This window comes from Cervus elaphus, chromosome 33 (assembly GCF_910594005.1).
Source record: "Cervus elaphus chromosome 33, mCerEla1.1, whole genome shotgun sequence".
In the NCBI taxonomy this organism is placed as follows: domain Eukaryota; kingdom Metazoa; phylum Chordata; class Mammalia; order Artiodactyla; family Cervidae; genus Cervus; species Cervus elaphus.
In genome coordinates this window covers 10309727-10598084 of record NC_057847.1, presented here as the reverse complement: position 1 = coordinate 10598084, position 288358 = coordinate 10309727, and the positions used below count along the sequence as shown (strand labels likewise).

The 288358-nt window shown below is 39.6% G+C and overlaps 5 protein-coding genes, 1 non-coding gene and 1 pseudogene across 11 annotated transcripts; 5 read left to right on the top strand and 2 right to left on the bottom strand.

Moving 5' to 3' along the window:
* Nucleotides 1-16966: 16966 nt before the first annotated feature.
* MSTN (myostatin) lies at nt 16967-23574 on the bottom strand. The gene is made up of 3 exons (XM_043894881.1): nt 23072-23574; nt 20861-21234; nt 16967-18850 (listed from the first exon to the last, which is right to left on the bottom strand). Exons 1-3 carry the CDS (start codon nt 23442-23444, stop codon nt 18470-18472), a joined length of 1128 nt encoding a protein of 375 aa, XP_043750816.1. The 5' UTR covers nt 23445-23574; the 3' UTR covers nt 16967-18469.
* An 11563-nt stretch (nt 23575-35137) lies between these two features.
* LOC122688627 lies at nt 35138-35571 on the top strand (annotated as a pseudogene).
* A 90311-nt stretch (nt 35572-125882) lies between these two features.
* On the top strand, nt 125883-126334 carry LOC122688472 (cytochrome c oxidase subunit 7A2, mitochondrial-like). The gene has a single exon (XM_043894482.1). It carries the CDS (start codon nt 125933-125935, stop codon nt 126182-126184), a length of 252 nt encoding a protein of 83 aa, XP_043750417.1. The 5' UTR covers nt 125883-125932; the 3' UTR covers nt 126185-126334.
* A 90-nt stretch (nt 126335-126424) lies between these two features.
* Nucleotides 126425-126531, top strand: LOC122688817. The gene has a single exon (XR_006339565.1). It is a non-coding gene; the product is annotated as a U6 spliceosomal RNA (small nuclear RNA).
* An 11869-nt stretch (nt 126532-138400) lies between these two features.
* On the top strand, nt 138401-175482 carry C33H2orf88 (chromosome 33 C2orf88 homolog). 4 transcript variants are annotated; one of them, XM_043894618.1, is made up of 2 exons: nt 138401-138720; nt 171701-175482. In XM_043894618.1, the coding sequence occupies exon 2, from the start codon at nt 171871-171873 to the stop codon at nt 172156-172158; it is 288 nt and encodes a 95-aa protein (XP_043750553.1). In that variant the 5' UTR covers nt 138401-138720; nt 171701-171870; the 3' UTR covers nt 172159-175482. The 4 variants fall into 4 exon arrangements, with proteins under 4 accessions (XP_043750553.1, XP_043750554.1, XP_043750555.1 ...); XM_043894619.1 differs by lacking the exon at nt 138401-138720 and adding an exon at nt 138731-138991; XM_043894620.1 differs by lacking the exon at nt 138401-138720 and adding an exon at nt 139032-139151.
* LOC122688566 (ATP synthase subunit g, mitochondrial-like) lies at nt 148413-148836 on the top strand. The gene has a single exon (XM_043894616.1). The coding sequence runs from the start codon at nt 148413-148415 to the stop codon at nt 148722-148724; it is 312 nt and encodes a 103-aa protein (XP_043750551.1). The 3' UTR covers nt 148725-148836.
* A 2436-nt stretch (nt 175483-177918) lies between the features above and the next one.
* HIBCH (3-hydroxyisobutyryl-CoA hydrolase) lies at nt 177919-285830 on the bottom strand. Of its 3 annotated transcripts, none has more exons than XM_043894389.1 (14): nt 285662-285830; nt 275189-275231; nt 260612-260752; nt 258752-258836; nt 253531-253611; nt 242302-242354; nt 213360-213438; nt 204033-204178; nt 200668-200754; nt 196195-196253; nt 195409-195490; nt 185465-185584; nt 181055-181084; nt 177919-178259 (listed from the first exon to the last, which is right to left on the bottom strand). In XM_043894389.1, the coding sequence occupies exons 1-14, from the start codon at nt 285694-285696 to the stop codon at nt 178254-178256; spliced, it is 1047 nt and encodes a 348-aa protein (XP_043750324.1). In that variant the 5' UTR covers nt 285697-285830; the 3' UTR covers nt 177919-178253. The 3 variants fall into 3 exon arrangements, with proteins under 3 accessions (XP_043750324.1, XP_043750322.1, XP_043750323.1); XM_043894387.1 differs by having other exon boundaries at nt 181055-181088; nt 285662-285826; XM_043894388.1 differs by lacking the exon at nt 275189-275231 and having other exon boundaries at nt 181055-181088; nt 285662-285807.
* Nucleotides 285831-288358: the final 2528 nt, after the last annotated feature.

Genomic DNA, 288358 nt, shown 5'->3' with positions numbered 1-288358 from the left:
GGAGCCTTTTGTGTCTGACTTCTTCCATTTAACAGAAGGCTTTTGAGGTTCCTCCATATGGCTACATGTATCAGTAATTGTTGTATTATTTCCTTTATTATATATATGTTTATATATATTATATGTTTATATATATTATATATATATATGTTTATATATTATTCCTTCAGCACAGCATCACATATTGCGTTGCATGCATGGTCAGTCATGTCTGACTCTTTGTGACCCCATGAACTGTAGCCCTCCAGGATCCTCTGTCCATGGGATTCTCCAGGCAAGAATACTGGAGTGGGTTGCCATTTCCTTCTCCAGGGGATCTTCCAACCCAGGGATGGAACCCACAGCCCTGGCACGTCTTCTGCATTGGTAGGCAGACTCTTTCCCACTAGTGCCCTCGGGAAGCCCCATTTTATGGACATACCTAGGTTATCAGCAGGTGATAGACCTTGAGGTTGTGTCCCGTTTTTGGCTATTATGAGCAAAACAATTTTGAACATTCGCATTTGGGCTTTTCCATAGATATATATATTTATTTCTCTTGGGTAAATACCTAAGCATGGAATTTCTAGGTCATAAGATGACTGTGTTAACTTTTATAAGAAATAGCCAAACTGTTTTCCAAAGTGGGCACACCATTGCAGTGAAAAGTTCAGTGTATTTTGGCACAAAATTTTAAGTGAAGAAAACGATACAACTTTTTTTTGAAGTTCTAAATTTCTGTTACTAATAAATCTTTGATCTAAAGTGCTTGGTTATTTTTATTACTCCAAGCAGTAAGACTCACTGAAGCAACTATCAGGATTGCTTGATATTGCTGCTTGCTGCTGGCAAGATCCTGGCTGGAGTTGTCTTGGACAGAGCATGGTGCAGCCTAGCCAACTATGCGCTCCCCAAATCGCAGTGTGGCCACGGGCCATGGTGCAGTGCAGCTGACCTGATCTTTGTAACGTGTTTGGATTTAGGAAAGTCGGGGCTTAAATCAGCCTGTATCTTACAAGACTGCAGAGGAGAAGACTCATTTTCCTGGTTAAATGAAGCTGCCACTGAAGAAATAAGCCTTATTGGTAGAGTTAAAATAGCTTCTTTTTATGTTAAGTATCATTTCCATTGGGTATTTTGCAAATAAAGTATAAATAGTGGCATCCTAGTATTAATGCATTATGCTTTGCCCTGGTGAAATAATTTGGTTGTCAGGCATTCCAGATTCTTGACAGAATTGCTTTTTTGTCATCAGGGTTTTGAAAGGTCTTGGATTTAAGACTATGATCTATTTTCAATTTTATTAGAAAATTAAAAGTGCTTTATTAGTTATTGCTTTAGCATGGTATGGAATAGGTTCAGATATATTATTATTGTCAACATTTTATTTTTAACTACCATTAACTGAGTACTACCAATAATAAGGCATTATGCTAGATCTATATCTAATATACCTTCTAAACATACCAGATAAAATTAAAACTGCTAGAACCACAAAGTGCAAGCATTATTTAATCTGCAATATCAATGCACAGGAGTTATTCTATGTTATTAAATAAATTTGGGCAATTTATAAAAGAAGCATTTATATGTTTATCTATCTTTGAAATCCATATCTATCTTTGAAATCTGCACAACACAGCAGATGAACTGTCAACCAAGAAGGTATGAGGTCTCATCTTATTTTCAGAGAAGGCCAAATAGCTTCTTGATAATGATATTGTTGATGATTCCTTGAACTGGGAGAAAGTTCCAGTGAGACCTGAAATAACTCAGCCCCCAGGGATCAGACAGCCGTTTTGAAGTCTAGCCGCAGAATGATCAGACTTGATTTCTCTGGGCTTTCTAAGACTTGATCTGATGCTTTGCCATAGCTACCCAGACTGGAAGATGGACAGGGTCCCACAATAATATTTATTTGCACCAAGTGCTATAGTCATTCAGAACTTGTCTAGGATGCCCAAGGTTTTAGACGCAGCCTACACCTGCAACATAGAATGATTGTAAATCCTAGAGATCCAAGTCAGCCTGAGGCCAGAGCCAGAAACCTGAAGGGGAAAATGCGGAGCTTGGACCTTTGCTTGGACTTTGAATTTTCAAAGTATTGAGATTTTTGGGGGGAGGGTTGGGGTAGTGGGCAGAGACAACTAAAGTCTTAAATGCTGGAGAATGAACTCCAAAGCCAGGGCAGAAGGAACACCTCCAGCTAGTATTGTGGGAGTTAACAGTTTAAAAGGACTAAGAAAACCCTAGCAGAGCTACGTTAGCTTCACAAGAGGCATCTAGCTCCAGAGTCTGATGAATCACTTTTCTTTCTTAGGGCCTGTGATGTGACCCCACATCTGGTGGACTGGAGTTGTAATGGTCACAAACTGGGGCTGAAGAGATCTAGTTTTCTTTAACTGCTTTCACCTTGTTTTTAAACCTCCTCTCCTTCTAATGATGGAAAATGCTTGATTGAGTTTGCCAATCAACGTTTCCAGGGAAATTTTTAGGCTTTTTCAAGGTAAGTACTGTATGATCCCACTTATATTCTGCTTATATAAAGTACTCAAACTCATAGAAGCAGAAAATAGTGTTGACCAAAGGCTGCAGGAGGGAGTGGTGAGGAGGGGGATCTGTTGCGTAACATGTGAATATAGTTAACCTTAGCAAAATTCACATTTAAAAATGCTAAGATGGTAAATTTTATGTGCAGGTTTCTTTTCCCACAATTTAAAAAATACAATTAAATTAAATATCAAAAAAATTTAGGGTTTTTTTAGTGGGGGGCGTTTTTTCAATATTTCTCACTGTAGGAAGGCTCTCCCCCTCCTCCTATTCTGCTTTTCTAAGTGAATCTGAACAGAAAGGCTCACCCAGCTTCCTATCTCTGCAGAAGGGTTTTCTAGTCCTCCCTCCCAGCCTTCTTCTTGACATGGTTTGTATTGCCTGGGCTTAGGGCCTATCATCCCCTCTTGATGGATCTGCAAAGCTCCCTGCTGACTGTGTGTAAGGCCACTGATGTGCTGCTGATTTCGCCTGGGTTTTGGAGCAGTGCGCTGACAAGTGCTGCTAATGGCAATGGTACTGCCTTCAGTTAAGAGATCCTTGTCTTCCTCGTCTATACCCAGCAGCCAACCCAGCAACACATTCGACTAACTGTCCTCTTTTGGAGACTGGGTGGCTCTTAGATACTTTCTCAGAAGCAATCAGAGAGTTCAGATCCACTGTGGATGCTCTTAGCTTAGGTACCTTCTTAGTCACTGCAGTTCAACTCCTGTAACATCACATCAGATACAGGACCATATCAAGCAGAGCAATTCTCTTAAAGCTTTCTGACCTTCCATGCTACATAGGAGTCCGGGCACCAGCACCAATATTCTCGGATTCACTCAGATTTGTCTGAATTTTTCTACTTTCTTAGCTCTTTCAGCTGTGTTTGGACTCCCAAAGTGGAGAAAGATTTTTTGGATGTGATTTCTCCTTTTTCACTGCCTTTCTCTCTCCAGAAAAAAATTATATTATATCTCAATTTCCTAGTTAGTATTTTCCTTACTTTTCTGGGGGCAATAATTCTCACCCTCGTGATTTACCCTTACTGACTAAATGAGGGCAGGGGGGAACGAATTACCAAGAAGGACAAAACAGTGGGTGGCAAGTATTTTTACATTATCCCCCCTTGACCTGCACTTCCCTGTAGATGCCCCTCTCTCCTGCTTCTCCATGTTCTGTTCACCCTGTTTCCCACATGCTTCTAATACATTTTTTACCACTGTTTCTACTGTCCCAGTAGTGGATAAGAGTGAAGTTCTGGAGTCAGACTAACCCAATTCAAAACCTAGTTCTGCTACTCACCAGTTATGCGAACTGAATAAAGTTCCTTAACTCTCTGTGCTTCAGTCTCTTCGCTTGTAAAAATATAGGTTAATAATGGCCCTAACTCTGCAGATGAGATACCATATAAAGCACTTTGAACAGTACCCGGAATATAGTAATTGCTCAATTTTATTAGTATATAAGCTATTACTACTCATACCATCATCACTTCTCCTCTAGACTAATAAAACAGATTTCTAATTGAATTCATTGTCCCTATTTCCACCTTTAATTAATACTATTGTGTAGAATTCAGATCTGAGAATTGGATTGAAAAAAATATGTTTATTTTTTGCTCACAAAATTAAAATTGGCATTTCTTTCCATTTTGAATATAGGCGTGAAGGCACAAAACTATTCATAATATCTGTTACCGTGTCACCAACAAAAATCACAAATGTTTCATATCAAGTTGTAGCTGTTGCAATTATCTCATATATGCTCATGACTACTTTTGTTTATTTAATTTATTTTTGTTGAACTATAGCTGATTAATAATATATTAGTTTTAGGTACAGCATAGTGGTTCAGCATTTTTATAGATTATACTCTATTTATTATAAAATATTGGCTATATTCCCTGTCTGTGTAATATATCCTTGTAACATTTCTTTTATACGTAGTAGTCCGTACCTCTTTTATACGTAGTGGTTTGTACCTCTTAATCCCCTACTTCTGTCTTTCCTGTCCACCCCACTAACCACTAGTTTGTTCTCTATATCTGTGAGTCTATTTCTATTTTGTTACATTCGTTTGCTTGTTTTATTTTTTTTAGATTCCACATTGTTGTTATTCAGTCATTAAGTTGTGTCCAAGTCTTTGAGACACCACGCACTATAGCATGCCATACTCCTCTGTCCTTCACTATCTCCCAGAGTTTGCTCAAATTCGTGTCCATTGAGTTGGTGATGCCATCCAACCATCTCATTCTCTGCCTCCTCCTTCTCCTTTTGCCTTCCATCTTTCCCAGCATCAGGGTCTTTTCCAATGAGTCAGCTCATTGCATCAGGTGGGTGAAGTATTAGAGCTTCAGCTTCAGCATCACTCTTTCCAATGAATATTCAGGCTTGATTTTCTTTAGGATCGACTGGCTTGATCGGCTTGCAGTCCTTGAGACTCTCTCAAGATTCTTCTCCATCATCACACTTTGAAAGCATCAATTCTTTGGTGCTCAGACTTCTTTATGGTACAACTCTCAAATATATACACAACTACTGGAAAAACCACAGCTTTGACTATACGGACTTTAGGTGGCAAAGTGATATCTCTGCTTTTTAATACACTGTCTAGGTTTGTCGTTGGAGAAGGAAATGGCAACCCACTCCAGTATTCCTGACTGGAAAATTCCATGGACAGAGGAAAGTGGCAGGCCATGGTCCATGGGGTCGCAGAGAGTTGGCCACAACTGAGCACATCAGTACTTGGTTTGTCATAGCTTTTCTTCCAAGGAGTAATCGTCTTTTTATTTCATGACTGCAGTCACCATCCGCAGTGATTTTGGAGCCCAAGGAAATAAACTCTGTCACCATTATCGCTTTTTTGCCATCTATTTCCACAAAGTGATGGAACCAGATGCCATGATCTTAGTTTTTTGAATGTTGAGTTTTAAGCCAGCTTTTTCACTCTCCTCTTTCACCCTCATCAGGGGGCTGTTTAGTTTCTCTTCTCTTTCTGCCATCATTTGCATATCTGGAGTTGTTGATATTTCTGCCAGCAATCTTAATTCCCAGCTTGTGATTCATCCAGACCTGCATTTTTGCATGATGTACTTTGCATGTAAGTTAAATAACGAGGGTGACAATATCCAGCCTTGTCGTACTCTTCTCCCAGTTTTGAACCAGTCGATCCATGTCCAGTTCTAACTGTTGCTTCTTAACCTGCTTATAGGTTTCTGGAGACATGTAAGGTGGTCCGGTATTCCCATCTCTTTAAGAATTTTCCACACTTTGTTCTGATCCACACAGTCAAAGGCTTTAGCCTTTAATAGTCAATGAAGCAGAAGTAGATATTTTTTCCAAAATTCCCTTGCTTTCTCTATGATCCAGTTAATGTTGGCAATTTGATCTCTGGTTCCTCTGCATACAAGTGATAACATACAGTATTTGTCTTTCTCTGTCTAACTTATTTCACTAAGCACAGTGCCCTCCAGATCCACTCGTGCTGTTGCAAATAGCAAAATTTTATTTTTTAAATAATTGAGCAATATTCCATTGTATATATTCCATCATCTTTACCCATTTATCGATTAGTGGACACTTAGGTTTCTTCCATATCTTAGCAACTGTGAATAATACTGCTATGAATTTTGGGGTTCATGTATCTTCAAATTAGTGTTTTTATTTTCTCCAGATACATACCCAGGAGTGGAATTGCTGTGTCATTTGATAGATCTATTTTTAAGTTCATAAGGAACCTCCATATTGTTTTCCATAGTGACTGAACCACTGTGAACTCTCAAGTGTGGAAGGGTTCCCTTTTCTCCACATCCTCATCAGTGTCTGTTGCTCATGGTCTTTTTGATGACAATCATTCTGACAGATGTGAGGTGATATCTCATTGTGGTTTTGATGTGCATTTCTCTGCTGATTAGTGATATTGAGCATCTTTTCCTGTACCTGTTCATCATCTGAGTATCTTCTTCACAAAATGTCTATTCAGGTCTTCTGCCCATTTTTAAAAATCAAGTTGTTTGTTTTTTTGATAATGAAATATATGATCTGTTTATATATTTTGGATATCAGCTCCTTTTGGTCATGTCACTACTTGTAAATTATGATGGATGTTCTACTACATCTAGTTCTACTACTAGATGTTACTCATTTTAATAAGTTTCTGTGCTATTAGATTTTATTATATGACACATTTAAATATTTTATAATTATGTATTATATTTTAAACCGTTTATTTAAACAAAAAAATAATTTATATCACTATTCTGAGAAGGGATAAAGAGGCTTGATCAGACATTGAAAGGGAGGTACTTGGCACAATAAAATGTTAAGTACTTTGTTTAAAATGTTTTTTCTTTTCTCTTGCTACTGTTTTCCATGTTCTCAGAGTCCGTGGGTAGACAGACAAAGCTTCATAATTTTGGAGCAGATATGGGTCAAAAAATCATGGCATAGAGTGTGCTGAGTCTAGACAAATGTTATTTATACACACATCCAAATTTGAAGAAAAAATGTATTTCTTTAGGTTTCGAAGACTGTAATAGATTGTAAAGCAAAAATAAAAACCTGTTGGAAAGTTAAAAAAAAAAAATTTTTTTTTTAACTTACCTCTAACCATGTTGCTCCCTCCTTAAAATGTCTCACTAGCCTTCATCACTGACAGTATCAAGTACAAACTCCAGAGAAAGACATACAAAGCATGTCCTGGTTCAGGCTTTTCGATTTACCCCTAGAGCCTCATGGCTCGTCACTGTCCAAGACCCCACCCCTCCAACCATTCTGAAATACTCGCAGGACCAGGCAGTCATCATGTTCTTTCATGCCTGCATTCATGTGTATATGTGTTGTGGGAGGGGACTTTGTTCTGGAATGCCCTTCCTTCTTTTTTCTCTCATTTGTCTTTTTCTCCTTACTCATGCATCAAACTTTTATTCATTATTAAAGACATCTGACATCAACTTCTCCTTTTAAGTCTGCAGAGAACTCCCAGTGTGGTGAGATGACTTTCCTCTTCTCTCCCACAGCACCCTGTGTAAGCCGTTTGTCACGTTTTATTAAAGTTGACTGTGTGCTTTTCTGCTTTCACTCGCCTGTGCACTCCTTGAGAAAGAACCATGATTTACTCCTCTCCTCTCCTCCCTCTCCAGCTCCTGCAGTGGTATCTAGGATTCAGTGGATGGGTAAAATCTGATAGGATATCACACAGATATGAACAGAATTAATGTTATTTCAGAGAAAAAATACCAGAGACATTCTGGATCATTTTCTTGCCCTCCTCTTCTGATGACACTGGAGGGACAATGTTGCTATTTCAGGAGGCTGAATGATTGAGAATATTTTTTGTGACTGAGGGAGGAGGGGAGTGCCATTTTTTCCTCTGGAGTTGTGGGAGAAAGGGATTTTGGCTTCAGTAGAGGTAAGGGACTTTGTCCTGGATGGACTTGGTTGTTACGGACTAGGTATGCCATACCCAAGGCAAAGCAGGAATTAAAATATGACAATAGTAGACTTAAATTTTTGGCAGAATAAATGAAGTAATATGAATATGCATAAATATATCTGGTCATTTCTGATTGGACAGAAACCGTGTAATCATCAATCATTCTGCTGTTTTCATATTCATCTGTACTTGTTTGTAGTTTGATTTCAAGAAGGTGACTGATTTGACACTAGAATCATGTATTATTGCTAAATTCTCTAAAGATGACTTTTTGGATCTAAGGATCCATGTGGTCAGAACAAGTGTCCACCAAGCACCATTTCACATTCCAAATCACTAGGGGAAAGATACTATTATAAATGGCAACAAATGGATAGTCATCTAAAGAAAAATAAATTGGATTCCTACCTCACACTATGATGAAACAGAGTTGAGCTGGATTAAAGATTTCAAAGTAATTAACAAGCCATAAATGTGTTAGAAGAAATTATAACTTTAAAAAATATAAACATATACTGTAGAAGTCTCTAAGTATGACCAAGAGTTGGAAACCAGGGAATTCCCTGACAGTCTAGTGGTTAAGACTCAGTACTTTCATTGCCATGGCCCGAGTTCAAACCCTGGTCAGGGAACTAACATCCTGTTAGTTGCATAGAATAACCAAAAAGAAAACAAATGGAACTCATAAAAAAATACTAAAATATGTAGCATCATGCAAATATTTTGAATTCTATATATAAAAAAAGTGGAACCACAAGTCAAAAGGCAAATAACAATCTGGGAATAAATCCACAAGTCAAAAGACAAATGACAATCTGGGAATAAATAGTTATAGCTAACTTTTTTGACTGTACCCCATGGTCTTAACTACTGGACCACCAGGTAATTCCCCAGTTGTAACTAATTTCTTAAATATGCAGGTTTTGTTTTAATACTTACAACCTAATAGAAAAAATAAGCAAAGGATAAAAGCAAATAATTAATAGAAAAACAAGTACAAATAATCCTTAAATATAAAAAGATTATTAACCAAACTCAAAATAAGAAAAAAATGCGATTAAAACCATGATCAGATACCTTTTTTTACCTCTCATACCAGAAATAAGAATGATGAGGGTGCAGGAAAATAGTAACATCATGCATTATTAATGGAAATATAAATTGGTTCAATCTCTACAGAGTGCAAATTGGCAACATCTATTAAAATTAAAGATAATCATATGTACCTTGTATGTACACACATGTTATATATCCATATTTATTTATTTGGAATACTTTCAGCTGTAAATAACAGAAACCCCAATTCAAATATGACTTTAACAGTAGAAAATCAATTACATAAGTCCAGATGTAAGGCAGCTCTAGGTACAGTGAGATCAGTATCTCAATAATATCAGTGAAGACTTAGATTCTTTCTGCATCTCATTTTCATCCTCATGGTATTTGCTGTGTCCCCAGGCTGTCTTTAAATTTTAATACGCTATTGTTATGGGCTTTCCAAGTGGTGCTAGTGTTAAAGAACCTGTCTGCCAATCCAGGAGACATAAGAGATGCAGGTTCAATTCCTGAGTCAGTAAGATCCACTCCAGTATTCTTGCCAGGAGAATCCTGGCAAGGAGCCTGAGGGGCTACAGTCCATGGGCTTGCAAAGAGCTGGACATGACTGAAATGACTTATCATGCATACATGCTATTGTTATCTATCATAATCAGTGTAACCATTTCTTATTGTTGGAGATATAACTTCCAATTTTAAAAATAGTAAATAGCACTGTGATTTCATGTAAATATTTTTATCTTTGTTTTCTTTGGATAAAATTTTACCAACTGAACCACTGGGGAAGCCCTGGATAAAATCTTAGAATTAAAATTATTCCATAGAAACTTTAAGGACTTTATTATATATTGGAAGGCAACTGGTCAGGGTCAGGTTAAATTTTTATAGAAGATAATTTTCAGATCAGAATCAAGAAAAAAAAGTATTTAGAAAAATTTTAAGTTCAAGGGTCTAGGGTTCAGGTATGAAATATAAAGTTTTAGTAAATAGATTCAGATAGCTAGATCCTATTCCTATATCCTCTCACATAAAGATCTCATGAGCTTATGATGGAAATGAATTTGATGGAAAGAGAGAAGTTTTAGACAGTGATCTTTTTTGACACCCTGCTTCATAGGCTGAATAAAGAGAAACATGTTACAGTCATCCTCTAAATTTGGAGACTTGAGAATAGGGGGATATTGTTCGCCATTTTCTGGGTGAGGTCTGTGGAGGTGAGAAGCATTACTAGAGCAGGTTCCATTGATATCACAGTGCCTCTATAGAGCAGAAATGGTGATATAGCACAGGAAGCTTGAGATAAAAGCTGATGTCAGTTTCATAATTAGGGAATTATATTTTTTCACATCTGAACTAATAGCTTTACTTCTGAACTAATAGTTTCACATCTGAACTAATAGCTTTTCTTCTACATTTGCGAAGTTTTGGCTGTTTTGCCTTTTTAACTGAAGTATAGTTGAATTACAAAGTTGTGTTAGTTCCAGGCGTATGGCACAGTGATTCAGTTTATATATATGTGTGTCTGTGTGTGTGCTCTTTTATAAATATATATAGCCAGAACCTATTCCTATATCCTCTCCTGTAAAGATCTCATGAACTTATGATGGAAATGAGTATTCTTGCCTGGAGAAGAATGGCAGAGGAGCCTAGCAGGCTACAGTCCATGAGGTCACAAAGAGTCGGATGTGACTGAGCAACTGAGCGCACATATTCCTTTTCAGATTCTTTTCCTTTATCGATTATTGCAAGATATTGAGTATAGTTCCCTGTGCTATTTATTATGTCTCTTTTTACATTTATTTATTTATTTGCATAATAAGGAGAGTAAGTCCTTTTTTTCAGTAGGTCCCTTTGTAATTTTTTATTTTTTTCTTTAAGTATAGTTGATTTACAGTGTTGTATTAGTTCTGTACTTGTATTTCTCTCATCATGTTTGCACCTGTCTTAGCCACTTGGTCACAAACATCTCTAAACCTCAACCTCCTCATTTTCAAAGTGGAGATACTAATATCTATGTAATGTACTTCTCCCTTGTAAATAAATGTTCATGCTTCCTGTCCAAGATTCCATCGGTCATTGCCAATCTGAACAGGATATATGAGGCCCAGGAATACTAACCAGGTAACGTACCCGGTTACCAGATATATTGTGTCAACACAATACATGTTGTATCAACAGATATAAAGCCGTATTCCAGCCTTCGGCACAAGTTCTGCCCTGAAATAACACTGCTCTCTTTGACCAGTACCAGGATTGCTTGTTCAAACATCTGGTAAAAGCGAGGTGGGGCTCACTATTCACAGTCTACCCTCCCCTGCCAGCAAAGGAAAGAGTTCTGCTGCCGCTGCGGTGTAGGGTCTTCCCCTGGGAGAATCCCAGTTGGTGCAAGTTATTTCAGTCATAGAGATGCATTCTGACCTGTGGGTAGATGGGAGCCCAGCTAGCTTCCCATCAGTCCCATGCAACTTCCTTGGACTTTTGTATGACTCTGAAACTATAAGGAACTATAATTCACTATTTCATAAGTTATAGGTCCTGATAAATTCTAGACTTGGGGACAATTTTACTGGCTGCCAGGGGACATCTACAAGTAGGAACCAGTGCTCTCGTTTTCTCTCTTTTGCTCTATCCCAGAGCACCTGGCCTGGTTCAGAGCCCAAGATGGCCTCAGCAGATCCTTTACTCAGGGTGCAGGCAGCTTCATAACTCGGGCCATTTCTTGAGTTGCTGAGAAGTATGCAGCTTTTCAGGAAGATATTCTTGGAGCTCAAGCCAAGCAGTTGCCTCAATGACTGCCCGATTGTTTCCGTTTAACAGTTTGGGTTTTCTCCCACAGTCGCTGCAGTGTGCCCAGTAAATTGGTGTTTTATGCTTGATTTTCACTTTCAGAATCCTATCTCAGCATTTTGAAGATCTGATGTCATGATGTAGGCGAACGTTCCTGTATTGACATGTTTTGTTTTTGGCTAGTGGAGAGGTAATGCCAAAATTCTGAGTTCCATGGGAATAGAGCCAAGAGACGTTTGGCTTCTTAGAGTTAGTGTCCGTGGGAGCGGATATGGGAAAGTCCTGTGGAGGATCCATGGCCAAAACCGCATAATCAGATTTTGTTCTGAATAGGGTCCTTCATAAGATGTTAGGGGAAATAAAAGAACATAACATTATAGGAAAACATTTTCTTAGTAGAATGGTCTTGAATGGTTAGGAAAACAAATTAAAGATGAGAGTTAGTAGGTTAATCTCTTTATTTTTTTGGTTTACCTAAAGCTTACCTTTAAGATTAATTGAATCAAATTTATCTGTTGGCCCTTCTTGGAAGTACGCTCCACAGATCTCCTTAAGATAAGAATCTGTAAATATGTTTTAGCTAAGTTAATTCCAGTGAATAGTGTTTTATCTATGGTGCATATGCAGAACTAATAAAAGAAAATATTAAAGTCAGTTTTTCAAGAAAGTCAATATATGTGTGTTTAATAAATAATTACCTTTATTATAGAGCCTAAATAATAGCATTGTACTATTTTTAAAACTTTTCTATCTTGAAGTAATTCAAAATTGGAATCAGTGAAAAGACTAAGCATGTATTTTCTTTTTTTTTTTTTTTGCTTCATTGACAAAACTATGTATTTCTGTATCAGGAACATTTAGTGTAATGTTAAACAGTAGCTGAAGTGAACTGTTCAACCATTGTAACAGATTATTAGAGAGTTGTCTCTCATTATCACATGTATATTTTATGCCTGTCAGATAAATTAGACAGCTTCATATATAAAGTCTTACATTCAAGAGCATTCTGTGTTGTTGACAGGATGTGACATTCATTGAGGTCTTTTGACAGGTAATCTAGTAAAGTATTGGTAAACAATCTATCTAGTGTTTTAAATGGTAGCAAAGATAATCTTGCTGTAAATGAATGCTCTCTAATGAAAATGTATTAATTTTTTAAAGACTGCAAAATTCCATCTGGGCATGAATGAACTAAATTTAGTACCACTTTGCATTGCTTGACATTGTACTCAAGAGATGACCAAAATTAGTATTGTTTACTTTGATATGTTTTGCAATGTGTAAACTGGAACTGAATGGCCATGCAAATGAAATTTCAACACTATATGTCATGTGCCAGGCAAGTCATGACTTGCATATCATATTTTAGCCTAAGGCTTAATTTCTTAGTTATATTACCGGGTAGTATTCACGTGTCTTGTTTTTTAAAGTGATCATGTGATATTTTAAGTGGAATTTTGTTTGCTTGCTTTTTTAAAATTTATTTATTTTTAATTGAAGGATAATTACTTTACAATATTGATTTCATTTCTGCCATACATCAACATGAATTAGCCCTAGGTATACATATATCCCCACCCTTTTGAGCCTCCCTCCCACCTCCCACCCTTTCCCACCCCTCTAGGTTGTTACAGAGCCCAGGTTTGAGTTCCTTGAGTCATCCAGCAAACTTCCTTAAATGAAATTTTTTATCATGCTACATTTTTAATAAGTACTATTGGAACGAATTATCAAACAAGTTTAACATTTGACTTAGATTTCTGTTTCTTATATAATTAATATACAAATATAAATGCCATATTTCCTTGGGTGGTTTGATTAATTTATTTTAACCTCAGTTCCCTCTATGAAATGGGCATATTAATAATACTTTAAGCATTATGAAGATCAAATTACATCATTAATGTGATGGTACTTTGAAAAATATTGTTCATTTGTATTACTATGCAGGGTAAAGTAATGGTTTTAATGGCATACTGCCATAGATTTCCCTTTGGAGTCTATTTGTCCAAGAAAATCTCCAGTTGATAAGAGATGTATTTAGATACATGTAAGCTGTTTTTGTCTTACGAATATTTAGTTAGTGCCCAGCATGGACATTCCTCAGCCACCAAGTGAAGACTCAGAGCTGATTTTTGTTTATAGCTCTCCTGCACTTTGCCTCTTGGAGTACTTCTTCTCACTCTGACTCACAATCCACTCTCCTCCAGCACTGCAGAACTCTTGTTTCAGTTTGTGAACCAGTTCAGTGTATGACTTTGGGCAGCCCTCTCTTTAGACCTCAGTTCTGTCATTTAATGAGATGGTCTCTAAGGTCCTCGCAGCTCTCACACCCTCTGACACTGGTCCACTCCTATCTCCGTATCTTATGTTTCTCGGCTTTGCTAGCCACCTGCTCTTCTACCTTCTCATAATACTTCTTATTAAAATACAGCCACACAACATTTGCAGAAACCGATGCTGAATATAGATAAGGATATGTTACAAATTATAAACATCAAAAAACATAGCTTCACTTTTTCATTAGGATTTGGTGAAGAATTGCTATAACTAGAGCAATGACTCATTATGTCAAATTTCTCTGAGTTCAAATCCAGACCAGCCACTGCTTCCAGGTGTCCCACTTCCTCAGAGCTCTCTTCTGTGAAGTGAGGAAGGTAACGTCTCCTACACTGACCATGTGAGGAAGGTTCTGAGCACAGATCTGGTGCTCAGCAAATACTGTCCTCCCACACCTGCCTAATTCTGATACTCAGACATCAGAACCCTGATGATTTATTGATTGTGTTTTTGACACAAAAAAATAATGTGGGTTCATAATTTGAAGTGCATTTTATTCAGCTGTCTAGTTAAATCTGCCACAGACTTGCCAATTGATGACTGGATGATCTTCAAGAAACATAGAATGTTTTATAATTAGCAAGGGTTTTAGTCAGGTTATAAAACATTCTATGTTTCTTAAAGATCATCCAATCATTAATTGGCAATTAGAAAGCGTTTTAGTCACGTCAAGGCTTCCCTAATAGCTCGGTTGGTAAAGAATCCACCTGCAATGCAAGAGACCCCAGTTCGATTCTTGGGTCAGGAAGATCCGCTGGAGAAGGGATAGGCTACCCACTCCAGTATTCTTGGGCTTCCCTTGTGGCTCAGCTGGTAAAGAATCCACCCACAATGCAGGAGACCTGTGTTTGATCCCTGGATTGGGATGATCCCCTGGAGAAGGGGAAGGCTACCCACTCAAGTATTCTGGCCTGGAGAATTCCAAGGACTGTATAGTCCATGGGGTCGCAAAGAGTCGGACACGACTGAGCAACTTTCACTTAGTCATGTTAAGACATCTAGGATGATTTGATATTCATTTTCCTTTTCAAACATTCAAATTAGTTAAGAATTAAAACTAATTAATGGGGAACCAGGTCCTTATAAATATATTTTAATACTTCATAAACAATTTTTTACCTTAAGAAGGAAAATTTGATATCCCTCCTAAGGGTTTGTAAATTAGATTCTGTGAATAAACTCTAGGAAGACCCTAAACTCCCTGATATTATACGTAAAATTGTGAGTTTCCTTTTCCTGGTGAGGGTGTCCCTAGTTTTCAACAGACCCAACAGGGTCATAGATATTCTTCAAAGAGTATATGGTAGCTTAAAGTGAAGTAGATCTGTTTTTGTTTGGGGAAATAGGATAATTGAATTATAATTTATCTGCTGTCAGTGTCAACATATTGCTTTTTTAGTTTAAGAAATTAAAGTTCTATACAGAAGTGCAAAAATAAATTTAAATACAAAAAGAACCATAGAGTTTGTAAGGGTTTTCTGTTTGTTTTTCATTTGTATTGTGCTTTAAAACTAATATAGATTCGTAGGAAACATGAGAAGTATTACAAAACATTCAGAATATTAAAACAGATATACTACATTGAACTTTACATGATGTTTTCTGAAGACTTCAAGGATTAGTGTCACATGTCACAGGTGGATGTTCTTGGGGTGCTGAAAATGAAAGTGGTTTGCCCACAGACAAGACTAGCAGAGCACCTTTGCCATTCCTGTGACTTCGGCAAAATAGGGGGGAAAAAACTGCCTAGGTCTTGTCACAAAAGAAGTTGGTCCTGATGCTTTCTTTGATGGTCTTATGGGTTTTGAAAAGGACTACCAAATGGAGAGATTGGTGATGTGATCCTGGGGGTCCATGGGTAAGGCTGAGTATGAAGACTGAGGAGTCCTGTGACTGGGCCCTTGGAAACTGAGAGGGATATTTCCTCACATGTCTCACTGTAGGGGTCAAGGGCCCCAGTTATCTGTACTCCAGAGCCTAAGGTGTCTGAATGCACCTGCTGACCCAGACTTTTAGGTCATGTGTATTCATGGCCCGGGAAAAAGTAGCTTCTGATACGTGCAACCGAAAAGGGGCCTTAGCCCGTCACCACAGTTGGCTCCTTCCTGCACCCCCATCCCCCCGGGAGCAACTCACATATAGCTCCAGCCTTGTCAGTGTGAAATATTATCACAATTAGAAGAAGTAGTACATTTTGTTTGTATGAGTGTAAATTTCTGTAATATAGTTTAAAATTGTATTTATCATACTTATAAATTATTTATTTAAGAACCAGAACACCAGAGAGAATTAGTCACTGCTAATGAAACATAGTCACTTCCTTAGAGCTAAGTTATTAAACTGGCCGGGAGTGGAGAAGAGAGCTCACTTCAAAAACATGTATAAATAGTGTTGCACTTAAGGATTCTAGGCACTTCATAATTATTTTTCAACTCAATTTGAAAATATATTCCCCCAAACTCAGATAAACGTGTCAGTCTCATTAAGTGCTAGGAAAAAGATGCAGCTTCCCCATGTCCCCGTGGCTTCAGTAGAACTTGTAACTCTAGGACCATATACCCTTGCCAACTGCAATGCATTTGGAAATTGAACCTAAGAAAACATATAAATAGTTTTCAGGTCAAGATAAAGAGAAATGAAACAGATGTAACTAGTCCTTGCTTTTGTATGTTTAAAGCAACTTGACCAGGACCAATTTAACAGGAATTTCACTCATAAGAAACTAGAGTAGCAGGCCTAAAATTTCTAAACCAAACTTTTGTGCTCAGTCATTAAACTTTTGTAATAAAATGGAAACCAGAAATCTAGAGTTAATCATTATAACATGAAACTGTTGTCTTTCAAAAAGGGTGAAAACACTTTAATATAACTTACATTGTTTCTACACATTAGATGTAAGAAATAATTTCACTTAATCATAAGTACAATTTATTTGATTAACAAAATCCTAATTTACAAAATAGTAGTAAATATATGCAGAAATATATTCATTATCAAATTATAAAATAAAATTAACAATTTGTAAGATATCATCAGTTTATTATTCTGATTTCAGATAATAGAGTTAAATCATTTTGGTATGCTTAATATTTATAAGTATTAAAATAATGGAACGTTGAGATTTGAATACAATGACAGTAAACCATTGAAATTTCACATTCACATTATACAGCCATCATGAATCCATAAGTGAATGCTAATAATGTAAAAAAATATAAAATGATTGTAATATAACCATCTAACCATTAGCATGTGGAGTTTTAAGACCACTATTTAATCAACTAATTTGCTCCGAAATATAAGCATTTGCTTTTATGTCCTACATGACATGTCTTTGTGCCTTAATACTCAATTTGAATGTCCTTACTGTAAAAATATACCAAAGTAAATAAAAAAGGAGACATTTATTTACAAAACAATATTGTATACATATTATATAAATGCAACTGTTTCAAAGTCTTTTTATACAATATTGATAGAATCAGTCATTTCCATTATTTATCCTAAAAGCTGCAGTATTGCAAAGGCAAGCTATAATTTTGAGATTTTGACAAAAATCAATACTTTTTGACTGCCTTTTAAATGCAGCTTCTCCAAGTATGCTACAGAATTGAATGTAGACCTCTAGAAAAATGATTTTTCTTTTTTATAGAAAATCCATTGCCCATAGGGAGGAGTATGAAAATGCACCTGAAGAAAGGAGAAACTTATCACTTTACTGAATGTTTTTTACTTGATAAACCTGATAACATCACCCATTCAGCCTATTGTATTAGCACCATTGGCATAAACTGTTAATGTACTGTATCAATCAGAATAGGAGTGGTCACTTGCATATGGTGTACCATCCCTATTTTGTGGAATCTCATCTTACCAAGTATGCTATCATACAATATAAATTCAAGTGTTTAAGGATGTTTCAAATAACGGTATATAACAATACTGCATTTTACCAATACTACATATAGATTTTTCTGTAAATATCAAGTGAAACTGTAAAGAAATAGATTTTAAAGCGTACTCCTTTAATTTACCGGAAGACAAGGAGAATTGCTTTCATTCACCGGCATATGTTGCAATATATTTGAACATAAATGGAATTTGATCTCCTGGTTCAAAAACTCTGGAAATCATAAAACTTCTTATTATACGATTTGTTTTGATGGTTAAATGCCAACCATTGCGTATATTCTCTCTTTTAGTTCATATACTGTAGCTTGTGCTTAAGTGACTGTAGCATACTCTAGGCTTATAGCCTGTGGTACATAATTTCACAGTTTCAAAATTGTTGAGGGGAAGACCTTCCGTGTTTTAGGAAGCTATGAACCAAATATAAATCTCATGAGCACCCACAGCGATCTACTACCATAGCTGGAATCTTCCCATATATTATTTGTTCTTTGTCATTAAAATATAGCATATTAATTGGAGACATCTTTGTAGGAGTACAGCAGGGGCCGGCTGAACCTCTGGGGTTCGCTTGGTGCACAAGATGGGTATGAGGATACTTTTGCAAAAATACAAATTCACATTCTCCAGAGCAGTAATTGGCCTTATATCTTTTAGGTGCAATAATCCAATCCCATCCAAAAGCTTCAAAATCCACAGTTAGAGGGTAACGACAGCATCGAGATTCTGTGGAGTGCTCATCACAATCGAGCCCAAAATCTCTCCTAGATCTTTTTGGTGTGTCTGTTACCTTGACTTCTAAAAAAGGATTCTGTATGGAAAGGAAAGAAGAGTTAGTAATAGATCCCAAAACACTCTCCTACCTCAAGGACTCATTATTAAAGAAAGAAACTAATCATTTTGCTTACATCACATTTCTTTTTAAAAGGCACAGCATGAAGGAATTTTCATTTACACTAGGCTTGATTCTGCCTTTATGGCTCAAAAGTCTACAGTAGCCATAGGGATTCCCCTGCGGTCAGATCTTTGTCTTGTTTATTCTTGTTTTCCTCAGTTTGAGTATCTGAATGCCTGATGTAATAGAGGCTCTGGAAATACTGATGGATGACAGTAAAGGGGGAGGAGGAAAGGAAGAGAGGAGCAGGGAGGAGAGAAGAGGGGTCAGGCTAACTTATGTCTTCCTGCTTGTTGATTAAATATGGTGGCTGAATGTGTCTGATGACTCCTGGAGGGAGGGCATGCTCATTCGTCCTCCATTCACTTGGTCTTATTCAGGGACACTTGGATATTAACACCAAAACAAAATAGTTGCCACCGAGCACTGCACAGATGCAATGGGAAGAAGGAAGGTAGAGTGATGAAGATGGTGGTAAGCATATAGGGTTGGAAAGACCAACTCCAAGAGAGAGGCACAGATTCAGAAGAAGATACAATGATGTTCCCTTTATTCTTTCACTGAAAAATGCTTCCATTCAGATATTTAAACAACAATTTGCTAATCCTTCCCCTGTACCAATCTTTTCATGAATTTGAGACATTTTCCCTTCTATATGGAAAAGTTTGAGGAATACATCTTATTAGTCGTCTGTTTAATAATAATTAAAATCTCTGTCACATCACCAACTTTGATTATTAAAATGCTACCTAGAAAAAGAACACATTCTTTTTTATCCTATATTAAAATCAAAATAGACCTGGTAATTATTGGTATTTAAGATTATACAAAATAACATCATTTGGGGAGTCAATAACATTTTATGTAGTATATTTAAAGAAAAATTGATCACTTGGAAAATTTTATAATATCTTAAAGAATTTTTTTTCATTCAGATATGATTTACTTTACATTTAGATATGATATTCTTTACAAATAAGACCATTTAAAAACTAAAAAGCTTGTAAGTATAATCTTCTGTTGTAAATTATATCAATAAATGGAAATAAAAAGTATGGTCACATTAAAGAAGTTTTTGAAAACAGAAGTAAATACAAGCATAGATAAGCCAGAAGAGTGAGTAGCTCTAAGCTTATACTAGGTTTTAAAATGTTTTTCTATTAATTTTTATGATATATAAGGCATTATTTTCTGTTTGACTTTATATTAAATTAGTTGACATTACCTAAGTTAACTCCTACTAAAGAACAGTAAGACTGTTCAGAAAATAGCTGGGTAGTACAAGTTAACTAGCCTGAAATTTTTCATTTTATCAGGGGTAATTCACAAAGTAATCCACATATACATCAGTGCATCAATAGTCTATAAAACAAGAAACCTATTTATCATGAGAGATCTTAAATATAGTATATTTAATAATATATAAACCTAAACATATATCTGGTTAATTTCTATAACTAAAAGTATATTTTAATTATAACTTTTAGAGTTTATTTTTCTGCTTTATTAAGCAAAAGAATTTTAACAAATTTGTCACTCTTCTGGGGAAAAAATGTGTTGTTAGGTGTGTACTAGAATCCGCTGTGAAGACTTCATGTTTTTATTTATATAATCATGTAGCACATCAATGGAAAGCATTTTATATTTCATTCTCAATTCAAAAGAATTCCCTAAAAAATTAAGGACCATGGTATACCTTTTTTTCTTTTAAATCCTCACACAAAGTAAAAAGTATCAACAGAGTGTTTCATAGGATGTGAAACTGGACACCTACTTTTATTGGGTACAGGGCTACCACTGGGGTAAGGCACCTTTGTCTGGCTTATAAGCACAGGAAACTGGTAGTTATTTTTCACTACTGTTCATTCACATTATGAATAAATACATAACAAGGCTTTTAGCATGTTATTTTCAGTAATCACTTACCAGTCCATCTTCTCCTGGTTCTGGGAAGGTTACAGCAAGATCATGGCCATTCTCATCTAAAGCTTTGATCTCAATGCCTAAGTTGGATTCAGGTTGTTTGAGCCAGTTTTGCAACACTGTCTTCACGTCAATGCTCTGCCAAATACCAGTGCCTGGGTTCATGTCAAGTTTCAGAGATCGGATTCCAGTATACCTTGTACCGTCTTTCATGGGTTTGATGAGTCTCAGGATTTGCACAAACACCGTCGTAGGAGTCTTGACAGGTCTCAGATATATCCACAGTTGGGCCTTTACGACTTTATTGTATTGTATCTTAGAGCTAAACTGAAAGAAGCAACATTTGGGTTTTCCTTCCACTTGCGTTAGAAGATCAGCTATAAATGAATAAGAAAAAAAGTTAGGAAGATCATTTTTATGGAAAATGAACAAACACCTCCATGTCAATCTATGAGCATTTTTTTAGTGGAAGAATGTGTGCATATTTAGTCTTTTAAAATGGAAAAATATGTAGCATTTCATTCATGACAGCAAAATATCAAGTATAACAATTATTATAGCTTTTCAGAATCTTTTAGGTACATGTTTTTTCAGCTGTTTATGAGCAGCCTACTTCCTTTCCAGAGAACTGTGGACTAAGGAAAATTCTATTAAGGAATGAAAAGTGGATGAAATTTTAAAATGATGATGATTAGAGAGAACAAGAGACACTGCGGAAGAACATCCACTTAGAATTCTTTGGGAATCTGAGAGTTACACTTACGGAGCAGCTGTACCAATCAGTCTGGAGAAAGGAACCCCTCCCCCAGGCCTGAATTACCTGGGGGCAAGACACGCTGAGCAACGGGCTGAGCTCGGGAATTAGTAGAAAATACAGTGCATCTGCTATGCTAGGGCGCTGGGACAGCCTTTCAAAGCGGGGGGAGGTGGAAACTAGCAGGTAATTAGCACCAAAATTTAGATGTTGTATTCAAGCTATTTCAAAACTTAGAAAACATTGTCTTTAGGGCCAGGCTGTCATTGTAAGCAGAAGCACCTAGCAATTTCTTGCCTTTTTGTTTTCTCAAGATGGTTTACAAATAAGGCAAATCTATCCCAGGATTATCCGATAGCACAGTCCAAAGGAAATCTATTTGTTGCCTTATAACCTAGTTACTTAGTAAGAAAAACCAGTATTTTGAAACTGTTTTGAGTCCAGTTTAAAGTGGGTAGAGCACTGTATAAAGCAAGATCAGAGACACATGGCACAAAAATCTTTCTTGTCATGCCTTCTCTGTTAGGGTGCCCGTCTCCCTTTCCTTGAGTATAGGTTTTAACTGCCTGCAACAGAAATGGTATGAAACATATTATCTTTCAGAAACAACATAGATACTACATACAGGTAATAGTTCTCCCTCCTATAAGGAATAAAATAATATTTTAGAAGGTTATTAAGCATGTGCCTCCTAGATATGTGCAGACCAGGTACTCTCAACAATAGTACCATGGTCAGGGTATAAGTGGAACTTTGTAAGCCATAACCTACTCAATTAAAGTGTTTATTTCTTAGCATTTTCTGCTAATTAGCTCATGATTTATCATTATGCAGTGTTTACTTCCTTATTGCTCTTACTAATACATTAAGTTTATTAAGAATATTTCTTATCCTTTCCACTGTAATAGCTTTCAAAATTAGATACTCTGTAAAGATCATAAAAATCCTATGAGAAATAGTTTTGAATAGCAGAAGTCATTCTAAGTGTTCAGCAAATGTCCAAATAGGCTTCAACATCTACAGATTTCTTCCTTTCTCTTTTATTAGTGAAAAAAAAAAAAAAACCCTGTTATTATAAATGCATATTTCAGGCAACCAAATGCAATTAGGAAATTTCATGTAAACTTTTCACATTGCTGTTACTGTCTCCCAATCCTTCACCTTGGTAGCATTAAGCTGGGAAAACATAAACATGTTATAGCTGTGTAAACTATATAACATGAATGCTATGCAAGCATTTCATTTTTTATTTTTAGCTTTTGAGCTCTCTAAGGAGACAATGTAGCAGCTTTCAGTCTCATTAGTATATTTCTCAGGAAATCTTGAAAGAAGCTCTTTTTCCCTCCTGCTTACATACAAGCCAGCAGCTTGTTAAAAGAGCCTGAAAATAGATCGGTTTCTCATAAACACTAGAACAACAGTCAGCAGAATCGTCGCTCTGCGCTAGCAGGACTACTCACACTCCGTGGGCATGGTAATGACCGTTTCCGTCGTAGCGTGGTAGTCATCATCTTCCAAGGAGCCGTCACTGCTGTCATCTCTCTGGACATCGTACTGATCAATCAGTTCCCGGAGTGGAGGAGCTTTGGGCAGAAGTTGTCTTATAGCATCTTTGCTGATGTTAGGAGCTGTTTCCAGGCGAAGTTTACTGAGGATTTGGATTTTTATGGCTTCTAGCCTTAAGGATTTAGTGTTTTGTCTCCACAAACATGCATTACACAGCCCCTCTTTTTCCACATTTTCCTTCTGCTCGCTGTTCTCATTCAGATCCACTGGGCCAGCAACAATCAGCATAAATAGGTAAATATAAACACAGATTTGCAGTTTTTGCATGGTTTTAAAATCAAGACAATCTTTTCCCTTGTTCTTCCTTCTTCCGTTTACTTTTCTTTTGCTTTTGAGTAACGCCAAGCCAAACGTTAATGCCTGCCCAGGCTGAGAGACAACTTGCCACACCAGTGAATCTTTTATACTGTATTCCAAGTGGCTTTTTATATTCCAACTTTGATGAGACAAGTGTCGTCGGGATCTGTGATTGGCTCTTGCTCCACAATGAATCTCGCTGTCAGAGGTTAAAACCCTGTCTGTCACAAGTCACCAAACAGTATTTTGTTACAGTCAAGGGTGAGCTGATTCATTTGACTACTTCTTAAAAGGAATAAATCTATGAATAATAAAGGCTGTATGTGACATTCGAAAAATTAAAAACCATATTAACAATAGCATATACACTTAGATCTTATTCATCTTTATATGTGAAATTTTAAAATTATAATTTAAGTGAATAAATCTTAATTTACACTTCATGCTTAAAAAGTTGATATGTTCTTCCCTCAGAAAATAAAATGATTTTATATTATTTAAGTAAGCATTTGAAGTAAAAAGAATTTTATTTGTTATATTAAATTATTTTTAGTCTTGTATAATTAGAAAATACAGATTTATTTAGGAAGACTTAAATGAAAAGATTGTTATACTAGTAAAAGATTTTCTGCTATAATTTGAGAAACTTGTTTCCCTGAATAAATTCTTAGCACATAATGAAAAACCCTACTTTAATATTAAATTGCTCATGGAATTACTTTTAAATAATACCTTTTATTCATATGAAAGTTGTATTTCAGTTTCGATTGACTACTATTAAGGTACTTCCTATCCTAAAGTTGCAGATTAATATTGCTCAGAGGATGTGTTTTTTCATTGTTTATTACAAAGGGGATATTGTCAGCTATGTGAACTTAGAATAACTTAGAATGACATAGAATAAGAAGATAGTGAATTTTATGATGGGTAACGAAGTTTTCCTCTGCTTTCCAGTGGTAAAAGAAAAAAATGTTGTTACCTACTCTCTGTAGATTATATCCGAACATTGTGAACGCAGAGAAGGAAAGGAACACCGTAACAAAGGGTGCCCATTTTTCTACTCTCAGTACTGTGCTAGTACATTTTTATACTTCCTAGTACTGGGGTACTTCCTAGTGCTTCCTTTGTCAGTTTCTCATTGACCGGAGGACAGACACCTGGCAGGGATTTGGGGTAAGGTTTGGGAGCAGAGAATGGGGCTTTTTCTTCTCTAAATGTAAGTGGCCCCTGTAGGGATCAAACTCTCAACCTTAGCTTTGGGAGCCACAAGGTCTAATCAAATGCACTATTAAAAAGCTAAACAAATATAGCTAGCAAGAAACAGAAGCTGTTTCCAGGCCACAGGAGATTTATTTTTCCTACTACTTTTGGGGAAGCTAAGGACTCCTAAGAGAGTTAATCCATTACTTTTTTTCCCAAGAGAGTGCAGTGGTTCATATCAAATATTTATTTTTTAGGTCACTACTTTCGCACATTGTACACTAATTTACTGCCTCAGTGCACTAAAATGCAACTCAGTAGCCTGAAAAGTTAATGCATTTTCATCAAATTCTTAAGAGGTATCTACATCTCTTGAGAAAAAATGGCCTTACATAATGCATTAGATTTGCCCATCATTAAAGATTAAGGAAAACCAGACACAAACCAGATGCCCTGAAGGATTTCAGATAGTCTTTGTTGTGGAGCAGTATTAGATCAGGCTTATAAAGTTTTATTTGTTTGGTAAATTTATTTTTCAACATATAAATCTTTGTAATGCTATAATTGTAACATATGTCCCTATGCACTTCTGAGCAAATCAAATCTTTTTTTTTTTCCTTTTAACTTGATTAAAATTGTGTAGCAATTGAGATCTCAGGTCCTGGAGTTTGATAGACCTGAGTTCAGATCTCAATTTGCCACTGTGTAATAATGAATGAGATACTTCTCTAACGTTCAGTTTCCTCATAGAGTGTTGGGGGCAAGTAATTCAATAATACATGTAAATTGTTGAGTACAGTGCCTGTCATATAGTAAGTGATTGATAACTGGTACTTGAGTACTTAGTCTTTGTTTCACACAGAGGGGTTTGAGATTATAGTTAAATTTATCCTCCACATGAACTAGAACTGCTTCAGTTAGTTGCCAGTTACCAACATAGGCTAGCTCTCTAGTAAAATGTTGTAAGGCAGCCCGGTGAGCGCCTTCTCCTTACTGCCTGGAATAAAGGAAACAAAGATTATCATTTCCATATAGTCAGTGCTCGTTATTCATGGATCCCATGTTTGCACATTTATCTCTTGCTGAGATTTATCTTAACTCCATAATCAATACTCACAGCGCTTTTATAAGCATTTGTGCACATGCACAGAACAATGAAAAATTTGAGGCTTGCAACACACAGGATCCCAGTTGAGGTCAACCAAGTCAATTCTCTGCCTTGTTTCAGCCCTCATACTTAGTAAGTCCCCTTTTTGCGATCGATATACCACCATGCTTTTTATATTTTTGTGTGCATTTGGTGGGGGTGGGGGGTGATCCTGTTGCTTACAGTGCCCCCCAAGCATAGTGTTGAAGCGCTGTGCTCCTAGGCACAGGATGACTGTCATGGAAAGAAGAATGGTGTTGCCAGGGGGCTGGAGGAAGGGTGCGGTGTGATGGGGGAAAGCTACTGTTCAACAGGTTCAGAGTTTTCAATTTGGGAAGATCAAAAAGTTCTGGAGATGGATGTTCATCATAGTTGCACAGCAAGGTAAGTGTACTTAATGCCACTGAAATGTACAGTTAAAAATGGTTAAATAGTCAGTTTCATGTTATGTATATTTTGCCCACAATTTTTATTTTTTTTTATTTTTTTTCATTTACTTTATTAGTTGGAGGCTAATTACTTTATAATATTGCAGTGGGTTTTGTCATACACTGACATGAATCAGCCATGGAGTTACATGTATTCCCCATCCCGATCCCCCCTCCCACCTCCCTCTCTACCCGCTCCCTCTGGGTCTTCCCAGTGCACCAGGCCCGAGCACTTGTCTCATGCATCCAACCTGGGCTGATGATCTGTTTCACTATAGATAATATACATGTTTCGATGCTGTTCTCTCGAAACATCCCACCCTCGCCTTCTCCCACAGAGTCCAAAAGTCTGTTCTTTACATCTGTGTCTCTTTTTCTGTTTTGCATATAGGGTTATCATTACCATCTTTCTAAATTCCATATATATGTGTTAGTATGCTGTAATGTTCTTTATCTTTCTGGCTTACTTCACTCTGTATAATGGGCTCCCGTATCATCTATCTCATTAGGACTGATTCAAATGAATTCTTTTTAATGGCTGAGTAATATTCCATAGTGTATATGTACCACAGCTTCCTTATCCATTCATCTGCTGATGGACATCTCGGTTGCTTCCATGTCCTGGCTATTATAAACAGTGCTGCGATGAACATTGGGGTACACGTGTCTCTTTCAGATCTGGTTTCCTCGGTGTGTATGCCCAGAAGTGGTATTGCTGGGTCATATTTGCGCACAATTTTTAAACAAGAAGGCTGTGATGGGACTGAAGGAAAAATTTTTCCTCATAGAAAAAACAATGTGTGTTATGTAAGCTTCATTCAGGTTTCAGTTATAGGACTTCTGGCTGTGAATCCAATGTTGAAGAATCAGCAGTATGTATTAAATAAGATATTTTAAAACAGAAATGCACACAAAACAAGGTTATTTAGTGATTGGCTAACAAAAACATGACCAGAGGCTGACGGGAATCTAACCTTGTAGTTCCCCTAGGGGCAGTGGTTCAGTGATCACTTACTCATGTTGGCAGTGATTGGGTAGAACATAACTACTGTGAATGATGAGAGTCAGCCCTATCCAATCAGGATCTCCAGAGGTCAGTATTGAATGAATTAAGAGGTACACAAGAAGTTTCAAAAACATATTTTCCTTCTCCAGTGTCGGTGATTGCAACCTTCCTGTGACTTCAGAGCAGCAAGCTTCACCAGCAGTAGGAAGCTTCACTGCCGTCTGGCAGCCGGGGGCCTAACTTTGGACAGGACTTTGTTGCTGCAATGAGTGCGTAGAAAATTCCTTCTAGTTGACTGGGAGGGCGTGCCAGCCACCTTGCTGGCTTTGTCTTAGCCAAAGCAATTTCTGCTCACAGGAGTCCAGCGCTCCTCTGCACAAGACCTGGGCTTTTCCTGCCCCTGTTCTTCTTTGTACTCGTGGGCCTTACATCTATGTAACCATAAGCAAGGTAGCAAGCAAACTCCTCTCATCTCTTACGAACACCATGTGGCGGAGGGGAGGGGTGTGCGTTTCAAAACAACTTTGAGAGTATAAAGCGTATTTCCCAAAAAAACATTAATGGTTTTACTTCCAGAATGTTGGCATTCTGGAAGCTCCCAACTGTTATTAACGTCAAAGTTTGCCAGAGGTTTAATGATGCGGCCAAAGAAAGGAGGACACTCAGAGTAAAGATGAATCATGAAAAATTCAACTCTGTTGTGGGAAAAGAGAGAAAGATGCATTTTATCTGATCACTCTTGCCATTTCCTTGTGATGATAGCCCTTTGGTGTAACACTGTTCTGATTACACTTGAAGCCAGAAAAAGACTGTATAGTGCTCAGTTCACATAACAGGATGAGAAGGTGCCATCCTACCGTGGCAATATCTGATTATCCATGCTCTCAATAGATTACAGAACAAAAAGGAATGAAAACAAAAGTACCCTTGACTCAGAGAGTAACAGTATAGGAATAGAGCTCTGGAATATAGTTCTGGGTTTCTTGCTGACATTTTATGTGACCTTGAATAAGTCAGATGGCAAAGCTTTCATTTAGAATGCGTGTGTGTGTGTGTACTGTGGACCCTGGGACCACACAGGTTGGACCTGCATGGGTCCACTTATATGCACATTTTTCACTAAATATGCACTGCAGTACTGCACTATCTGAGGTTGGTTGAATCCTCAGATGCCGAACCTTGGATATGCATGTATCCAAGGCTGACTGTAAAATTACATGTGGATTTTCAACTTGGACAAGAGTTGGCACTTCTAACCCCTATGCTGTTTGAGTGTCCACTGTATTAATTCACTTATTGTTTTATGAAATATTCTAATGCCTATTATGTGTCTTATAGAGGATGAGATAGTTGGATGGTATCAGTGACTCAATGGACATGAGTTGGAGCAAATCCAGGATAGTGAAGGACAGAGAAACCTGGCATGCTGCGGTTTATGGGGTCGCAAAAAGTCAGAGATGACTTAGCAGCTGAACAACAACAAATTATGTGCCTGGCATCGTGCTAGATTCTGGGGAGAAAACAGACGGAAACAGTCACTGTCTTCATAAAACCTACAATCTTCATTTGTAGGTTCAGTCTTCTAGATTCTTCAGTATAGAATGGAAATTTGATGAGGTGTGCTCTTTCACTTGAGGTGTATCCCCTAAAACAGTAATTCTCAAACCTTTTGGTCTCAAGATTACTCTGAAAAGTTATTTAGGATCCTCAAAAGCTTTCATTTGTGTGGGTCATATCTATCAATATTTAATGTATTATAAATTAAAAATGAGAAATGTTAGAATATAGACATATGCAAACATATATTCTATTTGCTGACAGAGTAATGATGATATCACATAGCTTGGAACCTCTGGAAAACTCGACGATACATGTAAGAGAAAATGAGAGTAGCAAGGAAATCTTAGCTTTGTCATGAAAACAGTTCTTACTCCACAGATCGTCTAAAAGGGTCTTCACTTCAGGGATCTGCAGACCACACTTTGCCCCACAGTGATGCATTTTATACTGCTTCAATTGAATATCTTCCCATCTAATTTTAAGTCCCATCATCTTAATATTTGTAACTTTGTTTTAATGAGACATCAAATATGGTGATTTTTAGACAATGTATACTTTTTAACTGATACACAATTATTGCCAAGAGCAGAAATATACACTTTATTGTTTTATACTTACCAACTGCTAACTTACAGTTTCTCTAGAGGACATTTGGCCAATGTTTGTCGGTTCAAGGGGGTAGACTGAAATCTGGTCTTGAGAGTTCTCTTTATTTTGGTTTTCAGGTCAGTCTTGAAATGATAACATTCATATTATGGCAACATGTCATAATAATATCCCAGTTAACAAAACTTCTGCATTTCACTGTCCTTTAGAAATAGTATTAATTCAGGAAAGCTGCAAAATGTGATTTCTCTTCTTCCTTTCTGAAATGGAAACTCCAGCTTATTAGTTACACGTTTGTAATACAAAGAATAAGAATTAAGTTATAATTTGGTTTCCTCTTCTTTTCCATTGAAAAAAGAGACAGTGTGTAGACTCAAAGACCTGGTGTTAAAATTATATGTGTGTATTAGATTTTTACGGTTCCCGAATGTGTTTACTGATGACTGAACCGATAAATGAATGACTGTCCCCTTGAATACAAAAAAGTTCAACTTTCTGATTTTTCAGCAGGTATATTTTTACTTTCATATTCATAATGTGTCTTTATGTTTATATTTACAGACTTTCTGAGTGGCTCTGGTTGTGTTTTTGTTTGCTCTGTGGCTCTCGGCATTTCTATTGGGTTCCCTTTTGCTCACCCTGGTGCAGTCCCAGGACTGGTGGGTCCTGTGTCTTTGCCTCCTCTCGCAGTTCTGTGAGAGCGTGCATGGGTCTCAGACATTCCACGGGAGTTTTGCACTCAATGGTCTATGACCACACAGACAGACTCTGTAGCTAGTGATAAGGCCTTGCTAGAGAGTGAGCGTGCTTGCTCTGACACTACTGAAGACTGCCAAAGCCCTTACCCAACACGGGTCCTGTCTCGGTCACACTGAGTCAAAAGTAGCCAAAGAGGAGGAAAGAAATCTCAAAAGGGGTGTGTGTGTGTGTGTCTGTGTGTGTTTAGGCAAGGCAGGGTGTGTGTGTGTGTGTGTCTCTGTGTGTGTGTGTGTGTATGACTGTATGTGTGTGTCTGTGTGTGACTGTGTGGGTGTCTGTGTGTGTGTGACTGCGTGTGTGTGGTGTCTGTGTGTGTGTGTGACTCTGTGTGTGTGTGTCTGTGTGTTTGTGTGTGTGTGACTGTGTGTGTGTCTGTGTGTGTGTCTGTGTGTGTGTGTCTGTGTGTGTGTGTGACTGTGTATGTGACTGTGTGTGTGACTGTGTGTGTGTCTGTGTGTGTTTAGGCAAGGCAAGGGGTGTGTGTGTCTGTGTGTGTGTGTCTGTGTGTATGTCTGTGTGTGTGTGTGACTGTGTGTGTGACTGTGTGTGTGACTGTGTGTGTGTGACTATGTGTGTGTGTCTGTGTGTGTGTGTGACTGTGTGTGTGTCTGTGTGTGTGTGACTGTGTGTGTGTGTCTGTGTGTGTGTATGACTGTGTGTGTGTCTGTGTGTGTATCTGTGTGTGTGACTGTGTATGTGTATCTGTGTGTGTGTGACTGTGTGTGTGTGTCTGTATGTGTATCTGTGTGTGTATCTGTGTGTGTGTGACTGTGTGTGTGTGTCTGTGTATGACTGTGTGTGTGTGACTGTGTGTGTGTCTGTGTGTGTATCTGTGTGTGTGTGACTGTGTGTGTGTGTGACTGTGTGTGTATGTATGACTGTGTGTGTGTGACTGTGTATGTGTGTCTGTGTGTGTTTAGGCAAGGCAAGGGGTGTGTGTGTGTCTGTGTGTGTGTCTCTGTGTTTAGGCAAGGCAAGGGGTGTAAATCAGTTTATACATATACATATATCCACTCTTTTTGGATTCTATTCCCATATATGTCATTACAGAATATTGAATAGGGTTCTGTGTGCTATACAGTGGGTTCTTATTAGTTACCTATTGTATATATAGTAGTGTGTATGTGTCAATTCATATCTCCCAGTTTACTCTCCTCCCATCCCCCTAGGTAACCATGAATATGTTTTCTACATCTCTGACTCTATTTCCATTTTGTAAGTAAGTTCATTTGTACCATTTTAAAAACTTAGTTTTTGACGCATATTTCATATTCTGGATCATCCAGGTAACCACTTTACATCTTCAGTGTCTTCATTTTATACAGTATATAAAAATATAGCATCTACAGTGTTATAAAAAAATGTTTACAGCTGAGTTATTTTACTATAATCAAATTGGCTTCAACTGACATCTAAAATGATAGATTTTACTTTTATCTATGAGTTCTCAAAAAAATTGTTTTTCCTTGGAAAGGAATCCTATTATTCAAGCATTGAGAACCAGGCTCAAAAATTTCTTTAATCTACTAATAGCAAATAAGCATAGCTACTTAAGTCCTTTGCCCAAATCATTGACTGTTGTTTGGCAAAAGTCAGTGATTCACTAATTTAGCCCTTTTTACTGGACTTGATGTTGAAGCTGGAACTCCAATACTTTGGCCACCTGATGTGAAGAGCTGACTCATTTGAAAAGACCCTGATGCTGGGAAAGATTGAGGGCAGGAGGAGAAGGGGACGACAGAGGATGAGATGGTTGGATGGCATCACTGACTCAATGGACATGGGTTTGGGTAAACTCTGGGACTTGGTGATGGACAGGGAGGCCTGGCGTGCTGCGGTTCATGGGGTTGCAATGAGTCGGACACGACTGAGCAACTGAACTGAACTGAACTGAACTTGACTTGAACTTTCTTCTTGTTTGTGTTGAATGCACATACAGTGAGATAGCCTGTAGGGAGTTTCAGAGTCTCTGATATAAGTTATAGCAGTCTCTAGTTGGGCTGTCATATTTCCTGCACCCACATCCTTACTTCTGGTCTAAACCCACACCATTACCCACCTCTCTGGATTAAGAAGGCACAAAATTCCTGCCTGCAGCTACACATTGGTCCCCAGACTTAATGAAGTTAAATTTTTTTAATTTACAAATAAGAAAAAACTGAGTGTAAGAGGTTCATTTTTATTATTTTTGATGGCTGATTTTCTTCATGATAGTTTAGTTTACTTTAGAACAAGCTCAGGGTTTCCAGAGCAGATGACAGTATGGATTGAACTGATAAAAACAGATCTTTAGTTTTGAAGTCTTTACTCTCCCTTATTATTGAGTTAATAAGCCTTCCAGTAAACAAACACTTCCCAAGAGAAAATCTTGCAATTCTTGGGGTTTTGTTTTGGGGGGATCTTTGGTAACCATAGACTCAATACAGAATATGTTTCTGCATATAAAAAAATTTCTTAAATTTTGTTTTAGATTTCAATTTTAAATTTAATGTTTTAAACCCTTAAAAAAAAATAACTCCCTCTTTACTCAGGTAGTGTTTTGGATGTGGTGATAGCCATAGAAGAATTCAGTTTTTTTCAAGAGTATTCAGAAAATGTTTTCTCATTTCCTTGAAACTGCCTAAAGCGTTGTTTTTTATAATTCACGGAAGATTGGCTTTCAGAGGCATTCTGTTTCCAAATTCTTCTGTAAATTCCTAGAGAGGAACTCTCTAAAATTATTTATTAATTTATTTGTTCATTTAACATTTCCTGAGCACCTGGTTTGTGCTAGAGACCATGCCAAGAACTAGAGACAGAAAAAAAATGATGCCTTTTGTCTAAGAGAAAAAATTGAATTTTAGGAACATCAGAACTTTAAGATTATAATATCTGATCTACTCATGAACAGATGGAGAAACTGAGGCCCTGAGAGAGGTTACATGACTTAAATTAGAATTAAATTTTAAAAGTTCATTTGATTTGCAAAGACAATTTGAATTGAAATACTTTTGAAGCACCAGTACTTTTTTATATTGAGTTAAGAATTTTTTTTAATATTCTAAAATTAACAAATAAGGTCAGTGCTCCATTTCCTGGGTCAATGCCAGAATGGTGCCCTTTGTTCTTGGACCCGGTCCATGGTCTGGCTTGGCAACCAAAAGACCCAGTGACCTGAGTTTGGCAATTAGTGTAGGGGTTTTAGTGTCTACTGACTAAAACTACTTAGGCTTCCCATTTGCTCAATATTGGGGTTAGTTAGCCTTTTGTTACAGAACATTACTACTTCTGTCAAACTCATTTTTTTGATATTTTGAATTTATATTTACATTCTTAAAATTTTAAATGAATAAGTCAGAAGTTTCTAGTAATTTTAACTATAAAAAGTTCTATTTGACTTTCTTATTGGTTTTAAAATAGATACAATCTTGAATTACAGTAAAAACATTGTCATTTAACATGAATGTTCATTAATATGAACATTCTGGCCCCTGCTGGGAACTCTAAGAACTACATCACCTGTACTATTAATTTTTCTAAGGTCATAGGGACTTCAGGTTAAACTTTGAACTCAGTTTTATGTATCTACTCTCTTTTTTGTAACATACAGAAATGTATTGAATAAAACCCATAAATAAGGCATTACTATTAAGACTCAAAATCTGTGTTAAATAATGGACATTTTGACATGTCCATTATTGAGACAAAGAATGTAAATCCACTGTAATACAATAAAATATTCTACCTTAATTTAAAATTAATAAATCATAAATAAATGAATAAATCTAATAACATTTTTCATCTTCACTCAGACTCAGAGGACAAATCCGATGAGAGAACAGGTGAAATTTAAATACTTGATGAAATGTGGTAAAGACCCTACTTAGAATTTCATCTCAACAAATTTATTTAACACTCACTGGTTGTGGCTGGCATTGAGTATACTTATGTACATCATTGCCCTACACCTAAAGAGAAGTGGGTTATAGTTATAAAACAGTACTTGAGCAAGTGCGAGGTTGTGGAATGGAGCATGGACCATGGGACAGATCAGCAGCTTCTTGGTGGAATGGTAGGTACCTGGGACACTTACAGTGCTGAGCAGAGTGTCAGCAGGTGACTAGAAATAAGATTACAAAGCCTCCCCTCTCCAAAACCTGTGAATAAAGGAACGCATTTGCCAGTTAGCACCGATGAGCTCTCAGACTTTGGGGAAATTAGGAAACCTTCGTTTCCTCATCTGCAAAATGGAAATGTTAGTCAAGTTGTGAGGACTACATGAGATAATAATGTAAGTACCAAGAACAGTGCCTGTTGTCAAGTAAGTGCTTGATAAATGTTAAAGTCACTATCACTGTCTAATAAAAATACCAGTAGTACCTAACAGTATGCCTATTGCTAATACTAATTTGTGCTAGAAATCTTTTTAAAATTGAAAATGTATAAATTTAACTTTTGTAAAGTGAGGGATGGGTATACATGATATACACAGAGGAAGATCTAAAGCAAAATGACTAGAAAACTAGAGAGAAAAAAATGGGAAAAGATCTGCCAGGCAAATGCTAGCAAAAAAGAAAGTTAGGGTCATGATATTAGTCAGACAGGATGACATTTAAGGCAGAAAGTACAATACAAGATGAAGGGGGAAATTTTATGATGGTAAAGGATCTACAGAAAGGATATACCTTTCATAAATCTTAACAGGATAAATAATAGTAAAAGTACATAAAGAAAAACTGCAGAACTACAAAGAAACATAATCAGAAACAAAATAGCGTAGTCTGCTTTAATTCACTTCCTGGATCAAGACATCAGTAGTTAGTAATTTTGAACAGTGAAGTCAATGAGGTTGATGAAGTAGATTTGGTTGACAAAATAATAGATGCAACGGATATCCTGTTAACTGAAAATCAATCTTATTTTTAAAAGCTCATGACTCTTCCCTTCTGTGGCCATCGCTGAAGCTCCAGCGGCCAAAATGAAGTTCAATCCCTTTGTGACTTCTGACCGAAGCAAGAATTGAAAAAGGCATTTCAATGCGCCTTCCCGCATTCGCAGGAAAATTATGTCTTGACCTCTTTCTAAAGAGCTAACACAGAAGTACAGCATTCGATCCACGCCCATCCGAAAGGATGATGAAGTTCGGGTTGTACGAGGGCACAAAGGGCAGCAAATTGGCAAAGTGGTCCAGATTTACAGGAAGAAATACTCATCTACACTGAAGCAGTGCAGCGCGAGAAGGCTGATGGCACAGCTGTCCAGGCGGGCATTCACCCCAGCACGGTGGTTATCACCAGGCTAAAACTGGACAAAGACCGCAAAAAGACCCTCCAACGTACAGCCAAATCTCGCCAAGTAGGAAAGGAAAAGGGCACATATAAGGAAGAAACAATTGAGAAGATGCAGGAATAAAGTCATCTTGTCTACAGCTTTCATTAAAAACTGCTAAAATGAAGAAAAATAAATAAATAAAAGCTCATGAAACATTTACAAAATTGACTCTATGTTGGCCTGCACACGTGTGCATGCACACACGCACATACACACACACACAGATCTCTCTCTCACACACACACACACACACACACACCTCTCATCTTGTCTACAGCTTTCATTAAAAACTGCTAAAATGAAGAAAAATAAATAAATAAAAGCTCATGAAACATTTACAAAATTGACTCTATGTTGGCCTGCACGTGTGTGCACACACACACACAGATCTCTCTCTCTCTCACACACACACACACACACACAGATCTCTCAGTTAATTCCAAAAATTAGAAGTAATCCAGACCACATTCTCTGAAAACCATGCAATTCAACAAAAAAATGAATGATCAAAATAAAAATGAACATCTCCACTACTTGGAAATATGAAAACTATTTAATGCAACCTTGGTAAAAAAAAAAAAAAGAAGAAGAAGAAAGAAAGAAAGAAAACTGATACTCCAGAATGCATACAAAACATTAATTAAAACATTATACACCCAAAGCTGTAGAATACAACTTCTGTGTTCAGTAGATAGTCATGGTTTCAAACACAAACACAAGAAAATAACATACTATTTAAGTTAAAAAAAAATAGAAAATGAACTATAAAATAGACTACAAATTAAACCCTAAAAAGCAGAAAAGAAATAAAAAGGTAAAATGAGAAACAGTAAGGCAGTAGAATTGATAATATAAATCTATAGCCTGTTTCCTTAAGGAGAAAAATAAATGAATATACTAGGCTGAGTCAGTCAATATTAGAAATTCCAAAGAAGGCACTAATATTCTAAATCAGAAAGGACATCGAGAAGTGACTTACAGACTCTGTGAAAGAGTTAAAGAATTAGAGCATACTGCAAAATTATTATGCAAATAAATTTTAAGACCTATGTGACATTAAGAATATATAGATTGTCTAGAAAAAAAAAAAAAACACAAGCAAGGAAGAAAATGGAATAATTACCAGAGAGCTACTTTCTGAAAAAAAAAAAAAAACACCAGTTTATAGATGGTTCTTCCAAATCCTTAAATAACATAGAGTATTTTTCAAAATAGTGTTTTTAGATGAGCATTTCTTTATGCTGAAATAGAATAGTATAAAGTCAAACTCATGGGACAAGTATTATTATTTGAAACTTTTGTTACAATGCATGTATTTATGTCAAGTCCCCTTTTCAAGTTATATTTCTTACTCTGGGTCACAATCGAAATACTCTGAAAGCCACTGTTCTAGAATTTTTGGAAAGTAAAGAATAAAAATATACAGAAAGCTTACCAAAAAATTTAAGCTACCACAATACTGCTAACACCTGTCAGTGAAAGGAAGAAAAAAAAATTAACCCAAATTTTTAAATCAACTATTAGCAAATAGATTTATGCAGTACACAGAAAAGAACAATATACTGTAACGAAGCCAAGTCTTTCCAGCAGCACAAACATGGTTCAACATCTGAAATCTATTCATATTTTTCAACATATTATTAGGTAGAAAGAGGGAGAAAAGCTATGATCATCTTAATTTATTCCTGTGAAACACTTGATAGAATTTAAATAGGAACCCTTTAGTTAGGACAATTCCTTATTTCAAAAAAACCCTTAAGATGGATATTTTCTTGAAGTGATAAACCAGCATTATGCTTAATGGTGAAACACTACACATAGTCTCATTAAAATCAGAAACATGTCAAAGATACCATAACTATTACTTGTTACTTTTCTGAAATTATTAGCCAACACAAATAGACAAGGTAGTGGAATAAGACAAGTATAGGACAAGGCAGAGTTGTCATTATTTTTGTAGGTAGTATAATTTAATGCCTATAAAATATAATTGAAATATGTATATTAAGCAAATTCAATAAGGTGGCAAGTTACAAAATTAATACATTCTGAAATCCTGAATTTTCTTTATGCAGAAAGTAATCAATTAGAAAACATAATGAACAGAACAGACACCATTCAAAATAACAGCCCAAACTAAGCCAAAACAAGTAAAAACACCTAAGGAGAAGTCAACAAGCATGCAGGCCGGCTTTGCTAGTTCTTAACCCTGACTAGGGTTAGGCTCTTAATACACAACTCCTGTGCTTGACACCAAAACCAGCCAAGCCTTTGGTGTTGGGACCTAAACATCCGTATTTTTTAAACTGTCTAAAGTCCCTTGGACTGCAAGGAGATCAAACCAGCCCATTCTAAAGGAGATCAGTCCTGGGTGTTCATTGGAAGGACTGATGCTGAAGCTGAAACTCCAATACCTTGGCCACCTGATGTGAAGAGTTGACTCATTGGAAAAGACTCTGATGCTGGGAGGGACTGGGGGCAAGAGGAGAAGGGGGTGACAGAGGATGAGATGGCTGGATGGCTTCACCGACTCGATGGACATGAGTTTGAGTAAACTCTGGGAGTTGGTGATGGACAGGGAGGCCTGGAGTGCTGTGATTCATGGGGTCGCAAAGAATCGGACATGACTGAGCGACTGAACTGAACTGAAAGTGATTATGGCTTCCCTTATCGCTCAGTTGGTAAAGAACCCGTCCACAATGCAGGAGACCCCTGTTAGATTCCTGGGTTGGGAAGATCCTCTGGAGAAGGCATAGACTGCCTACACCAGTATTCTTGGGCCTCCCTTGTGGCTCAACTGGTAAGGAATCCGACTATAATACAGGAGACCTGGGTTCGATCCCTGAGTTGGGAAGATCCCCTGGAGAAGGGGAAGGCTACCCACTCCAGTATCCTGGCCTGGAGAATTCCATGGACTGTATAGTCCATGGGGTCCCAAAGAGTGGGACACGACTGAATGACTTTCATTTTCACTTTCAAAGTGATTGTAGTGTACAACCAGGGTAAAAAGACACTGCTTCATATGAAGAAAATATTAAAACTCAAATGGAAAGACATACCCTGTTCTTGAATAGGAAGACTAAGTGATTTTTAAATGTCATTCTTTTTAGTCTATAAATACAAAGTAGTTCCATTTAAAACATAAATCAATTGTATAAATGTAACAAATATTTCTGAATAGGTAGGTAAATTTTGGTAAGGAAGAGGAATGAGAGGGGACTAGCATTAATGGATATGAAAACATTTTAAGGACCGGTAGTTTAACATAGCATGGTATTTATGGGAAAATAAAAAGAGATGTGAAACAGAAAAAAAAAAGAATGAAAAATAGACAGAAGCATGTAAGAAAAATAATGTACATTATTACATTTAATGCATGCATGCTCAGTCATGTCTGATTCTTTATGACCCCATGGACGGTAGCCCACCAGGCACCACTCTCCATGGAATTTTCCAGGCAAGAATACTGGAATGGGTTGCCATTTCCTACTCCAGGGGATCTTCCCAACCCAGGGATGGAACTCATATCTCCTGCGTCTCCTGCACTGCAGGCAGATTCTTTACTACTGTGCCACCTGGCAAGCCCCAAGAAAACTACATAAGAGATAAAAAGTGTCATTTGAAGTTAGGCCGTTAAATAGCTGGATTATGTATTGGCACTGGGACAGATATAGCCAGGTAGAGATCTGGCTACTAGACTATAACCTCCATGAAGACAGGCACAGTTTCATATTCATCAGAAATTTAAATCTCAAAAATGAAACAGTATGAGAGTAAAATGTGAGTGGTTTTTAAATACCATGATGTAAATTTTGGATTGGGTATCATAAAGACGAACCATGTATACATTCATGAATTAGTTTGAGGTTTTCTTTGCCATGATGAAATTTAAAATTAACTTGGCCCATTTATCAATCTTTTCTATTGCAGCTTGATAAATGTGCCCAGATTAAAAAATTTAAATTTCAGCATGGTAAAGAAAACAAAGTCCTGCACAATACAAAATATTTTCTAATTCTTCTTATGATTATTTCTTTGATCTTTTAATTATTTACAAGTACGTTGTTTAGTTTCCAAATATTTGAAGATTTTCTAGATATATTTTTGTTACTGATTTCTAGCTTAATTTCAGTCCTTTTACATTCACTGCAGCTGGTTTTATGGCCCAGCAGATGGTCTATCTGTGTGAATGTTTCAGGAACACTTGAAAAGAAGGTGTATCCTGTTGTTGAGTGTATGATTCAAGGTGTCAATTAGTCGGGTAGGGTTGTTTAAGTTATATATAGCCTTACCTATTTTCTATCTATTTAGTTTATCAGTTACTAAGACAGGAATGTTGAAGTTCTGTCAGTTTTTGCTTCAAGTGTTTTGAAGCTCTGGGCTTCCCAGATGGGTTAACAGTAAAGAATCCACCTGCCTATCCAGGAGATTCAGGTTCGATCCCTAGGTTGGGAAGATACCCTGGAGAAGGGAATGCAACTCCAGTCTTCTTGCCCTTAAAATTCCATAAACAGTGCAACCTGGTGGGCTACAAGTCCATGCGGTGGCAAAGAGTCAGACACAACTGAGCGACTAAGTGCACACACACACAGTTGGATGTATACATGCCTACAATTGTTATGTTTTTGTGATGAATTGGTAATTTTTGTGGTTATGAAATGTCCCTCTGTATATCTGGTAATATTTCCTGTCCTTTAAATCGTCTTTGTCTGGTATTAATATAACACATCAGGTTTCTTAGCCACTGGACTGCCAGGGAATTCCTAACTTCAGGTTCCTTAGGATTATTAGTGTTTGCATGGTATATCTTTTCCCATCCATTTACTTCCAACCTGTCTGGGTCTTTATTTTTCAAGTGGGCTTCTTGGGAGATCCCTGATTGTCTAGTGGTTAGGATTTGGTACTTTGACTCCCATGGTCTGAGTTCAATTACTGGGCAGGGAATTGAAATCCTATAAGCCACACAGTGTGGCAAAAAAAAATAAGAAGAAGAAGAAAAACATTTGAAAAATAAAATAAAGTGGGTTTCTTGTAGACCAGATATACTTTGGTCTTACTTTTTTAATCTTGCAACCTCAGCCTTCTGTTGGGAATGTTTAGATATTTACATTTAATGCATGCGTGCTCAGTCATGTCCAGCTCTTTGTGACCATCAGGCACCACTCTCCATGGAATTTTCCAGGCAAGAATACTGGAGTCTGTGTTTCCTACTCCAGGGGATCTTCCAACCCAAGGATCGAACGTGAGTCTTCTGTGTCTCCTGCGTTGCAGAGAGATTCTTTACCACTGCACCACCAGGGAAGCCCTTACATTTACTGCAGCTCTCAGTATGACTTGGTTTTAGTCTAGCATGTTTTACTTGTTTTCTATTTGTCCCACTTGTTATTTTTTTCCCATTTTTCTTCTTCTTCCATCTTCTTTCAAACTGAGTATTTTTTTAGTGCTTTATTCACTGCATCTGACTGTTTCATTTATGTAGTGGTTGCTCTAGAGTTTTACTATGCATCTCTAACTTATCACAGTCTACTTTCCAGTAATATTTTACTGCTTTTATTTATAATCTAAGAACTTCCTAATAATATGCTTCCATTTTTTCTGTCCCATCCATTGTGCAGCTGCTGTCACACAATTTATCTCTCCCTGGGTTATAAATTTCCTAATGCATTGTTATTATTTTTGCCTTAAACAATTAAGTCCCTATGCGTATATTTATTAATTCCAATGCTCCTCATTCTCTTGTATAGATCAGGATTTCTCACACTCCGCACAACTGAAGCTTCAAGCTGGATAACTGCTGTAGGATGTTGTCCTATACACTGTGGGATGTTTAGCAGCATCCCTGGCTCTCTTTATTAGATGCCAGTAACAACTTTGCCCCCAAGTCATGCTAACCAAAAATGTCTCCAGACACTGCCAGATGTTTCCCCAGGGGACAGAACTATCAACAGTCGAGAACCACTGGTAGAGCTCAAAGTTTCTATGTGAAATCATCTTCCTTCAGCCTAAAAGCGATTCTTGAGCATGTAGTTTACTTGAGGATGGTTGGTGAAACTGTCTCTCAGGTTTTGTCTGTCTAAAAAAAGGCATTTTTCACTTTTATTTCTGAGGGATATTTTCACTGGGTGTAAAATTCTCTGTCCCCATTATTTTCCTGTATTCTAAAGATGCCATTTCATTGTCCTCTACATTGCATTGCTTCTGAGAGACATCGGTGGTAATACGCATCACTGTTCTTGTATTAGCATGCCTTTTTCTTTGACTGCTTTTAAGACTGTTGCTAGTTCTCAGCAGTTTTAATATAATGTGCCTTGATGTGGTTTTCTTTCTGTTAATTCTTCTTGTGCTTGTGGTTCATTTGCTTTTCTGAATTTGGGGCTTTGGCGCTTTCATCAGTTTTGAAAAAGTTTAACCATTATTATTCAAATGTTTTTTCTTCCTTATTCCTTTCTGGGACTGAAATTGCACGTGTATTAATTAGACAATTTGATGTTGTCCCACAGGTCACAGAGGCACAATTAATATTGTTTTTCATTCTCTTTTTCTCTGTGTGCTTCAGTTTTGACAACTTTTTGCTATTTTTCTGGTTCATTGAGTTTTTTTTCTGCAATGTCTAATCTGTTAGTCTCCTCAAATGAGATTTTAATAGCAGATATTATATTTCACCCCCCAAAATCCATTTGGTTCCTTTTTATAACTTCCATTTCTTTCCTTATTATGTCCATTATTTTCTTTTAAAGCTTTGAGCATGTTTATAACGACTTTTAAAATCCTTGTCTGCAAATTCCATCATCAGTGTCTTTTCTCTGTGTCTATTATATTGACTGTTATTTTTTCTCTTTGAGTCACATTTTCTTGCTCATTTGTATATTTGCTATTTTTTATTAGGTGTATGGAATTGTAAATGCTGTGTTATAGAGGGTCTAAATGGTCTTTCTGTAATGAGTGTTGAAGTTGGTTTAGACAGATAAGTTACTTGTAGATCAACTTGATGTTTTTTAGGCTGATTTTCAGGCTTGCTAGGGTGTGAATGCTGCTGCTGCTGCTAAGTAACTTCAGTCGTGTCCAACTCTGTGCGACCCCATAGACAGCAGCCCATCAGGCTCCTCCATCCATGGGACTTTCCAGGCAAGAGTACTGGAGTGGGGTGCCATAGCCTTAGACCTAGTTTAATCTAACTAGGAACATACAAACTTTCTGAGGTCATTTAATGTCCTGGATATTCAGCAAGTCTTTCTCTCTGGCTAATCAGAACTTGGAGCCCTCTGTGACCTTGAAGAAGTACTCAACTTACAGTTCCCTGGTTATTCTTTGCCTGGCCCATGAAGGTTTACTCTATTCGCTTGCAGCCTGTTTCAGTTTCAAGGGGACCCCATGCAGATTTCTGGAGTCTTCCTTTGAATAGCTCCCTCCTCTCCAGCACTCCACCCCATAATATCCAGTGCCCTTGACCTCCCCACTTCTGGTCTCTGTTTCTCCAGCTTAGCAAGATTATTGTACTCTGCTTGGCTTTCACTTCTCTGCATTGTGATCCAAAATGTTTGTCCAGGGCAATTCTATGGATCAATCGTTTCCCTTCTCTTAGAGACCTGTCTTATTCTGTCTGTGTCTACTCATTCCATGAGGTCAATATCACCCTGATACCAAAACCATAGAAAGATACACAAAAAAAGAGAACTACAGGCCAATATCACTGATAAACATAGATGCAAAAATCCTCAACAAAATACTATTAACAGCAATCCAAATGCAACAATACATGAAAAGATTATATACTATGGTCAAGTGGGGTTCATCGCAAGGATGCAAGGATTTTTTGGTATCCACAAATCAATCAATGTGATACATCACATCAACAAATTAAGGAATAAACCCGTAGGATCATCTCAACAGATACTAAAAAAGCTTTTGACAAAATTCAGCACCCATTTATATTTATTCTGTCCGTATCCAGTTTCTGAAAGAGTGGTGTTTTTTTGTACTTTATCCTGTTTTCTAATTGTTTACAGCAGGAAGGCAAGTACAGTACCAGATAACAACTGTGACCAGGGATAGAAGTCCCTGGGAAGACAAATATTACAAAGGGGGAGATGAAATACTTATGAGAGTGAAAAGACTACATTTCTCTTACCTTCAGTTACCCTTAAGAATAAGAAAAAAAGTTAACAACCCAGTAGGAAAATAACAAAAGAGAAATACAGATTTCTAATAAATCTGAAAAAATGTTCAACATCACTCACAAGTAAGAATATCATTAAAATATCAGTGAAATACCATTTCTCATTTGAGTGGTAGAATAAGCATTGGAAAATAGCCCCCTCTTTCCTTCTTAGTAGGAGTGTAAATTTTACTTTTTATCCACTCTGTAGAGCATTTTGGCATTCTCTTTCAAAATTTTAAATATGCCAGGCACTTTGACCTGCAAATCTGTTTTCTAGAATTTTCCCCCGAGGTCAACATGTACAAAGTATTAAAAATATTTGTGGAGTTTATGATATTGAAACATTGAAAATACCCTACTTGTCCAATAATTAGAAATAAATTAAACTAAATTGATTTTAGTATATCCAGGTAAATCTAGGTGTACGAAGTGACATAGAAAGATGAATATCACATGCTAAGTAGAAAAAGCAAATTTTAGAACAGATTTTATAACCATGAAAAACAGAAAAGTTACATTTAATATGTATGTATGGTTTCTCCATAGGTATTTCATTCAATCCTATGACTTTAGTATTAAATATTTGCTGATGTTTTCTCCAGACTCATATTCAACAGACTACATTAATCCCTTTTGGATAGTTAATACGAATTTCTAATTTAACGTGGCTAGTTACTCATCCTCTCCTCCCCACTCAGACCTCTCATTTTCAATACATGGTACCATCATTCAACCACTTACTCATGTCAAACATCTGGGACTCAAGGAAATTTTCTTAATAAGTTCCCAGCTCCATGCTGTTCACTGCAATAAAGGAATCAGAAAGCTGGAAGGTTAATAGAGTATTTTCTGGCTGCGGGATAATAAAATAGCTACCACTCCTTTTTTGGTAGCAATAAATTAGTCACTGTATCAGACACTTCATGTATGTTATCTCATTTAATCCTCACTCAATCTGTAAAGCAAGTGTTATTTCTCCATTTTATGACTGGAGTTTAAGTTTTCAGGTGATAACGCTTTAGTGTAAAATGAGGGGTGTGTACGTGTTAGCGTGTTTATTGTATAAATCCTCTCATGTTTCTCTTTGTTGCAGCCCGTATTACAGTGACCGGGTACTGTAGATATCCTGAGAACTCCGGTTTGGTCCGTAGGTAGGTGCCAGTGGAAGGACGTCAGGCGCTTCCTGTGAGCTATTCATTCTCATAGCTGATGTGTGCAGCTAGGCCTCGGATCTCACCCTTAACCAGGTCAGACTCTGCGATGCAGGATTCACTCTTCCTTAGTTATATGAAAGTTGTCCTTCCCCAGTTATATAAAGATGTTAGCTGGCTTTATGTGTGGAAAGATGTCATTTTTAAAATAAATATATTCAACATGACATTATTTAGTCAGAAGAATTGCAAACGAGTTTTGAAAATTAATTGCCTCAGATGCTGTGCTAAATACCAGTAACAAAAAAAAAGTAATAAAGACATGATGCCCCTGATGACCTCACATTCCAGTGGGGGAGACAGACTTGTAAACAGATATGTTAAAGTAGAAGGTGGTAAGTGCCCTTCTGAAGACTGAGCAAAGAGCTGTCAGTGCAAAAGCCCAGACGGCTCTGCCTCAGGGAATCAAGAGGTTTAACAGAATAGGTGACATTTGAGCTAGATCTTGAAGGATGGGCAAGGGTTTGCCAGATGAATGAGATGATCTCTATATAAAGTGCCTAGGACAGGGCCAGGCAGTTGGGAGGACCCAGTAAATGTTAACGTCCAGCTCCATCAGAAAAGTGTCCCAGGCAGAGGACACAGGTCAATTCAATTCAAGGAACACTTATTGAGTACCTTGAATACGTCAGGCACTGTTCCAGATTTCTTGGCCCTTGGTGCCAGGCACATCCTGTGAAGGCAAATAATTACACAAGGGTCTGGTGTGAGCCACGTCCAGGTCTCCTATTTATAGACTTTGCTCTCAAGATGGAGCGGGGATGTTTGTTTTAACACTGCTGACACATTCCATCCTGATGCAACCCCCTACGGCAGCACTGACAGCCCTGAGACCGAAGCAGCTAAAGACTATTCTGGACTCACTTTCATGATGGCAGTCGTGATGTCTATCCTGGCTCCCCACTGCGTTCTGGCCCACTTTGGTCTGCACTTGGGTCAGGTACCAGCCGCCTCTCTTCTCAGAGCATGGATGGAAGACTCCAGATGCCTGCATTTCTCGTCCCAGCTCATCGACCCAGTGGGCTCCACCTGTACTCTCTTCAATAAGCCCCTTTATCACACCCAATCATCAAATCTTTATGCTTTTATTCTGTAGCACAGTATGGAATAGTATAGAATAAATAGAATCCACACTGTCCTTTGAATTTGTTATACCAAACAAAAAAACCTGCACATATCCACATCTAAAACATAACATTTCTAAATATAAGGAACATTCTATAACTGTTTTCAATGACTGTTTTACTAACATAGATTACGAACAATAGGAAGAATATGCCAGGTTTTTCACAAACATTTATATAATTATCACAATTCTATGAGATAGGAATTACTATAACTGTTACACAAACTAAGAAACAAAGCCACAGAATATTTAACTTACAAAAATCTAAAAATACTAACACTGGGATTTGAAATCAGGTCTATCTAACTACAACCCCACTTTCTTTTCATTATAACACTGTCCAGTTTTAATGCTAACATTTACTGTATTTCTACTACTTGCCAGACACGGTGTGAGATGCTCAAATACATTGTCTGTAACCAGCATGAATTTTTTTAATATGACGCTAGGTACCTTGATAAAACAGCCAGCATATTATAGCTCTCAAATTCAAGCCTCGGTCTGATACTCAAACACCAGTGGTTCTCAACCCTGGGAATATACTGGAATCATATGTGGAACTTTGAAAAAAAAAAAAAGCCCTGCCCGCATAGAGCCTAATTTAGTTGGTTGGTCTGGAGGACAGCCCAGATGATTTTAAAGTGCTGTCGGCTTTGAGACCATAGCTCTCAAAAGTGAATAGAAAGCTTTAAGGCAAGGCATGCTTTCATTTATCAGGATACATCAGCGGAAAATGTGGACTATTTTTAAAGTGACTGTATTTTCTAGAAAGTACTAAAGTACATAGAGGAAGGAAGGTGGTCTTCGGAGGAAGAGAGTGCTAAGTCACTTTAGTTGTGTCTGACTCTTTGTGACCCCATGGACTGTAGCCAGGCAGGGTCCTCTGTCCATGAAATTCTCCAGGCAAGAATACTGGTGGGGGTTGAAAACTTAGTTTGATACTCTTGCTGAGTGACCTTGGCAAAGTTATTTTGTCAGGTACTGATTCTGAAAGAAGTAAAAGGTGTCTTTGAGGAAAGGATTCTATCTTGGGACATATGGAGTGAATGCCGCTTCTGGCGGCCTGGTGGGGAGGGTGCAGTCTGCGCATAGTGCCCTGAGAAGGCCCTTTCTGCCCCCCACGCCCACCGCCACATGCTCCCCAAGCCAGCAGGGGTGATTCCTGGACTGTCAGACCACATGGAATCACTGAGAGGTGACCAGGACAGGGGGACTCACCTTTGGCCTCAGATGCCAGAGTTTGTCTGTATGCTTAAGGTGAGATGGAAAGCGTAAGAATATTTTCAATGTCTTATAGTAGATGTGAGGTATGTTTTATAATAGAAACATTGTCTGGATAGTAATTAGGCTTCCTGATTATTCACTTAAAGCTTATTTATAATTTTGCCAGAAATAGACTGTTTTATATACAAACAGTAACTTTTAGGGTTCCATAGTCTTTGAAGAATGTGTATAAAAAGGACCATCATTTATAACATTGTTTCAATGAAAAATATGGGGGGACTCAAGAAACTTCTTCTTTCCTCTCTCACTCAGCTTAACAAATATAAAGGGAATGGAGCAGCTCAAAGAATGCTGTTTGCTTTCCAGAGTGTAGGAGAACTCTTTTAGCTACCAATTATAAGATCACAACATATTTGAGGTCAGGGCCCATTTCTTTCCTTCATATTCCCTTCTTCCCTAGCAGCCTAGCACATAATATGAGCATATAGTGGACATTAACATGTACATAGGTCACATTTGAAATCAGTAGTGATTTGGGAGTGGAAAACAAGACACTAGTAGTGAAAAAACCTGCCTGCAATGCAGGAAACATAAGAAATGGAGGTTCGATCCCTGGGTCAGGGAGATCCTCTGGAGGAGGGCATGGCAACCCACTCCAGCATTCTTGCCTAGAGAATCCCATGGACAGAGGAGCTTCATGGGCCCTGGTCCATGGGGTCACACAGAGTCACACACTACAGAAGCGAGTTAGCATGCACACACAGTGGCTGTTACAGTAAAATTATCGAGGTGGAAATTATGCAAGCTGTGGGGTGTGGTTCTGATTGCACTAGAAAGCTTACCTAAATGACAAAGTCAGAAATTTACATTTTTAATTCAGGGCACTGTCAGAATCAGAAACTTTCCTTGACTACCTAAAAAAATGTCTTATTTCTTGAACCAGTGGGGTTGAAGTATCCAAAAAACAAACCAAAGTTTGATTCTGCAGCTTTGTGCATTGCAATGCAGGCTTTTGAGGCATTAATTAGGAGAGTGGGATCCTGAGACTGGAAATGCTTGGGTAGCTTCTAATGAATCCAACTGCCTTGAATCCCCAAATCCCACTGAGTCTTAGGTACATGTGTGCCCATTCATGTCTGACTCCTTGCAACCCCATGGACTATAGCCCACTAGGCTACATGGAATTTTCCAGGCAAGAAATACTGAAATGGGTTGCCATCCTCCAGGGGATCTTCAAGACCCAGGGATCTTGCGTCTCTTGCGTCCCCTGCGTCGACAGGTGATTCTTTACCACTTGCACCACCTTGCCAGAAGCAATCCTTTCTCCTCTGTCTGATAATCTTAGCGTCTCTGCCTGATACCCTGTTTTATTTATTTATTTATATGCCCTACCTTGTGGCATGTGGGATCTTAGTTCTGCTACCAGGGATTAAACCTGCAACACTTGCATTGGAACTGCTGAGTCTTTTGTGTATGTGTGTATGTGGTGAAGGAAGGTACAGCATTTATTGACAGGTTGCCAGGTACCTGGTGGAAGCACTGAGTCTTCCACTAGGAAGTGGTGGAAGTGGAAGCGCTGAGTCTTAACCACTGGACCACTGGGGAAGTCCCACGATAACCTGTTTTAGTATCACCTAAGATAGCTGATTTGTCAGAGGATAAGGCATCTCCTCAAAGTCAAACCCACTGCTTCTCTTTGCTTCCAGACACAAGCCTATTCCATAATTAGATTCAGATACTGAAGACCTCAGAGAAGAAAATGAAAAGGAAAAAAAAAGAAAATATACATGATGATTACAGTCCTTATTTCTACACAGTTTATGGGTTGTCGTTGGTGTTCGCAACTCCCTTCTTCTACAACCTTTCCACTGTTCTCTTTGTCTTCAGATAATACTTTCGTTAGTTGTGATTGTCAGTTAGGGTAGCCTAAACTTCCACCCCTGAGAAAAGCTGAACCATTCATGATTCCTGCTTGGCTACGGTTGCTCTAATCCTCCAGAGATGTTACATGGACCTGGGAGTACTAAGAGTTGCCCAAAAAAACCCCTGGGCTTCTAGACACTGTCTTCCCTCCCTGAGCAGTGTAGTACTAACCCTGATCTTATCTTCTAATTATGATCAAGTTCCCCAGTCTGTATAGCAGTCAGGGCCCTTCTTTGCTTGCTGGTTCAGTGGCATGAAGAACTCAAGTAACTATGTGGTGGTGTCAGCTCTTATTCTGTGAAACCCTTCTGGTGTTTCCAAGAGGAAGTATTCCTCCCTTGGAAGCTATGAGTGTAACGTTGAGATGAGGTGAGAGTTACGTGATTGAGTCATTAGCAATTATAATGAAGGGACCACTGTTCATTATAATTTTGTATTATATATTCTGGCTCTGGGAGAAATAGCATTATATATTGGTTGCTGGCTCAGAGAATTCAGTATAGCTTGTGGGGCAATTCCACAGCCCCACATGAGGCAATATACATGCGTTATTCATAGATCATTCCACCATTCTATCAAGGCAGCTTCTCCCTCTGGACATGAAACCATGTCTTCAATTCTTATTCTTTTGATGGAGTTCCTTAGTCAAAATTTTTATGGGGTTCCCGGAGAGTAAACAGAACCGTCCCTAAGTCCGTGAATAGTGGTGCTAGCAGAAACATTACAGGCAAAAAGGCAAATCCAAATCCAGACGGTGTCTTTCCTCTGTGATGATGGAGGTTCAGTGTAACCCACCTGCCATTAGGTGACTGAAAAGCCCTGGATTCATGCCATTTTGGGAGTTCAGTGTGATTTCTGATGTTGATTATATAGGTACTATCAGGGCAAGTAGCCAGATCAGCCTGGATGAAAGGGAGCCTATATTCCTAAGCCCACATTCTTGCCGGGCCCATTGTCAGGCACCAGGGTGACTGGGGAAAATAGTTAACTGACACTCACAAGATGTGTCATACCACTTACTTGATTACTGAGGCTCTTTTTCAATGGGTACCTTTTAGTAAACTTCTGTGTAGGACACAAATATCCTCGGTCTGCCCACTCTGAGAGGCCCATCCACATAGGTCTTCTTCAGACCTCCTTTTAATCAGTGTGTTAATCCTTTCCTTCAAGCCCCTGCCTCCTTGGTCAAATAGCACTTGCCCGTGAACTGATGTAGGTCTCCACTTCTGTCTGTGTCTCTGCAAGCAGAGCGGACAGTCAGATTTTCATATCTCTGTCATGAAGTCTTCTAGCTGGAGGTCTTGCCACCTTCCTCAGGGGCAACCTCAGGCTGCGCGGTGTGAAAGCAATAAACCTCTATAACCTTTCTAGTCTAAGTGGGACAGACTTCCATCTCGTTCTCATTGCCTACGTCCCTCCTCTTCCTTCCTTCTCCAAGGGTTCCTGGTATAATCTTTTCTATAAAAGATAAGAGGAAATTTTTAAATCTCAGATAGCTTAGGTTCCTCCTGTGCAAAAAATTCCACCAGCAAAAAAAAAAAAAAAAGAGAGAGAAAGAGAGAAAAGAATCTGGCTACCTGCTTGAATAATAGTTGGAGAGGAAAAAAAATTACAAAGAAAATGATAAAAAATAATATCTCAGAAATTATCCTATGCAAAATTCTTTCTGTTTTCCAAATCTCTTTCAAATACTTCATCTTATTTGAACCTCACTAAATACTGTGAGTGACAGAACTGAACTGAAACACTGCGAAGTAAATGTAGCCAATATTGTATTCATTTAAATGTCACAGAACCGAAAATGTGGAAGAAGAAAGGTGGCTTTGCCAAAATTTTCATGGCTACCGTGAATATAAGCAGGGACCGGGATCTTGCCTCCCTGGTACAGTGACAGGAGAAGAAGTGCATAAACCCTGGGGTCATCCTGTGTCTTGGGAACTCTGATTTATGGATTGGAGAAGGAGAGATGTTGAGTGAAGGGAGAAAGATAAAGAAGCAGAGCACTCAGGAACGGGTGACCCCAGGGCCCTGGGTGGAAGGGAAGAATTAGAGTCAGGCTTTCCAAAAAATCCTGATTTAAGAACAATTCCCATGTGTGTTATTTCCCTTTCGTCCTTTTCCTTAATACAGTGTCAGGAGATTTTTACAGGTCGACAGTGGGGAAGGGCATAAAAAGCATACTCAAGCCCAAAGAAATATTTTAAAAGGATCGAAACAGCAGAGATAGGGAACATAGGTAACTCAGTGAAGGACAGAAATTAACATTCCAAAAATACACTGAATTCTGATATGACATTGTATAAACTCATAAAGGCCAAAGAGGAAAGAAAGAAAAATAAATGTCATGTTAGTGTGGATTAGAAATTTGTCTTTTCAGCAAAATTGGGTCTTCGCTAACCAAATCAACTAAATAGTTTATTTTAAAATAAGTTTAATTCCTGATATGTTGCTTGGCCTCTTCATTTTGTGTGTTACAGATACTTTTATTTGTTGTGACACAAAACTCCACCTGTATAAACAGGCCCACAAACTGGGCAGATGTTTTTCTTTCCCTGGTAATCCCAGTTCTGTGTACTCTGTGGCCTAAAGACCCGTTTCTTCTGTTATGAAATAATAAGGGGATGCTAAATGCTCTCTAAGCCTCTACCCAACTTTCAAACTCAATTACTCTGTAGAAGTCGTAATTATCTTTACATAGGCCCTGACTTGAGTTCTCCTTTTAAAAATAAAAATATAGGCTCCAGCAGGGGTCACTATAGCTCCATCAAGCCCTAAGTCTGAATCTTTCCTGTAACTGACTGTGCATCACCCCTACCGAGTGTCTGGGTGTCCTGTTTGAGACCACACAGACCTATCTGCACCCAGCTGTTACCTGAATTCATCTTCAGGTATTTTCTTGTTCTGTTTCTTTTACTTTATTTTATTTATTTATTTTTCCAGTCACAAGTGATCATTCACCTCCATTGACTTGGAGGTTTTTCAGGAGAATTTATTTTAATTAGCTATGTCATATTTTTCACCCCTTAAAATTGTGGTAAATTTAAAATAGTGTGTATTTCCTTAAAAATATAACATTATATTAAAACACAAAACAAAATTCAATTTTTTTCTTAATCTATGAACCCCTAAAAAAAAAAAAAAGACTTCACTTCCTCTAGAACCCATCCTTCCTTGAGAATTCTAGAATTCTGTTAATTGCTTATACTTCCCATAGCTACTTTGCTTTTCATATAAAATGACAAGTTTATATATATCCAAGAGTTGGGTAAGGATTTCAAAGACAGCTCTAATTTCCAATAACCCTGTCCATTGTCAAATTATACCATATGTTTTTGTTCTGAAGATATTGTGACTGTACATATCATGCAGACAGCTGGAGATCACTGTGCCTGTGACGCTGAAAGGAAGACATCCTGCAACGTCAGCGTTACTCCCAAAAAGTCGTGGGACTCCTCAGAGTCCTCAGTTTGGGGATTAAGTCCTGAGTCTTAAATCCTAAACCTTGGGACTCTTTAGAGCTATGATTCAATTTAGGACTACTCTGAAGAGGTTCTGTCTGCCCTAAACCCTTTCCCCAAACTCCATGTGCTTGCAAAACCTGACATTGTCTCCATTGCACCAGGAACCAGAGAGCTGACTTATTCAGTGAAGCTCTGCATCTCTGGTCCTTGGGCATGATGTATATCGTGACATCCTGACACTGCTTAGCCCAAAATAGTTCTTATAAGTGTAAGTGAATGGTAGACACATTTCAGCTCGTCTTCCATTTCCCTTCTTATACATACCTGCCTCCCCCTGGAGAAAGATTGATATCGCCCATCTCAGGGGCTGCTGCCATTTCCAATAGTATTATTTTAAAGTCCTAGTCTAGCAGATCATTGGGTTTATTTTTATTTGTTAATAAGGAAGGACTCAACGGACACGAGTTTGAGTAAACTCCAGGAGTCAGTGATGGACAGGGAGGCCTGGCGTGCTGCAGTCCATGGGTTCACAAAGAGTCGGACACGACTGAGCGACTGAACTGATCCGAACTGAAGTAAGGAAAGCCTCCCACAGTGAATCAGGGTGGCCTGGTGACTCATATGGCAAAAGTCTGTGATCTCTGTGACAAGGTCATAGGAAGAATTCTTCTGCCTGGGTCTCCTGGGTTGCTTCCTGTGGGAGAAGCCAGCTGCCATCCCTCAAGGAGGGCTGTAGAGAGGAAGTGAAGTCCCCTGACGGCAGCCAGCACCAGTGTGCCAACCACATTAGCGAACCATCTTGGAAGCAGTTCTTCCCAAGTGAGCAGAACCCACCCTCCTCGCTAGGCTTCTGCAGGGCAGCCTTCTTTCCTCCACTTGTTTATGTCTCAAGCCACCACCTTGGTTCTATTGCCTAATTCTAACCTATGTGAATAGAATTTCGCTTGTATTGGGCTTACTGCTAGAAGAAGAAGAAAACACAGAAGAAAGTCTGTGTTGTCACTTTCCATTTTTAAGACTATTTCTCTATTCGTGAAGTTTATGCTCTTCTGGATCCCGTATCTACAGAAACCTCAAACCATAGAAAACTTTATCAATAGTACAGATAGGCATGTGATAAGGTGCTCAGTCATGTCAGAGTCTTTGCAATCCCATGGACTGTAGCCCACCAGGCTCCTCTGTCCATGGAATTCTCCAGGCAAGAATACTGGAGTGGGTAGCCATTCCTTTCTCCAGGGGATCTTCCTGACCCAGGGGTCGAACCTGCATCTCCTACATTGCAGGCCAATCGTTTACCTTCTGGAACCACCAGGGAAGCCACCGCAAACATGAATATGAGGGCAAAAGATGAATGTTTACAGCTTTTTAAAAGTCATTAACTACTAACCTAAAGTAATTATAATACATGTGGCAAGAATCAGAAAATAAATATTCTCGGATGCCTTACAGCATAGTTAGGGGGAAGTAAGTACCCTTTGAGCCTTGCAATGCAGGAGACCCAGGTTCAATTCCTGGGTGAGAAAGATCCCGTGGAGAAGGAAATGGCAACCGACTCCAGTATTCTTGCCAGGTGAATCCCATGGACAGAGGAACCTGGCAGGCTACACTCCATGGGGTTGCAAGAGCCGGACACAATGTAGTGACTAAACTACCACCACCACCCTCAGCCCCAGAGTTTTGTAAACTATTGTCTGGAACACAATAATGTTTTGTTTTCATGTCTTCCTTTCTTCATCCATAATTTCACTCTATTTGAGGGTCATGTGATCTCTTCGTGTTCATTCAGTCTTTCGTGGAATAGTTTCCCATAGTCTTGGTGTTAAATTTGACTGTGTGTAATTGTTAAAATGTTATATATAGATTTCAAACACAGATGTTTGTGTGTTTTCACTTCGGGAATTCCCTGGCTTGGTAACCTGACCACAGGAACTGATGGAAGAAGGTGGACACAGCTGGAGGCAGTAGGAGAGGAAAGCAGTCTTCTCACGCACTCAACTCCAGGTTGGGCCAGGAAAACGGCCTGCCCTCTTTCCGTCCTCGCCTGTCTTGTGACCAGGCACTCACTGCAGCTACTGATGTAGCAGCTCCCTGAATGAGGACAAGGGCCTTGCTTTCTCTAAGGCTCCACACTCCTGCCAAGAACTTCCGTCTTCTCACGGCCGTGAAGAGGGCGAGCTCCTGCACTACTTTAGTTTGACCTCAGTGGGTGTTAGAGCTGGAAAGTAAGATGAATGGGCCTAAGCAATTGGTAGACATACCTCAATTAAAAGACGCTTACTCCTTGGAAGGAAAGTTATGACCAACCTAGACAGCATATTAAAAAGCAGAGACATTACTTTGCCAACAAAGGTCCGTCTAGTCAAAGCTGTGGTTTTTGCAGTAGTCATGCATGAATGTGAGAGTTGGACTGTGAAGAAAGCTGGGCGCCGAAGAATTGATGCTTTTGGATTGTGGTGTTGGAGAAGACTCTTGAGAGTCCCCTGGACTGCAAGGAGATCCAACCAGTCCATCCTAAAGGAGATCAGTCCTGGGTGTTCATTGGAAGGACTGATGCTGAAGCTGAAACTCCAGTACTTTGGCCACCTCATGCATAGAGTTGACTCATTGGAAAAGACCCTGATGCTGGGAGGGATTGGGGGCAGGAGGAGAAGGGGACGACAGAGGATAAGATGGTTGGATGGCATCACCGACTCAATGGACATGAGTTTGAGTAAACTCCGGGAGTTAGTGATGGCCAGGGAGGCCTGGCATGCTGTGATTCATGGGGTTGCAAAGAGTCGGACATGACTGAGCCACTGAACTGAACTGATAGGGCTTTTCTAGGACATCATTTTCAGAGACATATATTTTTAAAGGTGTTAACAAAGGGGATGCAACTGCTTTGGGGGTGTTTAACAATAGCCTTTTATGTGCTAGAAGTTTTACATATTATTTTTAATCTTTTCCGCAATCCTATGAGTTTGGTACTATTACTGCCATTTTGTAGATAAGAAAATTGGGCTTCTGAAAGTTAAGTCATTGGCTTAAACTCACAGAGCTGCAGAGTGCCAGAACCATGGTTTCAACCCGAAACTCTCTGAATATCAGATCTCCCACTCCTTCCAGGCTGCTTAAGTGTTGTCTCAAAGCAGGCCCAGGGAGGGGAATTACAAGCTTGCAGTGTTTGTTCTTATGTTTCTGGCTGTATGTGCAGGATTACTTCATTTTTTATTTTGAACTGTGTTTTCCAGCAATCAAAGGATTGATTACAGGATGTTTTCCTGCCAGCAAAGTCTATTGAGCTGAATCACAAACATTGCCTTGCCTTCTGTCACTATTCATAATTTATTCTTGGATCACTGGTTCCTTATTAGCAGTATATCTGCTGTGTATCTTGAATGATTCTTTCAAGGCTTTTTGGAGGGTGTTAGAGGAGAGGTGTATACATGTCCCGCTCCTCTGAACCCTTGGTCTCCATCATATTTGTTTTTGATAAAACCAAAAATTCTTTTCAATTTCTGTGATTTGTAGGAGTTATATTTAGTGCCGCTCATGGATTATTATTCTGGTCATTTACTCTTTTAAATTATCCCTCACTTTTTCTGAATACTATTTTTCTTGGATCAGTAGAACATGAACAACTCATTCAGATAAAGTAATCATTTGTTTCCTACTTAAAGCTATCTTTAAAACGCCTCCCCTCACCTCTCCTCTGCTGCTGCTGCTTAACATTAGGAAACAAATGATTACTTTATCTGAATGAGTTGTTCATGTTCTACTGATCCAAGAAAAATAGTATTCAGAAAAAGTGAGGGATAATTTAAAAGAGTAAATGACCAGAATAATAATCCATGAGCGGCACTAAATATAACTCCTACAAATCACAGAAATTGAAAAGAATTTTTGGTTCTATCAAAAACAAATATGATGGAGACCAAGGGTTCAGAGGAGCGGGACATGTATACACATCAGTTCAGTTCAGTGGCTCAGTCGTGTCCAGCTCTTTGTGACCCCATGGACTGCAGCACGCCAGACCTTTCTGTCCATCACCAACTCCCGGAGCCTGCTGAAACTCATGTCTGTTGAATCGGTGATGCCATCCAACCATCTCATCCTCTGTCATCCCCTTCTCCTCCTGCCTCCTGTATACATACACATTATCTTAAAGTATAGTTGATTTGCAATATTGTGTTAATTTCAGATATACAGAAAAGTGATTCAGTTACATTTCCTTCTTTTTTTGGTTGTTTTCCATTATAAGTTATTATACAATATTGAACATAGTTCCTCGTGCTATACAGTAAATCCTTGTTTTATTTTATATATAGTGGTGTATATCTATTGATCCCATATTCCTAATTTATCCCCCACTCCTTTCCCCTTTGATAACCATAAGTTTGTTTTCTATGTCTGTGAGACTTTCTCTTTTGTGAGTAAATTAATTTGCATTATTTTTCAGATTCCATGTATAAGTGATATAATAGTTGTCTTTGTCTGACTTACTTCATTCAGTATGATCATCTCTAGGTTCATCCATATTGCTGCAAGTGCCAATAATGCATTCATTTTATGGCTGAATAATATTCCACTGTATAGATGTACCACTTTTTTTGCATTCATCTGTTGATGGACACTTGGTTGTTTCCATATCTTGGCTTTTGTAAATAGTGTTGCTACGGACATTGGGGTGAGTGTATCTTTTCAATTTAGAGTTTTCATCTTTTCTGGACATATGCCCAAGAGTGGGATTGCTGGATCATATAGCAACTCTATTTTTAGTTTTTTGGGGGAACCTCTATAGTGCTTTCCATAGTCGCTGCATAATTTACATTCCCACCAACAGTATAGGAGAGTTCCTCTTTCTCCATCCCTTCCCCAGTGTTTATTACTGTTCATTCTGACTGCTGTGAGGTAATTCCTCACTGAGTTTTGATTTGAATTTCTCTAATAATTAGCAATGTTAAGCATATTTTTGTGTGCCTGTTGGCCTTCTGTCATAGACATTCTCTTATATTCGTGGAGAAGGAAATGGCAACCCACTCCAGGATTCTTGCCTGGAGAATCCCACGGACAGAGGAGCATGGCAGGCTACAGCCCATGGGGTCACAGAGAGTCAGACACGACTGAGTGACTAACACACACAAACACACACATATCATATTCAAGGTATTTATTACAGTAATTTGATTTTGTGTAATGGGGGAGCTGGTTAAGCAGACCCTGAAAGGCTGTTATATTCACATCTAAACTGGGAGTTTGAAGTCCACAGCAGGCAGATGGGAAAGAAAGAGAGAACGCAAGAGGAAGCAAGAGCCAGTCAGAACCCCCGGTTTGAGATGGAGCTGACGAGACGCACCTGTGTCGGTTCTAATTGCAGTTGCTCTTGGTGGGGTGGGTTATCCTGCAGTAGGAAACTAATACAAAGACAGGGCTTCCCTCAGGGAGCTAAACACCCACCTCTGGCGCAGGATTTGGAGAAGAAGGAGGAAGCACCAGCGGAAGGTGAGGCGGTCTCGGCAGCATCAGTGGGCTCGCGCCATTGAGGTGAGCCGGCAGTTCAGTGGCCCCACAGCTGAGCTGCTCTTTGCTTTCTGCCCTCTGCATCCCCCACAGGAACCCCTCTTGGGGGCACTCCCCCGGTGGCCAGCGGTTAAGACTCCAGCTTCCACTGCAGGTGGCAGGGGTTCTATCCCTGGCGGGGAACTAAGGTTCCATGTGCAGCCCCATGCCCACCCCCCTCCACACACACACAAAAATCTCTCTTGGGGCCCACCCCAACCTACAGGAAAGGAAAACCAAGAACTCTAGTTCAGGCTTAGCCACGTTACCACATTACAGAATCACCACACTAAACAAAAACAACATTATGGGTATAGCACTGGAAAAGAGGACAAAATACTAGTGGCCAAAATAAAACAGACTCTTCCTGAGGCTAATTAAGGTGCCTTCCAACACACAGCCATTTTCTGTGGGGGCCTTGCTGTCTCCCCACACATTGCCAGGTTTGAAGCTCGGGTCATAACCCTACTTCAGGGAGCCTGCTGCCTGCCTCTGTGCTCTGTGGGGAGCAGCGTCCTGGGCCTTTCTCTCTGCTGTTAACTAATCTCCATGCTGGGTTTCTGCTTCTGCTTGGGTACTGCTTGACCTCTCCTCCTCCCAGGGAATTCCCTCTTTAAACTTCCAGCTCTCAAAACTGCCTGTGCCCTTTGTATGAGTCTCCTACTGCAGCTGTAACATATTACAGCACTAATTTATCTTAGAGTTCACAAGTCTGACGTGGGTCTCACTGGGCCCAAATGAGGGTGTTGGCAGAGCTTTGTGCCCTCTGGGGGCTTTAGGGGAGAATGCTCTTCTTTTCCTTTTCCTTCTAAAACTGGCCCACATTCCTTGGTTCATGGCCCCCTTCCATCTCCAAAGCCATTGCTGGTCAGTCAGGTCTTTCATGCTGCAGAAGCCTGACACTGACTCTTTTGCCTCCCTCTTCCATATTCAGAGATCCTTGTGTTACATTTAAGTCTCCTTAATTTAATGTTAGATGTTTAGTATCTTCATCTGCAATCTTATTTCCCGCTTGCTGACTAGCCTACCACATTCATGGGTTCCAGAGATTAGGACATGGACGTCTCTAGGGGAGACGTTCTGGCTATCACGCCTTTCCATTCTTATCATAGACTGGCCTATTGGTATGCTAGAACTTAGGAGCATGTTTCAGACCCTCTGCTTTCCACCTTGCCACAACTCTTACCTTGAGGCAGTGAGCACAACCAACTCTTTATAGGGGCAAACACAATAGGGAGAAAGAAACACAAGGGAAAACATCGATTTTTATTCAGAAATAATTTCCTACCACACAACAGCATTCTGTGTTTCTGAAGATCAGCTGAATGGCGGTTCTAATCTCTCTACAAGACTTTATTGAGCAATAGTCCAGGTTCCCAGGCAATCTAATGGAGTGGCTGGATTCCTGTTGCCCAGGTGATAAATTTCATTATCATTTTCTCCTGGGAACTTTCTTCTCCACCCAGGAGGAAATTCCACTCTTTTTTTTTTTTTGGAAATTCCACTCTTAAGACTCACCATCCAGCTCTCTTCTCATTGCTGTCATTTACCAACATTTACCAACTGCCCGCCCTTTCACTGAAGGCCACAGCACCTCATTCAGTTTTCCTTTTTACCACACTCCAGCAGCTAGTCAAAAATGACATTCTGTAATCACTTTATTTTTAATCATCTACCTCATCCATCTCAACTGCTGTGGAGAGACATTTATTCCTCACTAAATATCCATGTGCTCTTTTAAATTCCTGCCCCACGGCAAATAGATGGGGCCATATGACTACTTCTGGACAAAGGACTGTGAGCCGAAGTGACATGTTTTGCTTCCAGAACAAAGCATCTAAGAATTCAGTACAGTCTTTTCATCCCCTGCCATAGAAACCTGAAGGCTATGTGTTGAAGTGGCAGCATGCCAAAATAAAACAGCTTGAGTGATAAATAAAGCTTTGTTTTATTTGAGATTTTATCTGAGATTGGAATCAATCTTTTAATGCAGAATAGCTTATATTTTCCTGACTAGTACAGCTACCATTCCCAGATTCAAACTCTAGAACTCATCACTTGTTCCACCTTTGAAAAGTTCCACCTTTGAAACCACTTCTAGAAACTTCACATTCTTAGTTTATAGACACTGAGCTTTTTGGCTTGCTCACTTGGATCTACCGCTACTTCACTTAACAACTTTCAGTTCATTGACCATTCATCTTGGTCTGTTAGGGTTACTGTAACAAAATACCACAGACTGGGTAGCCTATAAACAAAAATTTATTTCCTACAGTTCTACAGGCTAAAAGTCTGAGATTAAGGTGTCAGCATAGTTGGGGGAGAGCCTTTTCCTGGGTTCATAGCCAACACCTCGTCTCTATGTGCTCACAAGGTGGAAAAAAGGGAGCTAGGGAACTCTCTAGAGTTTCTTGTATTATACAAGGGCACTAATTCTATCCAAGAGGATCCCATCCTTATGACTTAAGCACACCCCTCACCCCCAAAACGTTTCTTCCTAATACCATCATCTTTGGAGGTTAGAATTTCAACATGTGAATTTTGACAGGATACAAACATTCAGACCCTAGCACCACTCTACTCTCTTCATCTCATCATCTCCTTCCTGTATTTAGTTTCCTCCCTTATCCAGTGTATTATAAGCCATCATTTTCATCAGTTTCCTGTCAGTATTCTAATTTACCTTGCCTCATTGTCCTTTTGTAGCACCTGTCAGAGCCCCAAGCTGACAAAGCCCATGCTGGATGAATCCAGCTACCCATCTTCTCTATACTTGTACCCAGGCTGAAGAACACTAATAGAAATAAATCATTTAAAAAAGCAAATTTCTGAGCTGTCAACATTCGCTGGAAATCCCCGTGTGTCTTTACAGTCAGTTCAGTCTTAAACTTCCTCAAGCCTCTGTCCTTCTGCCTACCCTATTACATGGAACAGGTGAACAGGTAAAACCATCAGCTTTACACAGAAAGTAACACACTATCAGAGAACTACCATGGCTTTTCAAAAATCAGCTTTACAAAGCTGTCCGCATCTGTCCCCATTCTGCCTTCTTCCCCCCTGTTTCAGTATTGTGTCCCCATCAAAGAACAGTCCTTCTACCTCTGCCCTTAATCACTATCCTCTTCCAGATTCTCAGGAACTTTATGTTGGCAGTTGTCTTTCCTCTGTATAGTGACTTCAGCCTTCTCCTTGATGTGCTTCCTATCATCAAATATCCTCAATCCATTCCATCTTAAGGAGAAAAAACTCACCCTTGATATAACATTCCCTTCCAGATGTTCTTTTCTTGGCTTTTCTTTACCTCTACCTAACCATTAGGTGATGGAATTCCTCAAGGTGAATCACAAACCCTCTTCTCTTTTCAGTCTATACTCTTTTTAAACTTGCTTACTTGTTTATGTCTTTTATTGAAGTATATTTGACTTATTAGTTTCAAGTATACAACATAGTGATTCAGTATTTTTACAAATTATATGCCATTAAAAGTTATTACAAGGGACTTCCTTGGTGGTCCAATGGCTAAGAATCTGTGCTCCCAATGCAGGGGGCCTGGGTTCAATCCCTGGTCAAGGAACTAGATCCCACATGCCACAAATAAGACCCAGTGCAGCCAAATAAAATAAATATATTAAAAAAAAGTTATTACAAGATAACGGCTATAATTCCCTGTGCTACAGTGTATCCTGTTGCTTATGTGTTTTATACACAGTGGTTTGTATCTCTTAATTCCACACCCTTAAGTTAATATACTTCTCTTCCATTACCTCTCCTCTCTGGTAAGCATGAGTTTTCTGTATCTGTGAGTTTTTCTGTTTTGCTGTACATTCATTTGTGTTTTTTGATTCCACATATAAGTGATAACATACAGTAATTGTCTTTGTCTGATTTATTTAACTAAGAATAATGTTATCTAGGTCCTTCAATGTTACTGCAAATTACAGAATTTCATTCTTTTCCATGGGTGAGTAATATTTCATTAGGTATACACACATACACACACATATATATACATCTTTTTGTATTCATTTGTCTGTTGGTGGACATTTAGGTTGCTCCCATATCTTATCTATAGTAAATAGTGCTGCTAAGAAAATTGGGATGTGTGTATCTTTTGAATTAGTGTGTTCATTGTTTCAGATATGTATCAAGGAGTGAAATTGCTGGATCTTATCGTAGTTCTTGAAATTTGACCTTGGAGTACAAAATGAAGCAGGGCAAAGACTAATAGAGTTTTGCCAGGAGAACGCACTGGTCATAGCAAACACCCTCTTCCAACAACCCAAGAGAAGACTCCACACATGGACATCACTAGATGGTCAATACCAAAATCAGATTGATTATATTCTTTGCAGCCAGAGATGGAGAAGCTCTATACAGTCAGCAAAAACAAGACCAGGAGCTGAGTGTGGCTCAGATCATGGACTCCTTATTGCCAAATTTAGACTTAAATGGAAAAAAGTAGGGAAAACCACTAGACCATTCAGGTATGACCTAAATCAAATCCCTTACAATTATACAGTGGAAGTAAGATATAGATTCAAGGGATTAGATCTAATAGAGTGCCTGAAGAACTATGGATGGAGGTTTGTGACATTGTACAGGAGGCAGTGATCAAGACCATCCCCAAGAAAAAGAAATGTAACAAGGCAAAATGGCTGTCTGAGGAAGCCTTACAAATAGCTGTGAAAAGAAGAGAAGTGAAAGGCAAAGGAGAAAAGGAAAGACATACCCATTTGAATACAGAGTTCCAAAGAATAGCAAGGAGAGATAAGAAAGCCTTCCTCAGTGATCAATGCAAAGAAATAGAGGAAGACAACAGAATGGGAAAGACTAGAGATCTCTTCAAGAAAATAAGAGCTATCAAGGGAACATTTTACGCAAAAATGGACACAATAAAGGACAAAAACAGTATGGAACTAACAAAAGCAGAAGACATTAAGAAGAGGTGGCAAGAATACACAGGAGAACTATACAGAAAAAATCTTAATGACCCAGATAACCACGATGGTGTGATCACTCACCTAGAGCCCAGGCTTCCTGGAATGTGAAGTCAAGTGGGCCTTAAGAAGCATCACTATGAGCAAAGCTAGTGGAGGTGATGATATTCCAGTTGAGCTATTTCAAATCATAAAAGATGATGCTGTGAAAGTGCTACACTCCATATGCCAGCAAATTTGGAAAACTCAGCAGTGGCCACAGGACTGGAATAGGTCAGTTTTCATTCCAATCCCAAAGAAAGCAATCCCAAAGAATGCTCAAACTACCACACAATTGCACTCATCTCACACGCTAGTAAAGTAATGCTCAAAATTCTCCAAGGCAGGCTTCAGCAGTATGTGAACTGTGAAATTCTAGATGTTCAAGCTGGATTTAGAAAAGGCAGAGGAACCAGAGATCAAATTGCCAACATCCATTGGATCATCAAAAAAGCAAGAGAATTCCAGAAAAACATCTATTTCTGCTTTATTGACTATGCCAAAGCCTTGACTGTGTGGATCACAATAAACTGTGGAAAATTCTGAAAGAGATGGAAATACCACACCACCTGACCTGCCCCCTGAGAAATCTGTATGCAAGTCAAGAAGCAACAGTTAGAACCGGACATGGAACAACAGACTGCTTCCAAATAGGAAAAGGAGTATGTCAAGGCTGTATATTGTCACCCTGCTTATTTAACTTATATGCAGAGTACATCATGGGAAATCCTGGACTGGTTGAAGCACAAGCTGGAATCAAGACTGCCGGGAGAAATATCAATAACCTCAGATATGCAGGTGATACCACCCTTATGGCAGAAAGCGAAGAGAAACTTAAGAGCCTCTTGATGAAAGTCAACGAGAGTGAGAAGTTAGCTTAAAACTCAACGTTCAGAAAACTAAGATCATGGCATCTGGTCCCATCACTTCATGGCAATAGATGGGGAGACAGTGGAAACAGTGACAGGCTATTTTCTGTCTGCAGATGCAGACAGAAATCGCTGCAGATGGTGACTGCAGCCATAAAATTCAAAGACACTTGCTCCTTGGAAGAAAAGTTATGACCAACATAGACAGCATATTAAAAAGCAGAGACATTACTTTGCCAACAAAGGTCTGTCTAGTCAAAGCTATGGTTTTTCCAGTAGTCGTGTATGGAAGTGAGAGTTGGATTATAAAGAAAGCTGAGTGCTGAAGAATTGATGCTTCTGAACTGTGGTGTTGGAGAAGACTCTTGAGAGTCCCTTGGACTGCAAGGAGATCTAACCAGTCCATCCTAAAGGAAATGAGTCCCGATTGTTCATTGGAAGGACTGATGCTGAAGCTGAAAGTCCAATACTTTGGCCACCTGATATGAAAACCTGACTCATTGGAAAAGACCCTGATGCTGGGAAAGATTGAAGGTGAGAGGAGAAGGGGATGACAGAGAATGAGATCTTTGGATGGCATCACCGACACAATGGACATGAGTTTGATTAAACTCCGGGAACTGGTGATGGACAGGGAGGCCTGGCGTGCTGCAGTCCATGGGTTCACAAAGAGTCAGACACGACTGAGTGACTGAACTGAACTGATGGTAGTTCTGTTTTTGGTTTTTTAGTTCTCCATTCTGTTTTCCATAGTGGCTGTGCCAATTTGCATTCCTACCAACAGTGTACAAAGATTCCCTTTTCACAGACTTCCTTGGCAGTCCAGCGGTTAAGACTCTGTAATTACATTGCAGGGGGCATGAATTTGACCTATGGTCAGAGAGAATCCCACATGCTGTATGGTGAGGTAAAAAAAAAAATGTTCCCTTTTCTCTACATCTTTGCGAACATTTGTTATTTGGACACCTTTTGACGATAACCATTCTGATAGATGTGAAGTGATATCTCATTTGATTTTGATTTGCATTTCTTTAATTATTAGTGATGTTGAGCTTCTTTCTATGTGCCTGTTGGCCATCTGTAAGTCATCTTTGGGAAAATGTTTATTCAGGTTTTCTGCCCATTTTTTGATTGGTTGTTTGGATTTTTTCATACTGAGTTATAGGAACTGTTTATATCATTTTGGTATTAGACTTTTGTTGGTTATGTCATGTACAAATATTTTCTTCCATTCCATAACATGTCTTTTCCTTTTGTCAGTGGTTTCCTTTGTTGTGAAAAAGCTTTTAAGTTTAATTAGGTCCCATTTGTTTATTTTTGCTTTTATTTCTTTTGCCTTGGGAGAGCAGTCCAAACAACATTGCTGTGATTTACATCAGTGAATGCTCCACCTGTGTTCTCTTCTAAGCGTTTTACGGTCTTACATTTAGATCATTAATCCACTTTGACAAAGGATTGTGGCGACTTTGAAATGAAACTTAGGAAATACTTCCCAACAGCCCGCATAAACAACAAGAAGGTTTATAATATCCCAGGATCACAAATGAGAAAACCTCACCTATAAGAAATCAAAACCCCAGATCTGTGCTACATGCAGATGGAGAGTCTAAAATCACATTCCTTGTGTGAAGGGACCTGAAGCTGGGGAATCAACCTGAACAGAAACGTGACTGTTTTGCTCAAGTTGAGAAGAGCAGCACCCTGTAGACTATTTCTCCAGAGGGAACTCTCTTCTAATGACAGTCACAAATGACAAATCATACCTTAAAACAAGCCACTATCTGTGAGAGTCAGCAGATGAAAGAAAGAGGAGCCAGAGCATGAAAGAGAAGAATAACCAGAATAAAATGTTGCCAATATATGTTTTAAAGTTCAAAGCCATGAAGGAAGGAGTATAAAACATAAGGGAAAAAAACAACACGAATAAATGATAAGGATTTTTATAAAGCCAATGAATTTAGAAATCAAATATAATATTCTTTTCCATCTGAAAACCTTTAGTAAATGTTCTTCCCTCTGCCTGGGCACGCATGCCTCACTCTCCACCTGCAAACTCCTACTCATCTTTGCAGTCTCAGCAAAGGGGATCTTTTGCTGACCTGCGAGAAGATGTTGGTTTCCTCTGTAATAAATTCTCATGGCTCCTTCGTTTCCCTTTTTAGCAACATTCATCACTGTAATAATGTCTTGTTCAATGTTTGTCATTCCTAGATGACTATAAACTCCATGATGACAGGTGTGATTTCTGCCTAGTTTTCTACCTTATCCCTAGTAACTAGCACAGTGTCTATCTACTATGTGGATTCTTGATTGGACAACGATATCCTAGGGACATTCCAGTCTACATCTGCTGCCTGGAGTAATGATTAATAATTTCTTTCACTTCCTCTCACTGTTTGAGCAATAAAACTTATATGAATACCCTGATTGTGGGCTGATTGGTTTATTAAACCAAAATGCCTAATTCACTGTCTTCCTCTCTCCTGGCCCTTAAAATCTCATTGAGACCTCTGGTTTCTTTGATCCTCCTCCTTTCCTTTTTATCTGCAAACTCACCTAACCTGTTTTAGCTTACTCTCTTGCCTAGCTGCTTTAGACTGAGCTCTTTCATGAAAAGTATTAATACTCCATATCTCTTGATCCTTTTTTTCTTTTCCCTATCCAACAACCCTTACAAATCTCTGCTGCTCCTAAGTCACTTCAGTCGTGTCCGACTCTATCTGACCCCATAGACGGCAGCCCACCAGGCTCCGCCATCCCTGGGATTCTCCAGGCAAGAACAATGGAGTGGGTTGCCATTTCCTTCTCCAATGCATGAAAGTGAAAAGTGAAAGCGAAGTCGCTCAGTGAAGTCGCTCAGTTTAGGTCTACCATAAATCCACTTGGTTTCTTTGCTTTGTGTGTGTGTGTGTGTGATTTTGCTGTAGCAGCAGAGTGAGTTGATTCCACTGCATATTCACTGTCTCCATTCTTAGTGGACCGTCAAGGCTTCCTAGTAATGTTCCCATGCTACTCCTGTCTCTGAAATCCTGGCAAACTGCAGATGTATCTCTGCCCTCGCATTGTCACCCTGTACTGGGGTTATGTGATTGTGAATCCAGTTATCCTGCTGAATAGAATTCCTTGGCAGTGGGGCCCTTCTCTTACTCATCTCTTCCTCTAGCATCTAGCAGATTTCCTGGCACAGAGAAAGTGCCAGAAATAAGTACTTGAACAATGAGTGAATGAGGATGAGAATGAAATGACAAAAAACAAATACAAGAAGCATAAGTGGGAACAATGGAGCATGTGACAAGATCAGTGCCTAATTTATAAACTTTTTAAACCATGGCAAAAGAGACAAGAGTATATTATGTTTCTTCATTTGCCCCAACCTGAACGGACCTAGAGGTTCTCAAACTAAGTGAAGTAAGTCAGACAGAGAAAGACAAATATCATATGATATTGCTTACATGTGGAATCTAAAAAAAAAATGATACAAATGAACTTGTTTATAAAACAGACAGAGAGAACAAACTTATGGTTACCAAAGGGGAAAAGGGGGGATAATTAGGAGTTTGGGATTAAAATATACACATGACTATGTATAAAATAAATAACAATAAGTACCTCCTCTCTCTGCCTCCTGAGCAATCTGCGGGTCAAAAAGCAACAGTTAGAACCACACATGGAACAACAGACTGGTTCCAAATAGGAAAAGGAGTACGTCAAGGCTGTATATTGTCACCCTGCTTATTTAATTTATATGCAGAGTAAATACATCATGAGAAATGCTGGGCTGGATGAAGCACAAGCTGGAATCAAGATTGCTGGGAGAAATATCAATAACCTCTGGTATGCAGATGACACCACCCTTGTGGCAGAAAGTGAAGAGGAACTTAAGAGCCTCTTGATGAAAATCAAAGAGGAGAGTGAAAAAGCTGGCTTAAAACTCAATGTTCAAAAAACTAAGATCATGGTATTCAGTCCCATCACTTCATGGCAAATAGATGGGTAAACAGTGGAAACAGTGACAGACTATTTTCTTGGGCTCCAGAATCACTGCAGATGGTGACAGCAGCCATGAAATTAAAAGACACTTGCTCTTTGGAAGAAGAGCTATGAAAAATGTAGACAGCATATTAAAAAGCAGAGATATTACTTTGCCAACAAAGGTCTGTATAGTCAAAGCTATGGTTTTTCCAGTAGTCTTGTATGGATGTGAGAGTTGGACCATAAAGGAAGCTGAGCACTGAAGAATTGATGCTTTTGGATTGTGGTGTTGGAGAAGACTCTTGAGAGTCCCTTGGACTGCAAGGAGATCCAATCAGTCCATCCTAAAGGAGATCAGTCCTGAATATTCATTGGACGGACAGATGCTGAAGCTGAAGCTCCAATACTTTGACCACCTGATGTGAAGAACTGACTCATTGGAAAAGACCCTGATGCTGGGAAAGATTGAGGGCAGGTGGCAAAGGGGATGACAGAGGATAAGATGGTTGGATGGCATCACTGGCTCAATGGGCATGAGTTTGAGCAAGCTCCGGGAGTTGGTGATGGACAGGGAGGCCTGGTGTGCTGCAGTCCATGGGATCACAAAGAGTCGGACACGACTGAGCAACTGAACTGAACAGAACTGAACCTATTGTATGGGCTTCCCAGGTGGTTCAGTGGTAAAGAATCCACCTTCCTTGAGTTGGGAAGATCCCAGGAGGAGGAAATGACAATTCACTCCAGTATTCTTGCTGGGACAGTCCCATGGGCAGAGAATCCTGGTGAGTTACAGTCCATGGGGTCGCAAAGAGTCAGATATGACTGAGTGACTGAGCAGGCACATACCTACTGAAGCACTAGGAACTATATTCAAAATCTTATAATAGCCTATAATAGAAAGAATCTAGAAAAGAATATATCTACACATATATGTGTGTGACTATATATATATATATATATGAATCACTTTGCTGTACACCTCAAACTAACACAGCATAAAAATTTAAGGGTGTATTTTTCTTATTTATAAGTTATGTAATATGAGATAGCATAATAATTGAAGCTGTAGATACATCATACTAGGATTTAGTTGTATTTTTATGCTTACATCTAACTGACTTTATATTCCTCTGTGTTGTCTGTTCTGAGGCGCCAAATGACACTGAGATCAAGGATATCTGAAAATTCTGTCACTGGAGGTTGCCAGTTCATATATTTCCAAATACACTCTCAGTCTTACAAAATGTTTTCAGTTTTGCTGAATTGTCGTAGTTCCTACCCTAGGAAGAGCTCCTTCCTACATTTCCAACCATCGGTGCCATCATCTGGAAGTTCTCATCCTGGTCCTTATCCTGGTTGTCCAGTACCTGTCCATCCTGTTCTATCTCTGCTGACGCTTCTGTTCCTAATTGTGGTCTGGCTCTTGAACATTGGTAATTTTACATTTTTCTAGCCTTTCTCCTTATCACCTATCTTCTATACTCATGGATGATCCTGAATTTGACAGTCATAAGGTCTTTATCTCTTGGATGCAGATTAATTCTTATCTGAGCAAATCCTAATCATAGTCCAAATAAAGTATCTTAAAGCAATCAGCCTCATCCTAAATTGCCAAGAAATGAGACCAATTCAAAAAATGTTTTTTAAGTGACTGTATTCTTTGTCTCTGTCTCAAAAAGAGGGGCTAAGAGTTCATTAAAACATATTCTCTCATTAGGATTTAGATGAAACAATTGTCTAGCAACTCAAGAGGGATGTTTTTTGTTGTGGTAATGTTAAGTGGTGACCATCACTGAGGAACAGCTTAAATTCACCCAACTGAGGAGATTCTATTCCTAGATCCTACTATTCTGCCAGCAAGAAACATAAGCTGGAGAGAGAAGAGGTGAAATTAGAGACCGCTAAGTAATCTTTGGCAACTCTGTGGGCCACATCTAGGTGTACTGAAGAGAAGGGCCATATTTATGTGGAATATAGTACTTTTTACTCATATATCTGTGCCGTCACATGTTTATTAGTCAGTACCTAAAACATGAGAGACAGGGTGATATAGTAGGGAGAGCATTCAAACTGGCCTGGATTCTAGTTGATTCTGCCTTTCTTTATGTGTGACCTTTGACAAGTCACCAAATTTCTCTGAGACCTTGTCTTCATCTGTAAAATGGGAAGAATAATAGCTACTTCACTGGATTGTTGATACAGTAAATTTTTTAAAAAGATATGTAAAAGTATCTGAACATCTGGCATGAAAGAGGCAATTATTTAAAACAAGTTTTCATTAAAATTTCATTTTGTCTTATTTTTCATCTACATGATCTTGGTCTCAGGACTTCAAGTTGGAGAAGGAAATGAAGTGGGTTTTTATTTCAGTTTGAGAAATATGGAACTGGGCTGGTTTGCCAGTAGGACTAGGCTATTTAGATGAGTCTATTTGATTTCAGGATGTTGTCCAGCCTCATCCTTCACCAGCCTGAGTACTGCTTGTTCCAGAAGTGCATTGCTGAAAGAGTGGAGTCATACAAAGTCAGGCATGGGTGTCTCAGGAAAGCAATGCCAGGACACAGTTTTGGAAACATGGTCTGATAGTCATCCAATAACACTTATTAGTATTCTGTGCATAGAAACAACTAGACAACGTGAGGTGATGCAACAGAACAGATCAAATTGAATTTTACAGCATGAAAAATTTTTTTTGGAGTTGACTAATTACTATTAAATATTGCTAAAGATCAGAGTCTACTTCCTTCATTTTATGGATGAAGAAATGGTAGTCTGGAGAAATAACATGGCCACTTTACTGACAATCCAGTATATTTGCCACTAAACTCTTCTGGTGGTACAATTTCTGCTTCATGTAGAAATAAAGAAGTTGTCCAAATTTTACATAGAGACAACTCAAAAAGATCTATTAACCAATGTAATCATTTCTGGTTACATAAAGAAAACTAAATTTGTTACTATAAAAAAAAAAACTTTCCTACAAAGTTTGGAAACTTTACTAGGAATTATTCTTGGTACTTATATGGCAACCTCTCCCTGTAGAATGTGGCCATCCCCTGAACAAATGCTGAAGTTATTGAAATGACTGGATTCAGGGGGCACAAATCTGGGAATATATTAGGCAAGATGTTTCTCTGGGCAGCCTGGATTTCAAACCCATAAGACATGTGTAGGAAGAGTCTGTTGGGATCAGAAAGAAAATGGGAGTTTATGACGTTTAGAGAGAATAGAAAGCATGTGATGAGCAAGTAATAAATGCTATGTTCCCATCCATGTTTGTTTTTCTTGACTCCTTAGGATTCTCAATAAAATTTCACAAAGGCCTCATTTCAAGATAGAGGAGAAAATATTTCCTTCTAACAATTTTTAAACATAAATTTCAGACTCTCAAGCAAAAGTCAGAGGCCTAAGAGATTGACTGGACTCTAACCAAAATTTGCCTCACTTACTCAAATTCTTACTGGCAAAAGGCCAAGGATAGCTAGCTCTCTCAACATGCCTATCTGGGGTTTCTGTTTTCTTTACTTTCTGATTACTTCTCAGGTGCTGGTATATAATATTGTAGGAAATATAGAGGAATAATCTGTATTAAAGACATGTTTTTACAACACCTTTGAATTAACTGAGAAATTATATTTCCTGCCTTTCAAATCTCATTGATTTATAGCCAGGGCTAAGGGGAAAAGCTATGCATATTGTGAGGTGTAAGAAAAGCAGGCAGGCAGTGTTAGAATCAGAGGTCAGCAGATAAGAAGTGAAGGAGTTTGTGGTATCGAGGCCATGCAGCAGGTGTGAATGTGTGTCCAGGGATGAATGCATGTCCAGGTATCTTCAGCCAGTCGGGTAACCTTCATTTGTTTTACCAACATGATGTTGCCTGCAGCATCCATCCTGCCGTTTAGCCTCTACACTATTTTCTCGGGTTTTATCTGACAGTGGCCCCAAGATCCCGCTGCTACGTGGACAATGCCTTTTCCAGGACTCCAGTCAATCTTCTGCTGGACGTGAGCCCACAAGATCCCATCTGCTGGGGAGGCACTCGTCTCTGCTTGGCCACTCTGTCCTAGGAGGAACAGACCCCCCTCTTCCCAAGGCCCACGTAACCACCAGGCTAGAGAGGGGGGAATAATCCCACAAACCTGAGAACTAGGGTATGCTCCTAAATGCCTATTACCTATCCCAGGATTTGCTTCTTTTCTAGAGTTCTCAAAGTAGGACTGTTCATTTTCTTCTAAAGAAACTGTAACCTCAAGCTGTGAACCTGCCCTCTAAGCCCCAGGACATTTGATTTAAAAAAAAAAAAAAATGCAATTGCCTGGCTTAAGAAAATTTGATTCCTTTAGCCCTCCCTGGTGCTACCATGCATGCTGCATATTGCGGGTATAATTGACCTTTGGTGATGGCTTTCAGACTGAAGCAAGCATCAGGATTACCTGAAGTTTCTCTTTAAAGAGATTACTGGACACAAACTCCAGAGTTTCCAATTCAGTTGGTCTGGTGTAGCACCTGATAATTTGAATTTTCACAGGTTCTCATGTGATCCTGATGCTGTTGGCCCAGGAATCACATTTTGAAAACCACTGGCCTGGTGTGTGGTGAGATCTAGACAAAATCACAACAAAATACAGTGGCCCAACATCAGAATGCCTGGAGCTGTCACTCATCCTGCTGCTCCCATAAATATCACATAATGAGGGTATATTTGGCAAAAAAAAAATGTTAAGCTATTTTTCAGTAAGATAAAAATATTTTAAACTGACAACATTCAGACAGAATATCACACTGTAAGACAAAAAATTCACTAAGAAAGCTGCCAAGCATCACCATGGCACCATTATATTCAAATCCTCACAGAGAACAAAGTGCATTGTTTTCCAGGCTCAAACAAAACAGTGGTCCTCGAATCCTGCTGTCCACTATTTTCCCTTTGATATCAAGGAATGAATTGAGTATTTTTTTCTTTAGAGGTCCTTTACTTCTTTTAAATCCTGAATTTAGCCCAGGCTCTGCTTAGAGGTAAGCTGAATGCAAAAGGACAATAAAGAAAATTGACATCATAAGGTAGACAAATAAAGTAGAATCAGCAGAAAAGCAGATTATTTCCTTCTCTTGTATAGGATGACTCTGTAATGTAAATAGCATCACTATTTATTACCATAGATTCACCTGCTCTTAAAAATGATCTAGAAGTTGTGATCTGTGATATTCAGGAAGGTAAACTGGGGAAGGAAATGCTTCTGGCCATGTCTTACAGCTGTTGATGGATGCTGGCCCTTGGTGTGGCTATGTTTACCGTTGCTGAGAACCAGTCTTACCCTCTGTCACACACATCAGCCTGCCTGAAGAGATTAAGAACGTGGAGCACACCCATCAAGGCAAGGGGCTTCTGCGGTGTCCCAGGATCTAACGCTCAGAGCATTTAAAAGCTCAAAGACAGGCTGCAAGATCGCAACCATGTCTTCATGACTCCTAGCGATTCATGGGGTCGCAAAGAGTCAGACACGACTGAGCAACTGAACTGAACTGAACTGAATCTTTCCAAAGACAAGTGGTCAAGAACTGGAAAGCAGTGATTCTAATTCTGTGGGAAGAGCAGATGATTTAGGCCTCCAGGAGAGGACAGAACCCCTCAGAGTGCAGGAAAGGTCTGTTCTGTGTGTGGACAGGGCAGGGAGATTGCAAACTGAGCCAAGCCTCAGAGTTGCCAGGTGACCCAGATACCTTGTCAAAATGCCCACTTTGAAAACAAAACACAACCTGAGTTGGAATGTTTCTGTTACTTTGCTTCTTTCCATCCCAGAAATGAAATCAGATTCCTTCTCATGGCTGAGTCCTATTTCTGGTCATCGAATTACTGAGTGGGACATCATCTCAAATAGGAGACTGAGCCCCAGCGTGCCCAGTATCCATTAGCCATCACGTGGAGTGCATTAATAAACCCAAGTAGAGGTATGATATTACACTGAAAATGCATTGGGAGGATTTTTACTATCATTCTAACTTTGTGAGTGTGCCAACAACATCTCTTTCAACTCGAGGTAAACTAAGCTAGGTATTTAGAGAGATTAAGTTTTTCAGGCCCAGACTAGGTCACCCCTGAAGGCACTTGTGCAGGGAGAAATAAGCCTCTGTGGGTCTTTAATGTTCATCCTTCAAGTAGAATATATGGATGTATGTAAAAACACATCATGATCAAGAAATAGAGTTCATACCAGGAATGTATATATGTTCATGTGTATGTATGTGGAAATGAGCAGTACGTATCCTTAAAAATACATAGTTTAATCTTTGGTTTTTTAAATTTTACATAAATTGTACAAATTCGCTTATTTTTTCACTCAACATTATGTTTTCAGTTTAGAATAACATTTTTTCCTTCTCACTTCTGCCTGAGTCATGATTCCAGTAATAAATGTAGTATTAATATATACCTCCAATTATTCAGATCTTGTAAATTTAATAAAATTTTGTAGTCTTATGTTTAACTTTTAGAGAATTTTCTAGACTTTCTTTATTCATTGTTGATTTATGTAGTCTTCTAAGTTTTTGGGGTTTTTTGTTACTACTGTGATATCTTACCTTCTACTTGTTGGAAAGTGGAATGCCACAAATTTTTATATGCTCATTTTCTACCCTATTTCTTATTTCTTTTTAGTTATGTACTTTTGAACTTTTATTGGCCAGGACCTGCAGTGTTCTGTTCCAGTGATAAGGAGAATCTTCATCTTGTTTCTGAATGTAAAGGGAACGCTTTTTAAGTTTTTCCATTAATGTGATTCTTGCTAAAGGTTTTTTGATAATTTTATCAAAGTAAGGGTCTTCCTTCCCATTTCTAGTTTTGTTAAGAGCTTTTTAACATATATAGATTTTGAATGTAATGAGGTTATTTTTCTGCATCTATTCCTTGAGAGAAAAGCTATGACCAACTTGGACAGCATATTAAAAAACAAAGACATTACTTTGCTGACAAAGGTCCATCTAGTAAAATCTATGGTTTTTCCAGTAGTTATGTATGGATGCAAGATTGGACCATAAAGAAAGCTGAGCACTAAAGAATTGATGCTTTTGAACTGTGGTGTTGGAGAAGACTTTTGAGACTCCCTTGGACTGCAAGGAGATCCAACCAGTCCATCCTAAAGGAAATGAGTCCTGAATGTTCATTGGAAGCACTGATGCTGAAGCTGAAACTCCAGTAACTTGGCCACCTGATGTGAAAAACTGACTCATTGGAAAAGACCCTAATGCTGGGCAAGATTGAAGACAGGAGGAAAAGGAGATGACAGAAGATGAGATGGTTGGATGACATCACCAATTCAATGGACATGAGTTTGAGCAGGCTCTGGGAGTTGGTGATGGACAGGGAAGCCTGGCGTGTTGCAGTCCATGGGGTCACAAAGCATCAGACACGACTGAGCAACTGGACTCATTGAGATGCCAGAGGATGAGATGGTTGGATGGCATCACCAATTCAATGGACGTGAGTTTGAGCAGGCTCCAGGAGCTGGTGATGGACAGGGAAGCCTGGCGTGCTGCAGTCCATGGGGTCACAAAGAGTTAGACATGACTGAGCAACTGGACTGACTGAGTTGGTCATATGCCTTCCCTCCTTAGACTTTACCTTCCTGGCATGAACTCTACTTGATCAAGATGTTTTGTTGCTCTTCTTGTCCTTGTTATTATTATTTATAGCACACTGGGTTTGATACCTTGTTTAGTATTTTTGCATCAATGTTATATATATAATTGCCCATAATTTCCTTTGCTTCTCCCATCCTTATTATATTTTGTATGAAGAGAATACTAGTGTTATAAAATTAATTGAATAGCTTTCCCAGTAATTGGAAATTATGGGCTTTAGCCAGTTTTTCAAGTTTTTTAAAAAATAATTGATTAAATTTTCTTAGTACTTATTGATCTATTCAAGTTTTCTTTCACTTGGCCAATTTTAAAATTTTATCTTCAATATTTTTATTTCATTAATTTTTCAAGTTCATTAGTTCATTTATGGTATTCTTTCATAATTAAAAAAATCTGCTATCCTTTTGACTATTTTAACATTTTTGTCCCATATATTATTATTTACATCTTCCTCCCCTTTTCTCTTAATAAGCCTTCATTCATTTCTAAATATTTTGAGATCTTCCTCCTGATGTTTCTTTTAATTATTTCCATTACTGAGAGAAGGACAACTCAATAGAGTGAGCAAGAGTTTCACTAAAAGACACTCAACATAGTTACATGCATATATGTGTGTATACATATGCATGTATATGCATATATAGATAAGCATGTATGTATATGTATATACATAGATGTGTGAATATAATACAGGAAGACAGCACTTTTTTATGGAAGTTAGTTGAAAATGTTTAATAACAGAATAGATTTTTAATCAACATTAGTATCTATTTACATAATTAAGATGTGATCCATTAAAAGTATTTTACTTAGGCTAGGTGACCTTTTTTACCACCAGTTTTTTTTTTATTTCTTTTATTATGGTAAAAACACCTAACAAGATCTACACACCCCCCAACAAATTTTAAGTGCATAATATATTATTGTTGTCTGTAGGTAGTGTTTAGCAGATCTCTAGAGCTTATTCATCTTGCTCAGCTGAAACTTTACGCCTGTTGATTAGTAACTCATTTCCCCCTCCCCCAACCCCTGGCAACCAGTGTCCCACTCTTTGATTCTATGAATTTGACTATTTTAGGTATCTCCTATAAGTGGAATCATGCTGTATTTGTCTTTCTGTGACTGGCTTATTTCACTTTACATGGTGCTTCATCCATGTTGTTATATATTGCAGAATTTCCTTCTTTGTAAAAATAAATAGTATTCCACTGTATATATATACCACATTTTTAATCCATTCATCTGTCAATGTCCATTTAGATTGTACCGTGTCTTGGTTGTTGTGAATAGTGCTGTGATGAATTTGTTGTTGCTTAATCACTAAGTCCTGTCTGACTCTTTTGCAACCCCATGGACTGCAGCACACCAGGCTTCTCTGTCCATGGGATTTCCCAGGCAAGAACACTGGAGTGGGTTGCCATTTCTTTCTCCAGAAGATATCACTTTTCTATTGAAAAGAAGTTATGTAAATGCAGTCAATTTTATTTATAATTTATTTAGTTTGTTGTTGTTCAGTCTCTCAGTCATGTCCGACTCCCTGCTGCCCAATGGACTGCAGCACACAGCCTGCTATCCTTCATTACTCTCTCCCAGACTTTGCTCAGACTCATGTCCATTGAGTTGATGATACCATGCAACCATCTCATCCTCTGTCTCCCTCTTCTCCTCCTGCCCTCAATCTTTCCCAGCATCAGGATCTTTTCCAATGAGTCAGTTCTTTGGATTGGGTGGCCAAAGTATCGGAGCTTCAGCTTCAGCATCCGTCCTTCCAATGTGTATTCAGGGTTGATTTCCTTTAGGACTGACTGGTTTGATCTCCTTGCTGTCAAAGGGACTCTCAAGAGTCTTCTCCAACACCACAGTTTGAAAGCATCATTTCTTTTGTGCTCAGCCTTCTTTATGGTCCAACTATCACATCTGTACTTGACTACTGGAAAAACTTTAACCTTGACTATATGGATCTTTTCCACCAAAGTGATGTCTCTGCTTTCTAATATGCTGTCTAGGCTTGTCATAGCTTTTCTTTAAAGGAGCAAGCATCTTTTAGTTTCATGGCTGCGGTCACTGTCCACAGTGATTTTGAAGCCCAAGGAAATAAAGTCTGTCACTGTTTCTGCTTTTTCCATTCTATTTGCCGTGAAGTGATGGGACTGAATGCCATGATCTTCAGTCTTTGTTCTCCCCATTTTTTCCTACATCCCCAAGCCTCCATATGGCATCATTTTTCTTCCACATTTAGAATGGGTCTTTTGGTGACTGGTTCTCTCAGCTTTATCTGAAAATGTCCTTGTTTAATGTTTATTTATTTATTTTTTTTAATGTTTATTTTTAATTGGTTATGGAATTTTTTTCCAGCCCTTCAAAGCTATCATTTCATTGTCTTCTGGCTTTTTTAAATTAAATGTTTACATTATTAAATTTTAAAATTTTTTAAAATTCAGCTATGAATTATATTGTTTTCTCTGTGTGTGTGGCAGTGAAAGTGAAAGGGTTAACCACTCAGTCATGTCCGACTCTTTGCGACCCCATGGACTGTAGCCCACTAGGCTCCTCTCTCCATGGGATTCTCCAGGTAAGAATGTAGTTGGTTGCAATTCCTTTCTCTAGGGGATCTTCCCGACCCAGAGATTGAACCTGGGTTGCCTGCATTTCAGATGGTCTCTTTCACCTTCTGAGCCACAAGGGAACCCCCCTGTGTGTGACAGTAGGTAGGGCAGGTAATCTGTTTTTAAGACTTTTTCCTCTTTCTACTTGTTTTAGCAGTTTTACAGTTATATTCCTTAGTATTTTTCCTCTATGTTTATTCTTCTTTGTTTATCATTCTTTTGAACCTGTAACTTGTTACTGTTTTTGAAAAATTATCAGTCATCATCTCTTCAAACATTTCTGTCCCATTTTCTTTCTCCTTTTTGGAATACCAATTACGTGAATATCAGACTGTCCCACTGCAAGTTCTGTCTTTTACATTGTTTTCTCTACTTACCATTCTTCTCTCTGTCCTTCAGTTTGGACATTTCCTTGTGGTATATATCTATTCATCATATTCATCAATCCTTTCTTAAGCTGTCTGTAATTTGCCTTGAAAGCAATCCATTGCTTTACCATTGTACTTCTCAGTTCTAGAATTTCTATTCAGCTATTTTGTATAGTTTTTTGTTCTCTGTCAAAATTCTAAATCTTGTTTGTAGTTCCTTGAAAATGTTGTGTTATTTTAAAAACAGTACCGTATCTGATAGTATCTGTATCTTTGTGCATCTTTTTCTATTGTCTGTTATTTCAGCAGGTTTTCTAGTATGCCTAGTGTTTTAGATTGAGTGCTTGCATTGACTCTGAAAAATTGTAGAAAATTTTGAGGCCAGACTGTTGCTGTTTTTCTTCCAAAGAAGATTTACCCTTGCAGGCAAGTGTCCAGGGGTACAAGTGATCTCAGATTATTTTAACTCAGTCTAGTTGTTTGGTGATTTGAAGCTGGCTTTTGTATTTTAGTTCACTTATTCCTCAAGTGTAGCATTTGGGGATGCCACCTGAAGCTGGGGGTGTTACTAGCCCCATTTACCACTCAGTTAGTCTTGAACTTCAGTCTTTATGCTGCTAACCTTATGAGTCTATGAAAAGCTCATTTCAGCTTTTGGCCTAATTAGCTGATTTTTCAGTAATTAATAGATGTTCCTAATAGCAGGCTTCCTATCTGTATTTCTTCTCCTGGGCCTTGGTGCTACGATTCTTCCCAGGCTCTCTGATGCCAGTTTTTCTAGTTGTTCTCAGAAAGTGCGTAGATTGCAATCACCAGGTTCACCATTACAGGAAAAATACATAATTTTTAAACCTTACAAGACATTAATACTGCTGTTTTATATCATTCATTGTTTATATAGGTTTACCTACATATTCTTCATTTTATTCATCTATAGATGCTTTGAATTTTCTTTACTGTGAGTGTATTTTGATAAATGCTTTCATTTTTGTCACAAAATGACTATTTTGCCTTTATTCTTAAAAATATTGTTGCCAAATCTAGTTTGACTATTATTTTTCAGCATAACAGAGATGCCACTCTACTTCCTTTTAGCTTCCATTGTTGCTGTAAAAATCAGCTGTAAGTTTTCCTGTTGGTTGTTTGGATTTCTTGAATATATAAAAAGGTGTCTTTCATAAATTCTATACATGGCTTGGTTGCTATCTTTGAAAATATTGATCAATCTCTGCTTTCATCTGAGACTCCAGTTGATTGTTAGACCTTCTATTCTGTCCATTAACTATATTACCCTCTCTTTTATATATTCTATCTTTTTATCTCCCAGGGCTGCATTTTGTATATTTTCTTCCTTATACCAATTCTCTCTTCAGCTGTTTGTAATCTGCTCTTTTACCTATCCACTGAGTTCTTAATTTGGTTCATTGTAGTTTTGAGTGCTAGAGGCTTTGGTTTCTTTTGGATATAATCTATCAGTTTTTAGGTTCTTCTTTCTTGCAAACTTTTCCCTCCAGATTTGTCTTATTTATTTAAACATAGTTGTTTTATAGTCTATGACTGACAATTCTGGTATCTGAAGGTTTATAGATCTGTTTCTTTTGTCTGCTGTTTTTTCCAGTTCTTGTTTGTTGTGTTCTATTTATTGGTTATTCTTGTCTGCCTTGTAGCCATTGTACTTAAAAAATATTACAGAAAATTCTGAGATCTAGAATAAAGTTACTTTTTTTCAGAGAAAATTTAAATTGGCTTCTAACGGATACCTAGGAACATTAATTGTATCACTGTAAGGTGCCACCCTGAGGCAAGTTCAAGACTTAAGGTCCCTCGGTCTGTTGCAATTATGGAAACGTACACTATTATATGTATATGTGCCGATTTGTTTCCTGTTAACCCCAGTCTCAGAGTCTTTGAGATCCCAGCTTATCAAGAGAAGTCTAACATTAGATTCTTCACCTTGTCTGACACTGAGCTTTTTTTCTGATCTTCTCATTCAAATGAAGTTATCAAAATGAAAGTTCAAATTTACTGTGACTGGCCTTCAGGTCAAAAGAGGACCCTGTGTGAGCTTGCCTCTTTACCTTCCTTTGTGCCCTTCAGGCTTTGCCTAGTAATTTCTTACAACCTTGTCAACTCTTCATTAATTTAAAGAAATCTTTAAAAACAGTATATTCAGTATATTTAGATTTTTTCAACAGAAGGATTCATCCAGTAATATAGTTTGCTATAACCAAAAACAGAGAAGGAGGACAACCTTGTGAATATTGTGAATGATTTTCCCTTCTAATTTCACTGCATTAGAGTCAGAATATACATTGTGTCAAGTCGCCAGTCCTGTCTGACTCCCTGTGACCCCATAGGACTGCAGCACACCAGGCTTCCCTGTCCTTCAGCATCCCCCGGCTTGCTCAAAGTCATATCCATTGAGTCGGTGATGCCATCCAACCATCTTGTGCCTGTCGTCCCTTTCTCTTCCTGTCTTTAATCTTTCCCAGTATTGGGGTCTTTCCAATGAGTCAGTTCTTCCCATCAGGTGGCCAAAAGTACTGGAGCTTCAGCTTCAGCATCAGTCCTTCCAGTGAACACCCAAGACTGATCTCCTTTAGGATGCACAGGTTGGATCTTCTTGAAGTCCAACAGACTCTCAAGAGTCTTCTCCAACTCCACAGTTCAAAAGCATCAATTCTTTGGTGCTCAGCTTTCTTTATAGTCCAACCTCACATTCATACATGACTACTGGAAAAACCATAGCTTTGAGTAGACAGGCCTTTGTCGGCAAAGTGATGTCTCTGCTTTTTAATGTACTGTCTAGGTTGGTCATAGCTTTTCTTCCAAGGAGCAAGTGTCTTTTAACTTCATGGCTGAAGTCACCATCTGGAGTGATTTTGGAACCAAAGAAAATAAAGTCTGTTTCCATTGTTTCCCCATCTATTTGCCATGACGTGATGGGACCAAATGCCATGATGTTCATTTTTTGAATATTAAATTTTAAGCCTGGCTTTTCAATCTCCACTTTCACCTTCATCGAGACTCTCTTTAGTTCCTTTTTGTTTTTTGGAATAAGGGTGGTGTCATTTTCATTTCTGAGGTTATTGATATTTCTCCTGGCAATCTTGATTCCAGCTTGTGCTTCATCCAGCCCAGCATTTTCAGTGATGTACTCTGAATATAAGTTAAATAAACAAGGTGACAATATACAGCCTTGATGTACTCCTTTCCCAGTTTGGAACCAGTCTGTTGTTCCATGTACAGTTCTAACTGTTGCTTCTTGACCTGCATACAGGCTTCTCAGGAGGCAAGTCAGGTGGTCTGGTATTCCCATTTCTTTAAGAATTTTCCACAGTTTGTGGTGATCCCCACTGTCAAAGGCTTTAACATAGTCAATGAAGCAGAAGTAGATGTTTTTTCTGGAGTTCTCTTTCTTTTTCCATGATCAAACAGATGTTGGCAATTTGATCTCTGGTTTCTCTGCCTTTTCTAAATCCAGCGTGAACATTAGGAAGTTCTCAGTTCCTGTACTATTGAAGCCTAGCTTGAAGAATTTCCAGCATTACTTTACTAGCATGTGAAATGAGTGCAACTGTGCGATAGTTTCAATGTTCTTTGGCATTGCCCTCCTTTGGGATTGGAATGAAAACTGACCTTTTCCAGTCCTGTGGCCTCTACTGAGTTTTCCAAATTTGCTGACATATTGAGTGCAGCACTTTCACAGGATCATCTTTTATGATTTGAAAGAGCTCAGCTGGAATTCCATCACCTCCACTAGCTTTGTTCATAGAGACGCTTCCTAAGGCCCATTTGACTTCGCACTCCATGATATCTGGCACTAGGTGACACACCATCGTGGTTGTCTGGGTCATTAAGATCTTTTTTGTATAGTTCTTCTGTGTATTCTTGCCACCTCTTCTTAATGTCTTCTGCTTCTGTTAGGTCCATAGTGTTTTTGTCCTTTTTTGTGCCCATCTTTGTGTGAGATGTTTCCTTGGTATCTCTAATTCTCTTGAAGAGATCTCTAGTCTTTCCCATTCTATTTTTTTCTTCTATTTCTTTGCATTGACCATTGAGGAAGGCTTTCTTTTCTCTCCTTGTTATTGTTTGGAACTCTGCATTCAGATGGATATATCTTTCCTTTTCTCCTTTGCCTTTCACTTCTTTTCTTAGCTATTTGTAAGGCCTCCTCAGACAATCATTTTGCCTTTTTGCATTTTCTGGGATAGTTTTGATCACTGTCTCCTGTACACTGTTACAAACCTCCATCCATAGTTCTTGAGGCACTGTGTCTACCAGATCTAATCCCTTGAATCTATTTCTCACTCCCACTGTATAATCGTAAGGGATTTGATTTAGGTCATACCTGAATGGTCTAGTGGTATTCCCTACTTTCTTCCATTTAAGTCTGAGTTTGGCAATAAGGAGTTCATGATCTGAGCCACAGTCAGCTCCCGGTCTTGTTTTTGCTGACTGTATAGAGCTTCTCCATCTTTGGCTGCAAAGAATTTAATTGGTCTGATTTCAGTATTGATCATCTGGAGATGTCCATGTGTGGAGTCTTCTCTTGTGTTGTTGGAAGAGGGTGTTTGCTATGACCAGTGCAAAACTCTGGTAGCCTATGCTCTGCTTCATTGTGTACTCCAAGGCCAAACTTGCCTGTTACTCCTGGTATCTTTCAACTTCCTACTTTTACGTTCCAGTCCCTTATGGTGAAAAAAACATCTTTTTTTGGTGTTAGTTCTAGAAGGTCTTGTAGGTCTTCATAGAACTGTTCAACTCAGCTTCTTTGGCATTAGTACTGTAAGCATAGACTTGGATTACTGTTTTACTGAATGGTTTGCCTTTGGAACAGAGATCATTCTATCATTTTTGAGATTGCATTTCCAACTTTTTTGTTGACTATGCGGGCTACTCCATTTCTTCTAAGGGATTCTTGATCACTGTAGTAGATATAAAGATCATCTGAATTAAATTCACCCATTCTGTCCATTTTAGTTCACTGATTCCTAAAATGTCAGTGTTCACTCTTGCCATCTCCTGTTTGACCACTTCCAATTTACCCTGATTCATGGACCTGACATTCCAGGTTGCTATGCAATATTGTTCTTTACATCATCAGACTTTACTTTCACCACTAGACACATTCACAGCTAGGCATTGTTTCCGCTTTGGCTCAGCCTCTTCATTCCTTCTGAAGCTTTTTCTCAGCTCTTCTCCAGTAGTGTATTGGGCACCTACTGACCTGGGAAGTTCATCTTTCAGTGTCATATCTTTTTGCCTTTTCATACTGTTCATGGTGATCTCAAGGCAAGAATACGGAAGTGGTTTGTCATTCCCTTCTCCAGTGGGCCACGTTTTGTCAGAACTCTCTACCATGACCTGTCTTGTCTTGGGTGGCCCTACACGACATGACTCATTGTTTCATTGAAGTAGAAAAGGCTGTGATCCAGGTGATCAGTTTTGTTAGTTTTCTGTGATTGTGGTTTTCATTCTTTCTCCCCTCTGATGGATGAGGATAAGAGGCTCTTGGAAACTCCCTAATGGGAGGGACTGGCTGTGGGGAAGACTGAGTCTTGCTCTGGTGGGCAAGGCCATGCTCAGTAAATCTTTAATCCCATTTTCTCTTGATGGGTGGGGCTGTGTTCCCTCCCTGTATTTTTCTGGTAATTACCCCAAAGATACTGAATCAAGGGCATTTACCTAAAGTTTATCAATATCTCAGTCTTTACCACAAGCAAACCAGTAATCTTAACTTGTTCTTTTTTAAAAACTAATTTTTATTGATTTATCTATTTTTGGCTGCACTGGGTCTTCATTGCTATGCGCAGACTTTGTCTAGTTGGGGCAAGTGGGGGCTACTGTCTCACTGTGGTGCATGGGCTTTTCATTTCTTGGCTTCTCTTGTTGTGGAGCACGGGCTCTAGGTGTGTGGGCTTCAGTAGTTGTGGCTCAGGGACTCCAGAGCTCAAGGGCTCAGTAGTTGTAATGCATGGGCTCACTTGCCTCGAGGCATGTGGAATCTTCCCAGACCAGGGACTGGCAGGCAGATTCCACTGGACCACCAGGGAAGTCCTGTTAATTGGTTCTTAACACACTTTGACCTATGCAACCACAAACTCCTATTTGTATCATTTAGTGTTTAAATTCCAGATTCATACTGATCAAATGGGTTTGTTTGTGTTAATTGCTGATTTAAACAATAATAAAGTACTCAGTGCTTTAGTCTTTCACACATTTCTCACTGCCTGCTCCTGGGCTCTTAGATCTTTCACCTGGAGTAAGGCCTATGATAGTTATTTCAAAGAGGATATGTGGTAAACTTTCTGTAATATTTATTTTGTCCTTGCATTTACAGTTTAGCTGGATAAGATTCCAGGTTTAAATGTTTTTTCCTTCTTCCAAATTTTGAAAGTATAACTCCAGTGTTATCTTCTAACCAATATTACTGTTGAAAAGTTTAATGCACGATTCTTGTTTTCACAATGTCTTTTTAAATTTCCTTTTTTATTATTGTTTTTCTTTTTGCTACTTGAAGCCTTTAGAATTTTCTCTGGCTTTGGAATTTTTTTTTAAATATTTTATTTATTTGGCTGCAGTTATTTATTTGTCTTAGTTGTGGCATGTGGTCCAAGTTGTGGTCTTAGTTGTGGGATTTTCAATCTTCACTGCAGCCTGCAGGATCTTTTTTTCAATTGTGGCATTGTTGCAGGAAGGGGGACCCCTTCCAGGGCCCGAAACTGGGCTCTTGTCTAACACTCAGAAATGAGTTGTCCAAGGAGACACATGAGCTGACAAAGCAAGAGATTTTATTGGGAAGGGCTCCCAGGTGGAGAGCAGGAGGGTGAGGGAACCCAGGAGAACTGCTCTGCCACAGTGGCTTGCAGTCTTGGGTTTTATGGTGATGGGATTAGTTTCCGGGTTGTCCTTAGCCAATCATTCTGAATCAGAGTCCTTCCTGGTGGTGCAGGCCTTGTTCAGCCAAGATGGATGCCAGAGAGAAGGATTCTGGGAGGTGGTCGGACACGTGGTGTCTCCTTTTGACCTTTCCCAAACTCTTCTGGTTGGTGGAGGCTTATTAGTTCCGTGTGTCTTACCAGGACCCCCTGTTGTAAAACAACTCATGCAAATGGTTGCTTTAGTGCCTGGCCAGGGTGGGAGGTTTCAATCAGCTTCCTCTAACAAATCCCCCCTGAGAGACTTCATACTCAAGATACTTCTTGGGAATTGGGACAGAGGTCTCTTCTGTAACTTCTTCCTGCTGTGCCTGGGCGTAGATCTGCCTAGCAGAGCAGAAGTCTCTCTCTACCTGATCTAAGTTGGACTGTTCCACATCTGAAACCAGCTTTCACCCTTGTAATAACAGAACTTGAGTTTGAAACTGTTGGCTCCTCTCAGAGATGAAATAGAAAGCAGCCAAACAGGAGACCTAACAGGATGTTCATCACTGGTCCCCAAAAAGAGGAGGCAGTATTTGGGGTGAGGGCTGCAGGGTTTGTGACTTTTTTTTTTTTTTTTTTTTGATTGGTTGGTGGTGAAGCAACAGAGCTGTGCTCCAGGAATCTTGTGTTTAGTCTGAAGTTACCATCCTCCACCTGGGTGGGGGCTCCGGTTCCGTAGAAGAACTCACAGACATTGCTATGCATGTTTCTCTGAGTAGGAACCAGGCCCCTGTCAGGAGGCTGTGCCACCATCTGATTGTTTCTCCTGTTTATGTATCCCCTCCCTTCCCTGATTCCCAATTGTTTGAATCCACCCTTTGGAACTCAGGGAAGGTCAAGGAGGCTGAATGAAGCCTATATCCTACAGATAAGAAATGGAGAACACACAGCAGATCTGTACTCCAGAGCCCCACAGAGTCCTGCTCAGTTTTAATTTAGGGAACAGGGCAACTATGACTGTGATAACTTCCTGTCAAAATGGGGCATAGAACTGCCTCAGCTTGGAGAATAGACACTGGATTGGAAGTATTCCTGAGTTCCAAGTCCTAGATCTGAGCCTTGTATGATTAAAATCTCAGTCCCTTGGTCTGCCATTTTGTTGTAACAGACCCAATTAGAAGTAACTGGAGGAGGGATAACTGGAATTTTAATAGGCAAAATAAATTTCATTTCTTTTTAGAAGAATAGGCCTGAGACTCAGTCTGGACCTGTCACTTCAGGGAGACTTGTAGCCAGGTAGCCAGTTGCCTAGTTTTATAAAAGGTAAGGTTGCAGTTACTAGCTTCCAGCAGACATTGTTTTGAGAATGGTGGCATCTAAGCCTGACACGACTCAGAAAACTCAAGTGTTTAGTAATACAACGTCTAATCTGAAATTACACCCATAGTGACACCTGGTTATTTCCCAGGGTGTCTGAACCATAGCTACTCTATTTTGACTTTTAATGTAAAATTTTCCTTAATAGTCAAAACAGATGTCACCATTAATGATGTCAGTGTTTCTCTAGGTATGAGAAGATGCAAGAATTGGGACTCATTAAATCTTCTCCTGAAAAGATCTAATTATCTGAAGACCTGTTCTCAGAGCACAGAATGCCTCATTCCTGATTTTCACCCTGAATTCCTTTCAGGGGAGTTGAAGGTCAGCAGTTGCACAGGCCATGATTTAATCTCTGTAGATATAGATGGCAAGTGTCAGTTTTCAGTTGGCAGAGCCCCTTTTTGTTCATAAACTTGACTGTGATTTTGAGGGGAGCATTTCATGACCATTTTATCCCATGGTGCTGAGAATGTCCATTCTCAGGTTTGGCAAAGATTTTGTTGACAGGTCACTCAATGTGCTGTTACTGAACTAGGCCATAAAACAGTATCCAAAATTCTCTGGACCACCTGTCTTACTAGCTCTTGGTCCAGGAAAACATTCCCTCTTGTTGCTTCTTCCCATATCTAGTTACACTGTTACCATCACTGATCTCACATGGAACTATATATTATTTTATCAGAGGCCTCAGTCACATATTTGGCAGTGTAAGAAACAGCAATTTTGTAAAACAGGTGAAATGCAAAAAACATAGATAGCAGTATTTTTTCTTAATTTATTTATTTTAGTTGGAGGCTAATTACTTTACAATATTGTAGTGGCTTTGCCATACATTGACATGAATCAGCCATGGGTGTACATGTGTTCCCCATTCTGACCCTCCCTCCCACCTCCCATCCCTCAGGGTCATCCCAATGCACCAGCCCTGAGCACCCTGTCTCATGCATCAAACCTGGACTGGCAATCTGTTTCACATATGATAATATACATGTTTCAATAATATTCTCTCAGATCATCCCACCTTCGCCTTCTCCCACAGAGTCCAAAAGAATGTTCTATACATCTGTGTCTCTTCTGCTGTCTTGCATATAGGGTTATCATTACCACCTTTCTAAATTCCATATATATGCATTAGTATACTGTATTGGTGTTTTTCTTTCTGACTTACTTCACTCTGTATAACAGGCTCCAGTTTCATCCACCTCATTAGAACTGATTCAAATATATTCTTTTTAATGGCTGAGTAATATTCCATTGTGTGTATGTACACAATATACACAGGGAAGCTTGTGTCGGTGTTCTGGTGGGTGGAGCTGAATTTCTTCTCTCTGGAGTGCAATGAAGTGTCCAGTAGTGAGTTTTGAAATGTCTATGGCTGTGGTGTGACTTTGGGCAGCCTGTACGTTGAAGCTCAGGGCTATGATCCTGAGTTGCTGGAGAATTTTTGCATGGTATGTCTTGCTCTGGAACTTGTTGGCTCTTAGGGGGAGGGTGGGTTGCTTGGTTTCAGTGTAGGTATGGAGGCTTTTGGATGAGCTCTTATCGATTAATGTTCCCTGGAGTCAGGAGTTCTCTGGTGTTCTCAGGTTTTGGGCTTAACCCTCCTGCCTCTGGTTTTCAGTCTTATTCTTACAGTAGCCTCAAGACTTCTCCATCCATACAGCACTGATGATAAAACATCTGGGTTAATGGTGAAAAGATTCTCCACAGTGAGGGACACCCAGAGACGTTCACAGAGTTACATGGAGAAGAGAAGAGGGAGGAGGGAGATAGAGGTGACCAGGAGGAGAAGAGGGGGAATCAAAAGGGAAGAGAGCAAGCTAGCCAGTAATCACTTCCCTATGTGCTCTCCACAGTCTGGAACACCCAAAGAGATTCATAGAGTTGGATAGAGAAGAGAAGTGGGAGGGAGAAGATAGAAGTGACCTGGGGGAGAAAAAGGAGAGTCAAAAGGGGGAGAGAGTAATCAAGCCAATAGTCATACTCCTAAGTAAAAATGGGTACTGAAGATTGGATTCTTAAAGGTACAAAATTGATAAGGAATACCAAAAAGCAAAGATTAAAAATCTAGAGTAGAGGTTAGACTCTCAAAAATACAATATTAAAAAAACAAAACAAAATCACAAAAATTATAAAAAATATATATATGAAGTTTTCTTTAAATATAGGGTCTTTTTTTTTTGCAAGGTAGGTTATAAAAATGAAAATTAAAGGAGTAATAGAGGACTTAAAATTAAAAATTTTTTTTAATTTAAAAAATGATAATAGTAAAAATATATCTAGGAATTTCTCTGGAGCTGTTGTGGGCAGTGTGGGGTCAGTTCAGGTTCAGATAGTTCCTTGTTCCAGCTTATACTTCTCAAGGCCTATAGGCCCCTTCCAATGTAGTTGGTGCTAACTACAGGTTTTAATCTGTTGCACCTGTCACTTCCAAAGCGGTTCCCTCTGTTTATTTTGGCTTCCTCTGCTTGCAAGTCTCTTCAGTGTCTAAGTTCTGCCCTGACACAAGGGGGCGAAGGTGGTCACTTATTTAGGCTCACTTGTTCAGTTGTGCTGTGGGGAGGGAGGGACACTGCAAGCAAATATCACTGGTGTGTGTGGGGAGTGCTCCCAGTGTCTGGGCCACACTGGGTTTGTCCCTGCTCATGGTGCATGCACTTTCCCCGTCTACACTGCTCAGGCTCCAGATTGCTCTGCAGGGGAACTGTCTAAAGCGGGCCCTGGGTTGCATGCACTTCCCAGGTCTAAGCCGCTCAGGTTCAGGTTCTTGGGTACTCCACAAAGGTGCAGACTCGGTTGGGCCTGCGTTTTGTGCCCTTCCCAGGTCCGAGCAGCTCAGGCGATCAGGTGCTTGGTGAGCGCAGTCTCCCCAGGTAGGGGGTGCATCTTATCACCTCCCCGGTCCCAGCCGCTAGGTTTCCTGGGTGCGCAGCGGGCGCAGGTGCACCATCTCAGGTGTGCCGTGTGTCTCCTCTGGGGAGCTGATCTCTGGCTGCGACCCTCCTAGCTGATGTCAACCGCCCAGAATCCCAGGAAGTCTTGGTTAGCAACTGGATGCCTGCTCGCAGTTTGGTAGGGGATGCCCTCTCTGGGGCCGAGATTGCCCCTTTCTAGCTCTGGCTGACCCCGCCTGCCTCCCTGCCTCCGGCGCGGGATGGGCCAGTCCGCAGCCAGCTAGCTCTCCTCTGGTATTCCCTCAGTCGTTTGTTCTGTTCCGTGAGCAGGCCCGGCAGTGCCTTAGGTTAGGGCCTCTTGCGGAGTAGTTCTCTCTCTCTCTCTCTTTTTCCTCTCTCTCTCTGGCTATCCTACAGTTTGGGTTGCTATCTCACGTTAGCTCCCTCAGGGCATTCAGGCTCAGTTCTTACCCCATGCAATGCAGCCTGCGCCTCCCTGTTCAGCCCCCTCTTGCTGGTGGCAGATGCAAGCGTCTGGGCTACTTCTCTGCTGGGAGTTGCCATTAGGCTCGTAATCTGTGGGATTTATTTATTTATTTATTTGTTTTTCCTCCCAGTTACGAATCCCAGAATCTCCCTCTGAGATTCCAAAACCCCCCACAGACCCGCTGGTGAGAGGGTTTCCTGGTATTGGAAACTTCTCCTCTTTTAAGACTCCCCTCCCAGGACGGGTCTCCATCCCTAACTCTTTTGTCTCTCTTTTTATCTTTTATATTTTTTTTCTACCTTCTTTCGAAGACAATGGGCTGCCTTTCTGGGTGCCTGATGTCCTCTGCCAGCGTTCAGAAGTTGTTCTGTGGAATTTCCTCAGTGTTCAAATGTTCTTTAGATGAATTTGTGGGGGAGAAAGTGGTCTCCCCATCCTATTCCTCCACCATCTTAGGACCGCGCCTCAGCTACCAGTATTAGTACAGTGACAAGTAAGACTTAAGTTAAGAGCTTCCACTAGATATAGCCCAGTATATCCTAGGTCATCTGACTTAGTCTACTCTGTACGAATCTTTATCTTCCAGGGAAATTATATATTGGCGCTGTCTATAAGGCACATAGCCCAGTTTCTAGTGTTACTAGACTGATTATTCTTAGTATGATTTAAATTGTTTCCAACATAGAAGAGACTTTAAACCTAAATTACCATAGCCTGGTGTTATCTATATAAATCCATCCCATAATTGTGGGAGGTTTTTCCTCCTTGGCTGAAACTTTGCTTGTTGCTCTGATTGAGCTTGAGTAATAGAAGAAAGCTCAATTTTATGGCCAGAGTCAGAGGAGGCATTATTAATTGGCCCAGTGAGGGGATCCCATTTAGTAATATCAATAGTGACCTGAATATGACTTTAAATTTTTAAATAAATTTTCCCAAGGCCAACCAGTTAGAACCTTGCAGTAGAGAAATTTACCAAGGGAAACCAGAACTAGACACAGGTAATTGGCCACAAACCCAACAATTGGATTGATTTCTAAAACTAGCATAGGATCAGGCCTATGATAGAAAAGCATTTGATTTATATACAAAGGTCTAAGAAGTCAAGAAAACATTATAAATGATCATATGAATCAGGTCCAGCATCTTGGGCAAGCTGTCTACCTCCAATGTCATCATCTTCTCATCCTGGTGTAGTGTAGTTTCTCCTCTGTTTGAGCATCATTTTAAGGTGAGATCAGGTCAGCTGAGATCTCTATAGAGATCTTCTGTAGAGCTGGTCTTCTCTATAGACCAGTCCAGTGTAGGGGCCTTTGGAAGTGGGGATTAATCTAAGAGTTAATTTCCCTTCAGTTTCATTGTGCATGAGCTAGTTAAGAGTACCTGATTTTAAAAAATCCCTTAAATTATGTTTTTTTCCAGTCCTGGTTGCAGGTCATGAGGCATCTGATCTTCATCCAAAGATAGATTACTGAGATAAGCTTCAGAAACAAACTTAGGGTGTTCTTTAAGAATTCAATTAAATTTTACATTAATATCATGTAACAACATAGAACTATGCAAGAAATGAGTCTTACTAGATACAGACCTCCATTAAAAAACTGGGATTCAATATTTATTGAAACATCTTTTTCTCCCTAAAATTACCCTCATTTTTATCAAATATAACCAAATTAAGGCTAGTTTGTTTGCAAAATAGGTCTACTCTCACTAATTTTGACCTGATGATTTATATAACCATAATTGGTCATAGACTTTTTATTTTGTTGAAACGTTTATAGAGTTTCAGACTGAACTTTTAAAATAAAATAAGGCTGGGAAACTCACACCAAAGGCTTATCACAGATTTAGCTTAACAAATCTAGGTGAAGTCTTCCCTTTTTAAGGTCTCAAAAATTCCTTGAGATTTTTATACCTGCTAGTGAGATAACCTTCCTAACTCATTTGATAAACTCACTGGAAACCTGAGAGTTTCCAATTTCTGGAGGAGTCAGATAGAGAGAAAATATAGTTGTTATGTTTATAACATATAATTTTACCAAATTATTGTCATAATTAGTTTGAGAGGAAGGTTTTCCCTACTCCTGGAAAACACAAGATTCAAACCCATAATTTTTCAGATCGAAACTAAAAGTTATAAGCATATTCACTGGTTCATTCAGTCCTTTGTTAACTTTTGTGAAGTTGTCAGGTTTTTCATTAGAATATCAAGACATATCAGAATGTTAGGAGCTCCATATAATTTCTAGGATATCTATATTAGTAATATTTACCATACATTAGAAGGACTGATGCTGAAGCTGAAACTCCAACTTCTTGGCCACCTCATGCAAAGGGTTGATTCATTGGAAAAGACCCTGATGCTGGGAAAGATTGAGGGCAGGAGGAGAAGGGGATGACAGAGGATTAGATGGCTGGATGGCATCACCAACTCGATGGACATGAGTTTGGGTAGACTCCAGGAGTTGGTAATGGACAGGGAGGCCTGGTGTGCTGAGATTCATGGGGTCGCAAAGAGCTGGACTGAACTGACTGAACTGAACCATACATTATAACATGAGAGGATTTATTACTCATTTAATAATATTTTTCATGTAATTTAACCAACCATATAAACACAGTTTAATATCTCTCATTGGGATGTTTCAGGGGCCCTCTGAAGCACCCCAAATTTAGCTAGAGGTCAAAGGAACTTCAAAAGAATTCGATTTAAGAAGTTTTGTCAAAAAGATCAATTAAAGGGGTTTAGAACATTTGGTCAGATTTAGTCAATGTTGATGGGTGTATCATTTAGCTTGTTGATATGTCACGATGGGCATATATACTGAGTCTTAAGGTCTAGTGAAAGTCAACTCTGCTATCTTGGACCTAACCAGTTTTTGCTCTAACCAGTTTTCCTATGGCTGTGTTATTCCTAACAAAATCCATTTATCTAACCAATTGTAATCCAATTTTCAAAAAATTTTGATCATGTATAACTTTTTAGTATTTTTTCATACTTTTTTTTTTTTTTTTTTTTTGCTGGAAACACACTTTCTACTTTCCTTTAGCAACCAAGAACTAACTTTTATATTAGTACTTTATAGATTGGTGAGCATAAATACCAGTGATAATTTCTAAAACCCTTGCTTTCTTAAAACATTTTAGGATGGCACCAAGCACTATTCATTTATAGTCCCAAATCTCTTTAGTTTTTCTGTAAAAGCAAATCACTATTTAATTGTAAATGTTTCAAAATCTTATTTTATTTGGAAATGACCTAACTATTCAATAGACTTTCAACACTTAGTTTAGCACACCCTTAGAAATTCAAGTTACCCCAATCTGGAGAGACTATTTTAGACAGATATTCCTAAAGCATAATTATTCATGATAGAGCTTATCTAAAAGCTCATATCTCATTTACATTTTTTAAGAAGTTTCTTCACTCAAGGTAATGTCCTTGTTGACAAACTTGTAACAGATATGATAATATTTAACTTACATTAAACCTAGGTACAATGAAAATATTCTACTTAATGTTAATTACTCTAAGACATGTCTATATTAGATAGGTCAACAAACAAACATTAATATCAGGTAGTTAATACTGAATATTTACCAGTTCACATGAACCTAGAATTTATTGTTTAATTTAGAATTATTTGATTTGTAAGCACTTAGCTTTCGTTAAGCCAATTAAATAAAGCTCATTTACAAATTAACCTCAAAAATATCACCCAGAAACAAAGACATTCCAAGACATATTTAGACAGACACAATGCAAGATCTAGCTTCATTTTCTAAGTTAGACATGAGTTAGATATTACAATATAAAATTTACTAGTTTATAAAAAACAGTTGGAATAAATAAAAATTTTAAAGGCCTTTTCCCCTTTTCCCTCAGCCTCAGGAGTTAGAGATGGTCTAGATAAGTGTTCCTGAGAACCCTGGTCTCAAGGCACAGGGAAAGAAAATCAAGTTCTAACAAAATGGAGGCAGATCTAAACCAAATCGTGGCCAGACAAAGCAAAATGGCCATCAAAAATCACAACACAGAACACAGAGTTAAAACACACACATAAACCTGGCAGTCCTTATCAGAAACTCCCTTAAATACAAGAATACAGTCTCTCAGAAAACCTCCTATAGAGACAGAGAACTTCAGACCCAAGTATAAACAGAGTAAAGGAAAATGTCTCAGGTCTGCAAAGATATCAAAGGGAGGAAAGGAAGCCAGATTGAAAGAAGAAGGGGGAGGAGGCGGGAGAGGGAGGCAAAAGGGGTGGCCTTACAGACGTCTCCTGCCACCTGCAGATACCCAGGCGTTACGGGACTTTACCCTGGGCCTCCAGAGAAGGGAGGACTGGAACTCGGCCCTACCAGAAATCAGACCAGAACAGAACCAGAATTCGAGTTCTCTGCCAAGAGGAGGTGATCAGCCTCCAATCCTCAGCTCAGGCTGAGGCCCTTCGACCAGATTTCTGCGTCCAGGACCAGGGGACTAGAAAAAAGGGGAAGGATAGGAAGGGTTAAGGAGAGGAAAGAGAGAGGGAAGGGGAGAGAGGTCAATAAAGTCTCTTTTTCCTTACCGGTCGGGGCACTCTGGGCAGTTGTCTGTGTCAGGAGGAGACCAGGGACAAAAGGGTCCCAGTTGCGGCCACTGGGTCTGGTCCATTGGCAGGCAAGCTGGCCCCTGAGTACCCTGAGTGGTCAGGTTGTCAGTCTCCACAAAGAAGAGTCCCCACCAGAGTCGCCATTTGTTGCAGGAAGGGGGACCCCTTCCAGGGCCCGAAATTTGGCCCTTGTCTAACACTCAGAAATGAGTTGTCCAAGGAGACACATGTGATGACAAAGCAAGAGATTTTATTGGGAAGGGCACCCAGGTGGAGAGCAGGAGGGTGAGGGAACCCAGGAGAGCTGCTCTGCCGCCTGGCTCAGTCTCGGGTTTTATGGTGATGGGATTAGTTTCCAGGTTGTCCTTAGCCAGTCATTCTGACTCAGAGTCCTTCCTGGTGTTGCACACCTTGTTCAGCCAAGATGGATGCCAGAGAAGATTCTAGGAGGTGGTCGGACATGTGGTATCTCCTTTTGACCTTTCCCGAACTTTTCTGGTTGGTGGAGGCTTATTAGTTCCGTGTTCCTTACCAGGACCTCCTGTTGTAAAACAACTCATGCAAATGGTTGCTATGGCACCTGGCCAGGGTGGGCGGTTTCAATCAGTGTGCTTTCCCTAACAGCATGCAAACTCTTAGTTGCCACGTATGGGATCTAGTTCCCTGACCAGGGATTGAACCCTAGCCCCCTGCAATGGGAGTGTGGAGTCTTACGCACTAGATCACAATGAGGGAAGTCCCTCGCTGTCTTTGATATTGTTAAATTTTGTTGTAATTTGTCTGGGTTTGTTATCTTTGTTTCAAAATGCTTGTGTTCCTCAGAAATTAATTATTTTTCTCTTTTAACTCATCTTTATTTTTTGGCACAATGTATTGCCTTGGTTTTTTTTTTTTTTTTTTTTTTTTTTTACTTTGAACAAAAGCCTAAGCTGTGGCTTATGTTTCTCAAAGGGAATGTGTGTATGTGTGTGTGCGCACACACTTTTGCATGAGAAAGGGATGGGGGAAAGGAAGGAGAGTGGGGAGAAGAGAGGAGAGGAGAGATGCTTGTGCTCCTTAATCTGAGCTTCCCTTGTGGCTCAGAGGGTAAAGAGTCTGCCTGCAATGTGGGAGACCCAGGTTTGATCCCTGGGTCAGGAAGATCCCCTGGAGAAGGAAATGGCAACCCACTCCTGTAATCTTACCTGGAAAATCCCATGGATGGAGGAGCCTGGTGTTCTACAGTCCATGGGGTCACAAACAGTTGGACCCCACTGTGCGACTTCACTTAATAAGTTCTATTATTTCCTACTTTCTATTCCAACAGTCCACTTCTCCCTTGGGGTATTCTCAACCCCTCCACTAGAAGCACTGCTTGTGTCTCAAAGCAAATGGCTTTTGTTTTTTGCTTCCTTTCCTGGTCAGGGAGTGAGAGACAGGGGAAATACTCAGAGGCCAGTGGGCACTACTTCCTCTGGCTTTCCACTTGGCAAGGCCCAGGCTCTGCCCTTTATCCATATGCCTGCTTCCAGTTGATCCTGTTGTTTTCCAACTCTGTGAGATCAACATAGATCACAGTTCTGAGTCTGGGAAATCTGGGCTCATGCAATACATTTGTGCATCTGTGTGTGTATGTGTGTGTGTGTGTGTGTGTGTGTGAATGCACACCCAGTGCCCTGTTTTGCAGAATTCTACACAAATCTGCAAGCCTTTAATGTTGGTCAAACTTGGAACGTTAATCAGAAGATGTGTATTCTCGTTCTGGTCCCAGTTCAGCTGACTATGATTGCAACTCCAGTTTTAAGTTCTTACAGGAGAAGACTCTTGAGAGTATCTGGAACAGCAAGGAAATTCAACCAGTCCATCCTAAAGGAAATCAATCCTGAATATTCATTGGAAGGACTGATGCTGAGGCTGAAATTCCAATATTTTGGCCACCTGATGCAAAGAACTGACTCATTTGAAAAGACACTGATGCTGGGAAATATTGAAGATGGGAAGAGAAGGGGACGACAGAAGATGAGATGGTTGGATGGCCTCACTGAGTCAATGAACATGAGTTTGAGTAAACTCTGGGAGTTTTTGATGGACAGTGAGGCCTGGCGTGCTGCAGTCTATGGGATCCCAAAGAGTTAGACATGACTGAGCGACTGAACTGAACTGAACAGGAGAATGAGGGGAAAAGAATTTAGCATGAGCACGCTCCACATCTATGCATACCCCGGTTGTAGCCCTATGGCCCTTCCCTCCATCCTCATCACCATTTGCTCTCTCCTTTGTGACTTCAGCTACTTTCTGATTCTAAAGGACCACTAATAGGGCTTGTTTCCATTGCTGAGCCTGACTCTGGGTTCACAAATTTCTTCCTCTCTCTTGTGGCCTGCCCAAAGTTGAGTGTAAGGGGAAAACTATCAGCCTGGACTCAGTTCCCCCATCTGGCAGAACTGCTGCTGCTGCTAAGTCACTTCAGTCGTGTCCAACTCTGTGCAACCCCATAGATGGCAGCCCACCAGGCTCCCCCGTCCCTGGGATTCTCCAGGCAAGAACACTGGAGTGGGTTGCCATTTTCTTCTCCAAGGCATGAATGTGAAAAGTGAAAGTGAAGTCGCTCAGTCATGTCCAACTCTTCATGACCCCATGGACTGCAGCCCACCAGGCTCCTCCGTCCATGGGATTTTCCAGGCAAGAGGACTGGAGTGGGGTTGCTTTATTCTTCAACTCTCATGTGGTTGTTTAACTTTGCATGAGTGTATGTAGGCGGATTAACTTTTCCCCCCAAGATGCCTGACCTAGTCTACTATAAACAAATTCCAGAACTAGTTTACTATGGGAATAACACCTTAAGCTCAAGAGAGGCAGGATAACATAGTGATTAAGAGGGTGGAGCATGGGGTCAGGTGACCAAGGCTCAAACTTCAGCTCTTGAGGTAAACTGATGCTTTTTAACTGAATAAGTTCCTTCAGCCCACTGTATCTCAGTTTCCTAATCTCCAAGGTATAGCCAGCTAAGGCACATCTTTTTCCCCTTTATTTTTCTTTACCAGGTAAGCTCTATCACTGACCGTGCATTTAATGTAGGTGGCAGCCAGGTGGCCAAGGATAGTGGAGCTGAAATACAGCAGCCTTTTTGAAGAAAACAATATGAAATTAGACACAGGGCCTTGGAAGGGGCTATGCAAGTGAGGACCCCTAAATTTTTTTCAATTAATTTTTATTTGAGTATAGTAGCTTTACCAGAGAAGGCAATGGCAACCCCACTCCAGACTCTTGCCTGGAAAATCCCATGGACGGAGGAGCCTGGTAGGTTGCAGTCCATGGGGTCGTGAAGAGTTGGACACGACTGAGAGACTTCACTTACACTTTTCACTTTCATGCATTGGCGAAGGAAATGGCAACCCACTCCAGTGTTCTTGCCTGGAGAATCCCAGGGACGGGGGAGCCTGGTGGGCTGCCGTCTATGGGGTTTCACAGAGTCGGACACAACTGAAGCGACTTGGCGGCAGCAGCAGTAGCTTTACAATGTTGAGTTATTTTCTGCTGTACAGAAAGGTGAATCCACTATGTGTGCACACATATCCCCTCCTTGTAGATTTCCTTCCCATTTAGGTCACCATAGTGCACTGAGGAGAGTTCCCTGTGCCACGTAGTAGGTTCTCACTGGTTATCTACTTTATGCATAGTAGTCTATACATGGGCTCCCCGATGGCTCAGATGGTGAAGAATCTGTCTGCAACGGAGGAGACCCAGGTTTGATCCCTGAGTCAGGAAGATCCCCTGAAGGACCGAAGTGCCGGGCCAGCCAGAAGATTTCAGCGAGCAACACGACGCGTTCCTTTAGGCTAAGAAATAAAGACACAGAACAGATGGGGTCGAGAGGATTGCTGCAATCAACGATGATTCTTTATTTCTCAGGGTTACATTTATACTAAACCAAGAAGAGAATCAAGAAGAGAAAATATTTTTCCATAGACATCACTTTGAGATAACAATCACCAGAACTCTCTGATAACATCAAGGGATAAGAAGGTCATCCCCTTTATCTTAAGGGTGGTCGTGAAAGGCTTATCCATCTGCATCATGTGTGCATTCAAGGCTTGCTAATGTTCTGTTAAGATTTAACTTAGATAATAAATTCCAGAGAGGGGTGGCGGGACAGAGAGCTATGGCTGCGAACAGACCCTTGAGGATCAAGGCAGCTCCCAGAGTCAGCCTTTTGGTTCAGGCCGCTCCCCGCACAGAAGGACAACCCACTCCAGTGTTGTTGCCTTGAGAATTGTTGCCTCTGCCTATGGACAGAGTAGTCTGTGGGTTACAGCCCATGGGATCACAGAGTCGGATACAACAGAGTGACAAACACACACACAGAATATGTATATATATGTCAATCCCAATCGCCCAATTCATCCCACCTCCCTTTCTCCCCTTGATTTTCATATGTTTGTTCTCTACAATGTGTCTCTTTCTGCTTTGCAAATGAGTTCACCTGTACCATTTTTCTAGATCCCACATATATGCGTTAATATACGTTATTTGTTTTTCTGACTTACTTCATTCTGTATGAAAGTCCCTAAGTCCATCCATGTCTCTGCAAACAGCACAATTTCATTCCTTTTTATGGCTGAGTAATATTCAATTATATATGTGCCACATCTTCTTTATTCATTCCTTTGCTGAATGATGGACATTTTTAGTTGTTTCCATGGAGGAACCCCAAGTCTTAAGTCTTCACTTCATTGCATATCCACTGCTACAATGGTAATGACATGGAATCTACTTTCCTGTTATTCTATTCTCTATTCTATTTAAGTGTTCTTACTTAATACAGTCCCTGACAGATAATAAGTGCACAATCAGGGTTAGCTTTTATTATTTTTGGAGGGGAAAATAGGGATCTGTGTTGAAACATAAGTGTGGAAATGCTATACAGCCTTTCACTCTTGGAAATTTACAATGCATGTTAACATAATTCAAATGTACAGATAGCTTGTAGCTTCTTCACTTTGTAGCTGATCTGGTCTTCTTCCCATGCTCACCATTCTCTGCTTAGAAAAACAAACAATAAAACAAAAAAAAAGTCCAATCCAGTTAAAAGTCCTATCCAATATTTTAAATAATTCTTTTGGGTAATGCTTGGGTTTTCTGGCATAATATACCAAGTCTCTTATCTACTTTCTTCCTTCAGGAAGGCCAGATACCTGGGGAGAGAGGTACCTGGCTTACATAATCTTAAGACACAGGGGCAAGACAGGCTCCTGCGACCCCAGGACTCTCTCGTGGCTGCCTCCTCTCCATGAGTAGTGGCCCCTGTTGCCTGGTGGCTGAAGGAGACTGCTGATCCTTCTCAACTTGGGCAAAGCCCCCTGTGGACCTCACTGACAGACTCAGCCTCACTTTTAGGCTTCCAGTGGCTATGGACCAGTGCTTCTCAAGCTTTAACATGAATCGGTCATCTGTAGAGCTTATTAAAATGCAAATTCCTTGGTTTTGAGAGAATCAATTCCTAGGCAGGTTGATAAGAAGTCCGGGGTCCCCAAGGAGGAGAAAAGGGTCTGGGGCTCTCAAAGTGGAGATAGGGGTCTGGCATTCTCAAGGAGGAGCGAAAAACAAACATCTTTTTTTTTTTCCTCTACATTCCTTAGCCTTAGTCACATAAAACGTTTTTTTCTTTAAACTTGGAACTGATGATTACAGAACAAACAACTCAGTTTAAACTCTGTACTGTACTAAGGATTATATAACAACAATGTATCCTGCTTGAGGACAGTTTCTCCTTCCTGAAAACCTTCTAGCTAATCCTGTTATCTTAAAATGTAAATTGTGGGAGTAGGTCTAGTAAGATCTTTACAACCTTGAGACATTCTTTTGATTTATTATAATCACTAATTTTAAAAGTATATAACTCCCTTGCTTAGACTAGCGAGGGGGGCACTCTCCATCCCCCTTCTGATGTCTGTGTCAGAAGCTTTCTCAGTCACTTTTTCACTTTAATAAAACTCTGCTACACAAAAGCTCTTGAGTGATCAAGGCTGGTCCCTGGTCCTGAAGCTAAATCTTTTTCTTCGGAGATCACGAATCCGACATCGTTCATAGTAAGCTTTAAGTTTCGACCCCAGATATTCTAATTAAGTAGAATAATAGTTCAGTTGGTAAAGAACCTGCCTACAATACGGGAGACCTGGGTTCGATTCCTGGGTTGGGAAGATCCCCTGGAGAAGGGAATGGCAACCCACTCCAGTATTCTTGCCTGGAAAATCCCATGGACAGAGGAGCCTGTCAGGCTACAGTCCATGGGGTCACAAGAGTTGGACACCACTTAGCAACTAAACCACCAAAACCACAGTAGGGCCTAAGAATTTAAATATCTAACAAGCTCTAAGCCAGTGGTGATGCTGGTGCTGCCCAATATGGGGGCACACTTTGAGTGAGCAAGCTCCCCTCCAAAATTTGTGACTGCCATTTAGTTCCGCCTGAGAAAGCCAGCTTCTGAGGATGGTCATCGTCCCTGCCCATGGCCACCATCTGATAAGTTTCTCAGCCCAGAAAGCTAACCTCAAGCTAACCTCAGCTTCTGTCTGTCTGCCCATGCTTGGCGGGGGCGGGAGCAGGGATGGGGGTAGGGGGGGCGTGCAGAGAGAACTTGCTTCCGGAAAATGGGGGGAGGCAAGAGCAGTTCCCCCTGCCCTGCCTTTCGTATCTTCTTCCTTACTGAACACTCTTCCCATCTCCCGGGCCAAAGTCAGGAAAGCAGAAACAGGTTCACATAAAGGCTTTTATCAGTATCTTCTCCAGAAAAGTTTGTGATAGCTATCTCCGCCACCCTAAAACACCCACAGAACCGAGTCATTTGTGGGATATATTTACAGGCACTTCCATTAGAAAATATTCAAAAGAATTCATATGCATTACCAATAAGAAATTATTGTTTTGTTTCCCTGTTTTATTCCTGGATTTTCTCTTTTAAAATGAGAAGTGTCAAGTTCCTTTAAAAATGCACCTTTAGCTCAGGGCTGGTGCACTGGGAAGTCCCAGAGGGATGGGATGGGGAGGGAGGCAGGAGAGGGGATCGGGATGGGGAACACATGTAAATCCATGGCAGATTCATGTCAATGTATGGCAAAAACCACTACAATATTGTAAAGTAATTAGCCTCCAACTAGTAAAAATAAATGAAAATAAATAAAAAATAAAGACTAAAATAAATAAATAAATAAAAAATATGCCTTTAGGGATTAAAGAATGACTATTACCTGAAGTTTTTTTGGGAAACCGCTAGTGCAAGTGCTGACAGAAATTACAGATAGGTGGACTTTTCAAAGGAGTCAACCTCCATGGCCTGACATGGAGATCTCAGGACCCCGTATAAGCAATGAAACAAAGAGGAGGAAAATTATGTACTTGTTACTTAACCATTTGCTCTACATTGAAACTAGAGGCTTAAAATACCCAAGGAATGATATGGGTGGCTACATAATTATGTGCTTGTAATGGAAGGAAGTTCTTAAGGAGGCTGCCTGCTGATGAGTGGAAACATTTTGACAGGCAATATGTGAGTTTTGATGCTCTTGAAAAACGGTGTGTCTGCACGGCATTTGGATGGGCCAGTGAACTGATTGTTAAACTGAAGGTGGCTTGTGTCAGCTTTTGTCACAAGAGGAAAGTAATGTGTGTTAAACCACTAAACGGTTAACTACTTATGAATGGATTTTTTTTTTTTTTTTTTTTGAGCTATAGTTGACATACAGCATTATATGTTTCAGGTGTGAAACATAGTGATTCACAATGTTTAAAGCTTGTATTCCATTTCTAGTTATTATAAAGTATTGATTGTATTCCCTGTGTTGTATGATATATCCTTGTAGTTTATTTATTTTATGCATAGTAATTTGTTCTCAAAGGAGGGGTTGAGCTAAGACTGCAACCTAGTGGTGAGTTTGTTATTGAAAAAAGTGGCTGGACCATTGATGAATGCCGCCTCTGAATTCAGAGTAGGAACATCACACACAGACAATGTCCTGGTGCCATTCTTGTGTAGACTGACCTTCAAATTATGTTGTAAGTGGGCTAGAAATGGAGGAAGGATGACTTTAATTGGATTCCTGAAGCTGTTCACTTGATGTAGCATTTTCTATAGGGTCTGAAGCTTCTGATTACATCTCTCAGTTTGTCTCTTTCAAGATGCTGTAACACAGCATTGTAAATCAAATATACTCCAGTAAAAAAAAAAAGAGAGAGAGAGAGAGAGAGAAAGAATAAATCTAAAGAAAAGTTTAAATAAAAAAAATTTTAAGCTGGAAAAAATAATTTTAAAGAAGAGGCAATAAAATCTTGACGGGACCAGTGGGCTAATTTCTCTTATTTGCTTGTTTAATCAGTTCTACTTTATAGCAGACTTTTAGTTGCTTTTATCTTTGTGATTGAAGAGATTACACTATTCTGTAATCCAAACAAATTTTTCATGTAACATGATACTAGATATCATTCTCATTATAATGTTCTGCTTTTTGCAGCCGTGGGGTTTTTGCTGTTGTTTTGGCTGTGTCACGTGACTTTCAGGATCTTAGTTCCCTGACCAGGGATGGAACCCAGCTCACCTGTAGTGGAAGCTTGGAGTCTTAATCACTAGAACACCAGGGAAGTCCTTTAACATTCCTTTTATATAGCTTTATTTTACCTGCAAAACTGTAGTTGTGATTCTTTTTTGTTTGCTCCTCCAAAATCTTTTTCTGAAAAACTTGGTATTTGGGTGTGAAGTCTGCTTATTCCTCATGTGATAAATCAGTCTTATGCTTTTGTAAAGGTTATCAAGAGAGAATATGATTAGCTTTTAACTTTTCTTCACCTCAAGTCTTCCACATTTAATTCAAGTGTATTTTTAGAAAATGTCTTTTTTTTTTTACATTTTCATTACTAGCTTTTTTATTTTGAAGGACTGTATAATGTGTCTTGTCTTTCTCATTATAATATGCAAATAAGCTTTCTTTTCTGAAGGCAAAAATAGGATCTACTTCTCTTAGTCCCGCAGACTCTAATCCTGCCATGGGCAAGACCTAGTGTGAGGCTTTTCTAGAACCATCCCAGGAGGCAGGTGGCGGGGTGCTGGTTGTACTTGAACACTGGGCGGGTAGCAGGCCTTAATTCTTTCAAATTTATATTCTCCTAAGTTTGGAATATATGACTCTGTAGCATTGCCAAAAGCAGAGAGCTCACAATTACAAAACTTACTGAAGTACGTTGAGTACACGAAGCCCATCTGTCAGTGAAATGATGTCCTCTACATAATTCAAAGGATTTTTTTTGGTCTCCAATGCCACCTTAATGAAATGGTGTTAGATTCTCGTGTGCTCTTTAACACAGCTTTTGTCTACAAAAGACAAGGACTTGACTTAAAGCGGGGGCGGGGGATGGTGAACCAAGAAATCAGCCTCTGTACTTGATGCAGGAATCAGTGCTGGAATAGTGAGTTATCTGAGAGAGCTTTCTCTTTTTCTACTCCTTTTTGGGGACATATGTTGAGAAGTCTGTTACACAAAGATCACAGCGCCTGACATGGCACTCTAAAGGCAATCTGCTATTAATGAAAGTTCATGGGACTTGCAACAACATGAGTGGAACTGGAGGATGTTATGCTTAGTGAAATAAGTCAGAGAAAGATAAATACTGTATGCCATCACTTAATGTAGAATCTAAAAAATAGACTAGAGAACATAACAAAAAGAAACAGGGTCAAAGATGTGGATGACAAACTAGTGGTTCCCAGTGGGGAGAGAGTAGGGGAGGAGAGCAAGACAGGGGTAGGAGATTAAGAGACACAAACTAAATAAGATACAAGGATATATTATTGCACAGCACAGAGAATATAGCTAATATTTTATAATAGCTATAAATGGAGTATAATCTATAAAAATTTTGAATCTGTTACATTGTACACCTGACACTAATATAGTATCGCAGATCAATTGTATCTCAATTTTAGAAAGTTCATGGGCAAAACCCCTTTCTGTAAACTAATTAATGAAAGGTCGAGGGCAACAAAATAAGTCTCCCCTCCTCAGCACATTTAATTATACTATGGAAGGAGGAGGCAAGTTAATAAAACAGCACGACAGGTCTCAAAGTTATTGATTTTCAATGAATACTTACAGAAAGCTATGTAAAATGTATGACATGAGATAGTTTTACACTCAAAATCTTTTTTAAAGCAATGTCTTTAATAATTCATGTTTATTAATTGTTCTAGAAGTAATGTATTAAAAGTGAGGATACATTGTATACTGGAAAGTGTCATTATATAAATTTTTACTAACAAAAAATCATGTTGTGTTAAATATATATAAACTACAGTAATCTGAAAGCACCTTAATGGTATCCTTTTTAAAGAAAAATGCTTATCCTTGAGTAATGCCCTAGTTCTCATATATAAGTGAAATCTACAAGGTTTATTTTTCAGCTCTCAAAGAACTATTTTATGTGGCATTCTAAATATATCTAAAATAAATATGAGGAGTATTGTACTATTTCATTTCTTTCTGTAACAACAACAAAATCTTCACTTGATGGTTAATGTTACTTTAGATCCATAGGAAAAACTCCTGGATATGGAATTGTTTACATGCATATTAGAATAAGTTACAGAATTAGGAGTTTAGATAAAGAAAGACAAAGCAAACAAATTTTGACCCACAAAATCATAAATGTGGGGAGGGTAAAAGTGGTAAGAAAAAAGGGTGGAGTTGGTAGTTTTTATTTAAAGAATAGACATATATAAATGACATGAAAAGAATTGGCATGCTCCTTTTTTTCTTTTTTACTCAATGGGTTTAAATAGATGATTTCCAGGCAAGAATCCTGGAGTGGGTAGCTATTCCCCTCCTCCAGGGGATCTTCCCAAGTCAGGGCTCAGACCTGCATTGCAGGCAGATTCTTTACCATCTGAGCCAACAGTTGTTGTTCAGTTGCCGAGTCATGCCCAACTCTTCACGACCCCAAGGACTGCAGCATGCCAGGCCTCCCTGTCCTTTTGCCATCTCCTTGAGTTTGCCCAAGTTCATGTCCATTACATCAGTGATGCCATCCAGCCATCTCATCCTCTGTCACCCACTCCTTCTGCCTTCAATCTTGCCCAGCATCAGGATCTTTTCCAATGAGTCGGCTGTTCACATCAAGTGACCAAAGTATCGCTTCAGCATCAGTCCTTCAAGTGAGTATTCACAATTGATCTCCTTGCTGTCCAGGGGATTCTCAAGGGTCTTCTCCAACACCAGTTCGAACGCATCCATTTTTCAGTGCTCTGCCTTCTTTATTGATTGTCCAGCTCTCACAGCTATACATGCCTACTGGAAAGACCATAACCTTGCTTATATGGACTTTTGCTGCAAAATAATGTCTTTCCTTTTTAACACACTATCTAGGTTTGTCATAGCTTTCCTGCCAAGAAGCAATCATCTTCTGTTTTCATGGCTGCAATCACCATCTGCAGTGATTTTAGACTCCAACAAGAGGAAATCTGTCACTATTTCTACCTTTTCCCCTTCTATTTACCATTGATGGGACTGGATGCCATGATCTTAGTTTTTAATATTTAGTTTTAAGGTGGCTCTTTCACCCTCCTCTGTCACCCTCATCAAGAGGCTTGTTAGTTCCTCTTCACTTTCTGCCATTAGAGTGGTATCATCCGCATACCAAAGGTTATTGATGCCTCTCTTGGTTCCAGCTTGTAACTCATCCAGCCTAGCGTTTCTCATAATGTGCTCTGCATATTAGTTCAATAAATTAGAGCCACCAGGGAAGCCCCTAAATAGTAACAGACGGCTAGAAAGAGAACACACACTCTCCTCAAGTTCTGACATATTTGTGTATTTGGCTGAGGTCACACAGACTTAATGGAAACCAGCTGGCCACATTTCCTGGCATACCTCAGTGCAGCTTCCCTCGGCCACCAGAGCCCCTGAAAGAGGGATTTGCAACTGTTAACACTAGCTGCATGAAGCAAGTCTTTCCAGATATGGAAAGCATAATTTTGTCTTGTGCTTTGTATACCAAGGACATATATCACTATTTAGGAAGCCCTTAGGAAATATATGGGCTTCCCTGATAGCTCAGTTGGTAAAGAATTCACCTGCAATGCAGGAGACCCCAGTTCAATTCCTGGGTTAGGAAGATTCATTGGAGAAGGGATAGGCTGTCCATTCCAGTATTCTTGGGCTTCCCTTGTGGCTCAGCTGGTAAAGAATCTGCCCACAATGCAGGAGACCTGGGTTTGATCCGTGGGTTGGGAAGATCCCCTGGAGAAGGGAAGGGCTACCCACTCCAGTATTCTGGCTTGGAGAATTCCATGGACTGTATAGTCCATGGGGTTGCAAAAAGTCAGACATGACTGAGCAACTTTCACTTTTCTTTAGGAAATATATACCCCATTGTTAAAAAAAAAAAAAAATGACATCTGGGACTCTGGTTTTCTAGTCTAACTCAGTGATGAATTCATTCAGAGGAAAAACTAGACTGAATGCCCAAATATTCACAAGTGGTTTCCAGATTCCAGCCTTCTAGTATCTTGGAAAGCTTGTTTTCCTACCACATACTCTTTCCTCTTTCAATCCCATATCCCCAAGGCATTACCCAGAGCAACAAATCAATGGGATACAGAGAAATGAATAGTAAATTTATATATGATAAATCTTGGACAAGCTCAGTGCTCAGGCAGATCTGAGAGAGCCAGTAAGCTTTGCACTGTGTAAACGTACTTTGTAAAAACAATTATTTATTTATTTGATTATGTTGGGTCTTAGCTGTGGCATGATCTTTCATTATGGTGCACAGGCTTAGTTGCACCGTGGCATGTGGGATCTTAGTTCCCTGACCAGGGATTGAACCCATGTCCCTTGCATTGCAAGGTGGATTCTTAACGACTGGACCACAAGCAAAGTCCCTAAATGTATTTTTATACTACTACAAAATTAAAATGTATGTGGAAAAAAGCATCATAAACTGTACTTGCCTTTCATGATCAGCAAGAAGATGATTGAAAATGAAGTAAATTTTTTCCCAGTAAATTCTCTTAGTCACATTTTTCTTCCTCCTTAACTATTAGCATAATGTTTGGGATAAGAGTGAAGGGAATAAGTCAAAACTGAGTTCCAGTCTCAGCTTACATTTCTCTTCATTCTTGTCACTTGGTGTGAAATACATGGACCAGTGAAGTCAGCATCACGGGGGGACTTGTTAAAAATGTAGAATCTCAGTCTTCATCTTATATCAACTAAATTAGAATCTGCAATTTAAAAGACCCATAGGTGATTCACAGCATATTCAATTTTGAAAAACACTGCTTTATGTAACTTTTTGTAACTGAATATCTCTCCTCCTTTGTTTCTCTTTGACCAGATGATGAGGGTGATCTAGATGTTGTATAGGAATTTTTGAACTGAAGGGAACCTATAGTAAGGGTTAGTGGTTTAGGGCATATGGACTGTGGAACCATTGTGTCTGGATTTGATTCCCAATTCTGCCACTTACTAAGTGGGCAGATTATACAGCCTCTTTGTGCCCCAATTTATAGGAATTTTAATACTTTCTACTTCATAAAGTTGATGTGAATAATTGAGTTTATTATAGAAAAAGTAGATGGGCGCTTGATATAGAATAAGCACTATGTCAGCATCAGCTCTCATTATGAGTTAAGATTCTTGACTGATAACATTCTAGAACATACGGAGGTGCCAACTGACTTGAGAGTTACTAGTGAGTATATGTGGAATCTAAAATATGACACAAATGAACTTACCTAAAAAACAGATTCACAGACATAGAGAACAGACATGTGGTTGCCAAGAGAGAGGGGGAAGAGGGAGTGTTGGATTGGGAGTTTGAGACTAGCAGATGCAAACTGGTGTATATAGCATGGGTAAACAAGATTCTACTGTGTAGCACAGTGAGCTATATTTAATATCTGTGATAAACCATAATGGAAGAGGATATATGTATATAATATCCTATATAAGTAATACATATAGAGCATATATGTATTATATCTTCCATAATGGAAGGAGATACATACAGGTATTAATATAACTGAATCACATGTACAGCAGAAATTAACACAACATTGTAAATCAATTATACGTCAATAAAAAAAAAACAAGTTACTAATTGAGGGTGTTCTGTTGGTGTGAGTGTGAAGAATTGAGGAAGCTTTATGGAAGAATGGGAATTCAGAACAGTTTTATGGGATAACTAAATTAGGAAATGATTAGAGACAAAAACCTTAAGCGTTTTCCAGGTAAAACAGACTTAGAGGCAGTAATGAAGGTTTGGAGAGGGACAGAGAAAATCAGGGATCATGTCTGCTAGGTGCCAGGAACTTTGAGGAGGGCATAGGGTGACTAGAGCAGAGGCTTGTTGGACAGTTGAAAGGCTAAGATTCAGTTCAGTTCAGTTCAGTGGCTCAGTCGTGTCCAACTCTTTGTGACCCCATGAACCACAGCATGCCAGGCCTGCCTGTCCATCACCAACTCCTGGAGTTCACCCAAACCCATGTCCATTGATCGGTGATGCCATCCAACCATCTCATCCTCTGTCGTCCCCTTCTCCTCCCACCTTCAATCTTCCCCAGCATCAGGGTCTTTTCAAATGAGTCAGTTCTTCACATCAGGAGGCCAAAGTATTGGAGTTTCAGCTTCAACAGCAGTCCTTCCAATGAACACCCAGGACTGATCTCCTTTAGGATGCACTGGTTGGATCTCCTTGCTGTCCAAGGGACTCTCAAGAGTCTTCTCCAACACCATAGTTCAAAAGTATCAGTTCTTCTGCGCTCAGCCTTCTTTATAGTCCAACTCTCACATCCATGCACGACTACTGGAAAAACCATAGCCTTGACGAGATGGACCTTTGTTGGCAAGTAATGTCTCTGCTTTTTAATATGCTGCCTAGGTTGGTCAAAACTTTCCTTCCAAGGAGTAAGCGTCTTTTAATTTCATGGCTGCAATTGCCATCCACAGTGATTTTGGAGCTCAAGAAAATAAAATCAGCCACTGTTTCCCCATCTATTGCCATGAAGTGATGGGATCGGATGCCATGACCTTAGTTTTCTGAATGTTGAGCTTTAAGCCAACTTTTTCACTCTCCTCTTTCACTTTCTTCAAGAGGCTCTTTAGTTCTTCTTCACTTTTTGCCATAAGGGTGGTGTCATCTGCATATCTGAGGTTATTGATATTTTCCCCAGAAATCTTGATTCCAGCTTGTGCTTCATCCAGCCCAGTGTTTCTCATGAAGTACTCTGCATATAAGTTAAATAAGCAGAGTGACAATATACAGCCTTGATGTACTCCTTTTCCTATTTGGAACCAGTCTGTTGTTCCATGTCTAGTTCTAACTGTTGCTTCCTGACCTGCATACAGGTTTCTCAAGCGGCAGGTCAGGTGGTCTGGTATGCCCATCTCTTTCAGAATTTTCCACTGTTTATAGTGATCCACACAGTCAAAGGCTTTGGCATAGTCAATAAAGCAGATACATGCTTTTCTAGAACTCTCTTTCTTTTTTAATGATTCAGCAAATGTTGGCGATTTGATCTCTGGTTCCTCTGCCTTTTCTAAATCCAGCTTGAACATCTGGAAGTTCATGGTTCACGTATTGCTGAAGCCTGGCTTGGAGAATTTAGAGCATTACTTTACTAGTGTGTGAGACGAGTGCAATTGTGCTGTAGTTTGACATTGCCTTGCTTTGGGATTGGAATGAAAACTGATCTTTTCCAGTCCTGTGGCCACTGGTGAGTTTTCCAAATTTGCTGGCATATTGAGTGCAGCACTTTCACAGCATCATCTTTTAGGATTTGAAATAGTTCAACTGGAATTCCATCACCTCCACTAGCTTTGTTCATAGTGATGCTTCTTAAGGCCACTTGACTTCACATTCCAGGATGTCTGGCTCTAGGTGAGTGATCACACCATCATGATTATCTGGGTCGTGAAAATCTTTTTGTACAGTTCTTTTGTGTATTCATGCCACCTCTTCCTAATATCTTCTGCTTCTGTTAGGTCCATACCATTTCTGTCCTTTATTGAGCCCATCTTTGCATGAAATGTTCCCTTGGCATCTCTGATCTTCTTGAAGAGATCTCTAGTCTTTCCCATTCTATTGTTGTCCTCAATTTTTGCACTGATCACTGAGGAAGGCTTTCTTACTTATATAAAGCTATATAAAATACATGACATGAGATATTTTTACCGTCAAAACTGTTTTGAAAACAATGTCTTTAATTATTGAGGTTTATTAATTATTCCAGATGTAATGTATTTAAAATGAAGATACATTATATACTGGAAAGTAGAATTATATAAATTTTTACTAACAAAAAAACACAGTGTTAAATATGTATAAACTACAGTGATCTGAAAGCACTTTAATAGTATCCTTTAAAAAAATGCTTATCTATGAATAGTGCCCTAGTTCACATATAAGAGAAATCTACAAGGAGTTATTTTATGTTGCATTCTAAATATATCTAAAATAAATATAAGGATTATTGTTCTATTTTATTTCCTTCCATAACAACAACAAAAATCTTCACTTGATGGTTAATGTTACTTTAGATCCATAGGAAAAGCTCCTGGATGTGAAATTGTTTACATGCATATTCAAATAAGTTACAGAATTAGGACTTTAGGTAGAGAAAGACAAAATAAACAAATTTTGATCCACAGAATCATAGATTTGGGGAGAGTAAAAGTGGTAAGAAAAAGGGGGTGGAGTGAGTAGTTTTTATTAAAATAATAGACATACACAAATGACATGAAAAGAATTGGCATGCTCCTTTATTTTTACTTTATGGTTTTAAATAGATGATTTCCAGGCAAGAATACTGGAGTGGGTAGCCATTCCCTTCTTCCAGGTTATCTTCCCTTCCTTTAGGGGATCAGTCGTGTCCAACTCTGTGCAACCCTATGAACCAGAGCCCTCTAGGCTCCTCTGTCCATGGGATTCTCCAGGCAAGACTACCACAGTCGATTGCAGTTCCTTCCTCCAGGGAGTCTTTCAGACCCAGGGATCAAACCAGTGTGTCTTATATCTCCTGCATTGGCAGGCAGGAATTATAACAGACTGAATTATGGGAAGACAAACAACATAGCCCGCTGTTATATAACTTACAGTTGTCAATCGGCCTTAAGCATATGCCCATTTCCACTCCCTTTCACTGACTGATTGTGCATACAAGCCCTACTTTGCACCAAGCAGAACCAAAAGGAGGAGACTGGAAGTATAAAAGGGGGAAGCCAAGAGGGATCGATAGGAAGGATGACCTATCGAAGGATGATTGATAGGAAGACTCCTTTGGGAGTGTGTGATTAATAAAAGATTTGTCTGCTTGAGCTGAACTGAGCTTTAACTTGTCTGTTGGTCTGCACGTTTTAGTCTGTCACTCCAAATTATTGTTGCAGTGAGACAAGAACTGATAAAGAGGCATAAATCAACATGACAGAAACAAAGCCAATAATGCTTTCTCCTTTTATTGTATTACTGAGCACTTCATAGCATCAATACAAAGATAAAACCTTAAAATTCTAGAATGATAGCATCTTTGTTTTCTTTATGTATTTCAAATTCTTGTCTGTCTTTCCCACTAATCTAAATGAGCTGCATTTAGATTAATTATTAATTTGTATTAATAATTAATTAATTATTAGTTTGTTTATGAATCAACAAAAGAACTTGAAAGAAAAATGAGTCTCAGATCCATTATTCCATCATTCTGCTCCCTGGACAGCATTTGTACTCAGACTCAAAGAAATTTAAAAATAAATGAAGCAGGTAGCTTTCAGGCTTTTCTACATCCTCCTAGGAGGCAAAAATAATGTTTTTGTCCAGGAAACAGCCCAGCACAATTCAGTATCCCTGAGACTATTAACTATCACCAATAATGTTTATCAGTCTCTTGCCTTTAATGAAACAGGAGCAGAGAAATTGATTGGGAGGGGGTATGTGTGTTATCATAATACTGATCCTTGGGTAAAAAGTGCATTTATGAGCAAATCTAATACTGCCTAGCAACTGTCTCTAGGCAAAAGGTGGCTGGGAGTCGGGTGCTGCCGCCGCCTTTCAGGAGCCATCTGCCTGTTTCTACACACCTCCTGGGATATCTGTTTTGGATGATTTGAATTCCAGTTATAAGGTAGAATTTTTCTTAGCCACTCTTAATATTAAATATTTTGCTTTTTAGTGACTGATACAATAAATGTACAATTATTACTTTTAATCCATATCTGAATATAATGTAAATATATAAATCTTCTAAACTACACTATACTATGTCTGAAGTCAGGAGCTTCAGTGATTTTTTAAAAATGTTCCTATCTGTTCCTTTTAGGCTTGACACATTCTTGAGTGGTCTAAGATGATAACCCAGGTTTCCAAGAGCATAAGATATGGTGTTAAACATACCCCAGGAACTTTCAACTGCTCCTGAAAAATCCATCCCTGGCCACCTTTTATGTCCACATTGTATTTCTACATTTCTACTCCTGCTACTGACTGGGATTTATTTTCTTGCTTCTGGCCTTTGCAGCAGGATACAGCTCAGCTAATAGAGTGAAGCAGGCATTTTCAGAGGAACCAAGGGTTATGCCAGAACTTGATGAGGGACAGACAGGCCATCTTGTGGAGAAGTCTGTCCAGGGAGAAGGATGGTAGTGAATGCTGTAGCCTCACAGTGGCTGGATTCTTCCTGATACTCCTGGTCGTTGAGCCCCTCTAACCACGTCCACGCTGCTTATTCCCAGAGTCCCCACGTGCTTCCCTAAGTATTCACGGCACTCAGTCAAACATCCATCTGTTCTTTGATCCCTGTGGATGCTTGGAAGCCTCACCCTCTTTCCTTGTCCATTTTCTTACTGCTGTCCAGTCTCTAAATTCCCAGTTCCACGGGGTCCTCCGAAAGCCCTATTCCTTTGCAAATGCACTTCGCTCAACCTGTTTAGAGTGTATTCCATTGCATCTTTATCTCAGACCTTATTCATGTTTCAGCCCCCTCAAACAGAGCCTGCTCTTTGTGTATAACCTTAACCTCATAAACCAGAGCCCAGGGGCAGGTTGTCATGCACTTCAGCCACCTAGGCCACTTCCAGGCTTCTCTTACTTTAATGAGAAGCCCTTCTTCATTTGGGAGACAATGCATATAGCATTTAGGATCATGGGATTTGGATTTGAACCCATATTTTGAGATGTTGAATAGATCACACTACATTTCTGAGTCTCGATTTCCACATCTGAGAAAGGGGAGTTGTTTTTGTAAGGCTACGGAGATTAAATGTACTCATCCTTTTCATAAATCTTTGCTACTTACCATGTGCTGGGCATTTTCTTCTAAGTACTCAACAAACAAATCCTTCCCTCATGAAGCTTGTAGTTTCATGAGGCAAGAAGGTTGAATATACACAGATAATTACAAAACCTAATATGGGAGAAAATACAGGGTGTGGTAACAAAGGTTTATTTGGAGATGTAACTTAGGTGATGGAGAGGTGGCCAGGAGGCCAGGCCTGAGGAGGTGTATTTAAAGTGAGGGGAGCAAGACAGATAGGATATAGGCAGTGGGTCACAGGAAAGAGAGAGTTTCGTAGACAGAGGGGACCTTACAGGCTCTGTGAGAGGAGGTGTGTGTCACAGAGCGAGGCTAGAGATGGAGCAGGGCACGCAGAGTGTGGGCCAGATGAAGGAGTTTTAATTTCATTTTAAATGTAATGAGAAGCAATGGTTTTACATAAGGGTGTAACACGACTTATGCAGGTGAAAAACGTCTCTGAGGGCAGCATTTAGAACAGTACTTCTTCAGTAATTGCAGTTACATTCACGTGGGCTTTGCTCTTTAATGTTTTTTTGAGTGTGGCCTCCCTGGGTCACAGTTTTTCTCTCTAACCCAGACTCCTGCTGCCTTCTATTGATAAGCTCAGCTTCTTCTCCTATTTCAGAGCTCCTGACATCCTCAATTCCAGGGGCCGCCCTCCAGGAGACATCTTATATGCCAGTAAACTCCTGACCACAATTTCTGACTTTCTAATTCCTGCCACACTCACCCATGTCCAGGCCTCCAGGATGGTAGGAGATAAGGAAAGAAAGATAGGCCGGAGCCAGCTTGTGAAGGGTTGCCTTGAGGCTAAGGAACTTGAGATTCATCCTCCAAGCATAATAAGGCAGCACTGATGCTGGCACTTGCTGCCTGTGCGTGCAACGCCCCTCTTCCAGGGTCTTCTTCCAGCTCCTAGTCATGCTTTAGAGTCTGGCTTGTGGCTCAGATGGTAAAGAGTCTGCCTGCAAAGGAGGAGAACCAGACTCAATTCCTGGGGTGGGCAGATCCTCTGGAGAAGGGAATGGCTCCCCAGCCCGGTATTCTTGCCTGGGAAATACCAGGACAGAGGAGCCTGGTGTGGGCTGTAGCCCGCAGAGTCGGAACATGATTGAGCTACTAACACTTTCATTTCACTTTTGGCTTTGTCTCTTCTAGGAAGACTGCCTTGAAAAAGAAGGTAGTTAATCATGTTACAGACTGCATATAGTTCTTGGTGCTCTTCCACTGCATAATCAATGCTTTTTTTGTGGTCTTCCCTACAAGCCTGAACTCCTTGAGAGCAAGAACTTGTATTCTTATTGCATCCTCAGTACCTGACATAAATGATTTCATTAAAATTTGATTTTGTCAAGTTTTTTGAGTTTTCAGCTTCCACTAAAAAGGAAAATACCCTAATAAAAGATTGGCACATTGAAAGTAAACATTGGTAACTTCCTCATATAATTCTCTAAAACTGCGTTACTTTGCTAAAGTTTATCCAGATATCTTGGCTCTAAAAATTGGCATGAGGTTTTAAGAAAACTTTATATTTTTATGTATTTTAATTTGATTTAGTCAGTTCAGTTGCTCAGTCATATCCAACTCTTTGCAACCCCATGGACTGCAGCACACCAGACTTCTCTGTCCATGGGATTTCCCAGGCAAGAACACTGGAGTGGGTTGCCATTTCCTTCTCCAGAAGATAACACTTTTCTATTGAAAAGAAGTTATGTAAATGCAGTCAATTTTATTTACAATTTATTTAATTTGTTGTTGTTCAGTCTCTCAGTCATGTCCGACTCCCTGCTGCCCAATGGACTGCAGCATACCAGCCTTCTATCCTTCATCACTCTCTCCCAGAATCTGCTCAGACTCATGTCCTTTGAGTTGATGATACCCTGCAACCATCTCATACTGTCTCCCTCTTCTCCTCCTGTCCTCAATCTTTCCCAACATGAGGGTCTTTTCCAATGAGTCAGTTCTTTGCATCAGGTGGCCAAGGAATTGGAGCTTCAGCTTCAGCATCAGTCTTTCAGTGGATATTCAGGACTGATTTCCTTGAATATGGACTGGTTGGATCTCCTTGCTGTCCAAGAGACTCTCAAGAGTCTTTTCCAATACCACAGTTCAAAAGCATCAGTTCTTCAGTGCTCAGTTTTCTTTATGTGAAAGTTTTCTCAACTTTCACATCCATACATGACTACAGGAAAAACCATAGCTTTAACTAGATGGACCTTTGTCAGCAAAGTAATATCTCTGCTTTTTAATATGCTTTCTAGATCTGTCATAGCTTTTCTTCTAAGGAGCAAGCGTCTTTTAATTTCATGGCTGTAGTCACCATCTGCAGCAATTTTTGAGCCCCAGAAAATAAAGTCGGTCACTGTTTCCACTATTTCCCTATCTATTTGCCATGAAGTGATGGGACGAGATACCATGATCTTAGTTTTTTGAATGTTGAGCTTTAAGCCAGCTTTTTCACTCTCCTCTTTCATCTTCATCAAGAGGCTCTTTAGTTCCTCTTTGCTTTCTGCCATAGGGTGGTGTCATCTGCATATCTGAGGTTATTGATATTTCTCCTGGCAATCTTGATTCCACCTTGTCCTTCATCCATCCTGGCATTTCATATGATGTACTCTGCATATAAGTTAAATAAGCAGGGTGTCAGTATACAGCCTTAACATACTCCTTTCCCAATTTGGAACCAGTCCGTTGTCCCATGTCCGGTTCTAGCTGTTGCTTCTTGACCTCCATACAGATTTCTCAGGAGGCAGGTAAGGTGGTCTGGTATTCCCATCTCTTTAAGAATTTTCCACAGTTTGTTGTGACCCACACAGTCAAATGCTTTAGTGTAGTCAGTGAAGCAGTAGAGGTTTTTCTGGAATTCTCTTGCTTTTTTGATGATCCAATAAATGACAACTTGATCTCTGGTTCCTCTGACTTTTATAAATCCAGCTTGAACGTCTGGAAGTTCTCAGTTCATATACTATTGAAGCCTAGCTTGGAGAATCTTGAGCATTACTTTGCTAGTGTGTGAGATGAGTACAATCATGTGTTTGAACATTCTTTGGCATTACCCTTCTTTGGGACTGGAATGAAAACCGACCTTTTTCCAGTCCTGTGGCCACTGCTGAGTTTTCCAAATTTATTGGCGTGTTGAGTGCAGAACTTTCACAGCATCATCTTTTAGGATTTGAAGTAGCTCAGCTGGAATTCCATCACCTCTACTAGCTTTGTTCGTAGTGATGCTTCCTAAGGCCTACTTGACTTTGGATTCCAGAATGTCTGGCTCTAGGTGAGTGATCACACCACTGTGGTTATCTGGGTCATTAAGATCCTTTTTGTATAGTTCTTTTGTGTATTCTTGCCACCTCTTCTTAATGTCTTCTGCTTCTGTTAGGTCCCTACCATTTCTGTCTTTTATTGTGCCCCTCGTTGCATGAAAAATTCCCTTGCTATCTCTAATTTTCTCAAAGAGATCTCTAGTCTTTCCCATTCTATTATTTTACTATATTTCTTTTTATTGATCACTGAGGAAGGCTTTCTTATCTCTCCTTGCTATTCTTTGGAACTCTGCATTCAGATGGATATATCTTTCCTTTCCTCCTTTGCCGTTTGCTTCTCTTATTTTCTCAGCTACTTGTAAGGCCTCCTCAGACAACCATTTTGCCTTTTTGCGTTTCTTCTTCTTGGGGATGATTTTGATCACTGTACAATGTTACAAACCTCTGTCCATAGTTCTTCAGGCAGTGTGTCTATCAGATCTAATCCCTTGAATTTATTTGTCACTTCCACTGTATAATCAAAAGGGATTTGATTTAGATCATACCTGAATGGTCTAGTGGTTTTCCCTACTTTCTCCAGTCTAAGTCTAAATTTAAAATACCAGTTTATTGAAGTCTCATTCCTACCTGGGCCGTCTCATGTTTTTCTCTAGCTACACTAGATTACCTTTTTTATTAGTTTATTTGTTGTCCTTTCAGTATTTCTTTATGCAAAAACAAGTGAATATGAATGTATTTTTATATAAAAGATAGTCTTGTGCTCTTTCACTCATTTGTGTCTGATTCTTTGTGACCCCCATGGACTGTAGCCCACCAGGCTTCTCTGTCCATGGAATTTTCCAGGCAAGAATCTTAGAGTGAGTTGCCATTTCCTCCTCCAGGGGATCTTCCTGACCCAGGGATTGAACCTGCCTCTCCTGTATTTCATGCACTACATAGCCTAAAATATATACACACTTTTATTCTTGGCTTTTTTTAACATGAAAATTTATCCTAGAGATATTTCCAAGTCAGTAGTTGATACAGATATTCCTTAGTCGTTCTTGTGGATGCAGAATTTTTTATATACCATGATTTATTCAAGTATATAAATACTGCTGGATATAAATCCATACTGCTGAATGCTGCATTCTAGTCTTTTGCTTTTACAAACAATTCTGCAAAAAATAAACCATCATTTCAAACTGTCATTTCAAATTAGCACAGATATATAGTTAGGCACTCATGTGTATATATTTGTATGTGTATGCACGTTACACACAATATCTGTGTCTTCCTATGTGATGTACACACATATACACACACACACATAAGCTTCCCAGGTGGTACAGCGGTAAAGAATCTGCCTGCCAATGCTGGAGACTCAGGGGATGTGGGTTTGATACCTAGGTTGGGAAGATGCCCTAGAGAAGGAAATGGCTACCCACTTCAGTATCCTTCCCTGGAGAATCCTGTGAACAGAGGAGCCTGGCAAGCAATAGTCCATGGGGTTGCAGAGAGTCAGACATGACAGAACACACGCAGCAGCAAAATAAATCTCCTACACATATGCATGAGATTCTTAAAATTTAGACAGTTACATCAAGAGTAAATGCATCTGAGATTTTGGTTGATAATTCCAGAAATTCTTTCCTAATGGTTATTTCATTTTCTGCACCTACCAACAATGTTTGAAAGTGTCCATTTCTCCATAGCCTTCTCTCCAACAGCATGTTATAACATTTTAGGATTTTGCCAGTCTCATGGTTAAGCAGTTATATCTCAGAGTAGTATTAATTTGCATTTTTACTAGTGAAGTTAGCACCATTTTATAGCTATTGATTTAGTGGCTATGCTATTGGTTTTTTTCTGTGACTTGTCCATTCATATCTTTTGGTTACTTTTCTATAAAGTTAGTCTTTTTCTTCTCTATTCCTAAAAGGTTTTCATGTATGTTGAGAATGTAAGCGTTTGGTCTGTGCTATGAGTTGGAGATATCTTGCCTATTTTGTTATGTTTGTTTTAACTCTGCTAATGACATGTTTCTGACATGCAGAAGTGCTGGTTTCATTTGTATTTACTCCTGTTAGCCTTTCCAAAATTTGAGTCACAGTTAAATAGTTATGATAAAATACTTTCCCAAGGTTATAATAAGAACCACCTTTGCTGCTTTCTAGTACTTCTAAATTTCATTTTCTTACATTTAAATCTTTGATCTATTTGTTTAACTTGATACATAGCATCAGTATGGAATCTGCCTTATTTTTTCCAACTTGCTACCCAGTTTTCCCAAGACTATTTATTAAAAAGTCTATCTTTACTGTTTGATTTGATGTGCAGTGTTCATTGTACACTAAATTCCCATAGGTATTCAAGTCTCTCTCTGGACTTTCTATCCTGTTTGATTAGTCTGTCTTTTCATGAGCCAATCCTATAATTTAATGATTGATGCATTATAGCAATTTTACACTGCAGAATTTTCCAGGTTATTCTTCTTTGATCACTTATTTTTTCCTGGGCACTTTAAAATTGGTTTATCTAGTTCCAGAGAATAATCCATATTTTTACTGTTTGTTCTTTGATAATTTAAAAATATCACACATTGCTTTATGATATTGTCTTCCCACTAAAGAACACAATACATCTTTACATTAATCTGAGTTAAATTGTTTTCACTGCAATATAATTGACAAATAAAATTTAGTTAATAGTTTCAGGTGTACAACATAATAATTTGATATAGTTGCTTGGCCAAAAAGTTGGTTCAGGATTTTCCCATAAGATGGCTTTAGTAGCACTTAGTCTTCAACTTCATTCAAAACATTTTTTTAGATTGTGTTATGACAGCTGTCATATTGGCATGCATTTTTTTAAAAATTGGCAAATTTTTTGTAGATGTTTTATTATTGAAAATGGAAGAAAAGCAAAATTTTTAGCATATTATGCTTTGTTATTTCAAGAAAGGTAGAAACACAAATAAAACACAAAAAAAAGATTTTTGCAATGTATGGAGAAGGTTCTCTGAGTGACCAAACGTGTAAAAAGTGGTTTGTGAAGTTTCATGCTGGAAGGTTTTCACTGGATGATGCTCCACAGTCAGGTAGACCAATTGAAGTTGATAGCGATCAAATTGAGACATTAATTGAGAACAATCAACATTATACCATGTAGGAGATAGCCAACATACTCAAAATAGCCAAGCCTTGATAATCGTTTGTACCAGCTTGGTTATGTTAATTGCTTTGGTGTTTGGGTTCCACATAAGTTAAGCAAAAAAAAACTGAACTGGACATATAAGTCAGTCAGTCAGTCAGTTCAGTCGCTCAGTCGTGTCTGACTCTTTGCGACCCCATGAATTGCAGCACGCCAGGCCTCCCTGAACATATAAGTAAGATCATACAATATTTGTCTTTCTCTCATTGTTTTATTTAGTCTTTCTCTCATTATTTCACTCAATATAGCACTCTCAAGGTCCAAAAGACAGGATTTCCTTCTTTTTATGGCTAAATTATCATAAATATTTACTCAACATCTGTCTTGTCCATTCATCCATCAGTAGTAGACATTTCAATTGCTTCCATATCTTGGCTCTTGTGAATAATGCTGCAGTAAACATGAGCATATCTTTTCAAGTTAATGTTTTTGTTTCCTTCAAAAAATACCCAGAGGTGGAATTGCTAGATCCTATGGTGGTTCTAGTTTTAAGTTTTATTTTTATGTTTATTTTTATGTTGGAGGATAGTTGATTTACAGTGTTGCGTTTCAGGTGTTCAGCAAAGCGATTCCATTATACATATTCATGTATCTATTCTTTCTATTCTTTTTCAGATATTTTTACCATTTAGGTTGTTACAGAATATTGAATAGAGTTCTCTGTGCTATCCAGTAGGTCCTTGTAGATTATTTAATATACAATAGTTTGTACATGCTAATCCCAATCTCCTAATTTATCCTGCCCCACCCCACCTTTCCCCTTTGATACCTATAAATTTTTTTCTAAGATCTGTGAGTCTGTTTCTGTTTTGTAAATAAGTTCATTTGTATCATTTTTTAGCATCCACAAATAAGTGATATCATATCATATGATATTTGCCTTTCTCTCTGACATATTTCACTTAGTATTATAATCTCTAGGTCCATCCATGTTGCTTCAAATGCATTATTTCATTCTTTTTTATGGCTGAGTAATATTCCATTGTGTATGTGTACCACATCTTCTTATCCATTCTTCTGTCATTGAACATTTAGATTGTTTTCATGTCTTGGCTATTGTAAATAGTGCTGCAAGGAACTGTGGGGTTTATGCCTCTTTTCAAATTATGGTTTTCTCCAGGTATAGGCCTAGGAGTGGAATCACTGAACCATATGGTAGGTCTATTTTTAAGTTTTTTATGAACCTCCATACTGTTTTCCATAGCAGCTGCACCAGTTTACATTCACACCAACAATGCACAAGGGTTCTTTTTTCCTCCACATCCTCCCAAGTTAAGTTTCATATCCTTTGTATTAGAAAGATTCTCCTCTGGGTTCTGGGTATTTCTTAAGACCTGAATATTTCATCTTTTGTTGTTATTGAAAGGGAGTCTATTTACATTATTTCTGTCATTGTTATTTTAATAGATTAATTTCTGTATAATAATTATTTTATATCAGACTACTTTGATTTCTCTCTAGTTGTCAGTTTCATTTGCTGTCTCTTGGACTTTTTCAGGTGTATGATCATACCATCTGCAAAATGGAGATAATTTAATTTTTTTCCAATTTCTGTACCTTTAACTTCCTATGGTTTTGGAGGTATTAGGCAATTAATTAGACAGTGTGAAGTAGTAGTGATTGTTGTAGAAGTTTGATAGTTTGATAATGAGTTTGTCTAGTTTCTGACTTTAGGAGAAATATCTTTGGCCTTTCTCCATTAGGAAATACGTTTGCCTTAGGGCTGAGATAAAATATGTCCAATCATATAAGTGAGGTTTTCATCAACTCTTATTCTGAGTGCTTTTTTTGGAAATCAAGGGTAGATTTATTTTTAGCAAATTTATTTTCTGTGCCTATGTGCATGCACGCTAAGTCGCTTCAGTCATGTCCGAGTCTTTGCCAACCCATGGACTGGTGCCTGCAAGGCTCCTCTGTCCATGGAATTCTCCAGGCAAGAATACTGGAGTGGGTTGCCATGCTCTCCTCCAGGGGATCTTCCCTCCTATGATTATATATAAATGTAATTTTCCATGGATTTATTAATATGCTAAAATACAGGACTAAATGTTGTACTATTGAACAATTCAGACGTTCTTGTACAGGAGGGGGGGAGGAACCTGAGTTGATTATGACAGATAGTTCTCTTTCTGTGCTATTTATTAATATTTTACTGTCTTTTTGAAGTGATATTCATAAATATAATTCATCTTTTTGCATTCTATCAGTTTTAGTATCAATGATTTATGAGATAATTTTGAAGTTTTCATTATTCTGACAACTGAGACATTTTTCTGAGATCTGAGACAGTTTAAATAATGTTAGACTTACCTATTCTCTAAAGATTTCTCTGTGAAACTAGGAAATAGTACTTTTGGAGGGGTGGAGTAGATATATGCAATACATATAACCAGCAATTAAGCTAGTTTGCAACCACTTCTTTCAGATTTCCCTCCATTCCAATACACAACTTTAGTATCCAACAGTGTTTTACCGTGATACTCTTAACTGTACTTTAGCTACTACAGCCTAATTTGTAAGTTCCAATAGAAATCAAGTTCAGTACAATTCCTAAACCTGCTGGGGTAAGTTTTGGTTGAATACTTTTTCCTGGGAATTTATCTATTTCTTTATTTATTTTTCATACAGTTGTACAAAATAGTTCTATAATCCCTTTTGTTTTTGTGATTATTTCCATTTTTTTGTGTCTTATTTTTTGACTGATATTTTTGGATTGGTAGGTAAATTAAAGTATCCTGTTTGTAGTGTATTTCTGTTTCTCCGTGTATAGTCTATGGGTTTTTACTTCATGAAAGTTAGTTATTGCTAAGTCACTTATTTGGTACCTAGATATTCATTTCTTATATTCCTTTTGAATTCTTACCCTTAGCATTAAAAAAAAGTCTTTTAAAATTGCTTTTTGATTTCAGTTCTGCATTCACTGATACCAAAATCACTGCCATGCTTTCTTCTTGTTAGTATTTCTTCATCCTTTTATTCTTCTCTTTACTGAATTGCATCCGCCCAGTTGTGGATGGGACTGGTGATAGAAGCAAGGTCCGATGCTGTAAAGAGCAATACTGCATAGGAACCTGGAATGTTAGGTCCATGAATCAAGGCAAATTGGAAGTGGTCAAACAGGAGATGACAAGAGTGAACATTGACCTTCTAGGAATGAGCAAACTAACATGGACGAGAATGGGTGAATTTAACTCAGATGACCATTATATCTACTACTATGGGCAGGAATCCCTTAGAAGAAATGGAGGAGCCATCATAGTCAACAAAAGTCCAAAATGCAGTACTTGGATGCAATCTCAAAAATGACAGAATGATCTCTATTCGTTTCCAAGGCAAACCATTCAATATCACGGTAATTCAAGTCTATGCCCCGACCAGTAATGCTGAAGAAGCTGTACAGTTCTATGAAGGCTTACAAGACCGTCTAGAACTAACACCCAAAAAAGATGTACTTTTCATTATAGGGGACTGGAATGCAAAAGCAGGAAGTCAAGGAACACCTGGAGTAACAAGAAGATTTGGTCTTGGAGTACGGCATGAAGCAGGGCAAAGGCTAACAGAGTTCTGCCAAGAGAACGCACTGGTCATAGCAAACACCCTCTTCCAACAACATAAGAGAAGACTCTACACATGGACATCACCAGATGGTCAACACCGAAATCAGATTGATTATATTCTTTGCAGCCAAAGATGGAGACACTCTATACAGCCAGCAAAAACAAGACCAGGAGCTGACTGTGGCTCAGATCACGAACTCCTTTTTGCCAGATTAAGACTGAAATTGAAGAAAATGGAGAAAACCACTAGACCATTCAGGTATGACCTAAATCAAATCCCTTATGACTATACAGTGGAAGTGAGAAATAGATTTAAGGGACTAGATCTGATAGACAGAGAGCCTGATGAACTATGGACGGAGGTTCATGACACTGTACAGGAGACAGGAATCAAGACCATCCCTAAGAATAAGAAATGCAAAAAAGCAAAATGGCTGTCTGAGGAGGCCTTACAAATAGCTGTGAAAAGAAGGGAAGCAAAAAGCAAAGGAGAAGAGGAAAGATATTCCCATTTGAATGCAGAGTTCCACAGAATAGCAAGGAGAGATAAGAAAGCCTTCCTCAGTGATCAATGCAAAGAAATAGAGGAAAACAACAGAATGGGAAAGACTAGAGATCTCCTCAAGAAAATTAGAGATACCAAGGGAACATTTCATGCAAAAATGGGCTCAACAGAGGACAGAAATGGTGGGACCTAACAGAAGCAGAAGATATTAAGAAGAGGTGGAAAGGATACACAGAAGAACTGTACAAAAAAGATCTTTATGACCCAGATAATCATGATGGTGTGATCACTCACCTAGAGCCAGACATCCTGGAATGTGAAGTCAAGTGGCCTTAAGAAGCCACTATGAACAAAGCTAGTGGAAGTTATGGAACTCCAGTTGAGTTATTTCAAATCCTGAAAGATGATGCTGTGAAAGTGCTGCACTCAATATGTCAGCAAATTTGGAAAACTCACCAGTGGCCACAGGAATGGAAAAGGGTGAGTTTTCATTCCAGTTCCAAAGAAAGGCAATTCCAAAGAATGCTCAAACTACGGCACAATGCACTCATCTCACACACTAGTAAAGTAGTGCTCAAAATTCTCCAAATCAGGCTTCAGCAATACATGAACCGTGAACTTCCAGATGTTCAAGCTGCTTTTAGAAAAGGCAGAGGAACCAGAGATCAAATTGCCAATATCCGCTGGATCATCAAAAAAGCAAGAGAATTCCAGAAAAACGTCTATTTCTGCTTTATTGACTATGCCAAAGCCTTTGACTGTGTGTATCTCAATCAACTGTGGAAAATTCTGAAAGAGATGGGATCACCTGACCTACCTCTTGAGAAACCTGTATGCAGGTCAGCAAGCAACAGTTAGAACTGGACATGGAACAACAGACTGGTTCCCAACAGGAAAAGGAGTACGTCAAGGCTGTATATTATCACCCTGCTTATTTAACTTATATGCTGAGTACACCATGAGAAATGCTGGGCTGGAGGAAGCACAAGCTGGAATCAAGATTTCCAGGAGAAATATCAATAACCTCAGATATGCAGATGACACCACCCTTATTGCAGAAAGTGAAGAAGAATTAAACCGCCTCTTGATGAAAGTGAAAGAAGAGATGGAAAAAGTTGGCATAAAGCTCAACATTCAGAAAACTAAGGTCATGGCATCTGGTCCCATCACTTCATGGCAAATAGATAGGGAAACAGTGTAAACAGTGGCTGACTTTATTTTTCTGGGCTCCAAAATCGCTGCAGATGGTGACTGCAGCCATGAAATTAAAAGACGCGTCGTTGCTGGTGGTCAGTTGCCGCGGTTGGTGGGCAGTAACCGAGCCAAGATGCTGCAGAATCTTCTGGCTCTCCGTCAGATTGCTAAGAGGACCATAAGTACTGCTTCACTCAGGCAGTTTGAAAATAAGGTTCCAGAGAAACAAAAGCTGTTTCAGGAGGATAATGGAATGCCAGTGCATCTAAAGGGTGGCGTAGCTGATGCCCTCCTGTACAGAGCCACCATGATTCTCACAGTTGGTGGGACAGAATATGCCATGTATGAACTGGCTGTGGCTTCATTTCCCAAGAAGCAGGATTGACTTCAGTTTATCCTCCCAGCCATCAGTTGGTTCAATTCCATTCATCTCTCTGTGGACCAGTAATCTGATAGATAACTGAGTTCTTTGGGGATCAATATTTATTGACTTGTACTAGCTGCCACCAATAAAGCAGTCTTTACCATGAAAAAATAAAAAAATTAAAAAAATAAAAGATGCTTACTCCTTGGAAGGAAAGCTTTGACCAACCTAGACAGCATATTAAAAAGCAGAGACATTACTGTGCTCGCTTCGGCAGCACATATACTAAAATTGGAACGATACAGAGAAGATTAGCATGGCCCCTGCGCAAGGATGACACGCAAATTCATGAAGCATTCCATATTTTTAAGTACACTTGATTCAGTCCAGACTTTAGTGTATTTTAAATTTTTCATAGTTTATAAAGTTATAAGTAAAACAAAATAAATAAATAAATAAATAAAAAGCAGAGACATTACTTTACCAACAAAGGTCCGTCTAGTCAAAGCTATGATTTTTCCAGTGGTCATGTATGGATGTGAGAGTTGGACTATAAAGAAAGCTGAGCACCAAAGAATTGATGCTTTTGAACTGTGGTGTTGGAGAAAACTCTTGAGAGTCCCTTGGACTGCAAGGAGATCCAACCAGTCCATCCTAAAGGAAATCAGTTCTGAATATTCATTGGAAGGACTGATGCTGAAGCTGAAACTCCAGTACTTTGACCACCTGCTGCAAAGAACTGACTCCTTTGAAAAGACCCTGATGCTGGGAAAGATTGAAGGTGGGAGAAGTAGGGATGACAGAGGATGAGATGGTTGGATGGCATCACCAACTCAACGGACACGAGTTTGAGTAAACTCTGGGAGTTGGCGATGGACAGGGAGGCCTAGCATGCTGCAGTCCATGGGGTTGCAAAGAGTCAGACACGACTGAGCGACTGAACTGAACTGAACTGAACTAATGTTGGTCCCATAGATAGCTTTCTGTTTAAGCAGAATATTCTTCTCGACCACTCAAGTCAATGAAGTAGTTGGGAAAAAATGGAGTGAAAGTCTTTTGAAGGAAAAGAAGCCATAAATGTGGAATATATACAGTAGAGACAATTATAATTTAAACTTTATGAATCATAAAGAAGTCTTGGAAAAGAAAATAGAATTGCTAATAGAGCCACAGAGGCAACACCTGAGAGAAACATGTTGGACAGTAATCTGTCTCCCATTTAGGACTGCAGAGGTAAGGCAGGAGGGCTTTATGCCTTTTGATTCCTCCATCAGTAAAATTGGAATGATCATGTCCCCATGCTCACTTAACAAAATACCAGGGAAATAATTATTTAAGAGTCTTGTTTAAGGTTTATTGGTAATAAACACAATCCAAACTTAAACTCTGATAGACATATCTGAGGAAGCCTATGGATTTTTCTTGCTTAAGATGTTGGGCACATGGGAGCAATTTCTCAGGAAACATTTTAATGAAAATTTCTTATCTGGAATACACTGATGATAGATTTATCATTTTAAGTAGTTACTTATTTATCTAGATATTTGAGAGTAAATTTTTTTTATTTCACTAGAAATAAATGAATAAAAGTTCTTATACAAGCAAATACCATTAGAAGGTAAGCAGAAGAGTGCATTACAATAAATGTGAGCAAGACTGTCCCAATGTTGAAACAGGTTACTGTATCATATTGAGAGAGACATCATCCAACTGCTGTGTTTTTTGACTTTAGGATTTGGTTTCTGTTAGGTCACCCAGGGGATATCAAGTTCTACAAAGTTTTGTCTTGCCCTGTGATTTACAAATCTGAGATCTTGACTTGGAATTCACAGTTTTCTCTAGTGTATTTATAACTTCCTTTGGTTTTCCTCTATTTGACACATCTTAAGTTCCCATTAGGTACTAGGTACTCAGCTAGGAATTGGGCATGCTAATGAAAAGACACCTTCTTTTTTTTTTTTAACTTTTCTATTGGAGTACAGTAAATTAACAAGATGGTGTTAATTTCAGATGTACAGCAAATTTAGTCAGTTATACATATAAATGTTTCTATTTTTCAAATTATTTTCCCAATTAGGTTTTTATATTGAGCAGCGTTACCTGTGCTATACAGCACGTCCTTGTTGGTTATCTCTTTTATATACAGCAGTGTGTACATGTCCATCTCACACTTGCTAACTAAATCATTATTTCTCTCATTTGAGTGAGAATACATAAATGCAAACCGTTCATTACAACTAAGTATATCTTATTAGGGGCACATATATAAAATGTAATGGGAGGATAGGGAAAAGTGCTCCTAAATCAGTCATGTAGATTATGACTAGTTCCTTGGCCACTGACTGTGGATCCTTGGTTTCCCATTTTCAGAAAGAATATATAGGAATTTTAACAAATCATATTATACCAAGTTCCAGTATGTGTGTGTATATATTTTTTAAACCAATGATTCTTAGGATTAGGATTACATCTTGTAAATCTTTTTCAGCCATCATTTAGAAAAGGTAGCATGAGAGGTCTTGAAAAAACAAGACTAATATCTATGGAGGAATCATTCAGTTGGGCTCACAACTACTGAAGGAGACTGGTAATAGTTTAGTGAACCTGATAACTTCAGGTTATTTTTTCCTGCATAAAAACCCTGAGATTATCTGATTCACTTGGCCACAGTTAGTAGCCAAGGTGTTAACTGATGATTTATAGTGAAGTAACAATTTTTTTTTTCTCTTTGCAAGATATTTACTTTAAAAACTTAGTTCTGAATTTCAACAGGGAGACGAATCTTTGTTCCGGAATCATAAGAGCATGCTTCTTAAAAATAAAATTGAATCTAATTTATGCCTAATGTTGGAATTCTGGTACTTGAAAGAAAAGAACTCAAGGATTAAATTTATTATAAATTTTAACAATTCTTGAAGTAGTAATTATTTTATTTAAGTACTTCCAATTACTATATTTAATTAGATATTTCTGAGCAGATGTTTTTGGTTCTCAGCTAGGTGGATTTTTTATAATGTACAATAGAATGGAAAGATTTTCATAGGCTAAAAAGATAATAAAACTTATATTCATTGAGTGCACACTAATTACCAGATGTGGTTCTAATAGTGATGAGCATTTCTAATTTTGGAGCTATCATAAATAATGATGCTCTAAATATCCTTGTCTCTTGGTGCACATGCACATAAATTTTTATTATGAATGTGATTTTCATATCTTATGATAGGAAAATATTTAGCTCTAGGTAATAGCACCAAACATCTTTCAAAATGATTGTCCCAATTTTCTTCCCATTTGTAGCATATGAGAGTTCCAGTTGTACATTATCCTAACCAACATTTGGTGTTCTCCCAAGTCTGATGGGTGTCTAGTGGTATCTTATTTTGATCTTAATTTGCATTTCATAGTGACTAGTAATGATGAGCATATTTGCATATATTTATTAATCCTCTTTTGTAAAATGCCCACTTAGATATCCTCTTTTGTAAATTGCCCATTAAAATTTTTAGCATTTTAAAAATTGGGTTATCTTTTTCTTGCAGAAGTTACTTTTATTCTATATGTGAGTCTTGTTTAAGATATCTTTATTGCAATTATCTTTTCCTATGATATGTTTCACATATTCATTCTTAGTATCATTTCATGAAAAGAAGGTCTTTCTTTTCATTTAATATTATTACTTAGTTTTATTTATGGATATCCTCTTTGTGTTCTGTTTAAAAAATATTTGCCTATGTAGGGTTATGAAAAAAATAGGAATATTGGCAGGTTTTATTAAATACTTTGATGTCATTTCTATTGTCTTTTAGCTTTCATCAATTCTATTCAAAGGCAGTTGTAAATACTATTGATCTTTTGAGGATGATTTATAATATCTCTCTTCCTCTGCTGTTCTGAGATCTTCTGTTTGTTTTTCAGCAGTTTTACTAACAGGTGCTTAGATGTGATTTTATTGGACTTTATCTAGCTTGGTATTCATCAGTTCAGTTCAGTTCAGTCGCTTAGTCGTGTTGGACTCTTTGTGACCCCATGAACCGCAGCACGCCAGGCCTCCCTGTCCATCACCAACTCTTGGAGTTCACCCAAACCCATGTCCATTGAGTCAGTGATGCCATTCAACCGTCTCATCCTCTGTTGTCCCCTTCTCCTCCTGCCCCAAATCCCTCCCAGCATCAAGGTCTTTTCCAATGAGTCAACTCTGAGCATCAGGTGGCCAAAATATTGGAGTTTCAGCTTCAACATCAGTCCTTCCAATGAACACCCAGGACTGATCTCCTTGAGGATGGACAGGTTGGATCTCCTTGCAGTCCAAGGGACTCTCAAGAGTCTTCAACACCACAGTTCAAAAGCATCAATTCTTCTGCACTCAGCTTTCTTTATAGCCCAACTCTCACATCCATACATGACCACTGAAAAAAACATTGCTTTGACTAGATAACCTTTGTTGGCAAAGTGATGTCTCTGCTTTTTAATATGCTGTCTAGGTTGGTCATAACTTTCCTTCCACGGAGTAAGCGTCTTTTAATTTCATGGCTGTAATCACCATCTGCAGTGATTTTGGAGCCCAGAAAAATAAAGTCTGACGCTGTTTCCACTGTTTCCCCATCTATTTCCCATGAAATGATGGGACCAGATGCCATGATCTTAGTTTTCTGAATGTTGAGCTTTAGGCCAACTCTTTCACTCTCCTCTTTCACTTCCGTCAAAGGCTTTTTAGTTCCTCTTCACTTTCTGCCATAAGGGTGGTGTCATCTGCATATCTGAGGTTATTGATATTTCTCCTGGCAATCTTGATTCCGGCTTGTGCTTCCTCCAGCCCAGCATTTCTCATGATGTACTCTGCATATAAGTTAAATAAGCAGGGTGACAATATACAGTCTTGACATACTCCTCTTCCTTTTGGGAACCAGTTTGTTGTTCCATGTCCAGTTCTAACTGTTGCTTGCTGACCTGCATACAGGTTTCTCAAGAGGCAGGTCAGGTGGTCTGGTAGTCCCATCTCTTGAAGAATTTTCCACAGTTTGTTGTGATCCACACAGTCAAAGGCTTTGGCATAGTCAATAAAGCAGAAATAGATGTTTTTCTGGAATTTTCTTGCTTTTTCGATGATCCAGCGGATGTTGGAAATTTGATCTCTGGTTCCTCTGCCTTTTCTAAAAGCAGCTTGAACATCTGGAAGTTCATGGTTCATGTATTGCTGAAGCCTGCCTTGGAGAATTTTAAGCATTACTTTAGTAGTATGTGAGATGAGTACAACTGTGTGGTATTCATGGAGGATCTTGAATCTGTGGCTTCATGTTTTTCATCAGTTTTGGAAAATCCTCTATTATCTATTCAGATATCACTTATGCCCTATTCTCTATATCTTCTCCTGGAACTCTTAATTTCACCTATAATACATATTTTCCTCTTAGAAGTCTGTTACATTTTTCATCTTTTTAAGATTTGAAGATTTAGTCTGGATATTTTTTGTGGTCCAATCTTTCTCTTCATTACTCCTCTTATTGTTGTGGTTTAGTTGCTAAGTTGTATCTCTTTTGCAACCCCATGGACTAGACCCCACCAGGCTCCTCTGTCCATGGGATTTCCCAGGCAAGAATACTGGAGTAGGTTGCCATTCCCTTCTCCAGGGGATCTTCCTGGACCAGGGATCAAACCCACATCTCTTGCATTGGCAGGCAGACTCTTTACCACTGAGCTACCAGGAAAGCCATTTCTCTTATTATTTGTATCTAATCTGCATTCAGTCTATCTGAGTTCTTAATTTTAGTTATTACCTTTTTCAGTTCTAAAGCTTCTATATGATTTAAAACAAAGATTCTGTGTGGGTTACTATTTTTTACCTTATTCAGTTCAGTTCAGTTCAGTCACTCAGTAGTGTCTGACTTTTTGCAACCCCATGAACCGCAGCACGCCAGGCCTCCCCGTCCATCACCAACTCCCGGAGTTCACTCAAACTCATGTCCATCGAGTCGGTGATGCCATCCAGCCATCTCATCCTCTGTCATCCCCTCCTCTGGCACCCAATCCATCCCAGCGTCAGGGTCTTTTCCAATGAGTCAACTCTGAGCATCAGGTGGTCAAAGTACTGGAGTTTCAGCTTCAGCATCAGTCCTTCCAGTGAACACCCAGGACTGATCTCCTTTAGGATGGACTGGTTGGATCTCCTTGCAGTCCAAGGCACTCTCAAGAGTCTTCTCCAACACCACAGTTCAAAAGCATCAATTCTTCGGCGCTCAGCTTTCTTCACAGTCCAACTCTCACATCCATACATGACTACTGGAAAAACCATAGCCTTGACTAGACGGACCTTTGTTGGTAAAGTAATGTCTCTGCTTTTTAATATGCTGTCTAGGTTGGTCATAAATTTCCTTCCAAGGAGTAAGCATCTTTTAATTTCATGGCTGCAGTCACCATCTGCAGTGATTTTGGAGCCCAGAAAAATAAAGTCTGATGCTGTTTCCACTGTTTCCCCATCTATTTCCCATGAAATGATGGGACTGGATGCCATGATCTTAGTTTTCTGAATGTTGGACTTTAAGCCAACTTTTTCACTCTCCTCTTTCACTTTCATCAAGAGGCTTTTTAGTTCCTTTTTACCTTATTAATCATAGTTATTTTATAATCCGTGTCTGGAACTCTTGTAGATCTACTTATTTTTCCCATTTTTCTCTTAGTCTTTGGTCTTTGTCCTCAGAATATGTGTGGCAGTAATTAATTGAATCTCAGACATTGTGATTTGAAAATTTTAGGAGTAATTCGAGACTCTGGGTGGTGTTTTGCAGTCTGCTAGACTAGGAAAGACCTACATAATGTATTGAGCCAATCAAGACTAGGTTTAGTCTTTGTGAGAGCTGATTTACTTTCACTTTATTTATGATTTATTCTTGCTATTCCTGCGATGTGCCACTTCATCAGTTCCAACTCCCAAACTCTGTGAAATGAATGAAAGCTTCTCAGTCTCTTGGCTGTTGTTTATGAATTGGCAAAGGCCTCAAGTGGACATGCTGCACAAAACATCAGGTTCACTTTTTAGCATCTATATTCAAATAAGGATCTTGGTTCCTTGAGTCTTGACTGCCCTGATAGTTTTTGGCTACTTCTAGTCAATTTTTTAAGGTTTTATCCAAATTTTATACTTATTTCATGGGGAAAGTTGATATAATATAAACTAGTCTGCTGTAATTGAAAGTAGAACTAGCTTGTTGTTATTTGCTCAAGAAGTATTAATATTTTTAGTGCCTACTGAATCCCAGGTACTATTATCCTGCTGCTGCTGCTGCTAAGTCGCTTCAGTTGTGTCTGACTCTGTGAAACCCCATAGACGGCAGCCCATCAGGCTCCCCCGTCCCTGGGATTCTCCAGGCAAGAACACTGGAGTGGGTTGCCATTTCCTTCTCCGATGCATGAAAATCAAAAGTGAAAACGAAGTTGCTCAGTCGTGTCCAACTCTTAGTGACACCATGGACTGCAGCCTACCAGGCTCCTCTGTCCATGGGATTTTCCAGGCAAGAGTACTGGAGTGGGGTGCCATTGCCTTCTCCTAGGTGCTGGTAAATAATGGGGGTTTTCTTGTCTTCTAAATTATTTATTTATTTTGGCCACGCTGGGTCTTTCTTGCTGTGCATGGGCTTTCTCCAGTCACAGCTAGTAGGGTGGTATGCAGGCTTCTCGTCGTGGTGGTTTCTCTCATTTGGGAGCACAGGGTCCAGGGATGCAGGCTCAGTAGTTGTGGCACATGGGCTTAGCTGCTCTGTGTCATATGGATCTTCCTGGGCCAGGGATGAAATATGTGTCTCCTGAGTTGGCAGGCAGATTCTTTTCCACTGTACCACCAGGGCAGTCCAATAATATTTAAATGCTATTAAAAGTTACTCTTTTCATGGATCTCAGATTCTAGAGAAGGCAGATAAAATAAAAACAAATAAGGTAATTTCAAGTAATGATAAAGGCTATGAAGGAAATAAACAGTGTAATGTATAAAAGAGTAGCTGGTTATAGAGAGAAGGCTGCTTTAAGAAACAGTTATGAAAGTCATCTCCAAAGAGGGGACACTTGAAATGAGACATGCAAGATGTGAAGGAGACAGCCAAGTGAGAAAGTAGGAAAAATAGAGTAAATGGGAAGTATGAGGGGCCCTGAAGTGCACAGGTAAGTGTGGCTAGGACTTAGTGAGAAAAGGAACCACATGTTCAAGGTAAAATTGAAGAGGAGGTAATCTAGGTAACAGCTAGAAAACTGTATATAATAAGAGGAGGGATAATACAAGTAGGAGAACTGAAAATGACTCCTAAGTTTGATTTTATTAATAGCCACTAGTTACCATTTACTGAGTTGGAGAAGACCAGAGGAGGAACTTATTTGGAGGATAGGTGTCAAGAGTGCTGTTTTTGACATGTTAAATTTGAGGTGCCTGTTAGGCCTCCAAGGCAGAACATGTAAATTTGGGATACTGGCAGAAGGATGATATGAAAGCAGTGCAAATGGATAAGCTCCTCTGAAGAAATACTGCGGAGAAAGCAGAGAACCTACACCAGACCCTGGGTGACAAGAGTATTTAGATTAATCAGAAGACTAGGAGCAGTTAGAGACACAGGGAGGAAACCAGCATCATATAATAGTGTTCCAGTTCTTATGAATGCACTAAAAATTAAGGCCTAAGAAATGTCCCTTGAATTTTATGATGCAGGAAACATTGGTGACTGGCAGGAACAGGCATCTTAAGAGTGGGTGGAAGAGAAGCCAGGCTGGAGTTTGCTGAAGAGCAAATGGGGCCTCCAATTCTCGCAAAAGGAGGACTGAACTGATACGTGACTCATTACTCTCTAAACACATAGCCATGCTAAATTCAAATAACAAAGTGAAATGTAGAGTGGCCTCACAAGAAAGGAACAGAAATTACCTGGTACCTCCCTCCAAAGAAGCAACTGAAATCTAGAGTTGTATGCATAGCAGCTGACATCAAGAAGGGGTGGGTATAAGTGGGGCAAGAAGGGTAGGGTCATCTCAGCCAGAAAGAGACCCTAAAGCTTAGTAGCTTAGGCTGTAATTCACTCATAGTAATAGCAGGGCTGGTCTTGGTCTTCTGCACTGGAGGAAATGGGAGCTGAGATCCATGCATAAAACTGAGATAATGCAGTTGTTGTACAGATGTTCTGTTGTACTTTACTCTAGGTAGATTCACTCTTTTCTGGTCTCTTTAGACTTGTAGAGTCAATCTCAGTTGTTAGATCAGGCTGGAATCAGATTAGGAATCTGTGATGTTGATTGTAGATTATGTGTATTGCACTTCCTTATCCATAAAGACTGAGTAATCCTAGATCTAAATAAGTAGTAATGTCCCAGAAATTGACCTCTTTCTGGAAATGAGCTAGGCATTCTCCTGGGAAATAACTGATGGGCTCCCAGTAACCGCTTTTAATTGGAAGCTAATCCTTTAATTTGAGATGATCAATGTAGCTCAATTGCAAGTAGTACATTAGGTGGAGGAGGGGTCATAGGAGGAACTCTGGGAAGCCAATGAAATTATTTAAAGCATCTAGCTCCTTTGTTTTAGGTCATAGGTTATCCATAAATTGCCTCTTGCACCAATAATTCTAATTTTCTATTACAACATGTAAATTAAAAAATTTTTTAATGTAAACAGTGAAAATACTGTCCAAAATATTTTACTGAAGGTCAAGCAAGGCCTGATAAAGAAGCTAAAACTGTACTAGCTAAAATTTTATTAAAACTAATAGCTAATTCCTAAACAAGGACCCTGTAACATGATCATGGTTTCTTAGAGGTGGCCTATAACTATTCAACTTTTCTTTTCAAACTGTAAATTGTCTTAGTGGGGTTTTTTCTGACTCCAAATGTAATCAGTGTTCATTACAAAAAGGTTGAGTTCTCAAAACAAAAGCCTTTCTCAAATTCCAGTAATTTCAGTCTCAGCTAATAACTGTGTTATTTTTTTACTGAGCAAACTGAGTGATTTCTTTAACTCCACTCTAGAAATATGTATGTGGTAGATACTTTTTATTGCCTGAGCAAATTTCTTATTATTGAAATACTTAAAATTCAGCGTATACTTAAGTAATACTTAAACTCCAGTAAGCTTTAAGTGTTTCAGATCTTGGTAGTTCAGATCTTGGCAAGAATAACCACAGATAAAGTTTATGAATGGAACATAACAAAGCATCTTCTATGAGTATATTTTCATTCTCAGGCATTATAGTAGGCCAGGTCATGGTATTTTTCCATCTGGATTTCTGCAGAATGATTTGCTTGTGCTACAAATCTCTACCTAATGACTTAGAGTTGCCAAATTAACCCTAAATCTATTCTAGTCGAGGACAATTTTTATTACATCACTTTACAATTTAAGAACTTTCAGTGGCTAATTTATTTCTCTAAACAAAACAAATCACTGTTTCTCATGGATTCATTCTCTTCCCATTCATATGTGTTCCAGGCTCACTGCCACCCCTGTGGATATAGCATCAATTACACATCTTCTTGCAGCAATTAAAATTCTATGCTTGTCTCATGACCCTAATCAAAACTTACTCACTTTTCGCTGACCTCTTATGATTTACATTTTACAGTATATTCTGTCCTCTATCCACTGGCGTGTACTTACTGGCTGGTTTGCTTATAGCTCCTCTTTAGTTATTTCATGACTATAGTATATCTGTGGCTGGCTTTATGGAGGTATTGTGTGTACCTTGAGCACATGGTGAACTAACACTGATCTCTCTGTGTGGAACCCAGAGGTCTCTTACGGATCACTGCAGCACAAAGTTGGTAAGCGCTTAAAGTGTGAAGAGGGAGGGCAAACAGTGACACCTTCAGTGAAGAATTAGGCCTAATGGTGGAACCTTGCATTTGATCCTAATTATTTAGCATGATATGCCTGAAATATTTAGAACTAAATACATGTTTTATCTTAGTGTGGTCAACTGGTATACATTAGAAATTAATGCTGATCAGACAAATCAATTAATATAAGTATTTAATATTCTAAAATTGTCAGAATGTGACTACTCCAATTCCATCAATATTATGCTGAAGGAAAATTGTATTCCTGAGCTATCATCTTTGTGTATAAAAGTTACTTAAGTTAATTTAAGCATTGTAATAAGTAGGAATGTTTCATTCATTTAAAGTCTAAAAAAGTCTGAACTATTTAGATTTTGTATAATTTATGCTTCTCCACCACTCTGCAATCTAGACATATTCTTTACTATACCTCTAGAGAGCTAAGCCTCATGTTAATCTACAGACTGTGAGCTGTGTAGGTGCCAGCCTTTCTTTTTCACATTTAGTTTTGCCACTGGACTCTGGGCCTCTGTCCTCACCTGTTATGTAAAGAAGTCAGGTGAAGTTATCACCAAAGTCTCTTCAACCGTGAGTTTTGCATGACTAATCCGTTGTAAAACACAACTAAAATAATGGTTCTTCTGTAGTTCTTTTGGGGCTTTTATTGTTGCTAGGAATCACGCTGGAAAGATAAAGGCATCATGGGGAATGTGCACGGAAATACCACTGGATTATGGCCATGTTTTGAGATGGAGACTTAAGCACCAAAAAGAGCTAGTAAAGGATGCTTTGTTAGTGGTGTTTTAAGGAGAAACATGCTTGGGAAATGTTGAGTATTTCTGGATAGAGAAGTACCAAATGGATGTGTCCGTTTAAATGTTTGATTACATCAAACACTTTTGCTCCGCATTCTCAGCGTGCCCGCTAGTTAGGAAGGGCAGAGCCCCCGACCTAGGCTTGCGCGGTGTGAGGTTCTGAGGTCAAAGTGGGTTTGGCTGCTCAGCCTAGACCGGGGCGCCGGAACCCTTAGCTGGGAAGACCTCGATGAGGCTGCTGCGTTTGTGCACGTGGGCTCCTGTTCTCCCCACAGCCCTACAAGGGACCAACCCCTCTTCTCATCTGGGCAGAGCCCAGAGTGTTAGCAGTCCTGGTGGCTCAAATCAGGGGCCAGGGCAGTGAAGTGACTTGCTCGTTTATTTGTCTTTGAAATTTGGGGGGCTCTCATTCCTGATGGATCGGGGACAGCCGCAGTCTGGATAGTGTACAGGGGGTGGGCACGAGAGCGGTGGCCGGACCCGCCGGCCTGATGCGCTGGCCTCACGGCCCAGCTCCGCCCTTGCCCCCACCAGCGCCTGAGGACGTGATCCCGGCTGCCCGGCCGCCCCGCCGGGCGCTGGAGTGCCGCCCGCAGAGGGCGTGCCCTGGAGCCGAGCGCGCCCCTCCGCCGCCACCTGCGGGCCGGCCGGCCGGGTGCTGGGCGCAAACCCTTCTGGAGCGCACGGCGGGCGCGGCGGCGGCGAGAGGAGGAGCCCCGAGCCGGGCCGAAGGACACCCCGTCCTCCAAACGCTGCCACTTGACTGAGCCGGCCGCTGGCGAGAAGGCGGCGCCACTGCCCGCACAGCTGGACGGCACTCCGCGCCGGGCCTGGCCTCAGCTGCCCGCGCCCTGACGCCCACCCGCCTCGGACGCCGGCTCCCGCCCTGCGCCAGCCAGACGCCCTCGAGAGGCGCGCGCCTGCCCGCGGTCCTGTCGTGTGAGTGAACTCCTGGGAGGTGGGCGACCTGTCCGTCGGCCTCTGCTCCTCCGTTTTGCCTTTTTGATTTTGAGTGACAGAAGGCTTTGATTCAACCGGACCTTTCTTGGCCAGCTGCCTGCTAGAGCCTCGCGTTTCCGGCTCCTAATTAAGAACTTAGCCCCCGCTCCATCCCCCTTGTTCTCAGCCCCCAAATTCAAAGCTTTGCATTATGAATTGCAGTTTCACCTTCTTCCCTCCTTCTTACCTGAAGAGTGAAGAAGATTTTCAGGTAAAAGATTTGCCTATGAACGTTTAATTTGTATGCCAAGCTGTCAGGCTTGTGATCCGAATGGCATGTCAGGAGCAAACTGTGAGCTCTCCTTGGAGCTGTGGGAGGCTGAATCTGGAGGTGAATTATATTGCAAATGGGAAGTGAAGCAGAGCTGACGGTAAGATCCTCTGGCTGTTAGCGAAGAGGTCTGGGAAGCAGAGCAGAACAATTAGGTTCTCTCCTGCGTCCCGTCTGCCCGCTCCCATCTCTTATGAAAATAGTAAACATTCTCATCAAAGACCCCATCGTTTTCGGATCGGAGATTTATGGTGTTTATATTAGGGAATATTTTAGTTAAGAATTCAGAGGAATAAAGGGTCTATTTTTATTATGACAGTGTATAAATCACATCAGTATCAACAGTTGAATATACCTTGAATATTTGGATGAGGTAGTTTTCAAGTACTTGATATAGATACCGCCGTATATAAGTGGGAAATAACTAATGTTTAGATATTCAGCAGAATAGTCTGTTAAAACCATAACTTCAGTTTTTAACTTCTTGGTTTTGCCAGCAAACAAAAACTACTTATTAGGCCCACGGTCTTACAATAAAAGGATACTTTAAGATCGTTGACCAAGCTCCGGTCCATTTTAGCATTCCCTCTGTTGCTCTCCTGACAGGCTGGCCACACTTTGCAGGGAGCACTTCGGTGACAGGAAGCTCACAGCATTGTGAGGCATCCCTCCTTTCTGTCACTGTCAGCAAGGCCTTGTTGACACTGAGCTGACAACTGCTTCCTCGGACCAGCTTCTCATTAATCCTGCTTTTGCCAGTAGCCCTCTAGTTCGTGAAATTATATATAGAATTTTTCAGCAGAGAAGATCTAAGACTTTCATCCATCTGAAAAAGTTTGTGGCCAAAAAATTGTTAAGAAATGGAAAGTCTAAAATGGTTTAGAGTAAGACTTTTGTCCCCTTTACTTGACAGCTTTGGCTTCCTCATCTGTAAAATAGGAATGATCATATACTCTGTCTACCTATAGGGTTTTTGTGAGAATTAAATTAGATAATATTCATAAAGTACTTATCATAGTTGCCTAGAAGTTAGTAAACATTTGTTATCGTCACTAAATAATGTTCATTTTGTTTCCCCTTACCTAAGACCTGTCTCTGTGCTAAAGATCCTTAGTCCCAAATTGAATTCAAAAATGCAGTCTAGTCTGAACAGTACAGACTGCAATGAGTTCCTATCTTCAAACAAAATCGTCTGATTTTTAATCGGCTTTTGTAGTAAATACAACAAAGTTGACTAAAAAACCCACCTCCAGGACCATCCACCCACCCCGCCCCCTGCCACCCCCACAAACACTTTGTTGTCTAGGTAGGCGTTATTCATTTTTAGATTATGCAATTGATTTCTTGAATATGAACATTTTTTCTCTTGTTGTCTATTACTTTAAGTCTCTCTCCAATTTCCAGCTTGTTGTTGTTGTTCAGTTATTAAGCCCTGTCTGACTTTTTGGAACCCCATGGACTGCAGCACGCCAGGCTTCTCTGTCCTTCACCATCTCCCAGAGCTTGCTCAAACTCCTGTCCATCGAGTCAGTGATGCCATCCAGCCATCTCATCCTCTGTCGCCTCCTTCTCCTCTTGCCCTCAATCTTTCCCAGCATCCGGGTCTTTTCCAATGATATGTTTTAATCTTGATTTGTGGCTTTCATCATGTTCACTCTGCCTCTGGTTTTGTGTTACCTGCACATGTGGGGAGTTTGTTCACTAGATATTTATATCATTGATAATACATGGGACAGGTCCTTTTGGCATGTGGCATCTATAGAAGCCTGTGGCACATAGAAAGATGTGGACTTTTGGATCCTGGTTTTGGAGCCTGGCTGCTAGCTTTGCGACAGTGAGAAACCTCTTTTCCATATCAATAAATTGAGGTTAGGAATTTCTGCCTTTCAGGTAATTATTAGAATTCAAAGTAATGTACTGAAAGTGCCAACTACAGTACTGGTTGGGAAGATGTATTTGGCCTTCAGTAGGTATTGCTGAGACTATTTAATCTGCTGAATTTAGCACTGTCCTTCAGATTAAACTCTTCTAGCCCACAGATCAGTCTTCTTCATACAGACATTATGAGACTAATTTTAATCAAATGCTTTGCTAAAATTAAAGATCCTGCATATTCTCTGATCTACCACAAAAGTAAATGATGTTAGCTTAAAAATGATTGATTCTCAGTAAAGTCCTAGTTCTTTGAAACTCTCAGTATTTTTCCCCGTTTTCTGATTAAATCTTGAATTTTGCTGGAGATTGATATTATATTAACTGGTTTGCCTAGGAATTGGAATTCTTTCCTTCAGTTTTGAATTCTTTTTTAATTAGGGGAGAAAAAGTATGTTTCAGTCTCTAGTCTATTGAGACTTCCTTCCTTCTCCATGTTTTCCTGAGGTTGTCAGAATATTTTTGTGCTTACATTTGCCAATTCTCTCTGGAATGTGATTCACCAGATTTTGAAGACATGAATTCTTTTAAAGTGACCTCTTCTGCTTATGCATTGGTTCTCTCTTAATGAGGTTTCTTCTGTACTTTGCAGCTTAAAGATCATTTGCTTTTAAGAAAGCAAAACAATTGCTGAGCAGTTCTGTTTCCTTTCCCTAACTAATTAACATACCATCTGCCTTGGATTGGGGATTTCTTTTTTTTTTTTTTTTTAAACTGGAGCCTATTTTCCATAGTAAGACTGATACAAACAGAATGGTGGTGGGGAAATACTACATTATCATGTTGCAAGTTTAGGGAGTAATAAATTACTAGTCAATATATGATATAGGAAGAGCCTGTACTTTAAGAATTTATTCCTTATAAATTAAGAGTTGTGAAATAAAGGATGTTTCACAAGGGGTTTTGAGGGTAACATAAACTAGGGAAGCGGATGGGTTCCAAACACAAGAGAGCGACAAGAGTCCTGCAAACTGGAGAGTGAGTGCCCAGCTTAGAGCTATTCTAATTCAGAGCAGTTGGAACATTACACGGGTCACAGGAAACACTGGCCCTAACACTGCTGTGAGTGTGTGGCTTCTGCCTGCTGCAAGTGTCCTGAAAGAGGTAGAACTGCATGGAGTTTCACTGTTTTATCCCCAGTATCTAACACACTTTGAAGCACATGGGTATTTGATAAAGAGCCAAACTTTAATTAGCATTCATTAAGTGCCTCTAGGTAGAGAACTGTTCTCTGCCAAATAACAAAAGGAGAAATTGCTCCTGCCCTTGAGGAATGTTTGATCTCATTTGAGGAGGCAGCACTTATAAATTAATAGGCTGGACACAAGTTCAAGAAGAATTCTGGGTAATGGTTTGAGGAATTCCAGGAGGTCTGCAAGAAGGAGACAGCGTTTCCTCTGGCCTTAAAGATGGCACAGATTTGGTTTACGCAGGGAAAAGGGAAAGGGTGCTGGAGATACAGGGAAGGTGGTGTTTTTCAACCTAAGAGAAAGTCGGAAGGAGAAAAGAATGATGTGTGTGTGTTTGTGGTAAGGGTAATAGCTTGATGGGGGAGGAAGTGTCCTTGGATTAGTGAGAAATTAAATCCAATAGGTAAAAAGAAGATTTTTTAGAAATGTTTAAATGTACCTCTGCCATACCTTACCTCCACCACCCATCCTGAAATACTGTACCAGCAGCTACAGAGACTAGGGTATAATCACTCTATAATCACTTCTTAGTAGATTGGTATATGTATCATGAGAACGTTATAAAAATTTAAATAGCAAAGCTTTCAGAATTCTTGGTTATTTGACCTAGAGTCCAAGTGGACTTGGATACCATGTTTTCTCATGTCTCTACATAAGAATAATGGTTCTTTTAGTTATTCAAAATTATGTGTACTGCTGCCTGGAATTTAATTCAGTGCATGCAATTAACACTCATTATTTATGCTTCCTACTTGTTCTAAAATATTTGAGGTGGCTTCACTACATAACATTAGGACTAATGTATTTTGACTATGTAGGGAAGAAAAAGAAGATCATCTGCTCTCTTAGGGTCATTGGCTGGGCCTGCAAATCAGAATGGTTAACAGGAGAAAGGAATTAATTGCCTCTGTATGCATGGGAGTTCACAAAAAAACATGTTTCAAGGGGGTGGTTAAAATTGCAGACTTACGAATCATTTTAACAAAGGATGTTAAAGTGTGGAAAGAGGCTAGGCTAAAGAAAAGGGCATGACAGTGAGTTCTGTGAAGGTGGCTAGGAAATATATGATAAATAGGGTTGCTTGTTCTGCAGAGAAGAATTGTCTCCAGAGTGGCACTCTTCTTGGTATAGGAGAGTGAGACACCTTTACAGAGGTGCTTTTGCCCTGCTTTTGGACAAAAAGTTGGAGGGCAGAGGCCTAATTGCCTTTGGCTCAAAACAAGGCTTGGGCAGTGTGGCGTATTTTGGGGTGACAAATTCTAATCCCTCTCAAATTCCTTAATGACAATTGAGATAAATAAAATGTAATGGCTCAGAAAAAAATGTCAGTTAAGATTATTTGGTCAATTAAAATGATTAAGATTTATGTATTTTGGACCAACCTTGATTAGACACTACATATTAAGGTTCAGGCTTGACTAAGGCAAAGTGTCTACCCTCCATGAATTCATAGGTTTGTGAAAGAGCCTGACAGACCCACCGTCCATCCCACTAGAATGGGAAATGCATTCACAGTGAAATGTAATTCCACAAGGACCAGCATTTTAGAATTGTTTTGGAGTATATGGCTTCCACCTTTAAGGGAAGTTTTGAGGTTGAGGAATCTGATGTGTTTCTTATGGGTAGATTTTTGTGGAGGAGATTGGAAGAACTGTTCAGAACCAGGAAATGTGAGTTACCCAACATAATCTACTCAACAGTCATCTTTTCCTTCCTTTTCACAGTGTTTTCTTCCTTCTTTTTACCTCCTTATCAGTTTAGTAATAATAATAGCAAAATAACTGCTGCATTTCTATCGTGCTTTCTGTTTTTCCTTATCACTGTTCCCGATGAATTTGGGGCAGGCATTATTACATTTGGTATAAAGATGAGGAAGCAGAGTCTCAAAGAAGAAAAGAAAAATTCCTGTGGTTGCACTGCTAATTAAATTCCTCTACCTTTTTTTAGACAGAAGTCATGTGAAGAGCTCTCTAGTTAGAATCTATTGGTTTTTCTGACTTTTCTGAGTACAGAATGACACACGTTTGCTGGGCATGATAAATTTCTCTCCTTAAGCTCATGATGTTCAAAGGAAACTCTGTGAGAAAAAGATTTTATGCATTGATTTTGAGGGTAAACTCATTTTGTTTAGTGGAGCCTTTTAGGTTTGATATTTTGTAATATCAAGGTATCATTTTTCAAAAGAACTTCGTCTGGGTCTTGGATGAATGACCTGTCTGCACTCAGAGAAGTGAGAAATGGCTCAACAAAAATTAATTTTACCAAGTCCTAAAATCTGAAACAACTTTCCCCTTCTCCCTATACGTAAAGCTTTAATAGAATACACACTTTATACTGTACAGAGAAAAAATCCTCGAAGTTGATATGGGCTAGAATGTAAGATTCAAGCATATTTGGGTAAATCATGCGCTGCTGCTGCTAAGTCGCTTCAGCTGTGTCCGACTCTGTGTGACCCCATAGACGGCAGCCCACCAGGCTCCTCTGTCCCCGGGGTTCTCCAGGCAAGAATACTGGAGTGGGTTGCCATTTCCTTCTCCAATGCATGTATGCATGCTAAGTTGCTTCAGTTGTGTCCGAGTCTGTGCGACCCCACAGACAGCAGCTCACCAGGCTTCTCTGTCCACAGGATTCTCTAGGCAAGAATACTGGAGTAGGTTGCCATTTCCTTCTCCGGGTAAGTCATAGGTGATAAATATTGAGTTTATGGGAGATGGAGGAGTTTCTCAGCTCTTTGATGTTCTAGTTTGTTAGTAACCAGTACTGTGGAGCTCGTCTGTCATATCCCCTCACAAATTCATTCCTGCTTCTGAACCCTGCATTAACTCAACTCTCACCTGACTCTCAGCATTGAGGCTACTTGTTCATCTTTTTTTAAAAAAGAAATTTAGATATCAATTACATTATTGATTTTTTACTTGCTAATTGAGTGCTATCCCCTAAATCTTAATATGGGTTCAGTGCTATTTTCCTCTCTTCATAAACTGATTGAGTCTTTTATTCACATTAAATCTTGGTTTGAAGCAGTTAAAATGTGTTGCATCAAATTATCAGTTTGACTTTCTTTAAAAAGACGTATTTGATGATAAAAAATAATATATGCATTTGAAAAATTGGGGAGCAGATAAAAGTACAAAGAAGAAATTTAAATTACCTATAATTCCACCATCCAAAGAGGAACACTTGTTTTATATTTTTTTAAAAACTCCTTCATGGAATTGAGTCCATCTTTTAAAATTTTATTTATTTATTGGCTGTGCTGGTCTTTGTTGCTACATGGGCTTTTCCTTAGTTGTGGCAAGTGGGCACTGCTCTCTGGTTGCAGTGCTCAGGCTTCTCACTGCTGTGGCTTCTCTGTTGTGGAACACAGGCTCTAGGGCACAGGCTCAGCAGTAGTTGTGGCACATGGGCTTAGCTGCCCCACCGCATGTGGGGTCTCCCTGGACCAGGGATCCAACCCACATCTCCTGCACTGGCAGATGGATTCTTTACCCCTGAGCCACCAGGGAAGCCCTGTTTTCTATTCTTTCAAAACCATATGTATTTTAAAAATTAGAATCATACATGTATATTATAGTCTTCTGCTTTTAAAAATTAACTATGATTTCTAGAGACTTAGAAGAATCTTCTAATCTTGGCAAATTTTTCTTTATTTTAGGCAGCAGACTGTAATATCTTCAATGTTTGGTGTCATTTCTTTAGCAAAATGCTAATTACAAGTAAGATTATATGATATTACAAGGCAGGCTTATAACAGTCTTGAAAATATTTTCAATAAATAGAAATATTATAGGAAATTATTAGTTCAAGTAACAAATATGTGAGTGCACAGTCTGTTTTTAAGCAATATTTTTGTTATTTACAGCCTGAGTTTTTTCATTGTTTTGCTATGGATAAATAACCATTTGACCAGTAATTTAAACAATGAACATATGAACATTTTCTCATGTTACTAAATATTTTTAAAGTTATTTTCATATAATGAATTACCCTATAACTTAATTGCTTAAAATGACAAACATATATTTATTTCACAGTTCCTGTGGATCAGGAAACTGGATATAGCTTAGATGAGTAACTCTGCTTCAAGATCTCTCAAAATCAAGTTGTCAGTTGGGGCTATAGTCTTATCTGAAGGCTTACCTGGGGGAGTTCTTTAGAAGATAGGTTTATAAAATAAATTGTTCCATAATTAGGAAATTTATTTGAATTAGCACAAGTCATGAAATATGAAAGGAAAGCGCTGTGATATAGCAAGATCCCTGAAATTAGAATCAAAAGATATGGATGTTAGAACAGGCAGTGCATTTGAGTATCATCATACAGTATCATCAAGGTCACATGCTTCCCAAGGTAGGATAGTTAAGCTGCTTACTTACAGAATTATACACCAATGTGTTTTGTACAATGAGGAAAAATAATCCCTTTTAGTTCTATAAATTCACTTACAAGATACCAGGAAAAGAAGAAAAGAGAAAATGCAAATGAAATATGCTCAACAGAAATAGAGATAGGTGGGTAATTTACTCTGAAAAACTCCAGACACTTGGTTATCATTTGTAACTCAGGACTATACATATTCTGTTGCTAACAGTATTGGATTTTTATTTAAAATATCTAAACTTAAATTATTTACATCAGTTATGGACGCCCCTCACTGTGCTAGGCATATAAGAGTGAGATACAGAGATGAACAATTACTTATTACCCATCTTCTTTCACAGAGAATTTAAGAAGACTCTTTGTCTGCCTTCAAGAGTCTAGCACACTTATAAACAAGCAGAATGAGAAAAGTACAGTGACAAAGATAACTATGTTATGGAAACCCAAGAGAGGGATAGAGTACTATCAGGTAGTGAGAGGGCCTTTACACTGGAAGTGTACTTGGGATGGACACATAAGATTGGGTCTATCTGGGGATTTCCCTGGTGGTCCAGTGGTTAGGACTCTGTGCTGTCACTGCCAAGGGTGCAGGTTCAGCCCATGGTTGGGGAACTAAGATCCCACAAGCCACAAAAGACCTATATATAGAAAACTAAACACTGATGAAAGAAATCAAAGGTGACACAAATAGATGGGGAAATATACCATGTTCATGGATTGGAAGAATCAATATAGTGAAAATGAGTATACTCCCCAAAGCAATCTATAGATTCAGTGCAGTCCCTATCAAGCTACCAACAGTATTTTTCACAGAACTAGCACAAATAATTTCACAATTTGTATGGAAATACAAAAAACCTCAAATAGCCAAAGCAATCTTGAGAAAGAAGAATGGAACTGGAGGAATCAACCTGCCTGACTTGAGACTATACTACAAAGTTACAGTCATCAAGACAGTATGGTACTGGCACAAAGACAGAAATATAGAGCAATAGAACAAAATAGAAAGCCCAGAGATAAATCCACGCACCTATGGACACCTTATCTTTGACAAAGGAGGCAAGAATATACAATGGAGAAAAGACAATCTCTTTAACAAGTGGTTCTGGGAAAATTGGTCAGCCACCTGTAAAAGAATGAAACTAGAACACTTTCTAATACTATACACAAAAATAAACTCAAAATGGATTAAAGATCTAAATGTAAGACCAGAAAGTATAAAACTCCTAGAGGAAAACATAGGCAAAACACTCTCTGACATAAATCACAGCAGGATCCTCTATGACCCACCTACCAGAATAATGGCAGTAAAAGCAAAAATAAACAAATGGGACCTAATTAAACTCAAAAGCTTTTGCACAACGAAGTAAACTATAAGCAAGGTGAAAAGACAGCCTTCAGAATGGGAGAAAATAATTGCAAACGAAGCAACTGACAAAGAATTAATCTCAAAAATATACAAGCAGCTCATGCAGCTCAATACCAGAAAAATAAATAACCCAGTCAAAAAATGGGCCAAAGAACTAAATAGACATTTCTCCAAAGAAGACATAGAGATGGCTAACAAACACATGAAAAGATGCTCAACATCACTATCAGAGACATGCAAATCAAAGCCACAATGAGGTACCATCTCATGCCAGTCAGAATAGCTGCTATCAAAAAGTCTACAAACAATAAATAAATGCTGGAGAGGGTGTGGAGAAAAAGGAACCCTCTTACACTGTTGGTGGGAATGCAGACTAGCACAGCCACTATGTAGAACAGTGTGGAGATTCCTTTAAAAACTGGAAATAGCCCTTCCGGGTGGGTGACATTCAGCCAGCCAGTCGGGGCGACGGGCTCTCCATCCTAGCACCATGGCCCAGTTTGTCCGTAACCTCCCGGAGAAGGCCCTGGCGCTGGTCAACACTGCTGTGACTTACTCGAAGCCTCGATTGGCCACATTTTGGTACTATGCCAAGGTTGAGCTGGTTCCTCCAACCCCTGCTGAGATCCCTACATCAATTCAGAGCTTGAAAAAAATTATCAACAGTGCTAAAACCGGTAGCTTCAAACAGCTCACTGTTAAGGAAGCTCTACTGAATGGTTTGGTGGCCACTGAGGTGTGGATGTGGTTTTATGTTGGCGAAATCATAGGCAAGCGTGGCATCATTGGCTATGATGTTTGAAGACCAATTTTTAACATGTGATTATATTTGCTTTATTATTCAAGTGTTCTTGGACCATGTGTGAACAGACTGCTATTTGAATAAAATAAGACAATGTGTCAGAAAAAAAAAACAAAAACTGGAAATAGAACTGCCATATGACCCAGCAATCCCACTGCTGGGCATACACACTGAGGAAACCAGAATTGAAAGAGACACATGTACCCCAGTGTTCATCGCAGCACTGTATACAACAGCCAGGATATGGAAGCAACCTTGATGTCCATCAGCAGAAGAATGGATAAGAAAGTCATGGTACATATACACACTGGAATATTACTCAGCTATTAAAAAGAATGCATTCAATCAGTTCTAATGAGGTGGATGAAACTGAAGCCTATTATACAGAGTGAAGTAAGTCAGAAAAAAAAAACACACCAGTACAGAATATTAATGTATATATATGGAATTTAGAAAGATGGTAATGATGACCCTGTATGTGAGACAGCGAAAGAGACACAGATATAAAGAACAGACTTTTGGACTCTGTGGAGAAGGCGAGGGTGGGATAATTTGAGAGAATAGCATTGAAACATGTATATTACCATATGTGAAATAGATGACCAGTCCAAGTTTGGTGCATGAAACAGGGCACTCAAAGCTGGTGCACTGGGACAACCCAGAGGGATGGGATGGGGAGGGAGGGGGAAGGGGGGTTCAGGATGGGGAACACATGTGCACTCATGGCTGATTCATGTCAGTGTATGGCAAAAACCACTACAATATTGTAGTTCAGTTCAGTCACTCAGTCGTGTCCGACTCTCTGCGACCCCATGAATTGCAGCAAGCCAGCCCTCCCTGTCCATCACCAACTCCCAGAGCTTACTCAAACTCATGTCCATCGAGTTGGTGATGCCATCTAGCCATCTCATCCTCTGTCACCCCCTTCTCCTCCTGCTCCCAATCCCTCCCAGCATCAGGGTCTTTTCCAATGAGCCAACTCTTTGCATGAGGTGGCCAAAGTACTGGAGTTTCAGCTTCAGCATCAGTTCTTCTAATGAACACCCAGGACTGATCTCCTTTAGGATGGACTGGTTGGATCTCCTTGCAGTCCAAGGCACTCTCAAGAGTCTTCTCCAACACCACAGTTCAAAAGCATCAATTTTTCAGTGCTCAGCATTCTTCACAGTCCAACTCTCACATCCTTTGTTGGCAAAGTAATGTCTCTGCTTTTTAATATGCTGTCTAGGTTGGTCATAACTTTCCTTCCAAGGAGTAAGTGTCTTTTAATTTCATGGCTGCAGTCACCATCCACAGTGATTTTGGAGCCCCCAGAAATAAAGTCTGACACTGTTTCCACTGTCTCCCCATCTATTTCCCATGAGGTGATGGGACCAGACGCCATGATCTTAGTTTTCTGAATGTTGAGCTTTAAGCCAACTTTTTCACTCTTGTCTTTCACTTTCATCAAGAGGCTTTTTAGTTCCTCTTCACTCTCTGCCATAAGGGTGGTGTCATCTGCATATCTGAGGTTATTGATATTTCTCCCGGCAATCTTGATTCCAGCTTGTGCTTCTTCCAGCCCAGCATTTCTCATGATGTACTCTGCATATAAGTTAAATAAGCAGGGTGACAATATACAGTCTTGACGTACTCCTTTTCCTATTTGGAACCAGTCTATTGTTCCATGTCCAGTTCTAACTGTTGCTTCCTGACCTGCATACAGGTTTCTCAAGAGGCAGGTCAGGTGGTCTGGTATTCCTATCTCTTTCAGAATTTTCCACAGTTTATTGTGATCCACACAGTCGAAGGCTTTGGCGTAGTCAATAAAGCAGAAATAGATGTTGTTGAACTCTCTTGCTTTTTTGATGATCCAGCGGATATTGGCAATTTGATCTCTGGTTCCTCTGCCTTTTCTAAAAGCAGCTTGAACATCTGGAAGTTCACGGTTCACATATTGCTGAAGCCTGGCTTGGAGAATTTTAAGCATTACTTTACTAGCATGTGAGATGAGTACAACTGTGTGGTAGTTTGAGCATTCTTTGGGATTGCCTTTCTTAAGGATTGGAATGAAAACTGACCTTTTCCAGTCCTGTGGCCACTGGTGAGTTTTCCAAATTTGCTGGCATATTGAGTGCAGCACTTTCACAGCATCATCTTTCAGGATTTGAAATAGCTCAACTGGAATTCCATTACCTCCACTAGCTTTGTTCATAGTGATGCTTTCTAAGGCCCACTTGACTTCACATTCCAGGATGTCTGGCTCTAGGTGAGTGATCACACCATTGTGATTATCTGGGTCGTGAAGATCTTTTTGGTACAGTTCTTCTGTGTATTCTTGCCACCTCTTCTTAACATCTTCTGCTTCTGTTAGGTCCATACCATTTCTGTCCTTTATCAAACCCATCTTAGCATGAAATATTCCCTTGGTATCTCTAATTTTCTTGAAGAGATGTCTAGTCTTTACCATTCTGTTGTTTTCCTCTATTTCTTTGCATTGATCCCTGAGGAAGGCTTTCTTATCTCTCCTGGCTATTCTTTGAAACTCTGCATTCAAATGGGAATATCTTTCCTTTTCTCCTTTGCTTTTCGCTTCTCTTCTTTTCACAGCTATTTGTAAGGCCTCCTTAGACAACCATTTTGCCTTTTTGCATTTCTTTTCCATGGGGATGGTCTTCATCCCTGTCTCCTGTAATATCACGAACCTCCGTCCATAGTTCATCAGGCTCTCTGTCTATCAGATCTAGTCCCTTAAATCTATTTCTCACTTCCACTGTATAGTCATACGGGATTTGATTTAGGTCATACCTGAATGGTCTAGTGGTTTTCCCTACTTTCTTCAGTTTAAGTCTGAATTTGGCAATAAGGAGTTCATGATCTGAGCCACAGTCAGCTCCCGGTCTTGTTTTTGCTGACTGTATAGAGCTTCTCCATCTTTGGCTGCAAAGAATATAATCAATCTGATTTCGGTGTTGACCATCTGGTGATGTCCATGTGTAGAGTCTTCTCTTGTGTTGTTGGAAGAGGGTGTTTGCTATGACCAGTGCATTCTCTTGGCAGAACTCTATTAGCCTTTGCCCTGCTTCATTCCGTACTCCAAGGCCAAATTTACCTGTTACTCCAGGTGTTTCTTGACCTCCTACTTTTGCATTCCAGTCCCCTATAATGAAAAGGATATCTTTTTTGGGTGTTAGTTCTAAAAGGTCTTGTAGGTCTTCATAGAACCATTCACCTTCAGCTTCTTCAGCGTTACTGGTTGGGGCATAGGCTTGGATTACTGTGATATTGAATGGTTTGCCTTGGAAACGAACAGAGATCATTCTGTCGTTTTCGAGATTGCATCCAAGTACCGCATTTCGGACTCTTTTGTTGACCATGATAGCTATTCCATTTCTTCTAAGGGATTCTTGCCCACAGTAGTAGATATAATGATCATCTGAGTTAAATTCACCCATTCCAGTCCATTTTAGTTCACTGATTCCTAGAATGTTGGCAGTCACTCTTGCCATCTCCTGTCTAACCACTTCCAATTTGCCTTGATTCATGCACCTAACATTCCAGGTATCTATGCAATATTGCTCTTTACAGCATCGGACCTTGCTTCTATCACCAGTCACATCCATAACAGGGTATTGTTTTTGCTTTGGCTCCATTCCTTCATTCTTTCTGGAGTTATTTCTCCATTGATCTCCAGTAGTATATTAGGCACCTGCCGACCTGGGGAGTTTCTCTTTCAGTATCCTATCATTTTGCCTTCTCATACTGTTCATGGGGTTCTCAAGGCAAGAATGCTGAAGTGGTTTGCCATTCCCTTCTCCAGTGGACCACATTCTGTCAGACCTCTCCACCATGACCTGGCAGTCTTGGGTGGCCCCACATGGCATGGCTTAGTTTCATTGAGTTAGACAAGGCTGTGGTCCTGTGATCAGATTGGCTAGTTTTCTGTGATTATGGTTTTAGTGTGTCTGCCCTCTGATGCCATCTCACAACACCTACCGTCTTACTTGGGTTTCTCTTACCTCGGACGAAGGCTATCTCTTCACGGCTGCTCCAGGAAAGCACAGCCACTACATTAGCCTCCAATTAAATAAATTATTATTTTTTTAAAATCAGTCACTTTGTAAAGAGAAAAGATCCATGTGAATTAGAAGGGAAAAAAATAAGAAAGCCCTTTTAGAACAGAAAGCATTTTACAAATGTGATATAGGAGTCCATGGAGTCAGTAATTGACTTAGTATAAAAGAATGAGTGGATCATGATTTTCAGATTACAGTGAATTGAGGACAACATTCATTTTTGTATTTTGTGTTTTATTAGTTTCATGTTCTGATTTGGGCTCAGATTCTTAATTTCAATTACAAGGTCTAAATAATAATCCAGTTGTAACAAACTAACAATATTCTGACATTGTTACCCAGTACCCACCACTCCCCACCTCCATTTAGCAACAGTTGCTTAAGGAACTGCCTTAAGAATTTTACAGAGCTTAATTCATGTGTCATTAGTACAGTTGTGTCATTGAATTAGAACATGACATGACTGGGAAATGAATACAGAATATAAAGTTTAAATGTTTTACCATCTTAGTGGTGATCTAGATCAGGTATTCTTCAACTAGTTGATGAGGAGCTACTTGTCATTTTCTACAGGGGTTTAGATTACAGGGCTGGAGACTGAAGTTCAATATTTGTAGTCGTAAATAGGCATGGTCAGGTGAAGCAGACTTGCCCCCAGAACAGAGCCTGTTTCCTGTCACCACCTGGAGAACCTGGTCATTGAGATGGAACATTGACACCTGACATAGGTCGGTCACCTGATAACTCTTTAATATCCCAAATGACTGTCAACATTCTTGGGCTATAATTCTCTTTCCTAATTATAATTCTGAAACATGACCCTATATGTGAGACCGCAAAAGAGACACAGATATTTTCTCTCTTATCCATTCGTCTAAAGCACTTAAAATAGTTAATAATTTGATTTTTGTAGATTTAGGAGACAATCTAAGAGAGAGAAGGAAAAGAAATCTTACTGAACACCTTCCATGTTCCAAGGCAGTTCTAGATGCTTTAAGTGTAGAAGCGCATGTAATTTTTAGGATTAACATCTGAGGTTGATTCCCAGTTTACAGAAAAAGACACCACACGGCTCTACTCAGGTTTATGAGACTCTCAGATATCATCCTTTCACTTCTCAATGTGGTTTTCTGTGCCTCTCCATGGAGAAGATTTGGCCCCACGTGTGACTTCATGAAGAGTCCCTGTGACAGTCTGCTCAAGACCAGCTGCACAAAGCGTGTGTTCTGCGTGTCTGAGGACGAAACCAGCTACTCAGTCTCCAAGACCGTACAGTGGTGCCCTTCAGGTGACCTTCAGACGGACCAAAATCACATCTGCTAGCTTTTCTAGCCTTTACTTTTTCATCAGAGTATTAAATTTGAGTTCGTTTCTGCTTGCCAGTTTAGCTGGTGTCATTTGATCTGGTTAAGAATTTATAGTCAGTATTACCAATACAGAGTCCTCTGTTAACTGTCTGATTTTCATGGACCTCTACAAGAAGGAAAATATACTCTTAGTATCCCTTATTACAGAACAAACAATGACAAACATGCTGTTAGGAACTTTGTTATTTTTTTTAATGAACTTTATATTTTTAAAGAATTGGCATTTTAATTAACTGCATTAAACTTTGAAAGACAGTATATTCATTCAGCTTTTAAAGACTACAATGTGGTTTTTATTATATAGATATTTGCATTAATTCAGGGCTAGGGCCCATTTAAAGCTATAGCTTGAGATATGAAACCTTAAAACCTGTTTAAAGGCTTAGAATATGATATAAAGTAGGACAACAGCAATAACCATTTCTGTTAATCTAGTATTTAAGAAAGGCTCTCAAGGATTTAGCAGCCTGTTCATTCCCAGGGCAGATTTTGGAAGTTTTTGTGTTCTTTCTTTGATAGAGCTGTGTGTATTGGCTCCACTCATATTCAAGTTGGGTATTCCCCGGTGGCTCAGACAGTAAAGAGTTTGCCTGCAATGTGGGAGACCCAGGTTCAACCCCTGGGTCAGGAAGATCCCCTAGAGAAGGAAGTGACAACCCACTCCAGTATTCTTGCTGGGAAAATTCCATGAATGGAGGAGCCTGGCAGGCTACAGTCTGTGGGGTCACAAAGATTTGGACATAACTGAGCGACTTCACTTTCACTTCACTTTCATATTCAAGTTGTAGCTTTTTGGTGAACCTTCCCTGACATATACCCAAGGAGCTTACTCACCAGGCTCAATCTGATGACATTGAATCCAGGATGGAGGGCCACAGCTTCAAGATGAAATATACAGAATGAGCTGCTGTAAACTGCATCTTCTATTTAAAGGATCTAAGATCCACTAGAGAAGGGCATGGGTATCCATTCCAGTGTTCTTGCCAGGAGAATCCCATGGACAGAGGAGCCTGGTGGGCTACAGTCTATAGGGTTGCAAACAGTAGGACATGACTGAGCGACTAACATTAACACTACATTAACATGGAGGGAACCAAGTAAGAGGGGCCTTCTTTTCTTTATGTATGACTCTAATGTATGTGTATGTATATGTTGGGATTTGGGGAAGGAATGGTGGGGGGGAAAGGCATCTTTGTATTTTATTTTTGCTGGCAGTGGCATGAACAAATGGCCACTTCACATATTGGGACAAAGATAATGCTAAGGATCCTTTCTGGGCATTTGCACTAATTATAGCCTGAATGAGCTGTCATCTCATTCTCGCTCTATCTCCCTTTGATTTTATTTTGTTAAGTACATTTTGAAAGCACTTATATTGATGGTCCTGAACACAGAGAAACTCACTAAATACTGGCTAGATGGTTGAAGAATGTTCTCACTGACAGCTCTTTATGTATCTTAAGATGTTAAACTATAGTATAAAAGAAGTTGATTTTCAGTATTTTTGAAAAGTGTATTTTAAAAAACATTTTATACTCATACTTCTGTATCAGCCAGTTACAATGACAAGAGAGCCAAACAACTTTTCTTTGCTAACATCCAGCATTAAATATATCACACCTTTAACTGATAGCTGTGTTAACTTTCTAACCTGTCAGATGAATAATAGAGTCTAAGAATTAACTTAGGAGAACTCATCGTAAGGCCAGTCCTTAGAAGGCCAATTATATCTGCTCAACTATTGGCATGCATTAATAGTGAACACTGTTGAAACTATTGCTTCATTATGAATCAACTGTCTTATTAGAGGAGACTGAAATTATATAAAGGTTATTCTTCAGTGACATACAGGTTGGGATTTCATTGCCTTTAAGGTAATTTTATTCACATTTCTTTATTCACCTCTGTAATTTTATTTATTTTTGGCCATGACACACAGCTTGGGGGATCTCAGTTCCCCAACCAGGGACTGAATCCGGGCCACGTGGTGAAAGCACCAAATCTTAGCACTACTCGAGACCATCAGGGAGGGCTTCCCTGGTGGCCCAGTGGTAAAGAATCCACCTGCAATGCAGGAGACATGGGTTCAATCCCTGGGGTGGGAAGATCCCCTGGAGAAGGAAATGGCAGCCTACTCCAGTATTCTTGCCTGGGAAATCTCATGGATAGAAGAGCCGGGAGGGCTACAGTACACACAGTCACAAGGAGTCAACAACAAGACCACCAGGAAACTCTCTATTTCTGCCTTTTACCATGTCTATCAAGTGTTTGGACAGCTGTTACCATGAACAGAAGTAGCATAAACTTTTTGGTTTTGGCTCTGATTTTCTTTTCAGGATCACTCTTCCAGAAAACCACAGAATTACAGTCTGATTAACAAACATATGAGATTAACAGTCCTGTTCTATCAGGGCAAGTACATCTTTTCTAAGCATGTGACGATAAATTCCATTAGTTACTGGACCAGTTGTACCCAATGACATGAACGTATCAGTGTTATTTTATCCTAGATAGGCCCTGAAGACCAGAGCTGACAGCTGGTCCTGGGTAGCGGTCCCTGGGAGCCTTGGAAGCTCTGAACTGTAATGTCCCTGCTGATGGAGACCAGATCAGACACTGGGCCAGTGAGCAAAGAGAAACAATAGAGCCTCGAAAGGAGCTGTATTGGTCTTTGTCAGAATTAACTTCAAAACTAGAGGTGGGGAGGGAGGCTCTATAAATTCAAGAGGGGGAGGATGTTTAACACTTAAAACCTATAAGTGTTAAACACTTAAAAACTATAAGATAAAGTATTATTGGAGCAACTGTTATTCCCAGAAGAACAGGAATGGGAGCTCACACTGGGAAGTGTGACCTCTCTGGGTCAGTTTCCTCTGCAAGTGGAAATATCCAGGCCTGTCTGCTTACTGGTTCTATTAGTTGGAAAGAAGCAGATGGTAAACATGATATAAATTAATGAACTGAAGTGATTACTATAGAATATTCTATCCATGATAGAAGCACTATTGCTAAACCTAGTTGGTGGCATAAATATTTTACCACTTAGATATTTTGTGGTCCTGTAGATAATCAAGATAATGTACTCAAACTAAAGACTGTATTGTAGGGAATGGAGTATCACTAATTCATTTCTTTAGAAAGGCTGTCTATTCCTTTCCCCACTCCACTCCCATTAGCTACAAGTTCAGGAACCATACTGTTAAGGACAAAGGACGCTCATATCCAATTTGTAAACTGATTTCTCTTTTATTGACATTATTTCAAATCAAAGCACTTGACATTTCCATCAAGATATAGAACATTTCCATAACCTATACATTTCTTTCATGCCTCCTTCCAAGCAGTCCTTACCAACTCCCACTCAAAAGAACTGCTCTTATGATTTCCATTCATAGGATTAGTACTGTTCATTCATATAAATATGACCAATCTTTTGTATCTGGCCCAATGTATTTCTGAGATTCATCCATGTTGCTGCATAGATTGTATTGATAAGTAGTATTCCATTTTATGGATATCCCAGTTTACTCATCCATTCACCTATTGATAGACATTTGTTTTCAGCTTTCAGTATTATGAATAAAGCTACTATGAACATTGGACTAAAGTTTTTTTGCAGACATGTTTGCATTTGTAATAAATAAATACCTAGAAGTAAAATGGTGAGTTCAGTTCTTTAAAGTGGTTGTACTGTCTTCCACTCACACCACAATATGTGCATTCCACATCCTCACCAACACTAGGCGTTGCTGGGCTTTTTAATTTTAGCAGTCCTAATGAGTGTATAATGGTGGTATTGTTTTGAAAACACCTTTTTAATTTTCATTTTACATACAGCAAAGCTGACTTTATTTTGGTGAATAGTTCTATGAGTTTGGATATATGTATAGATTCATATACCACTATGACAATCAGGATACGTAACAGTTCTCAGTTCAGGTTATCACTCAGTCATGTCCGACTCTTTGTGACTGCATGCATTGCAGCATGCTAGGCCTCCCTGTCCATCACCAACTCCCAGAGCCTGCCCAAACTCATGTCCATTGAGTTGGTGATGCCATCCAACCATCTCATCCTCTGTCATCCCCTTCTCCTCCCGCCTTCAATCTTTCCCAACATCAGGGTCTTTTCAGAGGAGTCAGTTCTTTGCATCAGGTGGTCAAAGTACTGGAGTTTCAGCTTCAACATCAGTCCTTCCAATGAATTTTCAGGACTAATTTCCTTTAAGATGGACTGGTTGGATCTCCTTGCTGTCCAAGGGACTCTCAAGAGTCTTCTCCAACACCACAGTTCAAAAGCATCAATTCTTCAATGCTCAGCTTTCTATATGGTCTAACTCTCACATCCATACATGATTACTGGAAAAACCATAGCTTTGACTAGATGGATCTTTGTTGGCAAAGTAATGTCTCTTCTCTTTAATACACTATCTAGGTTTGTCACAGCTTTTCTTCCAAGGAGCAAGTGTTTTAATTTCATGCCTGCAGTCACCATCTGCAGTGATTTTGGAGCCCAGGAAAATAAAGTCTGTCACTGTTTCCATTGCTTCCCCATCCATTTGTCATAAAGTGACAGGACCAAATGCCATGATCTTCATTGTTTGAATGTTGAGTTTTAAGCCAGCCTTTTCACTCTCCTCTTTCACTTTCATCTTCGCTTTCTGCCATAAGGTGGTGTCATCTGCATATCTGAGGTTATTGATATTTCTTCCACCATCTTGATTCCAGCTTGTGCTTCATCCAGCTGGCATTTCTCATCATGTACTCTGTATATAAGTTAAGTAAGTGTAACAGTTCTAACACCCCAGAAAAGTTCCCTTTTGCTGCCTCTTTGTAGTCACATTCTCCTCTTACCCTGACCCCTAAAGACCACATCAGTTGTCTGTTCCTATAGTTTTGCCTTTTCCAGAAGCATGCACTATACAATAAGTAAATTCATGCAACATGAAACCTTTTAAGACTGGGATCTTTCAATCAGCATCATGCCTTTAAGAGTCATCCATATTGGTATCAGTATCTTTGCTACTTTCAATTTTTGGCAGTCATGGATAAAACTGTGATAAATATCTACATAAAGCTTTTTATGTGAACACAAATTTCATTTCTCTAAATACCTAGGTGTGTTGGGTTATACGATAAGTGGATGTTCCAGCTTTATAAGAAAATGCTAAGCTGTTTCCCAGAGTAGCTGTGCTATTTTGCATCCCCACTAGCAATTATGAAAGTTTCAATTGCCCTGCATACGTACCAGCACTTGATATTGCATATTTTTAATTTTACCCATTTTAATAGATGTACAGATGTATCATATCATGGTTTTCATTCTTCAGATGGCCAGTATTGTTGAGCATGTACTGGTAGGCTGCATGGGGTTGCAAAGAGTTGGACATGACTGAGCAACTTCACTTTCATTTCATGTACTTACTTGCCATCCATAGATGATGTCTTGCATGAAAATTCTGTTACACATTCTTTAAAAATTGGTTTGTTTTCTTACTGTTGACTTTTGGTGTTTGACCATTCTAGATTGAAATCATTTGTTGGGCAAATGATGTGCAAATATTTTTTTCTCCATCTGGGGATCATCTTTTTATTTCCTTAACTGTGTTATACTCAGAACAAAAGTTTTCAATTTTCATTTAGTTAAGTTTATCAGTTTTTTTTATGGTTCATGCTTTTGGTGTCATAGCTAGAAGCTCTTTGTCAAACCCAAGATCATGAATATTTTCTGTAATGTCTCGTAAAAGTCTTACATGTTTAGATTTATGACTCCCTTTGAGTTAATTTTCTATATAAAGGGTAAGGCATAGATCTTTGAGGGGGTGGATATGACTGTCCAGTTATTCTAGTTCCAGTCATTGAAAACATTAGCCTTTTTGCACTGAATTATTTTTGCACAGTTGTCAAAACTCAATTGACCATATTTCTGTGGGTCTATTTCTGGACTCTTCTGTTCCAAAAATTTGTGTGTCTGGCCTTTCATCAATATAGCACTGTCTTGATTATTGTAGCCTTTTAATCATTCTTAAAAAGTGTGAGTATTCCAAATTTGATCTTTCTCAAAATTGTTTTGGCTATTCTAATTTCTTTGCATTTCCATAGTGAGCTTAGACTTGGTGTGTTTATAACACATCCTGCTGGGATTTTGAATGGAATTTTAGAATCAGTTTGTCAGTGTCTACAAAAAAGCCTCCTGGGATAGTGCTTATATGTAAATTTATATAAATTGGGGGAGAACTGACATCTTAGCAATAATTTGAGCCCAGAGATTTCTTCTTGGGAAAGAATTTCCCAAGAAATTTCTTCTTAAGTTATAAATACAATTTATTTCATTTATATAGGGATGTCAGACTTTCTGTTTTCTCTTGTGCCAGTTTTGGTAATTTGGTGTGTACAAAGTTGCTTATAATATTCCCTTCTTAGTCTTTTAATGGGTAAGGAATATATAGTAATGTCCTTCCCCCAATCACTTCTTGGTTATGGTGTCCTCTCATTTTCTTGATCAGACTAGATACAGACTTAGCTATTTTATGAGATTTTTTTTAAAGAACCACTATTGGTTCCATTGATGTTTCACCATTATTTTCCTTTTCCTTTGCTTTTTTTTTTTTTTTTTCTGCTCTCATCTATACTATTTCCTTCCTTCTGTTTACTTTGGGTTTAATTTACTTTTCTTTTTCTACCTTTTAAAGGTGAAAGCTTAGATTACTGACTTAATGCTTTCTTCTTTTCTGTTACAAGGACTTAAGTCTTATCAGTTTCCCTTTAAACTTTCAACAGTGCATTTAAAAATTTTTGATATGTTGTGGCTTCTATTACTTGGTTGAAAATATGTTAATTTCCTTATGATTTCTTCTTTTCCCCATGGGTTATTTAGAAATTTGTTATTTAGTTTCCAAGTATCTGGGACTTTCCTGGGTATTTTATTATTTATTAATTCTGTGATGGTTGGAAAATATACTCTAAGATTCCAAGCTTTTGAAATCTGTAGAGACCATCATGTAGTCTATCTTGGTGACTGTTCTATATTCATTTTATAAGAGTTTATCCTACAGTTGTTGGGTATAATCTTCTATAAATGTCAGTTAAGTCCCAGTGGAATTATAGTGTTGTTAAAAAACTGAATTCCCTACTTTTTTCCTTTGGGTATTCTTATCAGTTACTGAGAGAATACTGTTTCTGCCTTTGTCAGTTTTTCTTAATGTGTTTTGAAGCTTTGTTATTAGTTACCTATACACTTATGATTATCATGTCTTCTCCTCATTGACACATAAAATGTCCCTCTTAATTTCTGTAATACTACTGGTTCTTTGAGGTTTGATTTGTCTGATATTCATATAGCCACAGCAGCTTTTTATACTTCTTGTTTGCATTGTATATCCTTTCTCATCTTCTCATTGCAACTGGTATATTTGTATGTAAGGTATATCTCTTATAATTAGCATACAGTTGGATTTTTTAAAGAGACTTCCTTTTTTAGAGCATAAAACTGCTCTAAAATAGGTTCACAGCAAAGCTGAGCAGGAAATACAGTTACCTTCTTCCCACTCCCCTCACACCCTCCAACACACACAGCCTCACCCACTGTCAACATTCCAATCTAAACGTTACAGTCAGTGAATCTACATTGACATATGACCCCTCCAAGTCTTTACTGGACGTTAGGGTTCATTCTTGGTGCTATACATTCTGTGGGTTTGACAGCTGGCACATTATCCATCATTATAGTAGCATACAGAGAATTTCACTACCCTAAAACTTCTCTGTGCTCCACCTAGTCAATCTTCCCTCCTCTCTACTTGCTGGCGACCCCTGGGCTTTTTACTGTCTCCATAATTTTCATTTCTTCAGACTGTCATACAGTTGGAAAGATTGTCTTCTTTAGAGCTTAGTAAAATGCATTTAAGGTTTTTCAGTTTCTTTTCATGACTTGATAACATATTTCTTTTTAACACTGAATAATATTCCATTGTCTGATTATTCCACTGTTCACCCATTCACCTACTACTGAAGGACATCTTGGTTGCTTCCAGTTTTTGCAATTATAAATAAACATCCACATATGAGTTTTTGTGTAGACATAATTTTTTAGCTCACTTGGGTAAATTCCAAAGAGTGTAACTGATGGATCATATGGAAAGAGTACACTTAATTTTGTAAGAAACTGCCAAGCTGTTTTCTGCAGAGGCTGTGCAGTTTTGCATTTCCCCTAGCAATGAATGAGAGGTCTGTTTCTCCACGTCTTCAACAGCATTTTGTGCTGTCAGTGTTTCGGATTTTTGCAATTCGTATAGATTGTACTGATATCATAATGTTGTTTTAAAATGCAACTCCCTAATGATATATGATGTTAAATATTCCTTCACACGCTTATTTGCCATTTGTCTTCTCTGGTAAGTATGTTTGTTCAGATCTAGTGTCCATTTTTTAATCAACCTGTTTTCTTACTAAGTTTTAAGAGTTCTTGTATATTTTGGATAAACAATCCTTTATCAGATATGCTTTTGCAAATACTTTCTCCCAGTCTGTGGCTTGTCTTCTCGTTTTCTGTGAAGTGTGTTACACAGAAATCTTTACTTTTGACAAAGTCCAATTTATCAATCCTTTCTTTCATGAATCATACCTCTGATGTTGTATCTGAAAGGTCATTGCCAAACCCAAGGTCATTTAGATTTCTCTAGATGTAACTCCTGGATTTTATCTTTTAAGTTTTACAGTTTGCTTTATATTTAGATTCACTTTGAGCTAACTTTTGTGAAAGGTGTTAGGTCTGTCTAAACTTTTTTTTTTATAATGAATGTCCAGTTGTTTCAGTACATACTGAAAAGACTGTCTTTGCTCTATTATCTTTGCTCCTTTGTCAAAGATTAGTTGACTACATGTGGATCTTATTTACCTAGTCTGCCTTTTAATTGAAATTTTTAGTTCATTAAGTAATTTTTGATATCTATGGTCAGCGACTCTGCTGTTTTCTAATTATCCCATTATTTTTTTCCTCCTATGTTCATCCTTTCCTGCCTTCTTCTAGGTTAAATATATCTAATGTCTCATTGTTTTAAAGTTATATTTACATTATCTTTTTAGTGGTTTCTCTGTTCAGTTTTTTAAAATCTTTCCCCCTCTTTTTCAGATTGGTTGTATCTATGGATTTATATTCAAGCTTACTAATCTTTCTTCTCTAATGCCCAATAGCCCATATAATGAGTTTTTCATTTGTTCTTGAATTTACTTCTTGTGTGTTTTGTTACAATTTCTATTTCTCTGCTGAGATACTGTATTTGCTCACTCAGTGATCATTTTTCCTTTATGTCCGTGTGTGTGTGTTAGTTGCTCAGTCGTGTCTGACTATTTGTGATCCCATGGCCTGTAGCCCACCAGGCTTCTCTGCCCATGGAATTCTACAGGCAGTGATACTGGAGTGAGTTGCCATTCCCTTCTCCAGGGTATCTTCCCACCCCAGGGATTGAACCTGGGTCTTCTGCATTGCAGGCAGGTTCTTTACCATCTGAGCCTTGAAATTATTTACATTGCTGTTTAAAGTTCTATTAAGTTCTGTTAATTACCAAGTGCTCGGTCATCTGTGGATCTGTTTCTAGTAACTTTTATTTCTTGAATAGGCACATTTTCCTGTTTATTTGCATTATTGGTAATACTTTATTATGTGGTAGACATTGTGTATAATTTGTAGGAATTTGGATTATGCCATCTTCCTCTAAATAGTGTTGAATTTTATCCTTTGTTCAGATGGAACTGTTTGTGTGAACTTAGTCCAATATGGCCCATTGGACTGGCTGCCTGGTTTTTAAAATTTAACTTTTATTGGAACTTACTCCTTGCCCATCTGTTTACAAATGATCTATGGCTCCCTCTGCACTACAATAGCAGGCCTGAGTAGTGTAACATAGGCCATATGGCTCACAAAACTAAATTATACACAGTAAGTCCCCTATATGCGAAACTTCAAGTTGCGAACTTTCAAAGATACAAACGTGTCTTGTTAGTTCCCATGTCTGGCCTACATGTGTAATCCTCTGCAAGTAGTTCTCCTTTTGCATATTTTAATGCACAGTACTGTATACAGTTGTAGTACAGTATCTTTATTTCAAGTTTAGGATGTCCAGAAGCAAGCATAAAAGCAGCAGTGATACAGCTGGTATGGTTAAGAAGTACCAGCTATTGTTACTGTACTATTGTACTTTTCAAGAAAAAATGTTTTACTTAAAAATATACATATATTTTATTGAAGTATAGTTGACTCACAATGTTTCAGGCGCACAGCAAGGCGATTCAGTTATACAAATACACATGTATTATTTTGAAATTATTTTCCATCATAAGTTATTACAAGATATTGATATAGTTCCCTATGTTCTAAAGTAAACCTTTGTTGCTTGTTGTATATCTAGTTTTAATTAGAAACCAAAATTATAGTCATACTAAATCAAACAGAATCAAAATGTCATAATTAGGCAAAAATTCATAAGTTTTCTAATATATATATTACACACATTTGTGTGTATATATATATATGTATACAAAAGCTTTTCTTCTACACTTGTTAAAGGCTTGAGAAAGAACATCAAATAAAAAGAGAAGGAGAAATTGGAGAACATAAACTAAATGAAATGGGAATGCTGAATATGAAATAGAAAAAGTAAAATAAACTATATAAAAATAAAAGATCATCATATAGTCCAGTTGTTTTTAAACATGACTGCTTTTTAGAAACATAATATCTGGAGCTCTGGAGAAAAAAAGCAATACCCAGCATTGGTATTTTTCAAAAAATTTCAAGATAATTATGATATGCATCTGGATTTTAAAAACTGATTACAGGTTTTTCTATTAGATCCTAGTTTTGGTGATATGAAGTTCTATTATTTTTCTGTTGACCAATCATGATACAGTGGTATTAAGTGAGTAATAGTTACATAATCAAAATAGTTAAAGATGTTTATCAGTTTTCACAATCAATAGCCAGACAAAAAATAGAAGATAATTATAACTGTAAGTCATAATGGGAACATGATTAAGTTAACAATATAAAATAATTACATACAATTGGAGGGGGTGTCAAGCAGAGTGATGTGGTAAGTTGAAGTGCATACATCCACATTTTTTCATCCAATAGTCAGTCTAAGTCTTTTGGTTGGTGTATTTAACCCATATATATTTAAGGTAATTATCAATATGTATGATCCTATTAGCATTTTCTTAATTGTTTTGGGTTTATTTTCATAGGTCTTTTCATTCTCTTGGGTTTCTTGCCTAGAGAAGTTCCTTTAGCATTTGTTGTAAAGCTGGTTTGGTGGTGCTGAATTCTCTTAACTTTTGCTTGTCTGGAAAGCTTTTGATTTCTCCATGAAATCTGAAGGAGTCTTGCTGGGTAGAGTATTCTTGGTTCTAGGTTCTTCCCTTTCATCACTTTAAATACACCATGCCATTCCCTTTTGGTTTTGTATCATTTCTGTTGAGAAATCAGCTGATAGCTTGATAGGAGTTCCCTTGTTGCTTTTAATATTTTCTCTCTGTCTTTAGTCTGTCAGTTTGACTACTATGTGTCTCAGTGTGTTCCTCCTTGGCTTTATCCTTCCTGGGACTCTCTGTGCATCCTGGACTTGGTTGACCATTTCCTCTCCCACGTTAGGGAAGTCTTCAGCTATTATCTCTTCAAATATTTTCTCAGGTCCTTTCTTTCTTCTCCTTTTGGGACTCTTATAATGTGGATGTTGATGTGTTTAATGTTGTCCCAGAAGTCTCCTAGGCTGTATTCATTTCTTTTCATTCTTTTTTTTTATATTCTGTCCTCCCAGTCATTTATCTGTTCTTCTGCCTCAGTTATTCTGCTATTGATACCTTCTAGTCTATTATTCATCTGTTTGCTTGTTCTTTAGTTCTTCTAGGTCTTTGGTAAACATTTCTTGCATCTTTTCAATCTTTCCCTCCATTCTTTTCCTGAGATCCTGGATCATCTCTACTATCATTATTCTGAATTCTTCTTCTGGAAGGTTGCCTATCTCCACTTCATTTAGTTGTTTTTCTGGGATTTTATCTTGTCCCTTCATCTAGAACATAGCTTTCTGCTTTTTCATCGTGATTAACTTTCTGTAATATGGTTTTTGTTTCAGCAGCTGTGAGGCTGTTCTTCTTGCTTCTTCTGTCTGTCCTCTGACGGATGAGGCTAAGAGGCTTGTGTAAGCTTCTTGATTGGAAGGACTGGCACGGGAAAAACTGGGTCTTGCTCACGGGACAGGGCCTTGCTCAGTAAAGCTTTAATCCAATTGTCTGCTCATGGCGGGGGGTGGGGGGTGGGGGGGTGGGGGGGTGCGTTGCACTCCCTCTCTGGTAGTAGTTTGGCCTGAGGAGACCCAGCCCTGGGGTCTACAGGTTCTATGGTAGGGTTAATGGTGAACTCCAAGAGGGTTTATACCAAGGGGGACCTTCCAGTGCCCCATCCCTGTGGTGAGCCTATGCCGACCCATGCCTCCACAGGAGGCTCTCCAACACTAGCAGGTAGTTTTGGTTCAGTAGTCACTGCTCCTCTCCTGTAGGTATTGGTGCATGCAACACTTTGTTTGTGCCCTCCAAGACTGGAGTGTCTGTTTCCCTCAGTCCTCTGGAAGGCCTATAATCAAATCCCACTGGCCCTGAAGGCCAGATTTCCTGAGGAATCCCAGTCCCTTTGTTGGATGCCCAGGCTGGCGAGCCTGACTTGGGGTTCAGAACCTTCACAATAGTGCAAGGACTTCTTTGGTATTATTGTTCTCCAGCCTGTGGTTCACCCACCCAGCAGGTATGAGATTTAATTTTATTGTGATTGCGTCCCTCCTACCAACTTGCTGCAGCTTCTTCTCTTTGGATGTGGGGTATCTTTTTGTGATGGGTTTCAGCGTCCTCCTATCAATGGTTGTTCAACAGTTATTTGCAATTTTGGTGCTCTCACAAGAGGAGATGAGTACATGTCCTTCTCTGCCATTTTCAAAAATGTTTTATTTTTTATGTATTTTTTGTGTGAAAAGTATTATAAACCTATTACACACAGTACTACATAGCTGATAGTGTTAACTGAGTACCTAGGCTAACTTTGTTGGACTTAGGAACAAACTGGACTTACAAACATGCTCTCAGAATGGAATCTGTTGGTATGTAGGGAACTAACTATATTATCTAGCCCTTTAGTGAAAAGTTTTATTAAACTCGGCTCTAGGGTTCACTCCTAAAGTGTCACACATAGTAGCTAAATGCCTCAAGTGTTCAGTGAGGTTTCTTTACTTTGGCTGGTGTGGAACTTCAGGAATTCCCTAGCACTATTGAACTTATAGCATCACTGTTCAATTCTAAGTCCCAGAGCAGGTATTCATTTGCTAAGTCTTGCAAATGTTTTCTGTATGTACACACCCCAGCCCTCAACCAAACCAGATTTAGGTCTGCTTTTCTGATACACAGAAAAGCTAAGCAACTGACACCAGGTTGTGGTGAAGAAAGCAGTGTTTATTGCAAGATGCCTAGTGTGGGGCCAAGCAAGGAGAATAAAACAGATCATGGTCAAAATCCCTGAACTCCTTGATGGCTTTTGGTGAAGGGGTTTTTGTTTTTAAGAAGCTTTATTACCCGTGTTCAGATTAATTAAGGCTGCTGTAGCAACAAACACACAGAAACACTGTTTAAAACATAGTCATTAAATAGAAAAGTGTCAAGTTTATTTTTTATAATCATTGGACATTTGTCTTTAAGTTTTTATTTTACATTGGAATAAAGTTAATTAACAATATGTTAGTTTCAGGCGTACAGCAAAGTGATTCAGCTAGACATACACAGGTATACATTTTTCAAGTTTTTTTTTAAGAGGCAGGGTGAGGGAGAAGGTCTCGGAATGTGTGATCACCTCATGGACATCCTTCTGATTGGTTAGTGGTGAGGTAACTAGGTGGCACTTTGGAGTTAATATCATCAACCTTCTGGTTCCAACCAGTCTGGGGTCTGCATGCTGGTGGTCAGCAGACAGTTAACTTCCTTCACCTGATGGTTTTAGTATCTGCAAAGCAAGAATATGGCTCAAGGTATTATCTATAGCACTTGAAGAGGAGTTAAAGATCCTTGACTTTGTTTCATGGCTATTATTATTTTGGCTTGCTTGACTGTTTTCCTTTATTTTTGCATTTGTTCTTTGGAACTCAGAGAAGGCCTTGGAAAAGGCAGAGGACCCACGAGTCTCTCCCGAGGAAGGCCCTGCAGGGTCCTGCTTGGTTTTAGTGAGACCTCATGAAAATTTCTGCCTCCCTCCCAACTCCCTTTTCTCTTGAATTCTCCTGTAATTTTATCTGCTTCAGTAATTCAGTCTCTGCCTCTGTAACATAGCAGAGTTGCCACTCTGCTTGGACTCAACCTTCTAGTGTTAATCTTGGAAGATGCCCCAGGCAGAATTTCAAGATGATCCTTTTTTTCTTGGTGAATCTGGCTGAAAGTTTATCAGTTTTATAAGAAAGCCAGCTTTTTTTCCCATTGATATTTCTATTGTTTTCTTTGTCTCATTTATCTCTGGTTTTTATGACTTCTACTAACTGGGTTTTGTTTGTTCTTTCTCTAGTCGCTCTAGCTGTAAGGTGAGGTTTGTTTCCTGATGTAAAATTGTATGGCTATAAACTTCCTCTTAGAACTGCTTTTCCTGCATCCCATAGGTTTTGGATCATTGTGGCTTTCATTTTCTCTGATTTCTTCAGTGATCTATTGATTTTTTAGTAGCATACTGTTTAACCTCCACGTGTTTGTGTTTTTTACAAGTTTTTTCTTGTAGTTGATTTGTAATCTCTAATGTTGGGCTCAGAAATGCTGCTTAATATGATTTCCATTTTCCTAAATTTAAACAAGATTTGCTTTGTGGCCCAGCATGTGATCAATCCTGGAGAATGCTCCATGTGCACTTAAAAAGAGTGTGTATTCTGCTTTTGAATAGATTGCTCTATAAATAGCAATTATCTTCCATCAAGTCTGATATGTCATTTAAGGCCTGTGTTTCCCTATTGATTTTCTGTCTGGTCTATTGATGAAAGTGGGCTATTAAAATCTCCCACTATTATTGTTACTGGCAATTTCTACTTTTATAGCTGTTAGGAGCACCTGAATATATAAGGCAAATACTATTTTGGGTGCATACATGTTTATACTTGTTATATCTCCTTGGATTGATCCCTTTATCATTATGTAGTGTCCTTTGTCTCTTGTAACAGTCTTTCTAGTCTATTTTATCTGATGAGTATTGCTCCTCCAGCTTTCTTTTGATTTCTATTTGCATGGAATATCTTTTTCCATCCCCTCATTTACAGACTGTATGTGTCCCTAAATCTGAAATGAGTTTCCTGTAGACAGCATATATAAAGGTCCTGTTTTCTTTTAATCCATTTGGCCAATATACTTCTTTTGGTTGGAATGTTTAATCCATTTACATTTCAGGTAATTATCAATATATATGGTTCTTATGGCCATTTTGTTAATTGTGGTGGATTTTTTTTGTAGGTTTTTTTTTCTCCCCTTCCTCTTTTCTCTTGTGACTTTTCGTACTGTATTTGGATTCCTTTGTGTGTGTGAGTGAGTGAATTTATTGTAGATGTTTGGTTTGCGGTTATCATGAGGTTTTGATATAGCATTCTATATATAAACAAGATTGTCTTAAGTTACTGGTCTTTTAATTTCAAATACATTTCCAGTATCCTGTATTTGTACCCTGCTCACAATCACTGGCTGTGATATTGTATTTGTGTCAGATGATTTCCTGCCTTTACTGTATGTTTGCCTTTACCAGTGAGCTTTTCCATTCATAGTTTTCTTGTTTCTACTTGTGGCCATTTTTTCTTTCCTGCTTAAAGAAGTTCCTTTAGTGTGTTACAAAGCTGGTTTGATAGTGTCGAATTCTTTTTGCTTTGTTTGTCTGTAAAACTTTTGATTTCTCTGTCAAATCTGAATGGAGAGACTTTCTGGGTAGAATATTCTTGGTTGAAGGTTCTTCCCTTTCATCACTGTAAATCTATCATACCCTTCTGGCCTGCAGAATTTCTGCTGAAAAACTTTATGGGAATTGCCTTGTATATTATTTGTTGCTTTTCCCTTGTTTTAATATTTTATGTCTTTGATTCCCACCATTCTGTCTTCCAACTCACACTTATCCATTTTTCTGCCCATTTATTCTGATGATTTATTCTCATGTATTTTCAGTTATTGTCATTGTTCATCTCTTTAGATCTTCTAGCTCTTTACTAAACATGTATGTATCTTTTTGTACTGTGCCTCCATTCTTTTCCGGAGACTTTGGGTCATCTTTACTGTCATTACTCTGAATTCCTTATTTGGGAGTAGACTACCTAGCTTCACTTCCCTTGGTGGTTGTTTAGGGCTTTTATCTTGTTCATTGTCTGGGACATATTCCTCTGCCATCTTCATTGTGTCTGACTTTCTGTGACTGCCCTTTTCATTTCACAAGCTGCAGGGCTGTGGTTCCTCTTGCTCCTGCTGTCTGCCTCCTGGTGCATGAGCCCGGGGTAAGAGCTTGTGCAGGCTTCCCGGTGGGAGGGACTAGTTCCTGTCCATTGGTGGGCAGGGCTATTTCAACGGGTGTGTTTAGCTGGCAGTTATGGGTTCATAAAGACTTTAGGCAGCCTGTCTGCTGATGGGTGGGTCTGTGTTCCCACCCTGCTGGTTGTTTGCCTTGAGGGTTCCCAGTACTGGAGCCTATAGGGTCATGGGTGGGGCCAGGTTTGGGGGAGAAAATGGCCACCTCTAAACTTCCCTCATGGCTCAGCCAGTAAGGAGTCTGTCTGCAATGCAGGAGACCTAGGTTCGATCCCTGGGTTGGGACAATCCCCTGGAGAAGGAGATGGCAACCCACTCCAGTATTCTTGCCTGGAAAATCCCATGGACAGAGGAGCCTGGCAGGCTACAGTTCATCGGGTCACAAAGAGTCAGGCATGACTGAGTGACTTCACTTCTCTCTATGGCCACCTCCAGAAGAGCTCACTGTTGTTCTTCAGGCACTCAGTCGTGTCCAACTCTTTGCCACCCCATGGACTGCAGCATTCCAGGCTTCCCTGTCCTTCACTATCTTCTGGAGTTTGCTGAAACTCATGGCCATTGAGTCGGTGATGCCATCCAAACATGTCATCCTCTGTTGTCCCCTTCTCCTCCTGCCTTCAATCTTTCTCAGCATCTCACCTGGCCAAAGGAGCTCATACCAATGAGTTTTCCCCAGTACTATGGCCACCAGTGTTTTTGTCCCTGCAGTGTACTACAACCAAAGGCTATATATCATTTGCTGAACCCTGGTGTACATAGAAAAAACTAAGGTAACAACAGTTTGACTGTTTTCAGTTTTATAAAATTTTCATGATCTTGAAAAAATGTTTTCCTATTTCTTAATTGCCAGTTTTGAATGATTATCTTTTCTATTGGTAAGATAAAGCTGTTGATACCTTAGTAAAGTGGTAAAGATTTGTTTCTACTTGCTACCGAATTGGGCAGTATTTGCATTATATGACTTCAAAATGAAATTTACCTTCTCTTGACAGATAAAACACTACATGTGAAGATTGGTGAAAGGGAATATTGATTTCTGAAGTGTCCTGGAGAGGAAAAACACTGGTCAGTATCAAGTGGACAATGCTTGGTGTTTTCCAAAGATGCTATTGAAGTAGTCTTTGCTACTGCTTTCCTTCACTCAGTCAGAGCTCTTCATAACATGGGCTGCATGAAATCAAAGCAAACTTTCCCATTTCCCACCACACTTGAGAGTGAGAAGAGGCATGTGAGTGAAGAAAACTTTATGCCTGAAGAGAAATTTCTACCCAGGAGACCTTCTCTAGTTAGTGTCAAAGAGGAAGTGAAGGAACCCCCAGGGCCTCAAATTGTGGTCTTCGAATTTGCACAGCACCTGTCCCAGGAAATCTTGAGTGATGCCTTGCAGCAGTGGGCAGGCAACAACCTCAAGTACCATGACATCCCATATATTGAGAGTGAAGGGCCTTGATTCTATGTGTAAGATGACAACACTTTCTTGAACTGTGGATAAAGTTGGTGCTAGTTTAAATACATGAAACAATAACAGAAACTGGTGTGAATAAATACAAATAACTCCATCTGGGTGTAAAGAAAAATATTACAATAGCTTCAAGAGTCTAATACCTAAAATGAAGTGTTTTAAGCAGTTCTACATTAACAGCAGTTTCTCTCTGCGTGGTCTTGGATTTTAGTCACTAAAGGTTTAAATGTAAGTCCTCTGGAGCCACAGGAATCAATCAGCTGTGTGTCACACCACTTCCTTCCAGAGGCAGTAATGCCATCACCAAAGAAATAAGAATTTTAAAAGCACCTTGGGTTTACAACTGGTTATTTTAAAGACATTTCTTTAAAATAACTGTCAGTTTAAACAAAAACCACAAGGTACAAAAAGATTTTTCTTGAAATGCTTGGGTAAGGGAATGGCACTCAAGTCAGAGTGGTTAACAATGGGTTTTGTTTGTCAAAACCTTTTGGGTCAAGGTTTGGATCCCTCCTTAACACAAATGGTCAAACATAAGAAAGCAACCCATGTGGAAGAGGTCTACCATGAACCTTGTCCTTAATTAAATCATTACTTATGTAGATGAAAAGCATACCTATCACCTGGATAGTTAGTCAGGGCCGTAACTAATCACAGCTGTTATTGGATGATTCAGACTTTGCATATAAGCATCTTAACAAGATACAATTTATAGAAGTCATGACAATGTTTACTGCATTGAATTAGGTAGCCCAGTGATATTACTATACAAGAAAACCAGCATGCCTAGCTTTTATAAACAGCAATCCAGAGAACTATAAAGTAACAGAAGCCCTAGCTGACAAGGTGGCAAGAAGAGCCTGATCTCAGCGCCACACGTGTGTTAAGTGTTACTGTCTCACAGACACAAGGGACTGGTACATGGACAGGCACCCTTCAGATTACTATTCGGATTATGCATGAGATGTGCAGTTATTACAAAAGATCAAATATTCCTCTAAAGGGAATACTCACATATGTATTTTTACTGGTAAAAAAGCCCATGGGGGCATCTACAGCCATATGCTATACTATTTTCATAAATTTGGCTTTTTTGGAAAGTTTTCTGAAAAGATAATTAGTTTAAGATAGTGACGGAAAATTCAGGAAAGTAGAAAGAAGATACTGAGAAGACATTAGCTTGCAAGAAAACTGATACATTATAAGATACTTTTACTAAGATACAGTAGACCCTTATAATCAAAAGTGAAGAAAGGCAGAAAAAAGCTTGTGACCTCTAATGACATAAATGTATATGACCTTATGAGCAGGCAGAATTGCCACCTCTAATGTTAGCATTATACTCTGAAGCCCACAGTCAAACAGACTAAATTCTCCACGGTAAATGGGCAAAGAAAATTCTTCGAAGCAACAGGTCTGTCACCTTTCAGTTGCATTTGTACGGCTGGTCATTTAACCTTCACCCACTCCCGGGTTTGTACTGTACTGCTATACTTATAATTAGCAACTTTACAAAAACCACCACCCCGTTCATACAAAGATCTGAAGTCACAAGGCTAAGAGTAGAAAGTTTCCCAAATGTGCAAAACATATTTCTAGCTCATGAAGAAAAATTTAGTTTTATGAGTGTTTATACTAATGACTCAGACAAAAGCCTAGATGTTGTCATTTTCCTTCATTTTATATCTCGCATCATATACTTTCACTACAAGGTCACTGCTGTTTAAAAGATATAAGTATATAAGATAATACATATTATGGTGAGAACACAAAGCCATATGAAAGTGCATTACACTAGATTTTTCAGCATACATAGGGATATAGACTAGTAGGCTTAGATTACACCTAAATATTTAAACCTCAGGTTCCCCCTTTGCCCTAGGCCTTTACTTCCTAGGGGAGTAATACAGGATGTCTGCCAGATCGGAATCTAGCTAGAAGCCTAATCTCTGTTGCCACCCTCTCTGATACTATGGCTTTGTCACTGAGCACCACCCCCTTGCTCCCAACTCATTTTAATAGAGTTATAGTAGCTTGTGACACAGAGACTTAAAGCTTGCATAATCAGTGAGTTAGTGGATAAACCATGTTGGGGCAGGCAGGAAACAGCTGGATCAAATGTACTGCATATGACTGTTATCCAGTTATAGTTTGGTGTGATGGCAACATAAATGAGAACATCTTTGACAGGATAATTCAACTTCTAACCTGCCTTCATGTTTAAAGATCAGATTTCCTCCATTTGAAGGTCTTTCATGAACAAAGTTAGAAAGGCTGTTTTAGAAGGAAGGAGACATACATTAATAAAGCAAGACTGAAAGAATTATTAGCTACTGGAATTGAAAACATTTGTTCCAACTTAGATCACGAACACAAAGAAATAAGAATAGTGACCAGATTATAAGGGAAAGGATAGTGGGGAAAAGAGGGACCAAGAAACAACATTCCCATCAGGCTCTAAAAACAAGCTTCCAGTGTTGCCATGTGAGGGCAAGACTCCCCACACTCCATTGGTTACCACATGACACGTGCGAAACCATTCATTCTTTTACCTCAAGAACGTCCAGGGGAGGGGGCGATGAGTGCCAGCCGGTGACGGAGGGTACCTGCAGGGGCAGCTGTGGAAGCAGCAGATGAGCCGAGAAGAGGTACCACTCCTCACTTAAAACCCACACCCCCACAGATGTGCTTCCGCCGCCGCCTTCCCAGGGCAGTGTCTCTTCAGCGCTAGTTATCACCTTTCAGTCACGGGCCTTTGATCCGAGACCTCTCCACTTTCTGTTGCCTTATCAGTTCTTTGCAAACTACCTGTGGTTATTAGCACTTAAAGCACAATTTTGAAGGGGATAAACGTGATCTTAGTCCCAAAGGAATTCTTTGTGTCAGATTGCCTTATTAGTATTAAACAGAGACATGCTGAATGATCAAGTAGCATGACACGCGCATAGCCCACTCGGTATCATTGGCATTTATGAGATAGGGGAACTATACTTTTGTAATTATATAGTTTTAGAAATCAGAAGTTAAGAGACAAATTATAATATCAAGGAACAGTAATTTAAAAACAAAGCTCTAACAAATAAATGGCTTGATTAATCATAATGCCCTCATCCTGTATCTCTGTGACCAAACTGGACATGTCTTCCCTGGAGCAGTGGGCACGAGCTCAGACGTACTCCCTACATCTTGAAATGATATTTGTTAGCAAATTCTCTTCACTGTAAGACTTACCTATGAAATGGTATATTTTTTCCAAGTATTTTTGTGAAAACACTTTCCCTAACTGTACAATAAAAGTCCAGTTGCAATTAACTAGTTATGAGTTCTTATTTAATTGATGCAAGCAACTGCTTTTTCCCATTGTGTGATTTCAAATTTTTTAACATAAAGGACTTAACATTTTCTGCATTTATAGCAAATACAAAGAAAATAAAAATCCATTTATACAAAATATTTTCTTAGATCATTTGCATCCACATTTAGGAGCTTTAAAAATATAAATGTAGGACTTCCCTTGTGGTCCAGTGGCTAAGAATGCATGCTTCAACTGCAGAGGGCATGGGTTTGATCCCTGGTCAGGGAAGCCCTCATGCAGTGGAGGGCAGCCAAAACAAACAAAGAATATAAATTTAAACATGTTCATTCATTACTATGGCATCTTTTTTCCAAATATGTTCCTAATTTTGGGGGAGGGGAGGGATGATTCATGTTAAATATATTGAGAACAGAAAATGTAAAGCAAATCCTTCTGGACTGCAATTTCCTCATCTATGAAAAGAGTGCTAGATATAATCTTTGTCATTTTCAGTTCTGCCTGCTTTTCAGTTTTCAAAAGTAAAGTTCTCTTAGTTCTGAGGGGTTTGGAATGAAGGAAAAACTGAACCAAGTTATAAAATAAATTATAAGCTGATCTTTAAAAATGATTCTTACCTGGACATTAATGTTCCAAGTCTGGGACATTCACAATTGTGTTGTTGTTCACTCAGTCATGTCCAATTCTTTGTGACCCCATGGACTGAAGCATGCCAGGCTTCCCTGTCCTTCACCATCTCCTGGAGTTTTCTCAAACTCATGACGATTGAGTCAATGATGCCGTCTGACCATCGCACCCTCCATCGCCCCCTTCTCCTCCTGTCATCAGTCTTTCCAAGCATCAGGGTCTTTTCATATAAGCTGGCTCTTCACAACAGGTGGCCAAAGTATTGGAGCTTTAGCTTCAGCATCAGTCCTTCCAATGAATATTCACAGTTGATTTCCTTTAGATTGACTGTTTTGATCTCCTTACTGTCCAAGGGACTCTCAAGAGTCTTTTCCAGCACCACAGATTGAAAGCATCAGTTCTTCGGTGCTCAGCCTTCTTTATGGTCCAACTCTCACATCCATACATGACTACTGGAAAAACCTTAGCTTTGACAGTTGTGTACCTTAAACTTATTTTGTCAACAGTAGCAATTACTGAAGGTATTTCATAGAACAAAAGGGTTTCAAGTATTTTCTTGAAACCAGAAAACCAGAGGGTTTTCAAGTTTTTTCTCCTGATTTGAACTACTGTAAGGACAGATTAGTGTTATCACACCAAAGTCTGAGGTAAATTGCAGAGTGTCTATCTTAAGCGATAAGAATTTTCTAATGTCTCATTCTGCCAGATTAGCAAATATTGCAAGCAACAAGAAATAATGTTTTTACTTTCACCATAGGAAGGGATTCTGATTAACTTCAGGGAAGGCCAAGGCTGAGTTAATAATGAAGAGACAATCTCACAATAACCTTTTCCTCTCTGCTTGAGATTTCTAATGTTATAAAAGGAACACTTCAGCTACAGTAACTCAGAATTCTTTAAAATAGATTTTTAACTAATAAAAATAAATGGAAAAATAAAATAGATTTTTATACTATGAAATTCTATGAAGTGTTAACAAAGTATCCAAAAAACATTTTATAACCTATATATAAGTTTACTTAACATTAAACTTAACATTAAAAGCTTACTCCTTGGAAGGAAAGTTATGACCAACCTAGACAGCATATTAAAAAGCAGAGACATCACTTTGCCAACAAAGGTCTGTCTAGTTAAGGCTATGGTTTTTCCAATAGTCATGTATGGATGTGAGAGGTGGACTATAAAGAAAGCTGAGCACCGAAGAATTCATGCTTTTGAACTGTGGTGTTGGAGAAGACTCTTGCGAGTTGCTTGGACTGCAAGGAGATCCAACCAGTCCATCCTAAAGGAGATCAGTCCTGGGTGTTCATTGGAAGGACTGATGCTGAAGCTGAAACTCTAATCCTTTGGCCACCTGATGTGAAGAGCTGACTCCTTTGAAAAGCCTCTGATGCTGGGAAAGATTGAGGGCAGGAGGAGAAGGGGATGACAGAGGATGAGATGGTTGGATGGCATCACCGACTCAATGGACATGAATTTGGGTAAACTCCAGGAGTTGGTGATGGGCAGGGAGGCCTGGCGTGCTGCGGTCCATGGGGTCGCAAAGAGTCATGCACAACTGAATGACTGAACTGAACTGAACATTAAAAACCAATTTCCAGAGCCAAAACATAAAATTCCCATTTCAGTTAGATATACTAACCCAGGAATCGCTAAAGACCTTCAAATTTTTCCATCTTTTAAAATAGAGGTTGGCAAACTTCTTGTGAAAAGGACCAGATAAGTAAATATTTTAGGCTTTGCAGGCCTTACAATCTCTACTGCAACTACTCAAAGCAGCCATAGATATATAAACAGATGAGTAAAACCATGTTCCAATGAAGTTTTATTTATAGATAATGACATTTGAATTTCATGTAATTTTCACATGACATGCCATACTGGTCTTTGATTTCTTTTCTCCCAAATTTAAAACGGCAAAAACCATTTTTAGCTGAGCGATACATAAAAAAACCGGCAGCAGCTTGGCTTTGGCCCATGTGCCATAGTTTGGCAACCTCTGCTCCAAAATAATATTTAAAAATCCAATCATTTCAAAATATCAAATCATTACTTCCCAGAGATTTGAAGTAATCATTCAAATCTTCATCAGTAACTTCTTTTAGGTCAGCTGGTTTCCACTTTGGACTCTGGTCTTTATCTATTAAAACTGTCAAGTAGAGACATAAGAAATGTTAATTTTTTTTTTATGGTATTACCAGATATTAATTATTGAACTGACACAAACTCCCTTGGACTAGGCATATTTTTCTATAGCACATCTTTTCCTGCAAAGTTGAAATTTTTGTATATGTTCCTTCCCCTACCCCCCTTAAATTGAGTCCCCACAGAATTTGGATGATGACCTAACATGCTAAGCCTGATGCTTCTAACTTGAACATAGCCTACTGAACTAATCCAGTGATTTAAGCCTTCAAACTTTTTCTAATAAAATCATAAATGAAATCTCTGCTGTATAAAGCTAGAGTTGGTGTGGTTTGAAGGGAAGGCAGGGGAGGGTGGAGGGCCCAGATCTGTCTTCTAACCTCTACACTGAACTGAGGAAAATTACTTAAGGTACAGGGAAAGAGACTTTATACATAATTAATATGCATCCTTCTGTTTTGCTGAATCATCTAGCTCACACTGAATTAAAACACCAGACCACCTCAGGTTATCACGAGCTCTACTTCTCTTATTTCAAGTGTAGTTATCACTTAGCATAGCCACACAGTATCCCCACAGGATTTTAGGTATGAAGCAATCCATAACCTCCTTCTAAAAGGGAGGAAAAGGTCAGTTTCCTGGTTGTGATCACATCCTACAGTTACACAAATGTTACCATTTGGGAGACTGGGTGGAGGGTATGGAGGACCTCTCCATATTTCTCACAACTACATGTAAATCTACAATTATCTCAAAAAAATTAACAATAAGAAAGAAAATGAGGCTATACTTGGTATGGCTGTGGTAGGGAATTTCAACCATACTTAGAATGTGCATAATTTTTGTGAGGAATGAAAATATTTAAACATACAAGGCCAACCGGCCAACTCATTAAAAAAGGAGTTTATCACTAAAAGGCTAAATAATTAAAGAAGCAATCTGGGAACCAAAGGCAGCAAGTTGCCTCAGGAGATAGAGGGAAGGGGGATTTATGCATAATTAAATGTGGATACTTGAGGGTTCCAAGGTTTGGCCGCCTGCCTACAGGATTCCAGTATCTGATCAGTGGTGATACTGAACACTGATGCTATGATCCCAGCCAATTTGAAAATTTTACATTCCCTGGACAGAGTAAATAAAAACAATCCTGGAACATTCTACAAGAATCTCTTTTATGCACTCAAGTCAATGCTATATACCTTCTTAACAGTCTACTGAAGGACAAAAGGAAAGAGAATATTAATCAAATCTTCAAGGTTACTTAATTTCAAACTAACAACATTTTTAATCCAGCACAGGTAAAACATTCTTGCCATGTAGGAAACTCAGGTTTTTCAGAAGGTTTCATGAGGTACCCACTCAAAACTCCAGTTGGTAACTCTCCAGCAAATCTGAGTTAATCCTTTTAAAATTCTTTTCTGTAAGTTCTAAAGGAAGAAGTTTATTCTAGATGTTAAGAGCATTTCTGACAACCATTCCTCTAATTTGGTAGTTTAATTAATTTGCTAACATACTTTATAATTAGCAAATTGTAGCAAACATTTGGTTATGCAAGAACATTTTAACAGTTTTACTCAGAATAGATACTGCTTTCTGAATAAAGAGGTTATGCTGAAAGATGAGGCTGCATACTTAGTTTTCATTAAAAAGTAGCTTGATAAGCCCCTGCCCTGTGAATTAGAACTTTGATGTCCCTTGGTTTCAGTCCTTTTTCCTTAAAATATCTAATGGTATATCTAAAAATAATACTTTTCTTTTTTAAGTGAAGAAGGGCTTCTATTAACATACACTGAATACTTTAGCAGCATAACCAAGTAGCACACAGGTCCTCCTCACATCAGAGGTCTAAGCTCTGATCCACACGCAGCAAGTGTCTGCAGGGAATCAGTGGGAGGAATGTATGTTTTCTATAAAACATATAACCATCTCTGCTGACTCAGCTCTATGTGTTCCCTAAAAGGACTTTTTACTTCTTATATTATATCATGCCAGAAATGAAGAGAATTCTACCATAGTGACCAGTGTTTACTGAGGCTTACCACTCAGAGAATATAACCTTTTATTCAGATAGAGTATATCCAGAGTCTGTACTATATTAAAGTGATAAATAAAAACACAAGAAACGTAGATATGTAAAATACATGCAGAGGGAAAGAACTCATTTTATACAACATAAATGACATAACATAATGACAGCTATTATTTATAGGGATATGAACTCATACATAAAAAAAAGATTGCAAATTTGCTAGAACAAAAATCAATTGCTTGCTTTTTCTTAATATTCTGACTGAAGATGACAAGCAAAAATAGGAATTAATACCATTTGCAGATGCTGCTAATTATGTCATGCAGTTTTTTCTCAAGGCAATGTTGAGCTGCTAGGTACAGGCAAAGTGGTAGATGGCAGAGCTCAAAATGGCTGGGGTTTCCCCAGGCAGTACAAAAGAAGAACAGGGGCTTCGGGGCTTTTTGCAAGAGAACAAAGGCACCTTTCAGAGGCTGCAGCTGCAGAAAGAGTTGACAAACCCACACTGCTCTCAGCAGAGGTAGTCCATGTGACTGCTAGGAGCAGGATTACTTCTCATAGAAATTAGGGAGTAGTGACAAGGCTACTGGAATTTTTAAAACAATTTTGGTTTCAAAGATTGATCTTCCCTCATATTGGTAATATTAAAAAATTTTTTCAATCTGTACAAAAGTTTGATTTTGACTAATAGAACAACTGTCTTTTTAAAACAATATATGCCCCCAAATCCTATTTCCATAATAGCCAGGAAGGAAACAAGTGTCACTTACCTGCCCTAACGCCTTCATGAAAGTCATGGCCTTTCTGAAAGAAAATCAAGATTCAGTGAGGAATTTCTGGGCATCCTCCTTCCTGATGAGCCCTGCTCTTCCACCCCCTTTAGTGCCCACTCTCGTGGCCACACCCTGAGCCACAACATTCAGAGACTGGACCACCTCTGATCACCTCCTCCTATTCTTATTTGCCAAGTATCTCCACTGCTTCAAACCCCCGATCTTACTGAGCTCCAGTGACCCATGACTCTCTCACCATTTGTTCTGGCTTCACTTTGCTCTTCATCCAGCCCGGTTTCCCCAGTTATTTAATGCAGTCATTATTTTCTTGAAAATGCCCTCATCTCCCTCAAGCCTTCTTCTCCCATTTACTCTATCCTGCCAAAATCTCAGCACCAGCTAAACCCTACCATTTATCTCTGCCTGTGTCCACACAGCTAAATCTCACTGCAGAAGAACCATACAGCTGTGACTGGCTTTGTAAAATTCATGATCACACATCTCAAAAGGCACAGAAAACTGTGTCACAATCCATGCTCTCTTTCCCACTGCTGAATATGACTTCCACTGTCTTCATCCTCTCAACCTCTACCCCTAGGCAAGTTCTACTCTCTACACTGGATTCTCAACTAATGATTTAACCTCCTACACTAGATTCTCAGCTAATGACTTAACCTTTATTTTTTAAAAAGAGAGATAGAGAAGCCCTAAGACATGAACATTCTCTTATTCCCACTATCAAAACACCTGCAGTCCAACTACACCATGTAGCCATCTGCACCATGCCTTCCGATTCCCAACTAAGGCAGAAGGGACTCTCCCCTGCCAAAGGCCAGTCCTCCCTGCCTTCCCATTTATCTGCCCTCTTCTCGAGGGCTATGCCTGAGGAGGTCTCTCTCTCTCTCTCTTTTCCTGGCATGGTCAGTGTACACAGTATAACTCAGTGGTTAAATGCATGCACTTCAAATAACTGGGCTCATCTCCTGGTAGCTACATGACCCTGGGCCAGTAATTTCTCTACTTCCCAGTTTCCTTATATGAAATGATAATATCAATACCTCCATCCTAAGATTATTTTAATCAATATCCCAACACAACATCTGACGGACAGTAAGTGCTCAGTAAATGTTAACTATTATTAGTAGCATCAACATAATCCTTTTCCCCTGTTGGATCATTCCCAATCATTTACAAACATGTTTTAGTAACTTCCACCTTACAAAATAAAAAAGGAATCTCACTTGATTTCACAGCCTCAGCTTCTCCCCTGTTTCTCTTTCAAGAAGAAAAGGTTATGAACACAGTCTTAGCTTCTTCACATCCCATTTACTCATTTCCCCTCCCCTCCCCAACTTACCACACTATAACTTTTGCCTCAACACACCCCTGAAATGGCTTGCCAAAATCACCTGTCACTTCAGTGTTGCCATTGCATAGTATGCCTTTATTCTTGTCTACTAGAGGCGTCGCAGCACTCCTCCTCCTCGGAGCGCTCCTCTCCGGCTTTCACGACACCATGCTCTCCTGGTCCTCCCACCTCTGTCCTCCTTCTCTTCCACTGCTCATTTTCGGTCTATATGATCTTGCTGTGGTCATTCAGTCACTAAGTCATGTCCGACTCTGTGACCCCATGGACTGCTCCAGGCTCCTCTGTCCTCCACTCTCTCCTGGAGTTGGCTCAAATTCATGTCCATCGAGTCAATGATGCCATTTAACCATCTCATCCTCTGCTTCCCCCTTCTCCTTTGACCTTCAGTCTTTCCCAGAATCAGGATATGATCTTATCCACTCTAAACTCAACACAGCAGTGCCTAAATAATCAATTCTGTTAAAATATAAGATTCTGGCCCTCCACTGCTCAAAGGCACATCCGGTGCCTTCCCATTTTACTCAGAACAAAAGCAAGCAGTTGCCAGAGCTAAAACAGATGACTACTGCACAGGACATGTTCAGGGAAGATTACTACCCCACCTGCAGCCACATGTTGAGGTGAAGTGAAAAGGAGAGAGAATCAATTACGTCTTCTATGAATTTAACTTCAGCTTCGCAGGAACTCATTCTTCTGCCCTTGGTGCTGTATGGACATGATCCCATAAAAGCCATGATAGCAATCCTACTCCACGTTCCTGCCTTTCTGGGTGCAGGCCATGAGAATTAGGGCACCCCTGCAGCAATCGTATAAAGTCTTAAAAAGACCTCCAAGGACATATATGCTCTGCACAGCCGTTCCCTACCCTGTCAGCTCTGATCTCCTTTCTCTCGCACCCACCGACCACCCTGCTCCTCTCAATCCACAAGGCCTACCTGCATTTCCTAGAACAGGAAGGCCACCCCTCACTCACCTCAGAGCTTTGTACTTAGGTGCCCTCCAGATATGTGCATGACTCACTACCACACTTCTTTCAGGTTTTCACGCAAAGAACATCATCTCAGTGAGGTCTTCTCTGGTCATCCTATCTACAAGTTTAACTTCTATCCTCCTTATTCCATACCCTTCTTCCCAATTTACTTTTTCTCCTTAGTATTTGTAATAATATACTACATATTTAACAAATTTATCTATTTATAGTTTATCTGCCCCACTGTAAAGTAAGTTCCATGAGAGGAGGGAATGTCTGTTTTGTTCACCTATGTATTCATGCCGAGCACATGGCAATAAGCACTCTTATTTGTTAAGTAAATAAGTAAATCTCCAAAGTTTTGCTTGTTTTTAAACTTGTGCTGTCTTTCAGACTTAAATTTCTAACCCACACCTATAAACTCCAGCTCCTAAATGCGTTCTGTCCTTCATATCCATCAAGGCCTATCTATCTCCTTCAGTTCAGTTCAGTCGCTCAGTCGTGTCTGACTCTTTGCGACCCCATGAATCACACCAGGCCTCCCTGTCCATCACCAAATCTATCCCCTACATCTATCTCAAATCCACTTATTCCTCACCACTGCTACCGCTTGAGTCTAGGCCACTACTATTCTGCACCTGGATTACTGCAGTAAACTCACATCTGATCTTCACCCCCACTCTGAAACCCTTCCAACCCCATCATCACTCAGCAGGAATAATTACCTTCTTGAAACAAATCAAACCAAATCACTCCCTGCTGAAACCCACAAGGCGTTTCAACATGCTCATGTCTCACCCTTCAGGTCACAGGTGAGCTAACAATCTCAAGATGTTTTCCTGGACCTACTTATCTCTACTTATTCCCTCTTTTCCCCACATCATTCTATCACCAACCTTGTATGTTTCCTTTAGAGCACTTACCACAATTGGTAATTATTTTACTTATTCTATTTGTTCTTTATAGTCTCAGGAAGCTATAAATTACATGAGAACAAGGACATACAACAGCGTAATACGCAGCACAGTGCCTGGCGTTTGGCTAATGCATTTGCTGGAAGAATGAAGGAAGGAAGGAGTCAACCCATCCAGTCAGTGCACTAAATGTGAAAAACAGGGACTGGGTGAGTTGTTCTGGGTGGCCGTCAAGACTCTGCCCACCTGGCTTCACCTGCCATGTCTGTGCCACTTAACAGCTGCATCACCTTAGGCAGGGTACTTTTCTATGCCACTGTTTCCTCAGCTGCAAAGTGGAAACAATAATCATACCTGCTTTCTAGAGACAGGGTAATATTTAATGGAGAGGATGCATATAAAGTACCAAGCATAGTACTGACTCATAATAAAAGACCTCACTGCAATTTACATCCTATGTAGTAACCTCAAGATATGACTAATAGAGCTTAATTTATGATTGTATGAACTATTTTGAGTATCTTCACAATAATATTCCAGGACATGGAAGTCCATTAGGTATATCTGCTTTCTAGATATTAAACATAATATTTCCTTTAGGCGATGAGTTTATTAATGCAAAGGTTCTCTACACATAACACAAAAGAGATAATTTTGCTTTAAAAGAATTTATCTGGAAGAAGAAATCACTATGACTGAAATATTTCATGAAATCAATAATATTCTATGTGATTATTGCCTATTTTAAGTGTATCCATAACGGTATTTTAATGCTAGTCTAATAACTGAAACATGTAACTGACTAATAACTTCCCTTTGTGCATTTTATATATATTTAGATTTAGAGAATTTATGCTTCTTGCCTATGCCTGAAAATGGCATATAATTTCTGAAAATGGTTATAATTTCTATTTGAATTTCAAGAGGTCAGAGTCCTTCTTACAATTACATGCAAATGTAACTGCTATTTCATAAAGGCTTAACAATCTAGTATTTCCACACACCTTAAGCTAACTGGCCTACTGTATTTTCACAGAGTAGGTTTACAGACAGTTTCAATTTTCTTGTTTATAAATTTTCTATATTTATCATGTTCTATAATGAACATATATGACTTTCACAACTAGAAAATGAAAATAAAGAAAAATTCTTACCATACAAGCTTGACTCAGCCGATATTCCATAGTTAATACTTCCGGCAAGGTCTTTGAAGACCCCTCCAAGAGTTGCCTTAGTGTGATCTTTAGCGAAGTTGGAGACATTTTATTAATTACCTATTAAAGAAAAAAAAGAATTTTTTTTACTAGCTTTAGCCCAATACTCCCTTTACTTTTTAATAATAAACTAGCTGAGTTTTGATACAAATCACATTAAAATTTGCTCCTTAACAATACCTTCATACAACAAAATCTCACAGAAGTAAGATTATGCCTTAGCCTAATCCTGGCAAAGCACCAAACAAAAGATTTTAGTCCAGTACCACAAAGAAGATCATTTTTTCTTTATTAAAAAAAAATATGTAAAACGTTCTCTAAAGTTTAAATTCTGTCAGATTTAATCTCAAAAGAAGGAACACTAACAGAAATTCAAGTAAATTTAGATCATTTTACTCTTTAAAAATGCATTAAAAGTAGAGCTGATACTGACATTAAATAGAGGGTAAAGACAATGAACAGGAACTGAGAGCTTAAGAAGCTAATTAAAGGCAACAAATTGGCTTATTCTTCACCTAACTCAAAAGAATACATAAAGGTATAGGAAAAAATATAAATGCATATAATCCTGCTCTCTTCTGATAAAAGACTACAGAATATTCCCAATCTATTAGCATACTATGAGATGAACTTTCTAATCCTTCCATTAAAAAACAAAAATCACTATTTTAAAGTCTTTGGGGCCTCCCTAGTGGCTCAGCGCTAAAGAATCTGCCTGCCCCAGCCCAGGCTGGATGCATGAGACAAGTGCCCGGGCCTGGTGCACTGGGAAGACCCAGAGGAATCAGGTGGAGAGGGAGGTGGGAGGGGGGATCGGGATGGGGAATACTTGTAAATCCATGGTTGATTCATGTCAATGTATGACAAAAACCACTACAATGTTGTAAAGTAATTAGCCTCCAACTAATAAAAATAAATGAAAAAAAAAGAAAAAAGAGAAGAATCTGCCTGCCAATGCAGGAGACACAGGGTTGATCCCTGATCCGGGAAGCCCCCATGTGCGGCGGAGCAACTAAGTCTGTGTGCCACAAAAGCTGAGCCGGTGCTCTAGAAGGCTGGAAGCCACAGCTACTGAGCCCATGAGCAGCAACTACGGAAGCCCGTGCACCCTAAGCCCACGTTCTGCAACAAGAACAGGCACCGCAGTGAGAAGCCCATGCACCACAACGAAGAGCAGTCCCTGTTTGCCGCGACCAGAGCAAAGCCCCATGGCAACGAAGACCCAGCACGGCCAAAAATAATAAATAACTATACAAAAGAAAAAAACAGCTTCAGTTCAATTCAGTTCAGTAGCTCAGTCATGTCTGACTCTTTGCGACCCCATGAATCACAGCACGCCAGGCCTCCCTGTCCATCACCAACTCCCAGAGTTTACTCAAACTCATGCCCATCGAGTCGGTGATGCCATCCAGCCATCTCATCCTCTGTCGTCCCCTTCTCCTCCTGCCCCCAATCCCTCCCAGCATCAGGGTATTTTCCAATGAGTCAATAACTATACAAAAGAAAAAAATAGCTTAAAAATAAATTAATTAATTTAAAAAATATAAAAAAAGAAAAACTTTCTTTGAACTGTTAATGCCATGGAGAAAAGCTTCAGTAAGTCACAGGTTGCAGCTGCTGCTGCTGCTAAGTCGCTTCAGTCGTGTCCGACTCTGTGCGATCCCATGGACTGCAGCCTCCCAGGCTCCTCCGTCCATGGGATTTTCCAGGCAAGAGTATTGGAGTGGGTTGCCATTACCTTCTCGAAGTCACAGGCAGTATTCACTTAAGAAGTATTCAATATAGTTTTCAAATTACAGAGGTCAGAGAAGAAGAATAAATCATTTGTTCATACAATAGAAATTATTTAATCATTTAATTTGAATAGCTGATATTTTAAAATACTTGCAAGGCACAAGAGAAATAAATCAGTGCTAAACAGGTCAAAACAAATTATTTGAAAAAATATAGAAACCATTTTGAGTAGAAGTAATGTTTTCTACAAGGGGAAATGACAGAAAATGAAAAGTAAGGAATACTAATTAGAGATACTGTATACAGTTGGATTTTTAAATTTTTTAAGAAAAATCTAAAATAATATATCCAATCACTTTTTAAGAAGTTAGTAAGAATAATAACATAGTTAAAACAACAGATATCAAAACCCCCAAATAACAAACTCCTGTCCTACATTATGGTCGATTAATGTAAAGAGTCTTTAATGAAATCTCCCATTTATGGGTCTGCCCAAATCTTCAGGATACCTTCTTCACACATTTTGAACAGAAATAAATGCCACCATTAAGAGAGAAAAAAGGCAAGTAACAGATAGGAGGAAGATATATGTAGCTTATGTACTGGATAAAGGACTTAATATGGATAGAAACATCCACATCCATAGAAATAACTCCTACAGATTAACAGTAATAATAAAAGATTTAATAGACACTTCACAAGAAAGGATACCACACAGTCAATAAAGGTATGAATTGATACTCAACCTTATTAGTCATCATGAGAAATGCAAATTAAAACCACTATGCAATGCTATTTTACATATATCAAAGTGACTAAAATGAAAAACACAAGTAATCTCAAGTATTGGTGAGAATGTGGAGCAACTTACTATGCAAGGTAAATTGGTACAACCACATTAGAAAACTTCTTGACAGTAACCAACATAAATGTACATACTGTTAAATTAAACAGAGGCCATCCAACTGAAGTGCTCTTAATGCTTTAGTAGCCTGTAAGCAAACCAAATTCTAAGGCTGTAATGCCTCAAGTTTAAAAATCTAAACTTAAAAAAAAAAAAATCTAAACTTAAGGACAACCAATCATAAACAACCAATTCAGGCTTTCCCAAATAAAGCTACTGCTTAAGCGCTACAGCCAATCAAATAAGCTTTGCTTCCACCTCCTTTCCATAAAAGACTTTGCCCATTTGGATCAATTTTTGCTCAAATAAACTCTTAAAATTTTTAATATCCCTCAGTGTATCTTTTAACAACACATGTGCTTTTGCAGAACTACTCCTAGGTGTATACAGAAATGCATATCTTTGTTACCAGAAGACATAGACCAGATTGTTCACAGCAGCATTATTTCTAACAGTAAAGACTACAAATAACCTCAAATGTCCTAGAAAAAGCAAAACTGCAGCAAATTTAATGCCCACTTCTATAGCGCAAGCTTTAAAACACAATTTGGCATATCATTTTATTTTTTAAATAATTAGCTTTACTGAAGTATAATTTACATATGATAAAACTCACTCATTTTAAGTGAATCTAGGTCTACAAATTTTGAGGTATACAGTTGTACAACTACCTCCACAATAAAGATGTAGAATATTTCCATCACCCCAAAGAGTCTACTTCCCTCAATTCTATTACGGAACAACAGTTTTCTGTGCCTACAGTTCTGGCTTTTCTAGAATTTCATAAAAATACAATCATACATTAAGTAATCCTCTGTGTCTGCCTTCTTTCACTTGGCATAATGCTTCTGAAATTCATCCAAGCTTTTAATGTACCAACTCTTCCCTTCTTATAGTTGAGTATAATATTCCACTGTATGAATTTATCACAATCTGTTTACTCATTCAACACTGCCAGGGATTGGATTGTTTCCAGTTTGGGGCAACTACAAAGTTACTATGAACATGTAAGTACAAGCACCTGTGTAGACATACATTTATATTATTCTTTGATAAATCCTTAGAAACAGGATTGTTGGATTTTTCCAGTAAGTGTACATTTAACTCCATAAGAAACTGCCAAACTGCTTTCCTGCCAGAAATATGAGATATAAGTGCTCCACATCTTTACCAACACCAAGTGTTGGTACTATCAACTTTTTAAATCTTAGCCATTCTAATAGATGCTCAGCAGCATCTCATCATGGCTTTAATCTGCATATTCCTAAAGATTAAAGATCTTGAGGGACTACCCTAGTGCTTCAGTGGCTAAGGTTCCATGCTCCCAATGCAGGGGGCCTGGGTTCAATCCCTGGTCAGGGAACTAAAAATCCATCAAGCCAAAACTAAAACCTGGCACAGATATATTTTTTTAATAACAATAATAATAATAAAGATGCCGAGCATTTTTTCATGTGCTTCCTAGCCATTTGCATATTTTCTTTGGTGAAATGTCCACATTTCCCATTTTTAGTTGTGTTTACATTCTTATGTCATAAGAGTTCTTCACATATGGTGGATTTAAGTCTTGTTATCAGATACGTGTCTTACAAATATTTCCTCCCAAAGTGTTGCTTCATTTTCCTAATAGTGTCTTTCAAAGAGGAAAAGTGTTTGACTTTAAATAAAGATTTATCAACTTTTTTTTCTTTTGCAGTTCCAGCTTTTCACATTAAAAGATAATCTTATCTAACCCAAAGTCACCAAGATTTTCTCCTATGCTTTCCTTTAGAGTGGTACAGTTTTAGTGCTTACATTTAGGATTGTAATCCATTTTGAACTGCATCTGGTGTGAAGGACCTCAAAGCATGTTACCCCAAGATATGCCACCTTGGCATACTGATTATTTTGAGTTAAAGGCATTTGGGAAACAATAGGTATAAGAAGGGCACTTTGACCCTCCTTTTCTTCCTGAAAGCAGGAGATGCAACCCCCATGTGAAAGGTACCCTCCCTGTCCCAGGAGGAAGGAAGACATCCTGATCACCAGAAACAGGGAATTTGGGGCCAATGCATGCGTACTAATTTGCTTCAGTCATATCTGACTCTGAGACCCCATGGACTGTAGCTCGTCAGGCACTTCTGTCCATGGGATTCTCCAGGCATGAATACTGGAGTGGGTTGCCATTTCCTTCTCCATTGGGGCCAATAAATCTGAACAAATAAGCCTTGCTTACTTCTTCACCATGTACTACTCCTAACCAAAAGTTCTTTGTCTTGTCAATTCTTCACAAATGTATTGTCTTTTTTATCTAAAAGGTATGAAAGCTTCCTGCTCTGGTCATCCCTCATGTCTTCATTCTCGTGTACAGACATCATGTACATGTAAAAATTTAATAAAATCTGTATATTCTTTTCCCATTGATCTGTCTTATGTCAGTGTGATTCCTAGACCAGCCAGAGAACCTAAGAGGATGGAGAAATTTTTCCTCCCTATAAGGGCAAAATAAGAGCCAATAACCGTTTTTTTCTTGCATATGGATATCCACTTGTTTTAGAGCCATCTGTTGAAAAGACTTTCTTCTCCCCAATGAATTATCCTGGGAGTTCAGAGCAAGTTTCACTCTAGTATTAATTTATCCCCACTGCTCAAGTGTAAACCTTCTGGCTCATGGCAATGTGAACACTTCCCAGACCTGTGTGAGCCTTGCTAACTATTCAAACTATTGTTTTCCTGTGACTCTTTGCCTGGTCTTGTGGAATTTTACCCATAACGTTTACAGATCAATATCCTGGAAATTCCTCCAAGAAGAAAGCTGAGTCAGTCTTAGGGCTCACTTGTTTGTTTCCCTTCTCTCAGGAATCACATGTGCTGCCTGCTTTGTCCGATGTTTATAAATACTTGTTTCATACATTTTGTCCAGTTCTCTAGTTGTTTACAGCAGAAGAACAATTCCTGTAGCAAATTTTCTGAATACAAGTCACTTTATTCTTAAATAGTACAGTGTACAGGTAATTCTCAAAGCTTACAGAAAGACTAGTAACCTTTTAAGTTCCTCTTTTTAATACTTTGCTACTACTCTTTCTTAAAATCTATGCCCTGGTTAATGTTCTCAGTTTTCCTATTTTTCCTCCAATTTTTCAGTGCACGAATTCTTTAAAGAGGCTTGTCATATTGGTGTATGTTAACTTCTTCAAGTAAAAACAGTTTCATTTTATTCTTCGTGAAATGAGCATTGTAAAATAAAAACACACATAAATCTCACATTGGTGATTAGAGAGAAGAAATACCTAAGACTCTAATAAATTTTCTAGTACTAGAAAAGGAACGTACATGCCCTCTCTCTAAGCCTTTTACACAGCAAGCTGTCCCACATCAGTAACAAGAAAACACCTAAAGGACAAGTCAAAAGCAACACTGGATTCCCTGGTCATTTGCTCAGACCACCTTCCTGAACTCTAATCTGACTCACTGCCCCCTGCTCTTGCTTCTCTGCCTCTCTTGGCCATGAACCTCATTCCTTAGTGCTCCTAAGGCTTAGCATTCTTGCTGAGAATTGAGGTGAGGCAGGTAGTCTCAACCTCTTCTGCTTATGATTCCTTTGATTACTGACATCACTTGTAATCCTGGAAAAGAAATACTTCTCTGATTGGCCCCCAAGAACCTTCTTTACTTTGGCAAGCCTGAATGTCTCATTAACAGAAAAGGGAAATTGAAACAGGAAAGCATGACCTACAACTGAACACCAAGAAAACAAACAGCTAATTTAAAAATGACCAAAGAACTTAAACATTTCTCCAAAGAAAATACAAATGGTCAATATGCATAGGAAAAGATGTTCCATATCACCAACCACTAGGGAAACGCAAATAAAAACCACAATGATGTATCACCGCCCAGTCACTAGGATGGTTATGAGAAAAAAAAGAAAGACAAAATAGCAAGCGTTGGCAAGGACGCAGAAGAACGGAAACCTCCGCGTGCTGTTGTCTGTGGTGCACCTGTTCTGGCGAGGAGTACAGAGGTCCTCAACACGTTGAAAATAGAAACCCAGTGATGCAGCAATTCTACTCCTGGGTGTGTACTCAGAGAGTTAAAAGCAGGTATTTGTACACCCATGTTCACAGCAGCATTATTCACAAGAGCTAAAAGGCAGAAGCAACCCAAATGCTTCCAGATGGATGGATAAACAAAACGTGGCATAAACATATGATAGAATATTATTATGCCTTAAAAAGGAATGAAATTCTGGTACCAGCTACAACATGGATGAACCTTGGTATCTCATCATGGTAAGTGAAGTAAACTAGTCACAATAGGAAAAAATGCTGTATGATTCCACTTATGCAAGGTGTCCACTGTAGTCAAATTCACAGAAAAGGAAAGTAGAATACTTGTTGCCAGGGACTGGGAGGAGAGGGACATGAGGAGTTACGGTTTAATGGGTATAATGTTTCAGTTTTGCAAGCTGAAAATATTCCGGAGATTGGTGGCACAACAACGTGAATATACTTAACAATGCTAAACTGTACACTTAAAAGTGATTCAGAAGGGACTTCCCTGGCAGTCCAGGGAATCTGCCTTGCAATGCAGGGGTCACCGGTTCGACCCCTGGTGGGGGAACTAGGATCCCATATACTGTGGAGTAACTAGGTCCTTATGCTGCAACTACTGAGCCCGTGCACTCTAGAGCCCGTGAAGCACACCCAGAGAGGCCACAACAAAAACCTCACATGATGCAGTAAGGATCCCACGTGTCACAACTAAGACCCGACACAGCCAAATAAATTCTTGGCACCATGAACAACATACCCCATAAGAAGGACAGGAGGTTTGATGAATTCCAACCTTAAGCATTATTTAAACAATGAAAAATGGTATACTGGAACTTAAGAGGAAAATCTAAGAAAGCACATTAGAAGCCATAAAATAAGGTACAATGAAAATTCCATCAGTTGTAAAGAATTTACCACTTCCCTATATCATTTTTTAAGCCCATATGTTATCCTATAGTGAAAGTCGCTCAGTCGTGTCTGACTCTTTGCAACCCCATGGACTATACAGTCCATGGAATTCTCCAGGCCAGAATACTGGAGTGGGTAGCCTTTCCCTTCTCCAGAGGATCTTCCCAACCCAGGGAGTGAACCCAGGTCTCCCGCATTGCAGGTGGATTCTTTACCAGCTGAGCCAACAGGGAAGCCCAACAGTGATTAGTAGTTAAAAATCTAAAGAAAGGATTAAATAAAAACCTTATATTACTTAATGATAAACAAGTATGTTGAAAAGAATTCTGTCCTTCCTCATGGACAATCCAGGACAGAAAAGAACCCCTAAGACAGAGCAGATGTTTGCAACTTCCAGCATCAACACAGCCTAGATCACTAGGGCTTGCAGAAGAAAGACAGGAATCCCTGAAAAGCCCACAGGGTTAGGAGCAATCCTTGAGGTTTACTGACACCGAGTTAGAATCTTCTTTAAAATTTGTTCAAACACATGATCTGCAAACCTGTCACTGAAGCACTAACAACTATCTCCTCCTTCGGGGTTGTTTTCTGGTGTGTGTTCCGGCTGACATAATTAAAAGGAGCCCTATATCTAAACTCTGTCAGGGAAGCCTCAGTGGGAACTTTTGATCCCCATATCATGTTATGCCCAGCAGATACTAATATGTGGAGCCATATTCATTCACCAGAGCAGGTCAACTGAATAAAAATGAACATCGGTCCTTCCAGTGAGAGCGCTCAGCGCTGATCCTAGCTGTGATGGGTGATTTGCCAAGTAGCCTCCTCTGAATGCAGAATAAACATGCTGCCAGAGGAATGGGAGAAAAACTGATCAGAGTTCCATCCCTCAGTTTTGGGGTAGGCCAGCGGTTTTAAAACAATGTGGCTAGTTGCTTTTCTGTACTGCCTTAAAGTGGTACTATATAGCCTATGAGATAATATGCTGCCCCATGACTACTTTCAAATGAAACTGCCGAGTGCATACTTAACGCTGGCGGGGCGGGGCGAGGTGTGGCCAGGAATGCTGGTTTCTGTGTTGCTCTGAAACCAAGAGAATCAACTTCCAAGTCAGAATCCTTGAAATAGAAAATGATTACCAACATTTATGCAAACACTCCTGAGAGTTGTTAATGGTAACATTACTTTTGTGAATTAGGTAAACATATGGCTGTTTGGGGCTTCCCTTGTGGTTCAGCTGGTAAAGAATCCACCTGTAATGTGGGAGACCTGGGTTCAACCCCTGGGTTGGGAAGATCCCCTGGAGAAGGGAAAGGCAACCCACTCCAGTATTCTGGCCTGGAGAATCCCATGGATGAAGGAGCCTGCTGGACTACAGTCCACGGGGTCGCAAAGAGTCTCACATGACTGAGCAACTTCACTTTCACTTTAAAAGTTAATAAAATCCCCATACTAAATAAGATCCTAAGAGACAAATTAACATTCCCTCAAAAATGAGGAAATGTTTTCATCTTTACAGGTAAGATTTAACTTAAACTTTTGTCAGTAAGTTATCTGACAACTGAAATGCTATACCTATAAATTGAAAAATACTATCAGACAATGAGAAACCACCTTGTCTTTTCAGGATAAGGAAACATACTTTTTCTTTGCTTTGTCTAGAAGTCTAAAATAAGTTTAACAGTCACATGATGGCTCCACAAATGTCAGTTTCCAGTGTGCACTCATTTACACAGAAACAGCTTTCTTCTGCTGTCACAAGATGAGTCATGTTGAAGAAAGACCAAAGTGTACTAACATGGGAATACCACTTAGCACTCAGCTATGGCTGAAGATGGAGCCTCTTGCTAGTTTAAAAGGGACCACTTTCTTATTAAACTTTCTGCTAAAAAGACCATATCCTGACATGTTGCAAGTTTAACATAACTTACATTTTAATGTCACAATTGCAATAAATTATAAGGTGACTGTTGTCCATCAATCCAACCCTTCTAATAAAAATGTCCCTAAACATTTCTCCCTCAAGACAAAAAGGACTACTGGAGATGAAACATGCTTATGAAGTCCTTCTCTGTTCCATTAAAAGAACCTAAAAACAGCTTAGCTTTGCTGTCAATATCCAGTGGGTAGACAAGGCACTTGAGTTTAGGTAAAGGTTTTGTGGAACCACTTTCTGATGCTCAATGGAGTTCAGAAAAAACACTGTGCAGTGGGCTACGTCCACACCACAGAGCCCTGACACCCCTCAGAGGCTGCTCTATCACAAGAATTCACCACACTCCAGGCAGAAACAATCTATTTATTACCTTCAGCTGCTCCAGGGCAAAAGATGAACCGTCTTTCTGTAAATTGTCAACAATCTGTTCCACAGTATTAGCTGAGAACCAACTATTAAAAAAAGGAAACATATGACTTCAGTAATATGCAAGCGATTTCTTCTTTGCATGATAGCAATGAAGCTAAACATAGATTTCCCTTAAACTTTATTTCAAAAATGAAAAAAAATTTCCAACCTATACTACAGGATGATGAAATAAAATACTGCCTCTCTGGGTATGTGTTTGCAATCTACCTTCACTAATGTGAATAAAGCCTAAATTTTCTCTTCTGCTTTCTTGAATCTATTATATATACATAAATGACACCTGAACTATTAAAAAAAACTGATGCTTCTAAAGTATAAAGCTGGTTGCCTTACATCCCAGTGGTTTTTTCCCTCCCCCTATGTTTCAGTCAATCTGTCAGTCTCTCAAACATTGCACAAAACTTTTTGCTGACCAGCTTGATAAGACCTTCAGAGAAGATGACTTCACGAAGATAAAAGACAAGTTAATTGTTATTTTCTAGCCTCTCTTCCCCATTAAAGAAAAAGAAAGATGTTTTGTGATAAAATGAAACAGCATGATAGATTACTTAAATATAATGAATTTATTTCCCCCTGAAAGAGTGGGCAGGAAGCCACTTTCAAACACTATGTTATCTGATCTCAGAATTCGGTGCACTGTCAAACAGCACAATTACAGTGTCAGTAAATTCAATTTAATATAGTCTTTCCAAAGGAACAGATATAATTGAGATCTCTCTTTAAGTACCTGTTTATTTTGTCCATGTGTTCCTCAAGTATAAAAGGCTTGTCTTGATCAGTCTTTGACTGTTTGAAAAGAAAACCTTTAATTAATTTGAAGTAATACAAATCCTTTTAAAACCTTTAAAATTTTCACCATATTTAATGATATATTTTGACGGAAATTATAACTTTCAGTCAAAATTACATCCAGTCTCATAAATAACTACCACTGTATGTTCAAAAGTCAGACTATGTATTATTCCAGACTAGCACTTGATAAAAGTATCAACAGCAAAAAAAACTATTTTTGTATTTTTATTTGTAGGCATTATACATGATGATGTCATCATCAAAGTGTGTCAGTGAATTTAAGGATTGCAAGGGACCTCAGAAGTCATCCTGCCCCAATTTCTGATACAGAAATTCCTACCACATCTCTGATGTCCCCACAGCATTGACCTCCAGGGGAAAAACACTACCTCAGAAAAGAACTCATGAGTGCGTGAAAAACTATAAATAGGATTAAAAAAAAAATTCTGGACCAAAAATTCACCCTCCCCTGTTTATAGTTCTAGTTAATCCCCCTGAGTTAATCTTCTTGCACAGCGCAGCTTTGAGTCCCCTTACAATCCAGAGCCACCTTATGTACTAACGGGTATGAAGTTCATTCTCCAGGACTGTGGTACAGTACCTTAGCTGCAGGTGTGGCTGAATCACAGCACAAGGATCTGCATACCCCTGCTTGTTTTGGAAACAGTGCTTTATACAACGGGACTAACTGTCAGGGGAAGCACACTAACCGAAACTACCCACCCTGGCCAGGCACCACAGTACCATTTGTGTGAGATGTTCCAGGACAGGAGGTCCTAGTAAGGAACACAGAACTAATAATTTACTACCAACCAGAAGAGTTCAGAAAAGATCAAAAGGAGATGCCACGTGTCTACCATCTCCCAGAATCCTTCTCACTGGCATCCACCTTGGCTGAGCAATGTGGAGACCACCAGGAAGGACTCTGAATCAGAATGACTGACCAAAGACAACCCAGAAACTAGTCCCATACCATAAAACCCGAGACTGCAAGCCATGGGGCAGGGCAGTTCTGGGCTCCTTTACCCTCCTGCTCTCGTCAGGGCACCCCTTGCCAGTAAAATCTCTTGTTTTGTCAGCACCTGTGTCTCCTCAGTAATGCATTTCTGAGTGTTAGACAAGAGCCCACTCTCAGGCCCTGGAAGGGGTCCCCCTTCCTGCAACAACTCTGGCTTAGTTTGGGCGCAGTCTTATTATGCTTCTGGTTTCAACTGAACAGTTAAGATTTTTTTTAAACTGGTGCCATTGTAGGCTACATTTCTCCCATCCTGTACTTATGAATTTGGTACCCTGGACTGAAATTCAATGAACTCTATTGTGACATTGTGACTTAAAAAATATGTAGCTGGTCTTCACCCATATATTTGGCCATTTATTCCAGGCTCACAGTTCCCAAAAACCCATGGAAATCCATAAGTGGAGCATCTTTTGTTATAATATTTGGTCTTTTGTCCTCATGAAATGGGTGTCTTCTGTTATTCACAACAAGCCCTTTTCAATCATACCTTTGTTTATGTTCCTGAGGAAAGCCCCCAGGTCCCAGGGGAACCAACCAAGGGAACTTTGAGTCTCATCCCTCACTGTCCACACTCTCCCACACCTCCCCCTCCTCCACCTCCAGTGAAGGGAAAGGGGCTGGAAATTGAGTTTGATCACCAATGGCAATGACTTAATCAACTGTCTCTATGTAATGAAGCCTCTGTAAAAACTCCAAAGGATGGGGTCTGGAAAGCTTCCAAGGTGATAAACATGCAGGGAGAGTGGTTCACCCCAACTTCCTGGGGACGGAGCTCCTGGGCTTGGGCCCTTCTGGACCTCACCCAGTGTATCTGTTCTTTGAGCGGTGCATTCATATCCTTCATCATATCCTTTATAATAAACCAATAAATGCTATGTGTGTCCCAGAGTTCTATGAGTCATTCTAGCAAATTAGCAAAGCCAAGGAGGGGATCATGAGAACCCCAATTTACTGCTAGTCAGTGAGAAGTACAGGTGACAACCTGGAGTCTAAAGGACGGTCCATCTTGTGGGACCGGGCCCGTGAGCTGTGTGATCTGATGGTAACCTCAGGTAGGCAGTGTTAGCACTGAAATGAGTCACAAGACACCCAGCTGGTGTTGTGGAGAACTGCCTAATAGGTGGAAAACAAACATGTCCGGCGTCAGACGTGTTGTGAACATGGTAGTAGTGACAGAATAAAGGAAACACATGGAATGTTTCCCCGTATATCGTTCAAATTTCATATTTTTACTACTAAACATATTACTCTGAACTTTAAGTGTTGTTTTTTCCGCCCACATGTTTACCTAACTATTTTCTTAGTTTCAAATCAATCTGATCAAAATGCCATCAACATTCTTATCCAAATAACTGAAAAAAAAACACTGAATAAGGCCAAAATGACTTTACTTACAGACCAACAGCCACACACTTATCAGAACTCTCTGATAAGGCCCTTCAACCTCCACATACTATAATCCATCCCACATTTATCCAACTTGGCAACATAAGAGACTGTCAAATGCTTTCACAAACTCTGATGAAACCCTCACATGCTTGCATTCATATTCACAGCACTAAGTATTCAAGGCCCATGAATCTCTACTCATGTTTTTCAGTTCTAGGTAATTTTAGGGTGAGGGGGAACTATTTCTCTAACCTATCCTCTATTACAAATTCCTGACAGTTAAGATATTGGATCTCCTGGAATAATTTTCCTTTCTCTTCATTTTTCATCTTCTGATCCTCTTAGACTTTTCCTCATCCACCAAGTTTAGTCTAATCTATTGTGGGTTTTTCTTCTCCCTTTCACTGTCATATTTTAAATATCTTTTTTATTCTTTAACTATTTCTCTTAGTAACAACTGTTCTTATTTCACAGATAAAATATTTTCCTCCTATCTGAAGACTAAAAAAAAAAACACCACAGCCAAATCTATAATTATTTAGTTTCCTTTTCCTTGCACTGTCTACTCCCTTCGAGTATCTTTTTTGGCCAATCTCTGGTTTTTAATGCCTGGCAGTCCTTGTTTTTCTGTGTGAAGTACTAAAATTTAGAAGCTTTGTAATGTCAATTGCAATTACAGAACTGTCAATTATGTATACATTATGAGGTGATCACACAAAGGCCCGAATGTTTCTTTCATTAGCGGGGTCCTCGAATGTCAATAGCTACACATTTTCTTTTCCTTCTAATGAACTGCTTGGGAGTGGAATGGCGCTATGGACTAAATGTTTGTGTCCCCACAAAATTCACTTTGAAACCCTAACTCCGATGTGATGGTATGTGGGGGGGTGAGGCCTATGGGAGGTAACTAAGTCAAGAGGATGGAGCTCTCAGGATGGGATTAGTGCCCTTATACGCAGAGCCCTGAGAGAGCTTACTTTCTCTGCTGTGTGAGGATACAGCAGGAAGGCATTCATCTGCAGAACAGAAGAGGACCCTCACCAGGAACCTAATCAGCTGGCACCTTGATCGTGGACTTGCCAACCTCCAAAACTATGAGAAACTTCTGTTGTTTAAGCCACAGGTCTACAGCATTTTTGTTATGGCTGCCCAAACTAAGATAGATAGTATGTAAGAATTCTAGGAGCCAACCAGGAAAAGAGGCCAGCATTCTTCCCATTTAATATGTTCTGCACCTTTTCAGTAGAACATCTGCCCTGCCCTTAGCCAGCGAGGCCCTGTCAGAGGCCTTGGTACCTACAAAGAGTCCACAGCAAGAACTGGTTTGCTTATTGGCTTCCCCCATTGAAGGATAAGTAGCTGCCCTCATCCTTCCACTTTCAAGCTTCCAAAATAGTGACATCTCATACCTGCCACTGTCTCCTCTTTTGTTCTGCTTCTCTTTGTGGATTCCTGCCTTTTCTATTCCTTTATTATAATTTTAGTGGGGTTCAGGAGAGAACATGTATTCAATCTATTGATATCATTTTTAACTAGAAGTCATGTAGCATGTTTATAGATTCTCAGTGCTCAAAAGAAAACATAAGGTAGGCTACATAAGCAATTAAAAGAAAACACTGCAACGTACTTCATTATTATATTCAGACATATACCAGAGTTTCACTTTAGCAGCTCCACAAGTGGCATCTACATTGAACCTACATTATAGAAAAGTCACAGTGTGTTGTAAAAAGCCCTTGCAAGGGCCAGTCATGAGGCTGTGCCCTGAAATTCACCAGCAACGAGAAAACAAGCCATGTAGTTGCAGGTAAAGAAGTCATCTTCTCAGATGGCTATCCTAACAATTGTGAAACACTGACACTCCCATCAGGTTTTAACATAAATAAATCCCAGTGTGTTTATTTATATTCACAAACTATAATATTCATCAACTTCTAATTTTTCAGTCACTCCCCCTTTCCCCTGAGTTAAAATCTGAGGTTAGAATACTGACAAGATTACCTTTGCGTGGTAAGTTTCTAAGACATCTGCAATATTTTCTTTTGAAGGCGATTTCAGGGCTAACAAATCTTCTTCTAACATGCCCAACTACAGGTGGAAAAAAAGGAAAACATTTAAAAACCCATAGGAACACATTTTTTTTTTAAAGAAATCTTATTCTTTAATAAAAATCCTTGTCTTAAAATTATGACACTCTCTTTTCAGCTGAGTCAATGAAGGCAATTTTCACTTACGTTGAAGGCACACACATTCCCACAAAGCAAATGCTGCCTTGCAAGGAATGGATAAAGATGAAAAAAACTGAAGAGGAGAAAGAGAGACATTCATCTTTGTTTCCCTCTGGCTATTGAGCACTCGAAATGTGCTACTGCAACCAAGGATCTTAACTGTAAATTTTACTTTAATCAATTTTAATTAAAAACTGCCACATGTGACTAACGGCTACTGGAGTCGGTGCACAGCTCTATAATACAGCCACACTTAACTCTTGAACAGCTGTTAACATAACTGATGCCATCTTGCGCCCATACACTTTCTTCTGTTCTCCCACCGCCCCTACCAGGGCTGTGCTGGGCAGTAACCCCTTCTCTATCAAGTGCTCTGTAGTTAACAGACAACATTTAATAATCATTAAGGCCAGGTGGTCTCCAAGCTCTGTTAAGTCCCCAGACGATGACGAAGACTCTCGCTAACATATTCCCAGTGCCCAAGAGATGCCATGGAACTCATGTGTGTGTGCTAAGTTGCTCCAGTCGTGTCTGACTCTTTGCGATCCTATGGACTGTAGCCCACCAGGCTCCTCTGTCCATAGAATTTTCCAGGCAGGAACACTGGAGTGGGGTGCCATGCCCCCCTCCAAGGGATCTTCCCCAGCCAGCGATCAAACCCACGTCTTACATCCCCTTCAATGGCAGGCAGGTTCTTTACCACTAGCACCACCTGGGAAGCCCACCATGGAATTCCCCAGGCAAGAATACTAGAGTGGGTAGCCATTTCCTTCTCCAAGGGATCTTTCTAACCCAAGGATAGAACCTGTTTCTCCTGCATGGCAGGCAGATTCTTTATCATCTAAGCCACCAGGGAAGCCCAGAAATGAATTAACCATTCATAAATCCTGATTTAGGAATGCATGTCCTGTTTCTAAGCACACACTCCCATATCCAAAGGTCAACTATAAAACTGTCCCAGTGGCCCATCAGCTGTGAATGCTGCGAGATCCCTGTCCGCCCGATCCCACCCTGAGAGTACATTACCCTATGATAAACTGACCCAATGATTATACGGAGACACTTGCCTCAGTGTTTTGGTCTCAAGATACTGTCCGTATCACAGTTTGGTGGGTACTTTTTGTTCCCTCCATCTTCCAACAGTTCTCCATCTATATCCCTCACATACCTATTCCTAAGCTCAGCCAAATGGATTTTTACTGTTTCTAAAACAAAGCTAATGCTTTCCTACAGCTATGGGCTTGCTCATTAAAGCTTCCTCTATCCAGAAAACCTTCTCCTGACTTAAGGCCCAGTTGGCCTGTTAAGATTCAAGTTGAACTGCAACCTCTATGAGAAAACTTTCAGTCCTTTTTTATAAGTAAGCTCTTCCTCCTTTCAGTCCATTGAATCCTTTCCTTGTGTTCTGTTTGCAGACTTATCATACTTTACTCTGTCAGGTGATACAGGTGGTTTTTTATCTTTTCTACCTCTAGCTCCATTCCCAATGTGTGTTACTCATTTCTATTATCTGCTGCAGGCCCTGTAAATGGCAGCCGATGCACTGCAGATACTACTGGGCAGATTGACAAAAAAAGGAAGGGTTGTGGTTCAGTTCTCCCCACCAGCCTTAACCAAATTCCACTATAATCAAGAGTGTCCCTCCAGAGTAGATAATGGAGTGCCCCTGTTTGCTCCCTGTTACAGCTCGGTGAAGAATAAGACAGCCACCTACTCAATGTGACCGAAGATGCCCATAAAGATCTGAAAACTCAGGCAAACGTGATGAAAGGCCCTCATGTCAGCATTACAGGGACAACCTTCAACTTTGTATACTTTCACACATTTTAATAACATTCCCTCCACTATCTCCTAACACTCCTCCCGCAAGATCAGAAATCCCTGAGTTTCCTGGGAAGCTGACTTTACCCCCACAGTTCCAGGAGCTGGGAGAGATTAGTCAGTGTATTCCACCCACCCACGCGGTTGAGGCATTATACAAGCCAGCTGAATCAGACTGAGCTAAACTAGTTGAAGAATAAATCTCAAATCTCTTGCTGAGAATTCTGAGGCAAAACCAACTTGAACTGTGGTTTCTGTTACATTTAACACAATGAGTTTCAACTGCTATGATAAGACTGCTGTCCTCACTTTGGAGATGGGAAAACTGGAGCTAAAGAGGCTAAATTCAAGCTAGGATTTAAAACCAGACTGTCCATCTGCACATCCTTTGCCACTATGCTATCCCGTGCTAAGAAAACTGACCGTGTGGCTTAAAAAAAATTTTTAAGACAAAGATAAGTTCCTTACAACAAATACCCTTTTAGAAGAGCTTTTAAGATCATATTTTACAAACTTTTAAATGCACTGGGGAAACTAACAGGAGAACCTTTCAAAAATATCTTTACAAAAGCCACTGTTGTCGTTCAGTCACTATGTCCAACTCTTTACAACCCCATGGACACAGCTCACCAGACTTCCCTGTTCTTCACTATCTATCAGAGTTGGTTCAAACTCATGACCATTGAGTTGGTGATGCCATCCAACCATCTCCTCCTCTGGCGCCCCCTTTTCCCCCTGCCTTCAATCTTTCCTAGCATCAGGATCTTTTCCAATGAGTTGGCTCTTCATATCAGGTGGCCAAAGTACTGGAGCTTCAGCTTTAGCATCAGTCCTTCCAATGAATATTCAGGGTTGATTTCCTTTAGGAGTGACTTGTTTGATCTCCTTGCTATCCAAGGAACTCTCAAGAGTCTTCTCCAGTACCACAGTTCAAAAGCATCAATTCTTCAGCATCCAGCCTTCTTCTTTTATAAATTCAGATTTTTATATATTAGACTTTCTTAAAATATTACTTTTTTTTTTTTAACACAGACTATAATTATTCATTAAAAGATACTCACTGGAGGTACCAGGCAAAACAGCCCTGGATCTAGATATAATTATCTCCATTTTGCATACAAGAAAACTGAGGATTGAAGAGCTTAAGCACCTTCCCCAAGGTCACACAGCTTTAAGGGCAGATGCAGGATTCAGACCCATGTTTGCCAAACACTTATACTGTTATACTGTTAAACTTTTATCCCAAACACTTATACCACCTCCCCATGCAATATGAGTTATTCCAACAACACAAAGTGCAGCCATCCAAGTAATTACCTTTTCAAAATCTACAAAGTGTGTAGCAATTCCTGCTGTGTACACATCTCTTCCTTTCAGCCTGAATCCTGTTAATGCAAGGAAGTACCCAAGTTTTCCTTGAAGTCGTGGCAAGAAATAACCTCCACCCACATCAGGAAATAGCCCTGTAATTAAAAACAAAAAGAGATAATGACTCAAATGAAAGAGATAACTGCAGCTCTCTTACTTTATATCAAAGAGCCATTTTTCTCTGGAGTCTGAATCTATATTAAAACATTATTACTATACCATGGTACTATAACACAACACACGCAACACAATATCACAAAAGACTTGCTATAAACTGTGCTAACTTAACTGGGATATCTTTCAAATTTTTCATGTTTCATTTCTATAGAAGACAATAAAGGATTTGATGACACAATGTTTTTACATGTAACTACTCGATAAATATTTACCTAAATTTCTTATCTCTACTACTTCTTTTTAAGAATCTCCAAGGATTTGAAATATTTGAAAACAAATATTTTCTTTCCAAATGATTAGCACAGAAAAAAATAAAATCTGTGGCTATTATGTGATAAATTATTATTAGCATTTAATCAATTTCTATACAGTCAAATATCTAATAGTCAAGATACTTAAAGTGATGTGAAAACCATTAGTTCTAGTACATGAACAAGTTTATACCTAATCAACAGAACTTGCACCTATTCTTTCCTTAATCATGAGAATTAAAAAAATTCCCTTAAAAAAAAAATTCCCTTATTCTCTCTACTGGCAACAACTAAAAACAGCAGATATGCAAATACTTGTCAATATACTACTTTTTGGTGCTTAAGAGCTTCTTAAACAAGCTTGACCCTCTAGGTTTAAAAGCTATCTATTTCAAAATCACTTCAATTAAGTAAGCTGAGATAAAAATACAAGCATTCAAAAATTCTTTCCAGGTCTACTTGCCAAAAAGTTCCTAGACTTGAAAGAATCAGTGGCATGTTACTGTAAATAGAAATATCTCTCAACATCTCAAACAACATAGGTCTAAAGTTGAATTCATAACCCCTGCCAACACCCTCGTCCAGTTCACCCAGCCCAATAAAGGGTGCAACTATCCAGACTCAAACCTCCTCATGTACCACCCCTTAACCCTCCATCAACAACTATGATCTGTTGCTTCCTCCTCTAGACAGTTCTCTACACAACAGCCAGTGATCTTTTTAATAACATAAATCTTTTTTTAATGTTCTTGTCTGACTGAATTTTTTAAATTATCTTAATAACACAAATTTTGATGAGTCTTGCATTCCACTGCTTATAAGTCTTCCATGACTGCCCATTTCTTTTAGATTAAAACTAACGCTTTTATCAGTCTTCCCCAGGCACTTTGGTCATCTTTCTGTTCCTCAGTGTTCATCCCTACTTACCCCTGAACCTCAGGAGCACTCTGCCCAAGCAAACACACCTCTATCCTGAAGCACTCTCATCTGTTCCAGAGCCCCACATTCTCCCTCGCCCCTTGCGTCAGTGGCTGCCTCCTTCCAGTGCCCCTCCTGGCTTCACTTCCCTTGGGCCTGCACATGCTGCTGTACCTCGGTCTCATCATAGACTATCCGCTCCCCACTACACATGTTTCCTTAGCTCTGACAGCTTTAGATAACATCGATGTGATGAACTGAATTGTATCCCAAATTGTGTCCCAAAATCTTAAGCTGATGCCCTATCCCCACAATGTGACAATTTGGAGAAGGGGACTCTAAAGAAGTAACTAAGATTAAATGAGGTTTGAAGGGTGGGGCCTTATCTAATAGGACTGGTGTCTTTATAAGAAGAGGAAAGACTCCAAGACAAAGGGCCGTGTGAGGACACAGAGAGAAGGCAGCTCTCTGCAAGTCTAGGAGAGAGGCCTTGGGTGAAACCAAATCTGCCAATACTTTGATGTTGGACTTCCTGCCTCCAGGGGGAGGAATAAGCAGGAGAAATAAATGTTGTTTAGGCTACCCAGTCTTGGTATTTTGCTATGGAAGCCCATTACAGACCCAAATCTATCTATCTAGTTATGATTTTTCCCCTGGATATGAACTCTCATATCTGCAATTAACCACACAGATAATAAACATCCCAGATACAACCTGGCAAACACAACCCTTGAGTCACATCCCTCCAACCACACTGCTCCTTCTCTAGTGGCCTTACAGCCATCTAGCAGCACTAGCTAAACACCTTGGAATTATTCCTGATTCACTACATCACAAGTTAACTCCAAAACATTTTCCAAATATGTCCTCTCTATTCTAACTTTACAGCTTCTTATCACTCCAAGCCTAAAATTATCTCTCTCTAGACTTGTGCTGCTCAATAGAATTTTCTATGATAAAAATGTTCTGTAATCTATGCTGCCACTAAACAGATATGGGTATTAAACACTTGCAATGTGGCTGGTGCAACTGAGGAACTGAATTTATTTAAATTAAATAGTCATATGTGATCAGCGGCTACAGTATTAGATAAGAGAGCTCTAGATTAATGTAATAACCTTCTAACAAGCCTCTCTGCCATTACTCTTGCACCCCTACAACCCATTTTTCCTTAAAGCAGTCAGAATGGTATCAGAATGTATACCAGACCACATTACTCTCTGCTTTAAACTCTCCCACAGTTTCCCATAATATTTAGGTTTAAATCCAGACTCTTTACCTGAGTTCCCTGTGTATCTCTGGAAGAGCACAGTATATCACTCTGCCCCCGATTCAGGCAGTAGACTCTATTTGGTTCTTTGAGCAAATAAAGTAAGGCTTCATTCTTGCTTTAGACTAACTATTCTTAATGCACAGTGTTCTGTTCTAAAATATATTAATATACCTGCTTGCTTCCTGTTATTCAAATCTCAGCTTAAAGATGTCTCCGTGGACAACTTCTGTAATCATCTAAGCTAAAAGAGACCATTCAGTTATGACCTAAAACAAATCCCTCACGATTATACAGTGGAAGTAACAAATAGATTCAAGGGATTAGATCTGATAGACAGAGTGTCTGAAGAACTACGGATGGAGGTTTGTGACCTTGTACAGGAGGCAGTGATCAAGATCATCTCCAAGAAAAAGAAATGCAAAAAGGCAAAATGGTTGTCTGAGGAGGCCTTACAAAAAGCTGAGAAAAGAAAAGACGCAAGAGGCAAAGAAGAAAAGGAAAGATATATCCATCTGAAGGCAGAGTTTCAAAAAATAGCAAGGAGAGATAAGAAAGCCTTCCTCAGTGATCAATGCAAAGAAATAAAGGGAAAAAATACAATGGGAAAGACTAGAGATCTCTTCAAGAAAATTAGAGATACCAAGGGAACATTTCATGCAAAGACGGGCACTATAAAGGACAGAAATGGTATGGACCTAACAGAAGCAGAATAGAAGAGGTAGCAAAAATACACAGAAGAACTATATAAAGATCTTCACAACCCAGATAACCAGGATCACTCACCTAGAGCCAGACATCCTGGAATGTGAAGTCAAGTGGGCCTTATGAAGCATCACTATGAACAAAGCTAGTGGAGGTGAAGGAATTCCAAATGAGCTATTTCAAATCCTAAAAGATGATGCAGTGAAAGTGCTGCACTCAATATGCCAGCAAATTTGGAAAACTCAGCAGTGGCCACAGGACTGGATAAGGTCTGTTTTCATTTCAATCCCAAAGGAAGGCAATGCCAAAAAATGCTCAAATTACCACACAACTGCACTCATCTCACACACTAGCAAAGTAATGCTCAAAAATCTCCAAGTCAGACTTCAACAGTACATGAACTGTAAACTTCCAGATGTTCAAGCTGGATTTAGAAAAAGCAGGGGAACCAGAGATCAAATTGACAACATCCGTTTGGATGATTGAAAAAGCAAGAGAGTTCCAGAAAAATATCTACTTCTGCTTTATTGAGTTTACCAAAGCCTTTGACTGCAGATCACAACAAACTGGAAAATTCTGAAAGAGATGGGAATACCACACCACCTGACCTGCCTCCTGAGAAATCTGTATGCAGGTCAGGAAGCAACAGTTAGAACTAGACATGGAAAAATGGACTGGTTCCAAATCGGGAAAGGAGTCAAGGCTGTATATTGTGACCCTGCTTATTTAACTTATATGCACAGTTCATCATGAGAAATGATGGGCTGGATGAAGCACAAGCTGGAATCAAGATTACCGGGAGAAATATCAATAACCTCAGATATGCAGATAACACCACCCTTATGGCAGAAAGTGAAGAAGAACTAAAGAGCCTCTTGATGAAAGTGAAAGAGGAGAGGGAAGAAGTTGGCTTAAAACTCAACATTCAGAAAACTAAGACCATGGCATCTGGTCCCATCACTTCATGGCAAACAGATGGGAAACAATGGAAACAGTGAGAGACTTTATTTTCTTGGGCTCCAAGATCATTGCAGATAGTGACTGCAGCCATGATATTAAAAGACACTTGCTCCTTGGAAGATATGTTATGACCAACCTAAACAGCATATTAAAAAGCAGAGACATTACTTTGCCAACAAAGGTCCGTCTAGTCAAAGCTATGGTTTTTCCAGTGGTCATGTGTGGATGTGAGAGCTGCAGTATAAAGAATGCTGAGCACCGAAGAATTGATGCTTTTGAACTGTGGTTTTGGAGAAGTTCTTGAGAGTAACTGGGATTGCAAGGAGATCCAACCAGTCCATCCTAAAGGAGATCAGTCCTGAATATTCATTGGAAGGACTGATGTTGAAGCTGAAACTCCAATACTTTGGCCACTTGATGCGAAGAACTGACTCATTTAAAAAGACCCTGATGCTGGGAAAGATTGAGGGCAGGAGGAGAAGGTTGATGATGAGATGACAGAGACGACAGAGGATGAGATGGTTGGATGGCATCACAGACTCAATGGACATGAGTTTGAGTAAGCTCCGGGAGTTGGTGATGGACAGGGAAGACTGACGTGCTGCCATCTATGGCATGCTGCAAAGGGTCGGACAGAATTCAGTGACTGAACTGAACTGAAATGAAGCTAAAATAGCCATCCAAGAGAATTACACTTTGAGTAAGATGCTGTAAGAGGGACCAAATTTACTCTTCTACCTGAAATAAGTATAGAAAAACAACTGCAGTATATGAAATAAGTTTTCAACATACTGGACCACCAAGCAGTAAAGGAAAGTGATGTCTGAATATCTGAAAACGAATGAGGTAAATCCTACTTAAAAGCTTCCTTGGTGGCTCAGTAGTAAAGAACCCACCTGTTAATGCAGGAGACATGGGTTTGACCCTGGGTCTGGAAGATCCCCTAAAGAAGGAAATGGTAACCCACTTCAGTATTCCTGCTTGGGAAATCCACAGACAGAGGAACCTGGCGGGCTATATAGTCCATGGGGTCTCAGAGAGTTAGACATGGCAAAGAGACTAAACAACAACAAGCCCTACAAAGCTCCATCTTAATGCCTGGAGAGAATGTCCAGGCCCAAAACAGTCCTAGATTTGAGGGGAATTAAGCTAAAAATTCAGGGAGACAGAGGCAGAAAGAATTCCCAGAACAGAGTACCAGCGAGGAAAGAGCTGCACAGAGAGAAAACACTGGAGATCTGCAGTGTCTCCCATAAGTCCCCAGCTTGGTACTGATAACTACATGTGTTCAATGAAGAGACTGTGAGGTTAAGGAAAGAACCACAGGGAAGGATTACAGAGAACGGTACTGGGAACCTACACAGGGCTGAGAATAGCACCTGTTCCCACCAACCAGAACAGGAAAGCTCAGGATTCGTGGAGGCACAGAGCAGAATGCAAAGAAGGGTCTCTCCAGCAGTAGGAAATAATTAGCCCTAGTCTGAGCACTGTTCCAATCCTACATTAAAAACAAACAAACAAAAGACCTAAAAGACAAACAAACTATTTCCAAGTAACTTAACCTCATCCCAGAAGCAAGGTAAAGAACATTTACAAGAATACAGATTTCCTCAACTTACAGTGGGGTTGTGTGTGTGGGTTACATTCTGATAAATCCATCATAAATTGAAAATACCATAAGTCAAAAATGCATTTAACACACTTAATCTATCAAAAAATCATAGCTTAGCCTAGCCTACCTTAAATGTGCTCAGAACACTTACATTAGCCTACAGTTGGGCAAAATCATCTAACACAAGGCTTATTTTATAATAAAATATTGAATATCCCTTATAATTTATTGAATATTATACTGAAAGTGAAAAACAAAATGATTCTAAGTACCAGATATATATCTTAGTGATTAGATGACTGCCTAAGAGGTATGGCTCGCTGCTACTGCCCAGTATCACAAGAGTATGGTACCAGATATGGCCAGCCAGGGAAAAGGTAAAAATTCAAAGAACAGTTTCTGTTACATGTATATTGCTTTTGCACCATTGTAAAGTCATAAGTCAGACCATCATAAAGTAGGAATCATCTATATAAAGGTAGACAGCACCCAACAAAGTAAAGCTTACAATGTCTAGAATCCAATCAAGAAATACCAGGTATCTAAAACCAGGAAGATGTTACCCACAATGACATGACAAAACAATCAAAATTGACTCAGAACTGATATACACATGAAAATTAGCAAACAAGGAGATCAACAGTTATAATAAACATATACCATATATTCAAAAAGTTCAGCAAAAACAAAAAAGATATTTTAAAAAATCACCCACATGATGGTACTACAGATGAAAACTAAGATGAATGTATAAGCTAAAAATAATTACCTAAATAGGATTTAGGACAATTTTAACTTTGCAAAAGAAAGGATTAGTGAACTTCAAGATACAGGCATAGCTAGTATCTTGGCAACTGAACATCAACAAGGTGGAAAAAAGAAAATTTTAAAAAATGAACAAAGCATGAGTGAGCCTAAAAAAAAAATTTTTTTTGAGAGTCTTCCAAAAAAATTTTAAATGGAGTTCCTGAAAAGGAAACAGTGGGACACAAAAATATTTGAAGAAATAATGCCAAACTTTCCAAATCTGACAAAAACTATAAACCTAACTAGACAAACAAACACAAGCATTAAAAAACATACACACACAAACATAAGAAACAAGAAGAAAGCTACCAAAAGTACATCAAAATCAAATGATCAATAGAAAATTTTAAGAGCAGCCAGAGAAAGTAAAAAAGAAAAAGAAAAAAAAGACATAGAGGAACCAAGATAAGGGGAAGAACACATTAAACGTCAGAACAGAATTCTATACTTGAGCTCAGGTTTAACCTTAGCAGACTAGAGAAAGAGGTAAAACTTAAAGTACAAGGAAGTAATAAATATCAGAGCAGAAATCAATAAAAGAGAGAATAAATAAAACAAAAAAAAATTTTTGAGATCAATAAAATTAACAAATCTCTAATTAGATTGATCAGAAAAAAACAGAAGACACAAATTATAATATCAAGAATGAGAGACCCAGATACTACTATAGGTTCTACAGATACTGAAAAGATAATAAGGATATTAACTTTATGCTAGTAAATGGACAAACTCTTTAGAAGACTCAAATTACCAAATCTTGTGCAAGAAGAAATAGACAATTTGGAAAGTCTACATCTATTAAAGATTTTGAATTTGTAGCTAAAAAACCTTCCAAGGCCTAGAAAAGGAAACTCCAAGCCTAGATGGCTTCACTGGTGAATTCTACCAAACAGAGAGGGAGAAAAATAAAAAGAACCAATTCTACACAAACTTTTCAAGAAATGAAGCCAGCATTACCCTGTATCAAAATGAAGCAAGCAGGTTTCCAGAAAACTACAGACAGTATCCCTCATGAACTCAGATGCAGAAATTCCAAGTAAAACTTCAGTGAACCAAACTCAACAACATATAAAAAGCAGAACACGTCATACTAGAGTGATATTTATCCCAGCAATGAAGAGTTAGTTTAATGTCGAAAAAAAAATCAAGTAACTCACCATTAATAAGAAACTAAAAAAGAAAAACTAAAAACTAAAAAAGAAAAACCAATGGTCACCTGAACAGATGCAGGAAAGACAAAATCTAAAATCCGTTCCCAAGCAACAGAAGGAAAGTTTCCCATCCTGATAAAGGGCATCTATGAAAAACCTATACCTAACATTATACTTAATCAGTGAAGACTGAATGTTTGAAGTTCCACTTTCAACATATCTGTTCTAGACTGTATTAGAGGTTCTATCCAGCAGAATTAGACAAGAAAAAATAAAAACTATCCAGATGAGAAAGAAAAAAGTAAAACAGAATTTATTTGTAAAGAACATAACTATCTATAGTTAGAAAATCCAATTCAATCTACAAAAAATCTATTAGAACTAATAAGTGAATTTATCAAGTTTGCAGGATACAAAGTACAAAAGTCAATTTCTATACATTGGTAACTAACAATTAGAACTAGATTTTTAAAATATCATTTATAATATCATTGAACAATGTTAAATTCTTAAGGAAAAATCTGACAAAGGATGTATAAGAAATTGAAAACTACAAAATTTGGCTTCAAGAAATTAAAGAAGATCTAAATAAATGCAAAGAAACACCTTGCTCACAAGTTTGAAGACTCAATATTGTTAAGATGTCAATTCTCCCTAAATTGATAGATCCTAGACAAGCCAAATAAAAATTCTAATAGGCTTTCTTGCTGAAACTTACAAAATAACTCTAAAATTCATATAGAAATACAAATGATCTGTATAGCCAAAACAATTTGGGAGGGAAAAAAACAAAGAACAAAATTAGAGGATTATCATTATCAAGATTTACTGTAAAGCAACAGTAATCAAAACAGCAGGGTATTGGCACCATGATCGGCACTTACAAAGGCACAAAGGCAATCAGTGGAGAAACAGTAGCTTTTTCCAAAAAATGATGTGGGAATGATTTAATCTCCCTAAGCAAATAATAAACTTTGATCTATATCTTTGACCTAAACTTTGATCTGTACCTTTGAGCCACACCTCACACCTCATAAAGTTAATTCAAAACAGAGAATAGATCTGAATGCAAGAATATTTCCTCTAATAATTTTTTACCTAAAATTAAGTAAATGTACAGCAGAACTTAGCACAGTTGATTGTAAATCAACTATACTTCAATAAGAATAAATAAATAAAATCAACTACAGTGTGCTAGTTTTTCCAGTTAAATATGCTTGCTTTTGCATTTTCAGATAAAACTATTAGCTAATATAAACTTTAAGGTATCTTCCCATTATAATTTTGTTTTAAAAGTTCTTTCATTGCTGTAGCTCACACAAAATTCCATCAATTCCTTCAATAACAATATAATCTGAAATGTATCAAAAGATGATAACTCTAAAAGTAATTATGAAAATTTTGGTGTTTTTTGTTTTAATTTACCTATTGCTGTTTCAGGCATTGCAAAAAGAGACTTTTCAGTAGCCACTCGGAATTGCCCATGAACTGAGACACCAACTCCCTAGGAAAAAGGCAGAAAATCATTTTAAAATAAAGTGGGGGTAAAAAATAAATAAATAAAACTCTCACATTTATAAACATTAAAAGCCAAGTAAATTATCCCTATATATTATATATAAAGATATACATAATATGTATTATATACAACTCCTCATAAAGCGTATCTATAAAGGACTTTCAGGAGACAAATGAGAGGGAAAACCTAAACCACACAATTTCAGAACTTGCTAAGCAAAAAGATACATGGGTGTCCCTGATACCTGGAACAGATGTGTTTTAGCCAAGTCACTTTCCATCAGGGTCCTGTGTTATGCTTCACGTCCTCTCCCCCAATTCCTTCTCCTTTCAAACTAGACGGAGCATTGCAGCGTACTGACTGTTTCCAGCACCACTGTTCTCAGTGGAACCAATCATCAAAAAAGCATAACCAAACTATTCTAGCAAATTTCAGTGGCCTTAAATAGAATATTCACACATTTATTCACATTATTTCATCAAATAAAATTAGCAACATTTTTCTCAGACACACAGTTAGTAACTGTTTAACTCTTAAAATTGGTAAGCAAAAATTTTACAAAATAAAAAGATTTGGCTGAAAGTCTATTTCTGATTTGATAAATATCACTGAAAATGACAAACTTAAGAGACATCTCTGAATAAACAGACATATTCGAATAAAATAAGAGGTATACATGTGATAACAAAGAATCCAAGTTTGTGTCAATGCTCACATTTTGACATACATTTCCTATGTTACGTTCTTTTCACAATATTCAAAACATCTACTCATTCTTAATCCTTTTGAACCAGTGTATTCTATCTTTGGCTTCCCTGGTGGCTCAGACGGTAAAGTATCTGTCTGCATTGTGGGAGACCTGGGTTTCAACCCTGGATTGGGAAGATGCCCTGGAGAACAGCTACCCACTCCAGTATTCTGGACTGGAGAACTCCATGGAGAAAGGAGCCTGGCAGGCTACAGTTCATAGGATCACAAAGAGTTAGACACGAGTGAAGTGAGTTGGCATGCACACATGCACTAGTTTTATTAATAATTTTTTGTATTATTGTAAGAAACCTTGCCTCACATTCTACTCTCCACTTTTGTTTATCACAATGTTTTTGCTGTTGCTCAGTTGTGTCCAACTCTTTGCAACCCCATGCACTGCAGCGCGCCAGGCTTCCCTGTCCTTCACTATCTCCCAGAGTTTGCTCAAACTCATGTTCATTAAGTCGATGATGCCATCCAACCATTTCATCTTCTGTCACCCCTTCTCCTCCTGCCCTCAATCCTTCTCAGCATCAGGGTCTTTCCAAATGAGTCAGCTCTTCGCATCAGGTGACCAAAGTGTTGAAGCTTCAGCTCAGCACTGAAGGTGCTGTCAGCACTGAAGCTTCAGTCCTCCCAATGAATATTTAGGGTTAATTTCCTTTAGGATTGACTGATTTGATTTCCTTGCAGTCCAAGGGACTGTCAAGAATCTTCTCCAACACCTCAGTTCAAAAGCCTCAATTCTTTGGTGCTCATCTTTCTTTATGGTCCAACTCTCACATCTATACATGACCACTGGAAAAAACACAGCTTTGACTATACGGACCTTTGTCAACAAAGTGACGTCTCTGCTTTTCAATGCGCTATCTAGGTTTGCCATAGCTTTTCCTCTAAGGAGCAAGTGTCTTTTAATTTCATGGCTGCAGTCACCATCTGCAGTGATTTTGGAGCCCTCAAAAGTAAAGCCTGTCACTATTTCCACTGTTTCCCTATCTATTTGCCATGAAGTGATGGGACTGGATGCCATGATCTTAGTTTTTTGAATGTTGAATTTTAAGCCACCTTTTTCACACTCCTCTTCCACTTTCATCAAGAGGCTCTTTAATTCCTCTTCACTTTCTGTCATAAGGGCGGGATCATCTGCATATCTGAGGTTATTGATATTTCTCCCCACAATCCTGACTCCTGCTTGTGAGTCATCCAGCCCAGCTTTTCGTATGATGTACTCCGCATGTAAGTTGAATAAGCAGATTGACAATACACAGCCTTGACATACTCCTTTTCCTATTTGGAACCAGTTCATTGCTTCATGTCTGGTTCTAACTGTTGCTTCCTGACCTGCACACAGATTTCTCAGGAGGCAGGTCAGGTGGTCTGGTATTCCCATCTCTTTCAGAATTTTCCACAGTTTGTTGTGATCCACACAGTCAAAGGCTTTAGCAAAGTCAATAAAGCAAAGGAGATGTTTTTTTGGAATTCTCTTGCTTTTTCTATGATCCAACAAATGCCGGCAATTTGATCTCTGGTTCGTCTGCCTTTTCTAAATCCAGCTCAAACATCTGGAAGTTCTCAGTTCACGTACTGTTGAAGCTGAGCTTGGAGAATTTTGAGCATTACTTGGCTAGTGTGAGATGAGTGCAATTGTGTGGTAGTTTGAGCATTTTGGGGCATTGCCTTTCTTTGAGACTGGAATGAAAACTGACCTTTTCCAGTCGTGTGGCCACTGCTGAGTTTTCAATATTTTCTGGTATATTGAGTGCAGCATTTCACAGCATCATCTTTTAGAATTTGAAGTAGCTCAGCTGGAATTCTACCACCTCCACTAGCTTTGTTCATAGTGATGTTTCCTAAGGTCCACTTCTTTCCTGTTCTTTCCTGGAGAATTCCATGGACAGAGGAGCTTGGTGAACTATAGTCCAAGGGGTTGCAAAGTCTTACATAACTGAGAGACTAACACTTTCACTTGCTATTGAAAACTAGCTTAATTCCATTGGGACCAGAGAACAGCCTGTAAGATTAATCCTTTGAAATATGCCAAGACTAATTCTGTGGTCAATTTTGGTAAATGCTCCATACACACATGAAATGAACATGAAAGTTACTGAATACATATAAACTGGATCAAGTTTTCTGAACAATTTTCAAATCATGTGCATGCATGTAAAATGAATGTGTATATACGTTTATATACTGTTTATATGTGTTTCATCTGTTATTGAAATTAGTATGTTCAAAACTTCTCCTAGGGTTGTGGTTTTGTCTATTATTCCTTTAAGGACTCTCTAGTTTTTTGAAAGACCACACGTTTTTAAATGCTTGAAAATATCACACCAGTAGAGTTATCTCAAAGAGGCAGAGGTTTGTTCCCGCTGTTCCTCAATGTCATATGTTATGAAACTCATTAAGTCTGTTCTGCTTCACTGCTATAAACAGTTTTAGACAAGTATTTATAAAATATCTTTCTATAGTTGATTATAATCCATAAGATTACTTTCAGAATCTGATCTCACTGATCTTAAGAAGAAAGGCTGAACAATTTTCAATGAACTGAACTAAGTCCTACCTGCTGAGAGAACAAGAACTGAAATGTAGGGCTTGCTGAATTGAGCCCCCAAATGTTACACGTTATGAGTTACAGTGGCCTGGATTCAAATAATCCTTCACATGAAGGGAAGATCAGCTTCAAAGCCTCTCATTCCTGACTGAATTGAGATGATCTGGGATGCTAGTGCCTTTAGCCTAGATACTACTAGAAACAAAGGTCGGAAGATTATATCTTAGGGCTCAAATAATACTGAAGTAGAAATAACTCAATCAGAAATAACCAGCACTTGATTAGAAATAATCTGACATACGACCACATGACTAAAGCCTAAGAGAAAAAATACACAATAGGAAAGACTTACAGGACATACAAATTTAGATTTGTTATACCTAACTATTTTTATAACTGTGAAATGTCCTTCTATACCAAGTACAAGTTTTTGCCATAAAATGTACCTTATCTGGGCCTTTGCAGGTGGCACTAGTGGTAAAGAACCCACTTGCCAAAAAAAAAAAAAAGAACCCACTTGCCAGTACAGGACACGAAAGAGATGTGGGTTCGATCCCTGGGTCAGGAAGATCCCTGGGAGGAGGGCAGGGCAACCCACTTCAGTATTCTTGCCTGGAAAATTCCATGAATTGGCGAGCCTGGCGGGCTACAGTCCATGGCATGGCAAAGAGTCAGACACAACTGAAGCAACTTAGCATGCATGCACGCGGCTACCTTATTTGATATAAAAATAACTATCAGCTTTATTTTGTATTGGTATGGTACCTTTTTCTAATATTTTACATTTAATCTTTCTGGGTCTTGTATTTATGATATTGCAAGCATCCTGACATTCTTTGTTTTTCAGTTGGATTATTATTAAATAATCTTAATTGCAGTACTGTAGGAACACTGTGCAGATAAAGTAAAATGAGTCTGATCCATATTTATAATCTCATATAGAGAATACCAATGTGGGTAAGCATGAATACCAAATATATGAATGTACGCAAACTTGTAACCTACTTTAAGTTTCGCATTTTTAAAGGCAAAATTTAGGCAATCTAAAACTTTTTTTTTAAATAAGAGACATAGCTAGATGAGTTTCCAGACTGTTTAATAGAGGGGAAAGGCTGGTGTAGCTTTAAGACTTTTAAAGATCTCATCATAAGTACTTAGAAAAGCACAATTTTGTTGTTGTTTAATCGCTAAGTCGTGTCCAACTCTTTTGCAACCCCATGGACTACAGCCCGCCAGGCTCCTGTGTCCTGTGATTTCCCAGGCAGGAATACTGGATTGCCATTTCCTCCTCCAGGCGATCTTCTCAACCCAGGGATCAAACCCGCATCTCTCACATTAGCAGGTGAATTCTTTACCACTGCGCCACCAAGGAAGCCCCAAATTAAAGCCTTCAAAATGCAAATCTGTTGATCAGCAACTAGAAATAAGCATCGCTTCTGTATTTCAATATTGCTATTCTAGACAAAAAAGCAACATTAATTTTTAAAAACTGATAATTATACAGATATTTAAAGTTAATTTAATAGAGCCAACTGTTCCATGATTTCTACTAAAGACAAGACTAATCCCCCAACACAAGCAAACAAACCAACCACATGTAGAACAATTTAGTTTGGTGCCTGAAAAAGAAATGTTCCAGATATTTCAGTGTTAAATTTCCTGATTTGGGTGTCCTTATTCCAAGGCCACCAAATTGTAAATTTGAATAATTTACAAATAGAGAATTATCATGTCTTCAACATTCACTCAAATGGTCCAGCAATTAGACACATGTTGGAGAAGAGAGAAAATAAAACAAATGTGGATATAACAGGGAATATGGATGAAAGATATATTGGAGTTCTCTGTACTATGTTTGCAACTTTTCTGTAAGTTTGACAATTATTTCACAATAAAACAGTCTTTTTAACTAAAATGAAAATAAAAATAAATGTTCCAGAGTAACCAGTGCCAACAACTGCAGTAAAGAAAACAACGAAGTCAGGAAGGCATACAATGGGGTGATGTAACTAATGCTCACACGAAGAGTCATGAATTTAAATTATAATCAGAGAGAATGAGTAAGCGCCTGTCCAGAATGAACACTGCACCACAGTATCAGACAGTATGTGAGGGAGTCTTCTATCACCATCATTCATGATTATAAATGGTGCTTGGAAATTAGATATTTTTGTTAGAAATTCAAACAGATTTTTCATCACACATTATCTCACTATGGTATGAAAGTTAATATTGTAAATATCATTAAGTTTCATAATGTATCTTCCGGACTACATGCTTTAAATTAGCAGCCTACACAGTAAAAGCAAAGACTTTTTATTACACTCCTCACATTAATATTAACAGGCTAATACTGCATATTAGTAGTAGTAACATATTGATTATGTCACATTAATGTATACTGATAGACTACAGAGATTAGCACCAAACACATTTTTTTATTCTGCTTTGGATGCACATAATTCATGCTATTTTTAGATAAAACATACTCAACAGAAATAATTGAGGTAGAAATATCTAATTTTTTTATGAATCAACAATCTAACATCCTTGGAGGTACAGTTCTGCTTTAAATGAAAAGAGAGATGTGAAAGTTGCTAAGAGGATAAATCTTAAAAGTCCTCATCATAAGAAAAAACATTTTTTTCAAGTATGCGTAGTGATGAGTATTAACACTGTTTTACAACACATACATAAATCACATTATTATGTTGTACACCTAAAACTAAAATTATACATTAATTATGACACACACAAAAAAGCCAGTGAGTAGAAATATGAATTTTGGTACATCATGCTTTAAAACATAAATTAGAAATAACTCTTATACACCTCCTAAACTCATACTCAAGGTTTTTACTTCAATAACCACATTTTCCCAATACAACATTATCACATATTATATTTAAATGTCTGTATTTGTGACCGCATGGACTGTAGCCTGCAAGGCTCCTCTGTCCATGGGATTCTCCAGGCAAGAATACTGGAGTGGGTTGCCATTTCCTCCTCCAGAGGATCTTTTCCACCCGGGGATCAAACTCAGGTCTCCTGCATTCCAGGGAGATTCTTCATCGTCTGAGCCACCAGAGAAGCCCCTCTATATTTAACAGATGCTTAAAAAGAGAGGCTCTAAGAAACCACTGCCTCATATCATATATTCAAACAAAAAGGATTATTATAATAGAGGAACTCTTAATAGACCTCAGATTTACCAAAGATTTCTATTAACTCCATAAAACATTAACTAATATCCATATTAACTAGCATCCTGAAAGCTACTCTCTGATATGCCTGATAGAGGGCTTCCCTGATAGCTCAGTCAGTAAAGAATCTGCATGTAATGCAGGAGACCCCAGTTCAATTCCTGAGTTGGGAAGATCCCCTAGGGAAGGGATAGGCTACTCACTCCAGTATTCTTGGGCTTCCCTTGTGGCTCAGCTAGTGAAGAACCCACCCACAATGCGGGAGACCTGTGTTCGATCCCTGGGTTGGGAAGATCCCCTGGAGAAGAAGGGAAAAGTAACTCCAGTATTCTGGCCTGGAGAATTCCATGGACGGTATAATCCATGGGGTCGCAAAGAGCTGGACATGACTGAGCGACTTTCACCTCTCTGATCTTTTGAGTTCAGAGTTTACCAAGTAACAGTCATAAATAAAGAATTGTTTCATGAGAATCAAATACTCTCGGAAAATATGAAAAAGCTAAGTTACTAAAATAAATCGGTATAGGGCAAAGATAGCAATTATCTCAAGTGACTATTCTTCATAATAATGTTGATATTGTTATTCTGAAACTATTACACACATTAGGACAAAGCAAATTTGTCACAATGTTATTTTTTAACTTTTTATTTTCTATTGGGAGTTTCAGGTGCACAGCAAAGAGACTCAACCATATAAATGTTAGTTTTTTAAAAAACAAGATATTCAACATACATGGGAAGAAAGATACAAATATCAAAGGAGTAAGAATCTAAATTTGAATAGGAAGTATTCAATTTAGGATCTATTTTCTCTTAAAAACAAAATACATTCTAAGTTCTCTTCAAAAAAGCCTAGAAAACAATTGCAAACTTAACTAGTGCCCAGGCTATTACTGGGGCCTCCCTGGTGCTCCATGGTAAAGAATCTGCCTGCAATGCAGGGCATCTTGCTGGAGAAGGAAATGGCAACCCACTCCAGTACTCTTGCCTGGAAACTCCCAGGGCACAGGAGCCTGGCGGGCTACAGTCCATGGGGTTGCAAAAGAGTTGGACACGACTTGGTGACTAAACACCAACGGCGAAGAGTATTATTGCTAACCATCCTTGGAAAAACCGCTGATTTCTAAGTCTGGTGAGTGAAATTTACCAGATGAGCCTGGAACATGGTTCTTCACCACAGAGTAAACCATCAAAGGTTTCTGGGGGTACAGAAACCAACAGGAAGGTTCCCAGGACAAGTCCATTCTTCCAGTTTCCCTGCAATCTTCTGGGCTCTCTTTTCTCAATGTCTTTTATAGGGTCCTTGTTCTGCCTCGGGCCAATAAACTTTTGTATTCCATTCTGGACTTATTTTGGCTCTCACTCTATTTCATCACATTTCCTTGCACAATCTTTTCTACTGACAAATTTGCAATCCAAGTATCTCTGCTATAACATGAGTTACTGAAAAAATCCTCAGGTTCTACAAAACTGGACAGATCTGATAAGAAAAATAGTTTCAGCAGTCTGCTCAAAGCCTATGCAGCTTTGTAACCTGAGTGCTAATATAAAGTATACATGGTCCCAGGAACTTGATTAGGACTGCCAGCTCAATATGAATACAGAATGCCACAGCAATATTTAAAATGCACAAAAATAAAGTGGAAAGAATGACAAAACTTTAATCAGAGCAGAACTAACAGATAACTGTGACAAAGTGGTGGAAGTGTAGCTATGAGCCAGTGGGCCTGCCATTAAACACCAAGTGCCAGGAGGTGGGGGTTCGCCTGATGGAGGAGGTCCCCCCCCAACTACAGGCATTTGTTTCTGTGGGTTTGTTTTTCTTTCCTTAAAATACAGACAAGAAAATTCCTATTCACTGTACAACGACTGAGCTACTTAAGTGCTCTTTTCCTGTCTGAAGTGAAGTGTTGGTTGCCAAGTCGTGTCCGACTCTTTGAGACCCTATGGACTGTAGCCCACCAGGCTCCTCTGTCCGTGGAATTCTCCAGGCAAGAATATTGCAATGGGTTGCCACTTCCTTCTCCAGGGGATCTTCCCTGACCCAGGGATCAAACCCAGGTCTCCTGCATTGCAGACAGGTTCTTTACCATCTAAACCACCAGGGAAGCTCCACTAGAAGATTATGTATCTACTGCCTATCCTATCTCTCCTTGCCTAGGAAAAAAAAGAAAACTGCACTTGAACCAATCTAATTTTTGCATTATCCTAATATCATTTTCCCATTACCAATCACTTACGACTTAATTCACGCTGCAGAAGCCTACATCATGAAGCATACTGTGCCTGAGTCCTCAAGTTACACTTCCTATCTAGGCAGCACCCCAAGCTCCAGACCTGCAGAACTGATGAAACACTGTTGTTCAGACAACACCCTCCCACATGGATAAGCTCACAGGCATTTCACCCTGAGCTCCAGACCTGGAGAACTGATGAAACACTGTACTTCAGACAACATTCTCCCACATGGATAAGCCCACAGGCATTTCACCCTGAGCTCCGGACCTGCAGAACTGATGAAACACTGTTGTTCAGACAACATTCTCCCACATGGATAAGCCCACAGGCATTTCACCCTGAGCTCCGGACCTGCAGAACTGATGAAACACTGTTGTTCAGACAACATTCTCCCACATGGATAAGCCCACAGGCATTTCACCCTGAGCTCCGGACCTGCAGAACTGATGAAACACTGTTGTTCAGACAACATTCTCCCACATGGATAAGCCCACAGGCATTTCACCCTGAGCTCCGGACCTGCAGAACTGATGAAACACTGTTGTTCAGACAACATTCTCCCACATGGATAAACCCACAGGCATTTCACCCTGAGCTCTGGACCTGCAGAACTGATGAAACACTGTTGTTCAGACATTCTCCCACATGGATAAACCCACAGGCATTTCACCCTGAGCTCTGGACCTGCAGAACTGATGAAACACTGTTGTTCAGACATTCTCCCACATGGATAAACCCACAGCCATTTCACCCTGAGCTCTGGACCTGCAGAACTGATGAAACACTGTTGTTCAGACATTCTCCCACATGGATAAACCCACAGCCATTTCACACCTAACAAGGCCCAAATTAAATTCATCTCCCTTCACTCTCTCTCCAACCCACTCCCCAGCCATACTTTCTTCCAAATCTTAAACAGTCCATTGTTCATCTCACTGCCCAGTCTAAAAATCTGGGATTAATTCTTGCCTCTTTCTTCCCGTTATCTCTCACACCCAATACATCACTGAATCCCACAAGTCTCCTCCTAAGTATCTCCCTTAAACCTAATTTTCTCCCCCTTCATTATCTCTACCTTAGTGCAACACCACAATCACTCACCTGGATCCCTGCAATAGCTACCTGAATAATCTCTTTACATCTGATCCTACCCATGCCCCCTACACCTGTTCTGTCTAAATTCACCATTCAAGCCATTTCCCTGGCTAAAAGCACTTAAAAATGGCTCTATCTTTTGATATCAGGATAAACAACTTAATATATTTTATACAAGAGGACTGACCTGGCTTCTTGCTTTCCTCTCTAACCAAAGAACTGAACCACTTTCTCCTTCACAATCTCAAATCTAGGCACATTTAACTTTTCTCAAACATGAATTTTCTCAGCTTCATATATACCATTAATATTGTCTTCTCACACACTATCTTCTGTACTCCATCAACCTCTTAACACACCTGCATCAACTATATCACATTTCTCCACTATCCCAACTTGTTTGTTCCTGGTTGATTTTTCTTTAAGTCTCAGCTTAAATAAAGCTTCCTCCAGTATCCTTTCCCTACACCATCCCCATTACTAAAGTGCTTGTACATACATACATAGTTAAGGCTGGTACTCGTGTATTTCCAGACCACCTTATACCCACCTCACAAGACACATAGCTCCATAAGGAAAGAAAACAGATTTATCCTGCTCACTATCTTATCCCCAGAGCCTAACCAGTACATCCAGTAACTTTTGCGAGCTGTTGAAACAGCTGAGAGCAACCACATGTTATGGCTAAAGTCATAATGCACCCCTAGTTAGTCTTAAACCTCCTGTGTCCATATATCTTAGGAGAATGAGCTCGTTTTATGGGCAAGTGGAGCTCCCCTGCCCCATTCTTCTCTGGGAAATAATCTGATGCATCAATAAGGCACAAAGCCCTCTAGACCACAAATCATCCCACTCAGCACAGTGAGGGTAAAACAGAGGCAGGATGAGAATGGCACAGAGGGAAGGTGCCTGCCACGTGACCAAGAACCTAGCATGCTTCCCTGGTGGCTCAGGCGGTAAAGAATCTGCCCTCAATGCGGGAGAACAGGGTTCGATCCCTGGGTCAGGAAGATCCCCTGGACAAAGGGAATGGCAACTCACTCCAGTATTCTTGCCTGGAGAATCCCATGGACAGAGGGTCCTGGCAGGCTACAGTCCACGGTGTCGCAAAGAGTTGGACACAACTGAGTGACTAACACTTCCACAGTTAAAAAGGAAATGAACCAAAATCCTGACCATTAGGACCACAGGAAATGGCCAAGGAAAAAGGAAAAGAATTCTCTGTAGATCTGAGAATCTGCACGTCTACGAAAGTCGCCAAGAATACCCACACTCTTGGAAAGTTAAAAGTCCTGCTTCCCAAAAATCAATACCTAAAAATGAGGATAGGGATTGAGCAGAGGGCAAGCAGTAAAGTGAAGTTCCTGGTTAGTAAATGGAAGCACTCCCCAATTCTGTACTAGATATGTCTGGGCTAAAAGCCAAGGTGAAAAGAGTAGAGGAAAGAACAGACTAAAAGGCCCTATCTAATAAGACAGACAATGGGTGACATGGGGTTAAACGATGGAGATACATTTGTTAGAGGGTAATCCATCATGTCTTGAAAAACAGAACCCCATGCTTACCTATGAAAAAGGCTTGCTGAGAAATGAGATAACCCTAAAAATCTATTATGAGAAATTGTGCAACTAAAAGCAATCTTTACTCTTTCCTAAAAAAGCAGAACAAAATATAAGTAGAGAGAATCCTATGGGGGAAGGATAGGAACCTAACCATCTCTATCAAGAAAAAGATCTCCATCTCTTTGAAGAAATTTCATTAGTGAACGCAAATGAAAATGAATGTACAATTTATTCTAAAGACTTATAAATCCAAGGAAAATTTCCTCTCTATTCTTCCTTTCATAGATCCTGCCATGTTACCAATCTTCATTCTTTAAGGAGGCTCTTTTTCTCTTTTTTTGGCCATGCCATGCAGCTTGTGGGATCTTAGTTCCCTGAGCAGGGATCAAACTCGGGTCCTGGCAGTGAAAGCACCCAGTCTGAACCACTGGACCACGAGGGAATTCCCCATATCCCTTCTTGTCTGATTATTCTCCCTCTCTTAATATACTTTACTGTTTTCTCCATAAGACAACTTTGCCCATCAATACAGTTCTCTTAACTTCCCAGGGCAACTTCACTGCAATACCTTCCTTTAGCCTCTGACTGATCATCCTTTATCCTTGCACATTCAAGTCTATTTCCATCATACTTGCAGCTGACTGCTTCCACCCTAAACCCATAAAGGACAATCAGAGTTCAATGCATACTTGTCTCAGATTCATGTGTCTGAAATCAGGTAACCTTGATCTACACAAACAGGCTTAGCAACAAAAATGTCTATCATTCTTATTAGACAAAAACACTATAAGAAAAGAAAATTACAGAACAATATTCCTGATGAACACACATGTGAAAAACAAAATATCAGGAAACCAAACTCAACAATAAAAGAACCATATATCATGATCAAGTGGGATTTATTCCTGAGATGCAAGAATGGTTCAACATATGCAATCAACATGATGTACAACATTAACAAAATGAAGGATAAAAATCACATGATCATCTCAATAGATGCGGAAAAAGCATTTGACAAAATTCAACATTCTTTTATGATAAAAACCCTCAACAAGTTAAAATATAGACGAAATGTACCTCAACATAATAAAGACCATATATGACAAGCCCACAGCTAATATCATACTCAATGGTGAAAAGCTGAAAGCTTTTCCTCTAATGATCAGGAATAAAATAAGGATGCCCACTCTCACCACTTTTATTCATCATAGAAAGTCTAGTCCAAGCAATTAGTCAAGAAAAAGAAATAAAAGGATCTAAAGCAGAAAGGAAGTAAAACTATCTCTGAAGATGACATGATCTTATATATAGGAAATCCTAAAGATGCCACCAAAAAATTGTTTAAACTAGTAAATAGATTCAATAAAGTTGCAGAATACAAAATCAATACACAAAAGTCAGTTGTGTTTCTGTACACAAATAACTTTCAGAAAAAGAAACTAAAAAACAATCCCATTTACAACTGCATAAACAAAAAAATACCTAAGAATAAATTTAACCAAGGAGGTGAAAGAGCTGTATATGCACAAGCATATATATACATATATATACACATATATATACAGCTTATATGCTGTATAAGACACTGATGAAGGAAATTGAAGAAGACACATATTATGGAAAGATATTCTGTGCTCATGAATTGAAAGAATTAACATTGTTTAGATGTCCATATACCCAAAGCAGCTACAGATTCAACATATCTCTTAAAATTCCATTGGCATTTTTCACAGAAATAGAATAATCTTAAAAATTGTATGAAACCAAAAAAGACCCCAAACAGCCAAAGCAATCTTGAGAAAGAAAAACAAAAGCTGGAAGGATGATACTTTCTGACTTCAAATCATATTACAAAGCTACAGTCATCCAAACACTATGGTATTGGCATAAAAACAGATGCAGGTATCAATGGAATCCCACTCAAAACAAAAAAAAAAAAAAAGGGAAAGGGAGCCTACAAATATTAATAAAGCCACACAATATGGTTGATTAATTTTCAACAAAAAAGTCAAAAATCTACAATGGGGAAAGGACACTTTCTTCAATACATGGTGTTGTGAAAACTGGAATGGGAAAAAATGAAACTATCCACATGGGAAAAAATGAAACTAAATCCCTCACACCATACACAAAAATCAGCTCAAAATGGATTAAAGACTAGAATGGAGACCTGAAATCATCTACCATCTGAAATGGGAGAAATATCATATAACTGATAAGGGGTTAATATCCAGAATACACTTAACTCTCCATACCTGCAGATTCAACCAGCTGAACTGAAAATATTTGGAAGAAAAAATTTCAAAAAGCAAAATTTGAATTTTGCTGTGCAACAGCAACTATTTACATTATATTTACACAGCATTTACATCATATTAGGCATAAGTAACCTAGAGATAATTTAAAGTTTATGAGAAGATATGCATAGGTTATATGCAAATACTATGCCATTTATGTGAGGGACTAGCCGCTCAGTTGTGACTCTCTGTGATCCCACAGACTGTAGCCCACCAGGCTCTTCTGTCCGTGGAATTCTCCAGACAAGAATACTGAAGTGGGTTTCTATTCCCTTCTCTAGGGGATCTTCCCAACCCAGGGATCAAAACTGGGTCTCCTACACTGAAGGCAGATTCATTACCATCTGAGCCATCAGAGAACCCAAAGGGGACTGAGGCTGCATGCACTGGGAATCAAACCCAAGCTTCCCATGTGCCAAGCAAGAATTCTACCACTGAACCACCTACACATCAGTGAGCATCCATAGATTTTAGTATCCATAGCAGAGGGGAGGGGGCATTGTCTTGGAAGCAATCCCCTGTGGATACCAAGGGGCAACTGTATACAAAAAATTCACACAACTCAATAGCAAAAAAACAATCCAATTGAAAAGTGGGCACAAGACCTGAACATTACTCCAAAGAAGGTATATAAAATAGCCAACAGGTACATGAAAAGGTATTCAACATCTGTTAATACATATCAAGGAAATGCAAGTCAATACGACAATGAGGTATCACCTCACATCTGTTAGGATGTCTATCATCAAAGAGACAAATGATAAATGCTAGCAAGTATGTGGAGAAAAGGGAACCCTTGTACTGTTGGTGGGAATGAAAAATGGTACAGCCTCCTAGTATGGAGGTTCTTCAAGAAATTAAAAGCAGGGTGGACTCCGGGAGTTGGTGATGGACAGGGAGGCCTGGCGTGCTGTGGTTCATGGGGTCGCAAAGAGTCAGACACGACTGAGCGACTGAACTGAACTGAACTGAACCATATTATCTAGAAATTCCACTTCTGGGTATATATCTAAAGAAAATGAAGTCATTGTCTTGAAGAGTTATCTGTACTCCCAGGTTCACTGCAGCATTATTCACTATAGTCAAGACATGAAACAACCTATGTGCCTGTCCATAGATAAATGGATAAAGAAAATGTGGTGTGTGTGTGTGTATTCACACATATATATAATATGAATATATAGCATATTACATATAGTAAATATGTAATATACATATAGTATAAATTACATATATATATAAAATATGGAATATCATTTGATCTTAAAAAAGGAAATCCTGCCATTTGCAATAATACAGATGAACCTGGAGGGTGTTATGATAAGTGAAATAAGCCAGAGGAGAAAGGCAAATACTGGATAATATCACTTATTTTGTGGAACAACTACAACAAAAAGTATGATTCATATACTCAGAGCCTTGAATTGAGGTTGCCAGGACTCGGCGGTGGGGAAAATATGAAGACACTGTTTAAAAGACACAACCGAAAAAAAAAAAATGAAAGACACAACCGAAAAAGACAAAAGTTATAAGATGAATAAGATCAGAGGATCCTTTCATAATATAATCTTTTCACAATGTATTTATATATCATCGAGTTACATACTTTAGTTGTAATTTACCTATCAATTACACCTCATTCTAGTTGCAAGAATTATTATGATTTTTATTTCACTGGAGGAAGGCTGGCCATTCTAAACTCTTTTTTTGTAACACGGCTAGGCCTCTCAATTAGTCTTCAAACAAAACATCACTAATGAATGGTGTGCAAGAGCAAATACACGATCAATTTTCTATGCATAGCCCTTTCTATCTTTATTGCATGAAAAAGAACATTCTTTGGTTGGTGGATGACAGCCTTCACAATGAAAGTCTCAAGCATGAGCAACTGAAATGGCTAAAATGTAAATTTAGAATGTTTTCCAGGCTGTCATTATTAAGTCATTACTAATGACTTAATAATATCTAATCTTTTGAAAGCTTCTTGGCAAAAAAAAAAAGAAAGCTTCTTGGCTGGTTTCTCATTTAAAACTGGCATGGCCCAAGAAAGTCTCACTGTTCTCATCCTACTACAACGTACACACATTAAAGAGTATTATAATAATGTTTTTTAATTAAGAGATTTAAATGGCATGGGGGGAGAGGTGTACCAAAGTTAAAAGCTTCTTTAAAAATCTTCTTTAACATAGTTAATAAAGAAGACATACGGATGGCTAACAAACACATGAAAAGATGCTCAACATCACTTATTATCAGAGAAATGCAAATCAAAACCACAATGAGGTAACATCTCACACTGGTCAAAATGGCTGCTATCCAAAAAGTTCTCAAACAATAAATGGTGGAGAGAGTATGGAGAAAAAGGAACCCTCTTGCACTGTTGGTGGGAATGCAAACTAGTACAGCCACTATGGAGAACAGTGTGGAGATTCCTTAAAAAACTGGAAATAGAACTGCCATATGACCCAGCAATCCCACTGCTGGGCATACACACCGAGGAAACCAGATCTGAAAGAGACACGTGCACCCCAATATTCATTGCACCACTGTTTACAATAGCCAGGACATGGAAGCAACCTAGATATCCACTGACAGACGAACGGATAAGAAAGCTATGGTGTGTATACACAATGGAATATTACTCAGCTATTAAAAAGAATGCATTTGAATCAGTTCTAATGAGGTGGATGAAACTGGAGCCTATTATACAGAGTGAAGTAAGTCAGAAGGAAAAACAACAATATAGTATATTAACGCATATATATGGAATTTAGAAAGATAACAATGACCCTATACATGAGACAGCAAAAGAGACACAGATATAAAGAACAGACTTTTGGACTCTATGGGAGAGGGCGAGGGTGGTATGATTTGACAGAATAGCATTGAAACATGTATATTATCATATGTGAAATAGATCACCAGTCCAGGTTTGATGCATGAAACAGCACTCAAAACTGGTGTACACTGGGACAACCCAGAGGGATGGGAGGGGGAGGGAAGGGCGAGGGAGGGGGAGGAAGGGGGAGGGGGGTTTGGGACAGGGGACACATGTACACCTGTGGCTGATTCATGTCAAAGTATGGCAAAAACCACCACAATATTGTAAAGTAATTAGCCTCCAACTGAAATAAATTAAAAAATGAAAACAAAAAAAACAGACTTTCCCGGTGGCACAGTGGGTAAGAATCTGCCTGCCAATGCAGGGGACACAGGCTCAGTGCCTGGTCTAGGAAGACTTCACACGTCACAGACAGCTAAGCCTGAGCACCACAACTACTGAGCCAGCCCTCTAGAAGGAGCTCTGCAGCCACCGCTACCGAGCCCGTGTGCCACAGCTCCTGAAGCCCGCGCGCCTAGAACCTTGCTCAACAAGGGAAGCCACCACAGTGGGAGGCCCGTGCGCTGCAATGAAGAGCAGCCCTCATTCACCACAACTAGAGAAGCCGCACAAAGCCAAGGAAGACCCAGAGCAACCAAAAACAGATAAGAAACAAAAAACATAGTTAATGAACCTATTCCATCTCTTCTTTCATAACTGCTCAGATTCTATTAAGTAACTAAATGCCGTTGTATGAAAAATCTAGCATTTCATTATAATAAAAAATGGTTTCTTCAAATGTCATCTATTCAAATCGTCACTAACAGCAGCAAAACAAAGTATCCTTTAAAACCAGTCTTTTGGACTCTGTGGGAGAGGGCGAGGGTGGGATGGTTTGGGAGAATGGCATTGAATCATGTATATTATCATATGTGAAATGGATCGCCAGTCCAGGTTCAATGCATGAGACAGGGTGCTCGGGGCTGGTGCACTGGGATGACCCTGAGGGATGGGATGGGGAGGGAGGTGGGAGGGGGGTGCAGGATGGGGAACACATGTACACCCGTGGCTGATTCATGTCAATGTATGGCAAAAACCACTACAATACTATAAAGTAATTAACCTCCAATTAAAATAAATAAATTTATTTTTTAAAAAAGCAATGCAAGAAAAAATAAATAAAACAGAACAAAGATGTCTTACGTCTTACAGACCTTTGCAGTACATCAAGCTAATTCAATCTGTGAGACTATTAATTCTTTTCACAAGAACATGTCTCAGTGACATTAATCAGTGGCTAAACTTAATCTGATTCAGCAGGTCCCAACTAACTGAGCACTAGTCAGTTTTCTGTGCATCTGGTTTGTGGCCCAAAAAGTCTTTCAGAGATTGTATATGCTCAGCGCTTTCAATCCAGTTCCTACTTCTTCTCTATTCATTAGAATACACCCCTTCTAAAGTATGCCTTGAAACCTTAATTTTCCATTTATATTGATCACAAACCCTTTTGCTGGCAGCATCTTCAGGACACTTTGAGAAACACAAAAGCAATACCATATTGTATACATATTTTGAGTTAGGGGAACTAATTTTGTTTCCAGGGTAAAATGCATTGGTGGAAAGAGAAAAAGGAGGAAAGGAGAGAGGGAGGGACAAAGAAAGAATCAAAAGTTCTTTAAATATAATTCAGCTGGGAAGGAAATGGGGGTAGTACTACATATACAAAATAAAAACGGGTTTTTTTCTCTTCTATATATACTTAAAATTAATTTTAATTTTAAAGCAAGTTTGCCTTCCTGTTATATATTAACTTAAGAAAATATGACTTCAGATGTTTAAAATAAAAGGTAAAGGAACTTAAAATTCTTTCTTCCTGGAAACAGAATAAATTATTCTTTCAAATTGCTATCAGAATAATTTGGTATATTTCAGAAACATTGTAAAGATAATCTTAGATAGTTTTGATTAACCAAGTGGAAAACCACTCAGATACATTTTATTTTACAGCATATCAAAATATCAAATAAAAATTTGAATTTCTGAAAGCTGAAACGTAATAGGATATAGTCATCCCCTCTACATAATGCATCCCCTCTACTCTTCATGGTAAACATTAAGAGACTGTAAAACTGTCATTTTCCTTATTGAAATAAAATCTATAGTAAAAAGAAAAAAATAAAAATCAAGCTCTATGGTGCCATCTTTTGGACTGTTCAAGTTTTCTTATAACTCATTCTTATAGGAAACAATTTATTGATCAGAATCAAGATAAAGACAGAGACAAAACTATTTGGCTATCTTTTTTCTAAGCTACATTTGCCCTATCTTATTCTCATACTTTGTATTAGGATTTAAAACATAGCCATAAAACAACTACATATAATACTAAAATTCTACTAAAAATTCTGAAAATAAAAAGGCCTTTTGCATAAAAACTACGTGCTCTCAACACTTGAGGGCAGCAGTTCCAAAGGTGAGGCACGCTCACCGCCGCCAGCAGCAGCGCAGCCGGGACTTCTAGAAATGCAAATTCTTAGGCCACCCTTCAAACTGACTAAACTGGAATTCGGAATGGGAAATCTACCTTTTAACAGGTCCTTGGATTTTGATTCAAGTGGTAAAGAATCCACCTGCCAGAAGACCTAAACAGACATTTCTCCAAAGAAGACATACAGATGGCTAATAAACTCATGAAAAGATGCTCAACATCGCTCATTATTAGAGAAATGCAAATCAAACTACAATAAAGTATCACCTCACACAGTCAGAATAGCCATAGTCAAAAAACCAACAATAAACGCTGGAGAGGGTGAGGAGGAAGATGAACACTCTTGTATTGTTGGTGGGAATGCAAATCTAGAAAGATGGTATTGATGAGCCTGTGTGCAGGGCAGAAATAGAGACACAGACATAGAGAACAAACCTGTGGCCACAGAAGGGGAAGGAGGGGGTGGGATGATCTGAAAGAGTAGCACTGAAACATACACACTGCCATATGTAAAATTAGATAGTCAGTGGAAACTGCTATATAATGCAGGGGGCTCAAATCTGGTTCTCTGTGACAACCTGGGCGGGGGGGGGGGGGATGGGGCAGAACATGGGAGAGAGGTTCAAGAAGGAGGAGATATATATATATCCAGGACTGATTCATGTTGATATATGGCAGAAACCAAAAGAATATTGTAAAGCAATTATCCTCCAGTCAAAAATAAGTAAATATGAAAAAAAAAAGAAGAATCTGCCTGCCAATGCAAGAGATATGGGTTCGAACCATGGGTTGAGAAGATCCCCTAGAGAAGGAAATGGCAATTCACTCCAGTATTCTTGCCTGGAAATTCCTACGGACAGAGGAGCCCGATGGGCTACAGTGCATGGGGTTGCAAAAGAGTTAGACACCACTGAGCAACTAAACAGCAACAGCGGAAACTTGTAAGAACCACTGTCTTCGGGGAATTTTGAAAAAAGTCCACAGCTAACACTGAACTACTAGTTAGAAATCACTAGTAGATCAGCAGTTCATTACCTTATGTTTCACGTTGGAATTACCAGAGAGCTTTAAAAATGCCTCAGACCTGCTCCAATATCTGATTAATGGTTCTGGGAGCTAAGTAAAGCCAGGACACTGGGATTTCTGAAAGTCTCTCAGGTGATTCTAAAAAGCAGCCAAAGTTGAGAGCCACAGATCCAGGGGGTTACATTTTCAAAAGTTAAAAGTTCACTGAGTCTTAGGTTAAGCAATGTTTGTAAATGAGACATGAAAAGTTAGCCTTCAAGAAAAAGCATAGCCAGAAGGAACAACAGAAAAACAAGAGTCCTCAACAAGCTTTCAGATTCCATCTCATGAGTTAGCTAGCCAGAAAGACCCTCAGAAAGACGTAGAGACTAGAACAACAGACTGAGAACACTGCACACGCGTTTTGTTCTCCATTCAAGTCAGGCAGCACGGTGCCCATGACCTTTTATCACTAACTCTGATGGAAAAGTGGACCACAGAGCAAGGATTTCAGTTTCATATTTCTCAGGGTATACAAACATTGATGTCTAATGTTAGTAAGCCATTTAGTGCCAGCGTAAAGACCCCCACAAGCCAGAGTTACAGGAAAGGTCCAAAGTGTGACCTGGCTGGAGGTCTTCTTATGTAATTTTATTTTGAGAACACTGCCATGTTAAGAATAACATAATGCCCTTTCAATGCAACTTTTCATATCTACTTTATTTCCTTGGCGTGATTTTAGCTCTGTGTGTATTATTATTTTCAACCAAAATCAAAGATTAAATAATCTGACATTATTTGAAATGTGAAAAAATATAACAGTTAGCTTTCAAAACCAAGATACATACAAAATCCCATTTTAAGAAGAACTGCTTCATGTCCAGTCTGTAGATTTTACTCTTTCAAAGGCTACAAGATGTTTACTATCTAAAGTAGAATTTTCAATAAATAATTTGTTAAATATTTACTGTGTATTCACTAGTTGCTATGGAAATGTTAAAAAGTAGTTGTTGCCTTTATAAACCATCTAACATACTTAAGCACATTTCATAATAACTGACAACAAGAATAAATGCCATATTTGCAGTAAAGTTTGAATGCACCAAGTCAATGAAGAAAGAAATCACATCAAACCATAGTGGTATTTAAGACTTTAAAAAGATAGGGTAGAACTTCAGTCTTTAAGGATGAATTATATGTAGAGTACATATGGGGTACTGCAGTTGGCAGACCAAATGGAAGAAAAGACATGTTTTTGTTAGTCTGTTTTAAAGGGGCAGGGCTGACAATATGTTGCCGTTGTTCAGCTGCTAAGTTATGTCCAACTCTGTGAACCCAAGGATAGCAGCACGCCAGGCTTCCTTGTCCTTCACCATCTCCCAGAGTTTGCTCAAAACTCATGTCCACTGAGTTGGTAATGCCATCCAGCCATCTCATCCTCTGTCATCCCCTTATCCTCCTGTCTTCAGTCTTTCCCAGCATCAGGGTCTTTTCCTGTGAGTGGGCTCTTCACATCAGGTAGCCCAAGCATTGGAGCTTCAGCATCAGTCCTTCCAATGAATATTCAGAGTTGATTTCCTTTAGGATTGACTAGTTTGATCTCCTTGCTATCCAAAGAATTTTCAAGAAACTTCTCCAGCACCAGTTTGAAAGCATCAGTTCTTGGGCACTTGGCCTTCTTTATGGTCCAGCTCTCACCTCTACATATGACTACTGGAAAAACCATAACTTTGACTATATAGACCTTTGTTGGCAAAGTGATATCTCTGCTTTTTAATATGCTGTCTAGGCTTGTTATACCTTCTCTTCCAAGGAGCAAGCATTTTTTAATTTTATGGCTGCAGTCACGGTCTGCAGTGATTTTGGAGCCCAAGAAAATCAAAACTGTCACTGTTTCCACTTTTCACCCATCTATTTGCCATGAAGTAATAGGACTGGTTGTCATGATCTTTGTTTTTTGAATGTTGAGTTTTAAGCAAGTTTTTTCACTCTCATTTTTCACCTTCATCAGGAGGCTCTTTACTTCCTCTTCACCTTCTGCCATTACGGTGGTATCATCTGCATATCTGAGGTTATTGATATTTCTCCCCACAATCTTGATTCCAGCTTGTGATTCATCCTGCCCAGCATTTCACATGATGTATACTCTGCATATAAGTTAAATAAGCAGGGTGACAATATACAGCCTTGACCTTCTCCTTTCCCAGTTTTGAACCAGTCTGTTATTCCACATCTGGTTCTGTTGCTTCTTGACCTGCATACAGACTTCTCAGAGACAGGTAACGTGGTCTGGTATTCCCATCTCTTGAAGAATTTTCCACAATTTGTTGTGATCTAAACAGTCAAACGGAGGAGGCAATGGCACCCCACTCCAGTACTCTTGCCTGGAAAATCCCATGGATGGAGGAGTCTGGTGGGCTGCAGTCCATGGGGTCGCTAAGAGTCGGACATGACTGAGCGACTTCACTTTCACTTTTCACGTTCGCGCATTGGAGAAGGAAATGGCAACCCACTCCAGTGTTCTTGCCTGGAGAATCCCAGGGATGGGGGAGCCTGGTGGGCTGCAGTCTACAGGGTCACACAGCGTCAGACACGACTGAAGTGACTTAGCAGCAGCACACAGTCAAAGGCTTTAGCTTAGTCAGTGAAACAGAAGTAGATGTTTTTTTGGAATTCCCTTGCTTTTTCTATAATCCAGTAGATGTTGACAATTTCATCTCTAGTTCCTCTGCCTTTTCTAAATCCAGTTTGTACATGTGGATGTTCTTGGTTCATGTACTATTGAAGCCGAGCTTGAAGGATTTTGAGCATCTCCTTGCTAGCATGTGAAGTGAGTCCAGTTGTACAGTAGTTTGAACATTCTTTGGGACTGGACTGAAAACTGACCTTTTCCAGTCCTGTGACCACTGCTGAGTTTTCCAAATTTGCTGGAATATTTGGTACAGCACTTTAACAGCATCATCGTTTAAGATTTCAAAGAGCTCAGCTGGAATTCCATCATCTCCTCTAGCTTTGTTTGTAGTAATGCTTCCTAAGGCCCACTTGATTTCACACTCCAGGATATCTGGCTTTAAGTGAGGGACCAGATCACTGTGGTTATCCAGGTCATTAAGACCCTTTCGTACAGTTCTTCTGTGTATTTTTGCCACCTCTTCTTAGTCTCTTCTGCTTCTGTTAGGTCCTTGCCATTTCCTTGCCATTTCAGTCCTTCATCATGCTCATCTTTTGCATGAAACGTTCCTTTGGTATCTCCAATTTTGTTGAAGAGATCTCTAGTCTTTTTCATTCTATTGTTTTCCTTTATTTCTTCTCATTGTTCCTTTCTTATCTCTTCTTGTTATTCTCTGGAACTCTGCATTCAGTTGGGTGTACCTTTCCCTTTCTCCTTTGTCTCACTTCTCTTCTCAGCTATTTGTAAGTCCTCCTCAGACAACCACTTTGCCTTCCTGCATTTCTTTTTTCCTGGGGATGGTTTTGATCACCACTTCTTGTACAATGCTATGAACCTTCGTCCGTAGTTCTTCAGGCACTCTGTTTACCAGATTTAATCCCCTGAATCTATCTGTCCCCTACACTGTATAATTATAATGGATTTGATTTAGGTCATACCTGAATCGTCTAATGGTTTTCCCTACCATCTTCAATTTAAGCTTGAATTTTGTGATAAAAAGCTCATGAGCTGAGCCACAATCAGCTCCCAGTCTTGTTTTTGCTGACTGTATAGAGCTTCTCCATCTTGGCTGCAAAGAATATAATAAATCTGATTTCTGTATTGACCACCTGCTGACATCTATGTGTAGAGTTGTCTCTTGTGTTTTTGTAAGAGGATGTTTGCTATGACCAGTGCAATCTCTTAGCAAAACTCTGTCAGCCTTTGCCCTGCTTCATTTTGTACTCCAAAGCCAAACTTGCCTGTTACTCCAGGTATCTTCTGACTTTATACTTTTGCACTCCGATCCCCCATGTTTGGATGTCGATGTTCACTCTTGCCATCTCCTGCTTGACCACATCCAATTTACCTTGATTCATGGACCTAACATTCCAGGTTCCTATGCAATATTGTTCTTTAGAGCATCAGACTTGACTTTCACCACTAGACACATCCACAACTGGGCATCGTACCTGCTTTGGCTCAGCCTCTTCATTCTTTCTGGAGCTATTTCTGTGCTCCTCCCCAGCAGCATATTGGACACCTACTGATCTGGGGAGGTTCACCTTTCAGTGTCGTATCTTTTTGTCTCTTCATACTGCTCATTGGGTTCTCAAGAAGAATACTGAAGCAGTTTGCCAGTCACTTCTTCAGTGGACCACATTTTGTCAGAACTCTTCACCATGACCCATCCGTCTTGAGTACATAGTATGGCTTATAGCTTCACTGAGTTACACACAGTTGTGATGTATGTGCTCATTTTGGTTAGTTTTCTGTGATTGTGGTTTTTATTCTTGAGACTATGGGATTATAGCTCTTGTTCTTCTGTCCTGCCCTCTGATGGATGAGAATAAGAGGCTTGTGCCAGCTTCCTGTTGGGAGGAACTGGCTGTGGGGAAAACTGGGTCTTGCTCTGGTGGGCAGGGCCATGCTCAGTAAATCTTTAATCCAATCGCCTGCTGAGGAATTGGGCTGTGCTCCCTCCCTGTTAGTTGTTTGGCCTGAGGCAATACAGTCCTAGAGTCTACAGGCTCCACGGCAGGGCTACTGGTGACCTCAAAAAGGACTTGGGCCAACACATGCCACCCAGGACTGTGGCTGCCAGTGCCCCGTCCCTGCAGCAGGCCACTTCCAACCCATGCCTCTGAAGCAGGCCCTCAACAGTGACAGGCAGGTCTGGCTCAGTCCCTTGTGGAGTCACTGCTCCTTTCCCATGGGTCCTGGTGGGCACAAGATTTTGTTTTTGCCTTCAAAGAGCCTCTGTTTCCCTAGTCCTGTGGAAGTTCTGTCATCAAATCCTGCTGTCCTTCAAAGTCAGATTCCCTGGGGATTCTCAGTCCCTTTGAGGGGTTCCTCATCTGAACCACAGATCACTACAAATGACCTATTTTCTCAATTTTCCCAAGGACAGTATAAAACTAGAACCATTCTAGAATTATAAGGCAGAAATAGGAATGCAGTTGTTTGTGCTAAGTCACTCAGTCATGACTGACTCTGTTGCCCCATGGACCATAGCCTGCCAGGCTCCTCTGTCCATGGAATTTTCCAGGCAACTGGAGAGGGTTGCCATTTCCTACTTCAGGGAATCTTCCTGACCCAGGGATCAAACCCACATCTCTTGTGTCTCCTGCATTGGCAGGCAGATTCTTTAAACACTAGCACCACCTGGGAAGCTAGAAGGAGGGAAGTTAAGTCACTACATAGATGGCTTGCGTACTAGTTCCCACTTAACATGACTCAGAATCACTTAGATGGTTTATAAAGACACATACTGCTGGGCTCCACCCTTGGAGTTTGACTTGGGGGGTAGACCTCAAGAATTTGTATTTTGGGGCTTCCCTGGGGTCCAGTGGTTAACATTCCATGCTTCCAATGCAGGAGGCACAGGTTCAATCCTGGTTGAGGAGTTAAGGTCCCTTATGCTACACAGAAGAAAAAAAAAAGAATTTGCATTTTAAGAAATTCTATGCTACTGATATTGTTGGTACAGGGTTAAGGCCTTGACAATCTTACCTCAGGGCAGTAAAATTTAATTATATGGTGGTTTTCTGGTTAAGAATAGCGAATATAAAGTAAATTTTCATTTTGAAAGGCATTCATACTTCTCAAAGTAAATACAGAAAACAAAGACCCGTAGGAAGAAGTACCATCCCCGCTTACTCCCTCTATTCAAGACAACGTAATTTTGGTCTGTTTTACTGCAGTCTTCTTTTTGCAAATAAATGGAGTATTCTCGGCTGTTACCTAGGAATGTATGCAAACACTCTAGCAATCTATACATGTCACAGAGGCCAAAAGGCATGGTGAATTCATTTACATGTGGTATGCCAAGACAATAATTTTTCTCAGGTTCCTATGAAAAGAAGTAGTTCTGTCCACTGATAGCAGAAAAAGGGCAGTTCACCAATCCTTTCTTATAAAAACTAGCCTTGTGTTATTCAATTTGAGCAGTCTCTCAGTCACCTAGACCACATATTTTCTGATAATATTTTCAACAGTGGTATGTTGGCAATACATTTTCCTTTCATTTCTGAGAATTTTTCTTTTATACTAAATGATAATTTGGTTGGGTAGAAAATTCTTGGGTCTCAATGACTTTATTTCACAACTTTCTGTCTACTGACTTCTGGCACTTGGTGCAAGAAAGTCTAAAACCAGAATGATTTACGCTCCTTTGTATACGGTTGGCCAAAATTTTCATTTGGGCTTTTCCATAACATCATATGGGAAAAACTGAACAAACTTTTTGGCCAACCCAATACATAACGTATATCCACTAAACACCCATGCATGAGCAGCAGCGCTTGGCCTGAACACTTGCATTGTTTCCTAAAGTATACAATTCAAAAAACCTTACCTGAGTTTTTATCTAGGTGTGGATCTCTTTTCACAGGTTTTTTTTAACCTGAAAAGCTGATTCTCCTTTGATTGTACATATCTTAGGTTTGAGAGGGTTTTGTTGTTGTTTTTAATTAAATAAAAGAAAGTAATCTTTAATTATGTATGATCATTTGTGTGATTTACTTCCCACTGAATAGTTATTTCTTTGTTGGGTTCCCAATATCTTTCTTTCATATTCATTACCTTAAAATATTTGGTCTCATCATTCTTATCCTTGTCCTTTCTTGGTGAGAGCTTGTCAAGTTTGTCCTCCACAGACACAGCTTTATATCTGTAATATTAAATTCAACTCCTAATCTATGGCCTTCAAAGTGGAATGGCAGGTTCTGCTATTGTGTTTTAGTTTCCAGTCAGCCTTCCTTATGTGACCTGTTCCCCTGTGTAACCTGCTGCCCTTTCATCCGAGCCTGTTGTCTCCTTACAGACTATCTTTCCTGTTTTATTGGAGCCACATCATTTACACATTATTAAGTATGCCCAATGGTTTTTTTGTTTGTTTTCATTTTTTCCTAGTTCATTTCACATTCACAGGGGGCTCTTTCTTCAGTGCTTCCAATTATGCTCCTTCCCCTTGTTCTGCAGAATTTTTTCACAGACTTCTCATTTTTCCCATGGTAACATTTCATTGGCAAAAAAAGGCACAATCAACTCAGGCTTAATACCTGCCACTAACAAAGATGTAGATTGCCCTTGATCCTGTTTCTAACCACATGCGCTAATGGAAGCCCTTTTCCAAAATCATGTACAGAATCTAAGCAATTCCAGTGTATAGGGAGTTTGTGACTAGCAGATGCAAACTATTACATACAGAATGGATACACAAAAAGGTTCCACTGTATGGTACAGGAACTATACTCAATATCCTATGATAAACCGTAATGGAAAAGAATATGAAAAAGAATGTACATATGTGTATAACTAAATCACTCTGTTGTACAGCAGAAATTAACACAGTATAAATCAACTATACTTCAATAAAATAAATTTTTTAAAAATCTGAGCAATTCCAAATGCCCAAGAGACCTCATCTAGTGTGTGGTTTTCCTAGAAGGGAGACTTTTCCCAATGACAAAACCTTTGAAACACTTAACAAGTTCAAACACTGAAATTTCACCCTCCAGCTTCCTACCTTCTTAAACCCTCTTTTCCTGCCATAAAGACCCAGTGTGACTTCTCACTTTAAAAGTTCGTCTTTGTCAGTGTCATACATTTGAACAGTTCTTCTGTAATTATTTCATGTCTTCTCCAACTCCTTATAAAGCTATTCAAGGAAAGTGACATCTAAGACTTATTTATTTTGCATCTGTGTTATTAAAAGGTGTGTCAATTGACAGAAATGTACTTTCTTCTCTGGTGGCTCAGACCTTAAAGCGTCTGCCTGCAATGCAGGAGACCCGGATTCGATTCCTGGGTCAGGAAGATCCCCTGGAGAAGGAAATGGCAACTCACTCCAGTACTCTTGTCCGGAAAATCCCATGGACGGAGAAGCCTGGTAGGCCACAGTCCATAGGGTCACAGAGTCGGACACGACTGAGTGACTTCATTTCACTATAAAGTATCCAAACACTTTCACTAAGGTGAGATTTTGTGCAGTAGATATAATCTAGGTAACTACATCCTATAGAGTCTAAAAAAACCTCAACATTCCAATTTCTTTCATGAAACTGTTGAAAGCAATCAGTTCACTTGTAAGCAGAAAAAGGGCTCTACATAAGAAAAAAGACTCAGTCATTTTTGTCAGCTAAAGCGAAGTGAAAGTTACTCAGTCGTGTCCCACTCTTTGCGACCCCATGGACTATATAGTCCATGGAATTCTCTAGGCCAGATTCTGGAGTGGGTAGCCTTTCCCTTCTCCAAGGGATCTTCCCAAACCAGGGATCGAACCCAGGTCTCCTGCATTGCAGGTGAATTCTTTACCAGCTGAGTCACAGGGGAAGCGCAAGAATACTGGAGAGGGTAACCTATCCCATTCTCCACTGGATCTTCCTCACCCAGGAATCAAACTGGGGTCTCCTGAACTGCAGGTAGATTCTTTACCAAATGAGCTATCAGGGAAGCCCATCTGTCAACTAAAAAAACTTACTAATTTAAGAAGCAGAAATAGCATATAACATAGTCTTCTGAATGAAGCAAATATTACATCCCAAACCTGCAAGTCTCCAAATATGATTTTGTTTCAACAAGTTCTATTGTATTACATTCATCATCTCACTTCTGCTTAACAATCAACTTTTTTTGAATACCACTCACATAACAATGATGAGAGTGAGCAGGCTACTTACCCCACCCATTGTAATTCCATGAATAAGTGCAATATACGGTTTCTGGCAAGAATCTAAAAGAAATGGAGTTGTAATTAGTTACAATGTTTAAAATACATTTGATTTTTCCAAAAATCACATGTTACATAAACTGTGAAATATCAAGTAGACTAAATACAAAGCTTATAATACAAACATATTTTTTAAAACACATATTCATATACGATCCTAATCAGCTATTCATTGTTATTAAATAACTCAATACCTCAATTTGAAACAAATGAAAGCCCATATAATTCAGCTATTGAGAAAAACAATGTTTCCCTTATAAGTCATGAATGTATATCTAACACAGTTCAGTTCAGTTCAGTCGCTCAGTCGTGTCCAACTCTTTGCGACTCCGTGAATCGCAGCATGCCAGGCCTCCCTGTCCATCACCAACTCCCGGAGTTTACTCAAATTCATGTCAATTGAGTAGGTCATGCCATCCAGCCATCTTATCCTCTGTCGTCCCCTTCTCCTCCTGCCCCCAATCCCTCCCAGCATCAGGGTCTTTTCCAATGAGTCAGCTCTTCGCATGAGGTGGCCAAAGTATTGGAGTTTCAGCTTCAGCATCAGTCCTTCCAATGAACACCCAGGACTGATCTCCTTCAGGATGGACTGGTTGGATCTCACTGCAGTCGAAGGGACTCTCAAGAGTCTTCCCCAACACGACAGTTCAAAAGCATCAATTTTTCGGTGCTCAGCTTTCTTCACAGCTCAACTCTCACATCCATACATGACTACTGGAAAAACCATAGCCTTGACTAGATGGACCTTTGTCGGCAAAGTAATGTCTCTGCTTTTTAATATGCTATCTAGGTTGGTCATACCTTTCCTTCCAAGGAGTAAGCATGTTTTAATTTCATGGCTGCAATCCCCATTTGCAGTGATTTTGGAGCCCAAAAAAATAACATATGACACTGTTTCCAATGTTTCCCCATCTATTTCCCATGAAGTGATGGGACCAGATGCCATGATCTTAGTTTTCTGAATGTTGAGCTTTAAGCCAACTTTGTCACTCTCCCCTTTCACTTTCATCAAGAGGCTTTTTAGGTCCTCTTCACTTTCTGCCATAAGGGTGGTGTCATCTGCATATCTGAGGTTATTGATATTTCTCCCGGCAATCTTGATTCGCTTGTGCTTCATCCAGCCCAGCGTTTCTCATGATGTACTCTGCAAAAAAGCTAAATAAGCAGGGTGACAATATACAGCCTTGACGTACTCCTTTTCCTATTTGGAACCAGTCTGTTCCATGTCCAGTTCTAACTGTTGCTTGCTGACCTGCATACAGGTTTCTCAAGAGGCAGGTCAGGTGGTCTGGTATTCCCATCTCTTGAAGAATTTTCCACAGTTTGTTGTGATCCACACAGTCGAAGGCTTTGGCATAGTCAATAAAGAAGAAATAGATATTTTTCTGGAACTCTCTTGCTTTTTCGATGATCCAGCAGATGTTGGCAATTTGGTTTCTGGTTCCTCTGCCTTTTCTAAAACCAGCTTGAACATCTGGAAGTTCATGGTTCATGTGTTCCTGAAGCCTGGCTTGGAGAATTTTGAGCATCACTTTACTAGCATGTGAGATGAGTACAACTGGGTGGTAGTTTGAGCATTCTTTGGAATTGCCTTTCTTTGGGATTGGAATGAAAATTGACCTTTTCCGGTTCTGTGGCCACTGCTGAGTCTTCCAAATTTGCTGGCATATTGAGTGCAGCACTTTCACAGCATCATCTTTCAGGATTTAAAATAGCTCAACTGGAATTCCATCACCTCCACTAGCTTTGTTCATTGTGATGCTTTCTAAGGCCCACTTGACTTCACATTCGAGGATGTCTGCTTCTAGGTGAGTGATTATCTGGGTTGTGAAAATCTTTTTTGTACAGTTCTTCTGTGTATTCTTGCCACCTCTTCTTAATATCTTCTGCTTCGGTTATGTCCATACCATTTCTGTCCTTTATTGTGCCCATCTTTGCATGAAATGTTCCCTTGGTATCTCTAATTTTCTTGAAGAGATCTCTAGTCTTTCCCATTCTGTTGTTTTCCTCTATTTCTTTGCATTGATCACTGAGGAAGGCCTTCTTATCTACCCTTGCTGTTCTTTGGAACTCTGCATTCAAATGGGAATATCTTTCCTTTTCTCCTTTGCTTTTCGCTCCTCTTCTTTTCACAGCTATTTGTAAGGCCTCCTCAGACAACCACTTTGCCTTTTTGCATTTCTTTTCCATGGGGATGGTCTTGATCCCTGTCTCCTGTGCAATGTCACGAACCTCCGTCCATAGCTCATCAGCCACTCTGTCCATCAGATCTAGTCCCTTAAATCTATCTCTCACTTCCACTGTACTGTCATAAGTCATGTGTTATCTAACACAGCTGTATTTTAAAGAACATCATTTGTTTTTTATGCATCTAAAGAAGCATCTGGATATAAAGAGAAGCATGGACTGAGAAAAAAAAGCATGGACTGAGAGTGAGAAGACCCAGATTTTAGCCTCTGCTTTGTCATTAACTGGCAGTTCAACAATATTCAATATATATGTTGGTATTAAATCCTTACTGTTGTTGTTGTTCAGTCGCTAAGTCGTGTCCAACTCTAGCAACCCCATGAACTGCAGCATGCCAGACTTCCCTGTCCTTCACTGTCTCCCAGTTTGCTCAAACTCATGGACATTAATGCTGTTATCTAACCATCTCTCCAGTGACAAAATGTGGTCCACTGAAGAAGGGAATGGCAAACCACTTCAGTCTTCTTGCCTTAAGAACCCCAAAAACAGTATGAGAAGGTAAAAATATGACACTGGAAGATGAACTGTGGACAAGAATCCCTTAAAAGATATGGAGTAGCCCTCACAGTCAACAAAAGAGACCAAAATTTAGTGCTTGGGTGCAATCTCAAAAATGACAGAATGATCTGTTTGTTTCCAAGCCAAACCATTCAATATCACAGTAATCCAAATCTATGCCCCAACCACTAACGCTGAAGAAGCCGAAGCTGAACAGTTATATGAAGACCTACAAGACCTTCAAGAACTAACACCAAAAAAAAGATGTCCTATTCATCATAGGGAACTGGAATGCAAAAGCAGGCAGTCAAGAGATACCTGGAGCAACAGGCAAGTTTGGCCTCGGAGTACAAAATGAAGCAGGGCAAAGGTTAACAGAGTTTTGCCAAGAGAACGCATTGATCATAGCAAACAGCCTCTTCCATACACAACAACAGCTCTACATATGGACATCACCAGATGGTCAATAGCGAAATCAGATTGATTATATTCTTTGCAGCCAAGATGAAGAAGCTCTACACAGTCAGCAAAAACAAGACTGGGAGCTGACTGTGGCTCAGATCATAAACTCCTTATTGCAACATTCAGATTTAAATTGAAGAAAGTAGGGAAAACCACTAGGCCATTCAATGGTATATATAGGTATGACCTAAATCAAATCCCTTATGATTACACAGTGGAAGTGACAAATAGACTCAAGGGATTAGATCGGAGAGACAGTGCCTGAAGAACTATGGAGAAAGGTTCATGACATTGTACAGGAGGCTGTGGTCAAAACCATCCCCAAGAAAGAGAAGTGCAAAAAGGCAAAATGGTTGTCTGAGGAGGCCTTACAAATAGCTAAGAAGAGAAGAGAAGCAAAAGGCAAAGGAGAAAAGGAAAGATATACCCATTTGAATGCAGAGTTTCAAAGAATAGCAAGGAGAGATAAGAAAGCCTTCCTCGATCAATGCATAGAAATAGAGGAAAACAACAGAATGGGAAAGACTAGAGATCTCTTCAAGAAAATTACAGATACCAAGGGAACGTTTCACACAGAGACAGGCATAGTAAAAGACAGAAACAGTATGGAGCAAACAGAAGCAGAAGATATTAAGAAGAGGTGGCAAGAATACACAGAACTATACAAAAAAGATCTTCATGACCCAGATAACCATGATGGTATCACCTAGAGCCAGACATCCTGGAGTGCGAGGTCAAGTGGGCCTTAGGAAGCATCACTACGAACAAAGCTAGTGGAAGTGATGGAATTTCAGCTGAGTTATTTCAAGTCCTAAAAGATGATGCTGTTAAAGTGGTACACTCAATATGCCAGAAAATTTGGAAAACTCAGCAGTGGCCACAGGACGGGAAAAGGTCAGTTTTCATTCCAATCCCAAAGAAAGGCAATGCCAAAGAATGTTCAAACTAGCACTCAGTTGCACTCATCTCATACGCTAGCAAAATAATGCTCAAAATTCTCCAAGCTAAGCTGAGACAGTACGTGAACCAAGAACTTCCAGATATTCAAGCTGGATTTAGAAAAGGCAGAGGAACCAGAGATCAAATTGTCAACATCCACTGGATCATCGAAAAAGCAAGAGAGTTCCATAAAAACATCTACTTCTGCCTCATTGACAAAGCTCGAGCCTTTGACTGTGTGGATCACAACAAACTGGAAAATTCTTCAAAAGATGGGAATACCAAATCACCTGACCTGTCTCCTGAGAAATCTGTATGCAGGTCAAGAAGCAACAGTTAGAACTGGACATGGAAAAATGGACTGGTTCCAAACTGGTTAAGGAGTATGTTAAGTCTGTATATTGTCACCCTGCTTATTTAACTTATATGTAGAGAACATCATATGAAATGCTGGGCTGGATGAAGCACAAGCTGGAATCAAGATGCCAGGAGAAATATCAATAACCTCAGAAATGCAGATGACACCACCCTTATGGCAGAAAGTAAAAAGGAACTAAAGAGCCTTTTGATGAAAGTGAAAGAGGAGAGTGAAAAAGCTGGCTTAAAACTCAGCATCCAAAAAACGAAGATCACAGCATCCGGTCCTATCACTTCATGGCAAATAGAGGGGGAAACAATGGAAACAATAATAGACTTTATTTTGGTGGCTCCAAAATTACTGCATATGTAACTACATCCATGAAATTAAAAGATGCTTGGTTCTTGGAAGAAAAGCTATGACCAACCTAGACAGCATACTAAAAAGCAGAGATATTACTTTGCTGACAAAGGTCTGTCTAGTCAAAGCTATAGTTTTCCAGTAGTCAGGTATGGATGTGAGAGTTGGACCCCAAAGAAAGCTGAACACTGAAGAATTGATGCTTTTGAACTGTGGTGTTAGAGAAGACTACTGACAGTCCCTTGGACTGCAAGGAGATCCAACCAGTCAATCCTAAAGGAAATCAGTCCTGAATATTCATTGGAAGGACTGATGCTGAAGCTCCAATACTTTGGCCACCTGATGCAAAGAACCGACTCTTTGAAAAGACCCTGACACTGGGTAAGATGGAAGGCAGGAGGAGAAGGGGACGACAGAGGATGAGATGGTTGGATGGCATCACCTACTCAATGGACATGAGTTTGAGCAAACTCTGGGAGTTGGTAATGGAAAGGGAAGCCTGGCAAGTTGCAGTCCATGGGGTCACAAAGAGTCAGACACGACTGAGTGACTGAAATGAACCATCTCATCCTCTGCCACCCTCTTCTCCTTCTCTCAATCTTTCCCAGAATCAGGGTCTTCTCCAGTGAGTTGGCTCTTCACATCAGGTGGCCTAAGTATTGGAGCTTCAGCTTCAACATCAGTCCTTCCAATTTTTCAGGGTTCACTTCTTTTAGGATGGACTGGTTTGATCTCCTCCTGTCCAAGGGACTCTCATGAGTCTTCCAGCACCATAGTTCGAAAGCATCAATTCAGCTCTCAGCCTTCTTTATGATCCAGCTCTCACATCCGTACATGACTACTGGAAAAACCACAGCTTTGACTATACGGGCCTTTGTTGGCAAGGTGATGTCTCACCTAAACTTATATACTAGCATTTCCATATGTGTACACATTTGTATACAAATATACACACATAAGCTATATGTATACATGCCTATCATACATTTGTATATCATGTATATGATACATAGATAAGTTTTCTCATCTATTAAATGAGACTTGCCTCAGAAGTTCCTTCCAGCTCAAAAATTCTGCAAACTGTTACTCCACTCCTTTCCCTTTTTTGTTTTTCCTTCCTCCGAGAGAGGGAGTTACCTACAACATAAACACATTCATCACTGTACTTCTACTGCAGCTTGTTGCCAATCTAACTTCCTTACCAAAGACCAATATTAAACTTCAGTTTTGATCCATCTAGCAATTCTGTAAATATTCCCAACCTACCAAATGAGCCACCAAACTACAATTCTAACTTCACATACACAAGCATGTCCATAGCCCTCAATTTTTAACTATAATTCCCTAGAAACAATGGAAACTAATGTCTCTATTGATTGGGGTGGAGATACATACAAATACACCATTTCAGCTACAGATGCATATATTTTAGTTATAAAGTATTAAAAGCTAACTGATGCAAGACACAAGGCCAAAATTTGTCAAATTCCTTAATGATTAAGATAGGTCATTATAATGTACAGAAATTACATCTGCAAGGCTTTCTCTTGTATATTAATATTTTACCAAACTCTTTTCAAACTAGAGGTTTTCTCCCCTCTTTTATTTAGTATAGAACTGCACTAATATACCAGCCAACAGCCAATTGTAGTTAAATTAATTACAATTAAACGAAGGTAAATTTAGGCTTATTGATCACAAGTATCCCCATTCCAAGTGCTTGTTAGTCACGTGTGACTAGCAGTGGCCATATTACATGGCACAGAAGCAGAATATCTTCATCACTGCAGGAAGTACTGTTGGACAGCACTGGCAGGAATTTTTAGAATGAATAAAACATTCTAAGTGAATCTGATCTGTATAATTTTACAGATTATTAAAGAAATGAGAGCTCCACTAAAAGTGGCTCATTTAGTTAAATTGGAAAACAGCCCCCTTTCCCCACTGCTACTTTAAAGACACTGAAATTCTAGAAAAAAAATTTTTTCAATGTATATCCAAGTTCAAAGCCAAACAAGGAAAATCCCCAAGTGCCAGAAACATACAAGAAACTCAAAGTTAATAGCTGTGTGGAAGCTACAGCCAAAGACTATGAGTAAAGGTGTGTGTGTCTGTTCTGAGTCAGGAACAAATTCTAGGCCACACAGAACATGCAATGAGCTGCGTACATAAAGCCTTACAGTAATAAGAGCTATGTGGTTTGTAAAACAGAGCTAGGAAAACTATCTGCTGATACTGGGAGTCAGGAAGTTCCTGCCCAGGAGAGAAGAGAAAGAAGTCAGAAAAAGTGGATGCTCAAGTACTGGACCATTGCAATTGAACAAACAAAAGAAAGTACCCCGAACAACTCTGGAATAGAGATAATGTCTGTAACTTGGTGAAAGAGTGTCTACAAAAAGATTATACTAAAGAATGAAATTTTAAAAGCTTTCCCATGTACATCAGAAATAAGACAACACTACAATCATTCAGTATTATAACAGAGGTTCTAACCAAAGGTAACAAGAAAAGTCATAAATATAAGGACTGGAAAGAGATGGGGGAAAGTCACGTGCAGAGGGTAGAACTGCCTATATAGAAAAGCCAAGATAATCTACAGAAACATCTATAGAACTAGCAACAAATTTCAGCAGGGTTGCTGGTTATAAAAACAAAATACTAAAATCAAAAATATTTCTATATGCTCAAAATAGTCAATTAGGAAATGTAACAAGTAACATAACATAAACTATTTAAGAATAACACTTTAAAAAATATTTTTATCAGCAAGATCTTTATAGAGAAAATTACAAAACGTGAAAGGACATGAAAGTCAATCTGATGAAAATGTGCTAAAACTGGTTTACGGTGATGTCTGCATAAGTTTACTAAACATCGAAATAATTTTAAGGTCCATTTGGAAAATCAAGTCCAAGAGTAGCCAAGACAACCCTAAAAGAAAACAAGGGTAACTTGTCCTACCACATAGAGACGTATCTCAAAGCTATAATAATTTTGACACTATAGTTTCATCATAAGTACAAACAGACCAGTGAATAAAGTTGTCCGGAAACAGTTCTGATCACAAAGAAGAACTTGATATATGATAGAAGTGTCGTTAAAACCAGTGAGGAAGACAAGGCCTATTCAGTCAGAGACATTACACATCTAGTTTTCTAAAAAGAAAATAAAAGTTAGATTATGTCACATGCAAAAAAAATTCCAAGTACATTAAGGACTTAGAGTATAAAAAACAAACTATTAAAAGAAGATATAAAAGAACATCTTAAACACTCCCATGTTATTGTATTTTTTTTAGTGCAAAAGAACACAAATCATAAAGGAAAAGAATGCATACATTTCATCTCAAACAAAAACTTGTATATATGAAAAGATAAAGTAGCAGACTGAGAGAAGTGTGTTTATAACACACATAATCTACCAAAGCAGAGAATTCGGAATACATAAAGACCTATAAAATCAATTAAGAAAAACACAATCCATAAGAAAGAAAAACAAAGGATGAAACTGAAAAGAAAATCTAAACGATTAACATAAAACACCTTCTGCCTCATGCACTTACAATGATGCACAAATTAAAACCACAATAAGATATCAAGCATGCAAAGTTTAAAAACAAACAAATGATAGCAATGACATGCAGAAAAAAGTCTTGTACTTTGGAGAGGAATATGGAAACATATTGAAGAGGTATAAAGTATGATCCATCCATTTGGCTTCTGTTATTTCTAGAAACTTTTGCACCTGGGCACCAAGGATTTACATATAAGGATGTAACAATCTGTATTAATAAAAATTTGAAATAATCTAAAATATCCATTAATGTCAAATAGATAAATAATACTGGGTAGCTGAATAATATAGAAGAGTACATTCCATGCTATTAAAAAAACTTTTGGCATACGCAGTAAGAAAGTACTTATGAAAAGTTCAAAAACATGAAGTAATACTACTTTTGTTCACAAACATGTAGTAAAAATATAAAGTATAGCCTAATCAGATGTGTTAAAAATTAATGGCAATGGTTCCTTCTGAGGAGGGATCAGGCTGCTTCTGGAGAAAGAAATGGCACTCAAGTGAGCAACGAAGCAGATTGGACAATAATTTTAAAAATTCTTAGTATTCTATTTAACTTAAATAAGTTTCAAAACATCAAACAAAAATAAAATATACAGGTCTATTCATTCTGAGCTGGTGGGTATACAAGTATTCACTGTATTATCCACTGTAATTTAACATTTGAAACACATGCTAGATAAAAGTAACTACTACTTCACTTCCAATGAAATCTGGAATGATGACTATAAAGAAATTTCATCCCAGAGTTTCTCAGGAATTAGGAAATGATACTTCATTTTATAGAGAAAACTGGGACCCTATTTTTTTGTTTTCCAAGAAACCCAACCATATGATCAGAATCCATGATTCCATGTTGATTGTAGGGCAAACAGTAGCTAAACCTGGCTGTAGTCCAAAACAGGCTCCTCTGTCCATGGAATTCTCCAGGCAAGAATACTGGAGTGGGCAGCCATTCCCTTCTCCAAGGGATCTTCCCAAACGAGGGACAGAACCTGGGTCTCCTTCATTGCAGGCAGATTCTTCACCATCTGAGCCACCAGGGAAGCCCATTTAGTAATAAAGTGTGAATTGTCTGGAATGAGCAGTCAGACTTTGTCGGCAAAGTGATGTCTCTGCTTTTGAATATGCTGTCTAGGTTGGTCATAGCTTTTCTTCCAAGGAGCAATGCTTGCTTCCAAGAAGCAGGCATTAAAAGACATTTCATGGCTAGAGTCATTATCTGCAGTGATTTTGGAACCCCAAAAAATAAAGTCTGTCACTGTTTCCATTGTTTACCCATCTATTTGCCATGAAGTGATAGGACCTGATGCCAAGATCTTAGTTTTCTGAATGTTGAGTTTTAAGCAAGCTTTGTCACTCTCCTCTTTCACTTTCATCAAGAAGCTCTTTAGTTCCTTTTTGCTTTCTGCCATAAGGGTGGTGTCATCTGCATATCTGAGGTTATTGATATTTCTCCCGGCAATCTTGATTCACTTGTGCTTCATCCAGCCCAGCATTTCGCATGATGTACTCTGCATATAAGTTAAATAAGCAGGGTGACAATATACAGCCTTGATGTACTCCTTTCCCAATTTGGAACCAGTCTGTCGTTACATGTCCAGTTCTAACTGTTGCTTCTTGACTGTCATACAGATTTCTCAGGAGGCAGGTCAGGTGGTCTGGTATTCCCATCTCTCAGAATTTTCCACAGTTTGTTGTGATCTACACAGTCAAAGGCTTTGGCATAATCATTAAAGCAGAAGTAGATGTTTTTCTGGAATTCTCTTGCTTTTTCAATAATCCAACGGATGTTGGCAATTTGATCTCTGGTTCCTCTGCCTTTTCTAAAACCAGCTTGAACATCTGGAAGTTCACAGTTCACATACCATTGAAGCCTACCTTGGAGAATTTTGAGCATTACTTTACTAGCGTGTGAGATGAGTGCATTTGTGCAGTAGTTTGAGCATTCTTTGGCATTGCCTGTCTTTGAGACTGGAATGAAAACTGACCTTTTCCAGTCGTGTGGCCACTGCTGAGTTTTCCAAATTTGTTGGCATTTTGAATGCAGCACTTTAACAGCATCATCTTTTAGGATCTGAAATAACTCATCTGGAATTCCATCACCTCCACTAGCTTTGTTCATGATTACTTTGCCAAGAAAGGCCCATCTAATCAAAGGTATGGTTTTTCCAGTTATCATGTACGGATATGAGAGTTGGGCCATACAGAAAGCTGAGTGCTGAAGAATTGATGCTTTTGAACTGTGAAGTTGGAGAAGACTCTTGAGAGTCCCTTGGACTGCAAGGAGATCCAACCAGTCCATCCTAAAGTAAATCAACACTGAATATTCATTGGAGGGCCTGATACTGAAGCTGAGCCACCAATACTTTGACCACCTGATGCAAAGAACTGGCTCCATGGAAAAGACCCTGATGCTGGGAAAGATTGAAAGCAGGAGGAGGAGGGGACGACAGAGGATGAGATGGTTAGATGGCATCACCGACTCAATGGACATGAGTTTGAACAAGCTCTGGGAGTTGGTGATGGACAGGGAAGCCTGGCGTGATGCAGTCTTCACCGTCGCAAAGAGTCAGACACGACTGAGTGACTGAACTGAGCAGTCAGACTAATTGAGTTCATTTCTGTCACAAAGTATATAAAAGACTAAATAAAGAGTGCTGACTACATTTTAATAACTCATTCTATGCAGCTTTTGTCTTTATTCCATTTTCAAAGCTCTCAGCAGAGCACACATACCAATGGCGTTGTTCAGAATATATTCCTCTCGGAATAAATCTTGAAGCATTTTCTGGTTTGTATTTCTAGCTTCTGAGAGTGCTAAAATATGAGAAAAGAAAAAAGGATTACAAATATAAAAAAGTGTTTTCCAGTCAATATAGTCAGGTAAATTTAAAACACTGTGATAGAAAGTACCAAGGGGAAAGTCTAGAATGGTTTCTTAAGCTTCTGAAGTCACCCATGCCACAGACATATTATAGTCAGCCCCAAATCCATAGTCTAATGTCAAAACTTCAAGGCAAAAATTCTTATTTAGAACAACTTACAAGGTGTTATAAATTATAAGTTATATATTGGTACCAAATGCATATAATTTTGGCTATTTTCTATGGCACCTGAATAAACATTTGCTGGATATATGTTTTCTTTGGCAACATATCTTAACACAAATACATTATACAGGGAATTCCCTGAAGTCCAGTGGTTAGGACTCCACACTTGCACTGCAAGGGGCACAGTCCCTGGTGGTGGAACTAAGATCCCACAAGCTGTGCAGCACGGCCAAAAAAAAGTACATTATACGTGTACACACAAAGAAATAAATGCACACATAGAGTTCTGTATATTCTAACTAGTTAAATACTTCCTCCATATTCATTTCACGGAACATTTGTTGAGCATCTATGCCGGGAGCCAGCTCACGAGATCCTACCCATGACAAGGTCATGAGAGAGAAAACCTGACGGGCAAGGCGGATCAGGTTTTCAAGGATTCCGAAAAGGCTAGCTCACGAGATCCCACCCATGACAAGGTCATGGGGAGAAAGCCTGACGGGCAAGACGGATCAGGTTTTCAGGGATTCTGAAAAGCTGCCCCAAAGCTGACCCCGGCGCTCACCTTAAAGATGGTATCTGTTCTTCTGATGCTTGCTTTAATAGACTACTCCCTAATTTCTGTAACATAGGCAGAAGGCCTTCCCAGATTTCTTTCCAAATAAGAATCAATTTAGAACTTTAATCTATAAGTTTTTTGGGTGGTGGTATTTTATGAGATTATTTAGGGTGAAAGGAGTGTTTTAATTTAAGCTCCTTTGCTGGTAGTTTGTCAGCCAAATGCATTTATGCGCTTGGTACTAATATGCGTGATTGCTTATAATATCCTAATCATAAAATAGCGTAAAGAACCTGATTATATAAAAGCCCTAATAGACACAGAGCCTTTTTAAGGGGTAAAGGAGTCCTATTAGAAAACAAGAAAAATTATTCTATAGGTGGTTATTGGGTTGAGATTTGCTTGCTGTGTTTTGCTTGCTGTGTTTTGCTTGCTGTGTTTTTGCTTTTAATGTGCTAAGGTTGTGTTATAGAAACCATTGTTAATATAGTTAAAGATCTAGAGAAACAAGGACTTAGCCCTAGTGTGGTAACAATGAGATGGTTGTTAATCGTCAGCCAGGAGTGCTAGGCAGAAGCTGCCTCACCAAAGTCGCAGAGTCAGTATGGGGTAAACTTCTTAGATAAATGCAACTGACAACTTTTGCAGAAGGATTAATTTTTGTATTAACAAGGATATAATTCTACTCTGTACTATTTCCCTATGAGACTGCTACCTTTCAGTTAAGGTCACCATAGAAACAGAAAATAGGTTTACATTCACCTGACCTGCATAAAATGTTAATAGGCCCCACGGCCAGAAGATAATGTACAAGACCCTCATAAACAAAGAAGTATGCAGAAAACACCCTGGTTTCGTGAAGGACAAGCTGACGTAATGTTAAGCTATCTTCCCCTTAGAAATGTACTAACTTAGGGTATAAAAGCTATGGTAAAAAATAAAGCATTGCCAGACTCTTCCAGACTCTCTGCACCCCCATCTGGTCATTCTCTCTCTCTCTCTCTCTCTCTCTCTCTCTCTCTCTCTCTCTCAGACTTGGCCCTATCAAGGCTGGTCTCACATGTCTTCTATCTCTCGCCGACGCCGTTCATCCTGAGGGTATCCCCTGGATCCTGCCGAGGCTGGACCCCGGCACATCTACTAGGTACCATACGCTATTTTCAGTGTTGTTATAAGACAGCTGCCTGGAGTTCAGACTAGTAAAACAGACAATTAAAATATACTCCCTTTGCTATGCCCACTCTAAGGTTAGGATGCGACAGGAATGGAAGCAGAAGAGATATGATTAAAAGAAGGCTTTCCAGAAGAGAGACATCTGAGCCAAATGTGAACAATAGGTAAGGGTTTCCTAGAAAATGATGGCAGTGGGGGGTTGGGGGCTCTGAGTAGACAAAGGAGTACCTACAAAGGCAAGCAGGCAAGAAAGAATAAAATCAAGAAATAAGTAAAGAAAAAGAAGTAGTTTTAAAAGACTAAAGGAGAATGGTAAAAGGTGAGGCTCAAGAGGTAAATAAGATAGTAATATTCTTATTATATTTTCATGGATATTAATAAATAAGGACGTTAAAATCAAATGGTTTCATTTCTGTTGCAATTTTCTATTATCCAGTGTTCACATCCATTACACTCTCACTATAGTCAATGTCAAAACTGCCATCAAAACTCTCTTCCACATACTACCAAGTGCATATGCTTTTCCTGTCTTTAAGTCCTATGAAAATTACCTGCTGCTGCTGCTGCTGCTAAGTCGCTTCAGTCGTGTCCGACTCTGTGCGACCCCATAGACGGCAGCCCACCAGGCTCCTCTGTTCCTGGGACCCTCCAGGCAAGAACACTGGAGTGGGCTGCCACTTCCTTCTCCAATGCATGCATGCATGCTAAGTCGCTTCAGTCATGTCTGACTCTGTGCGGCCCTATGGACAGCAGCCCACCAGGCTCTTCTGTCCACAGGATTCTCTAGGCAAGAATACTGCAGTGGGTTGCCATTTTCTTCTCCATGAAAATTACCTACTAAAATATAAACTAAATATATATACATGTTTCTTCTTTTATGGGAAAGAGCTACATAAAAATTGGTGACTATTAGATTTTTAGACAAACTTCAGAACTGATACAGCTTCCTTCAAAATGTTCCAACCAAATAGTGACTTCTTTTCCTGTTTTTTTTTTGTTTTTTTTAAATGATTGGGAACTCCCTGGTGGTTCAGTGATTAGGAGTCAGAGTTCACTGTCATGGCCCAGGTCCAACCCCTGGTCAGGGAACTACCCACACGCCATGCAGTGCAGCCAAATTAATTACTTACTTGATCATTAAAAGTGAAATTAAAAAGATAAAAATTTTAAAAAAGGTTTGATTTGAGCCTCATTCTGAGGCTTTCACTGATAAAATCCCTAAAGCTCTTACCTATTATCTTTTTTCATTTCTTACCAATTCTAAAAGAAAAGGAGTGCAAATTGTATTGCTGGTGAAATAAATCTCTTTTACCTCAGAAATCCTCTGAGGCTGCCTTCTAATCTTATTCTAATCAATTATTAACAGTTCCATATAAATTAAATGACATTTTAGTAATATCATTTAAAAATTTTTTTCAGAATGCTCACTGTCTTGGACTATAATGTTTAAAGACACTACATTTCTTGGAATTGAAATCTGTTACTTAATACATGTAAATGAGAATAATTCTAGAATTTGTAAATGTATTTCCAAACAGCAATATAAAGTTGAAATTCATGGGCAAAAATAGAAGGTGCTAAAATCAGCACTCTGCTCATTTGTAAACCAACAGGATCAAAGGCCCAACTCTAGAGCAAAAGTTAATTCTAGGCTGAAGAACAGGGTTTTAAAAATGCTTCAGTCGTAGCAAAACAATAAATTCAAAAACAATCCAGTTAACAAGTCAGTCTAGGACTTCTCTGATGGCTCAGACAATAAAGAATCTGCTTACCGTGTAGGAGAGACCTGGGTTCTCTCCCAGGGTCAGGAAGATCCCCTGGAGAAAGGAATGGCTACCCACTCCAGTATTCTTGCCTGGAGAACTCTACAGACAGAGGAGCCTGGTGGGCTACAGTCCATAGGATCACAAAGAGTCAGACATGACTGAGCAACTCACACTTTCACTATGCAAAGGACATCAGTTTGATCTCTGGCCTGGGAAGATCCCACATGCGGTGGGACAACTAAGCCAGTGTGCCGCAACTACTGAGGCACAAGAACTACTCTAGAGCCCAAGAACCACAGTTTCTGAGCCCATGTGCAGAACTACTGAAGCCGCATGCCCTAGTGCTCATGCTCTGCAATGAGAAGCCACCGCAAGAAGCCCCAGCACCACAATTGGAGAGCAGCCCCTGCTCACGGCAGCTAGAGAAAGCCCACAGCAACAAAGACCCAGCACAGCCAAAACTGAATTTTTTTAAAACAGTCTAAGCAGCTGAAAATTTTAAAGTGAGGTTTTAAGATTCAGTTCCTTTAATAGATATTTGAAATTATGTCCTGAATCAAGCTTGTTTCTTTCTATTACAAATGTAATGGTTTACATAAAATAATAAATTTGGTAAACAGAATAACCCTAACATCATCTTAACACAATACAAAAAAATCAAATATAAAAAAATAAAACACTAAAAAAAAAAAAAACAATCCCAGGAGCCTACAAACTCAACATTTCTTCTCTCTTGTCTTTAATTGTTAAATGTGTACAGACTGACCTAAATAATTAGCAAGATAAGGAAAATTAACCTTTTTGTCTACCTCAACATGTGTATTTAAACATAAAAACATTGATAATATAAATAGGATAAATACTATAATTAAGTGCATCCTTGCTTTGGGATCATGAACAGTGGGAAAGCACAAAGTCATAGATATATATAAGAGTATGTTATATCTGGAGAATGGCAAGTACTCAACATAGCCAGATTGTCAGGCCTATGAGTGTTTAGGGAGAGGAAGCTGAGTTACAACCAGGAAGCATTTCTGGCAAACTGCCTAAAGAAAGGGCTTCCCAGGTGGCTCAGTGGTTAAGAATCTGCCTTTCAATGCAGGAGATGTGGGTTCAGTCCCTGGGTTGGGAAGATCCCCTGAAGGAGGGAACAGCAATCCAATCCAGTGTTCTTGTCTGGAGAATTCCATGGACAGAGGAGCCTGGTGAGCTACAGTCCATGGGGTCACAAAGAGTCAGACACGACTGAGCGACGGAGCACGCTTGCATGCATCCCTGTGATAAACTGGGCTGCTTAATAAGAGCTATTCAAAAATAAAAAGTGAATTCACAGACCAAAAACTAGACATTTTGTTCAAGATGATTCAGGGGAAATAAAGTATTTAGGTGAAAGGGAGAAACGTTTTTACCTCTGATATCACCTCCAGCACAGAAAGCCTTTTCACCAGCTCCCTTTATGACGATCAGGAAAGTTTCTGGATCTTGTTCCCACTTCTAGTCAAATGTAAAAGATGGTATAAGCATATTATAAACACAAACTCATGACCTGTGGCTGATTCATATTGAGGTTTGACAGAAAACAAAAAATTCTGTAAAGCAATTATCCTTCAATAAAAAAAAATTTTTTAAATGAATGATATATATCCATATACACATAAACACATGTGTATATATAGACATATATGAATATATACAAAGCATAAGCTTTATAAAGCATATCCAGAAGAATGGATTCTAACTTCATTTTTTTTTCTGATATAAATTAAAGGCTATTCCAAAGTTGCTAAATGAGTACATTTTGTGATCCATATTTGATAATGACAATTTTGATACCAAGGTGAAAAAAATATGGGCCTAATAATATTATGTTACATAAGCTTATAAATCTGATAAACAAATCAGCCCAGAGATTGCAGATAAACAGCAGTAATCTTTCTACTGTGGTGATAAAGGCTCTGTCCTACTGACAAATTTGTAAATTAACAGAGTGGAAACACTTCTCCTGATCAAATCTGGAAGTGTTTTGGGGTTGGTAAGGACAGCTAATAAATAAGCAGGATGAAAGAATCAAGACCTAATGGATACTGAAAAGGCTAGAACAATGGACTAAATAAAAAATTAGTTTACCAGAGTCAGAAGAATTAACCGGGGTTCCATGAGTTCTACACTAGAGAATGAAAGTATACAAGATAAAGAAGAGATGTACCTGGGAAGAGGTGGTTGTCCAACAGGTTAACACAATACTGGATCACATTAATAGAAATATGGTATTCTAACATGGAAGTTTCTACCTTTCTTCCACTTTAACCTGGAACACCTGATTTATTCCTCTATATCACAGTTAAGTACATATTATAAGGTGGCCCAAACAGATAAAGAAGAATGGAAGAGACTCATCAAATGAAGAATTAACGAACTGGTGAGCAGGGGAGAACTCATCTTTAACCCCTATGTGGCCAAGTGTATCAGGTATACTATTTCACTTCATCTTTACAATAACTCTATGAATTACCATCCCTGTTTCACAGCTGAGGAAAATGGAACACAGAATAATATTCTCAATCTATACAGTTAATAAATAGAAATTCAAAATTTCAAACCCAGGTAGTGTGACTAAGTCATGTTTTTCCACTACACCATGCAGTTTTCTTAGAATAGGAAAGCTTAAGGCCTTCTCCAAGAAAAGGCTGGACAAGCACTTCAAAAACTGTCATCTTCCCACCAAAAAAGTTGTCATATAGAAGCAGACTATATGTGTATACTCATGACCCAAGAGGCAGAACCAATATTACTGGTCAAAAGGCTGGAAAAATGAAGAGCGGCAGAATGTAAGAAAAAACTTGTGTGTGCTTAGTCACTCAGTCGTGTCTCTTTGCGACCCCATGGAATGTAGCCCACCAGGCTCCTCTGTCCATGGGGATGCTCCCGGCAAGAATACTGGAGTGGGTTGCCATGCCCTCCTCCAGGGCATCTTCCCAGCCCAGGGATCGAACCCAGGTCTTCTGCATTGCAGGCAGATTCTTTACTGTCTGAGCCACCAGAACTTGGAGCCATGTAAGTGGAAGAGAATGTCTCATGCAGCAATGAACTCTCGTCACTAGGGATGTGCCAGAACAATCACTAAGGAAAGAATTGAGGGCTCCAGAAACAATGGGGCTTGGGCACTGCGCCCATACACCAAGTGACTCTGTGCGAGGAAACACTAGGAAAGGTCTATAAAGACACACTTTTAAAACGATCCACATGACTGCTTGAAGAAAACGACAAACCTTTAGCTGTGCGTAAATCTGCTGAATCATATTAAGAGTCAGTGTATTCAGAAACCTTGGTCTGTTCAGTGTTATCACTCCTGCACAACCTTTTCTTTCCAACAGGACTTCTGCTGCTGCATCTGTGTGATTAGACATTTTCTGTGTAAACAAAAGAATAACTTTAGGATAAAATTCATTAAGCTTTTGTCACGCGTCAACATCAAAACACACATTAAATGAAAATCTTTCACACAACGTTAAGAGCAGCTAATCAAACGGACAACTTGGTACATCTGACAAATTATTACACAAATTATTACACATCTAAAATTACACACTGTAGATAAACAGTTCCAAAGCAAACGACATATACCTCTTAAATCTCTTAATTTTTATTTGAGTAAACTTAGTGAATTGATTAGAACCCAGTCCTACAATTTCTTGGACTATGAAATACTCTTAACCCTTTATTACTGTATACCAAGCAATATGTTAGGTACTTGGAAATCAAAGATGAATATAGAGGGCAAGTAATTCTTACTATAGTAGCTAACAACAACTGGGAAAAAAGAAAAAACAATGATATTTGAGCTGGACCTTGATGTACCCGAAGAAAAAAAGAAGTGAAAATCCTGGAGAGTAGAACATGCTAAAACATGAACAATGATTATCTGGAAATATTAAGTTGTTAAACAGGGGTGGAATAAAGGCTGACTGAGAAAATGACAGGAAAGTAGGCAGAAAAAGTGCTTTAAGGCCAGATAATAGAATGAGATTACAAGATCATATACAGAAGTAGTGAAGAACATGCCTATACAGAAGGTCATAGGGCCTCACCCAGGCTTCCCAGGCAGTTCAGTGGTAAAGAATCCATCTGCCAACACAGGAGACTCAGGTTCGATCCCTGGATTGGGACGATCCCCTGGAGGAGGAAACGGCAACCCACTCCAGTATTCTTGCCTGGGAAATCCCAGGGACAGAGGAGCCTGGTGGGCTATATATAGCCCATGGGGTCATAAAGAGTCGGGCACGACCGAGCGACTAAACAACAAGAAGGGCCTCACACACCACGCTGAGTGAGGCAAGTGCCACATCTTGGGGTGGCGCATTTTGCTCCCCTTCAATACTCACTGGTTCTACTTCCTTGATTAAACCCTTACTCAGACAAAAAAACAGATGATAGACCAAAAGAGTTGCAGTTTTCAGATACCTACATCATTCTAAATTTTAAAGTAATACAGATAAAAGTTTTCATATTATACAACATGCTACATACAAGTATTAATAAATTTTCATCTCTCCACACTAAATTTCTTTTTTACTTAAAACAAGTCAGACTTGCCAGTCCAAAAAAAAAAAAAAAGTTTCACTGAACAACAACATAAATTACCGCCTAATATCAGAGACAATCTTAAGACTACTATTTGGTTCTAGCTCAGAGATGCTGAGACTGAAAAGATGCACCTTCTGACCTTCTAACAAGACAAAAGGGGGAAGAGACTGCAAATTAATGGCTTTTGATGAACTCAATCAGATACAGGAGGTCAGAGGGCAAACAGTCCCATAATAAAGTCTGGAGACAGAGGTGTCTGCAGGGAGGTGTGCTGCTGCCAAGTCTCTCCAGGCGTGGCCGACTCTGTGAGACCCCATAAACGGCAGCCCACCAGGCTCCCCCGTCCCTGGGATTCTCCAGGCAAGAACACTGGAGTGGGTTGCCATTTCTTTCTCCAATGCATGAAAGTGAAAAGTGAAAGTGAAGTCGCTCAGTCGTGTCCGACTCTTTGAGACCCCATGAACTGCAGCCTACCAGGCTCCTCCGTCCATGGGAGTTTCCAGGCAAGAGTACTGGAGTGGGGTGCCATTGCCTTCTCCGTCAGGGAGGTGCAGGACCAGTATATTTGCTTACCTCAGGCAGAAGCCCTAAGGAAGATTAACTAGAATGTTTAATGACTTGCTAGAGGGCAAGTCACTGACTCAATGGACATGAGTTTGAGCAAGCTCCAGGAGCTGGTGATGGACAGGGAACCCTGCATGCTGCAGTCCACAGGGTTGCAAAGAGTTGGATACAACTGAGCAACTGAGCTGAACTGAGAGGTCAGTGTGGGCAAACTGATAGTATGAAGTTCCTGGGGGGATGGCGGGGGGGGGGGGGGAGTGGTCACATTCATGGGGGAGCTCCTACTCTTGCCGGCTCTTCCTCCTGGAAACCAATCAGGTTCTCCCAGGGAAGACTGGAGAAAGCTCCCCTGTGTGGGGGTGGCTGGGGGAGGGAAACATCAAGCACAGCAAAATCCCCTCCCTCATCTTCCAAACAGAGCAAAGGGCTAACTCTGCAGGGGAGAGAGGAAGGCTTCAAAACCAGGTTCTAGGGGAGCGCTTCCACAGTGGGGAAATAGGATAGAGGTTTACAAAATAACCTTAATCCCAAGGGAGAAGCGTTGCAAAACCACAGCCTACTGATCTTAGTGTTTACCACCCAGAGTTGGAGAAAAGGAACAGGAGTCAAAGGAAAAGTAGGGGAAAGGCAACCCATCCCCAGAGAAGGGACAGGAGCACTTATAAGGACCATACCCTTGGTGTATGACTCAGTGCCTTCCAAACATTAAGGATTAATGGGCCACAACATTAAAAGCGTGATGCACAAAAGAATATAGTGATAAAAAGATACTTCACAAAGTACTGGAGTTTCAGCTTCAGCATCAGTCCTTCCAATGAATATTCAGGACTGATTTCTTTTAAGATGGACTGGCTGGACCTCCTTGCTGTCCAAGGGACTCTAAAGAGTCTTCTCCAACTTCACAGTTCAAAAGCATCAATTCTTTGGCACTCAGCTTTCTTTATAGTCCAACTCTCACATCCATACATGACTTCTGGAAAAACCATAGCTTTGACTAGACGGACCTTTGTCAGCAAAGTAATGTCTCTGCTTTTTAATATGCTGCTAGGTTGGTCAAAGCTTTTCTTCCAAGGAGCGAGTGTCTTTTAATTTCACGGGTGCAGTCATTATCTGCACTGATTTTGGAGCCCAGAAAAACAATCTGTCCCTGTTTCCACTGTTTCCCCATCTATTTGCCATGAAGTGATGGGACCAGATGCCATGGTCTTAGTTTTTTGAATGTTGAGTTTTAAGCCAGCTTTTTCACTCTCTTTCACTTTCATCAAGAGGCTCTTTAGTTCCTCTTCACTTTCTGCCATAAGGGTGGTGTCATCTGCATATCTGAGATTGTTGATATTTCTCCTAGCAATCTTGATTCCAGCTTGTGCTTCATCCAGCCCAGAATTTTGCATGATTTACTCTGTATATAAGCTAAATAAGCAGGGTGACAATATACAGTCTTGATGTACTCCTTTCCCAATTTGGAACCAGTCTGTTGTTCCATGTCCAGTTCTAACTGTTGCTTCTTGACTTGCATACAGGTTTCTCAGGAGGCAGGTCAGGTGGTCTGGTATTCCCATCTCTTTCAGAATTTTCCACAGTTTGTTGTGATCCACACAGTCAAAGGCTTCGGCATAGTCAATAAAGCAAAGGAGATGTTTTTCTGGAATTCTCTTGCATTTTCGATGACCCAGCAGATGTTGGCAATTTTACTGCTGGTTCCTCTGCCTTTTCTAAATCCAGCTTGAATATCCGGAAGTTCATGGTTAACATACTGTTGAAGACTACCTTGGAGAATTTTGAGTATTACTTTACTAGCATGTGAAATGAGTACAAGTGTGTGGTGGTCTGAACATTCTTTGGCATTGCCTTTCTTTGGGACTGGAATGAAAACTGACCTTTTCCAGTCCTGTGGCCCCTGCTGGGTTTTCCAAATTTGCTGGAATATTGAGTGCAGCACTTTCACAGCATCATCTTTTAGGATTTGAAAGTGCTAACTGGAATTCCATACCTCCACGAGCTTTGTTTGTAGTGATGCTTCCTAAGGCCCACTTGACTTCGCATTCCAGGATGTCTGGCTCTAGTTGAGTGATCACACCATCATGGTTGTCTGAGTCATTAAGATCTTTTTTGTATAGTTCTTCTGTGTATTCTTGCCACCTCTTTTTAATATCTTCTGCTTCTATTAGGTCCATACCATTCCCGGGAAAGACTAGAGATCTCTTCAAGAAAATTAGAGATACCAAGGGAACATTTCTTGCAAAGTTGGTTAGGGAACTAGATACTAAATGCTGCAACTAAGAGTTCACAAGCTGCAACTAAAAATCTGGCATGCCACAATGAAGATCAAAGATCCTGTGTACCACAACTAAGACCCCATGCAGCCAAATAAAAATGGAATAAATATTTTTTTTAAAAAATCAGTGGGAGAGATGAGATGATCTCACCCACAGAAGAATTTAAATAATTTATGGAAATCCCTCTTCCAGAAGGTAAAGTGTAGTCCCCCTCACCCTCAACTTACCGACATGCTTCCAAAACACAGAGTAGAAAAGGGTAAAAAACGGTAACTTCAGAGAGCAGTGAAAGTCGCTCAGTTGCATCCGACTCTTTGTGATCCCATGGACTATACAGTCCATGGAATTCTCCAGGCTAGAACACTGGAGGGGGTAGCCTTTCCCTTCTCCAGAGGATCTTCCCAACCCAGGGATCGAACCCAGGTCTTCCACATTGCAGGCCGATTCTTAACCAGCTGAGCCACCAAGGAAGCCCAAGAATACTGGAATGGGTAGCCTATCCCTTCTCCAGCGGATCTTCCTGACTCAGGAATCGAAACGGGGTCTCTGGCATTGCAGGCGGATTCTTTACCAGCTGCTGCTGCTGCTGCTGACAAATACCACCTTAACTACATGATAACGGTCAGCATCACCACCTTAACTACATGATAACGGTCAGCATCACCACCTTAACTACATGATAACGGTCAGCATCACCACCTTAACTACATGATAACGGTCAGCATCACCACCTTAACTACATGATAACGGTCAGCATCACCACCTTAACTACATGATAACGGTCAGCATCACCAGCTTTCATGAGGATGTCCTGTACTCTGAGGCATAGTCCCTGATATGTGATGAGAAGGGGGCTTTCCCTTGTAATATTCTTTCCAAAAACTTTTAACTGCAGTCTAGTTATTAAAAAACAAACAGAAACAACAGATGCAAGCCAAGATTAGAGACTATTCTACAGGCGACCTGACAGTGCTCCTCCTAGCTGCCATGGTCACGAAAAATAAGGGAAGACTGATAAAGTGCACAAACTGGAAGACTAAGAGGACACGACAAAGAAAAGCCATGTGACATCCTGTACTGGATTCTGGAAAAGAAAATTAAGGGAGAAACTGGTGACATCCAAAGTCCAAAATTAATACTAATACTAATGTTGCAATGTTCTTAATTTTGACAACTGTAACATGGTAACCATATTCCTTTGCTAGGGCTGTTGTAATAAAGCCCCACAGACTAAGCCTCGGCTTAAACAGAAATTTATTGTGTGGAGACTGGAAGGCTGAGATCAAGGCGTCAGCAGGACCAAACCTCCACTGAAGTCACTAGGCAAGGACCTGTCCTAGGCCTCTCTCCCAGCTTCTGACAATTCCCCGGCTTGTCACAGCCTAACTCCAAATATTCACGTGGCACTCTCCTGTGTGTATCTCCAACTTTTCCCTTTCTATAAGGACAAGCGGAGGACAGAGGAGCCTGGCGTGCGGCAGTCCACGGGGTCGCAGAGTCAGACATGACTTAGCGACGGAACAAGTGATACTGCATTACTCCAGTACTTCCTCCTCCAGTATGACCTCTTTTTAACTAACTGCATCTGCAGTGACCTGACGGGCTGTTGGGAGAAGCCACCCACAGCAGGTTCTGAGGTTTCCCTGCACGTTACTGCTGTGTGTGTCATGTATCCAAGGGCCTGACTGCTCTGCTCCTGGGTCATTTTTCAGATTTGTATTTGCTGTGAGAAACTTTGAAGAAAAAGTAAAGTGTCCCTCTGGGACAGACAGTAGCTTGCTTACAGCATGCTACAGACTGGCAGGTTCCCCCCAAATTCAGTAGCACTGTCTTGTAATGCAACTCACTGCATATGAACTCATTCATTTGGGCCTTTTCCCACCCGTGGGGCTTGGGGAGCAAGGGGAACCATAACTAACCTGAAGCTCAATGCTGCTTGTTTGGTCACTAATAATGATGTTCTCCATCTCTAACTCAAGAGTTTCATATCTTTTCCCAGCATCCATGGAACGCTAACAGGCTAACTACTAGTTACCAGACTATAACCTATCCCAAACTCTGTTATCTTGCCAGCTTCGCTTGCCCCAGCCCGATCATAGGCTCCTCCTTCCCTTCAAAAGTAACTGCCTTGGTTTTTATGATAAACACAGAATATACATCCATAAACGTCATCTGTTCATTTTTTAAAAGTGGGTGTATCTTTCGAGTCTTAAAATCTCAGGTTCAGTCTCCATTCCTTTGTTTTCTCTACAATTTGTTGCGGGGGAGGGAGAAGAGCATTTAACCTATAATATTTCTTAGTATGCATTTTGCCAATTGCACACTCATGCTATCCACTTATTTTTAACAGTTGTTCATTCTTGATATTGATTTAGTTAGTCCCCTACTGATCAGCACTGTGTCTAATTTTTTACTGTTGCTATTACAGTGATGTAGGAATATCTTTAAGCATGGACTTTCCAGCACTTAAGTGAAATATTTCTGCAGGACATTTACACAGGGTCAAACTTCAAACAAAGAATATTACAAAATCTTCTGTTAAAAGCCACTAGAATGATAAAATTAATAAAGGATCCTTTTTCCTATCTGAAAAGTTCATGGCCTTCTTAAAACCTGAAAACAACTATTGGTGCATTAATCAAAAACATTCATGCAAAAGGGAGGAAGGGGAAAAGATGAAGTCCTCAGTATTAGTGTCTTTTATGTATACGTTAATTCTGCAGAAAAAAAGCTCTTTTCCAAAAATATCATTAACTTTTAGCTAAAACCTAGAAAAGGTTTCCTATGAAGAGAAATTTCTCATACTAGGAAAGATTACAGAGAACGAGAGTCAGAAATGAAATTCACATACAACCCAGATCTCGGGGTGGGGAATTTCATTTCTGACTCTCGTTCTCTGTAATCAAGTCTTTCCACATTTGACTCCGGGTAAATTCTCTAGACCCACAGCACTCCTTACCAAGGATACAGAGAAAGCCCTGAGTGTAATCTTCACTCTCCTATCTCACAGTTCTTTCCACAGGAATAAATATATTGTGTAACAGAAAGAAAACAGATTTTGGAGTCAGATGACCTCAAACATTAGTTTCGCCACTCACGACTATACACCCTCAGATAAGTTCATCTCAGAACCTCAATTTCTGCGTTTGTAATAGAAATCACCTTAAGATAGAGAACAAAATCATCCTTTAGTGTTACTATGTAAACTCCCACCACTTCCCATCTCTACCCTCTTGAAACCCTAACCACGCTTCAAGGCTCAGATCAAAATAAATGTTTTTTTATAATACATTATTAGTACGTATTTATACCTCTTTCATTAGATTATTCATTTCTGAAGTCAGGAATTGTCTTTTTCATAATAACGTTCCTAACTGCTTACAAAGCAAACATTTAATGTATGTCTTTTCAAGAGGCATAGATTATAAATTGGTTGATACTGATTCTAGATCATCTGGACATACAGAATACAAAAATGATTGCTGTCATGAAAGTGATATATGCAGTATCAATTCATGCAGTCCAACCAGCATGACTTCATACTGAAAAGAACTACTTTCTGAAGGAAAAAATTTTTTCCATGTCCAGGTCAAACTTATGCGGAAAAAAAATGAGCTTCTGCATTTTAAATTAAATTCTGTATATGAGTTTTAAATATAACATTATGAACACTCATTCAGCCTATGAACATAAATAAGACCTCATTAATAGGTCCCACTGGCTTGCATTAGCTTGACAAACCCCATCTGCAGAGATGCAGAACCTTGACCTCCTTTCCAGGCTCAGTTCAGTCGCTCAGTCGTGTCTGGCTCTTTGCAACCCCATGGACTGCAGCACGCCAGACTTCCCTGTCCATCGGCAACTCCTGGGGCTTGCTCAAACTCAGGTCCATTGAGCCGGTAATGCCATCCAATCATCTCATCCTCTGTCATCCCCTTCTCCTCCTGCCTTCAATCTTTCCCAGCATCAGGGTCTTTTCAAATGAGTTAATTCGTCACATCAGGTGGCCAAAATATTGGAGTTTCAGCATCAGTCCTTCCAGTGTATAGTCAGGACTGATTTCCTTTAGGATTGACTGGTTTGATCTTGCAGTCCAAGGGACTCTCAAGAGTCTCCTCCAACATCACAGTTCAAAAGAATCAATTCTTCAGTGCTCAGCTTTCTTTATGGTCCAACTCTCACACCCATACATGACTACTGGAAAAACCAAAGCTTTGACTAGAAGGACCTCTGTCAGCAAAGTAATGTCTCTGCTTTGCTGTCTATGTTGGTCATCGCTTTCCTTCCAAGGAGCAAGCGTCTTTTAATTTCATGGCTGCAGTCACCATCTGCAGTGATTCTGAAGCCTAAGAAAATAAAATCTGTGATTATTTCCATTGTTTCCCCATCTATTTGCCAGGAAGTGATGGGACCGGATGCCATGGTCTTTGTTTTTTGAGTGTTGAGTTTTAAGCCAGATTTTTCACTCTCCTCTTTCACTTTCATCAAGAGGCTCTTTAGTTCTTCACTTTCTGCCGTAAGTGTGGTGTCATCATCATCTGAGATTATCAACATTTCTTCTGGCAATCTTGATTCCAGTTTGTGCTTCATCCAGCCCAGCATTTCGCATGATGTACTCTGCATATAAGTCAAATAAGCAGAGTGTCAGTATACAGCCTTGATGTACTCCTTTTCCTATTTGGAACCAGTCTGTTGTTCCATGTCCAGTTCTAACTGTTGCTTCTTGAACAGATTTCTCAGGAGGCAGGTAAGGTCCATCTAATATCTCTGAAGGGTCAGAAGGAATGTCACACTATTAACACGAGTCAGTTCTATCCATTTCTCATAACTCTGCCTAAAGTTCTGCCATCAATGACATATTTCCATCATTCCACTATGAAGTCAAAAGGGCGCTCACCTCTGAGGTCATGAGAAGGGTCACAGAAGGACTTCCTGGGATACAGCTTCCCTATTTCTGTGTGCATATGTGCTCAGTCATGTGAGCTGTGCGACTCCATGGGCAACAGCTTACGAGACTCCTCTGTCCACGTGATTTTCCAGGCAAGAATGCTGGAGTGGTGCCATTTCCTTCTCCAGGGGATCTTCCCGACCCAGGCATCAAACTCATGTCTCCTGCACTGGCAGGCAGATTCTTTACCACTGTGCCACCTGGGAAGCTCCTCTCTCCCCAGATCTGAGGACATGTAAAAACCATCACTGGTACCTAGAACCATTCAGCCCTCAGGCCTTGATGAGAGTCCAGTTTACATTCCTTTGCTCAAAGTGGTTTATACCCCAGGTCACACAATCCCAAGACATTTGGATTGCCATGTCTTTCTATTCCACTTGTGGTGGTGGTTTAGTCACTAAGTCGTGTCTGACTCTTGCATCCCCCTGGACAGTAGCCCACCAGGCTCCTCTGTCCATGGAATTCTCCAGGCAAGAACACAGGAAGTGGGTATTCCACTTGTGTGCGTATCTAAATAAGAATCTAAATATGAAAAATAACATTGTCCTAAATTGTTTTTCCAGGGAACTCCTCAGCCTCTGTGTAAGTCAGCTGACTTAAATAAGCAAGGGTGAGACTTTCCAGTTTTCACATGCCCGTCTCCACTTAGGCTGGATGGAGAAACACTGCAGTGGTTACTCTGTACCCAGTCTGCCACAGGCTATAAAGTGCAGTAGGCAGTCCATGGAGCCAGATAGCCTGGATTCAAATCCCATCTCCTACTGATGAGATGTGGATATTGGGGCACACTACTTAGCCTCTCTGTCCCTCTGATTCTGATTCAGTAAGTAGAGATAAGACCATAGTCTGTTTATCAAAACTCCTTGGGTCCAGATGCATTTCAAAATTCAGAAAATATTCTAGACTTTGGAAAAGCAAAAGTACATATCACTGAGAGTCTGGGTCAGTACACTGTAACCAAATCCTTTACTACTTCTGTGCCAAACCATGAATATTTACACTAGTTAGGATAAAGACAAAAAGAGTTTCAGAAGTGTGTTCCAGTCGTACTTTGCCACTGTGGGGAAACTAACACGATGGCAGCAGTCCGGCTCTCTCACCCCCTGCCTCACACCCTCTCGCCCGTGTCCTGCAAACAATGACTGCGTGCCTGTGTGACGGCTGAGATCACTCCCAGCACTCTGCATGCACCTCACAAGGTACTCACTTGGTTGCAGGCTGGAGTGTGCAGTACACCTGTATGAGCTTCACCATCAAAGCCTTGGCTACCGCTGCACCAGGGCTACATTGGAGCAACGCAGTGATTATGTTATGTGAGTCTGCTACGGTTACATCATGGTTATGTTGTGGCTGCTACAGCGGCTGCATCAGCCAGGAGAGAGGCTGTGTGATGGCCACCGTGCCGGCCAGGAGAAAATAAACTTGTCTGCAGTTCCCACAGCTCCTCGAGTCTCCCTCCAGCCTCTCAGCTCACACCTTGCCTACCCTGGGTTCAGCGGACAGTGGGGACAGTGTGAACAGCAAGACAGCTGGTGTCAGGGACAGGATGAAAAGCAACACAAGTGGTGTAATTGGCAGGATACCCAGCAGGAAGAGGAGCCTGAGGCTCCACAGAAGAGGCAGCAGGATACCCAGAAGGGAGAAGAGCCTGAGGCTCCACTGGATGGAGGAAGCCAGTGGCCACCCCACAGCACGTGGTACTGTGTGGCTGCGATCCTCCTGGCGTGGGCTCCGGTGGAAGACCGCGAAGTGGTGGACGTTCACTGGATAGCACTGAAAAGGTGTAACAGGTGGTGAGTTCCCGTCTGCTGGACAAGGCGGCATGGACCGCCACTGGCACCGAATGGCGGATCTCCCCGGCTGCCTTGAAGGCAAATACGGATGGTGCTCTCCGTGATGCCACACCGGAGTGCAATGTGCAGAGATGCTTGGACGAACTGGAGTAGCGTGTACTGGTGTCGGAGCAAGAACCCCGTGGCCCTGGGGAACCCAGCATCTCTGACAGTGAGGCGGTAAGTGACAGTGATGATGAAGGCCATGAGACTGCGGGTCCCTGCTCGGCAGCGAGGCCCACTGTGCAGCAGAAGGTAAACATGAGCAGCCTGTGACCTAGGGGCGGGGGGACATCCTCAAGTGGGCCCCAATGTGACTGAGTTAATGAGGTGTCCACCATATACTCAGGTGAAGTTGGTTGACTTGGGTAAGCAGTTTCAGCAAACGCACAGGGAACCCTTGGCAGTATGCTTTTGCAACTCTGGGATACCAGGGTAGATGGCATCTTGTGTTCCGGGTACAAGGTAGAAAGACGGGCATCTATAACCACTCACCCCTCGTGGAGACAAAGGTTACAGAATGCTAGGTGGCTCACGCAGGGTGCACCTAACAAAACACACACCCTGATGGAATGGGATTAATGTGCCATCTGTACCCTGTGATCGAACACGGGAGAGCTCCCGGACACTCTAAGAGGCATACCGATCCCGAGTCGACCCAAGTGGCAAGAGAACTGGGCATGCAGCAGTAGATATCTAACCCAAATGCCAAGGCCTAGATGATGAGCATTTTACTGGCAGCCTTTGAGATGCCATTTTGAACAATGCCCCATCTACCACTTTGGATCCCGGACTGCTATTCTTGCGCCCTATGTGGGCCGTCCCATCTGTGCGGTGACCTCGATGGTGGCTAGCTTGGGAGAAATAGGGATGGCCACAGGCACGGGGGATCAGAAGTGTGAAGACCCTGAAGGGGGCTCAAGCTAGTAACAGCCCCACCCAGGTGATAAGAATGCAAATGTGGGCTGATTTGCTGGCAGCAGGAGTTGACAAAAATAAAACTGACAGACAGCCCAAAGCTCTGCTCCTAGAGAGCTATGGAGGCAACTGAGACTGAAGGAGCAGTCGACCAAGTTCGGGAAGCAAGAGAAATAGGTGGTTCGGTTAGAAGATTACATGGCACCCAGGATGTTCCTTTAGATGATGCCCTTTTTCACTGTGAATAGGGCTCAGATCAAGGCACCCTCCCGAGCCCAAACAGGGACTGGAGGCCCCAAGGAGAACTTGCAATTCACTGGTCACTAGCTGGTGTACAAAGGGTAATGGCCCTGGGTGACACTGGTGCTGAGTGCAGCCTTGTTTATGGCAAGCCAGAGCAGTTTCCCGTTCCTAGTGCCTCACTGATGACGGCCAAGTGATGTAGATTCACAACAGTGTGCTACAGAGGCTGTGTCTGTGATGCGGATTGTGCTGCAAAGGCTGTGTCCTGTGATGAGTATACAGTAAAGGCTGGGTCCTGTGATGTAGGTTTAGAACAGTGTACTGCAAAGGCTGTGTCTGTGATGCGGATTGGGCTGCAAAGGCTGCGTCTGTGATGAGTATACTGTAAAGGCTGGGTCCTGTGATGTAGGTTTAGTAGGACAGTGTACTGTAAAGGCTGTGTCTGTGATGTGCTACTAACCTCTGATTCTCTTGCAGATTTAGAACAGTGTGAAAGCATCTGGAATCATGTGGGTGATCCATGAATACCACACAAAAAAAAACCCTCCTAGAAGGGGTGGGCCTGGCGCCTGCGGGGGAGGTTTGTGGATCCTTAATAAAAAAAAAAAACCCAGCAGGGGTAGAGTTGCTCCTGGAGGCTTTCCTGAAATCTCACCAGGACAGATGGTGGACTGAACTCGGCCATGGAAGTAAAAGGCACTCCGCGTGCAGTGGGTGGCTCTTTTGGCCCCATGAGGGCAAGGACTGCAACATGAGTTCCAGGTGATACCTGGCACTGGATTTCCTGTTTTGGGGATTAACTGTTGTTATCGCTACTGCTGTTGGGAGATGTAACTTGAAAGATCAGCATTACTTGCCAAGGGAATATCGCGGAAGATGGACTGTGCATAGATGGTGAGGTGAGAGACCCTGAAGGGGTGAATGTGGCTTAGTCGCCAAGTCATGTCCGACTCTTGCGACCCCATAGACTATAGCCTGAAGGGGTGGAATGTGCCCTCTTGCCCCATGTCCCGTGGACAATGACTTTGCACGGTGGGTAACAGCTGAGATGCTTACGGTACCGCGCATGCGCATCACGAGGTACTCGCTCGGCCACAGGCTAGTGTGTGCCGTGCACCTGCATGAGCTTCACCAGGAAAGCCCCAGCTGCTGCTGCGGCATCGGGGCTACACTGGAGCGACGTCACGGTTATGTTATAAGAGGTTATGCTATGGCTGTGTCACAGCTGCCTTCTGGTTATGTTACGGCTGCTGCTACGGCTGCTGCATCAGCCAGAAGAGAGGCCGTGTTATGGCTGCCGTGCCAGCCGGGAGAGAATAAATGTGTCTGCAGTTCCTACGGCTCCTTGAGTCTCTTTCCAGTCGCTTAGCTTGTGCCTTGCACACCCTGGGTTCCGCGGTCACTGCGGACAGCGTGAACAGCAAGACAGCCACCAAATGCATTTACCACAAATATCCACAAATGTCTGATTTTGAGGTTTCAGAACTACAGATGACAGATCTATAGTTATTTATCCCATAAGACTATGAGAATCAACTGAACTATTAACAATAAGTATCAGTACTTTGAATAGCACCTGGCATGCCATAAGTGCTACATCAGAGTGACTTGTCATTTTTATGTGCAAGGTGCTTGTCGGGTTGTATGAGGGTGCCTTAGCCCATTCAGGCTGCTATAACAAAAATACCATAGATTGCATAGCTTATACTGCATTTGATTCTCACAACTCTGGAGGCTGGGAAGTCAAGATCCAGACGCCTGCAGATTCAGTGTCTGGTGAGGTCTCACCTCCCAGTTCTCGCTGCATTCTCCCTCAGAAGGCAGAAGGGTGGAGGGAGCTCTCTGGTGTTTCCTTTATAAAGGTACTGATTCTCTCATGAGAGCTCGGCCTTCCTGACCTAACCACCTCTTAAAGGCCCCATCTCCAAATATCAACACATTGGCAATTAGATTTCAACATATGAATTTGGGGGGACAGATTCAGTCTATAGTGGAGATATAGAAAAATGAATAAAAATCATTTCTTCCTTACAACATGATAAACTAAGACCATCTAAGCTCTGGAAGGGTACTATTGGTACAATAGTAGGTAACATGTATTAAATGATTATCATATGCCAAGCAGTGTTAGATTTTTTAATGAATTATTTATTATTCATAAGTGCTCTAAGGTGAATACTAATATCCCTCTTTTTAAAATATCGATAAAGGAGGCTGAGAGAGATCAAGTAATCTGCCCAAGATTAAGTAGTACACCCATTATTTAAACCTAAGCATTCTGACCTGAAGATTCATCCTCTTACCTATAACCTTATGCCACCTCCTACAAGTTATATGTGTCAAATTTGACACTATAAAATTGGAAACCACAGTGTATCGTGGTCAACAACATCTGCCAGTATTTCTCTACTTCCTTAACAATGACATTTAAAATTACCCATCATAATCTAATAATGCCAGCAAAACAAAGTCCAAACTTACCAAATGCTGCAGTATGATATTAGTCCTTTTGTATGAATTAAACCTGAAACAAATGTAGAATACAATGAACACAGTAATGTGGGTAGTCATGTTTCAGTGTATAAATACTACATTCCCTTTTGCTTGCTTTAGCTTCTTTGAACAAAAGTTTAAACAAAAAGAACAAAAAGTTAAAAAAAAAAAAAGTTTAATTCTCAGTCATTGTGGTATGAACGCAAGACAATACAGCCATTTTCAAAGAAAGTTTGGTGGTTTTGCAAAAAACTAAGCATACCCTTATCATATGACCCAGCTACTGCACACCTTGGTATTTACCCAAATGAGCTGAAAACTTACGTCCTCCTACATGTGAATGTTGATGATGGCTTTATTCATACTAGCCAAAATGTGGATGTAACAAAGAGGTCCTTCAATAGCTGAATGGATAAACAAACGGTGGTATATATACACAATGAAATACTATTCAGCAATAAAAAGAAACAACACTACTCCATAAAAAAAAAAAAAAAAATAGAGAGGAACCTTAAATATACACTGCTAAGCAAAAGCAGTCAATCTGAAGAGGCTATATATTGTGATCCCAAGCATAGGACATTCTGAAAACTATGGTAGGGTACAGACATTGTGTGTCCTAACACAACAAAATAGGACACATATTTTGTTTGAAGCTCCTCCTCAATGATTCCAAAGTGCAGACAAGTTGTCACTAAAACCAATACTTCATAAAAATTAACCTGAAGTGACAGATTCTAGCTTTAGAAGTATTTCTAAAATAAATTTCATATAGACTTTTAAAATCTGAACTATACTTACCCTAAAGCACCATTTCTAAAACTTTTTTCAACTTAATTCAAAAACTTCCAGAAAGAAAAATTAAGTATCAAAAAAATTAAGTGCTAATTTCTTTAGATCCAGAATAACACTGAACTCCTTTTTATTTGGTTAATATTTATTTGGCTGTGCCAGTTCTTAGTTGAGGCATGTGGGAACTAGTTTCCTCATCAGGAATCAAATCCAGGCCTCCTGCATTGGGAACCCAGGAGTCTTAGCCACTTGCCCATAGGGAAGTCCCCCAGAATAACTCTGAATTCCTTAATGTTGTTGTTTAGTCACTAAGTCATGTCTGACTCTTTGCGACCCCATGGGCTGTAGCCCGCCAGGCCTCTCTGTCCATTAGACTTCCCAGGCAAGAATACTGGAGTGGGCTGCCATTTCCTTCTCCAGAATTCCTTAATGGCCAGTACCCAAATGTCACTTCAAGGCTGACGCTGCCAGACGGGCAAGTTTTATGTAATAATTGAAGGACTACCTGTAGCATAAAGAATAAACAGAAATACAAGGCCTGGCTTCAAGTCCCAGTTTTATTGATGAGAGAGAATTTTATTTCACTTGGGACTTCCCTGGTGGTCCAGTGATTAAGGCTCTGGGCTTCCACTGCAGGAGGTGTGGGTTCCATACCTGGTTGGGAAGCTAAGATCCCACATGCTGTGTGATGTGGCCAAAAAAAATTGTTTTTAAAAGACAGAAAGACAGGGGGAAAAGTCAGAAAGATGAAAATGAGTATCATATAACATTGCTTATATGTAGAATCTAGAAAAATGGTACAGATGAACTTATTGGCAAAACAGAAATAGAGTCACAGATGCCAAGAATATTATGGTTACAGCAGGGATAGGGGGACGAATTGAGAGACTGGGGCTGACATATACACTACTACACATAAAATAGGTAACTAACGAGAACCTACTGTTTAGCACAGGGAACTCCACTCAATGATCCGCAGTGACCTAAATGGGAAGGAAATCTATAGAAGAGGAGATATATGTATACGTACAAATGACGCACTTTGCCGTACAGCAGAAACTAACATAACATTGTAAAGCAACTATATTTCAATTTAAAAAAACTTTTTTTAAAGGAAACTAACCCAAATTTGTTCCACCATTCCAGTATTGAAAAATTCAAGTCCACACTGAAGGGGAAAAGGTGAATAAACCAATGAAGCTCAAAAAAAATTTATTTCATTTGAAGAAAGTTAATATAAACCTATAAAACATCAGTTCAAAGGACTGTATATCACATTTACAGGTCAAAAAAATCTCTGGACCAATTACTATAAAGCAAAATAGAAAACGAACTTAAGTACAACTAAGTTCCCTGCCAGATTCTATACAATCATATTACTTCTATATGTTCCAATTTATACTCAACTATTATTTAAAATCTGGTATTAACGTTTATAACTCAAAAGTCTATCTACATCTTCAGTCTCCAAGTAATTCTGAATTTACGATCTTCAGATTCCTTCCTATTGGCTACCAGAGTGCCATCTGGTGGAAGGGAAGAGGCATGCACATCCCAGCTACTGCTAATTTACTTATTCACTTGATAAGGCTTACTTCCTTCACATGATTATCAACTCTGCTGCTAGCAGCAGTTGTTCCAAAGGTGGTTCCTGGGCCTACATCATCAGTTTACCTGGGAACATGGTAGAAATGCAAATACTTGACCCCATCCCACACCTACTGAATCAGACACTGTGCAGAAAGGCTCAGAAATCTATGTTTAACAAACCCTCCAGGTGATCCTGATACATGCTAAGGTTAAAAACAACAAAGAAGAATGAGAAGCTTATCATTTAGATTTTTGATTATCAAAAAAAAAAAGCACACATGGGCTTACAAAATTAACTTTCAGTGAACCTGTTTAAGATGACCATATAATAAAAATAGTGCTTAATGAAGATTATTACAGCAGAAGTAGGCAAAGTAGAATGTGAATAGAACAGAAGATCAAGTACAAGGCCAAGTAATTCAGACACAAACTGATGAAGAGCAACTGTGGAAACAAAAGCATGATTTACGGAGTTATTATGAAGTAAAAACTCAATGGAAAAGAAAAAGAATTATGCCAACAATGACCCCAAGATTTAAAGCCAGGAGAATCAGGAGAAATAGGTACTGAAAAGGTTGGAAAAGAAACTAGCTGGTTTGTAGGATGAAATATGAATTCCATTTTTAATTTCTTCAGTTTATAATGGTATAAGTAAAAATATTCAACAGTGAGTGGAGAAGAGACCAGAGTTTGAAAGAAAGGTTAGCTAAAGCCATATCAACAAGTTACATGCATAGACAATTAGTGAGGCATACAAACCTCTCAGTTCTCTATGGGGAATAAATTAGAAAGTTGCGGCTGAAACCTGTGGCCAGATGGCTGCCTGTGCCTACCAATGTGTTGTATGGTTACCAGGATTTTAAAATGACAAAGATTTTTAAAATCAAGAGATTTCACTTAAAAATGCAGTTTTCCAGCCTTTCCAGAAATACTGACTGTTATGGAAACCCTGGGCCTAAGTTTCACAATGGCAACAGTACCCCGGGCTGAACAGCTGTCTCCTTGAGACAGAAGGCTCTCTATTGCTCACTTGTTGTTTAGCCGCTAAGTCACATCTGACTCTCTGCGGCCCCATGGACTGTAGCCCACCAGGCTCCTCTGTCTGTGAGATTTCCCAGGCAGGAATACTGGAGTGGATTGCCATTTCCTTCTCCAGGGGATCTTCCCAGCCCAGGATGGAACCCACGTCTCCTGCACGGGCAGGCAGATTCCTCCCTGCTGAGCCGCCAGGGAGGCTCCCCACCGCTCACTAGTTCCCCGCTCAGCCCCACTGCTGCTCCCAGCCAGCACCACTCACCGCTCCCATCTGAGCACCTGCATCTGAGCTGGTGACCCAGCACAGGAAGGGGCTACAGTGGATGGGGTCCTTCCTCCAACGGAAGGACTGATGCAGAAGCTGAAGCTCCAATACTCTGGCCACCTGATTTAGAGAGCTAACTCACTGGAAAAGACCCTGATGCCAGGCAAGATTGAAGGCAGGAGGAGACGAGGGCAACAGAGGATGAGATAGTTGGATGACATCACCAACTGGATGGACATGAGTGTGAGTCAACTCTGGGAGTCAGACACGACTGAGCGACTAACACTTTCACTTTCAGCATAGAAAAAAACATAACTGAATCAAGTATTGAGTCTTCAGAAACAACTACATAGAAGTAAAGAGAGGTAGACCAAGAAGCAAACCGGAAGAATCCAGTTCAGCAAACCACAGAGGAGATGCAGGAGGGAATGAGCATTACTAACAACTTAAGGAGTCAGGCTCTTTGAAGAGGCTCCCTGATCACCCACTGCCTTCTAAACCTGGTCTTCTTTTCCTCTAAGACATTGATCCCCAGAGTTGATAACTATTACTTTTGTTTAAATATCTGTTTCTGATCTGATCTCCTTGGACTTCAAGGATCTGAAGTAAGAAACAATAAGAACAAATAGTCTAGTTCGGCCACTGGATAACAGAAGTGCCTTGGATACTATCTCCCAGGAGCGGTTAATAGAACAGTAAGTACCGTTGAATTCACGAAGTAAACTGGAGCCAAATCTTTGAAACCCACGCTGGGAAGCTTTAACTCCAGAGGTAAGAGGACAACCTCTAAAAGCTTCTAAGCAGAGAAATGGATGGCACTGAAGTAAACATTAGTAAGATTAATATGGCAGCCATGTACCAAGTAAGATGGTAGGCAAGGAGAGAGGGGATCAGGGGGCAGACAGACTGAAACCACAATCACAGACAACTAGCCAATCTGATCACAGGACCACAGTCTTGTCTAACTCAATGAGACTAAGCCATGCCGTGTGGGGCCACCCAAGACGGCCGGGTCATGGTGGAGAGGTCTGACAGAATGTGGTCCACTGGAGAAGGGAATGGCAAACCACTTCAGCATTCTTGCCTTGAGAACCCCATGAACAGTATGAAAAGGCAAAATGATAGGATACTGAAAGAGGAACTCCCCAGGTCAGTAGGTGCCCAATATGCTACTGGAGATCAGTGGAGAAATAACTCCAGAAAGAATGAAGGGATGGAGCCAAAGCAAAAACAACAACCAGTTGTGAATGGGACTGGTGATGGAAGCAGGGTTCGATGCTGTAAAGAGCAATATTGCATAGGAACCTGGAATGTTAGGTCCATGAATCAAGGCAAATTGGAAGTGGTCAAACAGGAGATGACAAGAGTGAACATCGACATTCTAGGAATCAGTGAACTAAGATGGACTGGAATGGGTGAATTTAACTCAGATGACTACTACTACTACTGTGGGCAGGAATAACTTAGAAGAAATGGAGTAGCCATCATAGTCAACAAGAGAGTCTGAAATGCAGTACTTGGATGCAATCTCAAAATGACAGAATGATCTCTGTTCGTTTCCAAGGCAAAGCATTCAATACAATGGTAATCCAAGTCTATGCCCCGACCAGTAATGCTGAAGAAGCTGAACAGTTCTATGAAGACCTACAAGACCTTCTAGAACTAACATCCAAAACAGATATCCTTTTCATTTTAGGGGACTGGAATACAAAAGTAGGAAATCAAGAAACATCTGAAGTAACAGGCAAATTTGGCCCTCGAGTACAGAATGAAGCTGGACAAAGGCTAATAGAGTTCTGCCAAGAGAACGCACTGGTCATAGCAAACACCCTCTTCCAACAATACAAGAGAAGACTCTACACATGGACATCACCAGATGGTCGACACCGAAATCAGACTGATTATATTCTTTGCAGCCAAAGATGGAGAAGCTCTATACAGTCAGCAAAAGCAAGACCGGGAGCTGACTGTGGCTCAGATCATGAACTCCTTATTGCCAAATTCAGACTAAAACTGAAGAAAGTGGAGAAAACCAATAGACCATTCAGGTATGACGTAAATCAAATCCCTTATGACTACACAGGGGAAGTGAGAAATAGATTTAAGGGGCTAGATCTGATAGAGTGCCTGATGAACTATGGATGGAGGTTTGTGACACTGTACAGGAGACAGAAATTAAGACCATCCCCAAGAAAAAGAAATGCAAAAAAGCAAAATGGTTGTCTGAGGAGGCCTTACAAATAGCTGTGAAAAGAAGAGAAGCAAAAAGCAAAGGAGAAAAGGAAAGATATTCCCATTTGAATGCAGAGTTTCAAAGAACAGCAAGGAGAGATAAGAAGGCCTTCCTCAGTGATCAATGCAAAGAAATAGAGGAAAACAATAGAATGGGAAAGACTAGAGATCTCCTCAAGAAAATTAGAGATACCAAGGGAACATTTCACACAAAGATGGGCTCAATAAAGGACAGAAATGGTAGGGACCTAACAGAAGCAGAAGATATTAAGAGATGGCAAGAATACACAGAAGAACTGTACAAAAAAGATCTTCATGACCCAGATAATCACGATGGTGTGATCACTCACCTAGAGCCAGACATCCTGGAATGGGAAGCGAAGTGGGCCTTAGGAAGCATCACAATGAACAAAGCTAGTGGAGGTGATGGAATTCCAGTTGAGCTATTTCAAATCCTGAAAGATGACGCTGTGAAAGTGCTGCACTCAATACGCCAGCAAATTTGGAAAACTCAGCAGTGGCCACAGGATTGGAAAAGGTCAGTTTTCATCCCAAATCCAAAGAAAGACAATCCCAAAGAATGCTCAAACTACCACACAGTTGCACTCATCTCACACTCTAGTAAAGTAATGCTCAAAATTCTCCAAGCCAGGCTTCAGCAATACGTGAACCATGAACTTCCAGATGTTCAAGCTGGTTTTGGAAAAGACAGAGGAACCAGAGATCAAAATGCCAACATCCGCTGGATTATTGAAAAAGCAAGAGAGTTCCAGAAAACCATCTATTTCTGCTTTATTGACTATGCCAAAGCCTTTGAATGTGTGGATCACAACAAACTGTGGAAAATTCTGAAAGAGATGGGAAAACCAGACCACCTGACCTGCCTCTTGAGAAATCTGTATGCAGGTCAGGAAGCAAGAGTTAGAACTAGACATGGAACAACAGACTGGTTCCAAATAGGAAAAGGAGTACATCAAGGCTGTATATTGTCACCCTGCTTATTTAACTTATATGCAGAGTACATCATGAGAAACGCTGGGCTGGATGAAGCACAAGCTGGAATCAAGATTGCCGGGAGAAATATCAATAACCTCAGATATGCAGATGACAACACCCTTATGGCAGAAAGTGAGGAAGAACTAAAGAGCCTCTTGATGAAAGTGAAAGAGGAGAGTGAAAGCTCAATATTAAGAAAACTAAGATCATGGCATCAGTCCCATCACTTCATGGCAAATAGATGGGGAAACAGTGGACACAGTGGCTGACTCTTCTGGGCTCCAAAATCACTGCAGATGGTGATTGCAGCCATGAAATTAAAAGACGCTTGCTCCTTGGAAGGAAAGTTATGACCAACCTAGACAACATATTAAAAAGCAGAGACGTTACTTTGCCAACAGAAATCCACCTAGTCAAAGCTATGGTTTTTCCAGTGGTCATGTATGGATGTGAGAGTTGGACTATAAAGAAGGCTGAGCTCCGAAGAATTGATGCTTTTGAACTGTGGTGTTGGAGCAGACTCTTGAGAGTCCCTTGGACTGCAAGGAGATCCAAGCAGTCCATCCTAAAGGAGATCAGTCCTGGGTGTTCATTGGAAGAACTGATGCTGAAGCTGAAACTCCAATACTTTGGCCACCTGATGAGAAGAGCTGACTCATTGGAAAGGCCCCTGATGCTGGGAAAGATTGAGGGCAGGAGGAGAAGGGGACAACAGAGGATGAGATGATTGGATGGCATCACCGATTCGATGGACATGGGTTTGGGTGGACTCCGAGAGTTGGTGATGGACAGGGAGGCCTAGCGTGCCGTGGTTCATGGGGTCGCAAAGAGTCAGACATGACTGAGCAACTGAACTGAACATGTGCAGAATCTATTCAAATTGCAAACAGATGAGAGATAAATCAGCAGTCATGTACGGATGCGAGAGTTGGAAGGCTGAGTGCCAAAGAATTGATGCTTTTGATCTGTAGTGCTGGAGAAGACTTTCGAGAGACCCTTAGACAGCAAGGAGATCAAACCAGTCAATCTTAAAGGAAATCAACCCTGAATATTCATTGGAAGACTGATGCTGAAGCTGAAGCTCCAATCCTCTGGCAACCTGATTTGAAGAGCTTACTCACTGGAAAAGACCCTGATGCTGGGAAAGATTGAAGGCAGGAGAAGGCGACAACAGAGCATGAGCTGATTGGATGGCATCACTGACTCAGCGGACATGAGTTTGAGTAAACTCGGGAAGATGGTGAAGGACAGGGAAGTCTGGTGAGCTGCAGTCCAAAGGGTCCCAAAGAGTCAGACATGACTTGGGGACTGAACAAGAGATAAATCAAGTTTCCACAAAATGAACGCGTGATAAGATCATGAGAAGAGTGTTCAAACTCAAATCAGCAGGAAGAGATAAGGATTAGGAGTGTGGGAGAACTTAGATAACTTCAGGAATCTAAAAGGATGGATAGTACTAAGAAGTTGAAAGTGCAAAGGTGGAACAAGGGTTGCAATTATGTCCAAATGTACATCTGCAGTGCAAAGAAGACATTCAGGTGGTTGTGAATAGTACTAGAGCTCAGGATAAATTGGGGTTAGTCATACAAACTTGAGAGTTATCTTCAGAGTGAGGTACTCTATTGGGGAACAACGATGACAACAAATTCCAAGGGCTGTATTGGCACCAGGGCAAGATAAGTAGTGAAGAATGGTAGTAGGAAAGCAAGGCGCTGGCCGAAAAGCCAAGCGTAGCCAGACTTTAAGGACTGGACAACAATGTCAACCACAGCACAGAGGCCCTACTTTCTCTCAGAAAACTTTGGCACTCTATAACTTAATACATTTGTAGACTACATTGTTATAGACTTGATGAAACTCGCCTCTGTTCTCTGCTTTGCTAGGGTAATACCCATACCAGGCCTAGCCCTGGAAAACGCATCTCTGATCAAAGTCCCCAAATGGGTCCGGGACTTGCCTAATCAGTGCACCTTGCAATTCGGGGCGGTACAAAACCAACCTGAACTCTGGAAATGATAAAGTCTTTCCCAAGTCATTTAATTTTGTTAATAAATATGCCTTCCCAATTTGTTTCTCAAACAATTTGATATTTGTTCAAAGCTTCAAAAAAGCAGCAGCAGTGATTACATATACTGATTTTCTTTATATCTGCCAAGTCTCTCTGTGAGCTAGTTAGAGTCACAGGGACAACTAATTTCAAGATATAAAAATAAACAAGTTAATATTTTTTTTTTAAAAACACACGGGGAGAAGGAAAGCAACTCTTCTATTTTTTTTTCAAATACTGAACAACAGGTCCGCCGCGCGCATTCATGCTGTCCTTTCAGTCGTGTCCGACTTTTTGCCACCCTGTGGCCCATAAGCCCACCAGGCTCCTCTGCCCATGAGATTCTCCAGGCGAGAATCCTGGAGCGGGTTGCCATGCCCACCTCCAGGGGATCTTCCAGACCCAGGGATCAAACCCACGTCTCTTATGTCTCCTGCACTAGCAGGAGGGTTCTTTACAACTAGCGGCACATGGGAAGCCCCCCAGACCCATGGATACCGTGTCAAAACAACAAGACACATTGCTCTAAAGCTGTGCGTGCTAAGTCTCTTTAGTCGTGTCCGACTCTTTGCGACCCTATGGACTATAGCCGGCCAGGCTTCTCTGTCCATGGGATTCTCCAGGCAAGAATACTGTAGTGGGTTGCCATTTCCTCCTCCAGGAGTTCTTCCCCATCCAGGGATCGAACCCGTGGTCTCTTATGTCTCCTGGATAGGCAGGTGGGTTTCTGACCACTAGAGCCACCTAGGAAGCCCTCTCTAAAGCCGTAACTCTCCTTAAATCAAAAAACCACTCCCATCTCTTTTCCCCAAGGCAAAAGCCAAGGTTCAAAACCCCAGGGAATTTCAGCCGTCAAGCTAATTAGCCGGCTCTCCCTTCAAGTGGTCCCAGCTGCTACACCGGGGGCAGGCAAACGGCCTCAGGACTGCTGCAGCCTAACTGCCCTTCTACAGTGATCGCTACCAGATTTTCTCAGCTGAGCTCAAGCTGCATTGGGCAGTACTTTCAAAAGTTAAACATGTCTGCACACAAACTTCCCCAAGGCAAGCTGCGTGTGCGCAACACACGGCTCAAAGTTTCAGACACCTATACCAATGCTGGAATCATGCGACAGAGCTGAACAATAGTCACACCACGAGCACAGAGATACCTAGCAGTGCACGAATGTTTGTTAGCAGCACAAAAAATGCCATAAAATTCCTCCAAGTTGAAACTCTGCGCGTCCCTCAAACTTACTCAACTCTAAAGAAGGAAAGGAATGGGGGTCAGGCTGCCTAAGAGCCAGAGAGGTAGAAAACGAAGGCGATGCTGAGAAGACGGTGCTAGAAGGAGTAAGGCGAGACTCGGAGGAGGTGGGTGGGGGGTTGATCCGGGCGAGTCGGGTCTGAGCGCTGCGTCTCCAAAGGCGACGCGAAACTTCAAGGCCAGACAGTCCCCACTCCCGACCTTTTTCATCCGGGCAACCGCAAGTGACGAGGCTGTCCTTAGCTGCTCGCGTACTCACCTCGACATGAGTCTGCACAACTCCTGCAGCCCCATTGCCAAAACACCGGAGCCTAAAGCAGCGCTGACTGAGCAGCCCACTCAGCGTGGCTCCTCACGTCAGACCCGCCTACTGGCGCCAGACGCCTCCGGAAACAGACGGCAAGTCCTCCAGAGGGCTAGAGAGGCCCAGAGCAGGCCTTTCCGCTGCGCCGCGCTGAGGGGCAGGGCCAGAGCAACTGCTGAGGAAATTGGCCGAGAGAAGGCAGGTGGGCCGGGGCGGGCCGGGGCGGGCCGGAGCGGGGGCGGGGCGGGGCCGGGGGCGGGGCGACGCGGGGCCGGGCCGGGCCGGGGCGGGGCGGGGCGGGGCCGGGGCCGGGGCCGGGGGCGACGCGGAGCCGGGGCGGGGCGGGGCCGGGGCGGGGCGACGCGGAACCGGGGCGGGGCGGGACCGGGGCGGGGCGGGGAGGGGCGGAGCCGGGGGGCGGGGGCAACGCGGGGCCAGGGCGGGGGCGGGGGCGGGGCGGGGGCAACGCGGGGCGGGGGCGGAGGCGGGGCGGGGCGGGGCCGGGACGGGGCCCAGTTGGAGGCAGAGGTCGACTCGGGGCTGAAGACGCGGTCAGAGAGCAGAGGCGGGCTGATGGGGAGCGTGGGAGGAGATTGCTCGCTATGGGCTCTGTTGGAAAAAGCCGCTTAGTTTAACTATCGAAGAGTGACAGGAGAGACTTTTCTGGAGCTTTAAGGTCTTTTTTAAAATTAAAAATATAAGCTTAGGACTTTGTTAGCGGTTCAGTGGTTAAAACTGCGCAGCGAGCCACTTCAGAGGACGTAAATTTTATCCCTGGTTTGGGAACTGAGATCGCGCATGCCTGCCGGTGGGGTCAAAAAATTTTTGTTTTTAATTTTAAAAAATATAAACTTACTTCCTATTCTGAGAATCAAATGGATGAAATATATGTGATAAAAAGAGGACATTTATGTAATTTTTTGCTAGCCGAATATTAGCAGAACTTTCATATTAGTATTGAAATATTAATATTTCCAGTTTTTTGGAAAAGTTATAAATTCCCCACTCTTTCTTAATTAATAACAGACAAGAATTGTCTCCTTAAGAGGTGGTAGATATGTCTTCAACTGTACTAAGTTACTGTTATCAGTGAAAGCATAATTGCACTTAGAAAGTAGCCTCCTGTTGAATGAAACCAAAATTTAACTCATCCACTGGTATCCGCTATTACATAGATACAGAAGATTGGTCCTCTGCGACCTGATACACCCAGATGTCCCCCAGCAAACATTTCATCACCACTGAAGCACTGATACATTTATTAAGAAGGAAAAACTCAAGGAAGAATTTCAGAGAGAGGAAATTTGAAAGAGTTAGTCTCAGCAAGTTGACATCTGTGGATATACTGTCAAGGCTTTGGTCCAAAATTACCTTTCTGCTTAACTCAAGTATAATTACCAAATACTCATTGAACAGAGGTCAAACAGGGCAACAGAAAGAACTCCTGACTTCCAGTTCAGTTTTTAACCAGTTGTGGGAAATTGCTATTTGCCATCACCCTCTGACATCACCTTCTTTGGGACTGAAGAAAGCCAATTCCAAAGAAAGGCAATGCCAAAGAATTCTCGAACTATGGTACAGTTGCACTCATCTCACATGCTAGCAAAATAATGCTCAAAATTCTCAAAGCCAGGCTTTGACAGTACTTGAACTGCGAACTTCCAAATGTTCAGGCTGGATTTAGAAAAGGCTGAGGAACCAGAGATCAAATTGCCAACATCCACTGGATCATCAAAAAAGCAAGACAATTCCGAAAAATACCTACTTCTGCTGTATTGACTATGCTACACATCTATTTCTGCTTTATTGACTATGCCAAAGCCTTTGACTGTGTGGATCACAATCAACTGTGGAAAATTCTGAAAGAGATGGGAATACCAGACCACCTAACCTGCCTCTTAAGAAATCTGTATGCAGGTCAGGAAGCAAGTTAGAACTGGACATGGAACAACAGACTGGTTCCAAATAGGAAAGGGAGTGCGTCAGGGCTGTGTATTGTCACCCTGCTTATTTAACTTACATGCAGAGTACATCATTAGAAACTCTGGGCTGGATGAAGCACAAGCTGGAATCAAGATTGCCGGGAGAAATACCAATAACCTCAGATATGCAGATGACACCACCCTTATGGCAGAAAGTGAAGAAGAACTAAAGAGCCTCTTGATGAAAGTGAAAGGGAAGAGTGAAAAAGTTGGCTTAAAGCTCAACATTCAGAAAACTAAAATCATGGCATCTGGTCCCATCACGTCGTGGCAAATAGATGGGGAAACAGTGGGCACAGTGGCTGACTTTATTTTTCTGGGCTGCAAAATCACTGCAGATGGTGGCTGTAGAAATTGAAAGACACTTGCTCCTTGGAAGAAGAGCTATGACCAACCTAGACAGCATATTAAAAAGCAAAGACATTACTTTGCCGACAAAGGTCCAACTAGTCAAAGCTATGGTTTTTCCAGCAGTATGGATGTGAGAGTTGGACTCTATAAAGAAAGCTGAGCACTGAAGAATTAATGCTTTTGAACTGTGGTGTTGGAGAAGACTCTTGAGAGTCCCTTGTACTGCAAGGAGATCCATCCACTACATCCTAAAGGAAATGAGTCCTGAATATTCATTGGAAGGACTGATGCTGAAGCTGGAACTACAATATTGACCACC

Bases quoted from the DNA above. Each gene is read 5' to 3' on its own strand.
- MSTN (XM_043894881.1), bottom strand. From the start codon at position 23,444: ATGCAAAAACTGCAAATCTGTGTTTATATTTACCTATTTATGCTGATT. The intron at 21,235-23,071 runs GTGAGTAGTCCT...ATTCATTTATAG, and splicing joins CATTACCATGCCCACGGAGT to CTGATCTTCTAACGCAAGTG. The intron at 18,851-20,860 runs GTAAGTGATTAC...CTTTCCATACAG, and splicing joins AACCAGGAGAAGATGGACTG to AATCCTTTTTTAGAAGTCAA.
- LOC122688472 (XM_043894482.1), top strand. From the start codon at position 125,933: ATGCTGCAGAATCTTCTGGCTCTCCGTCAGATTGCTAAGAGGACCATA.
- LOC122688566 (XM_043894616.1), top strand. From the start codon at position 148,413: ATGGCCCAGTTTGTCCGTAACCTCCCGGAGAAGGCCCTGGCGCTGGTC.
- C33H2orf88 (XM_043894618.1), top strand. From the start codon at position 171,871: ATGGGCTGCATGAAATCAAAGCAAACTTTCCCATTTCCCACCACACTT.
- HIBCH (XM_043894387.1), bottom strand. From the start codon at position 285,696: ATGGGGCTGCAGGAGTTGTGCAGACTCATGTCGAG. The intron at 253,612-258,751 runs GTAAAAACGTTT...CTCATATTTTAG, and splicing joins TGCTGGAGGTGATATCAGAG to CACTCTCAGAAGCTAGAAAT. The intron at 242,355-253,530 runs GTATGTGTGCTC...CATTTCTTTTAG, and splicing joins TATTCTGAACAACGCCATTG to ATTCTTGCCAGAAACCGTAT.